This window comes from Felis catus, chromosome B2 (genome assembly GCF_018350175.1).
Source record: "Felis catus isolate Fca126 chromosome B2, F.catus_Fca126_mat1.0, whole genome shotgun sequence".
Classification (NCBI taxonomy): Eukaryota; Metazoa; Chordata; class Mammalia; order Carnivora; family Felidae; genus Felis; species Felis catus.
Window position 1 is genome coordinate 38102748 of NC_058372.1, and position 288358 is coordinate 38391105.

Sequence of the window (288358 nt, forward strand, 5' to 3'; positions counted from 1 at the left end):
AGGCAATTTCCAGTCCCAGTCACGGAGGTGGATCACAATCACATTGAAGATAAAAAAAATTAAAAGCAATTTTTTAAAAGCATGAATAAGAGCTATTGTAAACGGCTCAAACTCTCTATATAAGCAGTAAAGTAAGATGAATTGACTGGCACTGAGTTGGAAAAGCTATACAGAGGCAGGGAGTGTGGAACGTAATTTAATAAAAATAAACTTTTTTTTTTTTTTTTTTTTTTTTATACGTACACACTCCCAAAGAAGAAATGGAAAAGTTGTTAGGGTGTGGACCAGGGCTTCTAATTAGCTGTTCTGGTCTGCCTGATTTATCTCTATCCCGGCCCTAGCACCTTCCTGGGACTCCTTCTCCCACGGGAGCACACTTTGGGGAACAGAGGCATCCCCCAGCACCTGACCCCGCGGCCGGCTCAGACCAGGTCTTCCAGCCCCTTCCCCAGGGGAGGAGCGGGCAGAACCCCCCCCCCCCCCCCCCCCCCCCCCCCCGCTGCCCAGGTCGCCACTCTGGCCTCCTTGACCCTTACTTGTTTCCCAAACAGAGGGAGCCCTGGGAAGGCTTCTTGCCAAAGTTGGAAACAGCTACCTTCATTGTCTGCCTCGCCCTGCCGGCCGCGCTCGCCCTGCCTCCCTCCCCTCCTCTCTGTCTGAAAGTGTGAAAATTACAAATCCCAAGGAACTGCAATCAGAACTCTACCTAGGGAACGTTCAGAGTATCCTTGCCATAAATATCCCGCTCCAAGACGCCTGACGTCAGAGCGGGGCGGGCGGGGGCGCGGGCCGGCCGGGCGGGGAGCCGCGCCGCCCGCTCTCGGAGCCCGGGGGCGCCCAGAGGAGCCGGGGCGAGCGGCGGCCGGCGGCGGCGGCGGCGGCGGCGGCGGCGGCGGCGGCTTCGGGGCTGCGGGGAGCGGCGGCCGCGCCATGGGGTCCTCGGAGTAAGTGCGCGGCCCTGCCTCTGCTCCGCTTCGCGCCGGGCCGGGCGGGGCGGCGGGGCGCTTTCTGCCGGCACCTCCACGCTTCTCCCCCCCCCCCCCCCCCCTTGCTTTCTCTGCACCGCCGAGAGGGGACTGCAAAGGCGGCCCCTCCGCGGGCTGCCTGTTGTGTTTCTGCAAAGTGTTTGCGGGAGCCAGCGGCCCTCGAGGGGGCTCCCGGGGCCTGTGTGCGTGTCTGTGTGTGTACGGGGCGTGATTTGCGTGTGTGTCTGTCTGTCGGTCTTGGCACATCTGGACGCAGGAAGTGTCTTTGGAAAACTTTTTTTTTTTTTTAAAGAAATGCTTTTTTTGTGTGTGGCTTTGAAATCGGATTCCTTGTTGTCACAAGTGGACCAACGAACGTTAGCCGGTACCCCCCAAACTGACAACTTTGTGGTGGTGGCTCTTCCCGGGGCTCAGCCTTGTGCCTTTATTCGGGTGATTTAACTCTTCCCAAGCCCCAGCTCCCACTTGCAAACTTGGCCTCTGACCAGCAGGCAGGGCAGGGGGAGCGGGAGGTTCTTGCTCTCAGCCGCAGTGGGGAACCTTGGGCGAGAGAAGGAGCATCCCAGAAAGGGGGTCCTGACTCCAGGGACCTCGGCACCTGTGGCGGCAGCCCAGCCTCCTGCTGTGGCCCTGACATCAGGCAATGAGACTTTGACTTAACCGAGGAAGGCAGGATCCGGTCTGGAGGCAGGTAATTAATTGTGAGGATGAGGAGGAGGCGGCGGTGGGGCCAGGACACTGCGGTTCTGGGTCGGGTCCTGCCCCGGGAGAAGGATGGATGCGTCTGTCACATGTGCCCAAGGTGAGGGACGCGCCTGGTTCTCGGGGAGCGAGCGCCGCGGTGCCCCAAACAAGATGCAAGCTCCTAACATAAAGAGACATGTCTGAACCGTGGGGTGGAGGAAGGGGGGTGGTGGGGGAGAGGGAGAGAGATTTTTATCAAAATTGAACACAGATTGCTGAGGTCTGGGCTTGATTTAACTCTTCTCTCTCTGCCTTGGCTACTTTTCCACAGCTCTGTGGCGGATTTGCAAAGTTCCTGGGAAGGTAGGAAGGCAGATTACGCCTCTCCAGGGAACACTCCCTGGAGGGCTTTCCTTGAAGTCTACAGGGCAAAGAAAGCAACTTCCCATCTTTGGAAAGTTTAGTTTAGTGCTTCTCCCTCTTCCGGGTTTGGTGTCAGTTTCTTGGATTTCTCTGAAAAGTGGGCTACTGGAGGGGATGGATTTTCCCTAGGAAGTAGAGGGAGATTGTGCTCTCAGATAGGAGGCTGGGGTGCAGGCCGTGTGGGTCCACCAGCCCTGAATGGCCCAGTGCACATCGCTGGATGTCAGTGTTGGGTCCAAGAACCAGTGACCACAACGAGAGACTTTTCAGCTCTGCCCTAGCCTGGACTCTAGTTTTATATTTTGCAACAGAGCCAGCCTACAACGTTTGGGTGGGAGGAAGGTTGCTGGACCCTCCCTGTGTCCTAGGAAAAAAAATGAGAGAATGTACAGGACAGGGAGGAAATCTAGATGTAAAAAACGGACCCACAGGAAGTTCGAGATTTGGGGTGGATTTTAGAAATTACACAAATTGACCCTTAGGGAAGCAGACAGCAGTGTCGGAAATAGACTCGTTTTCGCTTCAGGAGTTATGTCTTTGCCTTCAATGTGATGAAGAAGAAGGAAACCATCCCAAGGGCCGTGTAAACAAAAGTGCACGTAAACGGGTAGCTGGGTACCGAGGCATGCACGTGCAGGCTCATGTTTATTCGTTTGTCACTGTGCGGGGATGGTCCTGGCCTCTGCCGTGACAGCACACACAGCCCATTTCTCCTCTGTGCTGGGAGCTGCATCCGACTCCCGGTGGTTCTTCCTTTACAAAAAACAACTAGGCTATTATGGTCTTGCTGCCCGCTAGTTGCACGCTCACTCCTGAGTTTTCAGAACTGTTCCTCCACATCCTGGGATGCTGAGTGAATACTCGTGCCCCCATCAGGACAAGAAGAGGAGAGAAACTTGTCCTGGGCGTTAGAACTCTGAAAAAAGTCAGGAGTTCAGGAAGCGGGAGGCGGAGAGGGCAGGACCAGTAGGGAGGCCTGTGAATGTGTTTTCTTTTGGTGAGTGTGGGGGAGGTGGAAAGCCTACTGCTTTCTGTGGGAACATGTTCTCTCCCGGGTCTGCTTTCCCAACCCCCCGCCCCCGGAGTTTTTGAAACTAAGCAGGTTAGACTCTGCCCCTTCCTGAAGAGCCTGGGATCCAGGGGTAAAGGCAAGGGCATGCCTACCTGCAGGTGGCTGGGAGGCAGCAAAATCATTAATGAGGCACAGGCTTCTTTGATTTTAGTGGAGCCAGTGGAAGTACCAATTTTAAACATCGCCACTCATTCCCAATATTTGCAAATAGAAGGCTGAAGACCCAGGGGCAGGGGGGACCCAGAGGAGACAGACTCTCAGAAATACTCTTGTCCCATCAGAAGACTCCTTCAGGCCAGTCGAGGGCTTTCGACGCTTTCATCGCGTGGGGTTTCTCTGGAGCGTTGGTGGGATTCTGACCTTTCTGGGATTGCTGTGGGAGGCGTTTCAGCAACTTCAGACCCAGGTCGAATTCCCAGGCCACTGATCTCCCTGCTTCTTCTGTCAGCTCCAGCTTCTGGCCTGCTCTTGGGTCGTCTCTGAGATGAGAATATTTAGAGAGGATGCATTCTCAGGCTCCTCTGAAGGTCCGAAGGGCAAACACACCTGGCAGGAAGAACCACTTGGGCCTTGATAGCAGAGGAGGTCTCCACAGCCAGAGCCTCTGTGTTTGGGGATCCTGTGTCCTTTGGCGCTGGACTTGAGGTATACCCCGGCAAGTTGGAAAGAGTGCAGACCTCAGAGAAATTTGCCCTGGGAGAGAATTAGGAACCTGGCATATAGGTTACTTTTTCCTTCTGCGTTTTAGCTTCCTCCTCTGTAAAAGGAAAATTACCCTACAAGGTTATTACAAAAATGATATTTATGGAAAAGAACTAAGAACAGAGCTAGTGATGTTGTAGATCCTTGATAAAGGGGATAGCATAATTTTATCTCTTCATTTTTCAGCCATCGGGAGTCTAGGTTTTGGGGAAAGGACCTTTCCCCAGCTCTGGCCACCTGTTTTCCATTATTGAGGGCCAGTGGGTGGCAGTCCTAGGGCCCAGGTTACCCGTATTTCTGCCCTCTAGAGAAGGTGACCAGTAGAGTGAGCATGCGTGAGCATGTGGGAGAAGGTAGCAGGCATCCTGAGTATCTGGTCTGGAAACCACTTCTGTGGTGGAGATCTCTCAGGAGGGAGAAGGTTGTATGCGTGTGGCGGGGGCGGGGCAGGAAGCTCGAGAGCAGGTGAGTCTTGTGGAACCAGCCTGAGGTCGGAGGTTGATTAAGCAGCCAACTCCGATGGGTTGTAAAGTATGGACGTTCAGCTATCCGTAAGCATCTCTGGGGCGTATGGGGTGGGGCGGCTGCCCCCGGTTGATACACTGTCTCGGGGAGTTGGCTAGTCCATCGGACAGTACTGGAGAGGGCAGCTGCAGGGTCTCATGGCCCATCGCAGAGCTTCTAAGTTATCCTTCAAGTTGACATTTAAGATGTTGAAGATCCCATTTGTTTCTGTTTTGTTCAAGCTCTCTCTTTAACTGTGGCCTGGGATGACTTTTCAGAGGCTCAGCCAGTGGCCAACTTCTCTTGAGATGGCCCAGATCGGGGGATCAGTGAATTCCTCGCTCCTGGCAGTATCTGTTTCTCCAGCTCCCTTCTCACATTTTTTGGTTTGTTTGTTTTTTGTTTCATTATGAGGTTATAAAACTGCACTGTCAAGATGCTGTGCAGAGGGGGATTGCTTTTTCTTTGGATTTGTATGTGTCGTTATGCCAGTAATGTGCAAGGTTTATCAGACTATGGGTGTTAACAGGTGTCGTGGGGTTCTTTCTGGGTCTCCTGTCCACAGAAAAAAAAAGCAGAGCACAGGGGAAAAAAAAAACCTAGAAAAAATAAACTTTAGGCAGTTTTCTATCTCTGAGTCCTGGCCAGAGGGGAGCTGAGTTATTTGTAGGATGCCTCGCCATGCGGTGGACGGAGCTTCTGAATCAAGTAGACCCAGGTTTGAGTTCTGGAATCCCCAGGTTCCAAGCGATGCATTGTTTCTGATCCTTTTTCATCTGTCAAATGAAAACAATGACTCTTTTTACTTCCCAGGGTTGTACTGAACATGAAATATATATGGGAAAGATCTAGCCAAGTGCTCGGAGCTTCGCAAAATGTTAGTGCCTTCTCCCTCTCTGGTTCTAAGCTTAAGAAAGTGCATGGCTTTGGACATTTGTCCATGAGTCAAAGCAAATAAGCTACTTATTCAGGGCTTAACATCAGTGCTCAAAGGTCAGCTATCTCAGCCTGGAGATGGAGACCTTTAATACAAAAGTGAGGCGGCACAGATCAGTGTTCCCCATGTCAAACAAATAGCCCCATGTGATCCTCTCCTGGAAGAAAGGAAAGGCCACCAGCTCACTGACCCATGAACCCGGGCTATTAGCGAACCCTCCATACAGCTTGTTTTAGAAATCCCAAACGCTGTCTTGGTTCAAAGAATCAAAGTCAAAACTGGGGAGAGAAGTCGTTGAGGCAGTACCTACCATTAAAACGGAATAATAATGACACGGTAACAATAGTACCTTACATTTATGTAACGGCCTACAGTTTGAAAGGCATGTGGCCTCATTTCATCCTTAGAATAATCCTATAAGATTGGCCTGCACCCTGTTTTACAGCTCAGAATCTGAGAGCTTAAAGGACTTCCCCTCTTTCACACCGTAAGTGAGTGGAAGAAACGGGAAGCCAATAGCTGCCCAAGCAGTTCTGTTGCATCCCTGGCTGCACCTTAGAATCACCTGGGAAGCTTGTAAACATGTCAAAACCTGGGCCCACCCCAGGCCAATTAAATTAGAATCTCTGGGGAGTGGGGCCCAGGCATTGACAGTTTTGTAAGCTCCCCAAGTGATCTGAAGTGTGAGTGAGAGAGCCTAAGGTTTAAGGAAAGAGTGAAGGGTCCCAAGGTTAATATTCAGGGTAGCAGGCATGGGTGAACCCCCCCTCCACACACACACACACACACACACACACACACACACACACACACACACAAACACACACAGCCAACTCTTTGCTTAGATTACACTTCATGAGGGCAGGCACTTGTGTGGTGTTCCCTGTATCCCCCTAACCTGGGGTCGTGCCGGGTACAAGGTAGACACTCAGTAATTGTTGGCTAATTGAATGAAAGAATGAACAAACTACTGTAGATTAGGAGCCAGGAGTTTCAACAGCCAAATCCAGACTGCTGGCCTTGTTTTATAAGTAAAGTTTTATTGGAATGCAGCCATGACATTTGTTTATGTATTCTCTCTGGCTGCTGTCATGCTAAAAGGGCAAGAGTTGAGTGTTGTGAAAGAGACTGTATGGCTCAAAAGTATTTACTGTCTGGCCCTTTAACAGAAAAAGTTTGATGGCTCCTGCTCTGAATCTCAGACATGAACAGAGAGTATATCTTAGGGAGGGACATGACGGCATGGTGGTCCAGAATGTGGGTTCTAGAATCAGACAAACCCGTGCTTGCATCCTGGCGCGCCCCCCTTACCTGTTGTAAGACCTTGCATATTATTTACCTCTCTGAGTCTGTTTTCTCACCTGAAAAAGGGGGATGATAATAAATAATACGGCCCTCGCAGGATGGTTGAGAGGATTGTCAGCCCCTGGCCTCGTGGAAGCACTCAACAAATGTTAGCTCTCGCTGTAATGGTTGTAGCTTCTGGCAATTAACCAAGTGAAAGGAAACGAACTAGATTAAAGTCAAAATCCAAAACCAGGATTACAGGCAGAGTAAGGGATGTGGTAGGCAAAGATAATGAGCTGGGGTGATGAAGAAAAAGTGGTTTCGGAGGTAACGGGTGTCCTTTTAAGATGGCACAGGTCAGGCCAGGCCCCCCGGGTGTGTTAGTGCGATGCTCCTGAATGTCTGGCTGCTGTGTCGACCAGCAAGTCCCATCATTCCTCCAGGGGATAATTTTGGTTTTATTGCACTTAACCTGGTCACAAGCATATCCTACCTCTGTATCCTTGTTCATAGTTCTGTCTACCTGAAAGGACCTTCCTCAGTCCTTGTCTTCCTGGTCCACTTGTCCTGCCAGGCTTGCTCAGGTGTCTGCTTCCCCCTGTAATGCCCTTTGCAAGGCTTTCCCCGCCTGCCCCAATCACTCCTTCTTCCTCACTCCCACAAACATGGCGCACAGCTCTGTCATAACATTTAACACATTGCATTAGCAGGCAAGGAAGAACTGAGTCTCCTTCCTGCCTTCTACATGTTTGGAGCTCATAAAAGTCAGATTGCCTTGTTGAATCCACACCTGGTAGCCCAAAAATGTCAGTTAGACCCTTGGTTCACTCCGTGATTTCTGAATTAACTCTTGAGGAAAGAGTAGGGCTTTGCCCAGGTACTAATGGGATTGCGAGAACAAATCCCCATAGTCAACCATATAGAACCACCCAGTTTATAGACTATGTGGACCCTTTGTGGACCATCTCTGTACTCTCTGTTGGTTCTTGCCCTCTGGAACACCTCTCCTGAGGAGTAGCCAGGGACAGGGAAAGATGAGAGAAACATAAAACCAAGCCTTTGGCTTCTTGTCGGCAGATGTGGTGAAAAGTTGGGTTTTGGCTTCTCTGGGCTTTCCATGTATATGTGCCAAGATAATTGGGAGTTGGCTTGCTATGGTCAGCATTGCCATTTGACTACAGAACATGTTGCATAATTTTTATAGATTTTAGTGGCAGATTTATTTTGATGGCAGATGCATATTGTGTGTGGAAGAATATTAAGATAAAGTTCTCTTCTAATGATTAAGGGGAGGGCGCAGAAAAATCTTGGCCTTTTGATCAACCCCTAGTGGACAACTAGGAGCTGCCCTGATGGAGGTGAGGGGGGAGAGAAAATGAAATAATACTTTTATGTGGGACCCCACTATGCACATGACACGATGCTGATACTTTTAAAAAGCATATTCTTTGATTTTTCCAAATTATGAATAATTTTTACTTAAGTGAATGGGCATCATCTAGAAATACAAAAAGACAAGTGGAAAGTGAATACCCCCTCTCCACACCCTCGCAATTAATGTCGATAGCCTAGGATTATATTTGTCTTTTCCCTTGTTCATACAAATACCTGCAGGTGTGTATTCAGGCATAGCGGCTGTTGTTTGAATGTTTTTCATGAAACTGAGTCTAGCTGCACATTACTCTGCAGCATACTTTTCTTCCCCTTGAGCATCTATCAAGGTTATCCCTGCAATGCATCAAACTTCTTTTTATTTTGTCTGATTTCTTTAGGCCGAGACACCCACGGCTCTATATATTTGAGATCATGCCATTCTTGTGGGGTTATTTATTTTAACATCAGTCAGTTATTAAACATGGTTTCATCCTGATGATCACCAGTTTGGGTCCTTGCGTCTGACATATCAAGCATCCATCACCCAGGAAAGCTGCATTCTGGCACTCAGGCTGAGTGATTGATGTACCTAGCCCTGGCGACCATCTGGGATATGAGTGCACGTTTGTGTGGGCCTTGTTTGTCCCCTGGGAAAGCTATTGGGCATCAGGCCCTGTGGCCGCCCCCCCCCCTCCTTCTCATCAGTTTAGCCTTCCCTGCTTGGTTCTCCTCCATCACTGCCCATGCAGGAAGGCAGTAGAAAATGTCAAAGACTGATCCATTAGATGGGAGAACCATCCCGATGGAACAAATCAGGCAGTGTAATTTAATGGTCAGGCGTGAAGACTGTACACTCAGATCACCTGGGGCCAAATCTCCGAGTAGCGGGCGTATACTGTGCCACCCTGACCCTCGCTCTGGCTTGACCCCAGTGGCAGGTGGCGCTGGCAGTGGTCAGCCCACTGAAGAGAGTTGCCCTGCCTATCATCACTCCTGCACACACTCCTCTCTAGGGTCACCTGCATCCAATGATTGATGGGCGTGATGAAGGCCTGGCCCCTCTAGACCAATGTGGGAAGATTCTGAAGGGCATCCCAGCTTCAGGGCTCCACATGGGGTTGACTGAGGCTGCGTGGTGAGATGATGACCTCAAGAGCCCTTCCAGAGAAGCCCCTGCCTGCTCCAGAAATATTGACTACTTCATATGAACTTGTTTTGGAACAGCCCATTCTTTTTTCTTTTTTCTTTTCTCTTTCTTTTCTGTATTTTTGTATTTTGCATTTTTTAACGTAAATCCAAGTTAGTTAGCATCTAGCGTAATAATGACTTAAGGAATAGAATTTAGTGATTCATCCCTTACATATACACCCAGTGCTCAACCCAACAAGCATCCTCCTTAATGCCCTTCACCCATTTAGCCCACCCCCCACCCAACATTCCTCCAGTAACCCTCACTTTGTTCTCTGTATTTAAGGGTCTCTTATGGTTTGCCTCCCTCTCTGTTTTTATATTATTTTTGCTTCCCTTCCCTTATGATCATCTGTTTTGTATCTTAAATTCCACATTGGAGCAGTCCATTATTTTCTAGTCCATTATTTCTAGAATATGACACAGTGCATTCTTGTGCTCTATTCTGTGTGTTTTCTAGGTGAGACCCAACTAGGTTTCCTTACAAATAAGGTGGTGCCCTAACTGGATAGACTGAGCAAATGTTTTAATTTTTACTGCCAAATTTTCATTTGCCCCCGCCTCCTCATGCTAGGCTGATGGGTGTAGGTGTATCTGTGTAGAAGGTCGGGATGGCTTTGTTGCCATCCTGTCTGGAGATGGGGGGCACTGGACAAGTTGACCTTTGGGAATTCCTTTGCATCTTGCCAGTGTTTCTGTAATACTGAGGGGCGCAGTCTCAAGAACCCTGCTGGTCCACTGGGAGGCTGCCTTCCTGCCCCCATATCACATAGGTATTCACGTCATGCCGGCATGGGTCTCTGCCAGATCTGATTTGCCCTTAGGGAGTGTTTGTTTCTTTCTGCTTTGTCCTAAGCATGGGGGCAGCCTTTGGTGCTGTGTTGAATATTCAGCCTTTCGGGTCACAGATACTGATGGCCTGCCCGCGTGCCAAAGCAAAGCTTGCCTGTGTGATGGATGCACCGTGTGCCAGACTCAGGGACCTAGACTCACGGCTCAATGTCTGACCACATTCCTGGAGGGCAGTGTCAACCCTCCCTCACTTCCTCCCAGACACCGCGTTCCCCAGCCTCAAGGTCCCAGGACCAGGTGGCAAGGGAAGGGAGTAAACTCCATGTCAGCAGGAAGATGGGTCAGTATTCCCACACCGCCAAAGGTGGCTTTGAAGTTAGCTTGAAGCAGACTCAGAGTTTCTGTGGACTTGGGGCAGTAGTAGGGCCAGGCCATTTTAACCCTTCTTTTCTTTTTAATCTCTGTCAACATATTTATCAGTCTGTCACCTGTCATGTGGCACTGGGCTAGGAGCTGCCCAGAGTTAGGAACTGCCTTTTCTAGACACACAGATGATGATTCCCCATTACTGAGGCCCTGAATGGGTCATGTTATTGATGTCTGTGCCTGTCTAAGTGAAAGCTGGGGCTACCAGAGCTGATAGACCGGATTTATGGGCACAGCCCCTGGGTTCAGATTCAGGTTCCAGTTCATGCTAGCTGTGACGCCGTGCGTGAGTTACTTTACCTCTCTGGGCCTCAGTTTCCTCATCTGTAAAATAGGTTGTGATAAAGATAAAGTTCATGCATGATTTGGTAAAGAAAAAAAAAAAAAAGAAAGAAGAAAAGAAGCCATGACACCAGGGCTGACACATAGGGAACACTAAGAAATGTTAGCGATGATGATGATGGAGGACAGCCACCAAGTCTCATTAGTCCTGTTCACCCAGCACCCTGCACGGTGCCCGGCACAGAGCTGTAGGGTTGGGGGGAGCAACACTTTACTTATATTATTAAGTAAAATATCTGACTGGCTTTGCTCAGTGTGCTACTTAGTCTGATCTACTCTGTACCACAAAAAGAAATACATTTTACATTTTAAAGTTTTTATAACTTTTTGTTGAAGTTCAACATGACTGAAAAATGCAGTTTATAAGTATGTAGCCCAATGGATTTTCACCCACTAAGCATACCTGTGTAGCAAGTATCCAGATCAAGAAACAGAATATTCTTTTTTTTTTAAAATTTTTTAGTGTTTATTTATTTTTGAGAGAGACAGAGAGCATGAGAGGCAGAGGGGCAGAGAGAGAGAGAGAGAGAGAGAGAGAGAGACAGAATCCGAAGCAGGATCCAGGCTCTGAGCTGTCAGCACAGAGCCCGACGTGGGGCTCGAACTCACGGAGTGGAAGATCATGACCTGAGCCGAAGTCAGCGGCTTAACCAACTGAGCCACCCAGATGCCCCAAGAAACAGAATATTCTAAAGCCCCTGCCTCCCAACTGTCTCTGGGCTAAGAAGCCCCCATGCCTCCTTCTGGCTACTCCCCTTCCGTAATCCTGACTTCCAACGCAGTTGATTAGTTTTGCCTGTTCTTCTTTTTTTTAATGTTTATTTTTGAGAAAGACAGTATGAGCAGGGGAGGGGCAGAGAGAGAGGGAGACACAGAATCCGAAGCAGGCTGCAGTCTCTGAGCTGTCAGCACAGAGCCCGACGCGGGGCTCGAACCCACAAACCATGAGATCATGACCTGAGCTGAAGTCGGACGCTCAACCGACTGAGCCTCCCAGGCGCCCCTTGTTTTGCCTGTTCTCGAACGTCCTATAAATGCAATCATACAGTGTGTACTCATTGGGGTCTGGCTCTTTTTGCTCAGCGCAGTGTTGTTGTGTAGACCACTCATTGTCACTGTCGTGTAGCATTCCGTTATGTGACCGTCACGCACTTGATGCATCCACCCTTCTGTTGATGGGCATATGGCTGGTTGCCAAGTTTGAGGCGGTTAGCGGACAGTGTCACTGTGAGCATTTGTGCACTTGTCCTTGGGTCAACCCATGGGTGCATTCCCGTTGGTACGTCCGGGGAGTGGAGATGCTGGATCCCAGGGAATGCGTGTGGTCAGCTTCAGGAGGTACCATCAGTTTTACGCAGTGGTTGTGCCATGTTTTCCATGTTCTGTAAAGAGGAAGAAGCAGTTCCAACTTGGTAAGGCCGGGGCCTGAGGCCCAGTCATTTACTGGGGTTCCTGAGGTGTTCATTTTATCTGTGCCCTTTATGTCCGAGAGCTCATGTGTTCCAGAAAGCCTGCTGCAGGCAGGTGCGTCCTGTATACGAGGCACTGTGCTGGGTTTTTTCACTCATTCTACTTCCTGCAATAGTCCCATGAGATGAGATGAGTGCTGTTACCCTCTCTTATAGATGAGGAAACTGAGGCTCGGAGGGGTGGAGTGGCTTGTCTAAGATCACACAGGAAGAAATTTTCAGAGCCAGGATATAAGACAGATGTCCTTGGACCTAAGGTTCCTACGTTTTGGGATCTGATGGTGAATAGTTTGGGCTTCAGTGCGAACACTGGACAGAGACATGGGCACCGATGCGGGGCGTGTCACCCTTGAGCCTGGGCCAGTTGCAGGGTGGTGGCTGTGAGGAGACACTCTGTAACAAAGGAGCAGAAAGAAGCCAACTCAATGACCTTGAGAAGCCAAATTGTTTTCCTGCCCAGGGGCTGTTGGAAAAGGTCATAAATTTCCTGGAAGGCAAGGACGACCATGTAATTTACTGTCTAAACCAGGGCCTGTTCAAGAGTGAAAGGGTCACTGGAGGGGACACTGGGGAGGCAGGCATCCATTGGCGCTGTCTGGGTAAATGTCCCAGGTCAACTGGGACGTAGGCTCACCCTCTGGGAACCTGAGTGGGCATTGCTCTCCTGATCAGTGGGGCCTATAGGTTCTCTTTAACTCTTTCAGAACACTGTGTGTCTGGAGATTGCCCCCATGCGATGTGCTTCTAGTCTCCTCTGTTGATGCTAAAACAGCGCCTGGCTTTCTTCCCTTCTGCATACCATTCCTTGCTCAGACTAGGCTCTGACAAGGTGAATTTTTTCACAGATCTAGTTACCGCCGAGATGTATGTGGTAACAGACTAGAAACTCCCAGAAGGCTAAGGCTGTGCTTTAGTCACTGTGGTATTTGTGGCACCTAGCTGGGTGACGGGCACAGAGTTAGCACCCAGGGAATACTTATATCATTACTCCATGTGCTCATTCATTCTTTCATTCATTCACAGTTCATGGAACATCTTTTTAAAAAAATCTTTGTTTATTTTGAGAGTGGGGAGGGGCAGAGGGAGAGAGAGAGAGACAGAGAGAGAGAGAGAGAGAGAGAGAGAGAGAGAGAGAATCCCAAGGCTCAGGATGGAGCCTGACGTGGGGCGGGATCTCACGACTGTGAGATCATGACCTGAGCCGAAATCCAGAGTCCGATGCTTAACCGACGGAGCCATCCAGGTGCCCTCTTCCCTCTTTTTTTTTGATCTGACCCCTAGTCCACTGGTCCAGGAAGAGAAGTTAGTTGTGTGTACGGATGTGCATACAGGCAAAGAAGAAAAATAAAAGATACCAACTTAATGAGTAGCAAAAGATGTTGTGTTGTGGGGAGTCTAGGTTTGAATGTCTAATCTATTCTGATAGCATCCACTAATTAGCAGAACTTCCTTAGAGAAGGGATTTAGCAATTTGGCCTTTCTGAGCCTGGGGTTTTCATCATGTGTGAAATGAAAATGCCAGTAATACCTGTGGCATAGGAGTGAAGGGGGTCTGTGGCATAGGGGATACGACAAGTACAAAGCGCCTGGTGACTCATAGTTATCAGTGGTGGCGGTGGCTCAACAATCATCTGAGAAGTGCTGGTGTAAGTCACCGCGTGCTGAGGGGGTGCTGTGAGCAAGGTTCGCTCCCCACCCCCCCGCCGCCGCCGGGGCCTCCGTCTTTTCAAGTGAGGCAGACGGTGCGTGTATGGCAAGCCCATGTGACCTGGAGCTTTCGTTAATAAACAAGGATGGGATCAGCAAATTCTTCAAGGCCTTGGGGATTTGATGTGGGTGTCAGAGATAAGGACGCAAAGGGTAATTAATTTCTCATGAAGTGCACAGCTGCATTTTCACCAAGAACAACAGCGAGGAGCACTGACGCGCTTATGTACGTCTAGCCAGGAGTGGCTTTGGTGTAGCCTCGTGGCTCCTAGTGTAGATTCTGGGGTCAAATTGCTAGCGTCCAAATTTAAATTCCACCACTTCCAGAACTATATCCTCCCTGAGACTCAGCTTCCTCAAAACTGAGTAAAATGGGGACAGTCGTAGTATTTATCCCAAAGAAGGACAAAATTAGTACTCGTAAGGTACTTAGAATAGTTCCTGGAACACGGTGTGTACTCTGTCCCTCTTTATTATTGCTGTTTGCCAGATAATTTGCTTTGCATGGGAATACTAGGCACAGTGTGGTACCAATGCAGTCACAGAGGAGGCGGGATTGTTTTGAGGTGGGGGACGTCAGGGAAGGCTTCATGGAGAAGAAGCATCCCAAGGTATTTTCTAGAGTTCTGTGCTCTGAGCAAGAGGGCTTATTTCCATGTTTACTCTGGTCTTCGGGCTTGGAAAAGATTTAGTGTGGAAGAAACGCTTTCCCTTAAGAAACATAATCAAATGCCTCCTGAAACTTCGAAGTTGAATAAGATACAGTCCCTGCCCTCCTGCATTTCCAAACTACTTCATCCGTCCTTGTGCCAGGGACAGGAGGTATTAAGAGGAGTCCTCAACGTACTAACAGTGTTGTCAAGGAAAGATCCAGAAGCGAAGAGTACTATTCCATGACATCAATGCTATGAGAGGGAGGTGTTCAAAGTGGATTAACTCAGATTCCATTTAAGAGTGTTTGGGAATGTCAGGAAGTTGTGAAATCTCCTTCCAGGCCTCTGTTATTAGAGGAGTGATTTGATCTGTGGGGATGGTAAGTACATGGTACTTCCTGCAGCAGAAAGATGGACCGATGGTTCCTCTGGTTCCTTCAGTTCATTTGTGGTGTCCACCTAGTGTGCCTCTTACGGGCGAAGGGCACCGTGAAAGCATGCTAAACTTTTCCTGGACAACGTTGACAAGGTCTAAAAAGATGTGTTCTCCAACTTGCCCAGGGATTACTGGAGTTCTGCTTCATGTGCTTTATCTCTGAAGTTAGGGCTCATTTGAAAAATCCCGGCCTCAAAGCCAGTATGCAAAAGGCAGTCTTCCCTCTGCCTACATCCACAGCTCCTCCTGCCTCTCCCGAGATTTCCAATGAGGAAGTGATGAACTTCAACTTGTTCAAACTTTTATAAATTAAAAGAAAATTTTCTTTGGTTTTTCAAAGCATGCAAGTGTAGTTCTAACAGTACAGTGATGCTATAGAATAATGAGCATAGGAAAAGATGTTCAACCTTGCTGGGACTCAAAGGCCTACCATATATTGAAATCACAGGGAGACATCATTTCACACTTACCAGATCCCCCCCTCCTCCGAATTACACTCTTCGTGTTGGATCTAGAACCAGAGATAACACCCATTCACTAATGGTGGGGGTTACGTTGTTGTGTATACTTTGGAGAGCAATTAGGTACTATCTAGTAAAATTAAAGATGTACTTGCCCTATGACCCAGAAGTTTCATTCTTAGGTAAATCTAGAGGAAGTCTAATACCTATGAAAAGGAGCTGTGTTCGGGAATATTCTCTACAGCATGTTTTTTTTTTTTTTAAGTTCTTAGTTTATTAATCCTCTCATGAAACATCTGCACAATCACCAGATAGTTCCTGCAGCCTCTTTACTCCTTCTGTTGTCCAGTCTCCAGCTCACTTCTTTTTGTCAGCACCAACATTAGCTTTTGCAGTTCCCCTGACTTTCTTCATTCGGTTCTTGCATTCCTTTCACTGTTTTCTTGACGTCTTTTTCTTCTCATACAGGCCATGTCTTGCAAGTCTGTGTTTGGGTTCATTTTTCTTTGCATCATCCAAGGAATCATAAATCATGCCAAAGCCAGTTGTCTTGCCACCTCCAAAATGGGTTCTGAATCCAAATACAAAGATGACATCTGGTGTGGTCTTGTACATTTTGGCTAGTTTTCCCCGAATTTCTGTCTTAGGTACTGTTGCCTTTCCGGGGTGAAGAACATCGATGACCATCTGTTTCCGCTCAAGTAGTCGGTTGGTCATGAACTTCCTGGTCTGGATCGTTACTGTGTCATTCATGATGGCGGTCGAGCTTTAGGCAGCCAGGGAGGAAGAGAGCACAGCGTGGTTTTTAAGAGTTAGAAAGCAACCCAAACTTCTGTCAACCAGAAGACCAACTCTTTAGAGTTTGATATGTACATATAATGGAATACTATGCATTACAGTGAGAAGATGAACGGATGTGCTAGTGAGATATAATATTAAGTGGAAGTAATGTTGAATGCAAAAGCAAATTACGGAAGGATGTCATTCATATTGAATTTAATATCATACAAAATAATATTTTACTTACAAATATTTACATGTATAATTAAGTATAAAAACATGTTTGGTGGGGTGCCTGGGTGGCTCAGTAGGTTAAGTGTCCCACTCTCGATTTCCACTTTGATCATGATCTCGTGGTTTCTGGGATTGAGACCCGTGTTGGGCTCTGTGCTGACATCGTAGAGCCTGCTTGGGATATTCTCTCTCTCTCTCTCTCTCTCTCTCTCTCTCTCTCTCTGCCCCTGCCCCACTCATGCTCTCTCTTACTCTCAAAATAAATAAATAAACATTAAAAAAACCCCACATGTTTGGAATAACCAGTAAATGCAGAAAAGTGGCTCCCTCCAGGGAAGTCATACAGGAAGACCAGCGTGGGGTAAGAAGGGGCTCCATTTATATGTGGAATATTTTCTCTCTTATACTGAGTAATGGCTACATGAATGTTTATTACTATCTATATCTTTAGATAGCTAAAATATTTTTTAATTAAAAGGGTTAATTTTTTAAAATGGGCACAGACTCCTACCCTGTCTCCTCTGCCTGTTGGCAAATAGACACTTTGAAGAGAGAATAGGAGGGTGCTTCCTGTTTGCTCCAGGTTTTTCTGGGAAATTTTACGTAGATGTGATCATCTTCAAAGGGGCTGTTCTCCGGACATCTACCCTGGGCCCTGTGGTAATCCCTGGTTTTGAGTTACAGATCATGACCTATTTTTTTTTTCTGATATGTGGCTTTGTTGGGATCATATTTTGATATATTAGTAAAATGCAAAATGGGGTCATGCTAAAAGAAACCAAACATCAACTCTCTGGCTGATTTTCCATATAGAAAATCGCTAGAGTCTTCTCTCATCCCACCCCTTCCTCGAGAGTTCCTGGGATTTCTTACATGTGCTGGCAAGTGGCCACAACTGTCATCCTGACATCCTTGTGATAAGGACATGGGACCAACAGTCTCTAGTATTTCTCATTGCCCCAGGGTGAAAGGATCTGTCTCTCCCATCATAGCTGCCTGGTTTCGGTGAAATTTGCCATCCCTCTGATTTTGGTTAAATACAGCCACTGCTCTGTTCCTCTTGCAAACATCCTTCCCCAAAGTGGGAAAGTGCCCACCGCCAGGAATTGCTTCCCTTTCTTTTACTGGACAATGAAGCCACACTGGCCTCTTCTCTGGGTGCTTATTGAAACCCAGTTGATTCAGCTCTTTTATGTGCCTTGCTCTTTGTTCCAGCCCCCTCTCCCTTGGAATCTGGTCCGAGCCCAATCCAAGTGACACAGACTGTGCTGGCCTTGAGTGCCCTGTCCTGTATTGTGCAGCCCTCTGTCCTTGACCAGGTTCATGAACCTCGGTGCTCAGTTCTGCAACAGTGAGCCCCTCGTCTGGCTGCTGTGGTGCTTGCTATGGACCTAAGGCTGGGGATGGCTTTCTTCCCTGCCTCTTGTTTATTTATACATCGTATAATTCACCTTAATTAAAAGGAAGAAAATCACACAAAATTGGGACTCTTGGGAGCAAGTCCTGGGTAGATGGTGGCTCTGAGAATGTACATGGGAGTCTGTATCAGTCGGGCTCTGGGCAGGAAACAGTTGGCACTCCCAAATTGGTTTAATTGATATGAATGTAATGAGAGGACTATCTTCCGAGAGAGAAGGTCCTAGAGGAGTTGATGAGACACCCAGGGATGAGCAACAGCAGGAAGATGTTAACAGTCCTGTGCCTGACGGGGCCAGGGGGAGAAATGTGTTATCAGAGCCCTGTGCCAGCTGAAGCTCAAGGGTCAGGGCCCCTTGACAGTTGTGGCCCTAGAGGAGCACCACCACTGACAGCAGAAAGGGAATACTGGAATAAGCGCCCAAGGTCTCTCTCCTTCTACCCTCCAGTCCCCTGCAGTTGCTGTCCGTGGGTCAAATCCCACTGAGCACTGAAGCCCAGGAATCTGGGTGATGCATTCTGGAGAGGTTGGCCCCCTGGGCAGGAGCATGGCAGAGAAGGACAGGGAGTGGAGGTCAAGGGGAAAACCGAGAAGAGACAGAGCCTTGGATGTGTCGTGGGCATTCTTGTGTAACTAGACAGACCAGGAATGATGGGGAGTCCCCTGTGATCCAAGCTTTGGGGCAGTTTGGGCTGTTTTTGGACTGGTCGACTCCAGGAGGCTTATGTGGGTAAGCCAGGAAAGGGGTCTGGGAGGAAAGGAACTGATATTTGTGGTTATGGATCAGGTATTTTATTCTGTGCTGTAAAAAGGATGATGTTTTGAATGAGGCTTGAGGATTGGCTATCTATCATGTTCCGAATACTTTCCAGTCCAGAGAATGGAAGATGTGATTGAGCTTGGTGGTCTCAGGTGTCAGGCTGGGGACTTGAGACCTAGTGTGAACCCAATCCATACGACACACGATACTGGTCTTAAGCACCCTGACGGATACGCATGTGGAACCGAGGATGCACTTAGCTGGAGCTAACCATCCCAGAGTTTGCCTCTTGGTTCTGCCTCCACCTGCGCCATTCATTACCCTCACCCTCAGGCTCACTTGAGTACATCTTACCTCCCATGAAGTCCGTGATAAATGTCAGAGAGGCAGCTTTGACTGGGTGGCCCAGCATGGTGGAGACACGGTCTCAAAATTCTGTGGCAACGTACAGAGAAAGGAGAAAAGAACATACCCGAGCCCATGGGGGTACAGGGCCTGCCCTTGAGAATTCCCAGTCCGGTCTGTCAATCAGGATGTACGCACCCAATTCACAGGGACACCTGCAGAAGTATCATGCAGAAGTTCGCAGTATATAAACAAAATGTGTGCTTGGCAAAGGAAGGTGGGGGAACTGGAGTCATTGAAGTTGGTGGGCTTTGGGGGTCGAGAGTCTCTGTTCTGTCAGGTAGTAGCTGAGTGACTCCAGATAAACATTTGATATCTCTTGAGAGGCTTTAGGTTTTTCATCTGCAAAGTAGGCAAACTAAAGGTGTTTTTCTCACCAGGCAATTGTGACGGTTGCATGGGAGCATCCATGTGAAATACAGTGCCTGGTGTGTAATAAATGCCTAATAAATGCTGGCTGTCTCAACATCATTTATTATTATTATTATTATTATTATCATCATCATCATTCCTGGAGGCAAGTGCTAATCGCTGCTTGGAAAGAGGAATGAGTCCTCAAAATTCTAAAAGACTTGTCCTCTCCTTGAGTCTTTTAGTTTATCTATTTCATTGCCCTTTCCAACCAACTCCACAGCCCTCAATTCTTTGATGAGCACTTATGTCCCATGGAGGGTGAACGCCAAGGCCACTGTGGGGCTGACCATCTACTTGGTCCCCTCCAGGTGGGGAGTCATGAAATGTTCGGAAGGAAGGAAATCAGAAGCAGTCACGTGGTCTAGCATTTCCCAAACTGCATTTGACAAAACACCAGATCCTCACACAGTGGCCCTAGGGAGAGAAGTTCTGTGATTCAAGAAATGCAAGCAGTGTTCCTGCATTGTCCCTGCCCTCGCCCACACAGGGCCATGCATTCAGAGAAGCAGTGCAGCCAGAAGACAGGTTTCCCATTGTTTAAACTAGTAGTCTCTCTATTTATCTGGAGAAGACTTTTTTCCTGGGATACCCCACAGAACCGGTGTTTTGAAGCATGTATCAGCTAGAATTTGTGTTCAACTACATGGGATAGAAAGCTGACTTAAGTGGCTCCATCAGGTAGGGTTCTTATTTTTCGTATACGAGTCCAGCATAGTCCAGAGTTGGCAGAGTGATACCACAGTGTCATCACAGACCCAGGCTCCCTCTGTCTCTCTACATCAGCCTTCTTTCGAATGAGACTTTTGTCTTTGTGCTCGTTGCCTCATGGTTACGAGATGGCTGCCTTGCTTCTAGCTTCACATCTGCATTCCAGGCAGGAAGAAAGAGAAAGACAAGGTACAAAAAGTGCATACGAGCGAATGCCAAGCTCTCTTTAACAAGCTTTTCTGAAAGCTCCCTCCAGAAACTGGCCCAAACTCTGTGAAGTAGTGACCTCAAGCTGCAATGGAGTCTGGGGGGAGCTGAACAATTTTTAATTGGGAATGCTGCTGCCTCAAAAAAAAAGCAGGGACCTACTAGTATGGGAGAAGGCGAGAAGAGGTATTAGGTGGGAAGTTCACATTGTGTGCTGCATTGGTCACACCTTTGCTCTCTCTTCCGCAGGATGATTCTTAAAAGCATCCCAAGCAAAAGAAAATAAAACCAGCCAACCAAATCAACCTTTGCAATTAATAGAAAATATGACTTCTAAGCAGCAAGGCCCTTGGGCTCACAGACCCTATACAGAAGATGCTGTTGGTGTCCTTCACAGGTCCCCCAGCTGCTGTGGGAGCTCAGCTAATGGCTTGCACCTATGTGGGTTGCCCTTGACTTACTGAACCCCTTTGTGCAGTGGTTCCTACATGAGGAGTTACACCCTGCTTGCCCTGCACTTCCCCCGAATTCTGTGGCCAATGACTACCAGGGAGAAAGGTACAAAAGCCCCATGCCCTCGCCCCCAGGTGGGGGGGGGGGCAATGTGGCAGTGGGGTTCCCCTGCAGAGCTCCCCATAGGACAGAGATGAAGCTAGATCTCTCCAAAAACCACATTCGTGCCAGGTCATTCCTCTGCCCTCTTCTCTTTTCCTCCTTCCATTCCTGGTTTCTCCTAAGACCACAGCTTCAATATATGACCTACATTACAAGCCTGTCTCAGGCCCTGCTTTTAGGAAACCCTACGCAAGGTGTCCTGGGTCAAGCAGGGTACTCTTTATTTCCTTCTAAGCAATTCTACCTAACACCCTTTCCCTCAGTCCTGTTTGTGGCTTTGACTTGGTCTTGGGGTTGTGGGGACAGCTCCGTGTTCTACTCTGGTGTTGGCTGTTGGATAACTTCCTTCCAAGCCCTGTCGGCTATATTTGGGGAGGCCTCAGTGCAAGACACTTAGCAAGGGGGAGTCTAATACTACATCTTCCCAAGACAGATTGTCTTAGAAACATTGATTTGTGTTCTTGAGCCCATGAACTGTTGGAAGGGACTTGTCTGTGTGTGTGTGTGTGTGTGTGTGTGTGTGTGTGTGTGTGTGTGATTTTCCATCTTGTGGCAATGGCAGCCGGGTATTTATAGCTGGATCTACGGGCCATTCTCACGTGGCTAAAGAAAATTAAAACCTCATGTGGATTTTGTTTTGTTTTCCCCCTCTGCCTTTGCCATTGCAGACTCTCCAGTTCTTAAACCCTTGTTGTTGTAACCAGAGCCGCACTGAGCATCGCTCTGATGGTGAGGTTATGTAAATTTACTGTTTCAGGCAAAAATGCCTGTTCTCCAGTCAGTCAGGCCACAGGGTCCGATGGGGGTTCTTTTGGGGAGAACTTGTGGGGACACTAAATGGCAGCCCTACCCATCACCACTCTCTCTAGAAAGTCTCCCCAGATTAACCCTGTGGAATGTGGATTCCTTAGATCACCTCATGATCCCTCTGCATATATGAGTTCCTTTGAAAGAAAATTATTTTCTTTCCCCCTTGTTTTTCTGTATTCTTAAGTCTTTTATGTCTGTGTTTTGCCTTCTCAGTTAGACCGAGAACACCCTGGGGGCCTGGTCTGTTTGCCCAGGTTACTGGAGCTCTTGGCAGGGGGTGTGTGGGGAGGTGAGGGTAGGGGGGCAGGAACCCGGGCCACTGTGTTCTTCAGGACGCCTTAAGAACTCATGGAGTTCTCTAGACAGCAAGGTTGGGGTGGTTTGCCCAGTCTTTACTGAGGGGCCAGCGTGCTTCCTGACCGCTTCAAGTTGAGGAGACGAGGGTCCCAGGCCTCCTGTGGACCCTCTACCATTTCATTCTGGTGATCTAGAACACACACATTCACACAGCTAGGGTGTGGAGTAGGGTGGCATGGCCCAAACCTGCCACAACACATGAAGACTCCTGAGGAGCGTGTGAAGGAAGGAACTTAAGTTTAGCTGCCATTATTCCAGGGAGCTATGCCTTCTCACTGCCTGGCCATCCCCAGGGCAGCCAGCCCACTACACAAAGAGCTTTATGAACGTCTACTCTTTAAACTCATAAAATGATACCTACCATTTACTGAAGGCCCACTGTATGGGCCAGGCACTGGGCTCAGCACTTGCACACTTCAGCACAACCCTGTCTCACGGTAGACCTGCAAAGTGGCTGTTACCACATTTTACGGAAGAGAAAAACCAAGGTTCTGAGAGTTTAGGCGCCTTGCCTGAAGTCACATAGCTAGTCAGAAGCACAGAGGGTATTCCAAATAAGGTGTGCCTGAACCTAAGACCCAGGCTGTCTGTACTGCGTCCCGATAGGTCGCAACCACCCCCCTCTGTGATGAACTGAGCAACCAACTACCTGACTTCCATTGTGGTGTAGCTCATTGTGTTATAGGAATACTGTGCTGTGTCCCGCACGGCCAGCTTGTCTGTGTCAGCCTTCTAGTCACAGAATAGAAGGTGACTTCTGATTTGGGTGTCAGTGGGTAGCTTCGGGAGTGGCTGCAGCGTGGATACTGTGGTCCTATATCTCAGTCCCGCATCCTCCTCTCAGCTGCAAACACACCCACACCCTCTTTCCCTGCCTCACTCCTTCCCCCCATGCCTGTGAGTTCTAGAGGGTTTCCAAACCTAGGGTAGAGCCAGCAATTCATTAGTCTTTGTCCGGATTCCAAGAATCCCAAATATACAAGAATTCCTCATTGAGAAGTCCGGCATTCTTGGGGAAAGTGTGTGTCACCAAGAGAGAGCAAGACTCCTCACATTGAGAAATGGGATCCTAGTCCAGTCCGGGGAAGTAAGTTTGGGTTTCAGAGCCAGATGGAAGCTGATTGGCTGTGACACCCCCCTCCCAGCTCCCTACCTCCGCCCCCCACAAGCCACAACTGAGGGACTTGCCTTCCTGGTTCATCTGAGGGCACTAACCGGATGACATTTTCCTCCAGATACAGAAGGAACGCAGAGGCAGACGGGGGTGTGTGAGTATGTGAATGTGTGTGTGCACACAAGTGTGTGTGCGTGCACGTGTATATCCAGTTCTCCTCACCTGCAGGTTTCTTCCTGTGTTGTTCCTCATGGGATAAACCACTTGCTTCATGAAGAACCTTCTAGTGAGCTTGTTGGGGCTGGGAGTGGATCCCAGGACAGGGAATGGCAGGCAGTAAGCCCACTACTCTTCCACGGGAGGAAACATCTCCTTCCACTTTGGGAAAGCTCCATTGACCAGAGGTTCTTGGGCCACTGCGTAGGAAATCTGGTCAAGAATATTGAGCAAGAACCCTCTCAAGTGCAAATTGACAGGCTAGAAATAGAAGATGAGAGCCGAGAGGCAGCATGTGAGCAGAGGGGACAGAATAGCTGTGGAGTGAGTTATAATTAAGAAAAATTTTGGAAGGATATGAAGGTGAAAAACAAAGCACCTTTCTCTCCTTGATTATAAAAGCAACGCAGGTTCATTACAGAACATGCAGAAAATACGTAAAGCAGGAAAACAAAAATAAAATTAGCCTCTAAATCCATCACTAGAAGGCCGAAAACCTCCTGGAAATGTCTGCCCCTCCACCCTTGTCCCCCAGTTTCCCACCTTGTCACAAACCACACTTGGGGAACTTGCCTTCTAGTTGAGTTAGCATTTTGGTAATTCACGTGTCAGTCTTTCCTCTCTGCGTACAGCTTCAAAGCAAAGTTTTGAGTCCATATCGTGTGTGCGGACGTTAGGCAGTTTGGTATTTTTATTTTGTCCTCTTTCCTTAGTGTTACCAACTTTGTAAATGAAAGAAGTGTTGAGCGAGGCGTTAGACACGGTTTGATAGCAAGCTCAGAAGATGGGGAAGGGCCCTGAAACACCAGATGGTGCTCACTGGGATGGGAGATCTTTTAAACAAAGGACGGTGAGGGGGCTCCGAAGTTCAACCTCCCAGCTCCTGCAGGAGGAATGAGCAGCCCAGAGCACGTCTACCTTTGACTGTGGCTGGATTCCCTGGCCACTGATAGAGCTCTAATGGAGGTTTGGTGTAGAGCAAACACTGTAACAAGCATGTTACATACAATCGGTGTTTGCGACTCTGAATTTTAGGTTATTAGTTGCTCTGTTTTACAGATTTGGAAACTAAGGCTTAGAATGGTTAAGAACCTTAAGGAGTGTCCATACCACACAGCCTTACAGCTAGAATTTGAACTTGTTCATCTTTCTTCTAACCCCTGTTCTGCACGGCTTCCCATTCCATGAAAGAGGGTGTCTGCTGGTTACAATTTGCTGCTCAGACTTAATGGATGGACTCACCAAACAACAAAGGGGGCACCCTCCCAGCAGTTACGGGTGACACAGGTAATTGAAATTGATTGAGTTTCCCCTAGGGAGGGACTTCAGATGCTTGAGCCCTGCTATCTGGAGTGCCTATCAAATCAATAATCCTACTGTTCCTTCTTCTCTCCTCTTGGCTCTTCCTCCAGGAAGTCTTACAGGTTGAAATCTACTTGACACTCACTCTTCCCTTCCCGCCATTCTCTTCAGTAGTAGCCTTCTCCAATTCACAGCTATATTGTGACCAGGCGCCGCGTTGTTTTTGAGATGCAGCCTCAATTAGCCAAATCCAGCCTCCGCAAGTGGAGGAAGCCCCATATCCTTCCAAGGGAACAGAGGTTCTCAAGGAGGGGTCCTTGGGCCAGCAGAATCAGCATCACCTGGAACTTGTTAGGAATGCAAATCCTTGGGCCCGGCCCAGACCCGCTAAATCAAACTCTGCTGTTGGTGTTTTATCAAGATTGCCAGGTGATCCTGGCCACACTCAAGTCTGAGAACCGCTGGTCTAGAGATTCCAAAGTGAAAGGTCGAGGCTCATACATTTCCTGTCACCTCCAGTTCGGAGTCCCTATTCCCATCTAATTAGTTACGATTATTAGCTACTGCGGGTCACAAGCAGAGCACCCCAGAAGTGAAGAGCACGGAATCTGGAGCCAGACCACTTGCTTCTGAGTTCTGTCTCTACTGCTGTTTCGTCGTGCATTTCTGAGTGAGTGGCTTAAAGTCCCTGCGCCTCAGACTTCTTACCCCTAATGGGGGGTAACAGCAGTGTCCCCCATAGGGTATCTGTGGGCATCTGGTGAGACTGCATGTCACGTACTCCCAACACTGCCTGGCACATAGTAGGCCTGAAGCAGATGTTAACTAGACCAACGGCATTCACATCACAACACAATCTGAAATTGAAGATTGGACAGCCCTTGTTCTGAAAGAGGTTGATTGCTTGGCCAGAAGTCCTGCTGTTTGACCTTCCTTCTCTCTTCCCTCTTGGTGCTCACAGCAACTCACCCTTGTCTGTGACGCTGACTAGTTCAGCTGTCTTTATTCTCCAGCCTCACCCCTAATCTTTGCTCCTTATCTCACTTTGCAGATCTCAGGACGACTTCTAAATAATGGAGCTGCTACTCCAGGAGAGTAGCAGAGGAGGGGAGAGATAGCGTGGAAGTTACTTCCCTACCAATGTGCACTGTGCTACCTTTCAGATTGCTTCTGTGGTACAGTCAATTTTGGTTCATATATCTATATGAATGTAGATACGGATATGAATACGTATATGTATATCGTCTTTTCCCCACATTGGAGTATTTCACTCTGGAGCATTTCTTTCTCTCTTTGTTCAAAACCTTCACACCCTAATAACGAGGGACTTAGTCTGGGCCAGGGTTTGTCAACCTTCGTATTAGCCTGAATAATTCTTTGTTGGGGGTGGGGGGGCTGTCCTGGGCATTAGTAGCACATCTGGTCTCCACCCATTTGATGCCAGTAGTATTGCCTGGTCATGACAACCAAAAAGCTCTCCGGACGTTGCCAAATGTCCCTGTAAACTGTTCCAGTGGAGAGCCACTGGAATAAGTTAAATTCTTCCTATACTAGTTTAAGTTTGTTATATCTTATTGTGTCCTAGAATTTATCTCTGTAGTGTATTTAAGGTTAGGAAACTGGGTTTATTCATTGAGAAGAAAGATGCAGGGTCCCAGGAGCCTCTAGGTCACCCTTGATTCCTAAGGAGAATCACCAGCACTCTGTAATGGCATTTCCTCAAAGGTTCCACGCTTAACCCACCTGCATTGAGCCAAGGACATCCCGCTCCCTTCTAATACCTTCTCTAATGCACTTGACTCTCCCCGTACAGCAGGAAACCTCACAGGAACCAGGGGATGGCCTTTGGGTTTTGGCTTATAAATACTCATGGTCTCATTTTTCTTACTGAGAAAAGATTTTTTTTTTTTTTTTAAATCGTGTTTAACATTCTTGTTGCCGTAGTGGAAACTTTTGTTCCTTGGAGAATTTCCCATTCCAGGCCCAGGGTCAGATTCCTCAGCGGAACTCTGAACATTTTCTAGGGAAGTTTCTTTCACCAGTGAGATTGTACCTTTGATGCGTTTATACAACTGTGTTTGGATTGTGTGGTAAGACGTCCCAGGATCCCAAGATAGACTAAAGGAAGCAGGGGAGGAGCCATGTGTTCTGGGACTCAGTGGCCAGCCAGGATCAAAATCCTTTTATGGTTCCATTACTTTTTCAGATTTCTTCCCTCACACACCAGAACCTCAGATCTAAGACAAACAGCCAGTGCTTCAGTCAGTATAAGTTAAATTATGCTGTGGTAACACATAGTTCCCAAGTTTCAGCGACTTAAAACAAGAGAGGTTTATTTCTTACTCATGCTACTGTTTGTTGTGGGTTAATGCAGACCTCTACTCATTATAGTCACTCAGGAACCCAGGCTGGCAGAACAGGCACCTCATTAAATGTTGATGATCGCAGTGCCAACCAGAAAGGGGGTTGTGTCCTGCCAATTCAATGTTCTAGACCACTAATTACACTTCTATTAGTCAGGGTTCTCCCGAGACAGAACCAACAGGATATATGTATGTATGTATGTATTATCGATCTATCTATCATCTGTCTAGTTATCTATCTACCTACCTACTTATCCATCCTCTATCTTTCTACTTATCTATCTGCCTGCCTGTCTACCTACCTACCTACTTATCTATCTACCTACCTACCTACCTACCTACCCACCTACCTACTTATTTATCTATCTATCCATCTATCTACTTACCTATCTACTTTGTCTATCTATCCATCCATCCATCCATCCATCCATCCACCCATCCATCCATCCAATCTAACCTATTTACCTATCTATCCACCTATCTACTTATCATCTATCTTTCTACTTGCCATCTGTCTATCCATCTGTCTGCTTATCTATCTACTTATCTGTTCTATCTACTTACCTATCTACCTGTCTATCTATTCTATCTACTTTGTCTGTCTATCTAGATTTGTTTTAAGGAATTAACTCATTTGGTTGTGGGACTGGCAAGTCCAAAATCTGCAGGGCAGCCCTGCAGGCTGGAGACCCAAGGAAGAGTAGATGTTGCAGCTCAAGTTCAAAGTCAGTCTGGAGGCAGAATTTCCTCTTCCTTGGGGATGCCAGTCTTTTCTTTAAGGCTTTCAAATGATTAGATGCATCCCACCCACGTTATGGTGGGTAATCTGCTTTACCCCAAGTCTACTAATTTAAATGTTTATCTCATCTAAAAAATACCCTCACAGTGAAATCAAGTTTGACCAAATATCTGATACCATGGTCTAACCAAATTGACACATAAAATTAACCATCACGATACTCAACTTCTACTTGTAGCTCATGGGCCAGAATTAGACCTGTGGCTCCACTCAAGTACAAGTGGTCAGGAAGTACAATCTGTTTTGTGCCTGGAGTGAGGGGTGGGGACCAGTGGTATTTGACTAAGTACCAATAGCTGTCACAACTGTAAACAGTGTTACCTGCGGATGAAATAAAGCATCATTCGTGGTATCCCTACTTCAAAGCATTCTGCTAAGTCAATGCAGAAATAGTTTTAGACTTAGACCCAGATGCCCCCATTGCTCATAAGGGAGGTTATGGAGATGGGTGGGTTAAGACATGGCCTGGTGTCCAGAGGTACTAAATTTTAAGGTGGTTACTGAACACTTTCCTCTGTGTTTTCTTTATTAAGTGTTTTCTGTGTGTGCCGTTGCATCCGAGAATCATTTGTGTGGTGTGCGCTTGAAGAACATCCTGCAAAATAATTTGGCCTCTGTGGCTTCCTTTTAGTACGACATTGTGTTTTCCTTGGTTGGATCAGAAAGGGCTCAGATGTCAGCCCTCACTTTGCCACCATCTCTCTCTGTGCCTCTGACAAGTCCCTCCCCATTCTGTGCCCGATTTTCCTGGCTGTCTGGAAGGGGGTTGGACAAGGGGATCTCTTAAGTTTCCTTCTGGCTCTAACATTCTGTGCACACCCTCTCCCAGGGATCCCAGTTGGTGGACTGGCTACCTGGCTGGGTACAGGAGGGCTGCATGACAGAGTTTTCTTCCATAAAACTGTCAAGATCATTCTTGGTTCTCACTTGAAGCTATGGCCTCATTAGTGCCCTGGCCATGCTGCATTCACTCACCTGGAGAGAATGCGTGGTACACACCAGCTGGGAAGCATCATCTCCAGGCCCATGGCCCTCTGGTGTCCCCCTGCCTGGCTGGTGGGGGAGCCTAGGACAAGGAGATGTTGGGATGGAGTACTGGTAAGCTTACAGAGGGCAGGGCCAGGAGATGGATACAGTCTGGCTGAGCTGAAAGTGAGGCTGAGGGGCCAGGCCAGCCCCTCAAGGCCATCCGGGCAAACCTAACCTCCAAAAGGCAGAGTGTCAAGGACCTCAAGCACTGCACGCTTCCTTCAGTGACCACATTTGACACTTCTGATATCCATCCCAACCAATTGTTTTGAAGCCAAATGAAATATGTTGGAGGAAGTACCTGGGAAACTGTACATGCCCTTCAAACAAAATTATTATTATTATCATGTACTGCCTTATTCCACAGATATTTTAGAGCTACGTTCTAGGGAAAGAAAAGTGAACAAAGACACTAACTTAGTTGAATACAGCGTGGTGCCAGCTCTAATAGCATATTCCGCAGGAGCAAAGCTTGTGAGAGCTCAGAGAAAGATGCAGTCAGTTCTGCTTGTGGGGGTGGAAGGCTCCATAGGAGCAGTAACAAGTGAGCTGGGTCTTGAAGGGTGTCAAAGACTTTATGGGAAAATGAAAAGGAAGTGCTAATCAGAAGGCATTGCATGAGCAAGTCTCAGAGTACTGGATAGGCTTGGGAAAGCCCTAGAATTCTGGCCTGGCTGCTGGGTGGGGTGGGTGGGACAAAGTGAGGGGAAGCTGAAGAGGGGTGGGGGGGTGGTGATCAAATGAGGAAAGGTCTGGAATAACATGTGAGGTGTTGGTTCTTAACTGAGTTTTGTAAATTACCAGGTTTGAAGAAAAAAACCCCACTTTTTATTTTTAGTTTTGGCTGAAAGAAAAAGCTATTGCTTTAATTATATCAAAAACCAGCCTACAGATTTGTAATGGGCAAAACTGAACTTCGATTTACTCACGGCATTGCTGCACCATCCTGTTAATTTTGCTGTTCTCCTTTCTTCTAGAATCCATGTAGAATACTTAAGTCATCCTGCTCTATAGAGTCTTGGTCATTTGAAATATTTGAGCAGGAGGTAGGAGGTGCAATCTTTGTTTTCTGTTTATAAAAGGAATAGCTGCTTTCAGAAAGTGTGGAAAATAAAGAAACCCATAAAGGCAAGAACAAGCACAGTGATACCACCCTCCAGACAAATTTGAGGTTACTGTTTGGGTAATTCCTTCCAGGGAGTATTTAGAAGGCAGACACCTTGTCTTTCATCATGCCTTTTCTGTGGCATGAACCTGACTCTGGCAGGTGCTCCACCTGCAATTGATTGTTGTAGTGGTGCTCCCATAGTTCCTTCTAGAGAAAGCTTGGTGATTGAGTGCTGGTAGAACCACTTAAGTTCAAAGCCTGATGTTTCCATTCATTACCTGTGAGACCTCAGTGACTTAGTCTCTCTAGGTCCCGGTTTCCTCCGGGAAATGGGAGGAATGTAAATGGGAACGATATGTAGATGTAAATGGGACCGGTAACAATACCTACATCCTAAAGTTTGGGGACCAGAGTTCCTTTGGGCAAAGCACTTAGGCAAATGCCTTGCATATAGTGACTACTATTTGTTATTGGTTATTACACTGTTCTATGGGTGAGTTCAGCCCTGAGGGAGGACCTTTTGGGGGGAAGCCTTACCCTGGAGAAGGGTCTTTCTGCCTCGGTGTCCCACACATCAGGAGAGGGGACAAGCCTGTCAAGTCGTCAGGATTATGCAAGCACCAAGCCAGGATCCTGGTGCTTGTTCACAGCTTTTCCCTGGAGAAAGCTGGCTGGTCCTTGCTCACTCCTTCCTGTCTAGCTTTTCCCTACAGGCTCTCAGGGGCAGGCTGTCCCTTTAAGAAAGGCAGCCACAAACTATGGGGCCCTGCCTCCCCTGCTGGGTGCCTTGCTGGGCTGCAGCTGGGACCCTCCTGGGTTGGATTTGAGTGCTGGACCCTCTGGAGGAGGGAGACTGCTTTGAATCAAGTGCACATCCCCCAGGAATCCATGCCGGAGAAAGGACTCTCTGTCATCAGCCCCCCATTGTGGCCCCTGCCTCCCACCCCCCAGCCCTGGCTCTGGGACATACAAGAATCATTCTTAAGGGCTGAGCTCAGGATCCCTAAAAAGAAAGTTGGAAAAATAGCTGGATAAACTTGGTAAGTGAAAGAAACCCACGTTTCATCCTCCTCGTCTTTGCGGACTGCTGATTTGGGGTTGAGTTTGGTGATTGTTGCCGGATGGAATCTGATGGGCAAATGTGGGAAGGAGGAGGCAGAAGTGGGGCTGGGATTCCCGGTGGGTAGTGAGTCTTGGGTGGGGGATGGCCTCCAGCCTCTCCTCCCACTGTTTGTCACCCTTGAGGTGAGGAACTGAGGATTGACATCTAGAAGTATCTGGAGCCTGGTCCGGAGAGGGGTGGGTTGGGGTAGTGAAGATCAGGAAGGGGCTGATGTCAGACTTCTCTCTCATTTGGGGAAAACAAAGCGTGGCCAGCCAAGGCTGTATGCAAAGATGCCTGAGGGCAAACGGTACTTGCAGCCTGAGGGTGAATGGAGTGACCGACCCTGGGATTCTATCTCAGCAGGAGACTCAGGCCAATTCCTCTTCCTCCTGGGCTGAGGGGACACACCAGGCCCTGGGCTTGTTCTCCAGGCCCCAAAGAGGTCTGTGTTTGCCCCTTGGACTGGGGCAGCTGTTGTGAGCAGCAGCAGGCAGTGCCGTAGTGGGAGGAGGCAGGTCTGCCAAGGGCAGGGAAGAATGGAGGCCTGTTGTTCTGGAGCCTGGGAACGCCACCCTGGGGGGAGGCTCACGCGGCCCCGGGCTTAGTGCAAGAAGGAATGTGAGGAGAGGGCTGTGCAGTGGGCAGAATGGGTCTGAACTGGCACCCCACCTCTGCAGCGCAAATGACGCCCCTGCCTCGGCATGGGCACAGGTGAGCTCCCTGGCCTTGAATATCAGGTGCAGTCTGGCAAACTGGGGTCTGTGCCCAAGGGTGGCCTCCCAGGGAAGAGGCAGGATATAGTAGCAGCCTCAGTCCCCACACTCCCCCGGGGCCATGAGTGAGTTCTGGATGCCAGAAGCTCTCTGCTGAAGTCTGCTCCAACGGCTCCTTCCTGCTCCCCGGCTTGTGCCAGGCTCTAACTGGGGGGTTATTGATACAAAAATGGAATGACGGAATTGGGAGCCTGTGAGGATCGGGAAAGATGTTTTAAATATGGGATTAAAGCCGCTTTTGAAAAGTACCAAAAACTGTTGCCATGTATTCTGTATCTTGAATGTGCCAATCACTGTGCCAAGGGCTTTATGGGGACCATCTTGTGCAGTTCTTGCTGTAATATTTTGAGTCGTGAACATAGGCATACCTCATTTTATTGCCCCTTGCAGATAATTGCATTTTTCTTTTTTAACAAATGGAAGGTTCGTGGCAATCCTGCGCAGAGCCGATCTATCGGTGCCATTTTCCCAGCAGCATTTGTTCGCTTCGTGTCTCTGTGTCATGTTTGAAAAAATTTCACATTTAATTGTCAACAATGCTTCAGACTTTTATGATTATGTTTGTCATGGTGATCTGCAGGCGGTTATTATGATTCCCTGAAAGCTCAGATGATGGGTGGCAGTTTTTAGCAATAAAATATTTTTTAATTAAGGTGTATACATTGTTTTTTTAGACATAATGCTATGGTACATTTAATGGACTACAGTGTAGTGTAAACATAGCTTTCATAGGCGCTGGGAAACCAAGAAACTCATTTGACTCGCTGTATTGTGGTATTTGCTTTGCTGCAGTGGTCTGGTACCCAACCTGCAATACTCTGAGGTATGCCTGTAATTTGGGAGATTTTTACAAATGAGGAAACCGAGGCTCAGCGAGGTGCAGGACCTTGCCTGAGGACACAGGGCTGTAAACTGTGGAACCAGGACTTGAACGTCTTGATTCAATTCAATTCATTCATTCACTCCATTCATTCATTCATTCATTCATTCATTCATGTGTTTTGCTCAACCAGGCTGAGCTAATTGCCTCCTATTTGCCAATTCTTCTGGTGGGACATAAGACTGGGAAAGGTGCCGGCCAACATCACTGCACAACCTGGGTCCTCAACCCCTGCAGAGTCTTTCAGATGGGCCCAGAGACCCTTGACGGGAGAGTGTTGAGAACACTATTTGAGAAACTTCTTGTTCTTAAGAATGGTTCCCTTCTCTTTCCATTTGAATGATAACCTAAAAGCTGAATGCATTCATTCTGAATTGTCTGAATGGCTATCCCATAACCTACGACTGGCCTGAGAGTTTAGTCCTGAGTTTATGTTTCTGTGCAAGTTGGCACGAAGCAGTTTCCTCAAATGATAGTGTTTAACTTTTAATACTTTGTTTCTGAAGCTGGGCTCTGCGTGGTGAGCTTGGAAGGCCCAAAGTACCAAAGATGAAGAAAGGCTACATTGATCTAGAGTGAAAAGGAAGAGGTGCGGGGAGGGTGACCCAGGAGGAGATGGTTCAGCCATCCCCCTCTCTTCCGGGCAGAGTGAGCCAGACTCCGCCGCAGGCAGAGCAGAGTAGGGGTGCCGATCTTCCAGCCCCCCGATGTACAGGATCATTGAGGGCCCAGTGCAGAGACTCAGGATGTGCAAGTCAGGAAAGAGGAAAGACCCTGAATTAGGAGCTGGGACCCCCACTTCCAACACAGTGTCTCTGACCCGAAGCTCAAGGATGCTCCTCTGTCAGCCTCTGCAGATGGGACAAGCGCTAAGGCTGAGAAGGGTGAGTGTGGTGCCTCCTGGGACCACCGTGTGATCTCCTCTCACAGAGGAGTGTTCTCTGGTCTTTCCAGAATTTCAGACCTTTCCCAGGGTCCAGCTGTTAGGTGAGAAAGCTGAAGCAGGGTCCCTGTGACTCAGGGCTTGCTACCCCGACAGCCCACAAGCATACGCCGCTGGCCTGGTGCCTTGGTTCCTGGACGGGGCTGGGTGACGAGCACACTCTGAGGATCATACGTCCCACCAATGCAGGTAGCTGGGGACAAGAGACCCAGGGACCAGACCTCTTCTTCTTCCATTTCCTCTTCCTCCTGCTGCTGAGGTTTGGGGTCTTGCTGTGAGGCAGCCTGCGGTCACACCTACTTTGGATGAGTGACGCCACTGTGTATCTTCACTCTCTTGGACCCTGAGCGGCCATCCGTCTTCCTTTCTCTGGAACTCTCTGCCCTGTCATTCGTCTGCATTAGGAGTCGTCAAACATTTTCTGTGAAGGTGCCGAGAGCAAATATTTTGGCTTTGGGGGCCACACGGTCTCTGTTGCAATCACTTAAGCGCCAAAGCAGCCTTGGACAATATGTAAATGTGTGGGTGTGCCAAAGAAACCACAGTTACAGAAACGGGCAGTGGGCTAGATTAGGCCACCCCTGCCCCAGATGGAGTTCGTTCCTGCTGAAAAACATTTGCTGGTTCCCCATGTCCTGCCATGTTCCCCCTGACATGATGGGCCTGCCCTGTTCTTCATCTCCAGGGGCATCTTCTGCAGAGTCCTTCTGGTGCCCCCAGAAGCCCCATTCTCTAGCCATCCTGCCCTGCCTGCCCTTCCTCAACATGCTCTCTCTTTATGCCTCCCAGCCTTTCCCCGTGGGTCCCCTCCGCCTCCCTCCACCTCCCCCCTTCATGCATCCTATACGATCCTTAGACTTTGACTCCTTGCGCGGATCAGGTGCTTCTCCTTGTGTCCGGCCATGACCTTCCACCCCCAGCCCTCCACAATATGGGGAGTTGCCCTTCTTTTCTGTGACCCTGTCACTTTGTACTTGCCCTGCTAGAGACCCTCCCTGTGCTACACTTTAGCAATTTGTTCCTGCCTTATCTCTTCAAGGGCAGGAATCAGTAGGACTTGGCTATCTTCACCAGTCCCGGCTCCGTGCCGGCCAGGCAGGCGGCGAGCACTCAGGACACAGCACCGGCATAAACCCCGTGACCTCTCCTTTCTTCCCCCAGGGAGCCTCTGCCGCAGCAGGTGGCTTTTTTGGGGTTTAGCTGAGCCATTTTGGGAAATCAAGATCTCCTCATGAGTTGGACACCGAAGCCGCCTGTAGCTAAATCCGTCACTGGCCCTGAAATCCGATCCTGCTCGTTCCCTGTGCCCCACGATCGGGTGGCCCAGTTTGTTTTGACATCCTGTGCGGGGCATGAGGGGAGATGTGAGGGATCCAGATTTCAAAGCAAGAATTTTCTCCAGCAGCCGCTGAAGGCCAGGCTCCTGCCAGCGCCCGGGCTCCCGTGTTAGCATTTTCAGTTAATTAAGAAAACAAGCCCCAAATCCCTGACAGAGGTGGTTCTTCAGATTCAGGACAGAGGGCTCATGTCCGCACGCAGGAGAGGCCTCCCAGCTCCTGCAGGCAGGATGAGCTGGAAGAGAGGAACGCGTGAGCCGGAGAGGACCCGCTGAGGCCTTCTCAGCAAGAGAAGGTGCCACGGGAGGCGGGTCATGGGGAGCCAGCTCCAGGCAGGGCCCAGACGCACATTTCTCCTACCAGGGCGTTTTCCGAACGGTTGGACTCTGGAGGCAGGCCAGCTGGGCGAGAGTAGGAGCGGAAGATACAAGAAACTGGGATTTGCCAGTCTTTTTCTCCAGAACCAGGTTATTCCACTGCCTGGCCGGTAGGGGGCAGTGGCGAGAGGGGGCCTGGGCATGGCTTCGGGTGGAGCCCAGGTGGCTGACCTGCCAAGGGGAAGTTCTGGTCAGGGATGCTGCTTACCCACGCAGAGCCTCGGTGTGAATTTAAAACGGGCGTTGTTCCTTAGGGGGGCTGTAGAAGCAGCCAGCTTTCCTCTCCCCTGTCCACACTGAGCGTGGCATCAGCAGATGCTGGACCTACACCAACACCCAGCCCTGACATGGGTGTCATTTGGCATGTGGGGCTGGACTTGGGCCTCTGGGAGTTGCAGGAACATGGGTGCACGTAGCGTTGGTGCCGAGTGTCCAGCTGGCACGTTCTCTGACAGGTGTGCGTGCCCCGCAGCCGGGGTGGGTCTGTGCACCCCTTTCGTCCCACAGCCGAGCACCACATTCAGCAGTCACGGCCCTTCTTGGGCAGAATGCGGTGAGAGAGAGACCTGGTCTTGCTCTACGGCCACTGAATGGTCCAGGGCAAGTTATTTCTCTTTGCGAACCTCCGGTCTCTAATGGGCTCACATTTTATGTGTGTCCCGAAGGCCTGAGTGTGTTGGTGAATATTGGAGGTGTATACCGGACCTGGCTCAAGGCACCTGGTTTCCTTCCCCCATCAGACATGTGTCTTGATCCAGCTTCTGCCTGCTGGCCAGGTGTCTGGTCAGCAGTGGGAGGAGGTGGTTGTAGGGCCAGCCCTCGGTATCTGGTTATAACTTAGCCAAATAACCAACAGTTGGTACACATGTTTTTTGACTTTTGAGAGCCTTCGTCTTGTGCCCTTGGGAGTTTCTGGGCTCCCTGCCTTCTGTAAGTCATGGCTTCGTAACTTACAAGACAGGCCCCGTTCTGTGACAAGTTAGGACCATGTCGGAAAAGCAGGTGCCTCCAAAGGTGAGCATCTCAGTGGAGAGATGTCATTTGCGGGGTTGGGGGGAGTTTCAAATCTCTCCGTCTCTTTTTGCATTTCCAACAGAATCCTCAAGTTGTAGAGCTGACATGGCCGATAGCTCTTCCTTCTGGGAGGACATCCAGAAGTACCACCCGATCCTCCTAAAATTCCCAAATCCCTGGACACCAGCAGGTTTGTTTGTTTGTTTGTTTGTTTTTGCCACGGCTGCTGATTTTTCTCACTGGGTCTCAGGAAAGAGCGTACTGATGGCAGGTAGATAGTGATTTTGTCCACACACTCAGTTTCTTAGACCTTCTACTTGGCAGATCAGAACCTTTCTGACTGACGGTTGGAAGCACCTTCTCTTTTTCAAACAGCATTTCTAAGTATTCTCCAGGCATCAGATGGAAAATCTGAGGCAAAGACCAGAAGTCGTGGATTTGTTTCTGGAGTGTTAGGGAACATCATCCAAAAACAGAGGTGGTTTAGCCTGAGCCTTTGCAAAACTCACAATATTTAGGGAAATCTTCACTAATGAATCTTAGCTAAGAGTTTTTGGAGGTTTTGTTTTGTTTTAATTACATTTTTTGTAGTTGTCGTTTCTGTCAATACTGCCTTCAGGAGAAAGCACTTAAGGGAAGCCAAGAATGAAAGCAGAGTGTGTCTGCTGCTGTTCTCTCGCGGGAAAGGAGAGTTCTGTGCCGAGAATTTGGGGTTGGGGTTCTAGACATGGTCTGTCGTCAGTTTGTCCTGGGGCAAGTGGCCTTGCTTCTTGAACCTGTTTTCTCCTCTGTAAAATGGTCACGATAAGGATAGCCAGCCCCCACTGCCGGTATCCTGTGCCTCCCAACAGCAGTGTGGGAGTCCCCTGTGGGGCATGTCAGAGGAAGTTGGAGCGGAGTTCGTTCACACACAGACAGCAGGAGTGACATCCCAAGATGGAAGGGTATGGCCATTCTGGAGCAGAGTGGGGTAATCTTCCCCAGAGTCCTATTTTTGCATCTGAGCTTATAGAGTAGCGCACGATTGCTCTGGGGAACAGTGGCCCTGCACCTTGGCTCTCTGCGTGGGGGTCTGTCGAGACACCCCTGTGCCTGATAGCATGTGGGGGTTGCACCTGGGCTGCCCAACTGCCTCCGTCTCTGTGTGAAGCGTGCTTCCCCTTAACCTCCTTGTTCTGAAAATGGATTCTTTTGATGGACCGAAGGGAAATTTGGAAAATCCTGGTCAATTGCAGAATCCAAGGAGGGTGGTCCCCTTCATGACCAAGCTCTGAACCACATCTGTGCACCCCACCTCTCACAGCCTACGTTTAAGCTCTTGCCCTCCCTCTGCCCGAAGAACGGTACCTGGGGAAAACCTAGTCCTCCTTCAAGACTCAGTTCAAGCACCACCACTTCTGTCATCTCTCTAGCCCCTCTTTCCCCCAGTTTCAGGGAGGTGAGATTCTCCCTCATTGATGGCCCCGAAGACCCACCCCGGATGTAGCATGTAGCACAGTGTTTGAAAACCACTGTTCTCCCTGTCTTTCATTAAACTATGAGCTTCCAGAATGCAGGGACTCAGACAAGGCCCATTGTGCATTCCTAGTTCCAGAGACCGGGTCTAGCGCATAGTAGGCCCTCATTAAGTATTGTCCGAATGAAAACTGAGGGGAACCTGGGCTCTCTGCAGTCTCCCGCTGAGAAGGAATCAAGAGCGGCTGGTGTTTGGGCAGTTGGCCCAGGGGCCAGCTCCGTGGTAGTATCTGAACCGAGCGCTCTAATCGGTGCCTCCTGTGTGTATGCCTTCCGTGGCAGGGCTGGGGCACAGTGTGTGCATGGGCCAGCAGTGTGACCACGGCTGGCTGTGGTAGCAGCACCGTGTTTCTCTGCAGAGACCCAGGTGTGGACATTGCTGCCAACTTCCTCTTCTTTCTGGCCTTTGTCCTCATTGGCATGCGATTCTCATCGCTGTGCCCAGGGCTTTTGGAAGGAGTGTGACCTTGTGGGGAAGCTGGTGGCACTTTGGGGGACAGACAGACCTCACTGTCTGTGCCTGGGAAAGACACCTGTGTTGGAGGCTGAGAAGATACCTTAGAGAGTTGTAACATGTGAGAAATTGGGCAAGAGAATTTTCGTGAATGCCAGTGAGATCAGAAGGGAGCATGTGCTCTTTGGGGTCAATAGTGACCTTCCCTTCAGGGAGTTCATATGCTCACTGGTATATTCACATGTGTCCGTCATTATTCTAAGTTCTGAGCATGCAGACTGACCATGTCCCTGCCCTTGGAGGGCTTACTTTCTTTTTTTTTTTTTAATTTTTTTTATGTTTATTTATTTTTTTGAGAGAGAGAGAGACAGAGTGTGAGCGGGGGAGGGGCAGAGAGAGAGAGGGAGACACAGAATCCGAAGTAGGCTCCAGGCTCCGAGCTGTCAGCACACAGCCTGATGCGGGGCTCAAACTCACGGACTGTGAGATCGTGACCTGAGCTGAAGTCAGACGCTTAACTGACTGAGCCACCCAGGTGCCCCGGAGGGCGTACTTTCTAATGAAAATCCCTGAAGACTGACACGATGGGAGTTAAGGCCACTGTCACCCTGGAGACAGCAATCTCCAGGTGAGGGATATCATTTCTCCATTCTTCGGCGCCTGCACTGTCCCCCCAGATGTTGTATTGTCCACAGTGGTATCGCCCTTCCCGGATTCCTGGCTCTGCCTCCTTCCCCAGCCTGTGTTACAGACCCCTCACCTATACGCCCACTGTGCCCTGTACAGCAATTGCCCAGCACGCTGTCCCTCCCTGACCTTCTCACCAGTTTTCCCCTCTTCCCCGACTGAGAGTAGTTTTAATGAGTGTTTTATTCACCACCACATGCCTACGGCGTGCGGTGCCTGGCTCAGAGTGGAGGTTCTGTACATAACTGTGGAATGAATGGATCCACAGGACAGACCCTGGGTCTCACTTACTCATCTTCGCCATCCATGCTAGGCTTGGGTGTCTATCTGTTTTCATCTCTTTCTGGGTCAGTCGTCAGCGGGATGGATGCTAGGGGAAATTACTGGAAAGCTGGGGAGTTGTGAGAAATTGGAGAAGGAGGAGGAAACCCCTGCTTGGAATCTGCTCTTGACTGTGTCCCCTCTGTGACTTGGCCGCAGGAGGCTCATTTGCCTTTGAACACATTCCCTCCCGCAGGCTGGGAAGGCAGGTGGGCTTCAGGGCTCACAGAGCTGGGCTCTAAATCCCACACCCTCCTTGTGCTGAGGCCGGCGTCTTCCTCCTCGTGTGTGTGGGGACAGGGCAGTGCTGAGGGACAGAGCTGCCCCTACAGCCCTCGAGTTCAGTCAGCACAGCTGGGCCGGCCAGAGAGCAGGCCGCCCGGGAATGGCTGGGAGGCAAGTCCAGGCCTCGGGCCCACCTCCCCCAAGGCCAGGATGTGGCGTGGGACCCAGGCGGGTGGAGGTTCCCACCGCTCAGCTCCTGCGCTCTCTCCCAAATGCTGCAGGCCTAGGCAGTGCCTCTCAGCAGGAGGGGGTGAGGAGAGACTCCAGCTGCCTGGGTCAAGACCCCGTATCAGGACCAGGGCAGCCCCGCAGGCACCCACCTCTGACATTTATCCTCTACCTGGACAGCTGCCAGTGGTCCTGCGGTCCAGCCTTGCCTTGCGTGGGGGATGGGAAGAGAGTCTGGAATTAACCATTGCAGGCCCTGCCTGAGTCAGGCCAAGCCTTGTGCGCCCATCCATCCATCGTGTACTGAGGGTTGGAATGGGCATGTTCACAAACGTTATCGGATTTAATCCTGACATCAATTTGGGGATAGAGGCACAAACCCCATTTTCCAGATGAGTAAACTGAGGCATGTGGCGTTCCATAATCTGCCTAAGGTTGTAAGTTAGTAAAGTTTCGTAGGAATTCATTCTTCATTACGAAGGCCCTCTGTGTGCTAGGGAATGATTCTAGGCCCTGTGGATACGGCACTGAGTGATGGACAAAGACATCTCAAGGAGAGAGAGAATGCAAAAGTGGATAGTGTCTCATATGGTAGTAAGTCCATGTGGAAAATGGGAGGGAGAGGGGTTGTTTAAAATGGTCGTGGAAAATCTCGTTGAGAAAGTGTACAATTGTTAATGTCCATGCCGGGCTTGCTAGGCATGCCCTCGTCACCATATACAAGCCCACTATTTAACCCCCTCCCTCACCCAGTTAACCTTATGAGGCAGATTGCTCTGATTCCCATTCTCAGATGGGGACACTGAGGCACAGGGAGGTAAAGTCACTTGCCAGAGAGGACAGCGGATGGAAGCGGTGCTAGAATCTGTGCTCAGGCAGCCGAACTCCCCAGCTCTGGCTCATAACCATGGCCAGGGAGCCAGCAGGGAGGGCAGGAGCCCAGCAGCCCCCACCTCACAGGCCAGGCAGATGCAGAGGAGCGGACAGGGTGAGTTAGCAGCAAACCTGGGTGAAAGGGGAGGCTTTAGAAGCTAACATTAGAAGCCAAGTTTAGAAGCTAAAATTCTAGCATCTCAACCCCATCCTCTCCCTGAGGTCTTTGCTGCTTCTCAGAAAGGAGTCTCCGGGCCAGGGTTCTTGAGCTAGCACTCAGCGAGATAAAATGTAGCCCCTTGAAGAATTCATCGATAAGAACAGGACAGGGTAAATACTGTGGTAAGGGGTCAAGCCCAAAGGCTGCCCCTCACCCTTCTCCTCCCCTCCCTGCCCCTCGCCTCCAGCCAGCCACCCTCAGCCCTCCTAGGAATCAGCTCCAAAAGAAGTGGGGCTGTTTTTGCTCTGGTCTCCCTCCGTGTCAATCTGAGAACAGCTTATTTTGTTAACGATGATGAGGATGATAGCAGCTAATGTTTACTGAAGCCTTACAGAAATAGGAAGTGAAAATATATCCAGCTCCCATGTGCGGGAAAAAACAATTATGTCCTGAATTGGTAACTTGCAATACAAATCTTAGCTTGATAAATAAAGGTGCTTTAGCCTGTTCTGATGTGAGACAATGGCTCCTGGTTCAGTGAAGTCCCAATTCAGGCTCGCTGTGAGGGTGTCTTCCCATGGGGACCTTGGGGCCACAGGGTCCCTGTGATATCCACTGACTTGTTCTGTGCTCCCTCGGCTTCTGGAGCCCCTGTGCTAAAATCCACTGAAGGGGCCATGTCTGGTCTTGTCCCAGGGCTTTTGAAGGGAAACCTGGCACCCGCTGCCCAAGCTTTGGCTTCCTCAGGCCCCTTGGCTCTCCTGGGACACCCGCCTGTCCCTGGAGGATTCCGGTGTCCAGCTGTTGTCTGGATGTGAGGACTGTAAATGGGTGGGCCTGAGGGCAGCCCCTGGTGCTTGCTAACCTTCCTGCGGCAGAGCCATGTTTCTCTGAGCCCTGCTGAAGGTGGGGCTTCTCCAAGGGACATGGCATTTCCCTGTTCTGGAATTCTCTAAGTCATTGGGTCATTTCTTTTTTTTTTTTTTAATTTTGAGTGAGAGAAAGAGAGCACGAGTGGGGAGGGGCAGAGAGAGAGGGAGAGAGAGAGAGAGAGAGGGAGGAGAGAGAGAGAGAGAGAGAGGGAGGGAGAGAGAGAGAGAATCCTAAGCAGGCTCAGTGCTGTCAGCTCAGAGCCTAATACAGGGCTTGAACTCACAAAACATGAGATCATGACCTGAGCTGAAACCAAGAATCTGGATGCTTAACTGACTTGAGCCTCCCAGGCATCCATAATTGGGTCATTTCTAATGATGTCTCCCTCCTGAGCCCCCAGATGGGGAAGGGAGTGAAATCCTGGCCATTTACTTCATTTCCCTCCTAGTCCTAGAAAGGCTTTTTCTTTATTCCTGACTGGAGAAAATAGCGTTACCTCTTTGCAGCCGTTCCCAACTCTGTTGACCTTTGTGTTCCGGGGGTGGGGGTGGGGGGGGGTCCTCGGTGTTATTTGCCTGGGGAAAATAATGTCATGGCTTTGTTCTGATATTAGAAGGCTCGAGAGAAAGGAAAGGGAAAAAAAATGAAACACTTGGATTTCCCAGGGGCAAAATATATTACGAGATATTTTAAATATTTTCCTTGTACAATACCCTGTATCAGACATACAGTATTATTCCTGAATTATCAGTTACTCCTCATGACTCCATGATGGGGTATGTCCTGTCATATTCTCTTTGTACAGACGAGAAAGGTGAGGCTCAAAGAAAGTAACTTTCCCAAGGTCCTATCGTGAGTCAGAGGCAGAGCCAAGTTCAGAAGCTAAACTTCTAGAGTCTCAACCCCATCCTCTCCCTGAGGTCTTTGCTGCTTCTCAGAAAGGAGCCTCGGGGCCAGGGTTCTTGAGCTAGCACTCAGCGAAATAAAATGTAGCCCCTTGAAGAATTCATCAAATCTCCAGAGAAAGCGGGGTTGGCTTCAGTTGGTTCAACCAGGCGTAAATATCAGGGCAGACTGCTCATGGCGGAGGAAATCTCAGGTCACATTAGCAAGGGCTGGTAGGGTTTCCAGCTCTCCCCAGCTCCTGTGCACGTGAAAACCTGCATCTTTCTCTTCACCTTCAGTCTTGACGTGAACAATGATTTTCACGAGCTGTTTGGATGAGCGTGCCGGATGAAAGCGTAGTGTGACAACCTCGTCCCCACCCTGCTTCCCGAGGCCCTTGACTCGCAGCTAGGTGCCTTCTTCCGCCTTCTTCGCAGAGCCCGGTGCAGCTCTGACTCTCTGCTCTCCAGTCTGCTGAAGCCCTGCCCTCTTTGGGGTGCCAGGAGCTATTTTTTCAGCTACCAAGGAGTGGTGGTGCTGCATTTGAAATCTCCACTCTGGCCTTCGTTTGTGGTGGAGTCGAAAGGCCAAGGCGGGTATCTGGGCACCAGCTAAAAATAGCCAGGGGAAATAGCTTCTCGCTTTATAAATTTAGCTTTTATTACATAAGTAGTTATTGGTATTGTAACGTTAACTCTAAATAAAGTAGGGGGAAAAATCCACCTACAGTCACACCACATGCACATGGATTCATTTTTCCAAAAGCCCCAATGTCCTGGGCATTCTGAGATGGAGGGGCAAGGGAGGGAAGGGAGCAAGTCAGCAGGAAGTGATTAAGGTGACCTGGAATGGCAGGCACTAAGCCAACGCACAGGCTCCACTTCAGACTTACTGCTTCTCTTCATTGCCTTCTCCAGGAAGCCTCCCCTGGTGTCCTCCTTGTCAACGACTGGGACATATGAGATGCCTCTTTCTGCTCACATCACGATGTCTGGCTTGTGTGTCCCATGTTGTATTATGATTACCTGGTTAAGTGCCTGGCTCTCCCACTAGACTCGGATCTCCAGGATTTAGCAGGAATATCTTATTCTTCTCTGTATCTCCAGTGCCTGGGAGATCCAAGCAAGTCAAAGTTAAGATGCCAAATAGAGAGGGGCTCCTGGGTGGCTCAGTTGGTTAAACTTCCGACCTCGGCTCAGGTCATGGTCTTGCAGTTTGTGGGTTCGGGTCCTGCATCGGGCTCTGTGCTGACAGCTCAGTGCCTGGAGCCTGCTTTGGATTCTGTTTCTCTCTCTCTCTCTCTCTCTCTCTCTCTCTCTCTCTCTCTCTCTGCCTCTCCCCTACTTGTGCTCTGTCTCTGTCTCTCAAAAATAAATGTCAAAAAAATTTTTTTAAAAAAGATGTCCGATAGAGGGGTCAAGACAGTCACTGAAGAAGACGTGCGTGCTGACGCTCAAATTCTAAAATCCGCAGAATGGCAAGCGACGTGGAACCACGGAGTGTGTTACCTGCGTCTGATATGGACATGTTTTCTTTGGTGTGTTTTGTGCGTGTGCGAGGGAGAGAGAGAAGGAAGATCTGGTGTATCCCACCAGTGGCTGTGAGGTCTCTTCTCACATTAGAAGAGGGGGTTAAAGAGCATGAGCCAGAACTTGAAGAGCATGACAAGGGGCCTCGTGTTCTCCTTTGCACAGTATGAGCTCCAGATCCTGTGCCTCTTCCTTAGCCCACAGGGGGGGTCAGGGGCTGTGCCTTCTTCATGCTGCAAACCCTGCTGTCTGGCACAGTGCCTAGGCACGGAGTAGGTATGTGGTGAAGGCTCGCGGGATGGATGGATGGATGGATGGATGGATGGATGGATGGATGGGTGTGCACATGGGGGGAGAAACTCTTGTAATCAAGGGAAGTTCAGTTCAGGGAGATGAGCACTGAGTCTAGTTAGGAAACAGGGAAGGGGCCTGGGTTGGCAGAGACAGCAGCTTTGTTGTTGGATGAGGGGAAGCGGGCCGTTGGTATCCCTGTTGGTTTGGATACTTCTAACCAGATGCTGACTCGGAATGGCCATCTCGTGGGGGAGAGGAGGACCAGGGGGGCTGTGGGAAGTCATGCAAAGACACAGGCATAGAGAGAGCATTTTCCCCCTTTAATTTTGCTTCTTTTCCTCCAGCACAAGAATTGGACACATTGCTCAGATTCCTTGAGTCCCTAGGGCAGGGGTGGGGGTGCCTTGAGGGGGGGCAGTTCTAACAAATGAGCCCGGACAGAGGCATGTGGAATATGGCCCAGAGAGAAGGGGGGGCAGGCAGAGTGAGTTGTGAACTTGGGGAGGAGGAAGTTCTATTTTGGGTGCCTTTGAATCCCAGCCCCTCTCTCAGCCAGATCTGCAACAGACCCCCACCCTCTGCCACTCGTGTGCACTGGCTTATGCTCTGTTTCTGGCTCTCCTCCCTGCCTCCTTTAAGGCTTGGCTCATTCTCTCCTTGGTGTTCTGCCTCTGGGTATTCTTGCCTGAATCCACAACCTCTTCCCAGTCTTTTCAAAGGAGCCATCCCTAGCTAGCAATATCTACAAATGATAATTAACATAGTTTATCCCCATTCCTCTTGTGTGCCACGCACCGCACCAGGAGCTTCGTGTGTCCCCGTCCAGGTCATCCGAAACACATGAGTCATTCCTCCTGTGATCTGGATTTGACAAACAAAGAAGCTGAGCCTCAGAGAGGGTGAGTGAGCCAGGCAAGGTTATCCTGCTAGTAGGTCGCAAAGCCGTGGCTAGAAACCAAATTGGCCTGTCTTCTCTTCCCACGGCTACCCAGCCCTCCCTCTGAATCAGAAACTCTGGGGGTGGGGCTCAGTGAGCCGCATTTCAACAAGCCCCCCGCCCAGGAGACTCTAGAACTGCTGCTTTCGCCGATCTGGCTCCAAGCTGGCTGACAACCCACAAGTCCACCAATATTTGGAGAGAGCTGGTCCATTCGCGGCCATTCGTCATCCTTACAAGTCTGTCTGCTGGCTCTGGCCCTGGGGCGAGGTGTTCCTGAGCGCTTGTTTCCCTGCTTGTGAGATAGGAACCCTTAGGGAGGACATCCCTGCCATCTCGTTTTCAGGAGAGGATCTCCCAAGGGTGGTTACTTGATACGGATGGCACCTTAGCATCACTTGGGGAACTTTGACAAAACATCAGTGTCTGGCTCCCTCCCCAGACCAGGCCAGTGTCGCTGGGGGTGGGGCGAGGCCATGAGTGGCTCTAACATGCGTGGGGAGAAGGTGGGGGACAGCCCAGGCTGTTCACTCTCAGGCCTCATCCTCTCTATCACTTCCTCAAGGGAAGAGGCGAGGCGTCTCTAAGCAGTAATTCTAGGAGAAGTAATGAGCTGGGCCTGCCAATACTTCCTCCCCTTTCTGGGATCTGTTGCCTGCAGGGTGGCTGCTTCCGGCCAGTTCGGGGAGATGAGGTCAGGAGCCCACTCCTGTGGGAGGTCCACAGTCACCCTCCTAGGCTGGTGATTAGACACGTGGGCGGGCCTCACTGAATGGAATATGAAGCAGTCCGTTTGGCCAGAGACATAAAGCCACGCACTTGGACAGCTTTATCAGAGCGGGGCTGATATTGTGACCTCCATCTGTCAGCTTCATGCATCAGTTCCTCAAATGGTCCTGAGCTCGAGCAGGTCGAGGCAGGTTTTCCCCGACACCATGTGCTTGACAGAGTTAGTATTGAATTTAATGAGCTGGCACGAACAAGCCAGCTGGTTAGTTAGTGGTCAGTAAACATTTGTCGCATCTGCATGAACGCCAAGGCCCCCTCTGATCACCACTACACCTCCCTGGGGTCTGACCTCCCAGCCTCAAACCACCTCCACCACCAAGCCCTTGGTATCTGACAGTTAACTCCTTAAACCCTACTTTACTGGAAACAGTGCCACTCGCTCTTAGTAGGGGTTTGCCAAGGATCTAGCTGTAGTTGAGAGAAGAGCAAATGATTTAGAATTGGCTCCGCCTTTTTATGAACAAGTTCCCAGGTAATGGTGATTGTGCTGGGCTAGGGACACTTTCTGAGATCACCTGACTTAAATGAAAACAAAAGGCAGGTGAACTCTGGCTTTAGGGATTGCCCCGGGGCAGTTGGCTGAGCGGGGAGAGAGAGTTCTTGACCTGGATGTGGTCCAGTGTTTTGCAAGTCTGGCTGCAAATTTGAATCACCTGAGACTATGAACTCCTGCTATTTGCAACAACGTGGATGGAACTAGAGGGTATTAGGCTAAGCGAAATAAGTCAGTGAAAGAGATCATCTGATTTTACTCATGTGGAATTTGAGAAACTCAACAGATGAACATGGGGGAAGGGAAGAAAAATAATATCAAAACAGAGAGGCGAACTCTTAAATACAGAGAACAAATTGAGGGTTGCTGGAGGGAGGTAAGTGGGGGGATGGGTTAAACGGGTGATGGAAAGTAAGGAGGGCACTTTTAGGGATGAGCACTGGGTGTTATATGTAAGAGATGAATCACTGGGTTCTACTCTTGAAGCCAAGACTGTATGTTATGTTATGTTAACTGTATATTAACTGTATGTTAACTAACTTGAACTAAAAACAAAAAAGAATCACCTGCTGAAACTTAACAACTACCAGAGCCCAATAGGCTCAATACTGGCCCAGGTTTCCCAGGACGGAGAGGTCCCCTGCGATGTGGGACTTTCAGTACTAAAACAGGACAATCTCGGGCAAACCCAGAAGAGCAGCTCACCCTGCTGTCTCCCCCACACTCACCCGGTGATTCTGTTTTCTTTGGTTCTCGCTGGGATTCAGGCATCGACATTTTCCACTGTGCCCTGCACTTCTGCTGTGCGGTGAGGTGTGAGATCCTGAAGGACTTGATCGGGAAAGATGGGGTGAATTGTGAAGAAGCATTTCACAGTGTTCTGTGAAATGAGGGAGCACTGGTTAAAGGCAGAGGGGACAGGATGGAAGGAGGGGATACCCAGAAAGTGCAGTTCCAGGGGGAGGTGGATAATGGGCCTCCATTACTGGGCCCTGAGGGACGGATGAGGTGCCCTGCTGGGTCCGTAAAGCCACTTTGGTGGAGAGAATTGGGGCAGAGTTTGCAGGGATGTCCGACTCAAAGAAAGGTGGTTTAGCAATGGAGAGTCCACACAGAGACTGCTCCCAGGGCTTGTAGCTGGTGGCAGGGCGGCCTGGCTTCTGTAGCCTGAAGCCCTGGAGCCAGGGCCTGGACTCCCTTGGAGGAAACATCCCCTTTCTCGAAGCGCAGAGAGGAAAGCTGTCTCTTACACGGTTTATGCGAGATGCCTTTCGCTTGCAGGAAAGAGGGGAGAAAATAGACCCAAACAGAGATGGAGATGTCCTGTGTTTTGTCTGGGAATGCCGGGATCTGACTGAACTGTGCAGGTTTATAAAGGAGCATGCCTTTGCCTCTTGCTGAATGTCACTTGAGACACCTCTTGAGGGTGTCTGGCCAAGGTCTGGATGCCTTTGACCTCCAGTGGATTCCAGAAGAGAAAAGGTCTAAGTACCTACGTTTTTTGGGTTTGCCATGAAGAGTTACTTCTGGGCGATTAATAACTTTCTCCTCTTTTTTTCTACCCCACCTCCACCCACTGCCATCAGATGTCTTTTGATCGGGAAGTGAGCTTGCAGTATGCGAGGCACTGTGCCATGAACCACTCCTCTGGGGTCAGAGTCTAGAGAAAGAAAAAAGTGCATGGGTGTGAAAAATATAAATTAATGCAAGAAATGAAATAGCATGGGGTGCCACAAAGTGGTCTCTGGTGAAGTGTCCTATAGACAGAGCGGACAGAGTGCTCGGAGTGTATTTTGGAGAATTCAGGTGGGTTGGGATGGTCAGGAAGGCTGCCCGGGGAAGGTAGGATCTGCAGAAGGGTAGAGGGAGGGAGAGGAGGCAGAGGTGGGCATGGGGGAAATAATGTGAGCCCAAAGGTGGAACAAGCAGAGTGGGTCTTCACTGTATTTCAAAGATAACGCAGTGTCTCGGGTTTGGTATTTATCCAGTCGCAGGATCAACCGTCTTTGCGTATGTGTAATGTAATAGCACACTGATATGTTTTATGATAGGGCCAAGAATTCAGGAAATACTACAATGTATTTAAATTCTGCTGCTCTTATCAAGTTCCTGCTGTGCGTGCTGAAGGAGCCCCATGAGGGGACTTGGGGGGTACAAGCGGAAATGTCCGTGTCCCCTGGGAATTTCAATCCCACGAGTGATGTGCATTTAGGGAGGAGGAAGACAATGAGGTTGGAAACCAGGGGACGTGGTGGAGTGGAGGGGTGAGGTGGGATACAGAGGAGAGATGGGGCGGAGAGCAGTCTAGCAGTTACTGAGTTGCCCATCAAGGCCATTTGGGCAGGAAGCCACCCCAGATTAAAGTAACTTGTCTCTGTTCCGTCCTGACCATTCAGGGACTGTGGGTAACATTTTTGGAAACATGCAGGGAGTGGCTGGCTGGGCTGCTCTTCCTGGGAAAGACTCCCTGAGCTGGCTGCCCTAGAAGACGGGCAGGACCAGCTGCATGATTTGCGGGACCCTGTGCAAAATGGAAAAGCAAGGCTCCTTGTTCAAAAATTAGGAAAGATTCAGGACAACGACAGGAGAGCCTTAAGGCAAGCAGAGCTGAGAGTGCCCAGCTCACATGCCCAAGAGGCTGGTCCAGAGGAGGGAACAGCCCGGACCTCTCTGTGACTCTGTGTGTGTGGTAAGATGATGGGCTGGGTTGCTGTCTGTGGCTGGGGTGAAGCTTTCTCTGTACTAGTGCTGGGTTCTCCCCTAAGAGTGGCATGGGTGATGGGGGAAGGGACGGGGTACCACAGGAGGCTGCCATGGCTGTGGGGCACTGACCGTTTTACACGATGCTGCCATTGACACCCTGCCATCTCTATGCAGTGGGAAGGCTATGTCTGAGCTTTAGAATTGACCAAACTGAGACTCACATATTTTATGAACACGGTATTAACTTGGGCAACTTGCTTACATTCTCTAAGCCTTAACTTCCCTTTATATAAAAATTCAGATCATAAAATCACAAATGGATGTTAAAGTTTGAGCCCAGCCCAGTTTACAGTAAACGTTAGTATCCTTTCTAGAAATGTATCGAGTATCTATCTTGTAAAAGTGTGGAGCACGCAGTGGTTTGGGGACACATTTCAGATAGCAGAGGGAGAGGGAGTGTATGCCCTATTATAATATATCCCCAGAGGAAACCCAGTTATATCTGCTGGGCACGCATGTATACACAGAGGAACACACACACACATGTACACGTGTACACACACATCTGGAGCTGAATTGAAACTGGGTTGGAATGAGGTGGTTTGTATAATAGGAAAGAGCCCCCGTTTGGGTATCCTCCCCTCTTGGCTTTGAACCTCGGCATCCTCCTCAGTCAAAAATGGTGATCTCACTGAGTTGTCTTGAGATTAAATGAGATGATGAATGGGAATGTCCCGTCTCTGGTCCGTGGCAGGTGTGAGCATCTTTTGAATGGGTCTCTCCTGCTGGGCCATAAGGTGGTGCTGAAGACAAGACACAGAATTCCCCACAGTAACATTTCCTGACTATTAAGCTCAGGTAGCTCCTTACAAACTAAGGGGGCTGATTTTCAGTGACATTCCTGTTTCCTCTGCTTATGTACTTTGGGAGGCGAACTGGGTCTTCTCTCTGCTGAGACTTGAAAGTCAGTAGAATCCTGTGTATTTGCCGACACATATACACACACCAGAAATACACATACACAGATAAAGACACACTATACATATCACACATAACCATCCCACACATCTACCTCTGCATCACAGAGTCAAACCCTCTCACGCATTCATTTCTTCTCTTTCTTCTTCGGTCAGTTCTGAGCCTTTCCTATACTTGTTTGTGTAGCGTACAAGGTCAGGTACCCCTCCCTCCAACTTCCTATCCTGCCCAATTCACATCCCTCCTTATGCCTTGTCCTGAAAACTCCTTGTCATAGCCACTGTTCTCAGCCCCCCTCCCCATCTCTTCTGCCTCTGACAAATTCCAGGACTGTAACCCAGGCTTAGAGAGCCCTATTTTTATCTCCCCAGAAGCCCTGGGCTGCTGTCACCCCAGCCCTACCCCCAGAGACTTCCAGATGGAACCAGGTTTGTGACTGTTTATGTTTCACTGGGCTTCCAACCCCCTCCTTACTCTGCTCCTGGCAGCCTCTTAGCTTCTCCCACTTTCGTGGGCTGAGCTCTGAACCTTTGCCACCACTCTGAGGAGTCTGGAGCCTGGAGAGGAGGAGGGAATGGAGTTTGAGGGCCTGTGATGTGCTCAGTGCTGTGCTGGCCACCTGGTAATGTGCTCACAGTAGCCCTGGGAGGTGGGCTTGGTCATCTGTGTGCCCACAAAGGAAATGAGGCTCTTAGATACTAAATAACCTAGCCACAGGCTAATAAAAACATGTATTCTTTCAGTGTACCAGGAACCTGCCTCCTGGAAGATGAGGCCAGGTCAGCTGATTCTTGCCAGGTTTGGGCCCTGGGCCCAGGTAGGAGGGGTAATTCCTTATTCCCATTCCCTACTTCTCAGGTTTTTCCTGGAATCTCTATAGTATTATAATATAATGTAATATAGGTAATATTATTTATAATATTGGTAACCTTCTAGAGAGTAACCAGCTGCAGTGGCCAGAGTGGCCACTCTCTAATGGCCTTGACGGTTTGATAGTGTGAGGCTATAAATAGACCTGTTTTGTTTTTTTGCTACATTATCGAAGTATAATTGATGTGCAATAAACCATATGTAATTAAGGTACTTGGCTTGATACATTTTAACATAGGTATACACCTCTGAATCCCTACCCCAATCAAGATTGTGAGCATGTCCATTATCCCCAAAGTTCCCTTATGTCCTTTCAAAATCCACCCCCTCCCTGCCTACCCTCCCCTGCCTCCACAGGCAACCACCCACCTGGTTTTAATCACTATAGGTTAGTTTCATTTTCTCAAGCTTCAGATAAACAGAATTGTACCATACTAATCATTTTTGCCTCTGGAGTTTTTTTTTTTCTTTAGCATAATTATTTTGAGCTCTGTCCACATGTAGCATGTATTGATAATTCATTCCTTTTTATTGCTGAATAGTATTCTGCTCTGTGGATAACTATACAATTAGATTATTGATGGGCGTTTGGGTTGCCTCTAGTTTGGAGCTACTCCAGATCAAGATGCTGTGAACATTCAGGAATAGGACTCTGTATGGGCATGTGCTGGCATTTCTCTTGGATAAATACCTAGGATTGGAACAACCAGATCATACGGAGGTGTGTGTTTAACTTTCTAAGCAATGGCCAAACTGTTTTCCATATTGGAGATGCCATTTTGTGTTCCCAGAGCAGTGCGGGAAGGTTCCATTTCTTCCAGGTCCTCACTGGCATGTAGGATGTAGATCTGATTTCAAGGCTTGGGCGGTATGGAATTTGCGAGCCCCACCAAATGGCCAAACCGAACAATTAAAGCAGGTGGCTCTCCGTTGGGACTGGGGACTCTGAGGGATGCTGAACTGAGGGATGCAGAATCACATGCTCTTAGAGAAATGAGTCAAAAACTGCAGGATGCTGAGAACGGGGAGAAATGAGGGGTCAGCGCTGGTCCCATCATGAGACTGTGTGGGGTTGGACCAGGTCTGGAGCATGGGGTTTGGGAATGAAACCCACGCACCCGAGGCATTTTGGAAAAGTGGTGGCAAGAACTGGTGACAGGATAGGGCATTCGGAATGGAAGAAAAAAGAGCAGTGGAAAGAGACCCTGAGCTTTGGGGACCTAGCTGTGTGAGGGCAGGAGCTGCGCCTGTTCAGTTAGTTGCCTCTATGTCCCCAGCACCAAGAGCAGTGCCAGGCACAGAGGGAGTGCTAACAACAGTGGTGGTTAATGAATGAGCAAATGAGTGAATGATGAACTAATGGGAGCCCAGGGGATAGGATCCAGTCAACCCGCATCATTTAGCACTTCATGTAGTCTATGGCACAGAGCCTAGTGTCAGGGGCGGGAGAAGCTCTGGAGAGCCTGTGGTTCGCCCTGCTCATTTACCGACAAGGTTCAAAGAAATTATACTCTCTTGTCCCAGGTAGCCTGCAAAGGTAGAGATGGGATTCAATCCTAAGCCTCCTCATTTGTAGCCTAAAGTTCATCTTCTTTTAAAAATAGCATTGGGGCTCCTGCATAGCTCAGTCGGTTAAGTGTTTGACTCTTGGTTTGGCTCAGGTCATGTTCTCACAGTTCGTGGGTTTGAGCCCCGGGCTCTGCACTGACAGCTGAAAACCTGCTTGGGATTCTTCTCTCCCTCTCTCTCTGCCCCTCCCCTGCGTATGTTTTCTCCACACCCCCCCCCCCCAATAAATAAATAAACTTTAAAAACAACCTTATTTTTTTCTGGTGAAAATAATAAATGCTTGTAATGGGAAATTTGGAAAAATCTAGAAAAGTAAGAAAAATAACCCCAAACTCCAACACAAATAAAATTACTTTACCCTGCCGTGTGTGTGTGTGTGTGTGTGTGTGTGTGTGTATGTGTGTGCGCGTGCGCGCTCTTGTGTTTATATATGTTTAATCAGTACCTTACATTTTAGTATTTTGGGTGTTTTGGGTCTTTTATTATATCGTGAACCCTGGGATGGACGTCTGGTCCTGGATCTTGGATGGCTGATTATTCCCAGTGCTTATTGTAATATATAGGATGTGATCGCTAGACCGTGTGTATGAACAGGGTGGAAGAGGACCCCCATTGGGATGGAGCTCCACAAACGTTCCTCACACCCAAACATTTGTACTTCCGTCCTAGCCATGTCCACACTTCATTGTTTATTGGCTTGATTCTTCCCCTTCCGCCACCAAACCGAGCTCTTGTTTTCTATGGTATTTTTCCAGCCCTTAGTGTGGTACTTAGGTGCGCCACAAGCCATCTGTTAGAATGAAGGAACAGTGAAGAGTGAGGGGCAGGTGAGGGGTCACCTGGGCCTACGTTTCAACCACATTTGCCATCGAGGGGTCTGCTCAGTTCCCCTTCTCCCCTCCCCCAGTCGGTGTCCCCCTGCCACCTGCCCTGGAGAGACGGAATGTGCCTGTGGTCCAGGATTTATGTCCAGCGAAGAAGCCCTGAGGCACAGGCAGGGCCTTTCCTGGTGTGAATGCAGGAGTCCGAGAGGGCCTAGCAGGATGGGAAGGAGGGCACCGCGTCTGAGGAAGGCTCTGCCCGGGGTCCCGAGTGTGACCGTGTGCCCAGCCCAGCTGGGGCCCCGGGGCTGGTGGCCCCTACGGCACCTGGGGTTCTGCCCTCATGAGTGACAGAATGCTTTTGTCCTGGGGACCCAGGAGAAGAGGAGCAGGAGGAGTGGTCAGCAAGGGCGCTTCCCCCCAGCCCTGGGCTGCCCAGAAGAGTGTGTGCTCTTAGCACGTTGGGCTGCTCTGGAGCGCACGGGAAGAAGCCATAGGCCGTTTTCCGGGCACCCTTTCAGTAAACACAGCGTCATCTGTGTTCTGTGTGACCTGGGGGAGGGGCTTGGCTTCCCGGAAGCGGGAGGGGGGTGAGGCGCCCCATGTCACGTGTAGGGTGGTTTCCCTTTGGCGCGGAGCCCCAGACCTCTGGCTCTAGTGGGTAGCAGAGACTTGGGTGTTGAAATTCCTTCTTCTCTTTTACTTCACAGCTGTTGCCCAAAGAGCTCCCCGCCACTCCCACTCGATCTCTGCCCAAGCCCTTGTTTTCTGTGCCCAGTACATGTGTTGCCAAAGCCCCCTTGCCGGCTCACACACGTGCTGGCGTGCACACCCCTCCGTGACATCTCTGGCATCCATCTCCCTCGTCTCCATTCTTGGGAGTTCAGGGCCTCATTAACTCTTAGTCGGAGAGCTGCTGCCTAGATCTTCCCTCTTCTTTCCCTGTCCCCTGTCATTCCCTCCACCATCAGGGCCACCAGAATTGCCTAAATCCCAGCTCCGATCCAAATCTCATCTCAGACTCTCCTCACTATAAGCCAGCCACCTATCCTTCAGCGGATTCCTCTTCTTTAACCTGGCATTCAAAACCTTCCTTTATCTGGCCCCAATCTTATTTCCCACTGCACCTCTTTAAGTCCTATATTTTGGCCTGGTAATTATAGTTAACCTTGAAACAACATGCGTCAGAACTGTGCGGGTCTGTTTATAGGTGGATGTTTTCCAATAAATATGTTGGAGGGGCACCTGGATGGCTCAGTCGGTAAAGTGAGGGACTTCCGCTCAGGTCATGATCTCGCAGTTAGTGAGTTCGAGCCCTGCGTCGGGCTCTGTGCTGACAGCTCAGATCCTGGAACTTGCTTCAGATTCTGTGTCGCCCTCTCTCTCTGCCCCTCCCCCGCTCACACTCTGTCTCTCTCTCTCAAAAATAAATAACATATATATACGTACATATACGTATGTATATGTATATATATACACGTGTATATATGTATATACACGTATATATACATGTGTATATATGTATATACAAGTATATACGCATGTATATATACATATACATATACATATATATGTATATATGTATACATATACATACATACAATGTATGTATATATGCATACATTTATGTATGTGTATATACGTATGTACATATATAAGTATGTACATATGTGTATATACATATACATATATATGTACGTGTACATATGTGTATATACATTTATATATGTATGTATGTATACATGGAAATGTTTTGGAGATTTGCAGCAATTTGAAAATAAACGCACATGAACTACATAGTTCACGTATGGAAGTATTGAAAAAATTAAAAAGGTATGTCACAAAGGCACAAAAGTTTTGTAGACGCTAGTCTATTTTATCATACGCTACCATGAAATGTAGCAAATGTATCATAAAAAGTTAAAATTTCTCAAAGCTTGCACCAGCACAGACCATACATTGTGCCATTCGCAACTGAGAGAGAAGTAAACAAACATAAAGATGCCATATTAAGTCACAAGTGCCTCGCATTCACTGTAGCATGTGTTGTGCTGCTGTGATCGTTTCCGAGTCATCTCTTGTTGCTGTTGGGGTGAGCTCCAGTGTTGTATCCGCTTCGAACACCCTGTGACACTAATCATCTCCGCGTGAACAGTTTGCCTCTTCAGTAAATTGTGAACAGCAGGAAAAAGTGATCTTGTGGTTCTCACTATTAGTGATTAGGTTCTGGGGAGCCAAAAGTTCTACGTGGATTTTCTACTGGCGGGGGGGTGGTCTGTGTCCCTAACACCTGTGTTGTTCAAAGGTCTGCTTCTCAAAGGTACTTCTCTTCGCCTCTTGCTCACCTTGGGGTGTTTCTGGACACCAGGTCCTCACTCTGGTACACCTTTCGTTGTGAATGATTTCTTGGACGCCCGTGACATGTGCCAAGCAACATCTTTCCTCCCTCCAAGACTCAGCTTCAGTGCTACTTCCTGTGGTGAATATTGCAGATTACCCCAGCTGCAAGTCACTTTTCCCTCCCTCCTGTCCCAGGGCCGGCACCTTCTCCCCTCCCGTGTATCCTGGGTGCTTAAGCACGAGCCTGTTTATGCCTGTACCTTCCCAGCAAGACTGTAAGTGCTGTGAGGCTAGGATTTGATGCTTGGTTCATCTTAAACACCCAGAAAATTGCTTTATCCGTGACAGTTGCTCAGGGCATAGATGGACGAATAAATGAATGCATGCTTGACTGTGACGTTAGGAGAGCTATTATCTCCTTGGTTTCTACCCCCAGGGACACAAAGAAACCTATGTTCTCTTTATCATTTCTCAAAATGAGAAAAAGCTGATTGGAAATTCCGCAACTGCCCCACAACACCCCCAAGTCAGAGAAATGTCCCTTTGGGGAATTTTCAGTTTCGCTTTCCCAGAAAGACCCCTCTTGCTCCCCTTCCCCTTCCCCCTTTCCCCTGTGTCTGTATCTCCCACCCCTCAGCCTGGGGCTAAGACAATTTACTTTTGCTTTCTTTGCCTTTCCCAGAGCAGAGGGGGAAACCGTAATTTAGGAGGCTGCTAAAAATAGCTCCCCCAGTCCTGGAAAGAGAGCTTGCTTATTTTTGAAAGTGCTCCCCGCCCCCTCCCCAGCCTTGCCTGAGGCTCACACTATAAGTCAGACTGTTCTGTGAGCTGTCCTGAGGCTGGCAGGAAAGTCGCAGGACTGGGGCCCCTTCAGTCCTATAGCCCCGAGCACTGTCTGAGAGATGGACCAGCAGAGGAGTGGGGAGATGAGGGGTCTTCATGGCCTCCATTTTCTGTCCTAATCAGATGGGTCTCACTCCCAGCAGCCTCTCAGGGAGCACCGTGCGGGTTCATTGTACCAGAAGCAGGGTCTGGAGACCTGGGTTAAGTCCTAGGCTTGGTGCTTTTCATCTTGCAAGCCTCAGATTTCCTCATCTATATGGGAGGTGGTGGTGGTGGTGGTCATATTTACCTTGCAGGGGTGTGGTGAAAATCCGAGGTAAACCTTGAACATGGTAGGTCCTCAATAGATGATGACTCTAACTTTGTCATGATTAGAATCACTGGATTTAGAGCGCAGCCCTCTGTGTTAATGGGCAAGGCAGCGGGACATGTGATAAGCCTGTACCATCCACTAACTTGAACCGTGTGAAATTGATGATTTTGTAGATGACATAATTGAATGCTGTCACTTGTACACGATTCAGCCTGATAACACAGAAATCAAATTTTCTGTCAAGGACCAGGTGGTAAATATTTTTGGCTTTGTGGGTCACAGGGTCTCAGTTTCATACACAACATTTAAATGAATGGGTGTAGCTGTGTTCCAGTAAAACCATTATTTACAAAAAATGGGCTGAATTTGGCCCCTGTAATATTTGCCAACTCCTGTAATAATGTGTCAGACTCATTCTTACACAGAGTGAACTTTTTTGATTCATACAATCAGTATTCAGCCATCTTCCTAATTATAGCAGCAACTTATCTGTAGAATTATTGGTGGTAGTTATTATTACTAGACCCTGTTCTTTTTTTTTAAAGTTTGTTTGTTTGTTTGTTTAGAGAGAAAGAGAGGCAAGGGGCAGAGAGAGAGGGAGAGAGAAGAATCCTAAGCAGGTTCCACGCTCCACACTGGGCCCGATGTGGGGCTTGATCTCACTATTGTGAGATCATGACCTGAGCCAAAATCAAGAGTCAGACACTTAACTGACTGAGCCACCCAGGCACCCCTACTAGACCCTGTTCTAAAGTTTTACTAATTTAATCCTTGTGACAGTCCTCTGCTGTTATTGTTGCCTCATTTTATGGATGAGGAAACTGAGGCTCAGAGAGGGTAAGTAACTTGTGTGAAGTCCCAGAATTAGAGTAGATAGTAACGGAACAAACCCAACTGAGTGTGTAGGGTCAAGTCCGGTGTCAGTAGTTCAGGCGGCTTCAGGTTGGAAGTGGGTGTAGATAGGGTTATCAGGGACTCCAAGCCTGTTTGCTGCCCACAGAGTATGAGGGGATGGTCTTCAGAGCCTTAAAGTGGCAGCAGGCATGCTAGAGGTGGGCATTGAGGAGATGGGTGGGCAGAGGGCCTGAGATGGAAAAGCACAGACTCTTCTTTGGGGAGCGAGGCCCTGGGTCATGGCCCTGTGTCTGGGGCCGTTTCCTAGGTGACCCCTAGTGACACGTGAAGGGTCAGTATATAGGGAGGAATCTCTGGCCATGGAGCAGGAAATTGTTTACATTCCTTATGTTCCATGCAGCATCTCTGGGGAGTTCTGGGCCCCATTCCCAGACCTGGGCCCCAGGGGACTTGGTAGAGAAAGGAGGGCAAAGGGGCCGGCTCCCCAGGATGCCTGAGCTCTGCCATCAGACCAAGGTCGTTGTATACCTTGTTGATTCCCTTTGCCTGTTAATTTAGCCACTAATTAATATACCACTGGTCAGGACTCTGGCCTCCTGCACACCAGGTTTTCTCCTTATGCTGATCCCCTTGCCTGGATAGCCTTTCCTGACCTCTTGTACCTTTCCTTACTTCTCTCACCTCCTTCAATACTGGCTCAGTGTCACCTCCTGGAAGCCTTTTCTGACTTTCATTTCACACCTCAGGCTATGCTAGGTCCCCCTTCCTAGAGCTGCCAAAGTACCTGTCTCCCTAACCCTTCTGGCTTCTCCACCAAAAGGGCACCTCCTCAAGGGAAGGGACCATCCCTTATTTGCTCTTGTGTCCTCACCACCAAGGTGACCCCCAGTGTCCAGCATGGCTTCCAGGGGCTAGAAAGTGGTTAAAAGCATGTTGTTTGACTGTGACATTGCTGTCCTCAAAGGCATGCCTCTTCCTCTACAAGACGTGACCCTTGGGCAAGTTGCCTGTATTTTGGGAGTCTTAATGTGATCATCAGTAAGAAGGGACAGTGATGTGATTGGAGGGGTAGGGCAAATAAATGAGCTAAAGCAGAAAGTTGCCAGCAGAGTGACTGGCTCTTAGGAAGCACTTTGGAAGTGGCCATACCATATCCTTGCCCTGTGCCCCCCATGCGGAGAGGGAAGGGAAAGGGATAGGAGAAGGCAGTTTGAACATTCCAAAGCCACAGCATTGGCCCCAAGGGCTAAAGGTGGGGTTTATGACTCAGCTTTGCTTCTGCAACAAGAGAACTGAGCTTGGGGTCTGTATTTAGTTGTGAGTTCCAGCTCTGCCTCTTAGCAGCAAGGGGCATCATTGACAAACCATGTAACAGCTGTTAAGATTGTTATAAACCTCAATGTTATTATCTGTAAAGGGGATAATAATAATGACCTCACAAAGTCCTTGTGAGGCTGACATGAGATTGCAGAGCTATGAAAACACTTGGCTCAGCTCCCAGGGAATGCTTGATCATGAATTATGGAGTCTGAATCTATAGAACGCTTGAGAAAGCTCTGAGCAGGGCTCAACTTAAGGTGTTCCTTGGGCATACAGTGTATGGCTCAGTGGTTTACAGCTTTTGAGTCACGCAGTCATGGGTTTGAATCCTAGCTATGCTACTAACCAGCTATGTGTCCATAGGCAAGTTACTTAACCTTTCTGAACCACAGTTTGTTTTTTTTAGTAACTTCTTTAAAATGATGCCACCTCTGGGGTGCCTGGGTGGCTCAGTCGGTTAAGCGTCCGACTTCGGCTCAGGTCATGATCTCATGGTCCGTGAGTTCAAGCCCCGCGTCGGGCTCTGTGCTGACAGCTCAGAGCCTGGAGCCTGCTTCCGATTCTGTGTCTCCCTCTCTCTCTGCCCCTCCCCTGTTCATGCTCTGTCTCTCTCTGTCTCAAAAATAAATAAACATTAAAAAAAATTTTAAATGATGCCGCCTATCTCAGAGAGTTGTTATGGGGATGAAATGTGGCTAGAGCCTGGTCTCTCAAGTATTAATATTATTCTGCCTTTACTTATGACTTAGGAGCAAGCACTGTTTGATGTAGGGCTTTTGAAGTCCTAGTTAGTATAAAAACTGGTGTGTATAGAGGGCCATGGTTTGGGGCTAAGGACTAGGGTTTCCATCTTTGCAAACCAAAGGGGAGTGCTGCACTCAAGTGATAGGAAGTACTTCTTGGCTTGGGGTGAAATGTGGGACGAAATCTGAGCACAGATGAGGAGAGTCCCTGGGAAATCTTTGGGAACAGGATGGAGCTAAATAGTATGGCTGACCAGGCCCTTGGATTTTCAGTCAGATCCTGCAATTGCACAGAGAGGAAATCAAGTCTCAGAGATGCAAATACCATGCATGGCCTTTTGACCCATACCTGCAGAGCTGTGATTAGTCTTCTGAGTTAGTTATGTTTTCTCCACTATGTGGAAGGATAGGACAATAAGGAGGAGGCAGAGAATGGGAACCAGGAGCCAGAGGGCTGTAAGAGACCCATGAGGGGTGCCTTATAGGAGGGCTAGTTCATCATGCTCTGATGGTTTGCTCTTTTAGGCCAGTCGGTCTGTGTTTAGGGACTCAGAGGCATGGGAAGACCTTGATTCCACAGGGAGTAGAGGAGGGGGCAAGGAGACAGGATGTGGAGGGTGTGGAGGTGTTGGTGTTGGACGAATTTCCATGGAGAGAAAGGTGGGTAGTGGTAGGGCAGGTTAAATCCCTCTGCCAGAGTTCAAGTCCATTGGGTTCTTTTCTGTTCTTGTTTCTCCTTTTTCCATATTGTTCTTCAATTGTCCTCTGAGATGGGCACCTCCATTGCTCTTTGTGAAGTGATCTTGTGGAAAAGAACACTCTGGTCCCCTTCACCTTTCCATTCCCTGCCCAGGCTCAGGGATGAGAGTTTTCCTGTCCAACTAGAGCTATTTTAGAGTATGGAAAAGCCCAGCTCCTCTGGTCCAGACTTCCTAGTGGCCAAAGGCAGTGCTGGGTGGGTTCTTAAATCAGGCTGGGCAGATTCCTACAATGCCAGGCGTTGGTGGTCCTGGCTGTGGCTGAATAGGACTTGTGGTTGCAGGCTCTGGGCAGGGCAAGTGTTGCCTTGCTGGCAACAATGAGAACGAAGCCACAGCAGCAGTGCTGGCCTTCTTAGAGAGTGCTCAGTGTGGTCCAGGCATTGTATTTACATCACTGCATTGTCTCTTCACCAAAACCCATTGAGGAAGGTGCTGTGATTATCTTGGTGTTACAGAACCTGAGCTCTGAGAGAGTAAGACCTTATGAAACATGCTTAGGATCATCCAGCTGGGAAGGCAAAGCCAAGAGTCAAATCCCAGTCATGTCACTTGGAAGATTGCTGGAGTGAAGGAAACCTTAGAGTGGGGGAGGGGGGCGAGATGGGGGCAGGGGGAGGTGGGGGATCAGATGGAAGCCTCAGGACTTCCGTAACCCTCTTCTGGCAAAGACATCTTCGGGACTGGAGCTACTTCTAAATGCAGCTGCAGACATTGGTCTTCTGTGGTGGAGAGAAGTTGTCTGGGAGCTGGGGCAAGATGGGGAAAGGGGCCGCTGATGTGGGAAGATGAGCTCTGTAGACCGCAGCTTGACCGCTGGTATCTTGGGTTTCAATCTGAGTTCTGTCTCTAGCTGTGTGACCTCAGATAAGACATTTCCTCTTTTTTTTTCTTTTTTAAAATTAATGTTTATTTACTTTTGAGAGAGAGAAAGAGAGACAGAGTGTGAACAGGGGAGGGGCAGAGAGAGGGAGACACAGAATCCAAAGCAGGCTCCAGGCTCTGAGCTGTCAGCACAGAGCCCGATGTGGGGCTCAGACTCATGAATCATGAGATCGTGACCTGAGCCAAAGCCAGATGCTTAACCAACTGAGCCACCCAGGCAACCTAAGACATTTACCTTTTTGACCTCAGTTTTCTGATCTGTACTGGAAAGCTACATGCATTTCAGCTGAGAGCCTCTGGTTTTAGTCTTGGATGTTCAAGTGGGGACCTGACAGACCTAAGGGGGGGTCATTGGGAGGAGGGAATCCTCAGGAGTATCAGCATAGTATCAAACAGGCTGCCCCTTAAAAGGGCAAATATGTAGGACTCCCCGGTGCTCACCCCCTTCTCTGTGGGGACAGTACTTCCTGTTTGGAAGGTCATTGTCTCCATCTCCCATCTTCCTCCTGAGGCCATGCTACCTCACTCTCCATACTCAGGGAAACTGTTAAAATATGTATAATGACAAGTATGGCATGACACTGACCAATCAGAGCAGTCATGGCTGTAGATAGCTGGTGTGAGACTATAAAGGGTGTGCCGACTGTATGCCAATCCTGCCCCTACTCCTGATTGTTTCTGTGAAAGTCTGGCTCAGGAGCTGAAGAGCAAAGATAGATAAAGAGGGAGACTCAGGAGCAAACAGTTGAGGAGGTGAAGTCAGGAAGCGAGTTCACAGGTTTCCTAAACATCAGCCTATCCCTCCTTCAAACCCCATCATGCCATCCCCTCAGCCTCACTGTGGCCTCTGGGAATGTCCTTCTCATGCTTTGTGCCCTGAAAGAACAGCTTTTCCACCACCTGCAGCTGCATATTGGAGGCTGATGAAACAAAGGGGACCTGGTCTGTATTCTGCAGCATTATATCAAGCTTGACAGTGGTCAGGTGATCCCCTGGGTGGTTGACCCCAATCTGCCTGCAGAATTGGTGCTTTACTAAGCCTGACAGTCAGAGATCAGGACTTGGTCTTATCCAGTCTTGAGTACTGTCTGCCAAGTCCCATGGAAAACCCCAAAGCCTCCTTTCCTCTTCTGTTTTTCTCAGATGCCAGCTGATTTTGGGTCTTTGCCATCACGTACTATTATTGCTGAGTTATCCCACTGGCTTATTCCCCTATCCCTAGCCTCAGGACTGTCCCCTTATTCCCTATAAGGGTTCCTGATTGCTTATCAACTGCTAGGAGTCAGAGATTTCAATTTATAGTTCTTGGCTATTGATGAGGTCCTGTCTTTTCTATGAGGATAGGCCATTTCCCAACTGACCAAGAAATATTTATTGAGCACCACCGAGTGCAAGGCATTTTATTAGCTATAGAAATGGGGTTATCAAAAGGCAGGAAGCGTGTCCCCTGCCCTTAAGGAGTCTTCACTATAACTGTGGAGAGCCAGTATGTAAACACAGAAAAGATAACCAGTAATACAAGGTAACCTCAGTGTGTTATTTGAGGCTCTCCTGGGTCTGTTGAAAAGCCTGTCACAAAGTTTACAAAGAAAGATAAAACAGCTGGTAAAAAGTTCTAGAATGACAATTAAAATACATCATGATTTACAGGCGAGGCTTGATCAGATTAGGCTGTTACTAGCTAGATTGTTAGGGTTTAGAAAATAAAGCAGTGTTCTCCAGAATTTACCTTGGGTTCACTACAAACAAGTTATGACACATTTATCTTTTTTCTGATAAGGTTCTAGAACTTCATTCTAAGGAATGCTTTAGATTTGGCATATCTTGAGTTCCACAAGACCTTAGGAAAAATCTCGTATGGTATCTTTTTAAAATTTTTTTTTTCAACGTTTATTTATTTTTGGGACAGAGAGAGACAGAGCATGAACGGGCGAGGGGCAGAGAGAGAGGGAGACACAGAATAGGAAACAGGCTCCAGGCTCTGAGCCATCAGCCCAGAGCCCGACGCGGGGCTCGAACTCACAGACTGCGAGATCGTGACCTGGCTGAAGTCGGACGCTTAACCGACTGCGCCACCCAGGCGCCCCTCGTATGGTATCTTTATAGAAAAGAGGGCTAGATAAGATATGGGTTCATGGATTCCGAGCTGGTTGAAGGACTGTCCTCTAAGAGTGTTGATAACTAGTTCTTTGGCATTCCCAGCTGATGTAGGTCTGTCTACATATTTGTTGTGATCAACATTTTTAGCAGTGGTATGGGTAAAGACCATGAGGATATTCTGATCATTCTGTTGATGACCAAATTGAGGAGAAACAGCCTAATGTCAAGACCCAAAACTATCTTGACCTCTTGTAGGTATGTACTCCAAAGCACTGAAAGCAGGGACATAAACAGATATTTGTACACTCATGTTCACAGTGGCATTGTTCATAATAACCCAAAGGAGTAAGCAACCCACATGTCCATTGACAGGTAAATAAATCAAATGTGGTCTATACATACAGAGGAATGATATTCAGCCTTAAAAAGAAAGCACATTCTGACACATGCTATAGCATGTATGTACCTTGAAGCCATTATTCTAAGTGAAATAAGCCAGTCACAAAAGGACAAATTCTGCATGACTCTACTACTATGGTTATACTCATACTGCTACTTAGAGTAGTCACATTCATAGAGACAGAAAGTAAAGTGGTGGTCGCAAGGGTCTTGGGGGAGAGGGAAATGAGAAGTTCATGGGGTACAAACTTTCTGTTTTGCAAGATGAAAAATGCATGGAGATGGATGGTGGAGATGGTTGCACAACAATGTGAATGAATGCATTTAATACCACTGAATTGTACACATAAAAATGGTTAAAATGATAAACTTTGTGTTATGTATATTTTGTAAACAAATCCTGCCCCCAGACCTGTAATAACAATAGGAAAAAAGGCAGACTCCTTTTTATATTAAAAAAAAAAAAAGATATACAAATACTGGATGAGAACATGGCTGGACAGCAGTGTGGTGGGTAAGCTCTCCTGAACCTATCCACGTTATCTGAAAGCGTGTTGAGGAACCAGTAGTGGTCAAGGGTGGTTTTAACCCTTTTGGGAACCCTACGTGCAGCTAGTTGGGCTTAATCTATCTGGAAGCTATATGGCATCAATGACTAGGGCCAGTGTTTCTCCTCAAGCTGGGGCGCCTATGAACTAGGCTTTCCCAGTGGCAGGGTAAAGACTTAACCCTTTCTGTTACAAACACCGCTCCACTGTTGGTTGTTTATAAGTTTGGGTTTCTGGCCAAAGTGGTGTCTTCTATTCTTGGTTGGTATGGAAAATAGATCTGGCCAGATTTCCTTCAGTATCGGCTGAACACCATTCTGATGATCAGCCCCGTTTCCTTACTCCCTGAGTCCCCCAGGTTACCTCTCCTTCTGGATAGATGGATGAACCCATGCCCTGTTGATATTTCACATTTATTAAAACATGACTGGGTACAACAGACTGGGCAGAAAACCCCACAAGTCTCTTAAGTCTTCTATCCCCTACTCCCCAGGAGCCATGCCATACAATTAGCTTTCTTTCTCCCTTGCCAGCCTTCTTGAACCTTTCCCTCCCCACTGGATGAAACCTTTAAACCAGGAATCTGAACACCTTAAAATGAATCTAGTGAGTGAATGAGCTCTGCTAAAAATGGCTCTGCCAAAGGATAGGGAATAGGATACCCATCTGCACAATCACATAGAGGGCAGAATTCGTGTTCTGTGACTACACACCTCCTCTGTTCTCTGGGGGCACGGAAGGAGAATCTGAAAGTGTTTGTGGCAGAAAACACTGGAGACCATGATGGGGAGGAAATGCCTCCAGGTGGAAGGAGCTGGAGGGAACAGAAAGAAGCTCTGAGAGAAGGGAGGAAGGCTTGGTTATTGGGTTGAGGGCTTCTAACAGTTGGGCAAAGAAGTTGTGGTGGCACAGCGATCACTGTCCCTGCCTACCTGGCTGCTGTTACCTGACCACTTTGTGGTGTCTGTTCTCCTACCCAGATCACGATGAGGACCTAGGGCATCTGCCTGCTGACTATACCCCTGGCCTGTAGTGACCATGGCCCCCCGCAAGAGGAGTCGCCATGGCCTGGGCTTCCTGTGCTGCTTTGGGGGCAGCGGCCTCCCTGAGATCAACCTCCGGGACAACCACCCTCTGCAGTACATGGAGTTCTCAAGTCCTATCCCGAACCCAGAGGAGCTTAACGTCCGCTTTGCAGAGCTGGTGGTCAGTGAGGGGACAGGGAAGGGAGGGTGTTTACAATGGAGAGGGGCACTCTGGAGCAGACAGAGGGTGGGGGCCCATGTGCTGGGATCTCTAACTATGAAACTCTGCTTGGGGTTGGGGTGGGCCCCCTAGGACACCTCAGCTAGGGAGAAACGAGTCACTGCCTAGTGTGGATACCGTGAACTATGTCCCTGGAAGAATGGACCTACCTCGTATCTCCAAGGGATTCTAGACCTCATGGTACAGCAGTTAGGCTACCATGAAAGGAGCAGGTCCAGGGTTTTGTGAAATAAGGCAGTGAGGAGCTTCAAAGAATACCAGAACACTTGACACCTTTCTCTCTCTTGGTCTCTGAAACTTTCCTGAGATCCTTTCAACTCAGATATAGGAACAAGGGACAGAGTGGGATAAAGCAGGGGATCCCCCTCAAAGCAGGGGATGGTTGACTAGAAATATGAAGTTAGTGATGCCTATCTTGCACCCAGTTCAGACTTGGTTCGGGGCTAGGTGATTCTAACCCATGTCTGGCCTATGGCAGGTGGAGGCTCTGTCTTTCACACTAGTGGTAGCTCTTTCTGACTCTGTGGTACCCGTTCAGACTAGAGCAGCAGTACACCTTTGGGTGAACCACTCACGAAGTGGGTTTGCGAAAATTTATATTCTGACCTCAAAGAGACAGAACAGGAAAAGAAGCATGATTCCTCTTCTTGGAGGTCCAGTGGTGAGATAAAGCCAAGGAGATGCCAAGATCAGGGATGCAGGAGCCATGTCCAAGACTCAGGCCTGAACCCTGTCAGAGAGCAATAAACACATGCTCATCTACCATTAGCTCTTGGTCATTCATTCTTGTGGTTGGCCAGTAGTCAAGCCAGTAGAAAAACAATGCTATGTTATTTGAAGTGGGATTTCATAATTGGATTTGATAATAGGTGTATCTGATTAAGGCAATCTAGGTCTTCAAATAACTGGACCACTATAAGATAAGAATATGCAGGCTACACGAAAAAGTTATCCACCCTCCTCATCAGATCAGAGTCAAGGAAACTCATTGTTGTCCTGATGTATGGCTTTCCTCAGGATGGAGCATAGATGGGAAAGAACAAAGCGTTTACTAGAATAGAATGACATTTGGAATCTGATCAGTGTTAGTACTACTAAGATCTGTTTTTGCTTTTGTTTTTGTTTTTTTAACTCAGAATACTGCTGACACCAAATGTGTGGGTTTTCCACACCAGGCAATTCCCTAACTCATTGTGGACACCAACTGGTGTCTACAACTTAACTCCATGCTGACGCTAACTACCCAGAGTTAACACAGACCTCACAGATGAAGGGCTCAGATCCACCAGACAGCCCCCCACCCAGACACCAGTTACAATGAATAGATCCCCATGTTACCCACACTTCTGAGGGACTTGGCTATAAGTTGGAAGTTCCCATGATGCTCTCCTCAGGTTCTATAATTTGCTAGAAGGGCTCACAGAATGCAGGGAAACACTTCACTTACTACTACCAGTTGATTATTATACCATAATATAAAGGATATTATGAAGAATACAGATGAATAGCCAGATGGAGGGGGTATATCAGGTAAGGCCCAGAAGGGTAAGGAGGGTAAGGCTCCTGTCTGGAGCACAGGTGCATCTGTCTTTGTAGAGTTTGAGTGCACTATCCCTCCAGCATGCGAATGTGGTCACCAGCCCAGAGGCCCTCTGAGCCTCATCATTTAGAAGCTTCAATGGTGGTTTTGTCATGTAGGTCTGCAAGGTTTTTAACTTTGCCTTCAGTCTCCCTTCTCTCTCTAGAGTTTGAGAAGTGGGGCCAAAAATTATAGGTTTCTAATCAAGGCTTGATCTTTCTGGTGACCATCCCCTTGAAGGTCTTTAGGGTCCCATCAAGAGTTGCTCCACTAGAAAAACAGAGGCCCCTGCCACCCAGGAAATTCCAAGGGATTTAGGAGTTCTGTGTTAGGAACAAAAGATGCTCATATCAGTTGTATCACTCATAAAATTCCAAGGGGATTTGGGAACTTTATGCTATGAACTGGAACAAAGATAAATATATTTCTTACATTATCACAGCAGGGGCATTTTCCTGAACAGAGCACATGAATTTTGAAAGAAGGATGGGATGAGAGATGTTCATTTCTTTGGCCCTTTTATTCAGCAAGTATTTATTGAGCATCTTCAGTGGGCAGGACTGCTTACAAAGTACTTTGACAAAAGCAAGGATGAGTCATCCAAGTCTTGTCTGCAAGGAGGCTAGCATCAGCAACAAATTGAGCAAACTAGCGTTGAACCAGTTTTGAGTGCTGAGCTAGCATTGAGACTAGCATTGAGCAAACAAATGAAAAATGTTCCTTGAGAGCCTGCTGTGTGCTGGGCCCTATGAAGGCCCCAAGGATTTAGTGATGAACCAGCAGGTACAGTCCCTGCCTCCAAAAAAAATGGGGAAGACTGATCTTGAATAGTAATGGCAAGTGTGGTGAGTGTTTAGAAGGGGAATGTTCATGGGCCCACGGCAATGTCTAGTAGGGAGTTTAATTCTCAACAGGGGGTCACGATGGTCCCCTGAAGCAATGACAGTTACACTGAGATCTGAAAGCAGAGTGATGGCTAGAGAAGTGAATGGGGGTTGCAGAGCAATGACAGAGGGTCATCCCCAACAGAAGAAGCAGCATATGTGAGAATCTCCAGTCAGAAAGGAGCTTGGTCCTTATAACAGGATTCTGAATAACAGGATTTCAGATTCAATCCTAAAGGTGTTAGAAAGCCACTGAGGCAGGATGGCCTTCTAAAAGACCAGAGTACTCTGTTGAGGAAAGGTTATATGGGCAGACCATTAGGAGGGCATTGATGCAATTCAAGCTAGGGAGAATGGTGGTTTAGACTAAAGTGTCATCAGTGAGGATAAAGAGCTATTTCGGAGGAAATATAATAGCACTTGTTGGGCTTGGGGAGTGAGTAGGAATCAGGGAACACCCAAGTTTCTGACATGAGGAACTGGGTGGATGTTGGGGCCCTGTAAAGGACAGGAGATGCCAGAGGAAACTCAAGTTTAGGGGACTGGGATGATGAACTCTGTGCATCAATTTCCCACATCTGTAAAATGGGTTGTTGTAAGTTAATGAGTAAACATTAAGCACTTAGAACAGTGCGTGACATGTAGTGACACTACATAAATGCATGAGATGCTTGAGGGACATCAAAATAGGCACAGGAGGCAGTTGGGTCCCAGGGGCTGGAGCGCAGGAGACTAGTGGACTGTTTAAGAGAGTTTAGGGTAGTAACAGTCCTTGGGAATGACTGAGAAGTCATCACCTGGGGAAGCATATAGGAAGGATACCCCAGGATCCAGGATGGTACCCTGAGGGAATTCAACGTTTGATGGCAGGAGGGAAGACAAGTCAACAAGGGAGCCCAAGACGAACATAGAGCAAAGCAGGAGGGATTGCCAGAAAGTGTGGCTGTCATTGCAGAAACCAGGGGAGATTCAATAAGGAATGAATGGTCTGCAGTCAGTCATAGGCTCTCTGGGCTGAGCCAGATCGCCAAGAAATATCCATTGATTTAATGACAGAGACCACTGGCGAAAGAAGACAGGTGTATAAATAACTAGAACCCAAGGCTTAATGTAACTGTTCTGAAGTTCAGGAAGGGAGAGGTGGTCTTACCTGGGAATGGCCATGAAAGGATCGCTGGAAGAGGCTGACCATGAGCCTGGGTAGATTAGACCAGGTCCATGGGGTGGGTGGTCACTGTGTAAGCAAAAGAAGAAATGCAGTTTACACTGGGACGTGTAAGGTGCACATATCTTTCCTTTTTCTTTGATTTCTGATTCTGACCATGGAAAGGAAATTCACCAGAAACTTTAAGCAGGACTCTGGGAATCTTGATGGATGTTACTGGGATATGTAGAGAATAATTCTAGGGAAGAACCTTTGTTTAGCATTAGATCTGCCAGAGTCTTTAGTTCCAAAGGCAGGTGAACTGATGGACATTGTCTCAAATTATCTTTGCATGTGCTGCCCAAGATGGCAGCCACTGGTCACTTGGGGCTGCTACGTACTTGAGATATGGCTGGTCTGAACTGAGAGGATCTAGAATAATGAAATACACACCAGATTTTGATAACTTAGATACTTTATGTTCTTTTTTTTTTTCAAACTCACTGATCATTTTGTATTAATTACATGTTGAAATGATTATATTTTAGATATTTTGGATTAAATGAATTATAATTAAAATTTAACTTCACCTTTTGCTTCTTTATCTTTACTGTGACTAGAAAATTTAAAAAATACATGTGGCTCACATTATAATTCTATTGCACAGTTCTGATCTATAGAAAGGAATGTCTTCAATTGTCTCCCTTGAATAAAAGTATAGGGAAAAGAGATTTTTGATATTTTAGACTCTCATACCTTCTTAGATATTACTTTCACTATTTATCATTTTTGAAAGTATAAAGATTATTAATAGTGTGCTTTATTGTCTTAATGCAAGAATTGCTTTTGATTAAAAAAAAACCTCACAATAATTGAGTTGAAAAGCACACTATGTTCCCCATGGACCATTAACTGTTTCTTTGATGAGCTTTGGCATAGCTCATGAATCACAGGAGAAAAATCTTCAATAAGAGAGCTTTTTAGAGGCCCTCTAGCACAACCAAATCTATGGTGTCCCTCTGAAGTCCCTATAGAATTGGATGGCATCACCCAAATTTGATGACATCAGAAACTACCCAATTCTACGTCTCAAAAAGTGTGGGCTAGCCTGGCAGAGCTCCCAGCCTTATGTGGGTGGAGGGGCTGCCTCTGATAGGCACATGTCCACAGGAAGCAGATCAGTGCCTCCCTGGCCATGGCAAAGTCTTACTGCCAGGAGAATTGGTCAGCTTCTTGTCATCACCAGCTCTCCTCAGCCTGTGCTGGGACCATGCTGAAGTTTGGAGAGCCAGAGAATTTCTGAGGGAGAAACTCAAAGGCCTGAGAGACTTGCAGGATGGGGGCAAAACCCAGACATGTAGACTGACTGCTTTCTTTGTCAGGCTTTGACTTATGATGTTGACAAGTTTAAGAAGGACAAGAGAAGGGAGACCAGAGACCTGGGGCAAGAGGGTTAGGAGCAAGCAGAGCAATGCAGAAAGGATATGGCAGGGAGCAGGGGGCCTGGAGGAGGAGGACATATTTGTAGAGACAAGTGGGAGTGGACAGGAAGTAAGGGAAGCGTGGATAGAAGCAGCCCAGCCTTAGTTGGGTGCAAGGGAATGGGAATGGGGTACGGCTACAATTCTAACAGAAGAATTGCCCTATCATACTTTTGCTGTTCTCTGGAGGAAGGTAGTAGGCTGAGGGATAGGTTTGGGGGGAACTGCGATTTCCTGTAGCACTGCATATTCTAATGTCAGCCATCTCAGACCTCTCTCTTGTCTTTTCAGGATGAATTGGATCTCACAGACAAAAACCGGGAGGCTGTGTTCGCACTGCCTCCGGAGAAGAAATGGCAGATCTACTGCAGCAAGAAGAAGGTGCCATGGCTGACCCCTTCTGCTGCCACATCAGGGTCCCCAGCACGGGGCAGCTCTTGCCCCCATGCTTTGCTCGCTCATTCAACAGATATTATACCCCGGCACCATTCTAGGTGTTGGAGGAACAACCATGAATAAATCAGGATAAAAAATTCCCTGCTCTTATGGAGCTTATACTCAGGGAAATGGGATTCTGTTTTTCAAAAACCCTTGATGCAGGTGTCTACTGGGTTCCAGGAGTGGGGCTGGGTCAAGGAGATGACAGTCTCAGGGAAGACAGTATCACTCCCTTCCCATGCCCGCTTGGAGGGCGTGCTGCCTTGTGCCATACCCGAGGGACACTTTGTTGTAAGGACTGAGTTGGAGGTGAGGGTGGCCTCTTCTGGATCTTTGCCCCCCCACCCTGTCCCAGGCTCAGCCTCACAGGGTCACACATCAGTCCCCATTCTCCCCCACCCTCTCCTTGCTCTCTTCTCCTTCACTAAAAATGCCATTGGTCTCCTGAGTAAGGAGTGCCAGGCTCCAGTCTGGTTTCTTTAGCTCTTATCTCCTCCCCTCTGCTTCCCAGCAGTGGTGCTTTTTTCTCTCTTGGTCTTCCTCCATTTCTCTCTCTTGCTCATCTCTTTCTCTCTCTATCCCTCTTGCCCCCTTTCTGTTTTAGTCTTTTTCTTTCATTCTGTTTTTCTTGGCCCATCTTCTTCATCTCCCCTCCACCCTCCCATTTTTCAGACTTGCAGTTGTTCCTTTGATGTCAGAGTATAGGAATTTGGGAGTTAGGACCCAGTTATTCCTGTGCCTGAAGCACAGACCTGCTCCCTCCTGGGAGAAAACAGGCAGGTCTAGGGCAGTTCTGAGCTATTGCCCCTTCGTGTTCCCTGAGCCCATTTGTTCATGGCTCTTATTCTCTTGCCCACGATATTTGTCCCATCTGAGGCTCCATGACCTTATAAAATAGGAGGAATTAGAATGCTACACCATCCTGGAATTGAAAGGAGGTCAGAAACAATTCAGTCTAGTCCTTTCTTCTGCATATGAAGAAAGGACAGCCTAGGGAGGCTGCGTATGAAGAAGGGACAGCCTAGGGAGGCAGTGGATTTGCCCAAAGGTCCCAGCCAGTTATGGCCAGTGGTTGCACCATTGCTAAAATCCAGACTGGCTGGAGTCCAAGAGCCTGTGGCAAGATGTAGAGGCTGTGCACACAGCAGTCTAGTATACTTGATGCACATTTATTAGGCACCTGGACAATACCATATGCTGTGTCCAGGAATCTCATTGTGAGAAAGAAGGTCTTAAAAAAGCTCAAGTCATGGGAGGGAAGGAGGGATGGAGGAGAAAATTAACTTCAGGAGTAGCTAATCATGTCTGGTGCTTCTCCACTCTCCAAATTGATTTACCATGAAGTTCCTGTCAGTTGATCTCTTACACAACTAAAATAAAAAAAAAAATTACCGAAATGTAAGGACCTCTTGTTCTACCTTCCAAACCAAATTACAAGTAATCTTCCCCCACACTTTCACACACCCCTGAAGTGATACTTCCTCTGTCTGTAATACCCTCCCCACCTGCCCTAGGTTTAGTAATCTTTAATAACTCTGTCCTTTTAGAGTCCCCTTCATGAGCCTTCTGTGTTAGATGTCCCCAACCTGGGTTTCCACGACCCACTATAGACAGTTCTACCATAGAGCATTTATCACTCTGCCTCTGGCACTAGACTGACGTATGGAGGGCAGGGACTGACATTTTGCTCAGTACTTTAAGGGTTCAGTACAGTGATTGGCATGTAGTAGGTGTTCATTTAATGCATATGGAAGCGTTACATGATGAGCTGGCAAAGGCAAGAAAGTATGTTTTTATGGTACATTTGTTTTTGTTTCTGTGATCCCCTCCCCAAGGTCAGAAGATAGAATTTGGGGGCTTCAGGCATGAAGAGTTAACACATAGCCATGTGAAGTCACAAAGACCAAATCAAGGCAGCTTTCTCACTGGTCTGTAACTTGGATTTTATGAGAGAAAATTGTAAAGCCTGAGTAGATGTAGCTGAGGATGCAGGGTAAAGTACAGGTCAGCTGGCAGACAGGTGGTATATCAGAGAGGTTTTGGAGGAGGAGGTAAGTTTTGGTGCAGATTTGAAAGCAGGGAATTAGCAGAAGGCAGGTGAGGGGGAACGTCCAAATGGGATGGGGATAGGAAGGAGCAGGGTGTGTGTAATGCCCAGAAGCAGATTCTTTGGATAGAGGAGAGGGCTAGATTTTCAATGAGCATTAATATTTATTTAGCTTTCATTGTTCTTGCCCATCCTTGGGGAGGAGTTGAGGCTTTCCCTTGGAACCTGAGGGCTGGGCCAAAGGCCTCTGCCCTGGCTTCTGCCTCACAGCTACACTGACCCTTCCTGAGTCTCTCCCAAACCCAGGGCCTTGGAAACCTCTTTCCTTCTTTTCCTAAACTTGCTATTTACTTAGCACCTACCATGTGCCAGGCACTGCACCAAATGCTTTATATCTGTGCTTCTCCAATGATCTCAGAGAAAGACCAAGTTTTTAAATTTCCAAACTGTCACAAACCAATACTTTTGTAAAATACAGTAAGAATGATCTTATTGGAACAGTAAAATTTGAAAACCCAGATGTACAAGCTATAAGCACAGATTTTTATTCGGTTCAACAGACATAAAATTATATTTTATTAAAAAGAGATAGGGGCACATGGGTGGCTCAGTTGGTTAAGCGTCTGACTTTGGCTCAGGTCATGATCTCATGGTTCATGAGTTTGAGCCCCACGTTGGGCTCTGTGCTGACAGCTCAGAACCTGGAGCCTGCTTTGGATTCTGTGTCTCCCTCTTTCTCTGCCCCTCCCCTGCTCATCCTCTGTCTCTCAAAAATAAATAAATGTTAAAAAAATTAAAAGATCAAATTTAAAAAGAGAACCAATATAAGAAAAAAGAATGTATTTTTAATTATGTATATGTATATAATACATATGTAATACATATGTAATATATGTATGTAATACACACACACACACACACACACACACATAGTGTTCATTGAAAGTATATACACCTGTGTGGTTTATGCCCATGTCTTTGGCTGGTCACTCCATTCAGTGTTCATTATCTGCACTCTACCAAGGAAGAAATGGAAGCCTGGAGAGATTTTGAAACTTCCTCAAACTTCTCTGCATCTAGGTGGCACTGAAAAATGAATCTGCTGACAGGGAATGAAACTCAGGAACTCAGGCCATGGGCCTGTCTTGCCAGTTGGTCAGACAGTCTTTCTTCTTGTTCCAGGAACAGGAGGACCCCAACAAGCTGGCGACCAGCTGGCCTGACTATTACATCGACCGCATCAACTCCATGGCTGCGGTGAGTAATGGCTCCTCCCTTGCCCTGGACTCCCCCTGGAAAAGCTATGGCGGAGAGTGATCTTCCCAGTTTTCTCCCTGCACTTCACACCCCACTCACTGAGGATCAGCAGCTTTCCAGTTATTCCCGAGATTTTATCATAATCCCTCCCTCTCTTGTGTGACTCTAGAGTCCCCCAACCATTTAAATACCCATTAACCAGGGTGCCAGAATGGCTCAGTCGGTTGAGTGTATGACTCTTGGTTTCAGCTCAGGTCATGATCTCATGGTTTGTGAGATTGAGCCCCACATCAGGCTCTGTGCTGAGAGCACAGAGCCTGCTTGGGATTCTCTCTCTCTCCCCCTCCCTGCTCTCTCTCTCTCTCTCTCTCTCTCTCTCTCTCTCTCTCACACACACACACACACACACACACTCTCTCTCTCTTTCTCTCAAAATAAATAAACATTAAAACAAAAACATCTATTAACCATTTGTATTTCACACAGTCTTGGGAAACAAGCTGAGCCAATAATTCTCCCTATCTCACAGATGAGGAAAGTGAAGTCTAGGACTGTAGCTTGGCTCTTCTCAGAGTCTGGTGTTCTTAGTGAACGAACCATTCCTGGCGGCCCTGCCCTTCCTGAGGCGAGGGTGGCTCCTGTGTCACACCTGGGTGTGGGGGAGTGGGGTGGTTCAGGGAGCTGGGGCTCAGGCAGCCCAGCAAGACCTCTTCCCCCTTCCACCTGCCTCAGATGCAGAGTCTGTACGCTTTTGATGAGGAGGAGACAGAGATGAGGAACCAAGTTGTGGAAGACCTGAAGACGGCTCTCCGGACACAGCCCATGAGGTGACCCATTGTGTTTCCTCTTCCTACTTCCTTTGGTGGTTCCCTTCCCTTGGTGGTTCCCCTCAATTTCCTGAAGCTTCACCCAATGCTCTGCTCCCAACTCAGTCCCCTTACAGGCTCCACCCCTGGGCATCGCCTAGAGTTCCCCCCACTCAGCTGTACTTGCAACCTCCCACTCTTCCTCCCTCTGAGGAGCTGGGAAGCTGCCAGAGGACGGGCATGCGGGGAGCCAGGGCAAAGAGCATGTGAATGTGGCATAAAACTTAGGTCCTGAAGAGCTATCTGAGCAGAAACTTAGGGCAGGTGCTTTTTTGTCTTGGAAAAACAGAATGGGACATAGGGTGGTGGCCTTATGGACAAGGTGTAGAAGAAAGAGCTCTGCGAATGAGTGCCCCAGCCTAGGGGGAGACGTGGTGTCTGTGGACAAGAATCCGCCATGTAGAGGAGGTGTGATACAGTCCAGGAAAAGGGAATGATTTCTCAAATGCTAAAAAGAAGGACCCTTCCCCTTTCCAGGACCACACTGTGTAAAGGTCCAAAGTGGGCAAAGAGCCATAGATTCTCTTTGTGCCTGGGAGCTGGCTTGCACCTGCTTGTGGGAGCTGACTGTTAAATTTTCAGCAGTTTTACAAGCTGTTTGTTAAACGTAACTATAGTTAGAATATAACATATAAACTTACAACTAAATAAATAATATCAAAAACAAAAGTAATTAAGTACTTGAAACTTATTACTCTGTAATTACCCAGTGATCTTACTACAGTTTAGTTTTATGTATGCTCTTTACTCTTGTATATACTCTTGAGTTTATACCCATTGTATAAGCATGGTTCTGGAAATACTGTTGACCCTGAACAAGGCAGGTATTAGGGGCGCTGACTCCCACACGGTCAAAAATCCACATATAACTTTTGACTCTCACCAAACTCAACTACTAACAGTCTACCATTGACCAGCAGCCTTACCAATAACATAAACAGTTGATCAACACATATTTATAAGTTATATGTATTATATACAGTATTCTTATAATAAGGTAAGCTAGAGAGAAGAAAATGTTAAGAAAATCTTAAGGAAAATACATTTATAGTATTGTACTGTGTTTGTTGAAAAAAAATCCCGTAGAAGTGGACCTATAGCGTTCAAACCCGTGTTATTCAAGGGCCAACAGTACAATAAACATCTCTTGGAAGGCAGGCATCTCTTTCCAACTTCCCAACTCCACATTCAAAGATGTCACATAGATATCTTTGAAATCAGCTATGTTAGCAGTATTTATACCATGGAAATTGGAAAACACTACAATCGGGCCTTTTCTTCCTTTCTTCAGAGAGCCAGTTGTTAAATGTTTACCAGTGGGTCTGCCTGAGTGAGTGAGTGAGTGAGTGAGTGAGTGAGTGAGTGAGTGAGTGAATGAGTGAGTGGTCTGGGCTGAGCTTCCTACTTCCGGAGCCTGAAACTAAAGCCTCAGGAGGATGGGAGTGCCTTAATCTTTCTGGCTGCTCAGGTGTGGGTGGGAGGCTGCTATGGGAAGGGGAGGTTGAGAGAAGGCTTCCAGGTTTGTCTTCCACTTCAATTTATTTTTCTTCCCTTTAATAAAATTCTGATTAAGTTACACACAGTCATGGTGGAAATTCTGTGGTATACAGAAAACATATAATAGAAACAAATATACCCATTTTAACAACTTATTTTGAGAGTATATTCTATTTTGTAGGCATATCTATATAATAATATGGAAGTACAACAAATACACTTGGGATCAAACGTATTAATTAGATAAAACGTCTCCCTCAGTTCCATTTATGACCTTTCCTTAGATCATTATCCTTCCACTAAATCAAGTGTTCAAAGCCTCTTGTGTATGTGTGCGTGTGCACATGTGTGCCACGAATGGCTCTGGCACTGGATGAAACCTAATGACTGCTTATCAGAATGATGTTTTTAAATAATAAAGTAGATAAAAATAGATAAGATTAAAGATAAACCAATTAAATGGAAACACAGTTAACCAAATATTAAACATTTGTGAGGTAGCGATATATGTGCTGCTTTATGCCTTAAAGAGCAAGAACTAGCAGCTGCCATAATTTCGAAGTGCTGATACGTATAACAATTATAATTTGATATGAAAATAGCTGATTTCTTGGAGCGACAAAGTCACAGATTCTGATAATACCACAGTGTATTGCCTGCATTCATCAGCAAAGGAAATGGTACATTTCACATAGAGGTTACCAAAAATAAAAGTCTAACTTTTTTTTTCCTCCATCCAAGTTCATAGACCCCTGCATGCTAGCCATAGACCCCTTAGGAGGACACAGACTCCAGGTTAAGAACCCCTGAACTAAATGGTTTTTAATGCTTTCTGTTACCATTCAAGATAACTTAGCTATTTTCTTAAGGACCTCTTGAAGAGCACCTTTCTTAGCCTCGGTCCTGTGACTCAGTGACTCTGATGCATCCCCCACCTGCCCCCATCTGGAAGTCCTCTTTGTCTTCTGACTGTATTTGTGTTAATTCCTGTCCTCACTGGAGATGAATTTTCAGGTTTAACAGCCATGATAATTACAGTGATAATTACTACGGTCATTCCCTTCCCGTATACCCCATCGTAGCTATGCAACTGTCAGTTAATGACCTGCAAATTCATGGTATTTAAGGTGCAAATAAGGCATGAGTCTGCTGTGAGGGTGATAGGATTTCAGTGCTTTAGGAAAACTCTATAAATGAACCAAGTGGCTACTGTAGGTAGGACACTGTGGTTGCAGGTAACAGGGTAACTATTGGCAAATGTTACAGAATAATATGCAAATTCAGGATATCGGTTGTGCTGATGGCTCTGGCCTGGACAGGTTTGTGACACGCTTCATTGAACTGGAGGGTTTGACTTGTCTGCTGAATTTCCTCCGGAGCATGGATCACGCTACTTGTGAAAGTCGCATCCACACCTCCCTCATCGGTTGCATCAAGGCTCTGATGAACAACTCCCAGGGGCGGGCACATGTGCTGGCGCAGCCAGAGGCCATCAGCACCATTGCACAGAGCCTGCGCACAGAGAACAGCAAGACCAAGGTGGCCGTGCTGGAGATCCTGGGTGCTGTGTGCTTGGTGCCCGGAGGCCACAAGAAGGTGCTTCAGGCCATGCTACACTACCAGGTGTATGCAGCTGAGCGGACACGCTTTCAGGTGAGGGCCCTAGTGGGGGCTTCCTTAGAAAGACTTAAGGGCCCTTAGTAGATACAGGTTTGGCTGAGAAAATGGACTCCTCACTGGACTGTGGGTTCTTTGAGGCTGGACTATTGGTCTGTGGCTCTACATCTCTGAGCCCCGTGCCTGGCTAATCATAGGGGCTCATCAAAGTTGAACCGAATGCAGTTGCGGGGGCTAAGATTTTAGGTCCTCTGCCTGGGCCAGTGCTTACTGTGGGCACCCCAGGAAGAGTGCTAGAAGCTCATGCCATGCATTTTTCTTTTCCCTGGCCTGCCCCAGAAAAGTAATGAGATAGTAAGTATAAAGTGTCTTATGTAGACTAAGTATCAACAGATCTGAAATGTCACTGTAGTACAAACTCCATGGTTTATCTACCAGTATAGGCTATTTGTTTATTCTGTCATCAAACATTTTTAAGCACCTACTTTGTGCAGAAAGTGGGCCCTGACCTTTTGCAGAAGATGCCGAAGAGGTAAAAGGCAGTGTCCGTGCTGTCACGAAGCTGGGCAGGAAGATTTATGAACCATAAACAGCTAGAGCTGTAAACAGCTGTAAAGTGCCAAGGCAGCACTTCGGCACTACCCCCACAATATAAACTAAGCCACGGAGGTGAGTAGAGAGGAGGCAAGGCAGAACTGAGACAGAGGTGTGGAGAGGCAAAGGATGGTTCTTGGAAAAGCTGAGCTTTTGGGAAGGTCCGAGGTAAGCTGGATAGATGGGGTAGAGAGAGTGTAGGCGGTATGCTAGGCAGCTAGAATGGCAGGGGCGCACATGCAGAGGCAGGACTTGTAAGATTCTGAGCCTGCCTTTCCTCTTCGGTCCTGCCTTTCCATCCAGACACTGCTGAATGAGCTAGACCGAAGTTTGGGCCGGTACCGGGATGAAGTGAATCTGAAAACAGCCATCATGTCCTTCATCAATGCTGTCCTCAATGCTGGAGCTGGAGAGGTGAGGCATCTCTTGACCTTACTGTTTGTGGACTTTCTGGATCCCGGGGTAGTATGTGCAAGTGCCTCCTGGACAAGTGGCAGAGAAAAGGGGCCAAGACCGTGGGTTGGTGTGGTTTCTACTATCAGCATTGTCTTCAGATTATCTTTATCAACTCTTGCCTCCTTCACTTGGGGCTGAGAAAGAATAGTTTGTCATGTACCTTACTGTCATGAGGGGTTCTTGGGGAGATTCTTACATGGGTAACATCATGCATTATATGTAGTCTGGACAAACCTCAAGCTTGGCTGGCTGATGCTGGCTTCTCATTTATGGAAGGAGGGCAAGTGTCGGTTCTTCTTTCTAGAGCTTTCTAAAGACCTACTTCTGGACTCATTTCCGAGTTGGCTTGTCATGCCCTCTGGCACCTTCTTTTAGGGGGCATGGCTCCTGATTTTCCTTCCTTTGGGGTCAGAACGGGATTCTCAGGCCATAAAGACAGCAACAGTTGAAGAAGACCTTGAAAAGCAGGTGAACTCCCCAAATGCTAAGGGGATCAGATACACCGATCAAAGTCAGTTTGTTGAAGGACAAAAAGGGGCAATTTAATGATCTCTACTTTTCCCTCTTTTTTGCTAGCATGCTTTTCTTGCATCCAGTCCTGATGAGCTGAGTTAGGTGAGGTGGGTTGGGGGAATAATCTGTCCCTAAGATGCTGATATCACCTTGGTCAATACTAGCTATTATGACTAACATTTGTTCTGATTAGTTGGTGACCATACTTCATTAGGTAATTTTTAATGAATATCACCCCTGTAGGTAAGTAGTATCATTCCCATTTTAAAGATGAGGAAACTAAGGCTCTCCCAAAGTCACAAAACTAGTGAGTGTCAGAGCAGGGATTTAAACCAAGATTTATCTGATGTCAGAGTTTATATTCTACATCACTCTACAGTGATGCTCTTTGATGCCAAAGGCTGAGAAAATTGGTAAGAGACTTACAGAAGTGAAGCAGGAAACCTAATGGGAGTAAATAACAAGGTCAAAGGTATCTCCTCCCGCCCTTTCTTGAAACTCTGGGACTAGAAGTAGTTCCAGATGGGTTGTTGCAGGTGGTGTGGGATGATGACTGGAGTAGTGATGAGGGGGCCACTGGGGACTCTTGTGGAAGAGACATAAGCTGATGAGTCTGTTCCTCCCTTGGGGACCCCCAGGATAATCTGGAGTTCCGCCTACATCTACGGTACGAGTTCCTGATGCTGGGAATCCAGCCTGTGATTGACAAACTCCGGCAGCACGAGAATGCCATCCTGGACAAGTAAGGCTCAGCCACCTGTCCCCACTGCAGATGTATGGGAACAGTACCTCAGTTGGGGATGATCAGGACTTTCAAGGAGGCTGACCTTCCCACTGGAGACCACCTGCCATACCCAGTATCAATGCAGAATCAGCTCTGTGGTGGTGGTGGGGGGGGGGGGGAAGAGGTGGACAGCAATCCCACCTCCTTGTCCCAGATCCTACCTGTGTCCCTGCCTCCTCTCTTTGCTGACCCTCTTTCTCAGCTCTGATGTTATAGGCAGGTGAACCCAGTAGTCCTCAACCATGGCAGTACCTCCCTCCCAGGGGGCATTTGGAAACGTGGGGGTGTTCTTTGGTTTTAAGACTGGCTGGTTGGGAGATACTAACTGGTATTGGCTGTTGGAAACCAGGAGTGCTAAACATCCTGTAGAGCACTCCTGCTTAGCAAGGAAATGCCCCAGCCCAAATAAAAGTCCAGATAAAGGTCCTTGTTGATGAAAGGGTGCAATTAAATTCCTATATGTTCCCAGTGAACTCTGTCCCCTCTGGTTCTGTCCCATTGATACAGACTATTTTGTTGTCCTGGGTCTTAAGGGAAACAGGATAGATCCTTTTGAATTGGAGTTAGGGAGTGGTTGGGGTAGAAAATGAGAGAGTTTGGCTTTGAGAGCTCATGGGGACAGTATGAGAACACTGGTGATGGCAGGGCAGTGGTCCTTGACTAGGGGCAATTTTACTCCCAGAGGACATTTGGCTATGCCTGGAGACATTTTTGAAGGTGAGGGCTGCTACTGGCGTCTAGGGAGTAGAGATCAGAAATGCTGTTGAACCTTCTACGTCTCACAAATAAGCTTCCCACAACCAAGGATAATCTAGCTGCAGATGTCAATAGTGCCCAAACTGAGCAAGATTGATCCTAGGGTAATGGGACCCTGGGCTGGCCTCCCTGAGGAAGGGACATGGGATTCTATTAAAGAGGAGAGTGTTGGCCTACAGAAAGGTGGCTTCTGTCTGGTTTTTCCTTGTCCTCACTGAATGAAGCTTTCAGATTTACTTGGCTGGGGGCTCAATGGGACTTAACCCTCAACCACGGATGTCATGGAGGTAATATCTAGTCTCTCTATCCCCCCATCCTATCTAGGCATTTAGACTTCTTCGAGATGGTCCGGAATGAGGATGACTTGGAGCTAGCCAGGAGGTTTGACATGGTGAGGAGCCTGAAGGGATGGGGTGACTGCAGGGTGGGGGGTCCCAGATGACCCCACAAGCATCTTCCCTGGATCCTGTGCTGTGATAGGTCCAGTGTTGGCTGGCTTCCCTGGTGAGTGGCTCCCATGGCTAAGTCCTACTTCTGGAGCCCAGCAGTGTGTTGGCTCTGTGGGGCCTCACCTGGTAGGGCATCTCCCCTGCTGGGAGATTGCAACCCCCAAAGGAAAGAGAGCCAGTTCCTACGCATGATTAGTCTCAAATGCCTCTCCTGGGCTTTTCTCCCTGCCTTCCAGCAACTTCCCTGAGTCACCTTTCCCCATCACTAACCAGATCATGTTTCACCAACCAAATTGACTTTTTATTTAGGCCTCAGTAATCCTGAAAATACAGTTTAGCTGCTTAAATAATGTATTAGAAAAGCTCTACCCAAATAGAAACCTACTTCTGGTGGTGCAGCAGTCACCAGGCCCCATCCCGTTATATTGTCACAAAAGCCCTGATTCACAGATAAGCAGACTGAGATTAGCTTGCCTGCTGCCACACAGTGAGAGAGTAGATCTTGGATCTGAACCCCAGTTGTGTGCAGCTATTCTACATGGTTCTTGAGTTGTGTATGCCCATTTCTCTTAGTTTAACTAATAGTTCTCAGCCAGGAGTGACTTTGCTCCCTCCTCCCCCTGTGGACATTGGCAACGTCTGGCGACATTTTTCGTTATCGCGACTGGTGTGAGGTGGATGCCACTGGCATTTGATTGGTTTTGGCCAAGAATGTTGCAGAACAGCCTACAGGGAACAGGACAGCTCCCTACAACAAAGAATGATCCAGTTCAAGGTGCCAATAGTGCTGAGGTTGAGAAATCCTGCTTCATGTAATTAGGACATCTTCCTCCTCCTTTTCTCTGAATCTCTCTCTCTCTCTCTCTCTTTAATATTTATTTATTTTTGAGAAAGAGAGAGAGAGAGAGAGAGCAGGAGTGAGCAGAGAGAGAGGGAGACACAGAATCTGAAGCAGGCTCCAGGCTCTGAGCTGTCAGCACAGAGCCTGACACAGGGCTCGAACTCACAAACCATGAGATCGTGACCTGAGCCAAAGTGGGACACTTAACCAACTGAGACACCCAGGTACCCCAGTCTCTCTATTTTTTTTAAGTTTATTTATTTTTGAGAGAGGGGGAGCCGGGGGGGGGACAATCCCAAGTAGGCTCCATGCTACCAGCACAGAGTCTGACAGGGGGCTTGAACCCATGAACCGTGAGATCATGACTTGAGCCAAAATCAAGAGTTGGACACCTGAGCCACCCAGGCACCTCTCTATGCCTCTCTTTTTAAGCCTGGGCCAGAAGCAGGAGAAGGAGCATTGTCCTGGGGAATGGGGTGCAGTGGATACAAGCAGGGTTTTCTCTCCTCTTCTGCTGCTTGCCCCCTCCCCGTTCACTGTTCCCTCCACTCCCTCAGGTCCACATCGACACCAAGAGTGCTTCTCAAATGTTCGAGCTGATCCACAAGAAGCTAAAGCACACGGAGGCCTATCCCTGCTTGCTGTCTGTCCTGCACCACTGCCTGCAGATGCCCTGTGAGTAGCCCACACTTGCCACTTCCTCAGCCGGCCTGAGCCTTGGCCGGGGACAGGTTGAGACAGGGCGTCAGGACCTCTTTGGCTTGGTGAGTCTGCCTGGGTCTCCCTCCGCACATGCCCCTGGGAGACTTGGCCACAGGACTCAGGCCGTTTCTCTTGCCTCCCTCTTTGAGGTCAGGACGTCCTCTGTCACCCAGGGGAGATGCTGGGATCTTGACCCTGAGCAATGCTAACGTCCTGGTCTAGCAAGCAGTAGCTTGATCGTTGCAAAATCAAATAGCTCTGGCTGTTAGCTGACGGCAGGTGAGCGGTCAGTCCTTTTGGGGAGCTCCAAAAAAGAAGTTTTGTGGTTGGGGGAGTAACACAGATATACACTGAGCATGCCTGTTTTCAGGGTTTTATCAGCTCCTCCATCTAGGCGTTGTGAGCTCCACTTTATCACACTTGTCCCTGCTTCTCTTTACAAATATCGAATGTCAGCATCTAAGCTTAGCAGATGCTAAGCTCTTAAGATCCAGGGGTGCACAGTGACTTAATAAATCACACACAGTCACTAATAGCCACCCCAGCATGAAATTTGAAATGAGCTATAACTGTACCATTTGGTATTTAAGCTCTTCACAAAATTGAATATTTGGAAGGCTAGCGTGGCCAAACTTCATGATCTAGGCTGACTCTCCAGTGCTGATGATGCTGGCATTGGTATTCATGGTGATGGTGGCAATAACTACAGCTTACTATGTGCTACCTCTGGGCCATGTGTGATGCGAGGTTCTCTGGCACAGTGTCTCTAAGCCTCAAAATGATTTAAGGAGTGTACATTATTATATCCGATCCACGGTGTATGAACTTGAGGCTGGGTGAGTCTGTGCATATGACAGAATTTTTGTTTCTTTGGGGTCATGGCTTTAGATGAAACATGTTCTACTTCTCTGAGCCAGTGACCTGGCTTTACCCTGCTTTCCTGGGTGAAAGGCCAAAATAAAACTATACCACTTTGCAATTCCTGTGGCAGTGAAGTGATGGAAAGGAAAATGGCCACAGTGGCCTAGACCAGGGAGCTATCCATTGTCCAAAGCTCAGTCGAGAGATCTTTGTGGAAGACACAGGAAGTCCCTGAGAAACCCAATTTCTCCTCACGAGTTTTTGTGTGTGGTGTTCCATGGGCAATGCAGAGGGTCTCTTTTGCCTCCAAATGGGGCTTTGCAGACATGACCTTCTAACTCGTAAGCTTGTGGTTTGACTTTGAGGTCAGGATCATGCTGGTTGATCTCCCTTGGTGGTCAGTTGAGACAAAGTACTTGGGCTCAAGAACTGAGGAAGAGAGGCTTGTGGCTAGCGCATGAAAAGAAAGGCCATGTCCCACCAGATCATGATGACAGGGGATGGGAGTGGGGCCCTGTGAGATCAGGCACCACGCGCAAGCCTTTGCCTTCACAGTTCAGGGTCACCTTCACCAAGAAATCTGCCTGGATTCCGTTAGCACTGTTCCAACCCACTCTGTCTCTCAGTGCATGCTTGTAATTAGTTTCCATTCATCTTTCACTGTAGAACAACAGCACAGATAATCCTAAAACCTTTTCTTTTTTTAAATTTCCCTGGAGACTTCATTATTTAGCAGGTAATATTTTGGAGCAGATTTACTTTCTGAAAGGTGCTTTTTTTAGATAATGTAAAAGGCAATTTGCATTCCCAAGGCATAGGCTACTCAGGGTACCTACAGGGAAGGAAGGCAGCCAGGTAGCACTTCAGGGAGTAGAAAAATATGTCTAGAGCATTGACACTTTTATAGTCAGTTGCAGATCATCAAGAAACGACCAGATTTGTGAGTCTCCATCATCAGCGTCAGCAGCATCAGTGCCTCCCCCATCAGACTGAGAGCTTGCCAAGGGAGGGAGAGGGCATGCCTCACCAGCCCGGGTCCAGGCAGTGACTCTGGGGCCTGGCCTCAGGGGAGCTCCCAGGCTCAGTAAAGATATGATGCCTATTGTTCCTCAGACAAGCGGAATGGTGGCTACTTCCAGCAGTGGCAGCTCCTGGACCGCATCCTTCAGCAGATCGTCCTCCAGGATGAGAGGGGTGTGGACCCTGACCTGGCTCCCTTGGAGAACTTCAACGTCAAGAACATCGTCAACATGTGAGCAGTGACCAGCTCCTACCTGTCTTCCTCCTCCTTCCCCATCTCTCCCCTGCTTGGAGTCTCACCAGTGAAACCTCTACTCCCTCTCTCAAACCACATACCTCCAAATGCTCCTTAAGCAGCATTGTCCAACAGAACTCTCTGAGATAATGGAAATGTTCTATATCAGCACTGTCCAAACATGGCCACTGAGCACTTGCCATGTGGATAGTGTGGCTGAGGAACTGAATTAAAATTTTTATTTCGGTTTAATTAAATTCGGATAGCCATATGACATGGTTAGACTATCACATTGAACAGCACAGATTTATAAGGGGTGTGCTCAACTTTTAATGATCCATTGCATGGAGTGGATAGAGGAAGAATTTAAACATATAAACTATGGGGCGCCTGGGTGGCTCAGTCAGTTAAGCGTCCAGCTTCGGCTGAGGTCATGATCTCATTGCTTGTGGGTTTGAATCCCACGTTGGGCCCTGTGCTGACAGCGTGGAGCTTGGAGCCTGCCTCAGATTCTGTGTCTCCTTCTCTGCCTGCCCATCCCCCACTTGTACTCTGTGTCTGTCTCTGTCTGTCTTTCAAAAATTAATAAACATTAAAAATTTTTAATAAACAACCATATTAACTATGGTCTATGGGCTAACTCCAATCCTCCTGCTTCCTTCAGTATGACCCATGAGCTAAGAATGGTTTTTACATTTTAAAAGTTTTTAAAAACAAACAAGAATATGTGACAGAGACTGTACCTGGTATACAAAACCTAAAATATTTATTCTGATCCTTTAGAGAAAGTTTGCTGACCACTAAGAGCATGGCAATTTAACTAAGGCTATTGGACAAGGATGTCAGAGCCTAAGGTCATCTGGCTTATCTTTGACGCTGTGTATAGATAAACACAGAGAACCAAGTTTAAAGTCACATCAATTAATGACAGATGTGATGTTAACACAGTTTTTTTTTTTAATTTTAAACTTTTACTTTCTTTTTTCAAGTGTTTATTTTAATTTCCAGTTAACCTGCAGTGTAATATTCGTTTCAGGTGTGCAATGTAGTGATTCAACACTTCCATACATCACCTGGTGCTTCTCATGACAGGTGAGACAGGTGAGGAGTGACAGGTGCACTCCTTAATCCCCATCACCTGTTTCACACATTCGCCCACCCATCTCCCCTCTGGTAACCATCAGTTTGTACTCTATAGTTAAGAGTCTCTCTTAACTCTCTGTTTTACCTTTTGCTCATTTGCTTTGTTTTTTAAATTTCATATATGAGTGAAATCATCTGGTATTTGTCTTTCTCTGACTTATTTCCTTAGCATGATACTGTCTACCTCCATCCATGTCATTGCAAATGGGAAGATTTCATTCATTTTGTGGCTAAGTTGTACAATGGAACATGTGTGTGCATACATATACATCTATATCTCACATCTTTATCCGTTCATCAATCGATGGACCTGGGCTGCTTCTATATCTTGGCTACTGTAGATAATGCTGCTGTAAATGACAGTCTGAGCCAGTTGCCCTTTAAAGAGATAAACCGGCTCTCAAGGATTCATTGTATCACATTCCAAGGCCAGGTGGAAAATGATTTTTGAACTATTCATGCTACTGTTTTCTTTTGTACAAGTAGTTGGATATTGATGTGGTTAATCCTACCTGGTATGCTGGACAAATGCAACTAGCAAAGTAATCAAAATGTAGCTTTATTCTTATTTTTGTTTTTGTTTTCTATTAATTCTTTACACTATTTAGTGGGGGAAGCTTTTCCTCTGCCAGAGGATGAAAATGCCTCAGCTCCAATAAAGTTTTTGCTTCTTCTTGGGCAGTGGAAGTCCTAAGATCATTTTAAGCCACGAATATAGTCTCCAATCTGCACCTAGAAGAACTGGTCCCAGATGTGAAGAACCATGTGAATTCTAGATTTGATTTAGCCTTTAGCCTTAAACCTCTCTCTTCCTCTCTCTTCCTTCCAGCTGGGGCTGGAAGCTGCAGTGGAAAGGATCTGTGTGATGATTGGCTTTCTTTCTCTGTTTCTCTTCTAACAACCCTTTCCACACACCAATTTTCTGTTAGCTAACTAGTTTCTAACCCCGATAAGGCAGTGTGGGGGCAGGAAGTAGAAGGGCACAAGGTCTTTCTTGATCAGGTAACTAAGTGAACAGGCTTTCTATTCTCTGGCCTTAGAACATGGGTAAAGACATGAATTATTTCTGGATCTTCTACTTCTTTGCTGCATGCCTCTCACTATAAAACCCTGGTCACTGGCCATTTAAGGTTTTTTGTTTCTTTCTTTTTGCCCCCTGGGGCTGGTTGGTACCATCCCTTCAGTCACCTCCTGATTCACTGGCAATCCAATGCACAATGGCACAGTGTTGAAATATCCAATTTTCTGCTATATGGACATCTTGGACAGGACTTAAAATGACATCAGCCCAGTTTCCCCATGATGCTCACATTTGGTCCTTGAGGAACCCTCATGCAATCTCTGTACCAAAAAACTCTAGGAGTGCTGGCTGGTCCCAGCACAGCACCACTCTCCTGGTTAATGTTTCCTCATTCTTTGGACCTGCCTGGCACCAAGTCATACCCAAGTCTACCATACCTCCCTCCCAACGTCAGGGAATGTGAGCCCAAACTCTCTGAGTGGGTCCAAAAAAGCCACCGGATGGTGGTGAAGGAGGTAGCACCCCCAAGAAAGACAGCAATGGCTTTTTCCAAAGACATCTCTTCACAAATTATGTCCCTTTTCATACTCTGCCCCCTCTTAGATCTTGATCTGGTGAAGAAAGCCAAGATTCATGATTTTCATATTTTCAGAGTTACAAAAAAAATGATTATTGGTATCTCACCTCTACTACACTTTGGTGTCCAGGTAATAGCTTTAACCCCCGTTACAAGAATTTGACATGAGTGAGGAGCATCTGTGATTTCGATACATCCCTCTTCACCCTCAGCATATACATCCTGTGTTGCTGGGATGGGCAATTTCTCTTGTTCTTACACATTGGTCTTTGGAAGTCTGGAGCATGGTAAGGCTAACATTTTTATCTATCTCAGTGCAAAAAAATTATTTTTACAAAGAGATACAAGTCATTAGAAAACTAAAGGAAGCCTGAGATTTAGTCCCAGTTCTACCATTAGTCAAGCTATTGTCTTCATATCTGGTCTCAAGAGCTTCAACTGTATCATGAAGTGGTTGAATCATAAGTTATCTAAGGGGCCTTTCAGTTTTCACAATCCATGGAGAGACACATGAGAACTGGGAAAGCTGGGGACCTGGAGAAACATCTGGAGATTCAAAATCCTAGCTTCCTTGATGTGGCTGGACAGACTGGAGATAAGGGAACCAGTGTGGGGAATAGGAAGATGGTATGTCTTCTGGGAATTTGTGAGCCAACAGTCAACAGACCCTTCCCTGTACTCCCCACCAGGCTCATCAATGAGAATGAAGTGAAACAGTGGCGAGATCAGGCAGAAAAGTTCCGGAAAGGTAAGGGGCTCTGCCTAAAGCCACTGCACGCTCCACTGAAACTCTTCCCTGCCCAGCCCAGGAGCTGTTAGAGGCAGACACACACATATGCATATTCTCTCTTCCACTTCCTCTCTGGTTCCACCCCCATCCCAGAACACATGGAGCTGGTGAGCAGGCTGGAGAGAAAGGAGCGAGAATGTGAGACAAAGACATTGGAGAAGGAAGAGATGATGCGGACACTGAACAAGATGAAGGACAAACTGGCCCGAGAGTCCCAGGAGCTGCGCCAGGCTCGAGGACAAGTGGCAGAGCTGGTGGCCCAACTCAGTGAAATCTCAGTATGTAGACATCCTCCTCTCCTTTTACATATTGAGCTGAGGCCTTCAGGATGTTGTGGGAAGAGCAGGTGTGAGGAAGGGCCAAGGATCCCATGATGAAGAAGTGAGAAGAGGACCCTGGGTCAGGACAGAGTAGATCTCTGAGGCTATAAGGGTGGCTACTTTTGCGTTAATTAAAAAAAAAATGCTTTATCCCCTGGGTGAAAAGAGCATTTCCCCTTTCCTTGTTCCAGGAAGTAGAACGCATAGTGCAGGTACTATTTTGCCCCCACCCCCAACCCGTGCAGCTGGATGCCCCTGTGCAGGCAATAGCCTACACAACTGTATGCATTATTCTTGCTGTTGCATTGTGATAACTATGACTTTTTCCAGTGTCATGTATATGTGTTTTACCTATGTGTGTGTGTCTGTGTTTGTGATGTGTGTGTTGGATGTTTGGGTCACAGAGAGGAAATGGGGGAGAGCAAAATGTGTGTGGGAGGTGAGAGCAGGATTGGGGCTACTATGGATGAAGAATAAGAAGAAGGAGAGGAATAGTGTGGTGGGGACCTGAAAGGCATCATTGCTGATGGATTTGTCCTTTTTATTTTTCTGTTTCCCCACAGACAGGACCTGTATCTTCCCCACCACCCCCTGGGGGTCCACTTACCTTATCTTCCTCGATGACAACCAATGACCTGCCTCCACCCCCGCCCCCTCTACCTTTCGCCTGCTGCCCCCCACCGCCACCACCACCTCTTCCACCTGGTGGGCCTCCCACTCCCCCTGGTGCCCCACCTTGCTTCAGCATGGGCCTGCCTCTCCCTCCGGACCCCTGCCCCAGCAGTGATATCCCACTCAGGAAGAAGTGTGTCCCCCAGCCTTCTCATCCACTGAAGTCCTTCAACTGGGTCAAGCTTAATGAGGTAAACAACAAAGAAGAGATCAGTAGGCCCATTCTCCCATGGCCAATGCCAGTCAGCCCCATGGATTGCCTTCCCGTTGTGTGTAGATCCCCTGTCCTGGGTTCATTTTTTTGGTGGGGATAAGGGGGTAGTGGATGCAGAAGATGGGATTGCTGATGGCAGTCAGCTTACCATCCACTGGAAAGAACATCTACACTGGTATGAGGAGGCATGAATGTGCTAAGGCTCAGGTTGGTAAAGCCATCTACAGATAGAATTTGTGTGTGCTGAGGGTTAATGGAGTGATATAGATACCAGAGCATGGGCCAACCAGGGTTGCTTTCTAGACAACACAATGGCTGGGCTAGAGTTTTAAGGATAGGGTCTATTTGAGGAAAAGGGTGGAAAGATCTTGGGCCAAGGTCTAGAGATGGTAAAGATGAGGGCAGTGTGTTCAAAGGACTGAAACTGTGAGGCCATGGCAGGGGAAGTGATAGCTCCCTTGCCATGAACAGTTTGATGTCAAGATGTAGCCATTTTGGCATCCTCCTGGGGGAAGGTAAACATACTGAGTACTTTTCTAGACTTCTAAGTAGTGAGAGACCCTCATGAATATTATCCACCAATAATCACCAATCCCAGATCACGTGTGGGAGTTGATTCCTCTGTTGGACTCACATGAGCATGGAGGAGAGGTGCCCTGGTTGCATTAGACAGTTAGTAATTTAAGGCCAGTTCCAGCCTGGGTCAAGCCCTGCCTCTGGTTCTATACTAAGTGCTATTAAGAGGACCTGTGGCTTTGTCCATGAGGTGTAACTGGGCTCAGTTAGCCTGACTCATATGCATACTTCGGCAGCAGCCATGCAGACATCATTTTAGAGCTGGGACAAGTATATGCCCTCTAGCCTCGTTGTCTCAGCCTTTTGGTCTAACTCTTGGAGAATTCACAACTGTACCTTCCTATGCAAGCTTAAATGAGCTCAGATGGAGACTCAAGTGGGAAGAGATGTGAGACTGTGAAGTAGGTGGCCAGCTATTTGTTGGCTGACTCTCCTAACGGTAGACCAGCTAGCCAGTCGGTCTGAGGACTGCTTTGTGTAAAGCTTTTTGCAGGGGGCTATGATGGATAATAATAAAAGGTGAGACAAAACACTGCCCTGTAAGAGCTTTGGACCTGGAAAAGTAGGAATTTTGTTTAAGGAAACACCTAGAGATCCCAGAGAGGGATTGGAAGGGGAGGTTCTAACCTCTAAACCAAGTGTGGCTCTAACTAACTGCGACCGGTGTAAATCACTCACTTTGTGCCTCAGTTTTGCTCGTCTGTGAGATATCTAGGATTCCTTTTACCTCTGGTTTTATAATGGAGGTGGAAAGACAAAGCATGAATATAGCCCATTCATAGTCTCCTGGGCCTCTGATAACATCTCCAGTCTAAGCTGGTAAAATTTTAGAGACACCTGTTAGAGTTTTGAAGCCACATGGTTGACGTTTGTGACAACTGTACCGCACAGCTGTGCCCTGTGGGCACTTCTCCATGGTCATGAGGCAGACAAACAGCTCTGAAGAACCAAAGGCCACACACAGGTTGTGTGGAAATGTTCAGTGTTCATGAACAGAAATAACATATATACTTTTTGGGGGGCAAAAAAATATTTTTTTTGTTGTTTCCTGTACTTAGAATTATAATTTGAAGGGTTTTTTTTGGCTTCCTTAAAAAAACCTTTTAAATGTTGTAACTGAAGTATAGTTGACACACAATATTACATTAGTTTCAGGTGTCCAACGTAGTGGTTTGACAACTCTGTACATTATGCTATGGTATGATATATCTATTTTCAGTGTTCTCAGGAACCTCTGTACTGGTTCCCACAGTGGCTGTACCAGTTTGCATTCCCACCAACAGTGCAAGAGGGTTCCTTTTTCTCTGCATCCTCACCAACCCTTGCTTCTTCTTGTCTTTCTGATTCTAACCATTCTGACAGGTGTGAGGTGATAATCTCATTGTAGTTTTGATTTGTGTTTCCCTGTTGATCAGTGGGTTTGAGCATCTTTCCATGTGTCTGTTGACCACCTACAGGTCTTCTTTGGAAAAATGTCCATTCAGGTCCTCTGCCCATTTTTTAGTTGTATTACTTGTGGAGTTTTTTGGTGTTGAGTTGTATAGGTTCTTTATATATTTTAGATATTAACCCTTTATTGAATGTATCATTTGCAAATATCTTTTCCCATTCTGTAGGTTCCCTTTTGGTATAATTTTAAGATTTTTAAATAAGATTTTATAAGATTATAAATACCTTATAAATAAGATAATTATAAGCTTTTAAAAAGGTAATGAAAATTTGATTAGGCACCTCAGCCATTAAGGAAGACAGACAAGGCAACTAATATTTTTGCAACATTTTCATCAAGTAGAGCTTTGCACTTAGGATTTTCTCTGGGGTCCAATAATAATAAAGTCTATATAAATTCCTCAGGGGCCCCAAGTAGTCCAGAGTTTTATTCCTAGACTGGAAAGTACAAGTCTGATGGAATAAGGAATAGAAAGGATTTGCAGGAGTTGTCAACATTTCTCAGCAGGGGTGACTGGAGGGGCATTGAACAGTATCTGTGAACCTATTATCCCAGTTCCAAGCTTTTAATCATGTGACCAGGAGTTATTTCATCATTTTGGCTTCAGGTTCCTAATCTGTAAAATGGGAGTAATTATGACATCTATATCAAAGGACTGTTATGAGGATCAATTGATATATAAAGTACTTGGAACAGTGACTGACACATAGAAATTCATAACAATAAAAATAATCTTAGGTTATGAGTGGCACTACCATGCATGCTTTAAGTGTGTTATCTCACTTAATCCTTACTTCAACTCAGTCAGCAAGCATCATTGAGACTGTGCTTCCTTTTATGTGAAATAAAAAGAGAATAGTACCCCTCTACTTTCCAACACTCCTGCATAGTGGTGAGGCTGGGAGTGCAAGCTGGCTTGGTCTGCCTGACCCCAGATGCTCAGTGAGAGAAACACCCTGAAAAGTGTTTTGGAGAAAGATTTCCCTGGCATATAAAGGATGTCTCTAGAAGGGCAGAAGCCCCAGGAACCTAGACTGGAAATGATGAGGTCTTGGCCACAGTGATGCAAAAATTAAAGTCAGGCATTATTCTATACAGTGGGCACATCAGGGCGACTTGGTAAAATGCAGCATGTAGAGAATACTAGGAATTGAGGGACCTCTGTCTGGCTCCAGAGCTCAGCTACCCCTCCATGATGAGCTGCATATGGAGATGGGATGGCATGTGGCAAGAAAGGTGGGAGAGCTGGGTGCTTAGCCTGTTCTCTTAGGGGAAGCTCTTTCCAGGGTTGACCATCCAGCTCTCTCACTCCAGCTGGTTCTTCTTGCCATGGCCTCACCAGGAATAAAGATCAATGGCAAGTTTTACCTGTGTGGGCTTTCCCATGGAGCCCACCCACCTCTACTCCAGGCCTAGATTCAGATGGGGAACCAGTTAGAGGTTTCCCTTCCTTGCTTTCTTGATTCAGTTTCCCCTCCCATCTTCTCTCTGCCTCCCATCTACCCCATTCTGGGGGCCTGGCTCCTTTCCCCAGTCCCCTTCCCTTACCCCGTGCATGCTCCTGTGCATGCACACGTGTACACACACACACACACACACACACACACACACACACACGCAGTGGTTGTTTCTGCCATGAAAAGAATGTGTCTGTGTTGGGTTTGGCCAGTTGCCTGTATCCCTTGCTGCTCCGAGCTTCCCAGCCCGGCATTCCACAAGAGGGTCCCTGGCCTTAGGAAGGCCACAGGAATGTCCCCACCCCCCTGCTCTGGCCTAGCCTCCCCTTTCCAGAGTTTAAGAAAATAAAAGTGAGTGAAAGGTATGTTTCTCTCTCTAAGCCTTGCTGAGGGGGAGATGGAGGGAGGAGGCAGCAGTGGCCTTAGAAAGGTTCCCCAGCTGCCTTCCAGGCAGAGGAAGGTGGGAGATTCCATTTTAAAGGACAGCAAAGCTCGGGATGAGGCGAAGATCCCTGGGAGGACAGAGTCAGAGCACCCTGGGAGGGGCTGTGCTCTCTGCCCTCTGAGCCATTGTCAGGGTGCTATGAGACCACTGGGGCCCTCTCATCTTGGCTGATGGGGCCTCCCCCCAGGGAAGGGATTCAATGCCAGGGTTCTACACAGAAGTGAGACATTTCCTAGGTGGAGAGACCTTGGAATGTAAACCCTTGGACGCATTCCAACTGTGAGGGATAGACCACTTTCCTGGGTCTGACCAACAGGAAGTTGTGGCAGAGTCTTGCTGGCCTGAACAGTCGCTATAGGGGCCAGGATGTCTCAGGCTTTGGCATTTGTCCACTTCCTGGGAATCTGGGAAAGTGGGAAGAAGACCCCTGGGAGAGAAAATGACCATCTCAGTTACGAGAAATATAGTGGGCACTGAGGATTTGAGGATCTCAAATATGTGTGGGCACTATTCTGTCCAGTGACTCCAGCCGACACTGACCTTTAGGGAGTGTGTCCTGAGAACACTGGTTTAGTTTGGTTTTTCTGGAAAGAGTTTCATACCCTCTTTCATATTTGCCCACCCATCACTCCACTCCGTTTGATTTCTGGAACATACTTACATGTGGTCCCACAAGAAAAGGAGGACGAGGGGGTTGGCTCTGGCCTCTGCTTTGGAGCAGAGTATTTAAGATTTGGGGGAAGATGAATCAACCCCCTTCTGAAGGCCCGAAAGCCTGGCTATTGTATTTTGTGCAGCTGGGAACAGGGAGGGTTAGGGAGACATTGGACCTCTTCATAATGAAGGAGTTGAGTCAACCACTGGGTCTTCTCCCTGTGCTGAATCTTAGGAACGTGTCCCTGGCACCGTATGGAATGAGGTTGATGACATGCGGGTATTTCGGATTCTGGATCTAGAGGACTTTGAAAAAATGTTTTCAGCTTATCAGAGGCACCAGGTAAGACCCTGCCCTGCCCCCTCAGCTGCTTGGGTCTAGCCTTCCAGTCTTGACTTCACCGATGCCTCTTGAACCCAACCCTCGACCCCTCCTCTCTCCCTCCCTTCCTCTCATGTATACTGAATGATTTTACTCCTGATTAGGTACCATTCTTTGCTGGGGGACATGGATCCGAATTAGAGGTGTGAAGTCCAGCAGGGAGAAACATCCCATTGTATTACAGTTCTGACACACAGTTGTGTGTATTTACACATCAAGTGCTGGAATCGTATTCTGTCCGTTTCTCTCTTTCATCTTGGAGCACTGGAGATGGAGTCACAGGCCCTGACCACTTTTGACCCCTGTTCTTTCTTTGGCCTCAGGATCTAGACACTATACGTAGCAGGCATGATAACTTTCAAATCATTTTTTCCACTGTACTCTCCCAACACCCACCCCCACGAGTCAGTTAGCCACGGGTGTCAGTGTTTCAAGGAAGATGGAGCTTCTCCAGGTCACATTAGGGGGTTAGGGTGGGTCTGGGCAGGGCTGGAGGAGCCCAGACACTGCTTACAGATGGCTGGTCAGTCAGCCTGCTCTTCTAGCAGCAGTAAGAGGGTGGGAGGGTGGATGAATGCAGAGCATCCCTGAGGCAGTGTCAGTTCTCAGACCTCGTCCTCACAGGAATGTGAGTCAGGAGGTGTGTCTGGGCCCAGGAATCTGCACTGTAGCTGGCACATCTGGGGGCCCTTCCCCCAAGCCCAGTTTGGATATTCCCAGCCTCAAGGCTTTAGAGTGTGTTCTCTCTGGCCTCCCTTCGAAGGTTGTTGCCTCTCTGTGCTGTGCCACTTTCTCCTGTCTCCTCTGCTGAGCCCAGGGTGCCAGCCCTGAGGACACCCCAGGTGCCAGCGAGTGGGATCTGTGCCCTCCTGGGCTCTGGGGAGCAGCTGCATGTTGTGGCCGGGCTCCCCAGTGCTTTCTGCCAAGTTCAGACCTGTGGACAACCCTTCCTGAGGGCATACAAGACTCCTCTTAGGGGCCTAGCCAAAGGGATGGAGTAGGGGTGGGGCTCTGGCCTTGACTTGGGGTTCTGGAAAAACCAGATAGTTGGTATTTAATTTAAACGTACGTGCTCAAGGCATCTGATTCTTTACCCTAATTCCAGGCAGAATTTTTAGCCCCTACCCATGTGAGGCTGGCATGGCCTCAGGCAGCAGCTGTGGCTTAGCAGGAGGGGGAAGGGGTTCTTCTGAGCACTTGTGGATTGGTGCTCCTGAGTGGAACAGAGGGAGCATGTGCAAGGGTTGTATCAGGCATGGTCAATCACACAACTCCCCCTAACTGGAGAGTCTTCCTGGTGTCCAGGATTCCATCCTGGCCCATCCGGTTTCCAGGGCCCCTGAGGTCAGGCTAGGACGGGGACCAGTGGGGAGAGAGAGAGACTATGGGAATTAGAAACAACCTGCGTCTGGGGCCTCCCAGTTTGGTGACTGGAGAAGAGTTGTCTTCTGTTTCTTCTCTGAATCCCCTATTTCAGGACTGACCTCACTCAGAGGTTGCCCAGACTTGGGGTGAATTCACAGCAGCAGAGCTGGAGAGATCCCAGAGGATGCATGGCCCTGGTCCCTAGTGGCCTCCTTTCCCTGTCTTGGGGTCCAGGATGCATGGGCTTGTTGGGGAAGGAGGTCCTATGAGCTGTGGGGTCTTCCCTCTGTGTCTTATGCAGGTCCTGAATTAGTGACTTAAACTCCATCAGGGTCAGTAAGGGAGAACCGGGTGTGGGCTGTGTCCCCTTAGCTCCCTTAGAGATCAAAAGACAGACAAAGGGCAAGAGGCAAAATTCAGGGACACTTGCTTTCCTCTGCCTCAATGAATGCAGCTTTCACATGTTTCTGGCCCCTTCTGGTTGTATCTCCTCTCCTGTTTAGAAAGATGAAGTCATCCAGCAGTGGAGGAATGCTTTCTGCCCTCTGGGCAATGTCCCAGCAGAGGAGAGGAAAAAATAGCAGCCAAGGCCTGGGTTGGGGAGCTTGGGAGCCTGGCCTGCCCCAACTAGGGAGTGGTGGTGCCACTGGGCCCAGGGCAGGCAGGAGGCCTGCTCCCCACTTTGTGGCTTCTCTGTGAGTGCATGTCTGCTAGAATCACCTCCTGTCCACAGCTATTTGCCAGTCTCTATCTCCAGCCATATGGGTCGCCTTGGGATTGGGAGGACGGAGTGGATGCTGAGGGGTTCCCGTGTCTCTCCTACTGTCCCTGGGTCCCTGAACCTCTTGGCTAACATTGTGCATGTTTAATTCTCTGTTGGCTGTGGCTGCTACCTGCCTAGGAGCTGATAACTAATCCTCAGCAGGTGAGTCACTCTTGGGGCTCTGGACACTCTAACTTCTAACCACTGTCCTGGGCTGCTGGCCTGTACTGGCCCAAACAGAGGGCTTATTCATTCTACCTTCTGCCTTTATTACCCATACCAACAGGGAAACATGGGAAAGGGCCCCCAAAGAGAAAGCAGAAATGTAGGGGAGGGAAGTAATTCAAGCAGATTCCTACCAGCAATGGAGGTGAATGTCTACTGTAGTAAGGAGAAAACTTCCAGGTCTATTGTATTACCCACCTGGCCCAAGGCGAGGCTATCCTGAAGACTGCACAGACTGGGCACTGTACAATCCCAAAGCCACAATTCACAAAGATAAAGATGTGAGTGGGGGCCCTTGGAATTATACAATATGAAGCATGTGCTTGGAACAACCTCCCAGAATAAGAACTAGTTTCCTATCTACGTCACCAAGGGCCCAAGAGAAGGAAGGGAATCTGTTTTGGGGGGAGTCTGCCTGCTGGAACTCCAGTGAAGAGAATTCTTCATGGGATTCTGCCTCAGTTTCCCCACTTCTGAACTCGAAACATCCTCTACTCTGGGCACACTGGGCTGTGCTTGAAGTCTTCAGGAGTCTAGGAACTGTGGCCTGATGGGAACTTGGAACCAGCTTCTCATCATAAGCTTGGGGAAACTGTCTGGGTGGGGTGGTAGAGTAGGGCTGATTCTCTGGGATGCTGTGGATCATATCACATTGCCCAAAGCCGTAGGGGTCCGTCTGGGCTCTAGTTTGCCAGAGAGGGCAATCTCTAAAAAGGAGGGGGGTCTTCATTGCCCCCAACCCATTCTAACCCATGGTAAAGTCCCAGTCTACTTGATTATTAACTACCCTTGTCTCTCTCTCCTGTCTTTTTCTTTCCGTTTTTCTTCCCTTCACACCAGGAGTATCCCCTGGTTGGTGTGGGAGTGGTTCCCGGGGGTGGGCAAGGCAAGGATTGGGGAACATACATACCTCAACCTTTCTACTTGGCTTGTCGGTTTCAGAAAGAGCTGGGCTCCACAGAGGACATCTACCTGGCCTCCCGCAAGGTCAAAGAGTTGTCGGTCATTGACGGCCGGCGGGCACAGAACTGCATCATCCTTCTCTCTAAGTATGTGCTTGCATAGCCTGTTCAGCCCTTGGTGGGAGGGATGAGACCCCAGGAGGCAGGGCCTTGAGAGGGCTAGAGCAAAAGCCGACAGTGGAACTGAATGCCTGGGGACAGGAGCGACAGAGGAATGGTGTGACAGCAGTCTCTGCGCTCCCCTTGCCTCCCGCAGTCCCCTGGGAATGGTAGGGGACCACTGATCTAGAACCCTCCCTGGGAGGGTTCTAGGGAGCCTTTGGGAGCTCATGTTCTGCAGCAGTGTGGGGCTCTGAAGACAGGAAACTGTCCCTGGTCAGCATCTGGCAGCAGAGTTGCTCTAAGCCCATGGAGGGCCCCGCTAGGCTTAGGCCACAGAGCAGCATGATCTCAGCCCCCAAGCATTTCCCGTGGCTACAGAACAAACAAGGCAGTATCTGCACTAACAGCACAGCTTCTGTGCGGGGCCTCCTGCCTGAGCCAGGGTCAGAGGGCACTGCCTCCCATACTATTCTTAGCCCTGCCCCAGCCATCTCTAGGGCATCCATCCCCCTTTCTTCTCATAGACCCCAGGCCTCAGTTTCTCCCTCTTGATGGTGGAGGAGAGTTCTCTATCCCTAGGATTCCCAATGGTATGCATCTGGAAGGATAGGGAAGGGCTCTCTGTGTGTGTGTGTGTGTGTGTGTGTGTGTGTGTGTGTGTGTTTGTGTGGAGGGGGGTGGCTTGTCCCTCACCCAGACAGCAAGACGTATGGGAGCAGCTGTGTGGGAGCTGAGGCGCTGTCAGAAGACTGAGGGCTCTTCTGTCTTCCGACACTGAAGGAAGCAGGAAACAGCCCCCTTTGTGGCCTGCTGATATTCCCATCCTCCCATGGAGATGCACTAGATATTTTAGGAAGGAGAAGGATCAGAAACCTTTTTTTCCTGTCTCTCTGTCTACACTAAAGATGGCCCTTTTACTCCCAAATGTCCCCATCACTTATGACAGACACTGAAGCAAGACTCAAGTCTATGCTTTGACTAAAACATATCATTATTGAGTTTATAGAGTGAACCATATCAGCTTAGTTAGAGAAGGCTTTGCAAAGGTGGCAAAGAGGGAGCACTGTGGAATATACTCCCATGTTGACATGAGGGAGAGAGAGCAGGAGAGGAGAAGGGCTGGGGTCTGCCCTGAGCAGAGGGGCCCGGCCAGGCTTCTCAAGGGGCAGGGTTTCCCTTCAGGCTGAAGCTTTCTAACGAAGAGATCCGGCAGGCCATCTTGAAGATGGACGAGCAGGAGGACCTCGCAAAGGACATGCTGGAGCAGGTGAGGCCTCTAGTGGGGAGGGGATGGGAGCTGAAACTAGGGGGCAGCTGGCCTCCAGAGAGGCCAACACTTTTAGTTAAAGGGGAAATCAGGCTGGAGGATGGAGGATTGGGGGGAGGTTTATAGACACTCCCTAGACCAGCCTTTCTGAGAGGAGGCCAGGAAAGGCAGCATCTTTTCTAGCGGATTGAGGCCCTGAAAGGAGATATGAGGTATGATCCCCCCTGGGCCCAAGACAAAGTCAGAGTGACCTATAGTCATATCTTCCCCAAATCTCTTCTACCTCAATTTATTGGGTCCTTCAAAAGAAACCTAGAAAGCACCAAACAAAACCACCATCAGTTGGACCTCATTAGAATGAAGAACTCTCTTCATCAAAAGGCACCATTGCTAGAGGGAAAACACAAGCCAGACCTTAGAAAACATTTGCTTTATGGACATCTAGCAAAGATCTCATATTCAGAATAAAGAACTCTACCGATCAGTGAGAAAATGACAAACAGCTCCACTTGAAAATGAGCAGAAGACTTGAACAGGTACTTCAATGAAAGAGAATTTCTGAGTGGCTCAACAGTTGTAGGCATCCAAGAAATACAGTAAACCACAGTGAGGCAGCACCACACCCCCCTACTGGAATAGCTAAAATTGAAAAGATACTGACAATGCCAAATGTTGACAAGGATGTGAAGCGACTGGCATTCCCACTGGCTACAATAATTTGGGGAACAATTTGGCAGTCCACGCAAAGGCTAAATCTATCCTACTGCCCAGCAATCCTGTGGTTAGATGCAGAGAAATGAGTGCAAACATTGACTCTACGAGATAGACGCAAGAATGTTTATAACACTTTTATTCATGAAACCCCCAAACTGTCTACAATCCAACTGTCCATCAATGAGAAATTGCATAAATATACTGTGGTATATTCCTACAATAGAATACTGTCCAACACGTATAAAAAGCAAACTACCAATACTTACAGCATGGATGAGTCTCAGACATTGTGTTATGCAAATGAAGCCAGACACCAAAGAAAACACATGAGTCCATTTATACGAAGTTCAAGACTAGGTAAATGTAATCTAAGGGGATAGAATTCAGTTGAGAGGCTATAAGGTGGAGGTGTGGCTTACTGAAGTGATACGAAAGAACTTTCTGGGGGATGGAAATCTTCTGTATCTTAATCTAGATGGGAGTTCAGTGGGTGGTTTTGTCAAAATTCATTGAACTGAACATTTAAGATAGATGCATTTTATGTAAATTATACCTCAATAAACTTGGGTTTAAAAGAAAAAAATCATTGAGCTGTGCACTTAAGAATAGTGTACTTTACTCTATATAAATTACATCTCAGTTTTAAAAAGTGAAAAAAGCAAAGTCTAGAGCTGGGTGTCCTGTGGTCCCCTTTGGGAGATGAAGCGTAAACCTACCATATGAAGATGCCTCTCTCTTTTAAGGACCCCTCCCCATCTTGAGCCTGGGCAGTGTATGGGCATCCACGCATAGCACCCTCATATCAGTTTCTCAGCAGTTTCCTGTGTGACCTCCATCTGCTCTTTGCAGCTCCTCAAGTTCATCCCAGAGAAGAGTGACATTGATCTCCTCGAGGAGCACAAGCATGAGATTGAGCGGATGGCCCGGGCTGACCGCTTCCTCTATGAAATGAGCAGGTCAGGGCAGTGGGCATGGAGGGGGGGCGCTGGGGGTGCACAGGCAAAAGAGGGTCTGGATCTGGCTCCTGGAGCTGGAGGGGCTGCCTCACGATGTGGCTCGCCCCATCCACAGGATCGACCACTACCAGCAGCGACTACAGGCCCTGTTCTTCAAAAAGAAGTTCCAGGAGCGTCTGGCTGAGGCCAAACCCAAAGTGGAAGGTATGTTTGAGGGCATGGGGAGGCCTAGAGTGGAGAGGCATCTGGGAGGGCCAATGGGCAGGAATCCGTGAACTGGGACTGAGGAAAACTTTCTCACTTTCAATCTGCCCCTTCCCCCCACCAAAAAAACCCAAAGCCAAGGACAAAATTTAAAACTACGGTTACTGTAAATATATGCACTTGTTTATATTAGCACATGTGCCAGACATGTGACACATTTCCTGTGCCTCAGCCTGCAAACTCTGCAAGGTGAGGGATCTGTTGATATCTGCGCCAGCTGGGCCAGAAATGCTGACCAGATGATAATAGCAAGCACCTAGAACAGGGCCTGGCATGTATTGAGCTCATCAGTCTTTATCCTCCTCGAGAGCTACTAGGTTCATAGAAGACCTCTGGCACATTATTTTAAGCGTGCCCTGTTCAGAAAAGTAGGAAACTGGTTGGGTAATCCTTGGAGGCATCTAGGTTTTCTAGGTTAGGGAATCCCCCCTACACAGGCCTTTTCCAGATGGGCACTTTGTAATTCAATGGGAACCATGTAGCATGCACCGCATGAAACATTCCTCGTGGATGGCTTCATTGGTCCTCACAATCACTATGGGTGCATCCATTCTCTCATGTCTAAAATGGGGACATGCTGCCTGAGGCCATGTTACCAGTGAGTGGTGGAGCCAGGATTGGAACACAGATGTTCTTCAGAATTCATCTTCACTCTTGTTGGGTAGTACTTCACAGACAATGGCAGAGGATTGTGGCGGGGGGGAGGGGGGACGGGGAGGGGCAGAGAGTTTGGGGAAAAAGTCAGGATGGCCCATGCAGACCCACCAGTGGAGAAGCAGGTGAGGCTGTGAGGCCTACCTGGGGGAAGGACAGGACAGCAGAGTGGAACAGGAGAGCCTGAGTCCAGGATGCTGAGGGGGGGTGGGGCAGGCTGGGGCAGAGCAGAGAGAGCATGGGCCCCCTCTGCTGGACACCAAGGCTGGCAAGCATTCCCCTGATGATGCCGAGTCCAGAGAATGGCCTTTCCTGGAGCTGCGTCAGGGATGTTTGGGGGTGGGGGTAGGTGGGTGTGACAGAGCTAGAGGCATAGACCTTCTGCAGTCTGCCCCCTACCATACACACACACACACACACGTGTGCATTCACACACACAAGGGAACTGCAGGCTGGCTGTAATCATAAATAATCATTCTGAGGGAGAAGGATTGAGATCAGCAGTGATTCTGTAGGTCTAAGGTCTGGCAGTCCCTCCTGCCCTGGTGGTGAGTAAATCCTTACCTTCAGACTGCCTTCTTTGTCCCGCTGCAGACTGCCTTTGGGGCATGAGGCACAGATAAGGGAATCAGTCCAAGACCTATGCTGAACCATTTGTGTGTCTTGGGTCGGTGGAGCAAATGTGAGCAATTACCGTTTGGACTTGTGGAACCAGAGTAATTTAGCCGCTGGGTAGGGTTAATCTCAGATAATCTCAGAGCCCACTCCTAAGAGTTAGTCACTGAATGCTCAGGAGAGTCTCCCTTTAATATTAAGCCAAGCTGAGTAAGACATGTTTTGGATGGCAAAACCTGCTGGCAAAGGTAATAATCGCTCTGCGATAGCAATGGCTGCTATTCTAGAATGGTCTGGAGGTCTCTTCCCTGAGAGTTGGGAAGAGGTGGCTGAAGTTGTAGCTTACAGAATCAGGTCAGTGGCTTCACTAGGAGTGGAGACAAGAGGATTGTGCAGGAGTTGGGATTCATATTTTTCCTTCCAGTTCTAGGAAGTATTCCTGGAAAAGCTAAGATTTGGCCAATCCCAGCTGGTGATGAGCTATTGACACCCTACCCACCACTTCCCAACAAGGCCTCTGGGTCAATTTGCCAAAAGCCAATTCACCCAATTTGACAGATTTACCAATTCTTCTTATATGAATATATTCATGAAACATACTTTTCTTGAATGTATTCTTATGAATATGTTCATTGCTGAATATACCAAAGTTACCGATTCTCATTTTGAATACATTTACTGAATATAGTCAAGATGAATATGGTTTCAAATGTAAACATTCTTATGAATATAGTCACGAATATATTATTCTTATGAATATATCTAAAATGTCTGCATTGCAATGGATGTTTCCTCATTTACACTGATTTTCTTTGAACTCTTGTCAGTTTCTGTTTTGCCAACATTTTAGCATTTTTAGAATTCCTTTGCAAATTTCTCAAATAGTGTATCAGCCCTAGGAAAACTATCCCAACCAATATAAATTGCTAAAAACTTTTATAAGTAGTTTTTTAAAGTAAACTTTTTATTCAAATATGGATACAGAAAAGTACACAAATCATAAGAGTCCAGCTTGATGAATTATCATAAAATGAAGTAACCTGTGAAATCAACATCCGTGTTGAGAAATGGAATGTTGCCAGCCCCAAACAGCCCTCCCTCATGTCGCCCTCCCAAACATTACCCCCTGCAACCATTACGCTGTCTTCTCTAAAGGTTTTATCTTTCTTAACTTTAGGTGGATGGTATAATATAATGTGAATAATTTTATGCTGGTCTCTTTTGCTCAGCACTGTGGTTGTAAGTTACTCTGTTCTTACATGTAGCAGTGAGTTATTCATTTTCAGTGCTGCATTTTATTCCATTGTATGAATATCATAATTTGTTTAACCAGTCTATTTGTTAAGAATTAAAAAAAACCCTAGAAACCACTCTAATACCCATCAAGAGTAATGCTGCTATTAGGTCATAGAATATGAACATGTTCAAAGGTAGAAGCTACTGACAAACCTTAGTATTCACTTTTATAGCTTTTTTTTCAATTTAAAGTTATACTTTTGTTGCTAACTTCATGATGTGTGTGCACATAAAGTATAGTTGACACACGTTACATTAGTTTCAGATGTACAATAGAGGTTGGACAAGTGTAGCTACACTGTGTAATGCTATTATACCATTGGCTATATACACTATGCTGTACATTTTATCTCCACAATTTATTCCATTACAGGAAGCCTGTATCTACCATTTCCCTTCACCCACTTTTCTAACCCCTTACCCTTCTCCCTTCTGGCAGCCATCAGTTCTCTGTATTTATGGGTCTGTGTCTGGTTTTTGTGTATTTTTTAGATTCTACATATAAGTAAAATCACATGGTATTTGTCTTTCTCTAACTTATTTCACTTAGCATAATACCTTTAGGTCCATCCATGTTGTCACAAATGCTAAGATCTCATTCTTTTTTATGGCTGAATAATATTCCATTGTGTGTATCTTCTTTCTTTGTTGGTGTTTTGAGAATTTTCCCCAGCTTTATTGAGGTATGATTAATAAAAATTGTATATATTTAAGGTGTACAAGTGTATATACTTAAGATTCACAATTGTATATATTTTTATTTTTTAAATTCCAGTATAATTAACATACAGTATTATATTAAGTTTTAGGTGTACAGTATAGGGATTCAATAATTCTATAATTATGTACATTCATAATGCTAATTATAATAAGTATACTATTAATCCCCTTCACCTATTTCACCCATTCCCCCACCCACCTTTTGTTCTTTATATTTAAGAGGGTTTTTTTTTTTTGGTTTCTTTTTTTCCTTTGTTGTATGGTACTGACACATAAACAGACATGTAGATCAATGGAACAGAATAGAGAGCCCAGAAATAAATCTATACTTGTATGGTCAATTAACCTACACAAGGGGGGCAAGAATATACAATGGGGAAAAGATAATCTCTTCAACAAATGGTGCTGGAAAAACTGGACAGCTACATGCAAAAGAATGAAACTTAGCCACTTTCTTACACCATACACAAAAATAAACTCAAAATACATTAAAGACTTAAATGTGAAACCTGACACCATAAAAGTCCTAGAAGAAAACTCAGGCAGTAATGTCTTTGACATCAATCTTAGCAACATTTTTCTGCATAGATCTCCTTGGACAAGGGGATCAAAAGCAAAAATAAACCTTGGGACTACACCAAAATAAAAAGCTTTTGCACAACCATATCTTCTTTATCCATTCATCCATCAGTGGAAACAGGTTGCTTCCATATCTTGGCTGTTGTAAATAATGTTGCAGTAAACATAGGGGCGCAGATATCTTTTTGAATTCATGTTGGATCATGTGGTGTTTCTATTTTTAGTTTTTGAAGGACCTCCATACTGTCTTCTGCAGTGGCTGCACCAATTTCCATTCTACCAACAGTGCACAAGAGTTCCTTTTTTTTTTTTTTCCAGCTCCTCATCAACACTATCTCTTGTGTTTTTGATTCTAGCCACTCTGAGAGGTGTGAGGTTATCCCTCACTGTGGTTTTGATTTGCATTTCCCTGATGATCAGTGATGTTAAGCATGTTTTTCATGTGTCTGTTGGCTATCTGTATGTCTTCTTTGGAAAAATGTCTAGTCAGCTCCTCTGCCCATTTTTAAATTGGATTGTTTGGGTTTTGTTGCTGTTGAGTTATATAAGTTCTTTATGTATTTTGGATATTAACCCCTTATCAGATCATTTGCAAATATCTTCTCCCATTCAGTAGGTTGCCCAGTTGTTTTATTGGTTTCTTTTGCTGTGCAAAAGCTATATATTTTGGTGTTGTCCCAGTAGTTTATTTTTGCGTTTGTTTCCCTGGCCTGAGGAGACATATGTAGAGAAAAATGTTGCTAAGGTCAATGCAAAGAGATTACTGCCCATGTTTTCTTCTAGGAGTTTTATGGTTTCAGGTCTCATATTTAGGTCTTTAATCCATTTTGAGTTTACTTTTGTGTATGGTGTAAGGAAGTCATCCAGCTTCTCCAGAACCATTTATTGAAGAACCTTTCTTCTCCCCATTGTAAATTCTTGCCTCCTTTGTCATTGATGAATTGACTATATAATGGTCATCTACTAATGGCATCTTTAATGGCCATCTATAAACTATGTGCCAGTACCATTGATTACTACAGTTTTAGAGTATATTTTGAAATCTGGGGATCTGATATTTCCATCTATGTTCTTCTCAAGATTGTTTTGGCTATTTGGGGTCTTTTGTGGTTCCATACAAATTTTAGGGTTATTCATTCTAGTTCTGTGAAAAATGCTGATGGTATTTTCATAGGGGCAATCTGTATATTGCTTTGGGTAGTATGGAAATTTTAATAATTTTAATTCTTCTAATCCTTGAGTGTGGAATATCTTCCCATTGATTTTATTTTCAATTTCTTTCATCAGTGTTTTCTAATTTTCAGAGTTTATTCCTCGGTATTTTATTCCTTTTGGTACAATTATAAATGGAATTATTTTCTTAATTTCTCTTTCTGCTTCATTGTTAGTGTATAGAAAAGCAACCAACTTCTGTGTATTTTGTATCCTGAGCCTTTACTGAATTCATTTACTCTAATAGAATTTTATTGTAGTCTTTAGGGTTTCTCTGTATAGTGTCATGTCATCTGCAAGTAGTGACAGTTTAACTTCTTCCTTATCAATTTGGATACCTCTTCTTTCTTGTCTGATTGCAATGATTAGGACTTCCACTACTATGTTGAATAAAAGTATTGAGAGTGGACATCCTTGTCTGTTCTTGATCTTAAAGGAAAAACTTTGTTTTTCACCACTGAGTATGATGATAGTTGTGGGTTTTTCATGATATGTATTGTGTTCAGGCATGTTCCCTCTAAATCTACTTGGTTGAGAGTTTTATCAAGAACAGATGTTGAATTTTGTCAAATGCTTTTTCTGCATGTATTGAAATGGTCCTATGATTTTTATCCTTTCTCTTGCTGATGTGAGGTATCATGTTGATTTGCAAATATTGAACCATCCTTGCATCCCTGAAATGAATCCCACTTGATTGCATTCAATGATACATTAAAAAAAATCATCACAGTTTGCTAGTATTTTGTTGAGCAGTTTTGCGTCTATGTTCATCAGGGATATTGCCCTGTAGGTTTTGGGTTGTTTGTTCTGTAGTGTCTTTGGTTTTGGTATCAGAATAATTCTGACTTCATAGAATGTATTTGGAAGCTTTCCTCCCTATTCTACTTTATGAAGTAACTTGAGAATAGGTATTAACCCTTTTTTAAATGGTTAGTAGAATTCACCTGTAAATCTATCTGCTCCTGGGCTTTTGTTTGTTGAGGAGTTTTTGGATTATTTATGCAGTTTTATTAGTAGTAGTTGGTCTGTTTGTATTTTCTATTTCTTTCTGATTCAGTTTTGGAAGACTGTATGTTTCTAGGGATTTATCCATTTATTTTAGGTTGTCCATTTTTGTTGGCACATAGTTTTTCATAGTAGTCTCATATGCCTTTGTATTTCTGTAGCGACTGTTGTCTCTTCTCTTTCCTTTCTGATTTTATTCACTTTTGCCTCCTTTTTTTTTTCTTGATGAATATGGCTAAAGGCTTATTGTCTATCTTTTCAAATAACCAGCTCTTGATTTCATTGATTTTTTCCATTGTTTCTTTTAGGCTCGATTTCATTTATTTCTACTCTTTCAATTCCTTCCTTCTATTCACCTTTGGCTTTTTTTCCCCACTAGTTCTTTAGGTATAATGTTAGATTGAGATTTTTCTTATTTCTTGAGGTAGACCTGTATTGCTATAAATTTCCCTCTTTGGACTGCTTTTGCTGAGTCCCAAGGATTTTGGATGATTGTGTTTTCATTTTCACTTGTTTCTATTTTTTTAATGTCATCTTATTTCGTATTGATCTACTGGCTGTTTGGTACATGTTGTTGGCCTTCACATGTTTATGTTTTTTCCAGTTTTTTTCCTTGTGATTGATTTCTAGTTTCATACCATTGTGTTCATAAAAGATGCATGGTATGATTTCAGTCTTCCTGAGTTTGAGACTGTTTTGTTGCCTAATGTGTTCTATCCTGGAGACTTTTGCACTGTATCATGTGCACTTGTAAAGTGTATTCTGTTGTTTTTGGATAGAATATTCTGTATATATATCTGTCGATATTTATGATGTATCATTGAAAGACACTGTTTCCTTATTGGTTTTCTGCCTCACTTATCTATTCATTGATGTAAGTGGGATGTTAAAGTCCCTTGCTATTATTGTATTACTATCAACTTCTCCCCCTTATGTCTGTTGATATTTGCTATGTGTGTTTAGGTGATCCAATGTTGGGTACATAGATATTTGCAATTATTATATCATCTTGTTGGATTGATCCCTTTATCATTATGTAATGCTTTGTGTCTTGTTGCAGTCTTTGTTTTTTAAGGTCATTTCGTCTAAGTATTGCTACCCTGTTTTTTTTCCTTCTATTTGCATGGACTATCTTTCTTTTTTTTTTTTTTTTATCTTTTCACTTTTAGTCTGTACGTGTCTTAAGGTCTAAAGTGAATCTTTTATAGGTAGCATATAGATGAGCCTTTTTTTTTAATCCATCATGCCACTCTATGTCTTTTGATTGGAGCATTTAGACCGTTAGCATTTAAAGTATTGATAGGTATGTACTTATTGCCGTTTTGTTCATTGTTTTCTGGTTGTTTTTGTAGTTCTCTGTTTCTTTCTTCTATTGCTCTCGTTCCTTGTGATCGGTGACTTTCTTTAGTGTTATGCTTGGCTTTATCTTTATTTTTTGTGTATCTGTTAAAGGTTTTGGGTTTATAGTTACTATGGGGTTCATATATAACATCCTAAGTATATGGATTTCTATATTAAATTAATGTTCACTTAAGTTTGAACACATTCTAAAAGAACTTTTTTTGCTCCACCCTCCACATTTTATGTATATAGTTTCATATTTTACATCTTTTAATCATAATTTTTTTTACTTCTAATTAAAGCCTTTTCTTTTCTACTTAAAGAAGTCCCTTTAACATTTCTAAGAATGGTTTAGTGGTGATGAACTCTTTTACCTTTTGTTTGCCTGGGAAACTCTTATCTCTCCCTCAATCCTGAGTGATGGTCTTGCTGGGTAAGGTATTCTTAGTTGTAGATTTTTTTCCTTTCAGCACTTTGAATATATCCTGCCATTCTCTTCTGGCCTGCAAAGTTGCTGCTGAAAAATCATCCGACAGTCTTATGGTGGGGGGTTCCCATGTATGTAATTTTCCTTCTTTCTTGGTGCTTTTAAAAATCTCTATCTTTAATTTTTGACATTTTGTTATTATATGTTACGGTGTAGACCTCCATGGGTTCATCTTATTTGGAGTCTCTGTGCTTCCTGAACCTGGATGTCTGTTTCCTTCTCCAGATTAGGGAAGTTTTCAACTATTATTTCTTCAAGTAAGTTTTGTGCACCCCTTTTTCCTTTTTCTGAGACCCCTATATATGAACATTTGTTCACTTTATGCTATGCAAAAGATCCCTTAACCTGCCCTCATTTAAAAGCTTTTTTCTTTTTGCTGTTCAGCTTGGGTGTTTTCCATTACTCCGTATTCCAAATTGTTGTTCTGTTCCTCTTCACCTGCTAATATGTTTATTCCCACTAGTGTAGATATATTCTTCAACTCTGATTTTTTTCATATTTTCTCTTTGTTGACGTTCTTACTGAGTACTTCCACTCTTCATTCCAGTCTGGTGAGCAACTTTATGATCATTACCTTAAACGCTTCATCAGGCATATTGCTTATCTCCATTTCATTTGGTTCTTTTTCTGAGTTGTTTTGTTTTGTTTGGAGCATATTCCTCTGTCTCCCCATTTTGCTTGACTTTCAGTCTTTATTTCTATGAATAGGCAGAAAAGATACTCTCTTAAACTTAAAGGAAAGGTCTTATGGTCATTCCTTGTGTAGGCTATGCGTGTCTGGTGACTTTGGCTGGCTGGAGCTGTGGCTGATATGGGCTGAGGATCCCAGGGTGCTCTATACTAGGGTTGCCCTGGTGGGATGGCTAGGCCTGAAGTGGGAGCGGGCCCAGGTGGTGTCCAGGACACAGAAAGTGTCCTGGAAGGAAGCTGAAGTAGGTACAAGCTGGGAGGTCCTGGGGAATCTCCACAGCTTCTTTTTTACAATTACTTATTTTTAACTGCTTTTGAGGATTTCTGCAGACTTTTAGTCAGATGGTTCTCATTTTATCTCCATAGCAGCATCTTTAGGAATGTTCAGTTTGGCATAAGCTGAAGATCATGTGACGGTTTGGTGTTCCTATCACCACACTTAATAATCAAAAAGCATATTCCATAACTAGTAGCCAACATTTCAGTGTAGGATTCGTATCCCAGTTTTGCACATCTGCCATAAGTGCATAATAGCTGAGGGTGGGCTAGAGCATCCACATTGGAATGAAATACTGAAGTTTTGGTTACTGTTAACCTTAGTTTGTATTTCTAGGAAATGTATCTTTTAAGGAATTGGGGAGAAATTGTTAAAATGCCTAAAAGTTGGAAAAAATTTCAAATGATATTCAACAAGATGTTAAGTAAACTATTAAATCAAAGACACCACCAACTACAAAGCATATAGAACAAAAGTATGGGAATATTATTGGTGACATGTTATAATTTGACAGGGATCCCCCCACCCCAAAAAAACCTCCAGCATTTCAAAAGCGGCAGAAACAGTCCCATAATATGTAAAATGCTGAAATTTAAAAGTTTAATCACTAAGTTTAAAAAAGTAAAAGTATTATATTCTTGTGTGTAACCCTAGAAAGAATATATTACTAATCTTTAAACATATACAAGAAAAGATAGTCTTAAATATATTAAGAGCACATTCTGAGAATGGGCTATTTGTTGAAGTCGCTTTGGCAAATTTACCTGCTTCCCTTGGAAGTGGGCAGGTGGGGAGTAGATCAATCTGTTGTGTTATGGGTATAGCCTCTGCCCCTCTGAGAGTTGGAGACTGGACTTTGTGTTGGCATCATCCTGTGGTTCAAGGGGGCTGCCCAGTCTCTGCAGGACTCTGACCTGTCCCTCCTCCCCCAGCCATCCTGCTGGCCTCCCGGGAGCTGATCCGCAGCAAGCGTCTAATGCGGATGCTAGAGGTCGTCCTGGCCATTGGCAACTTCATGAACAAAGGGCAGCGTGGGGGTGCCTATGGGTTCCGGGTGGCCAGCCTCAACAAGATTGCAGACACCAAGTCCAGCATTGACAGGTGGGACTCTATCTGCTTCCTTATCTTCCATCTCACCACTTTGGCCTTTCTCCACCTCCTCCTCCCATTTCCAACCCAAATTCCTTGCCTTTTGTCCCTGACCACCCCCCCCCCCCCGCCCCATCTAGTTTCCTCCTGGCGCTCATTCCTTTACCCCTGATCTTTTATCCACAGGAACATCTCTCTGCTCCATTACCTGATCATGATCCTGGAGAAGCACTTCCCGGACATCCTGAACATGCCCTCAGAGCTACAGCATCTTCCAGAAGCCGCCAAAGTCAAGTGAGGAGCCCTTCCAAGGCTTCTTTCTCCCTGTGATCATAACACTCTTATCTAAATTTCCTTTCATTGCTGCTCTGGGCTGACTAGGAATGGGCAGTGTCTCAGGGTCTGCTTTTAGGAGAACCAAATGAAGACTGGCTACTTGCTCTCAAATCCTTATTTCAGAGATGCTCCTAGGAAACACAGTGGGGAAGTGAGCCTGGGATGGGATGAATACCAATAATGGAAGTATTATTAAGCCAGTTACCCCTGGGGCAATTGGAGCTTAATCCCTCCAGAGAAGTCTAGGAGACAGAATAGGATACTTATTCTACTTATCCCACCCCAAATGGTGAGGGAGCTAGGATATTATACCCCATCTCCTGTCAGTCACTGGCTGATGGTCTCTGGGCAGGTCATAACTCTGGCCACATGTATAGGCAGAGGGAACTCCGGTCCCCAGAGAAAGCACTCACATCATTGGAAGTCAGGATTGTACACTACAAATGGATGGTTCAAGGGGATATGGATGTGGCACCAATTTTATCTGATACAGGCAAGAAGTCAGACCTGAACAGCCATAGACTGACAGGAGTATCTCAACAGAAGCAGAAATGCAGTGAAAAATGACTAATATGCATCAAATGCTTACTGCATGCAAGATACCATGTTAAGAGCTTATAAGTATTAGCTCGTGGTGTTAAAAATAATTCAAGCCAGAGGCCATGTGTTGGAAACCTTCTAATTTCAGCATAGCATTTCTAATCTGGAAGGATCTTTAGAACATAAGTTTTGACCACTGTTATTTTGTAGAAGCACAGACAGAGCACAGAGGGGAGGTGGTTTGTCAGGGCCACATGTTAGTGGCCAAAGCAGGGCCTGGAGCATGGGTCTACTGATTCCAAGGCCATCATGTTTTGCACTGCTCTCTCTCTGACCCATCCTCAGCTCTTCTTCCTTCCTGTGTCTCCCTACAGCCTGGCAGAGTTGGAGAAGGAGGTGGGTAACCTCAGGAGGGGCCTCAGAGCGGTTGAGGTGGTAAGTACATCATCTATGCCTGCCTGGGTTTGAGGGGGTGTTTTCAGAGGCAGATCTGCACCAGCTGCCTGTGTCTGTGCTGGAGGCTGTACCTTGTGCCAGTTCCCAGGCAGGAACTTTGGGACACGAAATGCACCAGAGCCTACTGTCTGGGGGTCTACTGCCTGGGGGGAGGTCCATCATTTGGTCAAGTAATAGGCAGCAAAAGAGCTAGCCCTCAGGAAAGGATGACTGGATGACTTAAATTTAGACTCTCAAAGAGGGACATCAGACTAGCCATATCACGCCCAGCATATCTATTGGGCAGTGGAGTAGAAAGAACCATAAGTAGGCACTTGCTTAAGTCTGATTCAAGTGGATGTGAAAGAGTATCTGTATCCCTGGGAAGCCAATTAGGGACAGTAGCACATAGTGTGACACCAGGCACAGCAGTCCCCAGAAGTCCCTGCCTTCTGTCTCTTCACCCTGGGCCAGTAGAGGACACAGGGCCTGCATTCTTTTCTGGAGACTCAGGTGTCTAATCACCATTCATGCTCTGATGGCTTCTCAGATGATATCATCTCTGGCCCTAGGCTAGGCTGGCCCCATATGGCAATGTCCCCAGTCCTATGTCTTCCACATTTGGGAACTGGAGACCCTATCTTTACTGGGGGAAGGGGTAGTAGGCAGATAAGGGGAGAATGAGCTTAGAGAATGAGAAAGAACTTTTCATTGCTGCTATGGTGGGGACAGGGGGCGATTTCCAATTCATAGCCCTTGATAGTGCTACTCAAAGTGTGGCCCATAACCAGCAGCATTCACCTCAGCTAGGAGATTTAGAAACACATCTCATACTTGAATCTGCACATGCATCATCTGAGAGTCTTGTTAAAATTCAGATTCTGATTCCATAGGTCTAGGGTAGAGCCTGAGAGTCTGTATTTCTTCAAATTTCTCAGGTGATGGTGCTACTAGTCCCAGACCACATTGGGTAGCAAGGATCTAGAGAAACAAAGATGGCAGTAGTGCGTGAGGGAGAACTCTCACAACCTTTGCCACCCTTAGAATTGTGAGACTCGGGGTGTTCCCTCTTCCAAAGGCAGGACCCATGGTCCTGTGATTGGAAGTGGTCAAGTGGTCCCGTGATTGGAAGAAGGATGGGAGATGTGGTGACCCCCAGAATTCTTAACTTTTATGCTGGCACTTATCTAACCAGCACTTCACTCTCCCTCTTCAGGAGCTAGAATATCAGAAGCGTCAGGCACGGGAACCAAATGACAAGTTTGTCCCCGTCATGAGTGACTTCATCACAGTCTCCAGCTTTAGTTTCTCAGAGCTGGAAGACCAGCTCAATGAGGCCAGGGACAAGGTAAGTGTGCCCCAAGTCCCAGTCTGACTCCCACCCCACCCCCACTTCTTACCCATTCCTACCACCCATGGCACAGAAGGGACAAACCCAGAGTCAAGAGTTTTCAGGAAAAATCATTTCCTCACTCCTATAAGAAAAGCAATAGAATCTTTGTTGCAAAGATGATCCATTCAGCAGGTATGGATACCATCTTGTTTTACATGATTTGTCTCATGACCTACCATATGGGCTTGTGGAAAGGTCATTAGCCCATCAGACAAGCGTGTACACTGACATCCAGAGAGGTTAAGGAACTTGTCCAAGGTTTCCCAGCAGTAATGCACAGAGCTGGGTTAGAATCCTAACTCCAGAGCTCAGCTTTGGTCATAGTTGCTATGCCTCTTCCCGGCTTCTCACACTAACATCCACATGGACCCTATCTATGAAGGGTCCTGTTAATAGTGGGCCCTCACTCAGGAGGTCTGGGATGGGCCTGAGATGCCCATGCTGGCCCATGGAGCATACTCTGGTTTGAATTAGAGATGGTAGCTGTCAATAAATATCAGAATCAGTGCCTGATACATATAATTACAGTTAATGCTTTATACCCATTGACTCGCCTCCCCCTCACAACATTATGAAGTAGGGTCTATTGTCCCCATTTTATACATGAGGAAACTGGGACACAAAGGGGTTAAATTAGCCCAGTAACTCTATGATCTCTGAGGTCCTTTTGAGTTCTGACCAGGCAATTTGTGACCTGAGGAGGTACTTCCCAAGATCTGCAGCTCCTGATCTCATACCTACACCATAAGAGACCCAGTGGTGGCTCTGGGCAGGTGTCAGCCAGCCTGGATCCCCCACCACCCCATGGTGTCAGCCTCAGGCTTTTCCTTCGGCCTTGTCCCTGCCCTGATGATAGAGGGTGTCTCCCCGCGCGGTAGCCCTGCTCCTCTGTGTCAAACGTCCCCAGCCCTGGGCTGGGCTCTGCTCTGGCCTCTGGCGGGAACCCAGCTTACCACGTGGGCTGAACCCACTGTGCTTGGGAGAGACTCTCACCACCCCTTCTCCCCCTGACAGTTCTCCAAGGCTCTGATGCACTTTGGGGAGCAGGACAGCAAGATGCAGCCGGACGAATTCTTTGGAATCTTTGACACCTTCCTGCAGGCCTTCTCGGAGGCCCGGCAGGACCTGGAGACCATGCGGAGGAGGAAAGAGGAGGAGGAGCGGCGGGCGCGCATGGAAGCCATGGTGAGAGGGCTGGGCTGAGTGGGGTGCTGCTGGGGAGGGCAGAGGGAGGGAGGGAGGTGTCAGGAGGGGGCCGGTGAGGCGCACAGCCACCTGTTTGACGGCCCCTCGCTGTTCCTCATCCTCCAGCTGAAGGAGCAGAGGGAGCGGGAGCGGTGGCAGCGGCAGCGGAAGGTCCACGCGGGCAGCACGCTGGAGGAAGGAGGCGAGTTTGACGACCTGGTGTCCGCCCTGCGCTCGGGGGAAGTTTTTGACAAGGACTTATGCAAGCTCAAGCGCAGCCGCAAGCGGTCGGGGAGCCAGGCCCCGGAAGTCACCCGGGAACGGGCGATCAGCAGGCTAAATTATTGACCCGGGGGACTGGCCACCGCAGGAAGCGGGAGACAGGGACGGACCAAGGGGCTGAGGGCATGCGGCCGTGATCCTTAAACAATTTGGTGCTCGGTTTGAACGAGCCCTGGGCTGGGTCCTGGGGTGGGGGCGGTGTGTGTGGCAGGACCAGGTGTCCCCGCACTTACCTGAAGGGGCTCCCCTCCTGTTCCATTATTCTTTCTGCATCCCGGCCCCCAGGGTCCCTCTGAGGTGGACCTGGACATCCCTGGCAGGCCGGCCTGAAGGAGCCTTGCCCCCCTGTCCCCCAGCAAGGGCACCCACGTGTTGGCACACAAGTGTTCTAGATCTAGGCTGGACAGATCCATGGGCCTTGTCCAGATGTCATGTGAGGTAGGGAGTTAATGGATGGGGGGGTGCCCTGAGAGCCAGAGTGAGAGAATGCAGGCCCCCATTCCCCAAGGGGAGGCTTCATGGAATCTTGATCTGGGGGGAAAACTTTCCTCTTGGATGGAAAAGGAAGAGGCATTATGTAATCTACCTAGGTATGTTTCAGAAAAAGTGTGGGGAGTGTGATGCAGGGACCAAGTCCTCAGGACACAGAGTAGCAGTGCCTGTTGCCTACATCACAAGTCCTTTGGCCCCTCTCTTGCATGTCTTAAGTCTCTCTCCCTTCCTTCCTACTGCAACCTTCATCCTATCTACTAATCCTGAATCTCAGAACCTTTGGGTTCCCATGACTATGGCTATCAGACGCTTGATGAATCTGGTAAGGGAAGGGGTTCAAGAAAGATCCCACTCATCACCACGCCTCGTGCCTTGGGCATAGGGACCCTGGAACAAAACTCTCCTCACACCTCCTCTGCACAACCCAACCATTGTCTTGAAGTGAAGTGGGACCACACATGGTGTTGGCTGGGAATTCTGATAGCCTCTCACTAGAGGGCAGCACTTGAACACCAAGCTCCACTCTAGTGCTCCCTGGTCTACCACTTAACTGTTCATCAGATCCCAAACTCTTTGTCTAATGTCTGCCTCAGGGCAGAAGCCATGGTGACCCCCCCCCCCCCGCCCCCACTCCTCTGACCTGTGAAAGACCACTCCAAACCATGTATAGCTGGCTAAGGCTGGCCCTGGGGTGTCTTGTTTCTGAGAAGGTCCGCAGGGCCAGAGCTGCCCTCTGCATTTACCTGTGAGCTCCGAAGCATTCAGACTGGGAGCCAGAGCAGGCAGAGGAAGCTAGGGAGATGGGATATGGAGGAGAAAGGCCAACTTCTCTGGGGGTGTGCTGCCTGAACGAGCCAAGTTTGGAAGGCTGGGTACCAGAGATGCTGGATGGGACCAACCTCTCAATTTAGTTCTTCAGCCTGACTTCAGAGGTCCATACTGGTCCTCCCATCCACTTCCGCCTTCCATTCTGTCCATCTTGAGCTGTCCTGGAGGTGGGGGGGCAATTGCTGTGTCGAAACAAAACTTCTGACTTCTAAAAGAAGGGAGGAGAGATCAGCCCCATCAAGGCTTTTATTTCCCATACATTTCTTCCTCCTAGAGTTGAGAGCCTCTGAGACCCTCCATCAACCAGCTCCTTGCCTTTCTATCTTCCTGCCCTTCCCTTTGTTCTCACCTTCCAACCTACTCCTCCAGCTCAGGGTTATTGCCTGGTGGGCTAGGCCCACTCTTCAGCTGCTTATCTGAGCTTTTCCCTACATCAGATTCCTGGGGCAGGGCCAGAGTAGCTGTCGGCAGGGGGAAGAAACATAGGGTTGGTGAGCCCAGCATGTGTGTTGGTTTGAGGGGAAGGGATCTGAGCAAATGCAAGCCTGGCCAGGACAGACCGGAAGAGGCCATCCTGGAGTCCAGGTGAAGGCAAGATGAAGGCTTCCAGGAAGAGCAGCTGCAGAGGGCTTTGCTAAACCCATCTGTATACCCGGCAGCCCCCCGCCACAAGCAGCTGGCCTTGGCATGAGGGAAGGTTGTGGGCACAGTCTCTGAAGGTCCTCTCCCAAACTGGGCTGAGATCAACCTACCCTGCAGGAACAGGGAACAAGGGAGGGCTCCACTTCTATCCAACAGCATGTCCACATTGTGGCATTCCCACTCACCATGGAAGACTGGATACACACCAGGAAAGACAATACAGGAGCAGTTCAAGACATTGGAGCCACAGAAAAGCACACTTTGGTTTAACTGTTTACAGAGGACACATACCTTGTTCTAGGGCTCAGGCTTCTCACCCCAAAAGAATTTTCCTTCTCTATTTATTATTTTCTAGCTCTGGCCAGTAGAGTAGCCAGATCTCCAACAGTGCCTTGGACCACAGACCATCATAGTTGACTCAGCAAGAAGGGGCTGGTGCCCCATGGAGACGGTTGAGTTGGTCCTTGATATGCTCAACGTTTACGCCTATTTGTTCCTTGGTCTTTCCCCAGTGTCCTTCTCACCCCTCCTGCCACCTTCAGGTACATTTTTCCAGCTGTCTAACTTTGTGTCCAATATAAAATTCAGTTAACCGAATGCAACCTGTCCCCTTCTCAGCAGTAGCACCGGCTCTTCCTCCCCGGTGAGGGAGGTCAGGTGTGCTTAGGGCAGCAGGAGGAAAAAATTCTCCAGGTGGATGGGAAAGGGTCTGGTCCAGGCTCTCCCCACCCCCATCCCATTTTTACCAACTGGGGCGCCATGACTGTTCCTCCAGCCTCTACCAGGGATGCCTCCAAGCCATGGCTGCTTTCACCAAGCCGTCTCAGACGACGAGCGAGGCTAATGTACAAAATCAGCATCCTTTTTACCTGCACCATTTTTATAAGAATATATTGTAATACTAAAAAATATTAAATCCATACCATCCCCATCCAGGCTGCCTTGACACTTGGGCCTTCTTCCGGTGCGGGGACTTGAGGTGTGCGGGAGAGCAGTCGTAGCCAGTGGGGTGTTGGAACCGGCGCGAATCAGCTCTGAGAGCACCAACTCTTATATTTTCAAAAGTTTGGCAAGTCAGTTCACCTTGTACGGTAGCTTGAGATCAGCCACGATCTTTGGCCTTTTCTCTTCCCAAGAGCTGGTTGTCAAACATTCGCCAGCACACCTGAGTGTAGGGTAGAGGGGAGGCAGGCGGGGTGGGGGGCACTGAAGACAGACCCAAAGATGCCTATCTGCATAGGCGAACCCAGCCAACAGTGTTTGGGAATGTGCATACCAGGAACCACAAAGTGTACCCCCTTGATCTCAAATAGCTGGCAAAGCCAGCGATGTGCTTTGGACCACCCCCACCCCACCTGACACTCACCGCAGGGTGTGCAGCTCATGCCGCCCACTCCACTCCTACCTTCTCTCACAGGGAAGACAGAGGCTATACAGAGAACGTGCCCCTTTGGCTTTTCTAACATCCCTCCTGCTCCTCTTCCCTGCTGCCCGGGGTGGGCTTTGGGACAGGGCTGAGGGGTGGGCATGGATTCCTAACAGCTGGGTGCCCCCTGCACAGATACTCATTCTCGCACTTCCAAAGTTGGCATTGTGGCTTTATTTTGTGCGCTGTGAGGGTGAAGGCAATCTTCAACTCTCTTCTTTCCCTGATATGTTCCAGAATAAAGGGGTGTGGGTGGTGGGTGGAACAGCAGTGTGCAGGGCCAGGTGTGGGATGTGTGCTCGGTCAGGAGTCCTCAGGGCTGCTGCCCGTGTGGGTCCTGTTCTAGGGGGAAGGGGCCCAGGAAAGGGAGCTGGCAGGTCAAGTGCAATTGTTAAGCCCAAACCCTGCAGGTTTGATGGGACAAAGACTGGGGTAAAAGGAGGTGCTAACTGGCCCTTTCAGAGGGGTGACAGGCAAGAAAGGGTGGGGCTGTGGCTCCACAAACTCTGGAAGGCAGAGCTGCTTTGGAGGAGCTGTGGAACATTCTTAATGCAAACTGCACTTTTCCCTCCTCAAAGCGGGTTCCCTCTACTTCGTGAGCCCTTATTCTCTCCCCAAGGAAGAAGAAGAGAAAACCCAAAATGAGAAGCGGAAGTCACGGACGGGACTGTCTGAACCTAGATGTGTTATCTGGGGACTATTTCAGATGACGTGATCTTTCTGTTCGTTGGCACTGCTCGTGGTGACCCCCTCCCACGACTGTAGTGTCCAGGAAGGCTGACGGGCCTGCTGGTTTCCTCTCTGAACGTAGAAAACCTTGCAGGTCACTACCGATCATGTAGCAGTAGAGGGGGTAGGCTGACCTCGAGTTCCTACTGGTGAAGGTCAACAGCGACAGGGTTGCAGGATTTGCCCGGAACTGCATCCCATCTCGACCTGGCTGGGCCCGGGGGGGAGGGGCAAGAGCTCTACTAAGTCCGATGGAAGTCCCCCCGCTGCCCCCCAGTCTTGCTAATAAGCTTGATTTCTCCCAACACAATGTCTCTGCTGACAGCCTTACACATGTCGTACAGGGTGAGGGCGGCCACAGCAGCCGCGGTCAAGGCTTCCATCTCCACCCCAGTGGGGCCCCGAGCCCGGCAAGACGCCTGGATCCCCACAGCATGGCGTGTGCTGTCCAGCTCCAGTTGTACCTCGACGTGGCTCAGGGCCACGTGGTGGCACAGAGGAATCAGCTGGCTGGTCTGCTTGGCGGCCTGGACTCCGGCCAGCTGGGCCACCACCAGGGCATCTCCCTTCTTTAGCTGGTTCTTCTGGACAAGATTGAAAGCCACGGGCCCCAGAAGGACCACAGCCGAGGCCACAGCCACCCGCTCCGTGTCCGGCTTCCCGCCCACATCTACCATAGCTGCCCGTCCTTCTGCGTCCACATGGGTTAGTTGGTCCGAGGTTGGCGGGGGTCCTGAGGGGGTGGCAGGAGCCCGGGACACTGCACTAAGGCACTTGGGGTTGGTATCTGAGTCTAGGCGGGAACTGCAGTGTCTCTGAGGGGGGCCGGACCCCAGCCACCGCTGGGCAAGGAGAGAGGTCCGGGGGCCCCGGCATCCTTTCCACAAAGTCGCCATCTGGTTGGAGAAACTCACTCTGTGTCCTATACCCTGAACACGAAAGGGGTCCTGGGAGGAAATGCTTGGAATGGCTGGTGGGGAATCTTGGAGCATCAAAAGTAACTCTGGAAAGCAAGAAGGAAAGAGAAGAGAGACTAAGTCCAGAAGGGAAATTTTCTTTTCCCACCTCTTCTCCCAAACCCTGCCCTGCCCCACCTTGAGTTCTCACTTCCACACTGGGAGAGAGGGGTGAAGAGCAAAGAGCACAGTGAGAAAAGGGAAAGCGGGAGGTACGCAGACAGAGGGTCCTGGAATATAGGTCTGCAGCCCCTCTCAGCAGGCAGCATGCAGGGCGCAGCCCTCCCCAAAGTCTACAGGCCCACGGTGGTGGTGTGGGCATTCCTGGGCTCCCTTCCACACCAACACTTCCTCATCGCTCAAGTTCTCTTCTGAAACACAAAGTCATGGGGTGCCTGGGTGGCTCAGTTGGTTAAGCATCTGACTCTTGATTTTGGCTCAGGTCATGATCCCAGGGTTGTGGGATTGAGCCCCACATCAGGCTCTGCACTAAGCATAGAGCCTGATTAACATATATTCTCTCTCTCTCTCTCTCTCTCTCTCTCCTTCTGCCCCTCTCCCCCATTCATACTCTATAAAAAAAAAAAAAAAAAAAAAAAAAAAAAAAAAAGAAACACCTAAGATCTGAAGACTACAGCCTATCACATGACCTCTCCATGTCCCTGCATTTTCTAAAAACTACAGCAAGGTTTCAGCCTGAATTACCAACCACAGTTAGTCTCATCTTTCCATTCTCTATGAAGAGTTGATAGTAATTATAGAGTTTACACCGGCAAGATACCAAGGGAAATATTTTATCTATTTAAACAATGTCTCTTAAGCCCCCTCAAGGACACCGGAAGTACCCACAAAGTGACAGGGTAATCCAAGTGGTGCCAAGGGCCCTGGGAGCCTTGCAGGCTCTTGTGACTTAAAGCGTGGTCCAGGGAAGAACTCCAGCCCCGACCTCCCAAATCCAAATCTGAAATGACAAGATCCCCAAGTGGTTCGTATGCATGAAAGTCACAGGCCCTATTCTAGGCAACTCTTGGTTTTGTAGAAACCAGACCAGCTTATTTCTCCATGTCCTTGAGAGGAATAATACACTTTATGAAGCAAATGGGCCTCCCAACTACCTGCTTCCCATCATGTTCTGGGCCCCCACCTTGCCAATGCCCTAGGGAGGCCACCAAGGCATCCCCCACTCCTTGCCATCAAGGTGGTCACCATGGGTCAAAGCCCAACTGTACAACTATGATGCTGGCAGTGAGGAAAGAAGAGAGATGGTCAAGTTCTCTTCCCAGTGGAGCACTTTGGCGAGCTGCCCTTCTTTGAGTGGCTGGTAGGGGAGGTCGTCCTTGGGCTGTCTCTGGGCCCTCCAGCCTGCCTTCCTCTGGGCCCCTGCACTCATTCGGCTCCAATCTCTAGAGAAAAGAATCCCTTCCCCTAGTTCTCACTGCTTCCTCTTGCCTAGCAGTACGATTCAGAAGCCCAGGTCTGGCTGTGGCCAAGGGGGCAAGGCCTCCCCTGATCTCGGCTGGGCATTTGCCAGAGGGGTAGCAGCCTCTCTAAAGCTCCTCACAGACCAGCCAGAGAACACATATGACTTTATAAAAACTGGAACTGTCTTGTGCACACAAGTTTCCAGGAGTTAAGGAATTAGGCAGTTGAGATCCTGCTTGCCCCCTCCCTGAAAAGATCAATAGCATTCTTAGCTTGCTGCCTCAAGATCTTCCCAGGTGCCTGTGATGGTATCTAGCTGGGGGATTCTAGAGCCAAGGACAAGGTCTCTGTCTTAGCCAGGAGCTCCATTTTCGGGGGACAAATAACTTAGTGATCATAAGTCTAGAGGACCCCCGCCCCAATTTCTGGTGAGACAATGATGATCTCTGTGGCATGTAGAGGGAGTGGGAGCAATGGACGAGGAAGAGAAGACCCAGTAAAGCTTGAGGGGTGAGAAAAGATGGAGGTCGAACAGGAGAAAAACAAGGATGAGAACATCAGGATGAAATGCAGGACCTGGGGGTGCCTTCTGTATGGCAGGGGCCCCACCCCACAGGATCCCCCAGTGACAAGGGTGAGCGGTTACGTACTGATGGGTCACCCACCGATGAGGATCATGGGCCGGTTCTTCATCTGGGCAATATTGAACATGCCTGGGGTAAGGGAAAGATGGGGAGGGAGAGGAGAGCAGGAAAGGGGGAGGGGAAGGGCGGGGAAAGGAGAGTTCACTGAAACCGAAAGTGGACATAGTGGTAGGACACCCCGGGGTCATGCACTCACCTAGGCACACCCTGACAAACAGCCCCCGCTGCACGCTGCAAGGTCACCCATGACAGAGCCAGAGTAGTCTGTGGATGCCGGACCCCGCCCTCCAGAGAGGTACAGTGACACCCCTCTTCCCCCTTGCCCAATAAGACGGCCCAAGAGAATTCAGGGTCTCCTCTGCTGCACAGGCTCTGCTGTGCCAGTGCCCCCGAGGGAGGGGAACCATCACCACACCCCCAGTCTACAGGTGCCACAGGAGGGACTGGAGGCCAGGACAGCACAGAGTCCTGCCGGCTCCCTGCCAAGCTCTGCTCTGTCCTCTCAGCCCCCATCCTGGCCCACTCAGCAGCCAGCCTGGCCTTCTCCGTGCCCACCCCTCACCTGCATGCTGCCGCTTCTTCCTGCCCACAGCGGCCCCGATGATTTGCAGCAACTCTTCCTCGGAGGCCCCCGCCCTCAGGTGATCCCGTAGAGACACCTCCGAGTTCCCGAAGAGGCAGACCTGTGGGCAGTCACCATGGGGGTAAGAGAACATGCCTCCCTGGTCCTGGGGCCTCAGCCCCCATCCCTAGAGTCCCCCATGGGCCGGGCGTCAGCACCCAGGCCTCCTGTGGCTGGGTCATACTCCAGGCAGGACTTCCTGCAACGAAGGACAGAAGGTGCTGGATGGTGAAGTCAGAGAGGCTGGAAGGGCAGGAAGTCAGATACCCCAAGGCCTGTACCTGATTTGACAGCCATGTTACCTTCAGCTTGTAGAGCGTACTATAAAAAATTAAACAGTGACCAGAGATGGCACACAAAAATGTGACCCAATGTGACCCATCCCTTCTCCTGAGATGTTCCATACAATAGCCTCTTTGTTGCCTTGAGAATGGATGCCAATCAGCTAGAGGAGAGTCCTGCCAGTTACCCTGGACGTGGCATGCACATCCCATTTCACCCCTGTCCCTTCCTGGTCCCCATAGTCACAGACACTACCTGCCTGCCCCTGTGCCCACTCCAGGTTGTGATCCTGACTGATGGCTGAATAGCACGGGCCTGGCGGAGGTGGCATCCTGAGCCCATTCAGACTCCATACTCCCCAGCTCCTGAGGGAGGCTGGGTGCCCTGGGGGCTCGGGATGGACGAGGCAGTCCCACAAAGTGAGACGCCTACCACCCTCCCACAAAACCGTATCAAGCGCCTACTGCGTGCCGGCTCTGTAGAAAATGGCCCCGTGGACACTGAGGAATGTCCAAGAAGCCTCAGAGGGCGCTGGAGAAGATACAAACAAATTCTAAGTGTAAGGTGCACCCAATTCACCGGGCTGTTCTCATTTCCCACCCCTCGGTCCCCCCACCAGGCCTCAGGTTCCACACTCTGCAACCGTGAGGCCCCCACGGACTCCACCTTCTGGGCTGCCCTCCAGCTGGCTTCCACCTGGGTTGGTCCGTGGGACACTGGAAAGACTGGGCACTTCTTCCCGGCTCTACCATGTCAGGCAGTGACTGCTCCCCTCCACCAGGCCGCAGCTCTGCCTGGGCCCCCATGACACGGCTTCCTCCCTTGGGTGGGAGCAGCTGTTTGCTGACATCTCTGCCAAGCCCCGCTCACCCTGAACCAGGAATAGCCTCTCCATTACATTCTCTTCAGAACCGCACCTCCCATCTCCGGCAGGGGCCCTGACTATACAGATGCAGGTCCATACTTGATGGCCCTTCCACATCTCCAGCCCAGAAAAAGAAAAACCCTAACTTTTGAACAAGCACTGGATGGTCCCTTTAGGATGTCAAACTCAGTGCACCTAAACCGCCCTCACCCTCCTCCCCAGTGCTAACCAGGTCCCACAGCTGACCTGGCCCCTGGGCACCCTCCTCTTGGCCCTCCGCGTGCGTTACCAAGTTCCTTCATTCTCCCTTCCTGTGCTCACCTCACACTCTTACCTACACCGAGAGTGAAGCGGCCATCTGACTAGTCTCCCTATTTCCAAATTCAACCAGCGGGTGATTCTTCCTCAAACATGAATGGGAGTCATGTACCCCCTTGTCCAGAAGCTACACAGCACCCCACTGTCAACAGAACACACACTGCACCTCTTTCCAGGCATTCGAGCCCTCTACCGTGCAGTGTCTCTCTTCCTGGCATGAATCTGCCCCTGCCATGTTAGCATGAAGCCCGGACAAGTGTTCTCCCTCGCCCTCACTTCATCCTTCGAGGCTCACCAGCGTCCATAAGGTGCCTCCTCAAGGTCCACCACCCTACGGCCTGTGTGGCTGCTCATCTGACAAAGAATTACACATTGCCACACATCAGCTCTTTGTTTGCTCTGAGACTTTACCTCTAAAGAGAATAGGTATGTCTATGCCTCTCTGACATTCCCTAGGGCTGAAGGCACAGATGTACTGACTGGATATGAGTAACAGATGATGGTTTCGGAGCTGAGCTCCGGGCCCAGAAAGGGGCCAGTCAGGGTGGGGGGCCGGGGCCCAGTGCACACTGACTCTTCACCTCTCCCCCGTCCACCCCGGTAACACAGAGTCCTGGAAAGTGGCTCCCAATCAACCCAAAGCTACTTTGGGGACCCTAGGAAGGAAGGTCATGAGTTCACTTTCACCTTCTGCCTCCAGGAGCCCCCCCACCATATCTTACGCTATTTCCCCAACCACCCCTCGTGCCCTGCTAGTCTCCTCTCCAAATGGGGGCACCAGTGGGAAGCGATATTCACCACACAGAAGTGGCAAGGGGCTCTCGTGGGGGAGGGGGACACTTACCTTGAGGTTCCCGTCTGCTGTGATTCGCAGCCGGTTGCAGGTTCCACAGAAATGCTCAGACATGGACGTGATGAAGCTGACCTGGCCTCGGAAACCAGGGACTTTAAAGGCCTGGGGTGAGGAGGGGACAAGGATGGATGGGCTGAGGAGGGCCGGGTCTCACTCCCTGGCACCAGAGCCCCCACTCCAAAGCCCTCTCCGGAGGTGCCCCAGGAAAGGAGTACCCAAGGCCCCCAGCGGGCAGAAGACTCTGACAGGACAGACGACCCATGAGCTCTTTGCTTGCACCAGGCCTGCCTGAGAGCACACTGCTATGGATTTAGAGGCCTGTGGGCAGCACGGCCAGAGCCCCTCTCCACCACATTATTGGCATGCGGCCTGAGACAAGGTACTGTGGCCACCCCATGCCCAGCCTGCTGCTTTGTCCATGAGGAGGGAGGAGGCTAGGAGGTAATGCCTCCCGCTACGCGGTACCACCCCCACTGCTGCATTCTGACCTGAGGGCTAGCTCTCCCTCCCTACCCTGCCCCACCCTCCTGCCCCCAACCTTGGCTGTGCTGGATTCCTCCTCGGGCAGCTTCTCCAGCTCTGGCCACTGCTGCCGGAGGGTGTCCAGCATCTCCTTGTAGCTGACCATCTTCTTGAAGTTCCACTTGTTGCCTGTATTGGGGTTGGAAGCCATGGGGTCACAGGGTTGTGGGGACCCGGGGTCTTCAGGTCCTTCCTTCCACATCACCCGGGAATTAGTTCTGCCTCTTGGGTGGGAGGTCAGGAGGCCCTGCCTAAAACAGGTGGGTCAAATCAAACCCACCCTTGACTCTGTGATATCTCCGATGCCTCCATCATAGCCCTAGCCCTGGCACCTGCCCAGGCCCCACCCCATCATCCCTGGAGAAATTCCTACACACAGAGCAGGACCTGGGATCAGCAGCACCCACATGGCCGACCAGATCTTGGCCATCCCACTCAACCCTTGCCAGGGTCATCAGTATCCCCCTCCCCCATCTCTCAGCATGGGGCTGGTCCAGCTCTGCCCCCCAGGCCCAACCTCCTCCTCCCTCCCCACCACAGGTCACTGACCATCGAAGGGCATGTACTCTATGAAGCGCACGTCCAGGGGGAGGCCCTCGGTCAAGGCCACAAAGTCCAGGAGCTCATCCTCATTTAGGCCTCGCATCACCACACAGTTCACCTGGCCAGGGACAAGGGGACCACAGGGCTGTTTCCCCTGCATTCCATCTCAGGGATGACCTTTGGGGGTCTGGCATCTGCCCAGGCTCTCCACTGGGGGGCCCATTCCTTGTCTCCCCACCCCAGGCCTCAAGTTGGGAATTCCAAGGGGGTCACTGGCTTTCTCCCCTCCCTTGTAGGGGGTCAGGGACAGGCTGGATGCAGCGGGCAAGGAAGTGGTGGGGGACACAGGATAGCTGCACTGGCCACGCCAGAGAGCTGCTAGGGGCCCAGATGCTGGCAGTGGAAGGCCAAGCCAGGGGAGAGGGGCAGATGTCAGAGGTCAAGAGCAGCAGCGGACCCTCACCTTCACAGGGCTGTAGCCCAGCTCGATGGCCTTGTGGATGCCCTCCATGACTTTGTGGAAACCTGCAAGGAGGGAGAGAAGGATCCAGGAACTTTCTCCCTCTCCCCTGCCTCCCTTACACCCATGGGGAAGCACCAGAGCTATAAGGAGCCTCAGGGACCACTGAGCCAGGGACCACATAGTAAATGTTTTAGGATCCGAAGGCTGAGAGATAAAATTGATGATATTCTTAGGTATAGCTATAAAGACAGTATTGACTAATACAGTCCGACAGCTGAGCACAATTTTTTGTAACACAGCTCGACAAATATAATGGAGAAATAGAAGTCGTTTTGCTGGGATAATATTTTGCTTAACTGGGGGGGTTCACAGTTCATGTTCCCTATCATTAAGTCGATTACAAACATTATCTGTAAAATCCACTCTTGGCTCCCAGGCTATAAAACAAACAAGCAGGGGGCTGGATTTGGCTGGTGAGCTGTAATGTGCCAACCCTGATCTAGGTGACCCCTCTCATTGTCTAGATGGGGAAACTGAGGCCCTAAGAGGAGGCAGTGCCCTAAGAGGAGGCAGGCCTCACACTGCAGGCTGCAGAATGCAGGTCTCCGGACTCCCTTGTCAGTGTCAGTCTCCCTTGACAGACAACAGTCTGTCCATTCACTCACTGTGTGTATTCATGCTGAGCACCTACCACACGCAGACGCTGTGCCAGGGCCGGTGAGCGATTGCTGGGCGTGTAGCCTGTGATCCCAGGCTGGCTTCTCCTCCCTGCCCAGCTCACTCGTGCCCCCACACATTTGAGCGCCTACTGCATGCTGGCCCCTCCCCCACCCCGCCCAGCCAGGTGATGTGATTCACAGCTGGGCTATCACCCTGGGGGAGGGTAGCCTGGTGATGACCTCCACGGTTTCCCTGCAGCATTTCTGGATGGCCCAGTGAGGGAGGGAATAGGGAAGAAAGTACAACTTCCATACAAAATGCCATTACGATAATCTAGAAGTTTCTTCTGTAAAGCACTGTAGCTCCAAAAGGAGGTGGTGGACACGGGAGTATGAATGGGAAGGCAGATCTGATGTCAGGATCTACTGTCTCCGATCCTCATCCTGGGAAAGGAGATCAGGCGGCAGGGGATACATAGATGTCGGGAAAACCCACAAATACACTTTCCACTTTCCCACCTCAGAGCTCTTGCAGGTTCCTGACTGAGGTTCCCCCTCAGAGTAAGCTCCCTTGATCCAACTCCACCCCCCCACCCCCTATTCCTCAAGGCCCAGAGTAAAGGCCTCCTCCATGGAGCCCTCCAGGTCTTCCCTGCTAGGAATTTCCTCTCCTCCTCTGGTAACAATTTAATCGACTCCACAAGACAAGCAAAGGTAGTCTAGTGGCATCACACATTTTGGCCTTTAGCGGCCTGTGAGGCACAGCAATGTCCTGTGTGTCTCAGTCCCCTCCACAGCACCTGAGCAGCTCTTTACAGAGGGCAAGGACTCCACGAGCACTTCCTCAGCAGATGGATGGTGTAAACAGGGAGTCAGGTGCAGCAGGGGAAAGAGAGGGCAGGGCTGGGAGCTGGAAGCTGTTTCCAGAGAAGGGGAAGGACAGCTGTGTCTCTGTGCAGAGAAGTCTCAGTCACGTGCCACCCTCTCAAATCAAACGGCATCCAACGCTGGGTACCTCCCATCCCAAACTGAAGCCCATGGCCCAAGAGACATCGGGTGTCGGCCTAATGAGACCTGGGGCACAGGACTGCTCTACCTCCTCCGCCCTCCCTGATGAAGCCTGGTGGGGGGCGGGGGAGGGGCATGGGTGTGCTTCTGCAGGACCCCCACCTGGCAGTGCTGGCCTTGACTCTGGCGTCCCAGGGCAGCTGCTTCTACCCTGGGCTGTCCCACATCTTCCCTCGAGCTCATCACAAGGTAACCAACTTGTCCCGGTCTACCAGGGACTATCTTGGTTTTAAAAATGGAAAGTCCTCACACTAGCAACCTTCTTAGTCCTAGGCAAACTGAGGACAGGGCAGAGGGGAGACGGGTCACCACAGATCCTAACACCTGATCCCCCAAATTTCCCAAGGGTGCGGCTACAGAGACAGAGGACATTTGGTAAGGGTGGGGGATGAAGATTAAAGGAGCAACCAGGCCCCTTGCCTGGCACCAGCCACAGTTCCTCAGCTATGTGGGCCCTGGGAAGGTTACCCTCAACTGCAAACCACACCTGCTCACCTTTCCTGCGGACGATGAACTCAAACTTGGCTGGCACCAGGGTATCCAGGCTGATGTTGATGGCACTGAGCCCAGCTTTCTGAAGTTGAGGCAGCAGCCGGGCAAGGTTGATACCATTGGTGGTGATGCCAATGGTCCTCAGCCCTTCCAGCCGGTGGAGCTGAGCTGCAGAGAGAACGGGAGGGGGTATCAGCCCCCTCATTCCTGGTGAGGCTGGGCAAAAGCCTGGAAGAAGAAACTCTGGGTCCAAATAAGATGGATGGAAAAGGGGTTCGCTGCACTCCTCTATTAACTAGGCTTAGCTTAATAAGAAACAAAAATTAAAACCTTTACAAAAATAACCAAAAGATTAAACACTGAGTGTTCACTCTGCTAGAGGCTCTGCTGAGGACTTGGCACGCCTTAGCTCATTGAAGCCCCACAACAAGGATGATCCCCATTTAACAGATAATCTCTCTAAGCCTCTCTTTCCTTAAGAAAATTGGTCAAAGTCACACAGCTAGTAAGAGCAGTGGAGATTCAAATCCCTGTGTACTTGACTCAAAGACTATGTGAGTTAACCAACTTACAGGTCCTAATGCTCTCGATAAGAGAAACAAAGAAGTGTTTGGATGATGTGTTAAACTGCCTCTTCCATTCCACCCAAAATCCCTAGAAATAATAGAAGGATGAAAAAGAGTCCACAATAACACTGGAAGGCAAGAAAGAATGCTTTGAATGGTCCAGAGAAGTGGAGAAATACTGAAAGACAGAAAGCAGATGAGATTACATAGATTGAGGAAACCACAGCCCCAAGCATATATAGAAGGTTCTGTACAAAGTAGGAGGGGGATTGGGTACCCCAAACTCAGCACTCACCTACACAGGGAGCAGGAAGGTCACTGGGCATGTCAAGGAGGTGGCAGTCTAGGGAACTGTATTTGCATGAGCTGGATAAGCTTTCTCCTTCCATCCCTGTGTGCAAGGGGAAGGCTGCAGCTTTTACCCCAAGGCTAGAGTACTGAGGCTAGCTGAAGGGGGTGGGGGCAACCAGCATGAATAGAAACAGCATTGACAGCCAGGTCAACAGAAGCCTTGAGCACCGGGATGAGTACCGAGCCAAGAGTCAGCCCACATTTAAGGAGAATGCTGCAAAAGAAAGATGAATTTCACAAATAGAAGGATGAAAGAGTAAGGAAAAATGACAGAGATAACAGAGAATGATTCTTTAAAAAAAATCAAAGTTAGATGAACATAGACGCAAAAAGCCCTCAATAAATATTACCAAACCACACTCGACAATATATCAAAAGGATTATACATCAATGATCACCTGAAATTCATTCCAGGGATGCAAGGATGGTTCAACATTCACAAAATCTATATGATACAGACCACAAAAACAAAATGAAAGATAAAAATCATATGGCCATCTCAACAGATGCAGGAAAAACATCTGGCAAAATTCAACATCCATTCATGACAAAAACTCTTAAAAAAGTGGGTACAGAAGGAACATTCCTTAACATAATAGAAGCCATACAACAAGCCTACAACTCACATCTTAGTCAATGGTGAAAAGCTAAAAGCTTTTCATCTAAGAACAGGAACAAGGCAAGGATATCTGTTCCTGCCACTTTTATTCAACATGGTATTAGAAGTCTTAGCCAGACCTTAGTGGGGACGGGGGAGGGGAGAGAGAGAAGGCATCAGATTAGAAGGGAAAAAGTAAAACTGTCACTATTTGCAGATGACATATTTTATATAGAGAAAACCACAAAGAATCTACTAAAAAACCGTTAGAATAAACAAATTCAGTATAGTTACAAGATACAAAATCAATATATTAGAAATGTGTTGCATTTCTATATAGTAATGACAAATTATCAGAAAGAGAAATAAAGAAAACAATCCCGTTTATAATTGTATCAAAAAGAATAAAATACCTAGGAATTAATTTAGCCAAGGAGGTACAAGACCTAGACACTGAAAACTCTAAGACAGTAATAAAAGAAACTGAATAAGAGACAAATAAATGGAAAGACAGTGTTCAATTAATGTTGTTAAAATGTTCATACTACCCAAAGCAATCTATAGATTCAGTGTAATCTCTATCAAAATTCCAACAGCATTTTTCACAGAAATAGAACAATCCTAAAATATGTATAGAACCACAAAAGGCTCTAAACAGACAAAGCAATCTTGAGAAAAAAAGAGCAAAGTTGAAGGTATCATACTCCCTGATTTCAAACTATCTTACAAAGCTATGGTAATCAAAACACTATGATACTGGATAAAAACAGACACATAGATCAATGGAACTGAATAGAGAGCCCATAAGTAAACCCAAGCACACATGGCCAATTAATTTATGACAAAGGAGCCAAGAATATACGGGCAGTCTTTTCAATAAATGGTATTGGGAAAATTGGACAACCACATGCAAAAGAATGAAAATGGATCACTATCTTACACCATGCACAAAAATTAACTCAAAATGGGTTAAAGACTTGATCTACAATTATAAAACACCTAGAAGAAAACAAAGGTGGTAAGCTTCTTGACATATATACTGGTGATGGTGTTTTAGAGCTGACACCAAAAGCAAAGGCAAAACTAAACATTTAAGTAGGAAAACATCAAACTAAAAAGCTTCTGCACCAAATAAACAAACAAAAACAAACAAACAAACAAGCCTTCTGCACTAAAAGGTAAACCATCAACAAAATAAAAAGGCAACATCCTGAATGGGAGAAGATATCTGTAAATCATATAAAGAACTTATACAACTTGACAGCAAAAACCCAACAATCCAATTAAAAAATGGGCAGATGGGGGCAGCTGGGTGGCTCAGTCACTTAAGTGTCAGACTTCACCTCAGGTCATGATCTCGTGGTCTGGGAGTTCAAGCCCCACATTGGGCTCCTCGCTGGTGTGGAGCTTGCTTGGGATTCTCTCTCTCCCTCTGTCTCTACCCCTCCCCCACTCTCTCACTCTCTCTCAAATAAACTTTAAAAACATTAAATAAAAAATGGGCAGAGGATCTGAACAGATATATTTCCAAAGATATACAAGATGGCCAAAAGGTATATATCAACATCACTAATCATCAGGGAAATGCAAATCAAAACCACAGTGAGATATCACACCACACCTTTTAGAATGCCTATGATCAAAATGACAAAAAATAACAAGTGTTGGTGAGGATGTAGAGAAAAGAGAACCCTTGTACAATACTGGTGGAGATGTAAATATATATAGCCACTTTCCTCAAGTGGTACACTTTCCTGATAAAATTAGGACTACCATATGATTCAACAATTCCACTTCTGGGCATTTATCTGGAAAAAAAAAAACAACCCACACCAAAACACTAACTTCAAAAGACAGATGCATCGCCATTGTTCACTGCAACATTATTTACAAAATCCAAGACATGGAAATAACTGAAGTGTCCACCCATGATGAATGGTTAAAAAGTAATGTGGTGTATATATACAATGGAATATTATTTAGCCATAAAAAAGCAAGTCTTACCATCTGTAACAACATGGATAGACCTTGAAGGCATTATGCTACATGGAATAAGTCAAATAGAGAAAGACAAATACCATATGATCTCACTTATGTGTGGAATCTAAAACAAAAGAAAACAAAATTTACAGATGAAGAAAACAGACTGATGGTTGCCAGAGGTGAGGGATAGGGAGTGAGCAAAATGGGCGATGGTGGTCAAAAGGTACACACATCAATTATAAAATAAATAAGTCATGGGGGTGGCATGCACAGCATGGTCACTATAGTTAATAATACCATATTGTAGGGGCGCCTGGGTGGTTCAGTTGGTTAAGCCTCCGACTTCGGCTCAGGTCATGATCTCGCGGTTTGTGGGTTCAAGCCCCGCATCAGGCTCTGTGCTGACAGCTCGGAGCCTGGAGCCTGCTTCAGATTCTGTGTTTCCCTCTCTGCCCCTACCCCACTTATGCTCTGTCTCTGTCTCTCAAAAATAAACATTAAAAAAAAAAATAATAATACCATATTGTATATATGAAACTTGCTAAGATAGATCACAAAGGTTCTCATAACAAGGAAAATATTTATAATTATGTGTAGTGATGGATGTTAACCAGATTTATTGTGGTATTCATATTATAATACATACAAATTTTGTATAATTGTGTTATACACCTGAAACTAACAAGATTATATGTGAATTATATGTAAAAAAAAAAAAAATCAGAGTTAGTATCTTCAGGGACATAAATATTACATCCTGAAAACAAGAAAAAGAATTAATTAGAACTCCTGAAAAAAAAAAAGTATAGTTATAGAAAGAAACTAGATGGCAAAATGGAATGGACACCTAGGAAGAGTAAAGGAGCAAGACTGAATTGAGTAAAAGAGTTCGCCAAGAATTGTATACAAAATAACAAAGGAATGGGACTTATAAAAAAAAAACAAAAAAACAAAAAAAACCCAACCACCTTCTTACATTTAAATCTAGAGAACCGATACTGTGTAAAAAAATGTCTACAGTAGTTATCTTTGAACAGGAGGATTATGGGTGATTTTTATATTCACTTATCTAGAGGTAAAATTTCAAACTACCTGAATGCATGAATCTTGGTGAATAATCTGCTCAGACATGAGTGCAGAAAGCAGAAGTAAATTGCCCAAGTGAAGCTGGATTGAGAAAAAGGTAACAGAAAATCACAAAATTAACACCCAGCTTGGGTAGGGATGTGCGGAAATATACATGTTGATGATGTGAGACTATCATTATATAACTTTTCTGGAGATGAGCTCTGTATCTGGGGAGAAGTATGTGGAACTTTATAAAGCCTGTGACCTGAAATTTCCCTTTTAAGAATTTAACCTATGGAGGGGTGCCTGGGTGCCTCAGTCATACAAGCAGCCAACTCTTGGTTTCAGCGCAGGTCATAATCTCATGGTTTGTGAGACAGAGCCCTGCACTGGGCTCCATGCTGACAGCGCTGAGCCTGCTTGGGATACTCTCTCCCCCTCTCTCTGCCCCTCCTCTGCCCAGGCACACATGCGTGTGCTCTCTTTCTCTCTCTCAAAATAAATAAAACTTAAAAAATAAAAAAAGAATTTAACCTAAGTAAATAATTAAGGACACGAATAATATTTTATCTACAAGAATGTTTATTAGAGAGCAACACATAATAAAGAAAAGAGGGAAATCATTCAGATAGTCAACAACAGAAAACTGGCTAAATTATGCTTTGTCTGGATGGTGGAGTATTATACAACCAAAAATGACTGTAAAATAATATGATAGGGATGTTGGGAAATATACTAAGGTTATATTAAGTCAAGGTTGAAAATGGTAGTCAGAAACTAGATACAAAGAAAAAAACAGGTCACCAAACCAAAATGGTGACACTTGTTGCAAATGGGCAGTAATGATATTCCTTCTGCTTCTTTGAAATAAACATGTATTATTCTCGTAACAAGAAAATAAAAGTTTAATTTTCACACTTTTCCAAACAACAACTTTTATTTTTAATCATGGGCAACCCCACTCACATGAAGGTGGGAGGTTTCTGGCAGGGGGAATTCTCTCTACCACTCAGTCACTTCCAGCTTCCCAACTGGAAGAAGGGACTTGACACTAGCCCTTGGCCCCGTTGGAGAAAGACACACTTTCCTTATCCCTCTGGCAACAGCTCAGCCGATGAGAAGCCATTATACCTAACTCCCTGTTTACTCCAATGGACTCTTCCTTTATAGCAGCCTTCCTGACTTACCCTTTTCTCCATAAAAAGCTTACCTCTCCCTTTTGTTCTCCAGACTGGCCTCCGGTTTGCCACAGCTTGTCTGTCCCAGATTGCAATTCTCTTTTATTCCTGAATAAACCCATTTCTGCTGGTAAAATAACTTGGTCGTTTTTATTTTCAAGGTTAACAAAACAGCTTTACTGTGGGAAAGTAAAACATGGAAATTTAGCAGTAGTTGTTGGCTCCCTCCACCAAATCAACTCTGAAGAAACAAAGAATCCAGAACCTTATGAAATGAAAATCTCAAGGAACAACACTGGAAGAAGCAGAGTTCTTTTGAACTGGTGTTGGGAGGGAGTTTGTAGCCTGGGGTTGAAGGCGACTGGCAGAGAAGGTGAGCAGTTAAAGGGAAACAAGGTAGTTCAAGCTCGAATCTTGCCCTCATCCACTGGTGCCTCAGAACAACCATCGTTTGTCCCCTTACTGAAGAAACCAGTAACCCCAGAGCACTAGCTGGGGAATCCACCAGAGGTGAACTCAGGGAATCCACCATAGCCCTGCCGGAAGAGGGGTTGAAGACAACAGCCTTAGACATTCATTCCTCCATCCACCTCCTCCAAAGCCCCAGAACTGGTGGGTTAAAATCAAAGGTAACTGCCTCCTTTCAAATCTTCTTGTCCCTCATGGTTTGAAGGTGAAGACCTGTAAGGTTGCCATATTACATAATGGTAGGAGGTGCCATTCTCCGCATAATCTAAATGAATACCACCTCCTGGAGCTGTGTGGTATACAACTCATGCATGGCGAGGCTGGGTGTTTGGTGGGAAGGTTATAAACATGAGTGAACAACTGTGATATTATCAGCTCGTGAGCCCCCAGGGCCTATCAAAGACTAAGATCTGGCCTTAAATCCTTTCCTAGTAAACAGTCCCATACAGAAGAGCTAATATCCTCAGGGGAACAAATTTACCAGCTAAATTAAGGAGACCCTTGAGGAAGACAACTAGAGCTCCCTGCCTGCCCCGCCCCACCAAAAAACCCCAAAAATAAAAAACCCGGTAAAATATATACCAAGAGAAGGAAAATGATTAAAACAGACCAATGTAAGATAAACATGATAAATACAGTAAAAGAAATAACGAAGGATATTAAAAACATGAAAGAAAAATTTTCATTATAAAAAAGAACAAGGGGTAAGACATAGGTAGTAAGTAAAAGCATAAAACACAAGAAAGAAGACATATAGTAACATGGTTAAGTTAGAAGATAAGATTTAGGGCTCTCCCAGGAAAAAGAGGAAGAGAGTAAGAAATCAAAATGTAATTTAAAAACTGTGGAGGCTCTAAGTAGAAGGGGCAACATCCAGATAAGAGGTCTCAGGAAAAAAATTAAACTGGCGAGAAGGAACTATCTGAAGAAATAATGGAGAGAATTTTTCCCAAATTTAAAACAAATGGCTTCATACTGAAAGGGCAATTTCACTGAATGTCAACGGGACAAAGGAGGAAAAGTCTCCTGGGGATATTACAGTAAAATTTAAGAAAATCAGCAGGAAAGCAAACACTCTAATAACTTCCAGAGAGAAAGAATGTATCATCTACCAACAGCAAGAACCAGACTGATACCAGACTTTTTTCCAACAGCAAACTGGCCATAAGCAGACAATGTAGGGACATTTTTAACAGAATTAAGGAATGGACCTTGAATTTAAAGTTTTATATGCATTCAAATAACATTAAAACTACCATTCTACTACTTTAAAACATTATAAAAACTACCTGCCAGATTTAATTAGATTCACCATTAGACACACATCAAACAACTTTTAGAATACTCAAAATGAGAAAAAAACTCAGGAGGTGCAACAAGAATTATGAGAATACGGGGTGATCAAATACCTTGGTGAAGTTTGTTGTTATCTTAAAAGACAGGGAGTGCTTACAAGAGACACAGAGGGGCAGAGTAGTTCTAGTAACCCAAAAATACAATGCTAGAAAATACTAACAATACAGAGCACTTGGGAGGGTCAGTCAGTTAAACATCCAACTTCAGCTCAGGTCATGGTCTCTCGATTCGTGGGTTCGAGCCCCGTGTCAGGTTCTGTGCTGACAGCTCGGAGCCTGGAACCTGATTCAGATTCTGTGTCTCCTTCTCTCTCTGTAATCCCCTTACGCTCTGTATCTCTCATTCTCAAAAATAAACAAACAAACAAAAAACCCAATAATGGTGGGGGGAGGGTTGAGAAAATCAAGGGCCTACAAGTATGCTCAAGTTCTTGTCTCTTGTTAGAAGAAGGAGGGATCATTTATTTAAAAAGCCAACAGAGAGGAAAAGGAAAAATAAAAAGTAGGACAAAGGATTACAGAAACAAGTGCAAATATTTCAATAATTAAAATAAAGATACCTAGAATAAACTCAGTAGTTAAGTCAGACTGTCAAATTTGATGAGAAAGAAAAGTTAACAGCTATGTGCTGTTATAACAGACATATCTAAGACATAAGTATAAGAACATAAAAAGATTTAAAAATAAAAAGGTGCAACCAGATACAATGGTCTTACTAAAGCCAAAAGCAAGCTGTTATAATTTTAGTTAAAATAAAATACATAGAGCTTAAAGACCCCAAGTATCATTATGGAGAGAGCCACTACATAGTAATAAGAGATCCAATTTATGAGGAAGACGTAACAATTCTGATCACATATGAACCTAATAAAATCACCTCAGCTATATATAAAATAAAATAAAAAAATAGGACCTCTGGGAGAAATTAACAAATCTACCCACTTATTTATTATTGGCAGGCCAAACAGATAGAAAGCCAGCAAATGGAGATAACCAAAGGTTTGAAAAAGAAAATTAACAAGCTGAATCCAATGAACAAATATAAATGTCTCCATCCAATAATTAAATAACCATTCTCTGCAAGCACACATAGAACATTTATAAAAACTGCCAATATACTAGGTCATAAAGCATGCTTCAGTAAATTTTAAAGAATAATTACCATGTAGTTAAGATTCTTGACCACTATATAACTAAATTATAATAAAATATGAATGCAAAATCCTTATATTTAGAAATTAAAAACAGTACATAAATATTTCATAGATAAAAGAACAAAGCAAAATGAAAATTAACAAATACTTATTATAACTAAATTTATGAAAGCAATAAGCTACACCAGGATGGAAGCAGAATAAAATACAGTAAGATTCAACAAATCCAAAAGTCGGTTTCTTGAAGACACAATTGACAAACTTCTGGCAAGATTTATCAAGGAAAAAAGTTGATGATGTAGAAATAAAACAGTCAGATTTAAAATAAAATAAAATTGCACATAAAATGGATTAAAAAGAAAATATTACCGATAATTTCAAAGCAATAAATTTAAAATCAGAAATAATGACAAATGTCTTAAAAAAAAAAAAAGAACTATCAAAACTGACTCTAAAAGAAGTCAAGATTTTGAATAGTGCAATAACACAAAGGAACGGAAGATTCAGTTAAAAATCTCTGTGCAAAGAATGTACCAGGCACAATTTTTCAGGTGAGATCTATCAAATTTTCAAAGCAGTTATTACCACAGATTAACACAAACTCACGCACATGAAAGAACAAGAGGGAACACTATGTGCTACAGTCAAATGTTTGTGCCCTGCCTCACTCAAATTCACATGTTGAATCCTAACACTCAATATTAGAAGGTGTATCCTTTGGGAAGTGATTAGGTCTTGAGGGTGGAGGGATTTGTGCTCTGATAAAAGAGATCCCTCAGAGCTACTTCTGTTACGTGAAGATACAATGAGAAGTCTGTGACGCAGAAGAGAGACCTCACCTGACTATGCTGGCACCTTGATTTTGGATTTTCAGCCTACACAACTGTGAAATGTTTGTTGTTTATAAGCTACCTAACCTATTGTTAGAGCAGCCTGAATGGACTAATACACTACTCAACTCATTCTTCGAAATTTGATATCACAGTCAGTTAAGGCAGGCACAAGGATGGCAAATTACATGCCCATTTCACTCATGACTATAAATGCAAAAGGCTAAAATATTAATAAACTGAACCTAACAGTAGATAAAAGCATAGTGTACCATGACGACATTGGGTGTATTACAGGATTAATGTAAGAAAAGCCATATTGTCATTCAGAGTAATAGCATTCAAAAAAAAAAATCATAAATCATCCTAACATACATAAAAAAGTATATAACTTAAATTTAACAAAAAACTTTAGTAAGGAAACTTCATTACTTGATAAAGCTACTTGTGAAAAAAATTATAAGAAATATTCTAAATGGAGAAACATCAGGAACATTATCCTATTACTACTACTATTCCAAATTATACTTGAGGTCTTAGATATTGCAATAGAACAAGAAAAGGAAATTAAAGGCAATAGATAAGTAAAAAAAAAAAAAAATTCCCTTAGTTGCAGATGATATGGTTGCTAGCTGCTAGCATAGAAAATTCTAAAGTATCTAAACATATTCTCCTAATCAGTGCTATAATATATCAAAAACAATTAGAAAATGTAATTTAAAAAATGACACTATCACTAAGGAGCCTAGCATACAACAAAATTAATTCTGTTGGTTAAAATAAAAGACTTTAGTGAAAGGACTACTTGCAAAGATATGGGTAGAATTAAGGGCTCCAACAATGAATAACACAGCAACATAGCACTCAGACTAGCACCACTGGGGAGCCATTACCATGCATAGGGCCAAAGGCAAATGGAGAGAAAATTAAGTTAGGTATCCAACTAAGTCACCATGGAGGAGAGGATGCCCTGGGGGGAGGCGGTGGGGGGGGGGGGGGCTTAGTCCTGGAGGGAATTCAGTTGCTGTCAAGAACCCAGTGCAGAAACCCAACAGGCAAGAGACCCTGGGTGACCCTAAGGGTCAGCCACCTAGAGCACAGAGAAGGGAAAAGAAAGGAGATGGCTGTGGGAAGATGGGAATATGAATAAAAGTGATGTCAATTCTCCCCAATTTGATATATAGATTTAATGAGATTAAAATCCCAACAGATACACAAACAAGGAGCCCTATGAAAAGAAAATTATAAAAATAATTCCATTTATAATATCAAAAAGGATAAAAAAAAAAAAAAAAACCCAAACTTAGGAATTAACCAAGGAGGGAAAGACTTGTACAATGACAACTATAAAACATTGCTGAAAGAAATGAAAGATAAATGGAAACACATCATGGATTGGGAGATATAATACTGTTAACATGACAATACTACCCAAAGAAATCTATACACGCAATGCACTCTCTATCAAAATCCAATGACATGTTTTGTAGAAATAGAAAACCCCACCCTAAAATTCACATGGAATCTCAGGGAATCCCAAATAGCCAAACAATTTTGAAAAAGAGGAACAAATGGAGGATTCACACTTGTTTGAATTCACACCTGGTTTCAAAACCTATTATTATGAAGCTACAGTAATCAAAACAGGGTGGTATTGGCATAGACATATACACCAATGGAAGAGTCCAGAAATAAACCCCTGCATATATGGCCGAATGATTTTAAGGGTGCCTAGACCTGCCTAGACCATTTAATAGGGGAGAGGCAGTCTTTTCAGCAAATGATGCTAAGAAAATTGGATATTTATACGCAAAAGAATGAAGTTGGACACTTACCAAATACCATGTACAAAAATTAACTTGAAATGGCTTAAGGACCTAAATATAAGCCCTAAAACAATAAAACTTTTAGAAAAAATCATAGCATAAAAGATTTGTGACACTGGATTTGGCATTGGTTTCTTGGATATGACACCAAAGGCATGGGCAACAAAAGAAAAATAGACAAACTGGACGTCGGGAACATTTAAAAATTTTGTGCATCAAAAGACACTATCTACAGAGTAAAAAGGCAAGCCACATAATGGGAGAAAATGTTTCTAAATCGTGTATCTGATAAAGGATTAATATCCAGAATATTAGAGGATTCCTATAGTTTAGCAACAATAAAACAACCCAATTCAAAAATGGGTAAAGGATTTGAATAGACATTTCTTCAAGGCAGATATATGAGTGGCCAATAAGCACCCGAAAAGATGCTCAACATCACTAATCCTCAGGGAAATGCAAAGCGAAATCACAATGATATGACCTCACACACATTAGGATGGCTACTATCAAAAAAACAAAAACAAAAAACCAGAAACAAGTGTTGGAGGGGATATGGAGAAAGTAGAACCCTGTACACCACTGGTGGGAATGTGCAATGGTATCGCTTCTGTGGAAAACAGTATGGGGATTCGCCCCAAAATTAAAAATATAATTACCAGGATGCCTGGGTGGCTCAGTTGGCTGAGTTTCTGACTCTTGATTTCAGTTCAGATCATGATCTCGCGATTCATGGAATCGAGCCCCATGTGAGGCTCTGCGCTGACAAGGCAGAGCCTGCTTGGGATTCTCTTTCCTGCTGTCTTTGCCCCTCCCTCTGCACACACTCACGTTCTCTCTCTCTCTTAAAATAAATAAATACAAACATTAAAAAATATAGAATTACCATATGACCCAGCAATTCCACTTCCACTATCTTATTAAAAGCAGAGTTTCAAAGAGATATTTCTACACCCACGTTCATAGCAGCATTACAGTGGAAACAAACCAAGTTGACCAATGAATGGATTACCAAAACATGGTATATAACATATGTGAAATATTATTCAACTTTAAAAAGAAATTCTGCAGGGTGCCCGGGTAGCTCAGTCAATTGAACATCCGACTCTTGGTTTTGGCTCAGGTCATGATCTCAGGGTTGTGGGATCGAGCCCCACATCGGGCTCCATGTTGAGCGTGGAGCCTGCTTAAGATTCTCTCTCCCCTTCTCTCTCTCTCTCCCCCTCTGCCCCTCTCCCAACTCACTCATTCTCTAAAATAAAAAGAAATTCTGCAAGATGCTATAACACGGATGAACCTTGAGGGGCATTATGCTAAATGAAATAAGCCAGACACACAAAATGACAAATACGGCATGATCCCACTTAAATGAAGTTCTTAGGGTAGCCCGGATCATAAAGACAAAGTATAATGGTGGTTGCCAAGGGCTGAGAGGAGTGGAGAAGAGAGAGTTATTGTTTAATGGATACCAAGTTTCAGACTTACAAGATGAAAAGAGTTCTGGAGATGAATGGTGGGGATGGTGCAGAACAGTGTGAATGTACTTAATGCCATTGAACTGTCCACTTAAAAATGGTTATGATAATACATTTTATGTTATGTGTATTTTCACACACAAAAAAGGGGGAAAAAAATCCCAACAGAATTCTCCATGGAATTTGCTAAGCTGATTCTAAAATTTCCACGGATAGAAGCATAGCTGAAGCACTGCTGCAGAAAAAAAAAAAAAAAAAAAAAGAACTTTCTCTACCAAATAATGGATGTATTAAGTATTAAGAAGCTACAGTGATTAAGACTGTGTGATATTGGCATAAAGGTAGAGATCCTAACCAACAGAACAGCACCCAAAACACACCAGACCACACATGCTAGATTTATAGAGGAAGCAGAGGCTTCAACAAAAAAGAACTAGAGAGAATGGTTATCACATGGGAAAAAAATGAAATTGGTTTCCCAAAAATCAACCACAGATGAACTTAGGACTTAAATGCAAAAGACAAAACTTCAACTGTTTTAGTGGAAACAAAGGTATAATTTTTCTGACCTTGGTCAAGGTGTTTTATGAAAGAGACCTAAAAAAAGCGCTAACCATAAAGGACAAAACTGATCCATTTAGGAACGCCGAATGATCAACAGAATTGTCACACAAAAAATGCTGCTTATTTTTTCAAGCTGGAAGAAGACATTTGCAACATATGTAATGAACTTTTACCAAACCAATATGAAAAGAACAAACAACCAGACAGAAATATGGGCAGAAGACAAGATGTGGTATTACACAGAAGATATTTTTGGCTGATAAACATATGAAGAGATGCCTGACCTCATTCTTAAACAGGGAAATACAAACGGAGACCAAATAAAATACCATTTCATCCTCATTCAACTGGCAAAAATCCAGAATAGGCACACTGAGTGCCGAGGAGGATGTGGTTCAAAAGGCTCTCTTAGGTCGAGAGGAAACTGGCATATAATTACTTTGAAAGGTAAGAACAAATTGCTTTCCAAAGTTAACCATTTACCCATTCTACAAGGCTGCAATCCCACTCCTACAGGAAATACATACCGGGACGCGTGAACGAGAATAAAAATATTTAAAGTAGCACTGTTTAGAACACCAAAACCCTGGAGACAGCCCAAATGCTTACTAACCGGATAAAGTGTGCTATATTCACACAATGGAACAGCAGAGAATAGGAACAAACTGCAACTCAGGATGATGTGTATGAAGTGTGGTTTGCACTGAAAGAGTGTGACCTGAAAGACATGATCTGCAGGATCCTTATAAAGTCCAAAAACACTGTATCTCATTTAGGTGGGATGCCTGGTGGCTCAGCTGGATGAGCGTCTGGCTCTTGCTTTGGGCTCAGGTCATGATCTTGAGGTTCGTGATCAAGCCCTGTGTCAGGCTGCGCGGAGCCTGCTTGAGATTCTTCCTCTCTTTCTGCCCCTCCCCTGCTCATGCACTCATTCTCTCTCTCTCTCTCCTAAATAACTAAACAAACTGAAAACAAAATGAGATAGGGAATGATAGATACAAAAATCCCCAACCTTCGCTTTGACATGGTAGCTGCTGGCCACGTGTGGCTATTTCAACTACTTAAAGTGTAATAAAGTTACCAATTCAGTTTCTGAGTCACAAGAGCTTCACGCCAAGGGCCCAAGGCTCCGTGTGAGTACTAGCTACCGCATCACACAACTCTGATCGATATATAACACTTGCATCGTCTGGAGAAGTTCTGTTGGGCAGTACTGCTCACAACAGCTCAGCCGCAAAGAAAGCGTGCGGAACTTGTTCCCACACAAGCCGGGTGGGAGAAGTACCCGGCAGTCCGGGGCTGGCACCGGGGGATCACGGCAATCGCAAATGGGGAGCCGGAGCGGGCTGGGCGGTCTCCCCATGGGGAGTTCTGCAGCACCAGGCCCAGGGCAGGGGTCCGAAGTGGTCAGGACGGCAGCAGGCTCTGACAAACCCGCGACCACTTTCACTCTGCGCCCCTTGATATTCTCGCCTGGTAGCGTGGGGACAAGTGTTGGTGAGCAACCCTGCTCTGACTGCTATTCCCTCCCCTCCCGCAGCCCTGCTTCCCCACCAGCACCCAGTGCTCTGAGGAAGTACCTCTGGGGAAGACTGAAGGAGCTTGGCTGAGAGATGTCAAAGTATTACCAAGTGCAGCACCAGAGCAATCCGAGGCCTTGCAGCTGCCATATTTTGGAGCACTGTGGGGGGTAAGGAGAGAGCGGTCTTTCCCTGGCCACCCATACCCTTGGGGGTGGGAGGTAAATCCTCCTCAGCAGGGCACTGCAGCCAGGGCCTTGTCCTACCTAGCGTCCATGTGCTGATCAACTCTTACCCACCCCATGCAGGACCAATAACCACGGGCCATTACAGCAGGAAAGACCCCTGAAGTGGTCAGTGCACAGATAAGGACACTGAGGCCCAGGGTGGGGAAGGAATCTGCATGAGTTCACAAGGCTGGGCAGTGGCAGAGTGGGAGCAGGGCTTTCAACTTTCCTGGCTTCCATTCTTCCCTCCACGCAGCTCAGCGGCTTCCATGGAAGGACCTGTGTCCCCATGTCTGTACTCAGTCATCTCTCTCCAACCTGCCGGGATCCCCACCCCCTCTGCTCTCCCACAGGCCCTGGCACGGAACACAGGGGTTTAAGATGGAACCCGTGCCAGAGGGCAGATGATGTGGCCCGAATGAGGGGGCTGGGCCTGGCAGTCAGCTGGGTTCAGCAGGTTCAGTCCTTTCCTGGAACCCAGTCTGTTTTCAGCTCTGAGGAGCCACCTGGAACAGGGGGTCAGCTCCCCTGGGCCAGCTCATCCAGCAGAGGAATGATGGCAGGATCCCAGGTCACGCGACCAGTACAGGCTGAAGTCAACTGGCCATGGGGAAGGAGGGAAGAAAAGGCTGACAGGGGCACCTCCTTTGGGCTTCCACAACTCCTGGGCTCCCCTTGCTCTGTGCTTCTCGGAAAGCTGGCCCCAGTGGCTGTTTCCACCAACGGGTTGTGGGTCCTCAGTGGCAGGGGCTGCAGTTCATTCACCTTTGTGCCCCCAGCACAGTATCGGGCACATAAGGCTCCAGAGAACAGTCACTGAACCAGTGAATAAGGCAGAGAACGGAGGCCTGGGAGACCCGATCCAGAGCAGCAAGAGTGGGGGTGCGGCAATCAAGAACACAGAACCTTATTTTCCTCTGATTTGGTCATCTAGAAGCACATAAGCAAAGATCTCTCTCTGCCTGATGCCGGGGCTTAGAAGTAGCACATGGCAAGAGGGCCTCCAGTGTGACCCCTTTCAGAGTACTTGCCACGCGCTGGGCATTTCCTGCTCACTTCCTCCTTAGGTCAACCTCATCCCCGCCTGGAGACTTTGAATGGATTTTACAAGCTGCCCAAAGCTATGCTGCTAGTAAGAGGCACAGCCAGCACTTACACGCAGGTATGTCCTACTTCAGAGATCACACTCCAAACCAAGAAGCACTGGCCAGCACCAGCTACATGTCAGGCACGTTCCCAGGTGCTAGGCATAAAACCTGCCTCAGTTCCCTGAGAGGTCTCATGTCGGTTAAAGGGAGGGCGAGCCAATACAAAGGAGACATAAACAGACAACAAAGTACCATCACCCTGGATGAGACAAATGCTGAGCAGAAAAAATAAGGTAGGATGAGGGGATCGAGTAGGTGTTGCCACACTTTTTCTGCCAAAGGCGTGACAGTAAATATTTCTGGCTTTGCTGGCCACCCGGTCTTCTGTAGCACCTATTCAACTCTGCAAAAGCAGCCCTGGGAGATATGTAAATGAGCAGCTATGTCCCAATAAAACTTTATTAATAAACAGTGAATTCATGATTTCATGTAATTTCCATGTGTCACAAAATGCTATTCTGCTTTTGACTTTTTTTCAAGCACTCAAATATAAAACCCCACTCTCAGCCTGCAGGCCATACATAAACAGGCGGTAGCCCAGATTAGGCCTGTGGGCTCTAGCTTACTGACTTCTGGGACAGAGGGTAGCTGGGGTGTGTATGTGGGGACATACTTTAGAGACAGTGGTCAAGGAGTCCTCTCCAAGGAGATCCTATGTGAGCAGAGACCTGAATGAGGCAAGCAGTGAACGCTGTGCTCCCAAAAAAGAGCAAGGACAAAGGCCCAGTGGTGGGAATAGAGGCCGAGGAGTGAGCAAGAAGTCTCAGAGGTCAGCCGGAGCCAGACCACATGGGCCTCAGGGCCCTGGTGAGGACTTCAGTCTAAATGTGACAGCAAGTCACTGGGTTCTGGCACTTACCCACTTGGTAACACAGAGCAAATACTGGACTTCTGTGCCTCATTTTCTAAGAAAATAGGAATCATAAAGGTAGCCATCTCAGAAGGTGGTAGGGCTCAGTGAGCATTATGCTTTGAACGGATGTCAGCTGCCGATTATGAATACTGAAGTCCAGCAAGATGAGGCAAGCATTTCAAGAAGTGGTCACAGCTTTGGAAAAACTCACCCACAATGTCCACCACATCCGGCCGAATGAGCGGCTCTCCCCCAGTAAGCCGGATCTTGTCTACGCCTTCTTTCACAAAGAGCCGGGCAAGGGTCAGGATCTCCTCTGTGGTCAGCAGGTCAGCCTTGGGGGTCAGTGGGACGCCCTCCTCAGGCATGCAGTACTGACCTGAGGGGAACGGAGGGGACGTGGAGATAGGATGTGACCACAGAGGTTGGGCCCATGGTGCCTTCAGACCCCCACTCCATGACCAGGCCAGAAGTCACTCCTGGATGGTGAGGAGCAACCTTGCCAAATATGAGCTAGTACAGACCCTACAGACTCTCTCTGGGCCTCATGTTTCTTATCTGTAACATGTCAACACCCCCTCTTCCCTCAGAGGAGAAGCTGAGGGTATGGATTAAAGAGGATGAAGCAGGCAGAGAGCAGAGCCCGGCCTGAAGTGGGGGACGACAAGATGACGATTCTCTCAGTGCGTGAGGTGGCTGGGCAGGGTCTGCCTGGAAGGCCAGGGCCCTGGGCCCATTCCTTCTGGTGCTGTTCACCCTCTTTCATTTCATCTGGCTGGGCAGTTATCCCTTCATGTTTGGGTCACGAGGTGAAACAGGCTGGGAGGTACTGTCTGACCTGTTAGAAGTCACTCTCCTCTATAGTGACAGGCATTAGCATATCCAGCTTATCTGTTTCAGGTTATCAGCCCCATTACACAGGTTGGAAAACTGAGGTACTACTTGTTCAGGGTGAGGTAGCAGGGGCAGGTAAGGGTGCATCATCCCCCATCAGCTCCTGTGGGAGTTTTGTCAAGGATTGGGTCAACAGCTGTCACAGAATCATTTAGTCAAATTAGTGAAGGGTCCAGAATTGGTCTTTTAAGATAGAACAGAACAGGTAAAGAATATCAGAACATCAGGACTGCATGCAGTGAGTATTGTTTGGTTAAACGTTTACTATACACGTATACACATGTATTTATTGGGCCATGAAATAAAAACATTGGTATTGGGAGCTACCATGGAAAGCAGGAGGGGGGAGAGAGGGAGGGAAGGACAAACAAACTTTGGAAGTCCCCCCAGCAGTGGCCACACCCCCAGAGCACTCCGCAAACAATTATGAAATGAATACTCTGTGTATCCGCCTGGCCCCAGACAACTTCTGTCATGGGACTGGGGTGTCTCTATAGCTGGCAGTGCTGGCCATGGGCACTGCTGTGTACCTCACGTGTTTATGGTGTCCAGGAGCCCCACGCCTGCCCCTGGCCACGTCCTGAACTTCAGGAACATGTGAAACAGGAGGGAAGGGGAAAGAGTCCTGAAGAGTGAGATTTAGGTCCAATCTCAATTATAATTCTGTTCTCAAGTCCAGTCCCAAATAGAAGCCAGCTCCCAGGATCATAAAACACAACCTTGACCCGACCCCCATCTTGTCCCGCAACCCCACCTGGCAAGCAGGGAAGGAGGGTGGGCGGAGAGGCTGGTAAGAGGAATGGGGAGGGTTGAGGAGGATTCTTGGGCCTGGGGAGAGTCCAGAAGCTGCCTCAGCAGGGGACAGGAGCCCAGGAAGATGACTCACATCTGAGGTTGCACTTCTCGGTGAGGGAGATTCGCAGGTAGCTGTGTTGCCGGCCGAAGCTGTCAGTGAGGAAGGCGGAGAAGGGGGCCGCGTGCTCTCTCAGGAACTGTCTCCGTCTGGACAGCTCCTGCAATGCCCGACCAGAGGAAATGTGGGCCTCTGCCCAGGCTAGGGGAGAGGGGAGAGGAGAGCCCGCCTGGGGACAGAAGCCCCCCTCCCATCAGCCATTCCCTCCCCCACCCTCATCTCTGACATCTGTGTGGGTCCTGCAGTCCTGGGGGCGTGGGGTTTCTCCCCCTCACTCACAGATTGGGAAACAGGCCTGCAGGGAAGGACCTGTCCCCCAGGCTCCAACTCAGCCCTAGGGCACGGGAACTCTATAGGGACAAAACTGCCCTGCCCCCTTTCTCTCCCTGTCACCACCTTACAGCCCATGCCCTCCTTCAAAGGAGGCCTGTCCAGGAACAAACATCCCCAGTATTTCCTGGACAAGCCAGCGGGAGAGAATGAGCCACTCAGTATCCGGCAACTATGCCAACTGGCAAGCATGTCCAGAACGGAGGAGAAGAGGTGGGGAACCAGGAGGGATGGTGGCCTGGGCTGCTGCCACTGCACCGCCTGGGACATGGGGAGCCACTTCTGCAACCCAGACCTCCTATTCCTTACCTCTGCAATGGGAGACAGAAGGAGCTCAAAGCAAACTCATCAACTCTGAGGGGTGGGTGTCACACGAGTTGCTTCTCCATAACCACTCCCCTGTCGGCTGGGCTCCCTGGGGCCTTGCCACTGCCCAGGAGGGCGCAACAGGCCAAGCCACCGGGAGCAGCTGAGGACTACAGACAGCTGGGGAGGGGAGGTCTCCCCTCATGCAGAAGGCTTTTGGGGCAAAGACAGCACAACCAAGGAGGCCTGCTGAAGCAATGAGGCCACCAGCCTCTAGGAAGGCACAATGGAGGGGCTGGGATGATCACCCACTAACCCCCTGCAGAGATTACTCCAGTCTTCATCCTCTACCCTACCCACTGCTGGGAGGAACCACTATGCACCCACTGGCTCAGAACTAAGAGGGAGGAGATTGCTAGATGCTCCCTGCAAGGCCCAAATCCTCCTGGAGAGAGAAAGGAGGCAGCCAACCTCACTCTTTTCCCAAGCCTGATTTGGTCTTATCTCCTGCGTTGAAAGCACAACCCTAGGTCATGACAGATGCTGATGAGATAGCTGTTCCATAGAAGGAATATTTACAAATGATCTCAAAGTGTCCAAAGAACTCTCTCTGCTCAATTCCCACACCTACCCCCACAAGGGATTACTACAACTGAAGCTGGGATGGAGTTCAAGAACAGCATTGGCAGGCCCAGGATTCAAATCCAGGTCGTTTGAGTCCAAGTTCTCAATTCTTCCCTCTGAGTGCAAAGGGCGAATCTGGGAAGGCACACAGGACGGTGCACAGGGTGGGGAAAAGTCCTTTCTTTAGAATCTTTACAACAAGGAAATCATGACCCTGGTGGTCGTTCATGAGGTCTGTGGACAGGGATCTGCACTGGGGAGCAAGCACCCCTGGTTTCTGGGCCAGGTGTGACCTGACACCCTGAGAAAGCTCCCTAACTTCTCCAAGCCTGTTTTCCCAGTTGTAAAATAAGAACACAGCTATGTGCTCAGGTAAGCGAAGGGAGGGGGGTCAGGTAGCTGACAGATAAATGCCTAGGATTATCACGATCTTGTAACCTAAGACAGCAGAAGGCCTCAGGCCCCCCTGAAGCCCAGGGTAACCATTCGCCTGCACCCAGCAAGAAGGAACATTTACTTCAGTGAGCTTCTGGGCCCTGGCTGCACGTGAGAACCACCTGGCAGCTTAAGAAAAAACTTCCACTGGAGACCAACTGAATTTGGATCTCTGAGCACTTGTTTTTAGTCTCTCTAGGTGGTTCTAACATATAGCCAGGGTCAAGGGCCACCAATTCAGGAGATAGAAGGTCAAGGACCACTGACTCACATACTTACACCTGAGTGAAAGTATGTGAGGGTGCTTCCAGGATATTCCTGGGTCTGTAAAAGCGACCTCACTCTGCCCACCCCAAGGCCAGTGTCTCTCCCCCACCGCCGCCCATCCTCCAAGAAACCCTGCTCATGGTCCCATGACAAGCAAGCAATAGTCACTTCTCTGAACTGCTGTCTGCTACAATCGTAACAAGACTTCCTACCTTCCTATTCACCTACTCACTTCCTACTCACCTGCCTTTCCACCAGTAGCCTTGGGGGTGGAGCAGAGGCCACTACAAAGTCAAGAGCCCCAGAGGCCTTGAGTCCAAGAGATCAGATGCCTGGAAGTCTGGCACCCAATTCTTCATCAACAGCTATTTGCAATTCAGAAATCTGTTTGTCAACCCAGAAGCCACCCCCTCCCTAGTCGCCCTCACCCTAATCTTAACATATTGGGGGTTGGTGGCTGGGTGAGGAAAGGAATTGGGAAGCAAGGGAGAGGACCAAGGAGCGTGACTCAGCGGAAACTGGGGAGCAAGCAGAGTCAAGGAGCAGTGGAGAATGGAATCAGGCACTCTGTTGTGGCCCTGGGAGGGGCAGCCAGATTTCACTGCTGAGACCTGGGGTGACTTTATCTAGATTCATTCAGACTCCGTACTGCCAGTACCAACCTCCCTCCCCACCCCCCCCCACCCTGCCCCCCACAGTCTCTCACCCAGCCAGGCTTGCAAACTCTTTTCTTTGATGTTAACAAGCCCCATCCCTGCCTCTTCTCTCCTGCAACACTGCATGTCCTACTTTCAATCTTCTGTTTTTCCCTTTCCTTTAAACCCCCTGGAGGAAAAAACATCAGCACCAGTCAGAGGAGCCCTGGACCCAGAGGGCATTACCGGGCAGGGCGGACAGCGATGCCTCTCCCCCAGGACAAGTGAGAAGGAGCAGAAGGCCCTTAGCTGCTCATATTCTCAGGACCCCAGCCTGGACCATGTTGCTTCCCCAGTGTGGGCAGCCCTCCTGCCTGATTCAGTATCCCAGCGTCTATACAGTAAGCCACTGTGTCGATGAACAAATAGGCTGGTGCTTAATCAGAAGAGAAAGGTGGTGTATGCGAAGCCGGTCACGCTGGGGTCACTGATTTCCAGGCTGGTCTCTACTGTCAAAATGGTTTTTGCCAAGTACAGCGGCTCTCAACTCTGCACATCTAAACAGCCAGGAGTGCTTCTAAGAAGCACGGATGCCAGAGCCCCACTCCAAAGATCCCGACTCAATTGCTCTGAGATGGGGCCCTGGCTTTTCATTTTTTTTTCATGTGTCAGCTCTTTGCTCTGTAGCTTGGCTGAGAACCACTGGCCCAGCAACACCAGGATGGAGAGCTATTTTAATCCAGGGGTACTTGCTGGTTCTGAGCAGAGGCTCTGGGAGTAGATAAACCTGAATTACAAGACTGGCTTTATTACTAACGAGCCATAGAGCAAATCACCGAAATTCTTTAGGCCTTACTTTCCTCTCCCATCAAGGGTGCAAAATAATTCTACCTAACTCAGTTGCAGGAGTTCCTGGCACACAGCAGGTATTCAATAAGTGATCGCTACCATTTTCTTAATATAATTCCTACTTACATATATTGACCCATGAAACACATATTCGTGGAGAAGCACCAGCTGTGTGTGCTGGGACTAGTTTTCTTGCTCTTGTCAGCTTCCCTGGTCCTGCAAGGGTCCACCCTACTTAATGGCAGATGGGCCAAAGCTGGGGTTTCAGACCTGTTGTTCCATCATCCAAAGCAAGGCAAGTGGGGTCTAGGCTCCTCCAGGACCACGGATACAAGTGCAGGTGACCACGCACCAGGCAGCCTGCCATAGGCTACCGGTTGTATCTTGTCCACTTACCTACTGCAGATTCGGGTGGGGTGGGGTGGAGAAGGATGGTACAAAGGAGTTAGTTAAGGGACAGAGGCTGCCCTCGAGGTAGTCATTAACTTTGGGCATTTGGTTTGAATGATAAAGGCCAGACCCCAAATAGCTCTAGAATATAATATGCAGGGTTATTCAGGAGAAAAAGAACTCAAATATCAGTGGCGCTGATTTGGGATCCCTGCTATTTGGGATGATGCATACCAGGGGTGCCTCAAAATTAATCTCTATTAAACAAAAAAACCTAGGGGCATCTGGGAGGGGCTCAGTCAGTTAAGCATCCAATTCTCGGTTTCGGCTCAGGTCATGATGTCACGGTTTTGTGGGTTCGAGCCCCAGTAGGGCTCTGTGCTGGCAGTAGTACGGAGCCTGCTTGGGATTCTCTGGCTCCCTCTCTCTGCCCCTCCCCCCCTCACACTGTCTCTGTCTCTCCCAAAATAAACTTAAAAAATTTTTTTCAAAAAACAAAACAAAACAAAAAACCCCAAAAAACAAAGAAACAAACAAACAAAAAACCAAACTCAACCCAAAACCAAAACCAAAAGACAAGAAGACCTAGCAAGGTGCCTAGTCTCAGGTCTGGAATCCTCCCCCCTCCCTCCATCTCCCCCTTAAGTGTGAGGATTTTACACCTATGGCTCCTGGCTCAGATAGTCACACTTCATTGAAACAAAGTTTCCGAAGGAAAGACTGGAACTCAAGATAACCCCTTAAAGTTCTTTCCCTTCGTGTGCCACTGCCCCAGGCCCTGCTGTCCCCTTCTATCTTCTCCTACACCCACTTCCTTCCTGCACAACACCCTCTCCAACATTTGGTCTTTTTTGGCCCTCTGAAAAGCGGGGTGCCTCTGCCTTGCTTCACCCTCTGCCCTGCTTCTGTCCCAAGGCAGCAGGCCCAGGACCTGAGGCGAGCTCCCTGTGGCCCCAACGTCTGCAAGGAGCCTGGGGGGAAGAAAGAGGGGTGGAGTGCTTCCAGGCCAGGGTAAGCCCTGTAGAGAAGGTGGTCCGGGCCACCCCAATCAGGACAGCAGGTAGCTGTGTCTCCCCTACCCACCTGCCCACTTTACCCACACTCCACCATCTCCCCTTTCCACCTGTAGATGCTGTTCAATTGACTGTCCTGGGACTAAAATGAAGGCCCACTTTCTGCTGTCCTCCCAGCCAGCTCCCACTGCACACCTCACCCCTCTCTCACACCCACACCCTAGCACACAGACAGCACTCAGTGGCCTTTCCCTCTGTCTTTCCCGGCACCTGTCAGGGTACAGGGAAAGGTGCCCTGCAGGAAGGGACGCAGGGACAGGGATTCCCAATGCCCCACTCCTACTCTTGCCAACTGGCAAGCTCTGTGAATAGGCTGATGGTATGTATCTCCAGACTTGCCTCACCTCTGAGATTTTCTTAAAGACATTCTGTGCCCTTCCCCACTGCATAAAGATGGGCTGCTCCAACCCTCTGTTTTTGTTCTTTTTTTTTTTTTTTAATGTTTATTTATTTATTTAGAGAGAGACACAGAGAGAGAATCCCAAGCAGGTTCCACGCCGTCAGTGCAGAACCCGACATGGGCTCAGTCCCATGACTGTGAGATCATGGCCTGAGCCGAAGTCAAGAGTCGGATGCTTAACTGCCTGAGCCACCCAGGTGCCCCAACGCTCTGGTTTTAAAGACGTGTAGAGAGGGGAAAGGACAGCCCCAGAAGCCAAGTGAAATTGGAGGCAGAGTGAAGGTGAAAACCTGGGGCTCCCTGTCCAGTGTTCTACTATTCCACATGTCCCCTCACTAGCTGGGTTTCAAACAGCCAAAAATATCTGACTCTACTGCCTGCAGAGTACTGGGTTAAGCACCATGCAGAAAGGCAGGGGAGCACCCAACATTTGAGGAGCGACCTGCCTGCTGAGAATAACCCTAGTGGGGAATGTCCAGCATAGGAGGTCTACGACCAAGTAGTGGACAGAATGGCCACCCTGAGTGTCCAGTGGGAGGGGACTAATGGGACACAGCATGAGCCAACGGCAGCAAGGTTAACAATAATTAAAACAAATACGTACCTAACACAACACTTAGGTGTGTCAGGCTTTGTTCCAAGTACACATATTAACTTTTTTTAACTATAACCACCCTATGAAGTAGACCCTTATTCCCATTTTACAAATGATAAGGCTGAGACACTGAGAGGTGAAAGGACCTGCTGAAGTTCAGATACCTACTAAGGGGTAGAGCTGGGATTCCTTCCAGCCCTGGCATTCTGCTCCAGACTCCATGTTCTTAACCTGCTAATTCTACCTCCCCTTATAGGGTAAAGGAAAGGGCGGGAGAGCCTCTCGCCCTCCCCTCCCTGCAAGGAAGAGGCAAGGGCACAGGTGCTAGAGTTTGAGTTCCTGCCCCCTTACTTTTCAGCTCTGTGACTCCAGGGAAGTTAACTTCAGGGAGCCCTCACCTGAAAATGCAAACTCCTGACCTCACATGGTTTACTGAGAGGACTAAAAGAGACCAAGTACGAAGTCACTTAGCATGGGTCCTCTTCTGAGGGGCACCAAGGAAATTAAGGGCAAGAAGGAGAAGAAACTTCCCTTTTCCTGAATTCTTTAAAGGTTTCTCAGCAATCTTTGCTTTCCTCTTCTTCCCTCAGGGAAGCTGGGAGTTCAAGGATACTGAAAAACTTCACTTCCCAGCAAGGAGCCCTGATTATTTGTGGATTCCAGGAGGGCTCAGACTTGGAAAGCAAGTTAGGCTGGGGCGCTCCCCCTCATTAAGCCATAGGGGCAGTGGTGTGGAGGGACACGAGCTGATGATTCCCAGGACATGAAGCCTCCCGCTAGGGGATGGGAAAAGAATGCCTGGATGAGTCCAGAAAAGAGGTTTCACCAAATGAAAAAGACCTGCTTCTCTCTAAAGTATTCCCCGAGCACATGGGCAAAAAAACAACACCGAACTTAAAACTTGTTAGGACATGAATCAGTCTGTGGGGTGATGTGAATGACTGCAGGGGCCGCTCCCAAACCTTAAGGAAAACTGGGATTCTCGGCCTGGAAGAGGATCTCGCTCCATTCTGCTCCAGAACGAGGCTGAGCCCTCCTCAGGGACAGGAGGATGAAACTGAAAGAGTCAGTGAAGGACAAGTCACAGAGCCCTGTGACTACAGAAGTGACAACTGACTACTGGTGGCACCAAAGTGACATTTTTAGCCAGTGTCACACTATGAAGCAGGGTGTCACACAAGAACACCTGAGCGCACGCAGACAACCCCCACTGAGGGGAAGCGAGCAAAACGTTCAAAAAACAGGGTGGGTGAGGCAGGGCTGAGAAGGGCACTCATAACAACTCAGTGGACGCAGAGTCCTAACTGCCTGCTCCCTCATCTCTGGCTTACCTGGAAGGGGGTTCCATGGCTAGATGGGCAGGGAGGTGGTTAAACAACACCCCAAGGAGCGCCCCCACCCTGGGGTATCCGGTGAGACTAGGCAGTTCAGAGAGCATTCCTCCGCTCCTCTCCCCACCCCCAATTAAGCGTTGAGGGGGTCCCTCCCAGAAGCGGCCTCTGCGGCCCAGCCTGGGTGTTTCTCGGGCTAAGGGACAGCTGGCCGGGGCGCCCTCCGCGGGGAAGGTGTGGATGCGGGCGGGCTCACCTCCACCGCAGTTTGGGAGGGCTCCCCCGGGCGGTGCTGCGTCACTGGAGCCCCCGAGCTGCAGCTCCGGACGCTGGACCTCAGCACCCGCTGCAGCATCCGGGACACTGGCCTCGCCGCCATGAAGCCTGTCGGCCGGGCGGGTCTCCACTGGGTAGTAAGCTTCAGAGCGCACTAGCCCTGGGCTCGCTGCCGGGGTCCTCGAGGCGGGGGCGGAGCGGGGGCGGGACCCATGCAGCCAATCGGCCGAGGGCGCCGCACCGCGCGGCCTCCTGGGAGTTGTAGTCCACTCCTGCGCACCTTTCCTGGCCTGTGCAAGCCTTCTAGGGCTCGGAAAGCGCTAGTTCAAAGTCAGCAGAAGTTCCCCGGGTCTTTCTACAGGCTTCTTGGCCTGCGCCAGCCAGTCCAGGACCTAAGTGGTGGTGTGACTAGCACAAACTGTTGTAGGCAGGGCAGGACTAGGGCCAGATGAATGAAGCATTGCCTTGGGCACAAAATTTAAGCACATGCCAAAAAAGTAAGTTATCAAGATAAATAGTATTTAATGCAGTATTTTTTAAAAGAATCAATGCTAAAAAAAAAAAAAATTCCATGATGAACAAAATATTTTATATAAAAACAAGATCTGACCCTGCACATTTATGATTTATGACTTATCTCAGTCCCTTGAAGGTAGTCTAGGCCCTGGTTGAAGGCTGGTCTGCTCTCTTTAAAGATACACTTTTCCAGTTGTGCCCCCAAACGACATTAACAATCTTGGCCTATCTGTTTAAAAAAAAAAAAAAAAAAAGGAGTATATGGGAAGAAGTCATAGAATGAGCGGATATCAGTTTTGGAATGCTTCCTTACACACCATGCACTATTCCAGGCATCATTTAATACTTACAATAATCCTGCCATTAACAGAATGTGGATTTTGCAACTGAGGAAAGTGAGGCTTAGAGAGGTTAATTTTCCCAAAGGCACACAGTTGATAGGTGGAAAAACTGGGGTTTGAGCCCAGCACAGTCTCATTCTGAAAGTCAAGACACAATGTACATCAGGAATGGGGTGAGCTGTGGGGGAATCTCTTTCTCTCTCTCAAAAAACAAAGAGCTATAGTCTTAAAAGATTTTGCACGGTAACACACTCAACAATGAACATATATACTGAGAATGATTATGTTCAAACTAGCCTATCTGTTGTATCCAAAACCCCATGGCTGTGGAATTGTAAGAATCAAACATCGACTGGAACATTCTAGCTGCCAAGTATATATTAGAAAATGAGGGTCTTAGTCTCCTGGTCTTGAAGAATTGACTATTACTGATTTGCACAAATGCATCAAGACTATCAGAAAAGCTGGGATGATTTTAGCCTCAGGCTCAGGGTGAGTTTCTTACGTTATTCAGAATTCAGACAATACTTTGCAGGGCTGAGGGGGTGTCTGGGTGTGTTTGAAAGAGACCTGACAGAAGTCTATTTTGCAAAGGGCCTGAGGCCCACAGAGGACTATTCAAGTTCTGTCCCCTGCTAAATTTGATGTGTCTTTGTCAGGGGGTGAGGATGACACTTCCCCCACCCTCTACCTGTATGAGGCCTGAAGAACTTCCAGGCGAGGACTCAACCTTAGGCAAGAGGTCATCTGACATAATGAACTTGATCCAGTAGCAAGTCCTCAGAATTTGGAGGAAGCAGAGATTCTATGTGTTAGTTCTTAATCAGCTCTGTCCCCAGCTTTATTAGTTTCTTATGACTGCATTGACAAACTACCACATACTTGGTAGCTTAAAGCAAAATGTATTCTCTTACAGTTCTAGATGCCAGTCACTCTCCCTGTGGAGGCTCTAGGAATGAATCTGTTCCCTTTGTCTTTTCCAGCATCTAGACCAGTATTTCTTGGCTCATAGTCCGTTTCTTTATCTTCAAAGCCAGCAGCATAGCATCCTCTCCGTGACTCTGCTTCCATGCCATGGCCTGTTTCTCTTCTGCCTTAAATTTCCCTCTGCCTCCTTCTTAGAAGGACATGTAGAAGTCACCTGGATAATCCACATGAGTGTTTCATTGTGGCTCCTTCTTGGGGCAGGGGAGGAAGTGAGGGACAGAAGACAAGTGGAGAGAAAAGGGTGGTAGGACAGGCAGAGAAGTGTTTAGCAGTTGACCAGAAAACAGATTACTAGAGGTAATTAAATTGAAGGATGTTAAATCTTTTAAGTGAGCCACGAAATATCATATTGTGTCCTCATACAGTAATCCTACTCTTTCAGCCCATCTGAACTGCCACCAGTTGCATGAAACTTTTCTGGATTTTGCCCTCTTCATCCAAATTGTAGATGACTGTTCCTGTGCTTGGGCCTGGTCACTCTTTATAGAACCTTGGAACTCCAGCACTGTGCAAGATCTTATGGCTTACTCAGTTTGGCCTGCACACTGAAGTCTTCTCTACATAATCAGCAATCTACATGGATACTTGTGCTAGGAAACTTTCTGATTTCCTGACATTGCCTATTTCCCTTAGGAGCCTCTTTGCCTATAAAAATTCTTACTTGTATTGAGCAGAAATGTGCCTCTTTTTGTCGATATACTGTGCTGAAGTGTCATCCAGGCCACACACACTGCTACTCACTGTGGATAAGGAAATACCTCCAGGAGCTCACAGCCTAGAGTATGGCTCTGATCTGGAGAGTCCATGGATAGATTTGGGAGGGACCTCTGAACTTGAGTGTATCATATGGTACATGTGCATATTTTTCTAGGGAGAGGTGGCTTTCATCATGTGCTTAAAGAGACCCGTGACACTAGAAAGATGGAGAATACATGTTTTGAAATCACCCTTCTGGAGATATCTTCCTATTGGCCCTATTTTTAGCCCCTGGGACTATGCATCTACCCTCTCATTTGAGAGCCTTAACTCAAGTTATCCCCTCTTCCAGGTAAACAGCAGCAGTTACTGCCAACCTTTGTGTACAACATCATGTGAGTCATTGTGCAATTTTTAGTTTGTCTTCCCAAATACGATTTGGTTTGTCCAAGTGCTGTCCAATGGCAGATTGTATCTTTGAAAGATAGCTATGATAACATCTCCTGTCTCACATGTTTGTCCACAGCAGTGCTGTCCAATAGGACCTTCTGTAATGATGGAAACATTTCAAGTCCTCACATGGCTATTGAGAACTTGAAATGTGGGTAGTGTGACTGATGAACTGCATTTCTAATTTTAGTTTTCATTAATTTAAGTGTAAACAGCCACGTGTGACTAGTGGCTGCTGTGTTGCTCAGTGTTGTTCTAGAACTTTGCTTTCCTCATCAGGAAGTGGAATTAATTCTCTGCTTGCATCTGGGTAGGTTTGTAATGGTCTTGTAACCAATAGAATATGGCGGAAGTGATGCCACAGGACTTTTTAGGCTAAGTTTGAAAAATAAGATGCAACATCCACTTACAATTTACCTCTAGTGATCAGCTCTATGCCTGGCTGGGTGATACTTCTTCCCAGCTCCTCTCCTCCTCTCTCTCCACCTGTCTTCCACCCCCCTAGCCCCCCATAGAGATGCAGGACAAAACATGGAAGCAACCAATAAGTCCCTCAGGAGATGAATTGATAAATAAACTGTGGTACATCCAGAGAACGGCATATTATTCAGCACAAAAAAGAAATGAGCTATCAAGCCATGAAAAGACACGGAGGAAACTTAAATGCCTATTACCCTAGTGAAAGAAGCCAATCTGAAAAGGCTACACACTGTGTGATTCCAACTACATGACTTTCTGGAAAAGACAAAATTATGGAGACAGTAAAGAGATCAGTGTGCCAGGGGTTGGGGGCAGGAGGAATGAAAGGGCAGAGTGCAGAAGATGTTTAGGCCAGTGAAACTATTCTGCATGGTGTTATAATGATGGATACACATCATTATACATTAGAATGAATCATGTTGTAAACTATAGACTTTGGGTGATTATGTGTCAGGTTCATCAGTTGTAACAAGTGTACCACTCTGCTGGAGGATGCTGATTGTGGAGAAGGCTTGCATATGTAGGGGCAGGAAGTATATGGAAAATCTCTATACCTTCCTGTTTATTTAAGAGCAGTTTTAGGTTCACAGAAAAAATAAGTTTTATTTAACAAAAAATCCAAGATGGGATTTCTTGGCCATATGTCCATTGCCTCTCTTGTAAAAGGAGTCTCAAGTATCCAGACCTCTATACTCCTTCAAATCCCTCCCCTATCCCATCAGTAGCTATGGACCCGCTTTGCTATAGACATTTTAATTAAGCAATGAAATTAAAAGTTTGAGAAAATGTTGTCTAAATGATTGTTACACTTCTTTTGGGGGGGTTCTTGTTCAGGATATTCTCCATTTGCTTCTCCAGACCCACTCCCTGACACTCCCCACGCTGCTCTGACTACTAGGAGACTGTCCTCTACCTACTGCTTTGATAGCATCACCCACGTACCCTTGTCTCTGGTTTCCAGAAGTATCTGTAGGAGGTACAGGCAGGTTGAAGAGCATAAGGAGAGAGGTCAGAGTATTTGTTCCTATTTGCTGTCTTTCTGGCTGGCGTCATACAGCCCCTATGCCATGAGTCCAGCTCTCACCAGGCCCAGTAACATCATTTCTAACCCTTGTTCCTTCAGGCTTGGTGGTGGAGGGCTGGCTTTCTTGTTGATGGTCATGGGTGCTCAACATCTCTGTTGGCCACTTTAACCCTACACATATCTAACAAATGGTCTCTTTGGTTAAATGTTCCTTCATAAATTCCAGCTAAGTATGCTGCTTCTTGCTGATTCCATGACTTATTCAGGATTCAAGGACTTCTCTTTACCAAAGTACCCTAGATTCACCTTTGTTAACAGCGGCAATTACGGTGGAGTGGCATAGTTTATTTATATCCCTTCTGCACTATGAGCCCTTTGACGGCTGGTGCCAAATTTAAATCAGCTGTAATCATAGTACCTGGCATAGTGTTTAATGCACAGAAAACTCCCAATAAATTAGCATTAAATGGTACATTCCATATCTTTGACTTGCCTTTCAAGTGAAGTAGCTGTATCAGTCATGATGGGCTAGATTGTGCTGTTATAACAAACAACCCAAACATCTCAGTAGCTGAAAACCACAAATGTTCCTCATTTGCACTACATGTCCGGCAAGGGTTAGCTGGAGATTGTTCCTCATCAGTGCCGTCCTCACCCTTGGCTCTAGGCTTATGGGGCAGATAATATTCACACATAACACTGGTGATTACCAAGAGGGAAAGAGGGTGGTAAAGGGAACACTCCTACCATTAGAGCTTCTGCCTGGAAATGCCACACATCACTCTGCTTCAAGCAAATCATGTGGCCACATCTAATTTCAAAGGGAAAAGAAGTTTATCCATCCCACAGAGAACAGTAAAAATCTTACCAAGGAACAAAATTCCCTTGTGCTCTAATGTATCATCCAGGCTTTTCCATTCCTCCTGACAACTCTTCCCTTTATTCATCCCTGTCACTTCCGTTGTATACTGAAGACAGCCATGGTCGCTTTATGTGTCTGCACATGTCAGTCATAGTCCTGGAGCCATGAAGTGCTGACTCCAGCACTGTCTTGTTTAGAGTCTGCCATCAACAAAATTAAGAAGAGAAGAATCTGGGGGCGCCTGGGTGGCTCAGTCGGTTGAGTGTCCAACTTCAGCTCAGGTCATGATCTCACAGCTCGTGAGATCGAGCCCCGCGTCGGGCTCTGTGCTGACAGCTCAGAGCCTGGAGCCTGTTTCAAATTCTGTGTCTCCCTCTCTCTCTGTCCCAACCCACTCACATTCTGTCTCTGTCTCTCTCAAAAATAAATAAACATTAAAAAAATTAAAAAAAAAAGAAGAGAAGAATCTGTAATAACTTAAAATTTTTTTAATGTTTATTTATTTTTGAGATACAGAGAGACACAGAGGGGCAGAGAGAGAAAGACACAGAATCTGAAGAGGCTCCAGGCTCTGAGCTGTCAGCACAGAGCCCAATGTGGGGCTCGAACTCACAAGCCGTGAGATCATGACCTGAGCCCAAGTCGGACGCCTAACCGACTGGGCCACCCAGGAGCCCCAGTAATAACTCTTTAATTCAATGGTTCTCAAAGTATGGATTTCTGAGGTCAGCTATTTTCACAATACTACTAAGATATTATCTGCCATTTCCATTCATTCCATTTGCATTTCTATACCCTATCTGATTGTGATTTCAAATCAGATTGAATACAAAAACAGGAGAATCCTGCATTCTGCTAAGCCCAACATTAAAGAGGTTTACAAAAATGCAACACCATGCCACTTTTCTCCCTAACGTTTTTGAAAATGATTTTATTAAAAACGTTATACTAGTCTATAATACATATTACTGATTTTAAATGAGTTAAATATTTAAAATTTTTGTTTTAATTTCTAATGATAAATATAAATTAAATAAATTGACATGGTGAGTATATATTGAAGAGGTATAACATATACAAGTAAAAATTCTTTGGGGTCTTTGATACTTTTTAAGAGTTTAAGTAATTCCTGGCAAGAAGTCTCAGAATTGCTGCCTTAATATATACTCCCTCATCTTTTGCAGACCCAGTCATACTGGTAGTGCTTTATAATTGCTCTGTGGTCACATCATCTTCCCTAGACCATTGAAAGTAAAATAAACTCATGCCAACTCCCTTATTTCCCTGGGCTCCTAGAATGGGCTACGTGTCTTGCTAAGGGGATAGTGGCAGGATGATGCCTTCAGGGGTTCTAACAGAACAGGTTCAAGGCAGGAGCCCCATGCTGAGAATCAACTCCATGCTTCATGTTTAACCTCTGCCATCTGGTCACTTTCTCTCTGCTGGTTTAGGTTCCTTGTCACTTAGTGATCATAAACTTGTCTTCATTTTTGTTGGGATAATTAAGTCACGTAACCTGTAAGCAAGTGCTCTGTTATAATATTGTTTGGGAGCAAGGAGCGTCTTACTAGTGTCACTGAAACCATCCTTTCCCCACATGAAACACATTGTAGAGATTGATTCCTTTAGGTTTATTAAGCCTCCAGGGGAGTGTTTATTAGAATGAGGTAGACCTTGTAAGGGATTTGTAGGTCCATTATAAGCCATGAATACCTCAAGTCAATTTAGTTTAACTATTTTCCAAGAATGGGTAACCAAGAGCAATTAAAGGAAATGGAGTAGGTATAATAATGAGTTGGGAAGATTGAGAAGGCACAGGGATCGCCAAGAATGATGGATCCTGGCAGGGCCCCAACTCCTAGGGAGCCTGAGACCTCTGGGGTGTGGGGGAAGAGGAGGGCTGGGAGGGCATCGAGAGCTTTCTTCTGAGATCTTCCCAGATCTTCTGTACATGGTCCCTAATCCCTATTCTCCTCTAATCTCCTATCTTCCATCTGAGTGTATGGTGATTTTAAATAGGCCCATAAATTCTTAAATACTCCACACTTCAAAAGATGGAGGCTAGTTCCCTACCCCTTAACTGTGGGCTGAACTTAAAACTCTAGCAAAGGGAATGTGGCAAAAGTGATGGTATGAGCCTTCTTAGGGTAATCAAAGACAATGTGGTTCCCTCCTTGCTTTCTCTCTTGACTCACTCTCAGAGAAGCCAGTTGCCATGTTCTGAACAGCCCATGTGACCTGCAACTGAAACATACATCTGATAACCGTGAGGAACTAAGGCCTCCAGCTGACAGTCCTGTGAGGGAGCCATCCTGAAGGCAGGCCCCCCCCCCCATCCCAGAAGAACCTTCAAATGACTGCACTGTCATGATACCTAAGCCAGAGCTGCCCAGTTGGCCACGGCCAGATTCCTGACCCTCAAAACTGTGTGAGATAATGGATATTCATTGTTTTAAGCCACTATATTTGAGGTAACTTGTTACACAGTTATGGATATTTCAAACAGTGTGTGAATTCTTCCTATAATTTATTATTTCTTTAAAGATATTGCCTGTCCCCATTACAGGAAAGGGATGCCCTTTGATATCTGGGTTGGTGGAATTCTGGGTTGCTTGTTGTCCATTTGCCCCACTCTTGCTTGGGATCATTTTTCACTTCTCTCTGTCCCACTCTCTGCTCTAAGAGGTTGATTCCATGGCCTCCCTTGCCCTCAGGCTTCCAATCGGTTTCCATCTATGGAAAGCACAGTAGGGGAGCAGAGAGCAGGATGAGAGAGAGAGGTCTGGACATCTACTCCTTTGACTCTCCTTTCCTTCCCACCAGGCCTAGGGAGGCAAAAGATGATCTTACACCTGACTTTATTTTACTCACACCTGTGGAGTTAAAGTTTGCTGTGTTAAGGCCCATGCATTTAGAAGAAAAGCAACTTGCTCTTGGTTCCTCCTTTAAACTAGAAAATAGCCTCTAATTCCCCTAAGACAATCAAATCCACTTATTCAGGCCTGATCCCTCTGCAAGCAAAGTCAAGTTGCACTGTCTGGATTATGTGATTGCTATTTGTTAAATCATCAGGGTGGAGATGTAAAACAAAAAGTATCAAAAGCTAACATTTCTGGAAATATCTCAGACATTCTTCCTGCTTGAGAATTGGCTGGCCAAGAACACTGTGTGACATGTTCCCCTCCTGCAGGGGTCAGGCAGGGGCAAGCCTCTGTGAATGAGGCAGGTGACAAATTGGAAAGAACCCTAGCTTGACACTGGGGAGGAGATCTGACTGGCAGTCCTCACTTGCCTCAAGTTCACTGCCTGACCTTGGGTATATTACTTAAATTCTCTGGTATCCCCACATGGCAAAGGAAACACTTCACATGATGGTGATTGTGAAAAATCATTTTAATAGGATTTGGCTATATTATTAAAATAGAAGATAAAGCACAAAGAGGTTGAGTGGCAAGCCCAAGGGCACATGACAGGTAAGGGGTGAAGCTGAGATTTGTACTCAGGGAGTCTGACTCTAGAATCTGTGCTGTTAAGTACGAACTTCATTAGTGCCCTTGATGTTGACTAACAGTCCTCAGTCTATTCAGTAAATTCTCTGAGCATCCCTCTAGCTTCTCCTCTCCCTCCTGCTATGATTCTGTACCATAGTCTACTGTCTTCCAAAGTTTTATGTAACATTCAAAAAGGGCAGGGAGATAAACTAATTTTGAGTTAAAATAACTTTATATCAAAGTCCAAGTGAGGAAAGTCTATTAATTATAAATGAAGAATAAAAAATTCCCTCTCTCTTTTCCAAAGAATATTATGGAGCTAAAGTAAATGAGAACACAAGTCCAGGATCTTTCATCTGAAGACCCAGGGGCCAGACAGATTTTGGAATTTAGAAATGTTTCAGAGTTTTGAAGTCATAGACTATATATAAATTATATACACTGTATGTGTATATAAAAGTTTATGGGTATGTTACATAATACAGGATCTAGGGAAGTCTTTAGTAATCAAACAATTGTCCTGCAAGAAAACAGACATTCATACTAAGAGGAATAATGGTTATAAAGAGTTCATGTCAGTGGGTTGTGTTTTGCTGACAAAGTATGAAAAAAAACCCGTACTTTCCAGGTGTGGTTTGGATTTTGGAACTATGGATAATGAATTGTGGACATGAGGTAATACAGAATTGGGACAAGAGTATCTTAATTATCTTAATAATCTTTCTTCAGAGAGAAGAGTACACACTTTCCCCTTCTAATTCTAGTTCCCTCCTTGGGGAAGAGGATAGAGTGCTGTAGCTCCCTTTGTCAAGATCAAAGATATTATTTTTTCCCCCTTGAGGTTTGGTTGACTGGAGAAGTCCATGTTAATGTAATACTGACTGTAAGAAAGAAATGAGACTTTTTGCTTTGGCTGGGGGATACCTTCTTTTTGCACCACCAAACCCCCTTTTCCATCTTCTCCACCTTGCTCTGGGCCTCAGAAGGCTGCTCTATGGAGGTGACACTCACCCTCTGGCATCTGACTGGGTTTGTCCAGTAGGAAGCCCTGGCAGGAGATCTTAGTGGGGAGAAGAATGGAGTCTATTAGTCCCTCAGCTCCTTCCTATGTGACTATCCCCGGAGAATAAGTTGACTTCATGCATGGTCTGTTTTTAATTTTTTAATGGCAAAGTATTTTTATTTTGTTATTTTTAAAAAATAAGTTATTGTCACGTTGGCTAACATATAGCGTATACAATGTAGTCTTGGCTTAGGGAGTAGATTCCTGTGACTCATCACTTACAGACCATACCCAGTGCTCATCCCAAAAAGGGCCCATCTTAATGCCCATCTCCCATTTTCCCCACCCCTCCAACCCCCTATCCCACCCCTCCATCCACCCTCAGTTTGTTCTCTGTATTTAAGAGTCTCTTATGGTTTGCCTCCCTCTTGTAACTTATTTTTCCTTCCCTTCCCCTATGGTCTTCTGTTAAGTTTTTCAAATTCCACATATGAATGAAAACATGTGATACCTGTCTTTTTCTGACTGGCATATTTCACTTAGCATGATACCCTCTGATTCTATCCACATTGCTGCAAATGGCAAGATTTCATTCTTTTTCAGTTTTAAATCCTTTTGGTACAAGGTAGGATAGAGGCATGATGTACAATGAGCCCTACTGTGGTTTAAGGGCTTGTTGGTGGCTCTGGAGACATCTGGGAAACTGACCCTTGTTCTGCTTCAAAAGTTCTTACTGCAGGAAAGTAGTGCTTGGACCAGGCTGTACTGTCATACAGAGCCTGAGTATGGTGCCTTATCTGTACGGTGTCCTTAATAATCATACATACTTTATATCATCCTAAGAAAAATAAGGCACACTTGGCCAGGGGAGGAGGTCTCTAACACATGTACAGATTATAAGTGTGTAAGGGCTAACCTGACCTGGTGTGTGTAGGACTGGCCCTTAGAAGGAACAATTTATTTTTCTAGAAGATCTGAGAAGGCTCTTACTCTTGGCAAGGCTTTGTAGGGACAGGGAGCTTGAAACCCTTCCAAGGTAGAAAGGCAAGGATTATGAGTGTGGGCTCTGGAGCCAGGGTGCCTGGGTCAGATCTTGTTCCTACTGCTTACCAGTTGACTTTGAGCAAATTAGTGGTATATGTCTCCATTTCTTCATAATTAGAAGCAAACAACAGGATGGACCTTCCCTGGGATGTGTGAAGGTCCAATGATTCAATACAGAGAGCTTAGGCTTAGAGGCACTTTGGACACTCAGAATTGTTAGCTACTTTATTGGAATTGGTTGCTGACCTCTCTGTGGCATATTTTGGCTGCTAGCTCCTTCTAAATTCTCTAAGTAAGTAAGGGTGACCTTTCAGCTATTCCTTTCAGCTATACTTCATGATATCTGTGCAACATGCAGCCAGTACATAAGCAAGCTAGTCAGCTGCTTGAGGAAGAGCCCTGAAATTTCTTCCCTGTAGTTATAAAAATGGACATCTCCCATGTGGGATGCACAAACCAGAAAGAATATTAAAAAAATAATATAGGGGCACCGGGGTGGTTCGTTTGGTTAAGTGTCTGACTTTGGCTCAGGTCATGATCCCACAGTTCATAGGTTTGAGCCCCGCATTGGACTCTGTGTTCACAGCTTGGAGCCTGGAGCCTGCTTCAGATTCTGTGTTTTCCTCTCTCTCTGAACCTCCCCCACTTGTGCTCTCTCGCTCTCAAAAATAAACAAACATTAAAAATAATAATATAGAGACCTCAAAAGAACTTTCAGGGAGGGTAGAGACTGTTCTTCAGTTCTGAAGGACAATGAGTGGAGAGAAGCAACAATGAATTTGCTCTTTACCAACACACAGTTCCCACATTCCTGTCTCATTTTGCTGGCTCATTAAAGAAAATTTCAGAGCTGAGATTTGAGTTTCTTCATGAACACAGGCAGAGAACTTGGAAAACTAGAGGGAACAGACACCGTGAGCCTAAACTGAGACTGGAAAAGCTGCAAAGTCAATACCTGAGCAAATGGGTAGGGCTGCTCCCTGGAGAAAGAAAGGTGAGCCAGAAGGGGGCTTCAACCAGAAGCTTAAGGAAGGAGAGGAGTATGCCCTTGAGCAGCCAGTGGTGCCATCCCAGTCATGGGTGTGAGAGTGTGACAATAAGCAAAATTTCTCCAACTCAAACCATGGAACTTAGTCCTGGCATAATCTTCCACTTTTAAAACAAGTCCACTGTTCAGGAGTCCTAAATGCCCATGATTCCCCTTTCCTGTTTCCCAGCATGTAAAACTTTGTAAATATGCATGCTTCTTCCCCATGTGTTGTTATCCATGGGGTCTTTTTTTTTTTTTCCAGACACAAGAAGAATCCCAGAAATGTGTGAGGGGCAAAGCCACCAAAGGTGATGTCATCCAGAGAAGACCCAAGATTACAGGCGTTCAGTTGTTCAGTTCTTTCCCTTTGGCCAACACGGGGATCACTCTTTCTAAGAGTTTACCCCTAGGTCACCTGGATTTTTATTCTTTGGCTGTTTCCTCTCCCTCCAGGCTGCAGATTCAGGAGGCATGGATGTACCCTCACAATTCTGCCTCTATAATACAATAGAAGGGAGTCTTAACACTGTGTAGTTGGAGATTGTTCATGGTGCCACAACTCTACCAAGCTTTAGCTCAGCTTTAAGTGCTGCCAGTCTCTTCTAGCCTGCTCAGTTTTATTCTTTCCCCAGAACACCTTGCTTTTCTTCCACCCTTTACCTTTGGAGAGAGGGCTGAGAGTGGAGAGGGAGTGGAGTGGGAGTAGTCTTTGCCTGCTGGTTCATCTTATGTCCATTCTTGTTTTGAGACTGCATGGTCACAGTCCTGTAGCCAGGCATTTGTTGGCTCAGTCTAAGGGTCATTGGTCACCTTTAAGGCAAACTGTTTCCCCAGGTCCTACGTAGCATATGGTGCATGGTCAGTAATTGTTGAGGAACAATGATGGTACAGATACATGCAAGAAAAGAAAGGTCAAGTCATTGGGCTTTCTATTTTAATATAGAGCTCAGTCACAGAGGAACAATGTAGTAAGATGACCTGACCAGGGGTTGGCTATGTCCCTTCCCACCCTTCTACAACAAAGAATCCAAGGGCAGAAGAACATTGTGATACCATCTCTACCTCTCCCTACTCCTTCCCCTAATTCTGGCCCACATTTCAATAACAGGGCATGGGGCTGAGAAACGTTTTTATCTATAACTCAATCAGACCTCTCAAACCTCTGCAAAGAGTAATATCCTGCTGGCATAGTGAATTTCTCATCTTCTCTGTTAGGCTAAGTCTCAACCTCATGCCTTCCTTGAGTTACATTTCAAAAGGCCCCTTTTATTACCTTAGTTAGGTGACTTGGCAAAGGGGTCATGGGTGGGGTTGATATGGCAGACGATGGGCTGATGTCCCACCCTGCACTCTCTGGACCCTTCAGTGTTCACAGCAGCTGTGGTTTTCAGGTCCAGCACAGTGAATTCTTCCCACCTGGAGCTGGAGGGTTTTCTCAGATGCCATAAGAACTCACTTGGCAAGTGTGAGGGTCTGAGTGTTGGTAGGGAAGAGGCCTCCAGAGGCATTCCTAACAGGGCATGGGAGTCAGTGGATACATGTTCAGGGGAACCATTCTGAGGCCTGGTGCACAGCCTTGCCCAATAGTGCCACATTTCCTGCCTTTTCTCCTTTCCTTGTCTCCCTTCCCTTACTTCACTGCACTTGCAGAGTTAATATCCCACGTATGCTATTTGTGCTTAAATACTCATCCAGGGTCTGTTCTCGGAGAAATCTGAACTAAGGCAGTTGGAAAGGGGAAAAACATAATTTTTAGGTGTACTTTCCTCCTCTTACTTCTCATTTACTCTCCTACCCAACTGAAAGCTGGTTTCTGTTCCTCCTGCCACTTTGAAACTCTAGATACTACCAAATCTGGTGATTCTGTCCTATTATATTTGACCTTTTGGTAGCAGTCAGCCAAAAATTTCTTCCTTGGAGCATGCTTCTCTATTGGCTTCTGGAAGCCTTCTCATTTTCCTCTTACCATTGAGCATTTACCATGGTCTCATTCAAAGATGGCTTTTCCCACTTCCTCCTTAAGCATCTGTGTCCCCCAAAGCTTTACTTTAATCCTCTTGCTCTTACCCCTCATACTCAGTGGGAGATCCCAACTACTTCAGTGGCTTCCACTATAACAAAGGCCAGTGAGGCTCCAATCTAGGTCTGCCACACAGCCCTCTGTGTTGAGCCACCTCTTTGTTCTACGCAAACCTGCCTACTAGGTGGGAACTCTATCCCTATTTAGGCATGCCCCCAAATAGGAGTAAATTTCCCTGCCCGCCCAAGAAATTTGGCAGAGAAGGATAGAAGAGAGGTGGGACGTGAAGAGGTGGAGTTGAGAAAGACTATGCCTGTTTTTACATTGGAAAGCACTCTAAACTGGAGGAAAGGCAAGCAGAAGGAACAAGTGGAAAGAAAGAAGGCAAAGATAAGGAGAAGCTGAGTTTCTGAGCAGGTGGAGGGAAACACTAGAAGGAAGGAGGATGATACATTCAGATTCAGAAACACTTGCAGGTGACAGGAAAAGAAGTTGATGGCCTTCCTGTGAGTTGGCTTCTGTTGTTTCCTTGAACCAGGAGGCAAGATTATTTGAAGTGAAATGGAGGAGATTTGAAGGTAGAGGTACAATTTTGGAATGGGACATCAATTAGAAGGAAATAATGAAAAGCTCAACACAAACTGGCTTTAAAAACAATGAGGAGATTTGCTGACCGATCGATATAACTTGAGTCTAAAGGCAAACCTGAATGTGGGCATAGTTTGACCCAGACACTCAGGATTCCATCTGGCTCCTGAGATCATCTTGTCTACCCTGCCCCCGTGTTTCAGAAGTTAGAGACACCATATCCACGCTACAACCCACAGACAGGGAAGGTCTCCTTCAGGGCTCCCGCAGAAGGCAGAGAAAGCTTATTTCCCAGAAGCCCCTATGACGGTCTCCTCATGGCCCACTGGCGCACACTGGGTAGTGTGCTCATCTGTGATGAACCAATCACTCTGGAAGGAAGAATAGGAGAGCTGATTAGCTTAAGCTCATCAGAGCCCACTCCTAGAACTGGAAATGAAGTCAAACCCACCCAAACAATATCATTGGGAATGGGGGTAGGGAATTCCCTCAAAGGAAAATCTGGGTGCTTTGGGGAGGAAAAGAGGGAGTGGATGCTGGGAAGTCAACCAATAAATGTCCACCATAGTTTTTTTCTAAGGAAATGTGAGAAGCAGCTGTTGAAAGAAGGTATGTTTGTGCTGAGGTGGGATTCTAAGGAGTGTGGAGCAGAGAAATCTGTAGTGGCTTCAGACCTCGTGGTTTTATAATTGTCTGCAGCAGCTCAGAGTAGGCTGTGGTAGGAGAGAGAGGAGAAAGTGAACAATGGGATTGATCCAAAATTGGATGCTTGCCAGCTACGTGTAAGGACAAGTGGGCAAGATCGGAGTTGAGGGTAATAGAGTGGTTGAAGTGATGGATGGGAAAAGAAGGAAATTTGGAAGGGAGCTGATAGATTAGGATAAAATGGAGTGCTTCAGGGACTGAATGTTCAGATGAACTCAGAGGGGGAGGGATAGAAGAGTGGAGTGGGGGGGGGGGCACAAACAGGGGACAGCAAGCAAGATATGTGAGCCAGAGATAGAAGATAATGAGAAAGGATGAGGGTAAAATATTGACATTTAAAATTCAGAGGGATAAAGTGATGCGAGGGGTTTCCTGGGTTCTATTTTCTAAATGAACACATCATAATACACATGTAACAAGTTATAGTGAGCTTGATGGCAACACAAGCTAAAAGCCCTCACTAGCCTCAGAAATCAGAAATGTCCTCGAGGTTTCATCTCGTTGGATGTCATGTTCCCTGTCAGCCCAGCTGGGCTCTTTGGGCAGAAGGACAACTGAGGGCTATTGGCCATCTCCTTTGCCTTCAAATCAGAGTCCATACAACTCTGAGACCACTTCACAGTTTTCCTTTAACCAGGGGCTCTGGAATATGGTTTGTTATTTTGTCTTTTATCTCCCAAAGATGGGTTAGGCCACCTTGGCTCTTGGGACAGATAGAATGGAAAGAGAGGATGCTAGGGATCCAGCATATTGTATGCCTTTTTTTTTTTTAAAAGTCAAACTCTCTGGATAAGGAGATCTGCACAGAATTTCTATAGAATGAACAAGCAAAATGACACTTGGATGGAATCTGAAGTCCTAGTTGACCAATTGGCTCAACCATGGACATGTTTTGAATTAAATGGAATTAATTAAATATATAGACCCTCAGTTTCTACATATATACAATGAGTTTAATTATGGCTTCATACCAGGGATCAGCAAACTTTTTCTGTTAAGGGCCAGAGAATAACTATTTTAGGTTTGGTGAGTCATACAGTCTAATACAACTACTAACTCTACCATAGCATGAAAGCAGCTATAGAAAATATATCAATGAATAAGTGTCACTGTGTTTCAATACAAATTTATTTACAAAAACAGGTGGTCACACACTGAAGTTTAAAATATAAAACTAAACTCTAGAAGATAACATAGAACAAAACCTAGATGACCTTGGGTATGGCTAAGGATGCCATGAGGACTTAGATACAACACCAAAGGCATGATCCATGAAGGAAATAATTGATGAGCTAGACTTCATTAAAATTTAAAAACTGCTGCTCTCTAAAAATCAATGTTAAAAGAATGAGAAGAAAAGCCACAGACTGGGAGAAAATATTTGCAAACGAAATATCTAATAAGGAACAGTCATCCAAAATATACAGAGAACTCTTAAAACTCAATTAGAAAACACACACTCCAATTTAAAAATGGCCAAAAATCTTAACAGACACATCCACAAAGAAGATACACAGATGGCAAATAAACATATGAAAAGATGTTCCACATCTAACGTCATCAAAGAAGTGCAAATTAAAACTATAGTGAAATATCACTGCACATCTATTATAATGGCCAAAATTTAAAACACTGAACACCAAATGCTGGTGAGGATGTAGAGAAAAAAACTCATTCATTGCTGGTAGGAATGCACGAAGATACAGCCACTTTAGAAGGCCATTTGGTAGTTTCTTACAAAACTAAACATATTCTTCCTGCACAATCCAGCCATCATGTTCCTTATCTTACCCAAAGGGGTTGAAAACCTATTTCTACACAAAAACCTGAACGTGAATGTTTATGGCAGCTTTATTCATAATTGTCAAAGCTTAGAAGCAACCAAAAATTTTCAGTATGTGCATGGGTAAACTGTGGTATATCCATGCAATGGATTATTATTTACTGCTAAAATTAAATGCATTATCATGCCATGAAAAGATATAGAGGAACCCTAAATAAGTACTATTAAATGAAAGAAGCTCAACTGAGAAGGCTACATATAGTATAATTCTAACTATATGATGTTCTGAAAAAAATCAAAACCATGGGGACAGGAAAAAGATCAGTGGTTGCCAGGAGTTGGGGGAGAGGCAGAGAAGGAGCTGGGGAGGGATGAATAGAGCACAAAAAGAATTTTAAAGCAGTGAAAATACTCTGTAGGATACCATAATAATGGATACATATCATTATACATTTGTCCAAATCCATGTGATGTACAACACCAAGAGCGGGCCATAACTTAAATGATGGACTTGGGGTAATTATGATGTGCCTATGTAGGTTCATCAATTATAACAAATGTGCCTCCCTGATGGGAGATGGAAATAGGGAAAGTTGCAGGGGGCATATGGGAAATCTTTGTACCTTCCCTTGCATTGTGCTGTGAACTAAAGCTGCTCTTTAAAAAGGAATCTTAAAACAGGTAGGCAGGATTTGACCTCTGAAGTTTAAAAAGGGCTGTGAAGAAGAACATGTAGCCTGTGTTCCTTGAGTCCCTTTTACCACTAATGGGGACTTGTCACCTCTGAACCAGCCTCCCACTTAGGTATTTCTGGGAGGCCCAATGGATATCACAAAGATGCTAATAAATGCAGCAGACACTAATTTTCCCCTGATCATCTCCCCAACTCCCACCTTCATGATGTTAGTAACCAAGACTTGCTCTGTGATGTGAAAGACCCTTTGCCCTTTAGATGTCCCTACCCTGGTACCCAGTACAACCCTGTACCACTGGACAGTGGTACCATGTGCTGCCCCAAATTACACAATAGCCTGCAGGGTTGAAAGCCTAATGTTGTTAACACTTAATAGAGGGCTATTTAAGAAATATCAGATAAATTAGTGCCCACTTAGTCCTGATGTAATGGGGAGGAATTTAAGTTGGGGGTGGCATGAAGGAAAGGATGATGTATTTAGCTAGAGTATGTATTGCTAGGTATGATAATTGATAAACTTCTGTTGTCAATCCACAAAAAAGTCACTGATTTTTCAGTTATGTCATAGTTTGATGCATATTGGAGCAGGAAGAAGAGAATCTCTGCTCTATGTAATTATTTGAGTACCCAAATGCCTCCCATTATGTGACTTCACCACCTTTCACCACCACCAGCATTAAATGAGTGCTGGAAGAGGGTGGGAAAAGAGGGGGCATAGAGAATTGTGTGGGGAGATTTTATGGGCCATGTCTGGAGATGGCAACATCATTTCCATCTATGTGTCATTGGCCACTCATTCATAGGGCCATACTTAACTGCAAAGCAAGTTGGGAAATGTAGTCTAACTGTGGGTCTAGACAAAGAAGAAAGGTTTGCTGAACATATGGGAAGCTAGGGACAAACAGCTAGAGACAAACTAAGTGGCAGCATTACCCTCTACTCAAATACTTTTCCCAGTTGACAATTGAGACTGAATTACTGTTGGGACACAATTCTCTCTAGGTTACGTCTTCTGAGCAGAGGCACTGACAGCACTCTGAGCTATTTTCTCACTGGTGTCTTGCAAATATCCTTGGAAGAGGGGAATAGTATCTCCCTCCAGAGTAGAGCACACGTTTGTTTGGTGTCTAGGATAATAAAAATAATGTCTCCTTTTAAGGCAAAGATTCAACAATTTTGCTTGCAGCTGAAGTTGAAGACTGAAGTTCCCTAAGTTTGGGGTTTAATGGAGGTGGGAGGGTAACACAAATCTATTTTGGGCTCAGCATTCACCTGGGCCCAGCCCTGCATTGTCCCATGGCACTTGGTGGGCAAGGAGAACCAAGGCAAACACGGGGCTCTTGTGCTATGAGTAATAAAGTCTCTTGTCCAAGAATTCTGTGCCTTCTGGAAGCATCCATCAAACTGTGCCAGACTAATTTGTTAGCTTGCAAGTAAGGTAAAATCTCAGACCCTTCACAGTTTTTGAGAGTTACCTGATCAAATGTATCACAGTTAACACCTAGTAGATGCATTCTGCTCATCAACCATCTGTAGCCTTAAGAAACACTAAGTAGTAGACCGGGCTCAGGCTTAAGATGAGCACCCTATTCTCAGTTAAATGAAATGGTATCAGAAGAATATAAACTATGAAGCCCCTAGGCACATGTAACCTAATATCAGGGCCTCAACATTGTGCAACTCCAAGGCACTATTCACATCATAGTCTATGAATATGCAATATGGCTGCTCTATTACAAAATTTCATTGTATCTAACATCATCTGTGGTAAAATACACCATCATATTAGGTGACATTGCACAGCAAAATGCTGCCAATTAAACCATGACAAAATGCTCTCATTTAAAATTTCCTACTGTATTTATCAAAAGAGCTTTTTTATACTTACATTTATCATCTATCAACCTTGTATATACATAGAGAGGAAAATCACTATTTCTATTCAACATTACACTGGAGGGTCTGGCCAGTGCAATAAGGCAAGAAAGAAACAAAAGATATAAAAATTAGAAAGGAAGAATTATAAGACTATTTGTAGACACCATTGTTGTTTATATAGAAAACCCCAAAGAATCTAAAAACAAGTTACAAGTGCATGTATCCTGGTTTGAAGATACAAAGTGAATACACAAAAATCAATGTTATTTCCATATACTACCATTGAACTGGAAATTTAAAAAGATGCCATTTATAATAGCACCAAAGAGACACCTGAGTGGCTCAGTCAGTTAAGTGTCTGACTTCAGCTCAGGTCATGATCTTGTGTTTGTGGGTTTGAGCCCCGCATCAGTTTCTGTGCTGACAGCACAGAGCCTGGAGCCTGCTTCAGATTCTGTGTCTCCCTCTCTCTCTCTGCCCCTAACCCACTCTCGCTCTCTCTCAAAAGTATATAAACCTTTAAAAATATTTATAATAGCACCAAAAACTCATGAAATATTTAGAGATTGATCAAATATATGCAAGGTTTATTCTAAAACTATAAGACAGCAGGGAAAGAAATAAAAAGATGACCTAAATAAAATGGAGGGAAATACTGTGTTCATGGATTGGAAGATTATTGTTACAGATCAATTTGAGGAGAATTGATATCTTAAGTTCAACACAATTTCCCAATCCCAAAATTTTAGGTTTATTTTTATAGAAATTGAAATGCTGAGGCTACAATTTATAAAGAACAAAGTGACAGTAGCCAAAATAATTTTTGAAAAAAGAACAAAGGACTTAAAACATTTGATTTCAAGATTTACTATAAGCTACAACCATCAGGATAGTTTGGAATTGACAAAAGGATAGACAAATAAATCAGTGGAACAGAACAGAAAATAGACTCATACGTTCAATTTATTTTCAATAAAAGTTGAAAAGCAATTAAATGGAGAAAGTTTTTCTGGAAATATAATTAAACAATTGGGCATTAATCCATGCCTTGAACCATATACAAAAGCTAACCTGAAATAGACTATCTACTAGTAAAAATCTAAAACCTATAAAACTTCTACAGGAAAACAAGAGAAAATCTTTGTGACCTTGGGTTTGGCAAAGATTTCCTAGGATACAAAAAGCATGAGCCACAAAGGAAAAATACTTGACAAATTGGACTTCATAAATATTAAATAGTCTTCTCTTTGAAAGACACTGTAAGAAAATGAAAAGACAGGCCACGGACTAAGATGATATTTACAAAACACATATCTGATAAAGGGTGCCTAGAATACACAAAGGACACTCATAACCCAATAAGAATATGATCCAATTAAAATGATTTGAACAGGCATTTTTATCAAAGGAGATATATAGACAGCAAATAGGCCTATGAACGGATGCCCAACACCATTAGGGAAATGCAAATTAAAACCATAGTGAGAGACCACTACAAACTTATACAATGACTACAGTTTTAGACAGCTAATCATTCTAGGAGCTGGTGAGGTTGCAGTTTAACTAGCCCTTTGATTCACTGCTGGTGGGAATATATGTATAATGGTGCAGACATTTTGGAAAACAATTGATCAGCTTGTTATAAAGTTAAACATGTACTTACCAGATGACCAGCAACCCTACTCCTAAGGTTTTTACCTATGAGAGATGATACTACATATCCATACCAAAGCCGATACCTGAACATTTATAACTTTATTCATAATTGCCAAACACTAGAAACAATCCAGATATTCTTCTGTGAATGGATAAACTATGGTATAATCAGACAATGGAATACTTACTACCCAGTAATAAAAAGGAATCAACTACTGATAAATGCAAAAACAGTCATCTAAGTGAAAGAAGCCTCCAGGACTAGAGGTATGGGTGAAGGATTTACTATGAAGAGGCATAAGAAACTTTAAAATTTTCTATCTCTTGATTTTAGTGGTAGTTATAGGACATACATTTTTAATCAATGCATAGAACTGTACACCTAAAAAGTATAAATTTTGGGGTACCTGGGTGGCTCAGTTGATTAAGCGTCTGACTTTGGCTCAGGTCATAGTCTTGTGGTCAGTGGGTTCGAGCCCCACATTGGGCTCTGTGCTAACTGCTCCGAGCCTGGAGCCTGTTTTTGGATTCTATGTCTCCCTCTCTCTTTGCCCCTCCCCTGCTCACACACTCTCTCTCTCAAAAATAAACATTAAAAAAATTCAAAAAGTTTAAATTTTACTGTATGTAAATTTTACCTCAATAAATCTGACAAAGTTTTAAAAATTGGGTAAAGTATCATTAAATTATATTTTCCCTAGAATCCAAGTCCTCTGAATTACTTTCAATGGAGAGTTGATGTCAGAGTTTTTCCACACTTTGTCAGCCACTGGGTGACCAGGAGCCTTAGTAATATTTTTAAGAGTGCTCCAGTATTGTCTCTGGGATTTTTTCCCCAAGTTGCTGGTGTTCATTCTGTGTTTTGATAATGACATTTTTTTTTTATCTTGCTGAAAGATGTCAACAAAAGGTTTGTGGAGAACAGACAGGTCTCATTTTTGGTGGCATCTTGGACCACTGCAATGCTTCTCCATTTTAGTCAACAAACCATTTAATGACATTTTGAATGAGGGCTGACATCTAAGTTTGTGCATGGGCAGACAACAATGTCATGGCTGCCACCTGGATAACAGCAATTATAAGAATCTGTCAGCTTCAGAAGTATTAAAATGTGAAGAATGTTCATCTTCAAATTGGTAAGGCACATTATTACTGGAAAAAGTGTACATAGAGAAGTTGGACTCCAAAAGTCCTTTTGGTGGGAATGCAAACTGGTACAGCCACTCTGGAAAACAGTATAGAGGTTCCTCAAAAAATTAAAAATAGAACTACCCTATGGCCCCACAATTGCACTGCGAGGTATTTATCCAAGGGATACAGGATTGGTGTTTCAAAGGGGCACATGCACCCCAATGTTTATATCAGCACTATCAATAATAGTCAAAGTATGGAAAAAGCCCAAGTGTCCATGGACTGATGAATGGATAAAGAAGATGTGGTTTATATATACAATGGAATACTACTTGGCAATGAGAAAGAATGAAATCTTGCCATTTGTAACAATATGAATGGAACTAGAGTATATTATGCTAAGTGAAATAAGTCAGAAAAAGAAATCATATGACTTAACTCATATGTGGAATTTAAGATACAAAACAGATGAACATAAAGGAGGGGAAGCAAAAATAATATAAAAAAGAGGGAGACAAACCATAAGAGACTCTTAAATACAGAGAATGAAATGAGGTTTGCTGGTGGGGTGTTGGGTGGGGGGAAGGGCTAAAGGGGTAAGGGGCAGTAAGGAGGGCACTTGTTGGGATGAGCACTGGGTGTTATATGTAAGTGATGAATCACTATATTCCTGAAATCATTATTATGTTAACTAACTTGGATTTAAATTTAAAAAGAAAAAAAGTCTTCGAAAATCTTGTGGAGGACAGTGACATGATGGAATATTTTAAATTAATCTTTACTTTTTTTTCCCCAGAGAACCACACTCTGAGTTATATTATTGTGAACCACAATTACTTTAGGTAATGTGTATATAGGATACAAAATCCAAAATGCAAAACAGAATACAGTAAAAAGTAAGTTTCCCTCCAATGTCTGGCCCTCAGACACCAAGTTCCCCACCTAAGAGAGAACCATTATTAGGCCCCCTTATGTCAGAACTGTTTGAGGAAGGTCAGTCTGGCAACAAGGCAGAGCCAGGAGAAGTAGGAGGAACAAAATGTCGTTTGTCAACTAAAATCAAGGACAATAGTTGAGGGTCAATAAAGTCATGTATTGAGTACATACCTATGAAGGTATATCATTGAGTATTGTATTTAGCTACAAATATAAGCAATCTGAAAAACAGTGACCTAAGACAAAGGTTTATATTTTTCTAATATAAAACAAGATCTGGGGTGGGCATTTCAGGGCTGATTGTAGTTGTTCCATGTTATTAATGCTCAGGCCTCTTCCATATTTCTGTTCTAGTATCCTTGGAAGGTTGCTTCTATCTTCAAGGTTGCTTTAAAGTTGCAAAATGGCCAGTGCTGCTCCAGCCATCACATGCATATACCAAAGGAGAAGAAAAAAGGAAGGGCAAAAGTGCATATGCTTGCTTTTGCCCATATATTCTAATTCATATCGACTCTCTGCTCTTCTCCTGCTTGATCTACTCTGTGTCAGCAGGCTGGCTTATGTGGTCTACGTCAGAGACCACCTTGTCCTTGGCTTCCTAAATGGGTCCAGCCAACAGGGATCCATGACAGGAGATAGAGTATGAGAAGAGAATGAGCTCAGGATATTTTCCTCTGACTCCCTTCCTACAGTCACATCTGGCTGGCTGTTATCTCTCTACCTTAAGGTCATTGTTTTCAGGGAAGTCTGCCCTACCTCTCTCCTTACCAGTTCAGAGATGATAGCAGCTCAGTTTATTCTAATCTCATACTCCTATGCTGTTCTTCATGATTTCCATACATTCTGCCAACACCTTTAACAATAGTCCTGATCCATAGAAAACCTCCCCAAGTTATTCTAATTCCAGGATACCATCTGTTTGTTGGGACCCTGAATGATATAAATCACAGGTCAGCTGAGTTAGCCCCTTTTAAGAAGACTTCTTGAAAAGTTCACCCAACAATTTTTACTTACAATTAGAAATTAGTTAGATGTCCATAGTGACATAGGGAGGTAGGGATATACAGGTAGCTTACTGTTGGCTTGGGGGAGGGCAATAATTAGTAATGAAGAAGGAAGATTGGATACTGAGTGGGCAGCTAGAGGTCTCTGTCACAGGAGGAAATATAAGGAAAAATAAAGATGTCTTGTGAGAAACAATATTAATTTGTAACTAACCAGACTGAGGAGAGAAATATATCAACTGTCATTGGATTTCTAGGAATAGTCACATTTTAAATTTCACTGTCAAATTCATAAGCCTCTGCCTTTGAAGTTCCCAACTGCTGAAAGTTTTATTTTTGTTTTGTTTTGTTTTGAAAGAGTGAACACGTGAGCTGGGGAGAGGGGCAGAGGGAGAATATGTTAGGCAGGTTCCATGATCAGTGCAGAGCCTGATTCCACGATTGTGGGATCATGACCTGAGCTGAAAACAAGAGTCCGGCACCCAAATGACTGAGCCAACCAGGCACCCCTGAAGGTTTTTGTTTTATTTTTATTATTATTTTAGTTTAGTTTTTAAAATGTTTATTTTTGAAACAGAGAGAGTGAGCTGGGGAGGGGCCAGAGAGAGAGGAGACATAGAATCCTAAGCAGGCTCCACATTGTCAGCACAGAGCCCAATGCAGGGCTCAAACTCATAGACTGTGAGATCATGACCTGAGCCAAAATCAAGAGTCAGATACTTAACCAACTGAGCCACCCAGGTGCCCCTAAGTATGTTTCCAACCCATGTCATAGAGTCCCTTGTAGAATTTGATTAAAAACAGAACTTTTTCTCTGAAAATATGTGCATAAATTATAAGCACAATTATTTAACTCTTTTTTTTCTGTATGTAGATCCCATGTAATAAACTCTTTCTTGCTCTACCCCTCCCTATATATGCAGCTTAGTCGTGTCCTACAGCTAAACTCCCTAAGTTTGAATCCTGGTTCCACTATGTGCCAGCTGTGTGTCCTTGTGCAAGTTAGCTGTTAGCTAGCCTCTTTGTTTCCTCCTCCATAACGAGGGTGTGGTGGCCATGAAAATACACCTGGCAGACTTTCTAGTCCCTGGAGTATGACTGGCTGAGGGCCCCAGCTGCTGCACTTTGGAATCTATCATGGCATCTGTTATAAGGCCATATCTCTCATGGGCTTCTCTCTAGCAATGACTGAAAAATGGCAGGAACAGTAAGTGGATCCATTCCTGGGAGATGTGGGACTTCTTTGTCAGCCACTATCAACTCAAAGACACCCCCAACAGCTTTGCTAAACCTTACAAAGACTTCTGTGAAGTCTAAGACCCTTTGGCCCACCTTCCCTCTTTCTTTTTCACCCAAGGTTAGACTTGGACTATGGTTTAATGACTCTCCCAGCCTTTACCAGCTCTATCCCACCCCACCCCTATTTTGTTTTACACAGGCATTTTCTTAAAAGAATTCTTGCACATTTATTCTGGTCCTGGCATCTTCTTCTTGGTGGACACAAACTGGGAAGAACAATACCTACCTCATCTAGTTGTTGAGAAGATGAATAAGTTAATTCATTTAATGTGTTTATAACAGTGCTTGACAAATAGTAATAACTCACTGCATTTTAGTTACTATGTTAAAGACAGACCACACCTTACATTTCTAGCAGTATAGCAAATTAGCTAAGTCCCAAAAACCTTCCATTATAAAATCCCATAAAAGTATTATGAAATATAGAAAATAGTCTTCTAAATGCATAGCTGAGCTTATAATAAAATAATATAAGCCCTAGGGGCAAAAATGAAGGAATGTAAACACCAGACCAGTGGCCTTGAGTTCACACTGCATCTGTCCCCAGAGGGCTTGATGAAGCTTTTGCATGTAAAGCTGAGAACTGTCAAAGAGCTACTAAACCTTCAGAAAAAGGATGGAAACTAAAAACAAAGTCAAACCATCAACAAAGAGGGATATCAAGGAAGCTGATCTGTCTTCGCTTGTATCTGGATAAGGGGGGAAAGATCTCCCAAGGCCCCTGCAATCCCTAACTGCAGAGTTTGGCATTTATACGACCCTCATGACTGAGAACTCCCAACCTGATAATATCTGTGACAAAATTAATACAAGTCCTCTCCAGAGGGACAAACCCTCAGGTAAGGATTCTCAGGGTGCCGTTCAATATAGCCCTAAGATAAACTCACTATCCAAAAATCACGGAACAAACAAGGAAATAATCCACCATGAGTTGCAATATGAAGAGCAGAATTCTTTTCAAAACAATTTAACACACTTATTTTAAACATATTTTATAATCTCTGGCTGTTAGATATATTAATAATAAAGAGACTTTTTAAAAGCATGAGGAAATATTGGGATTCTCGAAAAGAACCAAAAGTTTTAAAGATTCTCTTAGCTGAGGTTTTCTAGAAAGCAATACCTGAGGCAAGGATTCGGGTGCTGATACTGTACTTTGTCCAGGAGATAAAGCCCAGTGAGGTGAAGGCAAGAAATAAAAGAGGAAGCATGGTCAAGAAACATGTGAAGCAATGTGATATAATGCAGCACAGGGCTGGCCACTGTTTTTTGAGAAGCCATGAAGAGATGGTCACTTGGCAGACACTTTGCTGTGTATCCTTGTGCAAGGACTTTTCTGGAGAGTTTCCAAAAAGAAACACCACCTCAGGTTGGAAGGAAAGATTTTATCTGACTAGCTCCTTCCTGTTTCCTATTTCCCATTGCTCAAATTCCTCTCCATGGAGAGCTAACCCACAAGTGTTGCATCATTCATTCATTCTTTTTTTTTTTTAAGATTATATTTTTAAGCGATCTCTACACCCAACGTGGGGTTCAAACTCACAACCGCAAGATCAAGAGTCACATGCTCCACTGACTGAACCAGCCAGGTGCACCAGAATTATTCATCCTTTGATGCCACTCAGGAAACTAGATCCTCTGTCTAGAAGTAGAGGGGCAACTTGGTGCAGATACTACTGGTATGTTCAATGTGAGGGACACGTAATCCCAAGCCTCTGGCCAGCCCAGGGAGTTTAGCAAAGGTAGCAGAATGCCTGTGCACTCCAGTGACTTACTGGTAGTTGGAAGAACTTTGAAAGCAAGTGAGGCAGTGCGACTCTAAGGTGGTTAACAAGGTTTGTGTCTGATGTGGAATGAGAAATAGAGTCATTGAAGTTAAGAAACACTTCCCAATGGATAAAGAGCATGCTAGATCCAGACAAAGCTAAAATTGTAGATTTTAGAAAGACATAATCTAAAAAGTTACGTTTGTGCTATATTCTGGATAAAGAAGCCAAAGAGATAGAGAAGGCGGGAAAGGGAGAGAGACCTGGAGGACAAAGTAAAAGGTCCGATTACTACCCAATAGGAATTTTGCAAGGTGCGATTAGAGAGAAGGAGCAAGGATTACATTAAGAAGGTGAATCCTTGCATTCAGTTTCAATGTGAGATTTTTGATGTCTAAGGATAGCTTTTACATACAGAAAAGGTTATTTTCATTTATTTGGGTTTGATTTTTAAAACCTATTAAAATTGTAAATTTAAAAGCCTAGTTTGTCTAACCCCCTGAATTTAGCTTATACATTTTATTAAACTATTTTAAATCTGGTAAGCTTCATATAAAATAGAAGTACTTTTCATGGAAACTTGAACTTAAACTGGACAGAGTACTTAAGGGAATTTGATTTTGATTAATGTTAAATAAACTTGAGTTTAACAGACTGATTACCTTTAAATACTTTAAATAATATTTATAAATTTTATACGTTCATTTTCTTTAAGAACTTAGAATGCCTGCACTCAACAAACCCATGACCTACTAGGTTAATCTTTCCCACATTATTAAGCAACTCTTTAATACATGTTCTCTTAACCACTCCACACTGTTTATAAATGGAGTCACTTCCTCTTACGCCATTCAACTTCAATCAAGCATTTAATTTGGAATCACAGGCCAATTTGTCATATACGTTAGTATGCCAGATTCAATTATAGTTTACAAGTATTTTAAATACCAGATTATTTTGTTGAAATGTAACACAAAATAATTAATGCCATGAGTTTGATATACTTTATAGTTTCTATATTTATAATTTCTGCACATTTCTGGAGTTATGAGACACAATCCACTAAGCTTTACAGTGACTTTAGATTCATGATGAGAATAATGGTCACCTGAGGTAAGTTGGAGTTACTTATTGGACAGACACATTTGGTACAGGGATGCCAAGCTTGGAGCTACCTATCTCCAGTGTGATTCTTCCTGCATCACAGATTGACACACTGAGTCCAGTTTTAGTAATCTTGAAATTAAAGGAGACCTTCAGTCTATATCCTTCAGGTTGGATTGTTACCTCATGTTTCAAATACACAATCATACAACATTTTTTTGTAAACTTTCCGTTTTAATTACCTGATTTGATCATCTAAATTCCAGAACCTCCAACCAGGCTGCAGATGATTTTGTTCACTCATCTCGTTACTATTTAACTAAACTCTGTATTTTCATTTTTTTTTCCTATGCCTTTGGGGCACAAGGTTTTGGTAGAGTCCAGGCATGTTCTGCTTATTTTATTTGGCTCTATGATCACAACAATCTCAAAAGGCATAAATAAAGTACATAAGGATGTAGATACATTGAGGTGCAGAAGAATAACACAAAGAGAACATCTCAGAACAACCAGAGATTTCTGAGCCAATAGAATTCCTGTAAACACGGTGAATGTTCCTAAAACACACTGGACTTTCTGCAAGAAGTGTGGCAAGAATCAACCCCACAGTGACATGGTACAAGATGAGCAGGGTTCTCCATATGCCCAGAGAAAGCCGCATTATGAAAGGAACAGAGTGGCTATGGTGGGCAGACTAAGGCCATTTTCCAGAAACGAGTGAAAGCCAAAAAGAAAATTATGCTGAGGTTTGAATACATTAAGCCCAACTGCAGGTCTAAGATAATTCTGCTACTAAGAGATGCAAGGATTTTGAAATGAGAGGATTTAAGAAGAGAGAGGGTCAGGGCACCTGAGTGGCTCAGTCGGTTGAGCGTCCAACTCTTAATTTCGGTTCAAGTCATGGTCGCTGGGTCATGTCATGGGATTGAGCACTGCATCAGGTTCTGCATTGAGGTGCTGAGCATGGAGCCTGCTTGAGATTCTCTCCCTCTGTCCTCCCCCTTCCCCACTTGCACACTTTCTCTCAAAAACAAAAAAACAAAACAAAACAAAAAAGAAGGGCAAGAGGTCAGGCCTAAGCTCTTTTTTATTGTGAAGATAAAAAAAAAATCTTGAGATTATGTTAAAAAAGCAATGGAAAAATAACATTACTAAAGTACATTGATAGATTTCTAATCAACATCACTTGAATATTATCTTTGCTCAAAGTAATAATGCTGAAAGTAATAATGAACTTATAATTTTATACGAGTCTGAATTTTATTCAGAAATGGGGAAATCAAAGTCATTTTTAGAAAGAAAAAACTAAATTCAATTATGGAAAAACATTGCTGAACTACTCTGTGAAATCTCTTGCTATTTGCTATCTAAAACTCAGGAATAAAAAAGATTTGCATAACAGTATACTTTTCAATCTCAATATCCAAATTTGTTATCCAAATCTAGGAACCTAAAGATTCAGATGGTGAAGAAAATTTATACTAAAGGAAGAAGACATTAATCCACAAAGAAGTGAGGCTCAAGAACAAATGATGGTTGAGGAAATTGATAAGTATATGGGTAAATTGAAGTAATCATTGGTTGTATAAAGTAATAATTATTTTTAGAGGTATACAAAAGTGTAACTAGAATATATACTGAGACTATGTAAAGTAGGCTAGATGATGGGAATGGAAAAGTTCAAGGTTGCTGCAGAAAGCAGGAGTTTAGGAATACTGATTGATATTCCACCCATATCCTCTCTGCCTACCCAAGTTCATGGATAGCTGTTGGAGACCATTTTTAAGCACATCTCTTTTCTATGCCTGATGTCTTTATCCTGCACCACAGACCTTTCTCTGACTTAAGCAGGTATTAATCTGGAAGTTCAGAGAGAACTTTCAACCAGTGAGGGAGTCGGTAGATAAATTTTTATCTCCTAGCAGGATAATTCTAAGTGTCATTTGGTTGTTCAGAGGGTTTGAGCTCCTCTTACCCACAAAAATAACCTTTTTGTGAGTATTTTCCCCATACTGTCTTTTCTCTTTTCCTGCCTCACTTTCCATTCCCTCTTTTGTCTTCCTCATGTCACTTCCCAAATGCCTGTAGCCCAAGTTCTGTTCTCAAGGGCAACTTTTAGGAGAATCCAACCTAAGATGTTGGTTAGCTTTAGAATGTATGCTTGTTACATTTTAAGAGAAATTACAGAAATGATACAAATAGAATGTGTAACTTCCAAACAAATGTAGGTGAAAAAAAGGAAATTTAAAAACACTTTTAATAAGTTGATAAAGATAGAAAAGGGATGGGGGTGGGGAGAGAAACAGGATATAAAAGAGAAAATATCATTTCTTAGAATCTAAGCTGACATAACCTGTAAAATACACCTAGGTTTTACATGCTGCTAAGAAATAAAAAAAAAGCTGCTAATTACAACATCAATTGAGAGTATTCTAATTTCAAAGATGTTAAAATATGGGGAAAATGTGTGTTTTATAATTGATGAAATCTGGTAGTGCAAAACTACCACAAGATGAAAGGGCTAAAACCATTTAAAAGATCATATTGTCTAATTAGATATTTTTAAAAATTAGCTGTAGGCAGTTGATAAGAGACCTACTTCAGGCATAAAGAATACAAAGGTCACACCAAAAATAACTGAAAAAGATAATACCAGGAAAATACTAGCCAAAACAAAGCTGGTATAGGTATCTCAAAATGAGACAAAGACTATATCTCTAAAAAACGCCCTTTGCTTTGTGGGTCACTTTATAATGATCAAATTTCAATTCATGAGGAAGATAGGATGTTCCCAAATATTATATACTTGAAACATAGGCTCAAAATATGCAATGCAAAAAATTTAGAGAACTACAAGGAAAAATATCATCTACAATAGAAGGGGATTTTTCATATAACATAGTTTTGACAGATTAAGTTAATAAATGTTCAGAAGATGTTAAAAATGTAACAACTGTGACATAATGAGCATATATTGAGCCCTATCCCCCAAATTAATAAAAATTTTACTCAAACTCAAATGGAACATTTATGAAAATTAGTCACATAGTAGGCCACAAATCTCCAAAAGCTAAAAGAATCAATATCATATAGATTACACTATCTGACTATAGTATAATTAGGTTACAAAGGAATAACAAAAAGACTATATAAAAATATTTGGAAGCTTAAAACCATGCTGTGAAACAGTTTGGGCCGAAGACAATATTTTAAGGGGGGTTTGGAAATATTTCAGCTGAATAATAATGAAAATCTACATATCAAAACTCATGGGGTACAGCTAAAGCAGTACCTTTAGAGAAACTTCATCTCATATTCTTAAAGAAGTCTGACAATTTGAGTTAATCATCCAACTTAAGAAATTAGAGAACAGAGTCCATAGTAATTAAATGGGGGTTAATAAAGATAAGACCAGCAATTAGTTATGCTAGATTGAATTATTGGTTAGGATTATATATCCACACCCTTTACACACAATGGGAGAATACTACAACATTACCAGGCAGAATATACTTCCTTGCCCCCATTGAAAAGGGGCTTCATCATCAATTTGCTTTAGCCAAAGGAATGTTAGTAAATTTGACACAACATTTTCCCCTGTTCTTAAACATGTTTGCCCAACTTAGTTTTATTTCTTGTATGCCTGCCATTCACCACGAGAAGAACATGCCCAGGCAGCTTCTGGTCCAAGGAGAAGACTTGAATAGAGCCTGCAACTTGGAGACTGAATTGCAGTCTAGTCCAGGTTTGTGCAGCTGACTCATACACTCTTTAGTAAGAAATAAATGCTTGTTTTTTAAAAGCTGAGTTTTGTTTGTTATGAAGGACTATTGCAGCAATAAGTAATTCACTTATAAAACAAAAGATACAGCAGAGCATTATCAAACCTAAAATATGATCTTCTGAAAAGACAACTATCCCAAGCTTTTGCCAAACATAATGGAAGGTTGAGGGTGGGGGATGAGATGGGGACAGGGGGAAAGAGAGGAAGGAACAAATGATCAAAATGATGAATAGAAAAGGAAACGTAACCACAGATATATCAGAGAAGTTTGAAATGAAAGAATACCATGAACAATTTCATGCCAACAAGTTTGAAGACTTAGACAACGCCCTAGAAAAGCAATTCGTCCATATCAACTAAAAGAAAACATAATACCTGAAGCTAACATAACACTGTATGTTAACTAACTTGGATGGGGGGAAGAGTATGGGGACAGAAGAGGGGGAAAGAGGAAGAAACAAAGAAAAGAGAGAGGGAGAGAAGAGGGGGAAGAGAGAGGGAAGGAGGGAGAGAAAGGGAAGGAAGAATAGAAAATCTGAATAGACTTATAACTACTCTCTAAATGAACCAGTAATTTAGACTTCTGATGGAGTAGATGATGGGGTAAATACATTTTCCCCTATTCTTAAAATATAACTAAAAACCCTGAACATTAAATATAAAGCAAACGTAAGACTCTGAAAGGTGAAAGAGAAGGAGTGCATGTGTGTATTTGTGTGTGTGTGCGTGTGCACACATCTCTCCCAGATTTGAAGCTAAGTACTCTAGAAACCAAAAAACCAACGGGTACAGACAAAAAGAAAAAGAGTCCCAATATCATGCCTTCTGTAGCCACAGAACCAGGAAAGGGGCAGCCTAGCAAGAAGAACTTTTAGTCAATAATCACTCTACCCCAGCCAAACATTACAGAAAAAACTGTGGCCTCACCGCACCCATGCTAGCAAAACCTGAATGGGGAGTCTTTCCAGGCATAAAAAATCCCCCTCCCTACCATATTGTTGTCAGGAGAGGCTTAGTGGAGAGTTGGGGCTTTCAACACTGCTCAATAGTAATGAAGCCACCCTTTACCCCATGGGGTCAGTGGAGACCATTTGGGAAACACCCATAAAGCAATCAGGGAGGGGCGCCTAGGTGGCTCAGTGGGTTGGGCATCTGATTTCAGCTCAGGTCATGATCACACAGTTTGTGAGTTTGAGCCCCACGTCAGGCTCTGTGCTGACAGCTCAAAGCCTGAAGCCTGCTTCGGATTCTGTGTCTCCCTCTCTCTCTGCCCCTCCCCCACTCACACTCTGTCTCTCACAAATAAACATTAAAAAAAAAAGCAATCAGGGAGACCTGATAGGGAGCCAGAACTCCCATCTCTGCCTAACAGTACAAGGAACCCTCTCTCTCAAGTGTTAATGGAGGCCAAATGGGAAACCTGGACTTCTACCCCCACCTGGCAGTAAAAAGATGGCATTCCCCTTCCCCTACAAGAGCCTTTTCAGAGGGAAACCAGCTAGAACAGAAGGTCTGAACAAGATCCAGATTCTGACCCAAAACCCAGTATGTCAAAGTTACAGTAAAAAATCACTCATATCAAGAACCAAGATCTCAAACTGAATGAAAAAAGACAATAAATGTGATGCCAGAATGACAGAGTTGTTAGAGGTCTTGACAATCTTAAAGTAGTCATTGTAAAGATGAATCATCAAAAACAAAAAGAAAAACAAAACAACCCTGTTAAAAAGTGTACAAAAGGCTTGAATAGACGTTTCTCCAAAGAAGATATATGAATGGCCAAAAGCACATGAAAAAGATGCTCCACATCACTAATCATTAGAGAAATGTAAATCAAAACCACAGTGAGATATCACCTCAAACCCACTAGGATGGTTACTGTAAAACACACACACACACACACACACCAAGTTGCAAGGTGTGAAAATATTAGGATCCTTGTGCACTGTTGACAGAAACACAAAATAGTACAACTGCTATTGAAAACATTATGGTGGTTCTTCAAAAAAAAATTAAAGATAGAATTACCATATGATCCAGCAATTCTACTTTTGGATACATGTTTCAAAGAATTGAAAGCAGGATCTCAAAGATATATTTGTACACCCAGGTTTATAGCAGCATTATTCATAACTGCCAAGAAGTGTAAGCAACCCAAGTGTCCATTGACAGATGAATGGATAAGCAAAAGGTGATAAACACACACAACAGAATATTATCCAGCCTTAAAAAGGAAGGAAATTCTGACACACGCTCTAACAGATGAAACTTGTGGACATTATGCTATGTGAAATCAGCCAGTAACAACAACAAAACAAGTTCTATATGCTTCCACTTATATGAGGTATCTAGAGTTGTCAAAATCATAGACACAGAAATTAGAATGATGGTTGCCTGGAACTAGGGGAGGGGGTAAGGGAGAGTTAGTCTTTAATGAGTAGAAAACTTCAGTTTTGCAAGATAAAAAGTGTTCTGGAGATGAATGGTAGTGATATTTGTATAAAAATATGAATGTACTTATTATTACTGAACTGTACACTTAAAAATAGTTAACATGGGGGCGCCTGGGTGGCTCAGTCGGTTAAGCGTCTGACTTTGGCTCAGGTCATGATCTCACAGCTTGTGAGTTCGAGCCCCTGTGTTGACATCAAGGTCTGTGCTGACAGCTCAGAGCCTGGAGCCTGCTATGGATTCTGTGTCCCTCTCGCTCAACCCCTCACCCGCTCATGCTCTGTCTCTCTAAGAATAAGTAAAACATTAAAAAATAAAAAAAATGTTAACATGGTGTATTTTATGCTTTATGTACTTTACCAAAATGAAAAATGAGAAAAGCCAGAAGAAGAAAAAAGGGTCAATGAACAATCATGAATATCTCTGAAACAAATGGAAAAAGTTTTGGCAAAGAAATAGAAGATACAAAGAAAAATCAAATGGAAATTTTAGAACTGAAAAATAAAGAAGTTAAATAAAAAATTCAAGAAGTGGGCCTGAGAGCAAAATAGGGGAATGGGGGATTAAGGAAAAAATCATGAACTTTAAGGTAGAATAATAAAATTATGCAATCTGAACAGAGAATAGACTGAAACTAATGAACAGTGCCTCAGACTTGTGGGACTATGCAAAAAGAATATATATATATATATATATATATATATATATATATATATATAACATTTATATCACTGGTGTCCCAAAAGGAGAGGATAAAATGAGGCTAGAAACATGTGAAAAAATATTGGCTAAAAAAATCTCCAAATTTGGCAAAAGACATAAAGCTAAAAAATTGAGCAAACTTAAACAGACAAACCCAAATGGACAGAAATCCACACCAAGACAACTAAAAGAAAACTAAAGACAAGAAAAACTAAAAAGAAAAAAAAAACTTTGAAAGCAGCAAGAGAGAAAGATACTTACCTATAGGGGGAGAACAATTTGAATGATACATTCTCATTAACAACTATGGAAGCCAGCAGGAAGTAGCACAATATTTTTCAAGTATAAAAAAAACAGTTAATAGGAATCCTATATCCAGCAAGAATATTTTTCAGGAGGGGAAATCAAGACATCCTTAAATGAAGGAAATTAAGTTTGTCATCAAACAGATCCACCCAAAAGAATAGCTAAAGGAAGTTTTCTAAACAGAAAGCAAATGGTAAAAGAAGAAATATTGGAGCATCAGGAAGGAGGAAAAAACAATAAAAATGTGAATAAATATAATACATTCTCCCTCGATTTTTCTAAATTATTTGAAGTAAAAATAACAACATTGTTTGATAGAGTTCTAAATGTATATAGAAAAAATATTTAAGACAATTTGTTATAGGGCCGCCTGGGTGGCTCTGTTGGTTAAGCGTTCAACTTCGGCTCAGGTCATGATCTCATGGTTCATGGGTTTGAGCCCCACATCAGGCTATGTGCTGACAGCTCAGAGCCTGGAGCCTGCTTCAGATTCCATGTATCCCTCTCTCTCTGCCTCTCCTCTGCTCATGTTCTCTTGCTCTCTCAAAAATAGACATTAAAAATTTTTTTAATAAAAAAAGATAATTATAAATGGCGAAGATTAAAGGATATAAAAGGTGCTAAGGTTTTCATATTTTTTATGAACACTCTCAGAAAAATAGGAAACAAAAGGAACATTCTCAACCTCAACAATATCTATGGGGAAAAAAAACAAACCAATAGCTAAGGTTTTAATTGGTGAAAGAGTGATTTTTTCTGCACGATCAAAACCAAGGCAAAATGTCCTCTCCCACTACTCTTATTTAGTATAGTGTTTATAGTTCTAGTCAGTGAAATAAAGAAAAGGAAATCAAATGCATACAGATATGAAAGGAAGAAATAAAGCTGTTCTTATTTATATCTGACAACGTGATGGTCTATGTAGAAAATACTAAGGAATCTAAAAGAAAAACTCCTGGAATAAGTGAGTTTAGCAATGTTATATGATATAAGACAAACATGAAAAATTCAATTGTATTTCTGCATAATAGCGATGAACATGTGATAAGAATTAAAAAAATCATTGCTTCAAAAGGTGAAATAGCCATTAATCTAACAAACCATGTATAGGACTTGTTTGCTGAAAACTAAGAAAACAGTGATGAAAACGAAAATCAAAGGAGATTTGAGTAAATGGAGGGATATACTATGTTCATGGATTGGAAGTAAGGATGCCAATATTAAACAGAAAGAGAGCCTCTCCATCTTTTATAGCCTTAGATAACTGACAGCAATATCCACTCCATATAGTTTGATCATGTCTCTATCCCCAAGACAAGGTAATATTAGAAACTCCTGTAATGTTCTCTAACAACACTGGACTTGGAACCTCAATCCAGGGATGAACTTTGGCTTTCACCTGTGATTATTTGTAGGCTTTGCTGACTGCATGAGATAAAGACATGCCTTCTGATCCTTTAGGCTATTTTCTGTGTGTGTATTCCAGGAATTGCCTATAGGAAATCATAAGCAAACCTTTCAAGAACAGTTGAGAGGCAGATAACTTATTCATGAATAGTTAATTATACTAAGTATACAGTCTAGAAAAAGTTAAACCCAACCAACAATACTAAACAGACCACTTACCATCTGACTTACCCTAAAATTTTTGCACTTAGAAAAAAAAAAATAGAAGTCACTGTTAACCTAAGAATGATAGATGAGTTGTAACTAAAGGTTCTGTTCTTAAACTTTTTCTCAAATAAGAGGGATTTTTTTTTTTTTTTATCTAGAGGGTCCTTTAAATACTTAAAATCTTTTTAAAAAAATTTTTTTTTCCAACGTTTATTTATTTTTGGGACAGAGAGAGACAGAGCATGAACAGGGGAGGGGCAGAGAGAGAGGGAGACACAGAATCGGAAACAGGCTCCAAGTCATCAGCCCAGAGCCTGACGCGGGGCTCGAACTCCCGGACCGCGAGATCGTGACCTGGCTGAAGTCGGACGCTTAACCGACTGCTCCACCCAGTCGCCCCTAAATACTTAAAATCTTAAAATGATTTAAAGTCATCCATGTGTATAGCCCAAGCAATATAGAGTGACATAAAACAAATTAAAATCTCCCCCCTTGTCTTGTTTCCCAAAGAGAACCACTTAAACTTCTGATATTACCTCTGATACTTGCCTATAAGTCATTTTAAGTAATAAAGTATTGCTGGCTGCTCACATTTAGACATACTTATGTTATGAAAGGTGAGAAAATGAGTGAGCTTACACTTCTTTCTACTTCCCTTCTCCCCTCTCCCCGCCTTTGACTTGCTATGATCCTTTTCACTTTGTCAAGGTTCACAACATTTTTGTTCTGTCTTTTAATTAAAACTACTCCTTCTGTGCTCTGACTGGGATTCAGTTTTCAGAAATCAATTTATTTATATAATTATGGTCACTTAGATTTTATTTGTAGCAGAATCGCACGTAGTGTATTAAGCCCTTAGTAAAAGGGAAGTGCAATGTTTTATCATCTGGATTACTGAAAGGATACTGGACCAGGCACTGAGGTTACATGGCTTTCTTTTTATAATTATCCAGCTCAGCTTCCTTTGCTGGTTCTGGGATGTACTCAGCTCTTACTGTTTCTCGTATTTTACTTCTTTTTGGATTCCTTTTTGTAAAGTATATCCTTCATTTTTAACATACAGGGTGAGTGGGTGGCAAGCTTTTGTAATCCTTGCTCCTTCGGAACATACCTATGGCTGCTGTGTGTGTGTGTGTGTGTGTGTGTGTGTGTGTGTGTGTGCGCGCGCGCGCACTCCTTACATTTCTGATTGTAAAGAGTGGCACTGAGTTGCAGCCCCTGCTGCAGCCTCTGAGATCCAGCGCAAGTTCATGGTGTATCTTCTCAGAGGCTGCCTCTAGACAAAGATGAACAGGGAGACCAGGGACTCTGCTTGGGCTTGAGGACTTCCTCAAAGCTCTTTGAACTCTTCTAAATTTGAAGTCTAAGACACTCCCATCTACCCTTTCTTCCCTCCCTCTTTCCTCTTTCTGGAGTCAGATTAGCCTCACCCACCCTCTCAGTCTTTCTGGTCTCTTACAAGTATTTGCCCTAATACATTTCTTGTACACACAATACCATTTTGTCATGTTTCTCACAGGGCCTGGACTTGCACTCTATTTTTCCTCACATTTGATTTGGTATTTTGCACCTAGAATTCTATACCCAGGCATTTTCTTTCTGATTTTTGAGGGCATTGAGCTCCATTGTATGTTAGCATCCAGAATTGCTGACAAGGTCTTATGTTTTTTTTTTTTTTTAAATTCTTGCTCTTTATAAAAATATTTTTTTTTCATCCCTGAAAGCTTTTGAAATTCTCTCTTCATCCTTGAGATACAGAAATGTCACTAGTACATACCTAGGTATGTGTATTTTTAGAATTTTTTCCTGCTTAATACTTGATGGGCTCTTTCAATGTAAAGACATTCTTAGATATTATTTTCTTAGTTATTTCCTTTCCTCTTGTCTTACCCTCAGTTTCTCTGTTTTTCTGAGACTCCTATTAAAACTCTTACCTCAGTTTTAAACTCCTGAGAACTGTGTGTTTTGGAGAAAGATCTAAGTTATTATTAATTTGTGTGTGTGTGTGTGTGTGTGTGTGTGTGTGTATGTGTGGTGGTTGGTTGTAGGAATATGAGAAGCCCAGGCCAAGTTGTAGAACCAGAACAGGATTTTCCTGAGGGGGGGAATCCCTAAGAGAACCACAGGAAAGCAGATACCAGGCCAGGTGTGTGTAACTTTGGGTTCTCACCAGGTAAGACCGTGAAATTGAAAACACACTAAAGCCCTTTGTGGTTATAGGTTATTTGTTTCAGAAAAAAATTACCTTTTATAAGTGTACAGAGATGAGAAAATGTAATTGTGCAATGAGGGAAATTCACTGTATTTGAAACCCACCATGCCCACCCCTTTTCAGGACCTAGTGAGCTGGAGATTTATTTTGAGAAATGTTCTAGAAAACATTGAAAGTGATGATGATTGAATTCACATCTGAAGACTTCATGGTAAAATTCAGGGGTAGGAATTAACTTGGCTGGTGGTCAAGAAAGTACATGGTAGTTTGGGGGAGGATTATTTTCCCCTTATGTAATGGGGCATTCATGCACAGCAGGAGATAAGGCTGAGATGGAGGACTGGGGGGTCAGACTACAGCAGAGCCTTACCTGAACACCCCATATTAAATGTGGACTTTCTTTTGAAGGACCCTCTAAAGGTTTCTGAACAGAGGAATATTATACCTGAGTTTTAAGGATGCTGGTGTAGAGGGTAAATTTAGAGCCAGGAATATAGGAGACTGTCCACATTTGAGGTAGACCAGTATTTCTATTTCCAAGGCTGGGACTGGGCAGCTGGTTGAGGACAAGGGGTTATTCTGTCCAGGATTTTACTAAACAGGGAGACTGAGAATCAAGGATCAAGGTGGCAAATGGGGAAAGGCCAAGAGAAAAAAAAAAAAAAACTAGGAAAACACCAATATGTTCTTCTGACAGAAAAGGGGAAAGAAGTGAAGGAAACTGGGTGATCTTCTTCCTTTCTACTGAAGGAACAGACTGTCTGCAGGATGTGAAGGGCTGAGTATGGGCAAAGTGGAAGGAATTTGTGGCCTGGTCAAGAACACTACCCAGTGAAGAGTAAGGGGAGAACTCACGAGGGTTATGGCCCACTTGAAGAAGGAAAATCCCAATATGTGGGACAAGCAATCTCCCTGGCTCTGTGAGTTGATATATGATCTATATGTGGCTGGCAAGTGGGTGTACAGAAAATTAGTTTTCCTTTCTAACATGCTTCTTCTTTGCTTCCAGGACATTGGGTTCATCTGATTTTCCTTCTACTTCTCTGGCTACCTCTCTCATCTTCTTAGTTGGTTCTTCCACTCTTCCAGCCCTCTAAATATCAGGGTATCTCTAGGACTCAGTCCTTGGATCTCTTCTCTATGTACACCCACTCCTTAGATGTCTCACCCAGCATCTTGGCTTTAAACATTGGTAATCTGATGATTTCATATTTATAATGTCTGTCAAACTGCCTACTTAATATCTTTACTTGGATATCTAATAGACATCTCAAGCATGTAAAAAGAACTTTTCATTCCCTCTTCACCCTCTGCCAACCCACACTTTCTCCTGTAATTCCCTATCTCATTCAATGACAACTCTTTTCACCTGGAGTCATCTCCAAGTCTGTCTTGTTACCATTTCCTAATGAGTCATGTCCAGCCCGTCAGTGAATCTTGTCAGTTCTACCTATGAATCTATTTCCTGCACCTGAGTACTTATCATTTCTAATTAGTGCCACCATCCTGGTATAAGCCACCAATGCTTTTCCCCAGGATTCCTGCAATAGCACTTGGCTAGCTCTGTTCTTCTCCACCAATTCTGTCACTGTCCTACTCAAACATTCCCTCAATGGTTTCCTATCACATTTAGAATAGAAGTCCAACATGACCTCCAAAGCCTTATCTGAGCTAGCCCCTGGCTTCTACTTCCTACCACTCTTCCTATCAATCATCTCAACCAGCCACGAACATTTTGCTGTCTCTTGTGCACACTCTTCATGTTTCCCACCTCAGGGCCTCTTTGAGGAATGTTCTTATCCAAGATAATGTCCTGGCTCCTCACTGTCACTTCATTCAGGTCAAAGAGTTTCCCTGACCACCCTTATTACCGTGTGTATGTGTGTGTGTAGCCCTTATCACTATATGACATTATACATTTACTTTTTATTATATAGTTATTCTTTATGTGAAAATAAAACTAAAAACCAAGCCCCATGAGGAATTGTGTTCCTTACTAATATATCTTCAAAATCTAGGAGACTGTCTAGAAAAGTTTCTGGCCCCGGGTAGGTGGTTAATGACCTTAATGAGCATTTATTCAAAAGATAGAGGAAGATTCTCTCTCTCTCTCTCTCTCCCCCCCCCCCCAAAATAAATGAATTAACTTTAACAAATGGGGCACCTGTGTGGCTCAGCTGGTTAAGCATCCAACTCTTGATTTCAGCTCAGATCATTAGCTCACGGTTTGTGAGTTTGAGCCCCGCATTGAGCTCCATGCAGGCAGTGTGGAGCCTGCTTGAGATTCTGTCTCAAAATAAACTTAAAAAAAAAAAAAAGATGGAAGGAAGCAAGAGTTGTATCAAAACTAGAAACTAGCAGAGTAATCAAAAGCCAAGGGTACTAGGGATTTGAGGGTGTTGGTGAGAATGGATCCCAAGACAGATACAGCGGTAAAAGGGGTCTGGAGGTTGGGTAAATTGTGGGGGTGGTTAGACGTTAATGAGTGGGTGCATTGGGAGGACTGGAAGAAAGACGCTCTAGTCAAAAAAGGGATGCTGGAGTTGGATATTCTGGAAAAACGAAGCATGACTATATTGAACAATTATGAAATCTTTAAGAATAGGAGCTGCATTTTACTCATTTTTATCTTATGTTCTCAGTACAAAGTTTAGTATATACCAGGCGCTCAATCCATTGGTGAATGAGGGGACCCAATTTGCAGACTCTGCAAATGCACACTTTTATTCTGGTTCCTTGTATTGCCCAAATTGTACAATGAGAATATCTTTATGCCATGTTTGTCTTACAATAACTAATTCCTTCATTGCCGTGTGGGCTCTTCCCTTCTTACAGAAACTTGGGGCAATGCAAATCAGGCCATTTGAGTTAGAGGCAGAAAAACTTGTCTGATGTTGCTCAGAAACTGGTGTCAGAATCAAGACTCAGCTACCTCATTGGCAGTGAGTTTCCCCGTATTCTGTTTCCAACACTGTAGGATTTCAGACTCACATTAGTTTTAAATGCATCTGAAGTACTTCCTTTTTTTGAATTTGTCCTTCCAACTTCTGCTGTTTTAGTCCACCTCTCCTCTCAACTACCAAATAGCTTCCTCCTTTATTTTTCCTATGGTCTTGTATATTGTATCCAGATTATTTTTTAGGTATTTCTCCATAACCATGACATTCTCTGCTAAATCGTAGATTCCTTGCATAACACCACAGGCCCTGCCATACAGTAGGGATGCAATGAGAGTTTGCTAAATGGAATTGAACAGTATTCAACACCAGGGTGGCAATTCAAGAGAAGAGCTAAAGTCAGGCCTTCTGTTCCATGTACCTGAGCCATTTGCCTCCTCTCAGGACAGTTCAAGTTCCACCTCTGGAAAGTCTTTCAGGCTTCCCTCTCCTCCCTCCAGATTCTTTCCCACGTGATGAAGACAGGCCCAGCTTCACAGAGTAGTAGGGTAGAATCTTGAGCTGACATAAGAGAATAAACAATCCTTGGAATTTACTCTGACAACAGCAACCTTGCAACACACACTACCAAAAATAGATACAAAACAAAAACACCCTTTCCCTCTGTTTCACCCTTGGCAGAGTTGAATAGAGACCAAGTCAGTAAACAATTTTAATTCTGCATTACATGAAAGAAATGGGAGTCATACTAAAAGATACGAAATGACCAGAAAATGTGGACACTTTCTACTTTTCTTTTCATGGAATTTTGATTATATCCTCTTTATCTCTTTCTCTCTTCTGTCAACTCCTCTCTCCCCTCCTCCTTCAACTGGGATCCAGGTTGAAATAGATGTTGTTCAAGGAATTTCCTAGTTCTAGAAATCCATAAATAATGGCTCCAGGAGTCCATATCAGTGAGGAACAGGGCCACTAAGGCATGGCCCTCCAGTTGTTCTCCTACTCAGTCTCTAACCTTGTTCCAATTTAAGTTTTGGGGAATGAGAAAAATCACAACTTACTTTGGTGGAACTGTGCCCCGGGTTGCTAACAGAGGTATTGCTATTCTGGTCCCAGTGTTGAAAAGAAGGGAGAAGTTGGGGTACAGAAACAAATAGAACTGGAAATAAGCATAGTTTTCTCCATTAGGACTGTTTTGCCAAAATTCTGGCTGTAGAGCGGGAACATTGCCTTCTGAGGTCTTTAGAACATTGGTTGTACAGAGTTCCATTGATGACAACAGCTGTGGTGGGGAGACAAGGAAAGGGGGTGTTGTCCTGGTAATAGCCACTTTGGCATAGCCATATCCCTGACAATGGCACTAGTAGCCCAGTTGTTAGGGGACATCTGGTGATGGTGTTCTTTTCAGCATTGATACCAGTGCCCCCAAGATCTCATATGGCTTTGGTATCTCATTAAACATAGGGCGGGATAGGCTATTCATGAATGAACTGCAAAGGACACATCAGCCAAGTAAGTGAGAATAGAGTTTTATTTCTTTTCTTCCTTCCTTCCTTCCTTCCTTCCTTCCTTCCTTCCTTCCTTCCTTCCTTCCTTCCTTCCTTCCTTCCTTCCTTCCTTCCTTCCTTCTCTTTCTAGCAAACATGGTAGATATTACAATCACCAAGACGACAGGAGTTGTCAACTGGCATTGACAATTTCCAGAATCTTTGGGAAGAATATGAGAGGGCTGGAAGTCATTCAAGACAGACAGTGAGGGATCCAGGGAAGTGCCATTATTTGACAGTGTTGCCATTCTATGTTTCTCAGTGCTGTTTTTAAGGAAGTTCTACACAGCCTGGTGAGTATAGCTTGCAGGGTGTAAGGCCATATTCCCATGAAGGCAGTTGTGTTCATGTGCATGGTAGTAGAAAGACCAGGGGCAAAGAGCCTGAATTTGAGAGAGACAGTCCCTGAGGGACCAGGAAGAGAGGATGGGGTACTTTGCCTGCAGGGTTGAGGAGTTACACTAGCAGTAGGGGGTGATCCTGTGAGAAGATTTCCAAAGGTGCCCACTAGATGGCGGTGCCAGTCAGCACATGAGTCTACAAAGGTTTCTCAGATCAGAGCCTGGGCTGAATGGAGAATGTCATTTCACAGATGAGAAGATGGAGGATCAGAGAGGCAGGGCAACTTGGTCCAAGAACACTAACAACTAGCATTGTTCCATTCTCCTTGTCTCACGTTTCTAGGAACAATGCAGTGATTATCTCAGGTTCTGCTTCTGGGCTTTTTTGTTTGTTTTTAATATCTAACCTCTACTCTTTATTTACCACCTAACAAAAGAAATGCTTTGAATAAGCGAGGTTGGGGGTCTTGGATGGCAGCTACACTGTGGCTCCTCCTGGCCTGTGGAATAAAGTTCAAGTGCTATAGCCTGGCTTGTAAGATATTCCCCCTACTACAGAACCTCCTCACTTTTACTACAATGTCTATGTTACTTGAAGCTCCTTAAAATCTGCATAGCACTTTTTGTGTTCTGAAACCTACGCCTTTAACAGCTGTTGAATTGCTTCTTTGGGAAGCATCTCCTGGCCCACTTAGGAGATCTGATCACTGTTGACTTTGTGCTTTTACTTTACCTAATCTGTAGTGTTAAGCTTATAGGCTGGAGGTCATATAATGGCCAGGAACCCAGAAATGTTCCCACATCCTCCCCCAGTAATCCCCTACTAAATCAGTCAGGACTTAATTGGATTTCTGTCACAACCAAGAAAGTTCTAACCTAGACAAAAAAAAGAAATATTGGATTCACAAAGGGTGCAGGTGTAGCTTGGGAAGATTGGGAGAAGGGTTTACATTCTCTCTCTAGAATATTCTTGCTTTCTCTGTTGCTTTAAATGTCAAATTTGTTCTTTCTGAAGAAGACTGACTCTCTCCCACTGGTGGAGGACATGGATCCTAACTGCTTTATGCTATCTCTTGCCAACCTCACTACCAGAAAGGAAAATGCTCTTCTCAACCAAGGTTCAGTTAAACAACAAGGAATGATGCTTGCAAAAATGAGCATATGATCAAAGCAGGGCCAATCATTACTGTCATCAAGGGATCAGAAGCCCTGATTGGTCCTTCTTGGGTCATGTGCTCACCCTTGGTTTATGACTCACAGCCTCCTGCTCCATCTGCATGATTGGGGCAAGAATAAACTGAAAGTGGCTTTATTACCAGCCAGGCCAGTGACATGTAGCCCTCAACACAGAGGTCTGAATTATGCACAAGGCTTGAGTTTGAGATTAAAGCAGGGCTTGCTACCTATCCCCTAAACTCAGAAGTCATATATCAGTAGTCACCATGCTATTTGGTGAAGTCACCCACACAATAAAGACCATGAAGATTGCTGGAATCTTTTCTCATTCCAGAGGACAGAATCTAGAACCTGCAGGAATCCTAGCTGTGCCCCAAATAGTAAATGAGATCCAATCAAAATCTCAGCAATCTGGATAGATAACAGGTCATCCCTGGGTGGTGGGTAGGAATTAGGAAGGGGTGGGTTGATTGATAGAAATGGTAGAAATCTTTCTTCCCCTGCGTTCATCCACTTAGTGTTCTGTTGGCTCAGTGAGCTCAAGGTTATGGTCCTCACTCAAGTCTATGGTCAACTAGGAATGAGATAACGCCCTTCAGTGGGAGACACCAGCAGTCATCAAGGGAAACCTCTGGGGCTGCTCCCAGCATTTAATACTACTTTTTATATGGACCAGAGAAATGGGCAGTTCTGCTGTTGACTCTAGTAATTTCTGAAGTCGATAGAATAAGACATTTAGCCCAAGGACGTAGATTCACCAAACAATGACCTCCGGCTTTAGTTCTCAACTCAAATAATTCCTAGCCTTATAGAAAAATCTGGTTCACAGGAACACTACACCCCTGAGCAGCACAGTAGCATGCATAGCACCCACGATATAAAAAATATCCCCAATTGAAACTATAGGAATCCCCTTCCCTTATTAAATTCCCTCAGAGATATTTAAGTTCTAGTAACAAACTCTCCCTTTCTTTGTTGCCATGGAGAAAATAAAATCTCTTTTCCTTTGGGGAAATTAAAGTCCCAAAGAAATTAGAGGCCAGGAGTCTCGTAATTCCTTTATTTTGTCCAATTCCAGCTAGAGACAGCCTCAATGTGTTGATTGTTTACTCCCCTGCTTGCCCCCTCCCATCCCTCACCTTCCTCCAATATTTTCCTTTCCTTCTCTCTATCCAGAAGGCTGGTGCCTGGGAACTGCATCATTGGAGCTCCCTTGCTAGCTAGCTTCTCATCAGGTTTAGCCAACAACAGACATTAATAGGAGATTGGCATGTGGGAAGAGAATGGTTGTGATATTTCTTTTAGCTTCCTCCCTGCTTTGGGACACATTTCTGGCAGTGATTGTGTGGTTGAACAACTACAGATTCTGTCCAGTAACTCTTTCTTTGCAGTTCTAGCACTCACTGGGCTAAGTTTTTCTACTTCTTTCTTATTAAGGGTATTAACAGGTTGCTATTGCCAGTCTTGGGCTCCTCAACAACTCTGTTGATGCCCTGAATTCTGTCCATACCTCTGACAGTCCTTTAATTAAGGTCTCTTCCTTTGAACCACTGGACTCACATCTGGTTTCCTGCTGTGACCTTGACTTCTCACTTAAATATGTGGCACAAGGCAGCCTGGGTAGGGTGGGCCCTTCTCCAATATCAGCATTCTGGGATGTCTTCCATCAGCATGAATGGAGTCATTTCAGCACCTGCACTGTTGAAATAATTCCAACTTGAAGTCTCATCTGTTCCACTTTTCCAAAGTTCCAAAGGATAAGAGGATGTACCGATGTCATAACACCAATTCTAGACCATACTATTTAGTTACAACAATAGCATTTCCTAAACAAGCATGATGTTTCCAGAACACAGTGCTTATTGCAGTCTCTAGACCCACATTGCTGTTGCCAGCTGTCAACATTAACACAGGCAAAGTTCTATCTGGGGGAATTAAGGTAGACAAGAAAGCAAAAGAGAAAATCTGGGTTTCAGCTTCACTGGAATACCAGTTGTGGTCATCAATAATGCTGTTCATCAAATTCTCACCCATCTTCCCTATTCCAGGCACAGAAAAGGGCTGTTCTTCCTGGTCTCTTGTCATTGAGTGGGGTTGTAGACTAATTCAACCAATAAATTATGATTGGAAATGACTGGAAATGATGTGTGTCTATTTGTGGCTGAGCGTTTAATACCTGGAGCGGGACTTATTAGAGCACTCATTCCTTCTAGCATTATGACCTGCTGAGCTCAAAATGGTGGATGCTTCACCAGCCTAGGTCCCTGAGTGACTGTAATAAGCAGAACACCCAGGTTAACCCATTATGAGCATGAAGAGAAAAATCTTTGAGCCACAAAATTTGGAGAGGTGTGTGTTAATACAGTACAATCTAGCTTTTCCTGATGGTTACAAAATATTTTATCAAAGAAGCCCAGTGAACTCAATGACCTTTACCACTTGCTTCTTTCCTAAGCCTTGTAGCAGCCCAACTTGAACAATTACAGAAACTGTCCCTAGCATATAGTTCAGAAACCAAAATCAAATACATTAGGGCCTTTGCCCCTGACTCTCTAAAATCTTGACTTTTTTTAGCCTTTGGATCACCAAGGCCTTGGCTGATTATTTCAAAGGCAGCCCCTGAATCTCTTTCCTCTGCCAGTTGGCCTACAGCATCAGTTTCTCTGGGAAAGGAAAAACTTTCAGCAGCATTGGAGAATGAGTTTTTTTTAGATGAGGAAGAAGAGTTGTAATAGCAAAAACTATTCTAGTCACCAGAGATTAAAGGGCTTGTTTTGAATATCATTTACTCTGGCCGAGGCAAGAGCCCTGCCCTCTACACTTGGAGTGGGGTTAGCCAGCAGAGACTTATTACATTGCAGCTACTTCCACAATCTAATAGGCTCCAAGTGAGTCTGCCTTGACCCTAGGAAAGACATTTCTAATGTAGGCAAAGAAAAGACCCAAACTTATTCAAGATCTTGAACCAGCTATATACCAGAGACTTCAACCTTCTAATAGAGTGATTAAGTCTCAAATTATGTGAATGTAGCCATTTGAACTGTCATGATTACCTAAGTGCTATAAATAAAGGAGGAGGAACTTAATAGCATTAGATGGTATTTCCATGGGCCTTCAGAATGGAAGTCATCCCTCCAGTTCACAACATGTCTTAGAAAAGCACAAGGAAAAGGAGCTGAACTGAAAGGCAAATACTGGTTGTTAGCTGAACTAGGACCTTTCTTCTCATACTTATCCTTTGAAAAAGCTAGTAGGATGTCTAAGATGGCATGGTAGCCAGCTTCAAACATGGCCTACAAAGATCCTCACCTAGTGGTATCTATACCCTTGTGTAGTATCCTCCCTCTGTGCATGTGGATAGTTCTGCGTGACCAATAGCATGCAGAAGTGATGGCCTGCCACTTCTAAAATTAGATTTTAAGATACCAGTAGGCTTTTTGTTTTGTTTTTTGTTTTTGGCACGGGCAGGGGGAGTTCTTCCCACTCTTGGGTTACTTGAATCTCCCTTTTGGCTGAGAGAAGCCAGTTGTCATGTGTTCTGAACACTCAGGGAGTCCTGTGGAAAGGCCCATGAGGCCCTCATTCCACCAGCCTGGGAGGAATCAAGGCCTGCCAGTACCCATGTGAGCAAGCTTGGAGTGGATCCTTCAGCCCCAGATGCCTTGTTCCCTAGACAAAGCTTGACTGCACATTCGTGAGCAAGAACCACCAAGCAAAGTCCTGAATTCCTGAATTTCCTTAAAACCATGAACCAACGTTTGTTCTTTTATCGGATAGATTTTGGAGTAATTTGTTACATATCGATAGACAACTAGCAAAAGATAAAAGATCAATGACTCTGAATCATAGGACCCTCCCAAACTTCTGGTGGCCTGCTTTGTACTGGAACTTGAAGCAACATTTAGCCTCTTGGTTATGCATTTTGGGGTTGAGGGACATGGCCCTAGGCACTAGTAAACCTGGCTTACCTTTTAACTCTTTATTCTTTTGGGAACAGAGGGGCAAGGGAATAGGAAGGGAATGGGTATATAAACACCTGGAGAAAGGAGGTTGGAGATTTTATTTTTACTCATACCTATACTGATGCTTTTCTTATCTGTTTAATTTCTTACTGTTAGCTGAACTGGGCCTTGCTCATTGTTCAGGCAACACCTATACTCCCTCTCGGCCAAATGTACCTGACTACGTGCATAGATGCAAGATGAGAGATTTTGCTTTGGAATTTGGAGAAGCAGTTTTGGTTGGAGAAAGCCTAACGACAAAGGTTGTAGAGGTCTGAATTTAGTCTAGCCCCAACAGAATGAGGCTCTGGGCCCATGGAGTATCAGTCACTCTGGAGTTGGAGGGGATGCTTTTCTCCCTCTTCCTGCTATAACTTAGGAATTCAGGTATCTCTAGGTTGGAAAACCCAGGATGCATGCCCTTTATGCACACCTCAGGCAGTATCCTTCACAGAGATAGGGTCAGGCTGGATTAAATCACTAAAAACAAACAGCTGAGACTCACCTTGACTTAAGTCCCCCCTTTTGAAATACTTGGAATAGTTTCCATTTTCTTTTTTTAAGTAGGGGCGCCTGGATGGCTCAATCAGTTAAGCGCCCAACTCTTTTTTTTTTTTTAATTTTTTTTTTTTCAACGTTTATTTATTTTTTGGGACAGAGAGAGACAGAGCATGAACGGGGGAGGGGCAGAGAGAGAGGGAGACACAGAATCGGAAACAGGCTCCAGGCTCCGAGCCATCAGCCCAGAGCCTGATGCGGGGCTCGAACTCATGGACCGTGAGATCGTGACCTGGCTGAAGTCGGACGCTTAACCGACTGCGCCACCCAGGCGCCCCTAGTTTCCATTTTCTTAACCGGAACTTTACTAACGTAGGCTCTATAGCCTAGGAAATCATAAGAGGAAAAAAACAGAACAAACATGGGTATCTCATTTTTTTTTTTCACACCAATTCTGACATCAGTTAGGTGTTCAACAATTTAATTCTGGCACTAAGAGCCAAATGGAAGAGATGCATAGGGCAAGGTATGGGGTGGGGGTGGTCTAGAACTTCCATGCCTTCTCTAGGTTTGCCACCTTCCCAGCACCTCAATGTGTTCACCAACCAAAAAGTTCCTTGAACTTCATCATTTAGGGGTTTTTATGGTGGTTCTGTTATGTAGGCATGATTGATTAGATTATTGGCCATCACTGATTGAATTTGATCTCCAGCCCCTCACCCATCCCTGGAGGTTGAGGAGTGGGACTAAAATCTTTAACTTTCTAATTATGTGGTTGTTTTTTGTGGCAACCAGTCCCATCCAAAAGCCCCTAACTTAGGAGTCATTTCATTAGCATACAAAAACAAAACAAAAAAACCCCCAGCAAATTCCAAGGGTTTTAGGAGTTCTGAGCCAGGGATCTGTGACAATCAAATGTTTGTTATACCACACTTTGAGACTGTAGAATAGAGTGGAAGAGCATTGGGGCAACTTTTGAACCTCACCAGGAATACATACAGAGGCTATAGTGCTGGGACTCCAGCCCACTGTTTTAAGACTCTAAAATGGGCTATTCTAGATTATAGGATATATCCCACATATCAACTCTCATCTCATGGAAGAGTGATGGAAATGGGAAATGTTTTTAGAAACGAGTCGCTTTAGGCAGAGCTGAACACTTAAAAAAATTTCTTGTACTCCCTGCTTAGGGATTATTTCAAATAATGTCCCAGGTGACAGTTTCCTTTGTGCTAGGCTAAACCTAGGGTAGGGCAAAAACAGATTCTATTACCTAGAATATTTAATATTTTCAGTCTTGAAGCATAAAGAAAAAAAAAAGAATGTGTAACACATGAAGCAAATGATTCTTGGCCCCAAGAAAAATCAGACTAGGCATACTTTGATTTCAGTGTAACTGAACTACCTTTATAATTTAGAAAGTACCCCTATAGGAAACCTATAATTTTCATTTTAAAAGATGGTTTTATTTCCCCCGCATATGTTTATATATGTATATATTGAAATCTTAAGTTGAAAGCTCTATTACTAATACCAAAACCCGTTTATGGTTCCTCAGTACATTTGATTGGATGAAACAGATTTAATTGGGATTCTCATGTGCATATATAGTACGTCTAAAGAACCAAGTTTGTGTTGGCTGTAGGGAAGAGTTGGTCTCATCCTTCCCTAGGAGTGGGACTGTCTTCATTTGAAAATGATGTAAGGTGCGCTGAAGTGAAGGGAAACATTGAACATTTCACTTACTTTAGTGTTTTTCTGCAAAGCAAAATGTCACGGAAACAAAACAGTTCTTGAGATTTGCCCTGTGGTGTTCCACCTCACATGAGCTGCTCAAAAATTAAACCAATAAACTGGAGTTACTTCTTTATTTCCATATGGGAGAAAATGTACAAAACTTTGGTTATATATATATATATTCACAAGTCCCAAAATGCACGTTTCACAGTTGATAATGTGTTCATACACTTGAGAGTGTTGAGATTAAAAGTCAAAAGTATTTCAATCTTCTACTATTCGTGTGTATGCAAAGTTTTGCATGTAATTCTCTTACTCATGATTAAAAGACTGTGGCTTTTAATATGTGGTTTGGGGGCGCCTGAGTGGCTTAGTCGGTTGAGCATCCAACTTTGGCTCAGATCATGATCTCGCAGTTACTGGGTTCGAGCCCCACGTCGGGTCCTGTGCTGACAGCTCAGAGCCTGGAGCCTGTTTCTGGTTCTGTGTCTCCCTCTCTCTCTGCCCCTCCCCTGCTCATGCTCAGTCTCTCTCACTCTCAAAAATGAATAAATGTTAAAAAAATTTTAAAAAATATGTGGTTTGGAGGACACTTAATTCTTGTTTGAAGATACACATGAACACACATTTTTTTACCTCCAAATCTTGCTTTTATTCTTGCTCATTTTATGAAGAGGCTGGTCAGGACATTGAAATATTGAAATGTTTTTAGAAATTAAGGAAATAAGCCTAGTAAGTTCATATAAAAAATTTTATGTCAGGCAACAGGGTGCCTAGTATATGTGGGTCACATATCTGATTTCTCATCAGATGGTTTCTTAAATGCTGATTGGGTATTGGTACTAAATATTCAAGAATGTTTATTTTATTGAAGAGAAAGAAATGTCAATTCAATCAGATGTTTGGCCACCAAAGTTTCACCTTTTAGGACTCCGTTCCCTCATTTGTGAATTGAGTCTCAGATCAGAAGAGCCTGTTTTTAAAAACTCTTTCACGATTAGAGCTTCCAGTTTCTCATTTAACCATTGAACAGTTAAATCTCCATTAGCTATAGATCAGTTCATGGTTCTCAAAAGTTGCTGCACACTGGAATTAGCTGGAAAGATTTAAATCATGTCATGTTCAGATCTTACTCCTGGACTCTGGATTTCACTGGTTTTGGGTGTGGCTTGAGCACTGGGAGGATGGGACGTGGGTGGGGTGTGGAGGTGAGGTGCTCCCCAGGTGATTCTAATGTGTAGCTGTAGGTTATGTCAAGAAGCAACCCAACTATTCCTAATAAGGTATAAGATAGCTATGCTCAGGCCAAGAGATTCAGATTCAGTGGGTGTAGGATGAAGTCCAGAAAGTTTTTTTTAACTTTCATTGATATCTATAAGTCTATATTTGAGTATGGTTGACATGATTATTACATTATTTTCAGGTATACAACAGTGACTCAACAACTCTATTATATGTTATGCTATGTTCACCACAAGTGTGGCTACCACCTGTCACCATGCAATGCTATTACAATACCTTTTTAACAAGTTCCTCCAGTGTTTGATGCAGGGGTTCTCAGAGTCACACTTTGAGAAGCACTGCTTTAGATGATAATTCTTGGGTGCACTCTTATGGTTTAAATAAGTGGGACTAACCTCAAAGAACGGCTCCTCCAAACTGGATTCTAGCTTTGGGAAATTGGGGGAGGGTGAGAATACTGGGCAAAGGGTCCTTCTTTGCAATTATTATACATTGAAATTTACTTTAGGAAAATTAGGGACATTGTTAAGGCAATATGCCAAGAATAGGAAAATCCCTCCAACTACAAGAAATCTTCTGTGAAAACAAAAGGTCCAGATCTGAACAGTTAAGACATGGCCACAGGAGACCACACCATAGGCTAGAGTATCTGGGGCTCAAGACATCCCTTCTTTTTCACAAAGAACTACTCATTTCTGGATTTTCAAAGTTTTAGACATAAGTGCTCAGGAACATCCTGCAGTAAACTATGGCACAACATCATATTCCTTGCTTGGGTAGACTCATATCAGGAAAATTAACAAGCTGTATTTTCGTGGTCTGGTCAGCATAATCACCAGTGCCCTACTCTGTCATCTGGGACACTCGATCCATCTGGGCTGCCCAAATAATGGTAGAAAGGACCGAAGGTGCTTGGTTGGGTATAACAGATGCTTTTGGTGCCCTGCCCAGGTCCCTTTATCCCCTTCCTTTTCAATGTATGCTGGCCTGACTTTCATCTCCCAGCCCCCTTCTCTACCTGATGACCATTACTCTTGTTCTATCCTCAAACAGTAACATGCACACATAGTCCTTAGCTAATGACTGATGGGAGTAGGTGTTAGCCCCCTTGCCTTGTAAGTAGGATGATTCTGAGATACATTTCCTGCAATGGGTCCCAGCATTCCTCCCTGAATTAAAATTCAGGGCCCACAGTGGCAAGAAACACACCTTTCATCGGCTGTTTCCTTTCCTTGTTTCACTTCCCTCCTCATTCCATGTTTCCTGGGATCACATCCAAAATAAACTACTTGCACTCAAATCTTCCTTTGGGTTCCTCCATAAACAGATGCTGAGACAAAGACATTGGGATTGCCCGCTTCTTGTAACTAATCCCCCACATCTATAGCTCAACTACTTCTGCATATTTAAATGTGATGTTCACAGATAGAAATACGTATTATCTTCAGTTACAGAGAGGGTTTTGGTGCTCAAATATCTGAACTAAACACCTTTAATCGTCTAGAATACTCAAAGGGGTTGTTGAACTTTAGCCTTTATATAAAGACAAGAGAATGGTTTTATAAACTGCAAATATTTTATGATATGCATAGTCACTCAATCATTTTTGGAACAAGCAGGCATGAATAAATCTAAAGTGGCTGGTAGGCTAATTAAGCTTAGTTTACAACATATATATATATTATATTGTATATTATATTGTATATATACATATAGTGTATGTATATACAGTATATATATACATATATTGTATATATATGTATATTGTATATCTATATCTATCTATATCTATCTATCTATCTATCTATCTATATATATATATATATATATATTGCTGAACCTTTGTGCTAGGAAATTGATGAATCCCATCCAGGTCCTCTCCCTTGCCACTCTGGTCTGCATTATTTGCAGATTTTCTTCTGCGTCCCATGCTCTTCCATACCCCATACAGGTCTAAGTTATATGCTACTGCAGTGAAGGTAAGGTAAACTTTGCACATACAAGTGGTTATTTATATGCCCCCACATATACACAGTACGTAATTGTTCAGAGCATTCATCCACTATACTCTTATAATTCTAGTCTATCCATAATTTGCTACCACAGACCCCTGTGATTTAGAATATATCTCCCTTCAATATACTTTGTAAGATGAGGGAGAACCACCAGTGATGGTGTTGCTCTACTGTGGCTCTCCTTTTTGGGTAGAAAGACAACTTACTACTATCTAAAAGTTCACCTTGATATGCAGGACATTTACTGGTTGAATGGTGAACCTCTAGCAGGTTCAGTCAGAAGTCCATGTTACTGGCAGCATGTGTGAACAACCAGTCCACCTTCTTCTCTGTGCACCAGGAGGCTGCCTCTATAGACTGCACACCCAGGTTCCCATACCATCTGTGCTCTGGTTAGGTTAGGCTACCAGGAATCACGGGCTGAGGTGATAGGGGTTAGGGTCTCCCCTTCTCCCTACTTACTGGGCATGATTTTGGCAATGGTTGCACTCCTCTAAGGCCACAGCTTCTGTTCCATGGCCCCTCTCCCATGGTTCCGGACCTTCTCCAGGACCCTATGGGATTGATGTGGCAAAGGCTCTCTCACCCTTGCTCATCCTCAAATTTGTCCTTTTTGAGTTGCCTTAATCTGCCCACACCTCTGTAAATAACCCTTCATTAGACTTTCTTCAATAAAACCCTGTGAGTGTGCCATATGTTTCCTGCGGGAACCCTGATACAGCCTCTAAAGGATCTCCCTGTAGCAGGCTCTGTAATCCATTCTGCACATTCTTTGAGAATGCAAATAGGCTGTCACTCCCCTGATTAACATACTCCACATGACTAATTGCCCTCAGGCCAAAGTCCAAACTCCTCCCAGTCCCCCCCCCATCTCTTTATTCTTACATTTCCTCTTCTCATTCTCCTTGTTGCTCTTTTCAGTCCAGACTGACCTTTATAGTTGCTCAAAGCCTCCTTCTCTTGACCATTTACATGTACCGCTTTCTGCCTGAAACATGCCCTCTTCCTCCTTTGTCTTCCACCCCTGATTCCCACAACTCCAACCTTTTACCTGGATAGATCCTGCTTATACCTTAGGCATCAGCTTGGAGGTCACCTCTTCCCTTATCGACAGCCTACACTAGGACTGGTACCTTTTTATTTGCATACGTATCCCAGCAAATTATGATTTCCCTGTTTTCCAGGATGCTCTTGTACACCATTCTATCCTCTGTTCTGGAAACCATGCCTGGCACAGGAATAGGAACAAATGAGTAAGATGGCCAACAGGTCAGTGGCCATGACATTTGTTCATCATTGTTGTTTTTTGCACAAATTATCCCCTTTTCAGTCTTTAACTGTGGTATATAACTAAGAACTTAATAGGCAAAGAAATATGATAGATACATGAACTCTCAGGCTGATTGGGATCCTATCAAAAAGAAAAGAAAAATGATACTTTTGTCCTATATCACCCTACTTACAGGGCTTACTGATGATGGATGGTGCACAACCATATTTTAACTTAACTCTGCTGGGTGACCAAGAATTCCTCCACATGTATAGCCCTTTTTTTTTTTTTTTTTCATAAAAGTAGGTAGAATAGAATCGTTTCCTTTATCATGTTTTTTTAAAAATCTCAGGTGTATAGAATCAGATTATGAATTAGTGACTATGGTTTATAAAGCATTATCAATCCATGAATAATCTGCCATAATTTATTTAGCTATCCTTTTTTTTTTTTAAGTTTATTTTGAGAGAGAGTATGAGTCAGGGAGGGGCAGAGAGAGAGGGAGAGAATCCCAAGCAGGCTCCAGGATGTCAGTGCAAAACCCCATGCAACTCTTGATCCCACGCACTGTGAGATCATGACCTGAGCTGAAATCAAGAGTCAGACGCTTAACCAACTGAGCCACCAAGGCGCCCCTTATTCTTAACACTTATGTTCTTCACTTTCCATCCCCCCTCCCAAAATTAGGATCTTGACAATAGCCTACATCTAACAATGCAGTTTCCTCCATCCCATGCTCCTGGCTCTTCCTGCTTCAGGTAACCACCATCCTGAATCCTGTGGTTTTTACTTTCCTGTTTTCCTCTTTAGAAAATTTTGTATACCCATGTTTTTAAGGAGCATTTGTTTACATTTTAGTTTTTAATTTTATGGGAAAGTCATCTTGATATAATTACATATGTTATAAATCTTTTGGATTTACTTTTCACTTTATTTACATTGGTAAAGCTTATATGTATTGTTATAGGTCAATGTAGTTATTTTGCTCTCGTTGAATAACCTCCCATTTAGTAAATATACCACAATTTGCTCATTCTTCTTCCAGGGACAGGCATCTGGGTTGATTTCCAAGGCCATTGTGAATAGTGTGTTATGAAAATCTTTTTCATGTCTCCTGTTGTACATGTATCAGTCAGAATAAAGTGATCTGCTGCAGTAACAGTCTTCAAATTCTCAGTTCAAAACTGAGAAAGTTTGTCATTCATGCTGTATGTCCTTTGCAATCAGTTGAAGAAGGTTCTGCTTATTATAGTCACTCAAGGATCTAGTCCAACAAAATAGTCACCATCTCAAATGTCAACAGTAGCTGTGCCAGAGGGAAATAAAGAGCCTTGAAAGATCTGGTATCAGCATTTCAGTGCTCTGGCATAGAAGTGACATGTATCACTTCCACTCATAACTCATTGGCCAAAAACTAAACCTATGGCCCCAACCAACCACAATGGGCCAAAATGTACATTTCCATAGAAGAGGGGAGACCAGATATATTTGAAGAGTTTGAATATTCAGTTTTAAGAGATAGTGCCAAATACTTTACAGCCCAGCAATTCCTTCCCTGTACATATATGCAAAGAATGTTGCATTGTGGAATTTATCAATGCTATATTCCAATGATTGTACCAATTTATATTCTACTTGCAAGATAAAAGAAATCTTGTGGACACATAGCTTTTCCAACTCTTACTATTGTCAGAATTTAATTTTTTTGCCAATTGAATGAGTACAAAATGGAATCTCATTATGATCATTAATAAGTATTTCTCCCTATTTTATTGATTACGTAGGTTTCACCTGTGAAATGCCCATTTATGTCTTTGCCTTTTTTTCTGTTTACTTATAGGTGTTCTTTTCTATAGTTTGAATACTAATCTTTTAAATTAGTATGTATTCCAGAAATCTTTTCAGCTTATAACTTATCTTTTTTGTTAAAATTAAGAATTGTCATTCAATAAGAATCAAGTTTATAAACTCTTTCATGGTTGATGCTTTTTGTGTCTTAAATTTTCCAAACTTCCAGGTTTAAAAAATAAAACTAAATACAGTACAAAATAGGAGTCACTTTAGTTCATGCAAAGTTATTGGATATACGTATGTATGTGCATGTGTGAGTCGTGTGATAAAATTTTAACTGCTATCATTAAAATTTTCTAATATAACTGTTGAAAAATTTTTTTCCACCCATGACATAACTTCCACCATGATGTTCTGTTTTGGGAGCTCCCTATTCTATTCCATTTGCCAATTCGTCAATTCTGTCAATGTCATGCTTTTTAAAATAGCATATTTAATAGTTAAACCTTTTTTTGTTTTTGGAAAATATTCTTGGCCATTTATTATTCCATGTAAGATTTATAATCATCTTGAGTTCTATAAAATCCCATAATTAAACAGTAAACATGCTGTAATTCATTTGTTTAGATCTTTAAAAATATGTCTTAAAGTTTATTTTGCCTATAAAGATTTTTCATATTTTAGGTTTATTAAATCTTTAATATTCTGATACTGCTGTAAATGGTATTTTCTCTTCAGTGACATACTGCTGGTTTATGGAAATACAACAAATTTAAGTGTACCATTCTTATACCCAGATACCCTAATACATGTTATTTGTAATAACTTGTCTATATTCTTTTAGGTTTATCTTATATAGACAATGACAGCTTCCTCCTTTCTGATCCTTACGACTGTTTTCCCTCTTCGTGCACTGGCTAGGACCTTCAATATCATATTGAATAAATGGTGAAAATTCTTTCATTTGAAAGAATTTAAAAATGAATGCTTCTAATGTTCCTCCATTCAAGAGTTTTATCATAAATGGTTGCAAAATATTATCACCTGCTTTATTGTGATGTTTTGAAATAATTGTCAAGAACTGTGAAGAGTTCCAGATTTTACCTTCCTCGCAAACTAGTAAGTTAACTTGCCAGTTTTAACTTTTTAAATGCTTATTTTTGAGAGAGGAGAGACAGAGATGGAGTGTGAGAGGGGGAGGGGTAGAGAGAGAGGAAGACACAGAATCTGAAGCAGGCTCCAGGCTCTAAGCTGTCAGCACAGAGCCCAACACGGGACTCGAACCCACAAACTGCAAGATCATGACTCGAGAAGTCAGGTGCTTAACCAACTGAGCCATCCAAGTGTCCCAGCCTGCCATACATAGTTTTATAGATTCTGGCAGATGACGGGAGACTCTTGGGTAAGAAGTAAAGGATTATTACTTATGCTGTACACACAGTATGATCTTCCTGTTCACATCAGTTCCCCTTGCCCTTCTAAAACCCCATGGGAGCAACACAGGGCAGCCCAGGTGGATACTGTACATACAGCTGATTTGCATTATAGCTGAAAAAAACTGAATCTTTTAAAATGGGCTATAGGCAGACTTGTCCAACGTTTTCCCTGAAGTGAATTATTATACTGGACAGTAAAAAACTTGCCATCTACTTTAGAAAGTGGCACAATATCTTTCAAGCCTATTTTCTATACAATAATCTTTAAGAATACAGTCTAGAACAAAGGTCATGGGAGCTTTTCACAAGATATGCAGAAACCTACGAGACCCATGGAGAATGGTCTCTCAAAAATGTTTTGTTGAGTTGATGTGGCAGAGTATATTTGAGTTTTCTAATATTAAACCGTCTTTGTATACACCCAACTTGAACATAGTATCTTTTTATGCACTGAGTTTACTAATTTTTTTTTTAGGATTTTTGGCATCATGCTTAAAAGGGTAATGTGCTTGTAATTTTTTTCATAACATCTTCACTAGGTTTGGCACAGAAGCTGACCTCTTAGGAGGAGCTTGGAAATGCTACCTCATTTTCTATTGTGTTTAATATTAAGTAAATTACATCAGAATGTCAAGGAACGGATCATTCTATCTGTAAATCATCCATTGGTGGTCTTGTCTTTGGATAGCTATTTTGAATAATTGTTCAATTTCTTGGATAGGACCATTTGAGACTTTTAGTTCTTAAGTCCCTTCTGGTTAGACAAAATGAAATTTTTTAAAAAAATTTTCTTAATGTTTATTTTTGAGAGAGAGAGAGCACACACTCGAGTGGGGGAGAGGCAGAGAGAGAGGGACACACGATCTGCAGCAGGCTCCAGGCTCTGAGCCGTCAGCACAGAGCCCGACGCGGGGCTTGAACTTGTGAGCAGAGAGATCATGACCTGAGCCGAAGTCAGACGCTCAACCTGCCGAGCCACCCAGGCACCCCCAAAATGAAAATTCTTAAAACATACAATTAGGTTTTTTAAAATTCTTGGCATATAATTGATGGCATTTTATTATTTTTTGAGTGTCTACTTTATCTGTAGCTATGTCCCCCATTTTACGTATATTATTGTATATTATTGGTGTCTTTCCTCATCTTTATCATTCATAGCACAGGTGTGTACTGTGTTATTTCAACAATTCCATTTTGGCTTTCTTGGATTCTCTTATTGAAGGTTTTCTATTTTACTCATTTCTGTTTTTAAATATATTTTTAATTGGCGTGTTTATTATTTTCCAACTTCTTGACTGATTGCTTTTGAACATCCCCTTTTAAAAAGGTATTTATAAATATTAGCTTCAATCTCATGTTGTAATATGTAGTTTTATCACTAGTTCTAGCTATTAAAGTTTTTATTTCTTGCTTAAGTTTTTAGTGTTTTTAACTTCAAGTGTGCAGAAATATTTTAAATTAGCCTCTAACTTGTTATGGTCAGACACCATGATCTCCATAAAAAACAGCTTAACAAAATTTTTTAATATTTTTGAGAGAGGGATAGAGCACGAGCAGGGAAGAGAGGGAGACACAGAATCCAAAGTATAAACTGGAAGTTTATACCTCTTAATCTCTTTTTCCCATCCCGCTACCCAATCGGTAGTTTTCTGTTTTAGAGTTTTTATTTTTTTTTAGATTCCATGCGTAAGTGAAATAATTGTATGTTATTTGTCTTTCCCTTAACTTAGCATAATACTCTGTCCCATGTTGTGATGAATCAGATCTTTTTTTAATGGTTGATATTCCATCGTGTGTGTGTGTGTATACATACACATATATACACACACATGTATATATATACGTACACACACACCCATCTTTAACCATTCATCTATTGATGTACAGATACTTGGGTTGTTTCCGTACCTTGGCTATCATAAATAATGCTGCAATTTAATCCTTTAGGGCTATGTAGAACTTTTTCTATCCTTAATTACACATTTTGTCTATTTTGCTACCAATAAGCTATAGCAGTTTTTTGCTTGACCCATTTCTTCAATCTTTCAAGTCTTTATTCTTAGGTATTAGATGTATCTCTGGTAAATAACTTACGCCTGGATTTTGTTATTTTTTTTAATCCTGTCAATGTTTCCCTTGGCTGGTGAATTTTGTACATTATTTTGTAATTGATACTTATGCCGATTTCTACCATTTTGTATTATTTCTTCCATCTTTTTTCAGTATCTTTTATAGCCCAACTTTTATGTAATTAATCTACGTCTTCTTTATAACATGACAGCTGTAGTATGATCTTATGTCCCTTGTTTCTCCCCCTCTTCACACAATCTGTATCATTTTAATGCCATAAAGACTTAATTCTGGGTTAAATATTTTATTAAAAAATTTTTTTAATGTTTATTTGAGAAACACAGAGACAGACAGAAAGGCAGGCAGAAACAGAGGGAGACACAGAATCCAAAGCAGGCTCCAGGCTCTGAGCTGTCAGCATAGAGCCTGATGTGAGGCTTGAACTCCCTAGCTGTGAGATCATGACCTGAGCTGAAGTCAGACGTTTAACCAACTGAGCCACTCAGACACTCCAAAATATTTTCTCCTTTGTAAGGCTATTATCTTAATTAAAAAAAAAAATCTAAGACCAAAGGCAACTGATAATTTTATTTCTCTCCTGCAATTCCTAGTTTCATCTTTTATATAAGTGCTTTGTCCAAAACTGTTTTCAGTGGATTTTTATGTTTCAGTGGTTTTCAATTGCCTGAGAATGTTTGAATGTTTGACTGAAATATGTTTCTAGAATACAAATTATTTTCTTTTAATATTTTGACATCTAATATTTTAACAAAATTTTCAACAAATACAAGAGATTTCTGTAAACTTCAGAATCCTCTATTGTCTCTTAAAGCCTTGTATTTCATTATAATGGGTCTGGATATGCCTTTTCCCTCCTCTCTTCTCTTTGGCACTGTATAGACCTTTCCATCTGAGAGGTCTCATGGAGAAATTTATCTCTTATTTCTTCAAATATTTCCCCACTGTCCTTTTCATTGAGTTCTTTCTGGAATGTTATTTCTATTTGCCAAAAAAAATTGAGAATTGTATTTCTCATGTTTTCTTAATCTGTTCTTCCAATTTACTAAATAATTTCTCCATTCTACCCATAATGCTATCTTATCTATTCTGTTATGTGTGTTTATTATCTTAGTTATATTTTTCAGAACCATCCTTGCCTGCTCTTTTGGGCATTTTCTTGTTCTGCTTTCAAATTGTGAAATCTCTTATTAGGTTTATTAGGCTAATTTTAATTCCTGGCTTATCTTGAATTTTTCTGCTTTAAAAATTTTTTTATTCTTTATTTTTGACAGAGACAGTGAGTGCGAGTGGGGGAGGAACAGAGAGAGGGAGACACAGAATCCAAAGCGGGATCCAGGCTCTGAGCTGTCAGCATGGAGCCCATGATGGGGCTTGAACTCACGAATTGCGAGATCAGGACCTGAGCTTAATGAGCTTCTGATGCTTAAGTGACTGAGCCACCCAGGCACCCCTAATTTTTCTGCTCTTGATAAAACTTGTAATCCTGTGTGTGTGTGTGTGTGTGTGTGTGTGTGTGTGTGTGTGTGTGTGTGTTTCAATAGTTGGCTCCCCAAACTTATTTTAACCTATGAACTTTTCTTCTGGAACTTTCATCTCTTGTGATAGTCATGCTTATAAGAAAGGCCAAACTCCAGTCCATGTTGGCCCCAAAGAGTTCTGGGGTCATAGAGGGAACACCTCTCCTGTGGAGTGTTCCAGGTACCCGCAAACCCCAGTTAACTTTTGCCCTGTGCTTCTCAGAGCAAAGCAGAATGAGAAGATATTCTTTACAGTCACCCAGTCCTGGTAGTTAGGTCAGTATCCTTCCCGAGTGCCTTGTACCTCCCCCTCACTTTGCAAAGAGCCCCCATACAAATAAACCTTCCAATCTAATAGGAGTGAGCCATCTGTTTCAGTTGGAACTTTGATGTTTGTAACCTCCAAAGTTTATAATTCTATAAACATACTTTTGTGTTTAAGTTATAAACAGTTATCTTATAAATTTGATTTACTATTTTATTACTATGTTTATAAAATATTTCTTCTGAAAAATAACATATTCGGGGATGCATAATCAGGCATAGCATTTGGGAGAAAGAAGATGAAAAATCAATTGGCCTTTTATAGGGTGCTAACCCCATCCCGGGGACAAACAGCCCTGTTTCTTGGGTGGTGAGCAGCAGTGTTATCATCTTGCCCCAAAACCCACAGAGCACAGGGCTGAGTGCCTGCAGTTTCTCTGCTTTGATGGAGGAGCTGGGCACCTGCTGGGGCATATGGCCCATCACCTGGCCAGAACAACACAGGCAGCCTACATACACTCTCCTCTGTGGCAAGTTTGCTGAGCAGCAGCCCCCACCCAGGTAACTGGCTCTGAGTGCTTGGTCATTTGGGCATGTGAATGAGAAGAGCAGGCCTGTTTGGATTGTGGACTGTACAGGCCCCAGGCAGGTTCCTTCCCTCTGAGGTTTCATCTGCGGGGGACCATCGCCACCCAAATGGTGCTGTTATCTTTGTTAAAAGGTTTAAACTTCATTTGCAGGATCAGGAGGGAAGCTACACTTCACAAGAGAAGATACAGGAAGAACTAGCTCTACTCAGAAGTGTCTGGGGTACTGTGTACTCCCTTCCATAGTGCAGCATCTTCCAGAACCTCTGGTTTCCCCCTCAGACTGGACCTACTGCTAGCCTGGGAAGGGGAACTGGCTGCAGGATGTGCTCTTGGGCCTGATGGAGATGGGATGGGGGAAGGGGAAGGGCCATGTACTAGAGGAAGGCAGCCAAGAAAGGGCATTGTTTGCAGGTGGAGGATGGAGGTGGAGATATGGAAAGACAGGTTTTTGTATTCGGGCTGATTGTACAGAATTGGGGATATAGTAGTTGATGTCTATTAGTGTTTTTCAGTTTAAAAAACACTTTTACCTTCATTTGTACTGGATCCTCAACAGGCCTGTAAGGTCAGGTTATTAATTACACATCAAATGAGAGTTTTGAGAGCATTTCCCCAAAGTCTCAGAGCTGGTACTCCAAGTCTGAGGATACTTCTTAGACCATGACCCGGGACCCTCTGCCTCATTCTCCTGGCCCACCTCAGACTCCAGCCACTGCTCAACTGCCATCATTCGTGCCAAGGTTTTCTCCAACTCCTGACTCCTCCATGCACAGCTGGAAGCATGGGCACTGAGCAGTTAATGTCCAAAGGGAGAATTTGACTGATGGAGGAAGGAGCCAGGAAATATATGCTCTCCTCTTTTGCCCCATGGATGGGCAATCCTGGGAGGCCCTGGAAGCTCCTGATAGGGTTTTAGAGTGGTGGGGTCCAGAGCTGATGGCCAAGAGAGACATTTTTCGTGCAAAAAGGTGATTTTACTTAAGTCTGGGGACAGGAGCCTCGGGCAGAAAGAGCTTCACTGGGGTTGTAAAGAGTGGCTAGTTATACCATGGAGTTGGGAGAGGTAAAGGCAAAAGGGAGGTCTCCAGAAGGACTTTCATATGCTCAAGAAGACTCAAGATACCGAAGGCCTTGCTATTGTCAAGATAAGGTTGTTTTCCCTCCACTAAGGCATTAACATTAAGACAGTAGGGAGTTCCTGGAGACAGGTTATACTCTGTCTCTAGTAAAACCTTGGTCTGCGAGCATAATTCATTCTGGAAAAATGCGTGTAATCCAAAGCACTTGTATATCAAAGCGAATTTCCCTATAATAATGGAAACTCAGATGATTTGTTCCACAACCCAAAAATATTCATACAAAAAGGATTACAATACTGTAATATAATACAAAATAAAGACAAAATATAAAGAAAAATAAGTTAACCTGCACTTACCTTCATAGCTGGTATGTGAGGGAGACAAGAGAAGGGTTATTTTGTAGGATGACTTTCACCATCACTAACGGAATCACTGTTGTCTATTGGCTCAGTGGAATCTTTCTTTTCATGCAACTTTAACAAGGAACCTATCCAATGACACTTGCTTTGCCTCCTTTTGAGGATCTCACAGAAATGTGACATTGCATTGTCCTTAAACATATTCGTCACTCGCACTGCTACAGTCTTATTCGGGTGGTGCTTTTCTACAAATAATGCACTCTTTCTCACATTTTACACATCTCCCTAATCTCATTTAAAGTGAAAGATTCTTCCACCTTTTTCTCCTCTTCCTCTGTGATGAAGTTTTGGGGTGATGGGCAGGAAGTCCAGACCTAATGGCCAAGAATTCTTGAAGACGTCTTTGGTGCAAAAAGGTGATTTTATTAAAGCATGGGGCAGGACCCATGGGCAGGAAGAGCTGCACTGGGGTTGTGATGGGTAACTGATTATATACCCTCAGATTGGGAGGGGGTTAGAGATAGAGTAAGTCTCTAAGGTATTTTGGAAGCACGTTTTCCAGGATCTTTAGGGGGCTATTGTTAAGGGCCATTTACTACCATTTAGTAAAACCTCAGTCATGAGGCCCTTCAGATGTAGATCAGGGGGGATTAAGCTTGGAGTATGGTTGCCAGCATGTATCTTGGGGGAGTTGAGATAAAGTTTCTAAAGGAATTTTTATAGACTTCTAGAATCCTTGGGGATCAGAATAATGTTAATTCAAGATTCCCTTTTGTCCCCTAGCAAAATGTCATCATTGAGGCATCTGAGCTCCTTTACTGAGGTCACTCTGCCAACCTCAAGGACTTGTCAATGGGCTGTAGGCAGTAAGGGAATTTAATTTTTCATTTGCCTTAGTTTCTCACATCACCATGGCAAGCACTTAAACCCCTTTCCTTTGTTCTTGGGTAGCCAGGAGTGTCTGAGGAATATAACACATATTCCACCTGGGGTGGGGGTGGGATGCTGTTAGCCTGTACTTTCCCCTCAGCTTGCCTTATGCTCCCTCATCACTCTGCAGAAGAGATCTCCTCCATAACCTCTTACTGTTGCTTGTGATGCAGACCCATCAGTTCACTGATGGTCACCACAGCCTGAGACCAGGCATCCAAGCATGGGAGACAATCACCCACAATCTCGTGGTATGTGTGTGTGCACGAGAGAGAGAGAGAGAGAGAGAGAGAGAGAGAGAGAGAGAGAGAGAGAAGGGGGAGAGGAGAACCATTAGCTCAGTTATGATGTGACACTTGGCATCACATACTACTGGTATTGCTAGACATTGCTCGTTTATCAAGTTAAAATTAGAAATATTTGCTCATTTTATGGAACACTCACAGAAGAAATTATTCGCAATCCAAGGTTTTACTGTATTGGTCAATAGGCTACAGGTTGTAAAGAAATTTAATGTTACCTACCGATTCCTTCTTGTCTTGTTCCCCACATCACTATGGAGGGGAGGGTGATGTTGGAGTTCCAGGAAACTGAGTATATAGGTTTTTGGATATTAGTCTATTGATAAATTATAAGAAAAAGGCAATCTTACTAAGATATATGTAAACTGATAGAGATCACAATCATGCAGGACTTGACCTCCATCAGTTAACCATTTCCTTTGTTCTTGGGCAGCCAGGAATGCCTGCAGAATATCAGACAAATCAGTGTGGGGGTAAGGGGCAGGGAGTGGGAGGAGGGGTTTACAGAGTGTCAGCTTGACTACTGCTCCCTCATTATTCCTCAGAGTCCCAGTGAGAACATGCCTGCATTGCCCACAGCGATGACCGGCCTGATAGAAATCACAAGCTTGTTTTGGGGTCTCCCTTCCTGTTTCACTTGATCTGTTTTCTCAGTTTCTCAGATTCTCTTCTCAAACTGATTTGCCTACATATAAGCTCTGGTTTTAGGCTTTGATTGGTGTCTTTCAAGCTAAGACCATCATGACTCCTCCTTCTGCCAGGACAGATGGAACTGGCAGGGGAAGGACTGATACAGATGGTCTGCTAATTACTACCTGTAGTTGTTTCCTGATGCTGTTGTAACAAATTACCACAAACCTAGTGGCTTAGAACAACTAATTTATTCTCAGTTATGGAGGCCAGAAGTCCAAAATCCATGGGTCAGCAGGGCCATGTGCCCTCGGGAGGCTCTGGGAGAAAAAATCTTCCATATCTTCTAGCTTTTGGTGACTTCAGATGTTACTGGGCTCACAGTACCTTGCCTCCACCTTCACATGTCCTCCTATCTCCCCTCTTATTTCTCTTACGACAGCAGTAATTGTATTTAGGGTCCACTCTAAATCCAGGATGACCTCATTAAAGATCTTTAACTTAATTACACCTGCAAAGACTATCTTCAAGTAAGGTAGCATTCACAGGTCCTAGAACTTTATCTTTTTGGGGCCCACTACTGAATTACTATACTACCCCTCTGCACAAAATTTGGAGGTATACATGCAGGCATCTTGAGCTTAGAATCTCAGGCTCTGAAAAACTAGAATAGAAGGTGGGCCAGGAAAAGATGTGAGCCCAGAGAAAGTGCTGGAGAGAGAAGAGCCAGGTGGTACAGTGTATAGACATAGGCAAAATCAGAGGCTGGGGAGAAGCCAGATATGACTGGTATGGGGACACCTCATGTAGAACCTGAGGCCAAGTCCTGCAAGCAGGAATGAGACCCCAAATAAGCTGTCCCTTAAAGTGTCCAGGGTAAATAGATCCCATCCAGACCACCTTATACCTTCATGGAAGATGGAATGCACAGGCCTGGGAGTATAGGCTGGACAGCTATGGGCAGGAGGTTAGAACTGATGGGAGGCTCAAAATTCAAGCCTCAAAAAAAGTACACAGTCACTGTCTTCTGGAGTAAATGGTGGCAGTGTATTAGTGAGATGGAAATACAAGACTCCGAGTTTAGTCCAGAGAGAAAGAGTATAAGGTTGATAGCCTGGATGGAAGAAAAAGAAATGGAGAAAGAACAGGCCATGGGCATTGACAACCTAGCCATTAGGCATTGTGGTGGGTGCAATCCTAACTCTAAGTGAAAAATGTGTAACAAAATTAGGAGTTTCTAAAGTAACAAACATTGATTATAGACACATATACTGCTACATACTCTATAGGACTCAGAAAACCATAAGTTTTGCCTATAATAAAACCAACCAAAAAAAGCCACTGTTACATTTAATGTTTGCACAAGTGAGATTGCATTCTATAATGTTTTTAATTCATCATGTCTTGTATTTTACAGGTCAAAGTACGTTTTGGTGCTTTTTTCATGGCTGCGGAACATTCTATTCTGTAGAGCTACCATAATTTAATCACATTACTGAGTATTTAAATTACATTTTTATTTTTTTCTATTATAAGTATTGCAATGACTCCTGTTTTATACTTGTCTAAGTACATGAGAAATTCTCAAAGTGAAATTTGCTAAGTTAAAAGGGGTAGGTCTTTTCTTCCCGTTTCAAGCCTAATTTTATTTTATCAGAGTGAAATTACTTATAGATCTCAAGTGTACAACCCATTGAATTTTGACAAAAGAATACACCTATTTAACTACCATCTACTCAAGATATAAGCCATTTCTATAACCTAAAAAAGTTCCCTCATGCCTTTTAGTTGTCAATCCCTATCCCAACCCTCAGGCAAACCTTTGATTTCCTTTGCAATAGATTAGTTTTGCCTGCTCTTGAACTTGGGCTCATAGGGCTCACAGTTACTCTTTTGTGTCTGGGTTTTCACCAGATCTGTTTTTCAGATTCATCTATATTGTCACATGTGACTCCAGTTCATTTTTAAATTGCTTTTATATTATCTGGTAACTTGTGTATTATTTGTTAATTTGTATATTTTTATTATGTACTGTTTTCATTGCATGAAAAATATATTTTAATTTAATATTTTTATTATACTGTAGGACTATACCACAATTTGTATCACTGCCCCACAATTACAATTTATGAGAAGACGCAGGGAAATGTTTAAATCCTGGTCTAAAGGACTCCCACATCTTTGGCCCTGAAGATAAGTTGGAGATGATCTAACACCCAAGGGGATGGTGATTTGCTCAGGGACACACAGTTCTAGAGGGACTAAGTTTTTGGAAGCTTTAGGTCAGAGGTCGCTCATTTACAACTTCCTTCAGAGAAAGACTGGGAAGGAACAGGGGAGAGAACTGGGAATTTGTAAGAGTTGAGCTTCTGGATAATAGAATTTTCCCCTGCCTGGTAATTTAACAACTCCAGTACACCAGGGGGCACTAACTCTGGAGGAGGTCGATTAATTACCGCCAGGCTACAGAATGAAATTTCCCCAAGACCCCCGTATTCTGGGCTGCATTTCATACCAATTAAAAGTCTAATCCAGTGGGACTCTTTCCTGGCAAATTAACATCATGGACTTTGATGAACTGATGCTTTTAATAGACTGTAGTATTTTGGTGGACTCAGTCGCAGCTGTAACTCCTCTCCTTCTCCTCAATGAGGTTAGCAAGATTAATCTGATCCAGGGGATTCGGGCGATGGGCACAAGGTGGGTCAAAGCAGTGAGGGCAAAGGAAAGTGGGAAGTTCAGTTAAAGTACTTTGAGTGGGCTCATTCATCTTTTGACCAGCTCTGTTTATGGTCAGAAGCAACTGACAGGCAACCCGTTACATTGTAAGATGTTTAATTATTTGAGTTCATATATGCTAGATACAGGGTAGAAAGATAAGACTGTTCCAACACTCCAGGAGCTAGGAGTCCATAGGGAAAAAGACATCAATGACTGCCTGTCCTCCACATACATACATTCACATCGCAGATTATGCCCCATTTCCTGACTTATAGTTGTTCCTATGAACTAAAGCTTTATATCCAGGATGTTCTAGTTAATAAATTAACCCTCGAGGAATATTTCTACCTTAAGTTATGATCTGGGCATAGAATCCAGATGGGAGTGCTGGAAGTAGTAGAAACATAGAATGGGACAAATGAAGACAAGGACAACCACAAAATATTGGGAGTTACATGGTATTTAAGAAATGGCTGGGGTGAAGCCCTAGTTAGTATAATTTGATGCCCACTCCAATAAAAACAGGTGTATTTTGATAAAAGCATCACAGAAGACAAATTTAAGGGTACATCCTGTCCTATGATTTCTAAATGGAATTTGAACATATATTAATGTTTTTTTTTTTTTTTTTTTTTTTTTTTATAAAATCTAGACCATTCCATTGTTTCAATTTGTAGATGGGGCTCCAACTGAAATTATTTCAGGGGTCCTCTAAGTATGATCAGACATTAAGAGATTGGGTGAGCTCATGGAATTCAAGTTGTCAGAATTTCAGTCATTTTAACATTGGCCTTATTTTCTGAACCCAAATCAGAGAGTTCAGCTCTAAAGTATTGTTTCCTTCTGCTATGACTTCAGCCCATTGATCCTGTTGTACAACTGGTTCAGGCAAGAAAAAAATAGCAATCAATACTACCTAACTCACTGGAGATGAGGTCATAGTGAAGACCTACCTAGCTGTCCCTCGTTGAGGGTTGGAGAACTAAATCCTTAGAGAGTTACAGTCAGCTCAGGGATCTATTAAGTTATCAAAAAAGATTTTGGAGGGAGATACTGGAAAATCCTCACACTTTCCAACAGAAAAATCAGGGGCTTGAATGCCCTGGACTTCCTCAGCCTAGGCTCTCCATCCTTACTATAGCAGGTTCCAACATGGATACAGATGACAGGTTGGAAAAAAGATCGTATGAAATAGCCACAGGCACTCTATATTACCAAACCATCAGAAGAGAACTTTGCCTTAAATGGTCTTGCACAGTTGTCCAAATGTGTGGTTAATATTCCTACTCTTAGACTGCTTTCCCCACCCACACTGAATGTCTTATTCCTTGAATTCTTACAGATCTTTACATATTCATTTTTTACACATTCATTTTCCCTCCAACCCTCTTTCCTTGGCCTACTGCTACATCTTACAGGTCTTGAGTTTTCTAGATTTCTGGGAAATCTGTTCCACCCAAAATGTTGGAAGCTTCTGAAGCAAGGTGTAGCAGATATTACCACTATTCACTGATATCTGTAAGGACACTCGTATTTTCTCATCCCTTTGATGTTAAGTGTGACCATGTGATGAGATATAGCCAACGAAATATGATGTGTGTCCCTTCTGGGTAGAAGCATTTACATGCCCATCACTGACTCACCACCCAACACTCTGTTCCCCTATACCTCAGTTAATAGTGGAAACAAGTGCTGATGTGGAGCTACAGTATCACATGCAAGAGAGCTGTTCTGGAGAGAGTCACTGGGCCCCAAACTAGGTTTTGCATGAATGAAAAAAATTGTTTAGAGATGCTTGGAATTTGGGACTCTTTGTTACTATGGCATAATCTAGCATATCCTGCCTAATACATGGTATTCAACTCCAAATACTCTAATTATGTATGGATGACTCAATATCTTACTTCCTTGGCTATCCTTGTCTTTAACTTGAATTTCCCATGAATATATATATATTTTTTTATTTCCCAAAGCACCACTACCGAGCCTATTGTATTAGTCACAAACTCTGAAATCCCAGCCACTCAATATATTAAAATGTTAATTTTCACGCATATAAAATACAGTGTAGATTGAGTCATCTCTAAACCTTGCAGCTATGCCATCTGGAATCTTTAAAAATCATTTTTTCCAAACTTGGGTTAGATAAGATTCTCCAGCAGAATACCCTCTTCTAGTGGTTCCTAAATCACAAGCTATTGATGGATTATTCTTCCTTTTAGAGCAGAGGTTGACAAACTGGCCTTCAGTGTAAATGTAGTCACTACCTGATACCTACTTGTGTAAAAATTAGAACATGGCCACAGCCATTCTTTTGTGTTGTCTTTTGACGCTTTTGAGCTGCAGTGAATGTTTGTGATAGAGTTCATCTGGCCCCTTAAGATATGTTGACCTCTGGTGTAGAACAAACTCAGGAGGTTTTTTCTTCTGCATACACATAAATTTCTCTTAAGACTCTAAACCCCCACCCTCTATGCAGCTCCCTTGCGAGCTCCTTTTTCACCATCATTCACATTATATTGTGATTGCCTGCTTATTCATTGTGAGGGCCATTCCATCTACTTCATCAGTTAATCTCCAGTTCCTGCATAGTGTCTGGCTCATTAAGGACACCCAATATGTTTGCTGAATGAATGAGCTTTGAAGTTATTTCATCCAGGTATGGTCTGCAGAAGTAGTTGCCTTTTCTCTCTTTTTCCGTAGAAATGGGGTGTTGTGGGAACCAGTGGAGATGAAGACTACTTGAAGGGAAGCTTTCCGAAGGAGACTTGGAACAAGTTCCCAGGGAATGGAGTAGAGATACCCTCAGCTCTTGGGATTGTTGGGAAGAGCCTGAGCAGCCAGAGCCCCCAGGCCACTGTCCTTCAGTGAGCTCAGTACAATGAATGTTTTCTGTGTGTTACTTTGTATAAAAAAGGATGGGAAGTACTGGCTGAGAAACTGAGCACAAGAGTCAGGGGTATGCCAATAACCAGATGTATCCAGCTAGGGTACCCTGAAGACTCCAAGTCATTTTGAGCTGAAAGCTCCTTTTGCAACTGAGGCAGGTCTGGAATGATGAGAGCCAAGAGTGTGCACACCTGTGGGTGCGAAGGCTGGGAGACAAAGAAAAAACAGGAAGATGAAATAGACCTTCCCCCTTCCCCCCATGGTACTTGGTAGCTTCCAAAGTAGTTCACAGAGCCATGCACTTTCATGAGCTTTAATGTTCTAAATGTCAGGACTGTAATTACTTCTTCCTTCTGAGGACCCTGACATTTATGGAGCCCAGCTCTGAGCTTGCCTCCAATACCCCAGATAGTCCCTGGGAGCTCTTTTACTCAATCAAACATGTATTTTATAAACACAAACTGGTATCATATTTGTCAAAAAGTCTTGCTCATCAGTAGGGAATAAAGATGGATGAGACAGTCTTGCCTTCCTTGAGGCCGCTTATAGTCTCACACTAAAGTTTGCAACCTGCCCCAGCTTCCTGGGGCTCCACAGAGCTTCACCAGAGCCCCCCTCAATGATGGCATGGATGCTAAATATTAAGCCTGTGACCTTGGTCACATATAACTGGTTCATATATCTTTCTAGGGACAAATGGTAAACTTATTTGGCACAATTTGCTCCCAGGTCCTGAGAGGTATGCCTTCAGCAAAGTTCATCTTTTCTTTCCTTCCCTCCCACAACTCTTGCTATGAATTGTCTTTTTAAAACATTTTTCTTAATGTTTATTCATTTTTAAGGGAGAAAGCATGAGCGGAGGAAGGGGAGACAGAAAGACACAGAATCTGAAGCAGGCTCCAAGCTGTCAGCACAGAGCCCATGCAGGGCTCGAACTCATGAACCGCAAGATCATGACCTGAGCCAAAGTTGGACGCTTAACCAACTGAGCCACCCAGGTGCCCTTAAGTTGTCTTTGTTAGGGAGAAATAAGAACAGGTAGGGAAATTGAATTAAATGAAAGCTTCCAAGCTTATGTAATCCTATTATACCCTCTGCATTCTCTCTATGCCATGTATCTCCATTTTTCCCTTCTGCACAAGACCGTCTGAAATGCCACCTATTAGAAATCCCCTAGATGCCAATCAAGGCAGGCAGAATGGCACTTCCCAGTGCCAATGAAAACCAAAACCAAAAAACCAATGGGAAATGATTGATATATCTGGTGCCATTGGATAGAACTTGATACACGGGTAGCAAATTATAAATGATATTTACTTATGAAGGACTGGACACAATTTTCAAATCAAAAATTCACTTTTGCCTCATGAAGTTTACCGGATTCTTCTCTGCTCCTTCTTACTAGTTCTGTGTCACAAAACCACTGAGCCTACACCAGTGATTACACACAGGGTGAGAAGGGGCCCACAAAACAGGCCTGTTAATACTGTCTGAGAGACCATCACTTTCTCCTCTTCAAAAATGTGAAATTCTAAATGCCCCAGGCATTTTACAGCAGCTCTATGGATGGGAGTGTGAGGGGCAAGCGAAGTAAAAAGAATCCGTCGATACTATGTGAAACCTCAGCCAGGCCCAGGTCCTAGGATCTTCTTCCTGAACTTCAACCTCACCCCTATCCTGAAGAAACTAATTTGCCACTGACTGAATTTTACTTCTGTGGAGATGGAGTAGCCAATATGCCTTCTGGGTTTGCCTGAGTTTCCCTCAATTCTTCCCAATAGGCGGTGACCTCCCTTGAGAGAAACAATGCATTTAAAGCTAGGCATAACTTGCTAATCCTTCAGTCAACAACAAATAACACCCTTCACTCCTCCCAGTTCTGTGGTTATAGTGAGAGGCAGGAATGCCTGGAAACCAGAAAATTCCCCGAAGAAGGCAGTGGCAGACATCCATACAGTAGGCCTCCTCAGATGGACTACACAAGAACACAGACATTAAAGAGTCACCTTAAAAGGTCAGAATAATTCTTATAACTTTCTGGGGCTGATTATTAGGTATTTTTCAGGGTAAGGAGACAAAGAATCAAGACCTTGTCCCCCTGCACCTCTCTATGTTCTTAAGAGGTGAGCTTTCAAGGAATTGTCAAATGGACCCCTTACTACTACCAGAGTGCAGATCCCTGAAGCCTCCAGCCTGACCCAGCTCTCATGACTCCACCATGTTCAGCTTGAGGGCTGGGGTAGGAGAATGACCAGGCTGCACTTCTCCTCACAAATTTTGGAGTCAGAAAATGTGTGTATACACATATACACATATGCCCCATATTCAATAATCCAATATATGACATGCAAGAGATTTACAAAGCTCAGGTCTTAGTTTACATTCCTCTGGAAACAGGCCCTAAACCAAGGATTTATTTGAGAAATGCAGAGGAATTGACAGGGGTGTAGGAAGGGATATTGGGAAAGGAAGGATGCCAATAAAACCACAGAAGGCAACTGGAACTTAATTCCACTTGGCGACCCTGGATATGGTGCAAAACAAATGCCTCAGAATTATCCCACTCCGGGTGTGTGTGTGTGTGTGTGTGTGTGTGTGTGTGTGTGTGAGAGAGAGAGAGAGAGAGAGAGAGAGAGAGAGAGAGAGAGAGAGAGAGAAGCATTGGGATATTTATACCCTTAGTCACTGAGGGCAGCTCTTAGAGAATGTTAATTGTCTAGTGTTTTCAGTCTGCTGTACATTGTCCTATGAACTGAGAAAAAGCTATCAGGCACAGAGACTGATACTGGAAGTCATAAGTCAGCCCTGATACTCTCAAAGTCCTAGGGAAATGAAAGGCACAGATTCTGTCTCAGCTGTAGGTCAGGCATACATAATCAGACAACACTGCTTGTGAAGGGATAGCATGACCTTGTATGGAAGAATCAGGATCTACAGGGCTTGATGTTGGTTTTTGTACTCCCTCTCCCACTCTTAGCCAACGATCCTAGAAATCCCCCACAATAACACATTTCTCGTTTTATAATAATTGGAACATGGTTTTTGCTAGTCACTTTAAATCTAATACGTATAGATCCAGCCATCTTATTATGAATCCTTTTCCATAAGAACCATCCTCCAGTGGGAGTTAAATAGCAAGCTCTCTCCTGGTGCATTTAAGAATGATTTAATTTTTACAGGTTCAAGACCATGTCTAGGGTGGGCATGACTATGTGCAGAATCTCAATTTGTAATAAGTTTGCTGGAATGTAATTTCATTTCTTAGATTTAAAGAAGGAGGTCAAAACATTTTTCATACCTATTATCTCCCTCACTTCTAATAAAAGTCCCTGATCAGGCAAGGAGATACAGCAAGGTTTAAACAGGAAAGATTAAGAAACAAAATTGTTTCCAGACTGTTTGGTCAGAACAGGGTCCCCCCGAAGTCTACCAAGTCTGGAAAACAAGATTAGTGCACATCAGTCACAGAATTTGAAGTGACCTCAGTCTCTCATTTGACCACCCAAAGACGGTCTCAAAAACCCTTTTAGCAGTTTAGCCAAGGAGTAAGCCTGCAGCACCTGCTGCTCAAGTACTCGTAATGGAAAAGGTTCCCTAACTCCTTGGAGATCCACTCTATTATTCACACAGCCTTAAGAGCTAGGAGCTTTCTTCTAAAGCCAAAACAAATAGGTCTCCTTGTAACTTCTGTCAAAGCCATGTAGAGCAACTATTGTGCCTCTTCTGCAGGCCAGCCTTCAAACATGGAATGATAATGGCAGTGACCACCACTTGTTGATCATGTGCTGTTTTCCAGGCACCATGCTGGACTGTCTACCATGTTAGCTACTGTAGGCCTAACATCCCTAGGGGGTAGTTATGAATTCCCATTTTATAGGTTTTAAAATCTGATGATTACAGTAGATATCAGGAAAACGTCTGAAGTTCTCTTAGTAAGTGGTTGAGCCAGATTCAAACCCAAGACTGATTCAAAAGCCATGTGCCATATGTTGCCATCCAATCTTCTCTTCCAAAATATTCCTGAAGTTCTTGAACTCTTCTTTATAAACCCTTTGGAGATACTATTTCTGCCAGCCTACTCTTTTTCCCACAGTCCCACCCCTCTCTATCACAGCCTTATTCAATATTCCTCACCTCCAGAAATCCTTCTGAGACTATATTCTACCCTGAATTCTCATCTGGTACTATCCTGCCTCCCTAATTAGTCTCACATAGTAGGAAATGTTAGAGCTATTATTCTGCCACTCCCTTCTCTCCAGCCCTCACCCTAGCTCCTGGGATGAGATGACAATCTCAGTACTGAAAAGACATTATGTAGTTTGGCCCATTAGACTTCAAAGTCATGGAGCAATGTTAGATCATCTATCAGAAGAAAATTAGTGTGTATTATGGATTGTTTGATACAATGAAATTAAGATCCAATAATTCATTAAAGGTACATTATATTCCAGACAGATATTTCCTGTGCACTGGCATATAATCTGTCTCTATTGTTTTCTAAAATCCCCTGAAACACCCTGTCTCCATTCCTCTTCCTTAGAAAGAGAGAACCACTAGATTAAGCATCATGATACATTAAAACAAAAATTGATAGATTTAACAAATGGAGTTGCCCCCAGGCTTGGGCACCAAGAGAACCTCATTTGTGCCCATTGGTATCTTGAATCCAAGAGGAAACACCATATATACCACAGGTTGCAGCTACTTGTCCTGGTAGGAGGTAAGCCTAGGGCTCAGGATCCTCAGAATAAAATGCTCCAGGACTATCATTGTCCTTTCTTCACCAATCTACTTAAGCAGTTTCAGGGCAGTACTCTTGACCATAGCATCGACAGAAGGTAAAGATGTGTTGGTTATTATGACCAGAGCAGGGGCAAATGCAGAAGATTCCAGCTAGGAGTCCAGACTTGGGGATTCATACCAAAGAACTCTTGGGAATTTTTGACTATTCCTGTTCTGTCAAGATTTGACAGTCCCATTTTATAGATGAAAACTGGACAAAATCATTCTGCTTTCAAGCCAAAGACAGAGAAACTAAGTGGCAAAATCAGCCATTGGAATCAGCTGTCTGGGCCAAGTCAAACTTGTTCAGGCTACCTCAAGTTGAAATTCCCAGTGTCTTAGGTTGGGCTGGATCCACAAGATAAAGATTGGATAATAAATTATTTGGAAGGTGAGCCCAGGAAAACACCCATAGGGACAAGGGAAGGGAGACAAAGGAGGAAAGGCGTCCAACAAATTACAAGTTACCTAACTTATCTCTGTGGGTAACTGAAGCAGTTTCACCAGGGAATCTGGAGAGCCAGTGTAGCAATGCACCTCAAGGTGGTGGGGTATTCATACATCACTTCCCCTTAGTCATTAACAGAGGACTGCTGCTAGTGGCATTAATTCCCTGACTCTACAAGACTACCATGTACCAGATTTCAACAGCCAGAGAAAATCCTCAGGTGAAATATTACAGGTGCAGTTGAAGTCAAGCTTGAGGGCACAGAAGTGGTAGAAGAAAGGAAGTGTGGACAGCCAACACAATCTGACTTAAATGAGGTTCTCATCTACAATGACAAGTTTTATAGTGCCTATTTAAAGTGCAATATAGCAAAGGGGCACCTAGGTGGCTGAGTTGGTTAAATGTCTGACTCTTGACTTTGGCTCAGGATCTCATGGTTCTTGAGATGGGCCCTGCATCGGGCTCCATGTTGGGTGTGGAACCTACTTGAGTGTCTCTCTCTCTCCGCCCCCCCACCCCACCCCCTCCCCCTACTCTCTTCCTCTCAAAAAAACCCCCCAAACACTGTATCATGTATTTAAGATATCCAGGCTGCAGAACTTTGGAATCCCTAGCCAGATGACATCCTTGAGACTCTCAGACTCCAGCCCCAGTACCTATGAGGAAGGGCTTAATGCAGTCCTGAGGGATGTTTGAGGGTGTCTAGTCACCCAGGTACCTGGTTTACTACAAATGTGGATATTGAAAGGTTTTGTGTCTCCTCTGGAGTTGATTTTCACCACGGGCTCATGTCAAGTATTGGTAAGCTTTTCTATAGAGCACCAGATCCTAAATATTTTAGGATTTGAGGGCCATCTGGTCTCTGGGCTATTCAATGCTTCCATTGTAGAATACCATAGTAGCCACAGACAATATATAAACAGTGTTGAGTTAACCAGGATGAGTTGGTCACCATAGCCAGAGGTGTGAGTCAGTCACCTTGGGAGCAGACTCTTCAGCACCAGTAAAGCTTTCAGATGATGCAATCCCCCGAGATGCCCTAAGCTGGAACCACCCAGCATAGCTGCTTCAGATTCCTGACCAAGAGAAGCTATGATAGAATGTTAAGCTGCTAACTTTTAATTTGTTGCACCACAACAGATATCAAATACAAGCACATGAAGAACCAGCCTTTCAGCTAACTCTTGGGAATGAGCTTTGATGCTACTCTATACTTACTAAATGCAAAGGAAGTTAGGGAAACTCTACCAGATGGGTTCCATGTGTTCCATTCCACCATTCCCTACCCTCTCACTGCCCTGGGAGGCTGAACTGGGTGGACAGGCTCTGTTGCTGCTCTCTGGGCCCCTGGGTTGAGTTCAGTCCATGGGGAGGCCAAGCAGGAGATCATTGTAGAGGAGGGGAACAAAGGGAGAATAGGATTTATTCCTGCTGAGAGGTCAACTCCAGCTGGCTGTAGGAGGGCTAAAAGGCACTGCCCCTCTTAAGGCAATGTTGTCTTCAGGACTTGCTCCTGGAATTCTGGTAATCTTTCACCCTTGTCCTCACTTTGGGGCCCAGGGGTGATAAGTTTGCTGATTATGGACTACTTCTGTGGTTCCCCCTATGCTTCACCCATAGCTTTGAGGAGTTCTTTGGAAATAAGCCCTCACCAAATGATCCAAATTTGAGTGAGCTTCTCGCTCCCTACTGGGACCCCACTAGCACAGATCCAGAGAGCTGAGGTACTGCAAGATCTGTTAGCAACAGCAGCACCACCTAGCAGGCAGTCCGTTCTCTGATAGAGGTTGTAGGAGGCAGGTTTGGGAAGCTGGTGGTTTTTCTACTGGTAGGTGCCTAGAATGAAACAGGAATAGCTTTGGTGTTTGCAAGCCTCTGTTTCACCATCCCATTCTGATAAGCACTATTTTAGGCCATGTAAGAAACCCCTGAGAGTAGGGCATACTCAGAGAGGTGGCATATGGCATGGCCAAGTGCAGGTCTTGGGAAAGACTTGTTCTTGTGGCCAAAGCCTGGGCATCCCCAGCCAGGTAGGATCCCAAGAGTTGGTGAAGTGCCCATTGGGATGGGCTTATCTCAGTCCTGAGGGGTGTTGTGGGGGCGGGTCTTTTCACCCAAGACTCCTGCCTTCCCAACTAGAGCTGGGCAGAAGGAGGTGGCAAGGTGGGCCTCACCTGTTCAGACAGCATCGCAGGAAGACAAATGTCAGGGCAGCCAAATGGCTACATTTGGAGTCATGTAGTAGACAGAGGCAAATTGGCCCTGGCAGCTATCCCTGCCACAGCACAGCCTTCAACCAACCACCCACAGGTGGAAAGAGAGCAGGTCTATGGGAATCCTAAAGTGACTGCAACCACTCTAGAGCCATTCCTCAACTTCTGGACCAGGCAACTGGGCTAAAAGGGTTCTACTGCTCTTGACACTCAAACAAGTGTGGGAATCCATGAGGGCTGGGAGATGGCTTGTGGATGAAGGACAGAAAGGTACTCTAGAACCGCAGAACTACTGTTCTAGATGATCATAAAGGGGAAAAAGTAACCAAGAGAGGGAAAGCATTCTTTCCTCAAGGAAATACTGTATTCTTGCTAACTCTGAATTACTGGTATATACCTGATTATCTAGTTCCTTAATGCATTTATTTTTCTGTAATCACTAGCTCTGCCCAACTAGATTCCCACAGGCCTCTGTCCTGCGGTTTCAGTCTGAATCTGGCTGTTTAAGAAAGGAGGAAGGAGGTAGAGGTGCCAGAGGAGGCTGTGAGTCTGGTTCCAGCCCAGCCTTTCAAGACAACTGCAAGTTACACATAGACCCAGACCACATGAAACCCATGTCTAATAGTACCTGTGATCCCTTGTGGGGCCCCATCTTCCCCCTCCTCAAAGGCCTCAGGGGTTATCATTCTTCTCCTCCATAGCCTAGAGTCAGCACAGAATTGGCAAGGAACAGCCTCATCCAGGAATAGGTCAGACATGGAGATGCATCACAGACTCCCATCAAGAAGGGGCCTGATGCCATGTCTTCCTGGGGGAAGTTTGTGCCCAGGGACAAGAGTGTGGGTAAAGAGGCCTCGTCATTCCAGCCTAGTACTGATGGGCTCCACAGTGGCTGCCCCGTCCAGTGTTGCTCCAGACTTTGTCGAATTTCAGTCTGTTATTTCTCTGCCCCATCCTGCTTCCTCTTTCATAGGTGTTGATGCCTAATCAACAACTTGCACCCCAAAGTCTGCATCAGCATGTCCCTGCAACATGGAGAAACTTGATGCAAAGGAGATGTAGTCCCATCCTTAAAGGAGTTCTCCATGTGCTCAGAGTAGAGTCAAACAAGAACTGTTCAAATGCGAGAAAGTCTGGATGAAATGCAGAATTACTCAAATCAGAGGGGACTGAGAACAAATGACATGGTAATGAGAACTGATTCTGTCTTAAGCTTGCTTTAGTCCAACATCTATCTGTCTCAGGGGCTTCTCACTGCCCCTCAGGTCTGAACACCGCTTTCTCCTGACCCAGAGTGGGCCAGGATGCCACACTCCCAGGACAAGGGGCATTCACCATCCCCACAGGCTGTCAGCCAGCTCCCTGCCTTAGAACCTCATTCCAACGCACTCAGACATGCCCTCAGAAGATTCCTCCTCTCCCTGGGAGAGTGCTGTCACTGAACTGCTTAATCACCTCACTTAGAACTGCATCATTTAGCATCATCGTGGGGTTTTCCTTGACAGCACACAGCGGGGAGCTGCACACAGGGTTGACATGCATGCATGCCACTGGAGACATGGTGACAGTGTACAGACAGATTCTCACACACAGAGTGGGGAGTATGCGATGGAGATGGGATGTAAGGGTATGCATACCTTATTACAGCTCCCTAGTCCCTGCACATGTCCTCAAACTGCCTAGGCTCCCTCAGATCAAAGGGCACTGGGTTCACTAACTTACATTTTAAGGGAAGGGATAAAGTAGTTGAAAGTACAGGAGGTACGTATAAGCTTATTCGTTATTTATTGGTTATTCTGTGTTTACATCTCCAGAGCTATTCTCTGTCTTGCTCTGTACACAGGAGGTGGATCTATATGGATTGCAGCATCCATCCCCCTTGCTGTCATGGGTTGATTTCCCTTGGAGAAGACACTGAAATGGGATTTGGGATGCAAGATATTTACTTGGTATCAACACCTGTGAAAGGGAGGGGAGGAAGCAGGACAAAGCAGAGGGAAACCAAGTTGAAACACAGGCCAACAGCTTTTGACCAGTTTGGCTGGGACTTCTGAAGCCTTGTCTATTTTAGTGTCCTCTGGGATGACCCAGCTAGGCCTTTATAACCCACCTTGCTTAGCCACTGGATGTGGGCTGCTTCCGGTCAGGCATGATCTTGAATGTGTGGCTCTCTGCAGCTGGGCAGCAAGCAGGTCCTTGGAATATGTATTTGTCTTCCATACTTGTCTTCTGACTTTAATAGACTCAGCCAACAGAAGGCAACCACAGGAGTTCAGAAAGTGAGAGGAACACAAGGTTGGAGTGTTGATTCCTCATGCTTCCTTCCTCACAGGCCATTTTTAGCAGCAGCTATGTTTCTTTACCAAAAGCCATGACTCTTGTGTCATTTCTCCCATGGCTACAGCTTGTACTGGGTTCCAGTAACAACTACCCCCCCCCCCCCCCCGCAACCTCATACCCCTCCAAGTCCAGGCAGTAGTAACAGCTCAATCTGTTGATGTTCTCTTGGTGCCTCACTATTCTTAGTTCCTTTAACTTTACTTCTGCCTCCTTAAGTAGTCCCTTTATTAACTACTCTTTAGTTAAATCCATGAAATGTACCCTATCTTTCCTGCTAGGATCTGATTGGACCAGTAATCAAGGAATTTTCTCCTCCATGCTGGTTTTCTTTGGTCCCAAATTCCTGTGTAGTACCTAAGATCTTCTGCAAATTAGATAGGAGTTTAGGAAAAACCTACTTTTAAAATCTATAGTGAGGTGTTTAATGCAGAGTAGCATGCAGTTTGTTTTGTTCTTTAATCTTGATAGGCTAAAAGTTGCTATTTATTGAGGGAGAAATGTAATATATACTTTGGATCTTCCCCAGAAACTGACCCTGAGATGAATGGTTTATTAAGGAAAAATTCCAAGGAGGATAATGAGGGAGTCTGGAAAGCAGGAGAGAGAAAGGGAATAAATCAAAGCAGGTATATGATTCAGGCAAAGTCCCACTGAGGGCAGGCTGCAGCCTGATCCTATAGGGGAACTCTGGGGCAAAAGCTAGGTCTAAGTTTTATGGGTGCAGAGATCTGAAAACCCAGCTCCTTTGCCTCAGGTAGGGACAGTCATTGGCTAAGGACTGCCCCCAGGGAGACAAACTCAGTTTCTTCTGGCTCTCTGCACCTGCAGATGAGGTGGTTCCAAGTTTGAGGGCAATCGTCCAAACAGGAGGTACAGACGCAGGCTATTGGAGGCAAAATCTCGAAGCTGGAGAGAGATGCACAGAAATGGTAAAAAGGAATTCGGGAGTACCACACTGAATAAACAATATATAGGCCAAAGTTTCTTTGTAAGAACTCTAGAACCCAGTTAAGAAGCTGAGCAACCAAGCTAAGAACAAAAAGCTATATTCCAAACAGTAGAAAACTGGATTTTGGGGGTGCCTGGATGGCTCAGTTAAACCTCTGACTTCAGCTCAGGTCATGATCTTGTGATCTGTGGGTTTGAGGCCTGCGTTGGGCCCTGTGTTGACAGCTCAAAGCCTGGAGCCTGCTTCAGTTTCTGTCCCTATCTGTCTGCCCCTCTCCTACTTATGCTCTCTTTCTCAAAATATTAAAAAAAAAATAAAACTGGCATTTTTGCTTGCCCTTGCTCCACCCCCTTTAGGAAATTGAGACAAAGCTGCCCCATTCTTGGTCCTTCCCCTGGGAGGGAAGGAAAAGACTTCAACTTGCTTACAATATTCTAGCTTGTCTGGGGGCTGCCTAAAGGATGGCTTTTTGTCTCAATTCAGAGCACTGATGGGAAGGGCAGCATAATTTGGCTATCTCGTTGCAGGTCCCTGAAAGCAGAGGGCAAGTACCACAATGTGAGAGCTGCAGCAGGGGGCTGAGGGCACAGGGACAGAAATACGATAGGACATCAAAGCCCCTGCTACGAAGCAGGGGTAAGATTTTAGGGAAGTTAAGACATTTAAAAGCAACCTGAACATAGGGAATTGGAGTAAGCACATAGGGCCAGGAAAGATACATCACCAAAATGATTGGAGAGAACCAATCTTTACACCTTTATGCGGGCTTCTTAAAATTTTTCCCCTGCAGAGAAGTCTGCAAAGAGAGGCAACACTTTTCAAATTCCCAGTTTTCAACAAGAGATCACAATGCGTATGAAGAAACAGGGAAACAGAGCCCATTTAAAGGAATAATAAAGCCCTAGAAATTGACTCTAAAGAAATGCAGTCCTCTGACTTGAGGACTTAAGATGGTTGTTTTAAAGTATTCTCATGAGCTAAAGAACACAGGCAACCAAACTCAATCCAGAAAATGATAGATGAATAAAATGAGAATATCAACAGATATTCTGGAGCTGAAAATATAGTATCTGAAGTGAAAAATTCATTAAAGGGGTTCAACATCCCATTAAACAGGCAGGAAAAAAAACAGTGAACTTAAAGGGATTTCAAATTATTCTTTTTGCTCTTCAAATTAAATAACATGAACAGAATCTGAGGGACTTATGATACAACACCAAATGGACCAATATATACATTATAGGAATCCCAGAAGAGAAAGGGACAGAGCTTTCTTGTAGTGATGGCTTAAAACTTCCCAAATTTGAGGAAAGAAATGGGTGTACAAATGCAAGATGCTCAAATTCCAAGTAGGATAAAAATCACAAAGGGGCGCCTGGGTGGCACGGTCGGTTGGGTGTCCGTCTTCGGCTCAGGTCACAATCTCGCGGTCTGTGAGTTCGAGCCCCGCGTCAGGCTCTGGGCTGATGGCTCAGAGCCTGGAGCCTGCTTCCGATTCTGTGTCTCCCTCTCTCTCTCTGCCCCTCCCCCGTTCATGCCCTGTCTGTCTCAAAAATAAATAAATGTTAAAAAAAAAAAGTAAAAAATCAGATAGACTCTCCACTGAGACATAATCAAACCGCCAAAAGTGGAAGACAAAGAATCTTAAAAGTGACTCCCCACATACAAGAGCTTCTTTATCACGGACTTCTCAGCAGAAAACTTATAGGCCAGAAGTCAATGGGTCAATGGGATGATTTATTCAAAGTGCTGAAAAAAAATTGAATACTTATCCAGAAAGTCTGTCCTCAAAAATGAGGAATACATTTTCAGATAAAAACAACAACAACAATAAACTTGAGGGAGTTCATGACTGGCCCCTATAGAAATGCTAAAGAGAGTCCTTCAAATTGAAAGGATGCTAGGCAGGAACTCAAAGCCCTATGAAAATATAAAGTTCTCTGGTAAAGGTAAATGTATGGACAAATATAAAAGCCTGTGCCATTTTAAATGTGGTTCATAACTCTTGTTTTATAAAATATAAGTGATGAAAGCATAAGAACTAAACCTATGTTAATTGGTATATAATCTAGAGGTCATTGTGATAGAAAATCAAGTATGGGAGATGGAACTGTGAAGTACTTTTTGTATTCCACTGAAGTTATCACTTAAAATCGATGGTTATAGTTTAGGGTGTTTTATATAATCCTGATAGTAGCCACAGAAGTATCTATATAAGTATACACAAAAAGAAATGAGAAAGGAATCAGAACATGTCACTACAAAAAATAAAATCAAAGGCACACAAAGGCAGGAAGGAAATGGAAGTCAGAAAAACTAAGACATACAGAAAATAAAATCCATAATTTAAGGGTAGATCAATTAAACTACTTGGTTGAAAGATTAGAATGAATAAAAACACAGGATCTGACTATATGCTGTCTACAAGTGACTCACTTTACCTTCACTTATTCCTTAATGTTCTTCCCTTTTTATATAGATTTGAGTTTGACCTATATTTTTCTTCTCTAAAGAACTTAAAGTCTTATGGTTTTCTATTTCAATTATACCTCAATAAAGCTAAAAAAAAAAAAAAAAGAAAGAAAGAAAGAAACCTTAGGAACTTTATGTAGTCTTTTTAAAGTTTAGAGAAATCTTTAATGATAGTGCTTCAATCTCCCAGGGCTATTCCTCTCACAGAGGTCTTATAAGGGGTCTCTGGGAAAGACTCCCCTCTACCATCCTTGCTATTTCCACAGCTGAATGCTGAGCTGCTTCTGTAGACCAACGCTCCTAGCTGGACTTGCCCAGGCCAGCCTCAGACTCAGTGGTAGGGCCTCTGGCAGAGGTCATTTCACTTGTCATCAGAGCGTCATCTTCACCTTCACCCAGCCCATGCAAGTCATATGGCTGGCTTTGCTTCCAGTACTTCAGGTTGGTCTCATCTGTGCCGTCTATTTCCAGACTCCTTCAGGATCACTGAGGGCCATCCAGGTACATGAAGAGCTTATATATTCCTGAAAATTCTGGGATGACAGAAGGGCAATGGTGATTTTTCCCCATCCCAGCCAACTCCTTGGACTGGGGTTCTAAACTTTGACTGTTAAGTCAGTTGAGAAAACTTTGGGATCTAAAGAACTTTTAACATTTCTTACAAAAAGGTAGGACTACTGGCAATGAATTCCCTTAACTTGTCAGACTCTTTCTTCCGCACTTCTGAGAGATACTTGGAGGGTACATGATTCTAGGTTGATAGGTTCTCTCAACACTAAATATTTCATTCCATTTTCTTCTTGCTTAAATAGTTTAAGGAAAAGTCAGGTGTAATTTTTTGTTGCTCTGTAAAGGTTTTTCCCCCCCTCCTTTGGCTTGAGGATTTATCTTTGATTTTTTGTAGTTTGTAAATATGCCTAAGTTTTGAGATTTCATTCTGCTTTGGGTTCAGAGGTTCTTGGATCTGTAGTTTGATGTCTGAAATTTAATTTGGGGGAAATTCTCAGTTATTGTTTTAAACATTTCTTCTGTTCCTTTTTCTTCTGATAGCCCCATTATACATATGTTGTAGTTCAACATTTCTTCTGTTCCTTTTTCTTCTAATAGCCCCATTATACATGTGTTGTAGTTTTGTCGTTGCCCCACAGTCCTTGGACTTTAAGTCTATGTTTGCTTTTTGGTTTAAAGATCATATTGATGTATTCTCTAGCTCAGATTCTTTCTTCAGCTGTATCTAGTCTAAGTAATCCCAAAGGTATTTTTCACTTGTTATTTTTTTATATCTCTAGCATTTCTTTTTTCTAACCTTTTTATTTTTGAGACAGAGACAGAGCATGAACAGGGGAGGGTCAGAGAGAGGGAGACACAGAATCCGAAACAGGCTCCAGGCTCTGAGCTGTCAGCACAGAGCCTGATGCGGGGCTCAAACTCAACAGACCGTGAGATCATGACCTGAGCCGAAGTCGGCCGCTTAACCGACTGAGCCACCCAGGCGCCCCATCTCCAGCATTTCTTTGTTTTCTAGCTCTGCTTACACTATTTGTCCTTGCATGCTACCTGATTTATTAGACCCTTAGCATATCAATCAGTTATTTTAGATACCCAGTCTGATATCCCCAGTTCAACAACCCTGTCATGTCTGGTTCTAATGCTTGCTCTGTTTCTTCAAACTGTTTTTCTTCCTTTCATAGGCCTTGTAATTTATTGAATTTTTAAAATATTTATTCTCAGAGGGAGCATGCAGGGGAGGGGCAGAGAGAGAATCCCAAGTGGCTCCATGCTGTCAGCATAGAGCCCGATATGGGGCTCCATCTCACAAACTATGAGATCATGATCTGAGCTGAAGTTGGATGCCCAACAAACTAAACCACCCAGGCCTCCCCCACTTTTTTTTTGAACAATTGAAGTATAGTTGACATATAACACATTAGTGTCAGGTGAACAAAACAAGGATTCAATATTTATATATATTGTGAAAGGATCACTGCAATTTTTTGATAGGAAGTACTGATGTACCGGGTAAAAAGCACAGTAAATAGGACTCTAGTAACATGGTAGTGAAATGTGGGGGAAGATGAGGGAATATTCTATAGTCCTATCATTAGGTCTAAGTCTTTTAGTGAACCTCTGGACAAGATTTCAAATGTTTCTCAGTTTTTCTCCACCCTTTGGTAGAACAGGTTGGAATGTGTGGAGTTGGAGATTTCCCTTCTCCAGGTCAGTTAGGTTCTGCTAGTACTCCAGAAGGCTAGGCTCTAGTTAACTAGTTTCCCCTGAGGGTAGGCCTTGCTAGTAAATAGAGTTCTCTGGCATGTTTCAAAAGGATGCCTCTTCCCCCTCTTCATACAGGAAACCCGAGGGAATTTGTCTTCAGTATTTCCTGTGGAAACCTGGTTGAATTCAGGAGGTAAATTTCATGGCAGTGTGCCCCTGTAGAGTTTAACTTTCAGAGTTGTGTGCACTAAGCCTCCAGAAATTGGTGAATTACAGTTCAGATTTTCCTATCCAGCACTGGTTCTTACAGTTTTTCTTGTATTGGCCCTGGTAAACCATGACAGCCTGTATTTTCCTGCTTTCTTCAATCTTGGGGCAATTTACCTTGTATCTTCCCCCCTCTTGTAGATCTAAGAGAAAATGTCAATTTTTCCCATCTGTTCAACTTTTCTTATAAGGACAGAGTAGTGACTTCTAAACTCCTGACATGTAGAACCTGAGACTCCTTTTAGATCTAGTACATGCACGGGTTAAAAGTGAAGGGATGGAAAAAGCTATTCCATCCAAATAGGAACAAAAGAGCAGGGAGACCTATAGTAATATCAGATAAGATAGTCTCACTGTTACAAGAAACCAACAACAGTGTATAATGAATGATAGAAAGGTCACTTCACTAACAATGATAAACTTACGCATCAAACATCAGAAATCCTAAATATATGAAGTAAACATGGACAGAATTGAAGGGAGAAATAGCTCTAGACTTCAATACCTCACTTCAATAATGGATAGAATAAGACCACAGTAAGGAAATAGAGTACTTGAACATTATAGACCAATTGTACCTAACAGACATCTATAGGGCACTATCCAAGAACACATTTTTCTCAAGCTCACATGGAACATAATCCATGATAGGCCATATGTTAGGCCACAAAAGACTTAATAAACTTGAAGAGATTGAAATGTTAAGATTTTCTAGTTTCATTCCCTTGTGATAACAGAAGGAAAACTTGAAAATCCAAAAACATGTGGAAGTTAGACAACACAATCTTAATAGATCAAAGAAATCACAAGGGAAGTTAGAAAATATCTGAAGACAAATGTGCGCCCAGAAAATATCTGGAAAAAATATATGCCCAGACTAATGAGATGTAGTGAAAGGAGTGATAAGGGAATTCATAGCTGTAAATATATTTTAAAAACATTTCAAAACAAACTCACAAGTTTAGCACAAGGAAGGAAATAATTTGTTTTCTTGTTCCTTAAGATTAAAGCAGAAATTGGGGTGCCTGAGTGGCTCAGTCAGCTGAGCATTCAATTCTTGATTTCAGCTCAGGCCATACATGATCTCATGGTTCATGGGTTTTAGCTCTGCACTGACAGCATGAAGTCTGCTTTGGATTCTCTCTCCCCTTCTCTCTCTACCCCTCCCCTGCTCTCTTGCTCTCAAAGTAAAAACAGAAATAAGTGAAAAAGAAAATAGAAAAGTCAATGTAACCAAAAGTTGGTTCTTTGAAATAGTCAATCTAATTAAAGGTTTGTCAATTTTGATTAAGCAAAAAGATTCAGCTAAAGTCAGAAATGGTTTTTGATGAAGTCGCAATAGTTTATGTTTGCTTTTGTTTCCCTTGCCTCGGAAGACACACCTAGAAAAACGTTGCTATGGCTGATGTCAGAGAAATTAATGCTTGTGCTCTTTTCTAGGATTTTTATCATTTCAGGTATCACATTTAGGCCCTTAATCTATTTTGAGTGAGTGAGTGAGTGAGTGTGTGTGTGTGTGTGACAGAGACAGAGAGAGACAGAGAGAGACAGAGAGAGACAGAGAGAGAGAGACAGAGAAGAAAGTGGTCCAGCCTTCCCAACGCCATTTGTTGAAGAGACTTTTTCCCATTGAATATCATTTCCTGTTTTGTCAAAGATTGACCATATAGTTGTAGGTTTATTTCTGGATTTTTGAGTCTGGTTTATTGATCTGTATTGGTTTTTGTGCCAATATCATACTGTTTTGATTACTACAGTTTTATAATATAACTTGAAGTCCGGAATTGTGATGCCACCAGCTTTTCCTTTTCAAGGTTGCTTTGGCTATTCAGGGTTTTTGTGGTTCCATACAAATTTTAGGATTGTTCTAGCTCAGAAAAATATAGTTGGTATTTTGATAGAGATTGCATTAAATGTGTAGATTGCTTTGGGTCGTACAGACATTAATATTTTTTCCAATTCTTGAGCATGAAATCTCTTCATTTGTGTTGTCTTCAATTTTTTTCATCAGTATTTTATAGTTTTCAGGGTACACATCTTTCACCCCTCTGATTAGATTTATTCCTAGCTTATATTATTGCTTTGGGTGCAACTGTCATTATTTTTCTCTTTCATGCTTTGTTATTGTTTAGAAATACAACAGATTTATGTACCTTGATTTTGTATCCTGTAACTTTACTGAATTTGTTTCAGTTTTAGCAGTTTTTGGTGGAATCTTTCTGCACAGTGATGGAAACAATCAACAAAACAAAGTCAATCTGTGGAATGGGAAAAGATATTTGCAAATAGCTTTCGTGATAAAGGATTAGTATCCAAAATATGTGATGAACTTACAAAAACTCAACACCCCAAAAATGAATAATTCAGTTAAAAATGGGCAGAAAACATGAATATACCTTTTTCCCAAGACAACATACAAATGGCCAACAGACACATGAAAAGATGCTCAACATCATTGATCATTAGGAAAATACAAAACTACACTTACATCTGTCAGAATGACAAAAGTCAATACAAGAAACGTGTTGGTAAGTGTGTGGAGAAAGGAGAATCCTCTTGCACTGTTGGTGGGAATGAAAACTGGTACATCCACTCTGGAAAATAGTAGGGAGTTTTCTCAAAAAGTTACAAATAGAACTACCCTACAATCCAGCAATTGCACTGCTAGGTATTTACCTAAAGAATACAAATATGCTAATCCAAAGGGATACATGCATCCCCATGTCTATAACAGCATTATCAACAATAGCCAAGTTATGGAAACAGCTCAAGTATCCATCAACTGGTGAATGGATAAAGATGCAGTATATATATGTACAATGGAATATTATTCAGCAAGAATTAAATTTTTCCATTTGCAATGACATGGATGGAACTAGAGAGTACTAAATGAAAGTCAGAAAGACAAATACCATGATTTCACTCATGTGGAATTCAAGAAACAAAACAGATGAGTAAAGGGACAAAAGACAAACCAAGAAATAGATTCTTTTAGTTAAGAGAACTGATGGCTACCAGAAGGGAGTGGGTAGGAGGACAGGTTAAATAGGTGAATGGGGGTTAAGGAGTACACCTGTTGTGATGAGCACTGTATGGAAGTAGTGAATTCCTATGTTGTACACCTGAAACTAATTTTAAACTGTTGACTGGAATTTAATAACTTTAAAACTCAGAACTAGAAGAGGGGATATTATAATCTTTACACCTGTAAGATTGTTTGGAAAAATATGACGGTTGTATACTGAATAGATAACCTAAATAAAATAGGTAAAGCTACTAGAAACAACCACCAAAACTAAATCATGGAGAAATAGAAAATCTGATTAGACTTATGAATTATAAGGAGATGGAGTCAGTAATCAAAAACCTCTCAAAGAAAATCCCAGAACCAGATGTCTTCAGTGGTGAATTCTACCAAACATTTAAAGAAATATTGACACCAATACTCCTCACAGTCTTCCAAAACAATTGAAGAGAAGAGATAATGCCCACACTCATTCTAGGGGGCCAGCATTACCTTGGTTTCAAAACCATATAAAGATACTGCAAAGAAACTACAGACCAATATGATGAAAATTGATGTAAAAATCCTTAGAATATTAGCAAGTAATTCAACACCACATTAAAAGAATTTTATGCTATGATCAAGCAGGATTTATTCTTGGAGTTCGAGGATGGTTCAGCATCTTAAAAATCATACTACATTAACAGGATGAAAGTGGAGAAATTACACAATCATTGACTGATGCAAACAAGTTGACACTATTCAATACCCTCTCATGATAAAAACACACCAGAAATAAATGGGAACTGTCAACATAATGAAAGCTACATACTCCATTGTGGAAAAACTGAAAGCTTTTCCTTTAAAATTAGGAACAGGGGCACCTGGGTGGCTCAGTAGGTTAGCTCACAGTCTTGAGATCAAGCCCTGCATGCGACTCTGCACTGGGTGTGGAGCCTACTTAAGATTCTTTCTCTCCTGCTCTCTGACCTTCCCCCACTCATGTGTGTTCTCAAAATAGAATTAGAAATAACAAAAGCACAATTAGGAACAGAAGGATGCCTGCACTTGCCACTTCCCATTTATCATACTGGAAATCTTAGAGCGATTAAGAAAGAAAAAATGTCAAAGGCATCCAAATTGGAAGTAGTAAAATTATCTGTTAGCAAATAATCATGTATGTAGAAAATCTTAAAGATTCCACACAAAAACATGATAGAATAGTAAAGTTGTAGGATATAAAAAGATAAAAAGATAAAAAGTCAGTTGTATTTCTATGTATAAACAATTTGAGAAAGAAAACAATCCCACTTACAATAGCATCAAGAATAAAATACATAGAAACATGAAGCAAGAGATTTGTATACTAAAACAAAATGAAAGACAAAAATAAGACCTCACATTCATAAATTAGAAGACATTATATTCATAATTTGATGTACAGGTTTCATGCAATCCCTATCTCAATGGTGTTTTTATAGAAATAAAATACTTAAAACTTCATATGAAATGTTAAAGGACTCTGAATTGCCAAAACCACTTGAAAAAGAACAAGTCAGAGTGAGACAAATACCAGATGATTTCACTCCTATGTGGAATTTAATAAGCAAAAAGATGAAACATTCTTAAATACAGAACTGGTGGTTGTCAGAGGGGAAATGGGTAGGGAGATGGGTGAAATAAAGGAGATTAGAAGTACACTTATCTGGAGCACTGAGAAATGTATAGGATTGTTGAATCATTATATACCTGAGACTAATACTGTATGTTAATTATACTTGAATAAGAAATTTTTGAAAACAAATTTGGAGGTCTTACACTTCCTAGTTTCAAAACATTACAAAGCCACAGTAAGATACTGGCATAAAGAGCCCTACAGACCAATAGAGAGCCCAGAAATAAACCTTCACATATATGGTCAAATGATTTTTTGGCAACCGTGTCAAAAACCATTCAATGGAGTTAAGAACGGTTTCTTCAAATGTACTGGAAAAACTGGATATCCACATGCAAATGAGTGTAGTTGGAACCTTTCCTTACAGCATAAATAACTCAAAATGAATCAAAGACCTAAACATCCTCAGAGCTAAAACTGTAAAACTCAGGGGAAAACATAAGGGGAAAGCTTTGTAACACTGGATTTGGTAATGATTTATTGTAGAGGACAAAAGCAAAAATAGAGAAGTTGAACTACTAAATTTAAGACTTGTATGGAAAAGACTCAAACTCAGTGAAGAGGTGACTTCACTGAGGAAGAAAGGGAGAAAGTATTTTCCAAGTCCTTTATTTAATAAGGGGCTAATATCCAGAATACATAAAGAACAACAAAAACAGACAACCCAGTTATCAAATGGGCAAAGGACTTGAATAGATATTTCTTCAAAGATAATATACAAACGGCCAACAACCCATGAAAAGATGCTTAACATCACTAATCATTAAGGAAATTCAACTCAAACCCACAATAAGATCATTTTACACCTATTAGGATGGTTACTAGCAAAACAAAACCCAGAAAACAAATGATGGTGAGGATGTGAAGAAATTGGAACCCTTGTGCATTGTTCGTGGAAGTGTAAAGTGGCATAGTCACTACAGGAAACAGTATAGTGGTTCTTCAAAAAATTAAAGATAGAGTTACCATATGATTCAGCAATTCACTTCTGGGTATATACCCTCAACAGTTGAAATCAGGATTTTGGAGAGCTATTTGTATACCCATGTTCAAAGTAGCATTATTTATAATAGTCAAAAGGTAGAAGCAACCCAAGTACCCAATAGATGAATGACTCAGCATAATGTGGCATATATACACAATGGAATCTTGTTCAGCCTTAAAGGAAATTGACAAGTGACAAGTGACAAGTTCACAAGCTTCAACATGTCAAAATTTGAGTACACTAAGTGAAATAAGTTAGTCACAAAAAGATGATTCTAGTTGAGGCACCTAGAATACTCAAAATCATGGAGACAGGAAGAATAGTGGTTACAAGAGGCAAAGAGAAAAGGAATGGGGAGTGGTGTGGTCATTTAACAGGTATAGAATGTTTTGCAAAATGAAGAGTTCTGGAGATTATATTCATTGTTGTGAAACCACATATGGAACTGTACACTTAATGGCTAAGATGGTAAGTTTTATATTATGTATTTTTGCTATAGTTAATAAAAGGAATGGAGAATCTGGGTGGAGCACTGAGTGTCCACCATACTTAAGAATTTTTCCTATAAAGAGTCTTGTGAAAGGCATTTTGTGATTTTGTAGTTAACAATTTAGGATAGTCACCTGTTGCCCTGGGCTTTACTTGTAACAGGACTTTCTGCAAAGGGCCACTTTTATTTTGGTGTGCAGAATTGGGACATAAAGTCTGAGAACATATCTTTGGAAGTCCCTGGGCTTCTCAATGTCCCTATTGCTCCTTCCCTAGATTAGAAGGAGGGTCTTGGAAAAGTACAATGAGGTCTCTGAAATAGGATCTCCCAGGGTATGAGGGAATTTCAGATTGATAGTCTGGGATCAGACTAACATTTGACTGGTGCTGGATGCTCCCTCGATACATCCCTTGTGTTTTAGAAACAATGGTTGAACACAGGAATGAGTTTTCAAGAACCTGTAACTTTGGTAATAGAACAGGATCCCATTGCAGCATTGACTGGATTTGGAACAGAATCATCCTCAAGAGCTCCACCCTGTGGAAATAACTAGCAGGAACAAACAGGACTGACCTTCCTTCATAGGGCTACACTTATTCCCAGAGCTCTCAATTAACTTTGGAGCCAGCCTCAAGAGGTAGACATTAGAGTTCCTGAACAAAAATGAGTATTAGAGGGAACTCTAAACCAGTCATATATTTTAGTGACCCAAGCAAATAAAATACAGGATAAATATATTTTCAGTGATTAGTATTCTAATCCGTTCCACCACAGGTTGATCAGACAAGCTTAACTCCAGCACTGAAAGATACTAAGCCCCTTCCTGTTGGAGTCCAGGCACCACTCTGACACCCCCATAAAAACATTTTCCACAACTATCACCAAGCTCTAGCACATCATGTTCCCCTGGATTCTCTGCCCATCAACCTTTGAGCCCATACCTACTAGCCTCGTTCCCCTTCCATGTAACTTGAGTTCTAGCAGAGCCTCTGTAGTTAAACCTTTTTAAACTTGTATCTGGCCATGGCTCCAGCTCAGGACAGCTTGGATACCTATTCCATCTTGCTCTAAGTTTTAACCCCTGCCTCTTCTCCCTCTACTCCCTGACATTTACATTGAGTTATTTACCATTATTTACCTGAGATGGTATCATGCTACATTGGTGGTGGTTCTTGAGATAAAAGAATTAGATAATGGTTAAAGAGGGCCCAATGGTTTGAGACAACTAAAGGGAATCAGAATAGGTCACCCCCAAAACATGCCAGTTGACATACTGATAGTGGAGCTGAAGGCACTTGAGAAAAAGCAGATACAGGAAGGGCAGACCTCCCCCTTTCTATTTAAAAGCAGGGCATGAGGTTACCTGTGAGAAAGGTACCTTCTGCTCCAGGAAGCAGAGAAGGTTCTTACCACCAGAGACAGGCAGTCAACATCGAGAAGAATCTGTACAAACCAACCCACTAAAGTAACCTTTACTTTTCATTAGTTTCCTCCATGTATATTCCAATCACTCTCCTACAGTTTACTGCCCCTAACCCAAGCCCTGCTTTCCTTTGCCTTGTCTCCACGGTTTATTAATTTTGTTAAGATAGTATATAAGGCCCCTCTGCTTCTTTGCATTTCTTATGATGTCCCTCATGTACATTTAAGCATTATCAAATAAAGTTTATGTGCTTTGCTCCTGTTAATCTGTCTTTTGCCAGTTTAATCATCAAGCCCAGTCACAGAACCTAAAGTGAAAGGGACAAATCCTTCCTCCTCTTCACAATCTTGGGCATGCCTCTTATGAACTGCTGCTTATAACCAGGATCTAGGGCAAGTCAACTGATGACCCTCATATTTCTCACCTGAAGACCTGCCTCAGTGTTGCAGCAGATTGAAAGAATCCTTATCAAGGAGGTCGTACTGTCAGGTAATCATAGCACAGCCCCCAAAGACAACCTGGGTACTAGAGGTCCTGGAGTCTCTTCAAAAGGAAGAGAATCTAACACAGCTTTAAGAGCAAAGTATGTGTTGTGACGGAGTAAAATCCCAAAAAGTAAACTGAAATCTTTTATGCAGGGAGACGTCTTAAGCGTTCTCCCCACTGATGCCCTTCACCATCCCCCACAGGAGGCAGAGCTCTAAACTCTGCTCAGCCTCCAGAATCACTCCCACTCATACCAGGATGTTTTTCCCTTTTTAACTTCTGCAATAATTTTCCTCTCCTGGCAGTAAAGTGACTCTTTCTATTACAAACACAACTTCCCCACTTCTCATGTTTTCCTCTAACTGATTACCTGAATCTGAATGAGTCTCAGGAGCTTGAGAGATGGCAGAGATGCCGGAGGAAGGGGAGGAGGCAGAGAACCCTCTTACATTCATCATTTGACCCTATTACACTAGTGACTGTTTGTTAAAAGTTAGCCATGTGTCATGCAGTATGCTGCCAGGACTGTGGGTTATGAAGAACATATGGCATATGCCTGGATATCAGAATTTTCCCTCAAGAACTCATCCCTCAGCAAAGACGGTCTGATTATGAGGCTTTACACTGACTTTGAGCTTTGCAATGGAGTTCACAAAGACTCATGTTTGGTGCAGTCTCACAGTGGTTTTATTTTGAATACAAAGTGTGGGGTGCATCAATCACAATACTCCAATCAATACTGGTTCAGAACTGTGCTACAGGCCACTTGATGGAATTAGCAAAGGGAGTAGTTGTGTATACACAGTGATACCAGTTAGTTGTTCCTCTGGGTATACCCCACATCCTCACAACCAAATTTTAGATGTCAATTATAAACAAGCCTTTTAGAGATCCCTTTTAAAAGCATCAGAGAAAGTTACACTATTAAATCTCTGATCATTGAAAGACTAAGGGAAAAGGCTGATTGCATTATGTAAAGGAGTCCTTGTGACCTGGCATCAAATTTCCTGAAGCTGTGTCTGTTCCACATATCGTTATGTGAGCACGAGCTCTGGAAGACTTGGATGACTCGGTATGTTGCTAGTGATCACAACACTAAGGTTATTAAAGCTACATATGAGGAGTGAATTGTTATGTAACAGGACTAGAAAAAGCAACAGTTTAAAAAATGTTTGAGGATTTGAAATATATATAGTATCTGATAGTTTTCTTTCAGCTTCAAGTATTTGTATATTCAAGTGTCCAGAGAACATTTGCATCTTCTCAGTGGAGGGTGGGAGTGCCTTACATTCATTACTATTCTCTATTTGTGTATTTAGGGTACTAGCGTGCCTGTATGGAGCCCAGAGCCTTACTCTGCCACTCCTTTGGTTGTGCAATCCATTGGCTACCCCAACTGTAGTTTGTTTTCACAAACGAGTTAATTCTCTGAGGGAGAGCAAAGTAAATATCCTAAAATTAACATCCACCCCTCCTTAATTCTCATTACATATAGTGGCTATTGCAACATTTTTGTTTCTCTCCACAAACCTTCTAATGCCCCTGGCTTCCAGCACATGTGTCTGCCCCTAGCCTCTGAATTCCCTCAGCTCTCCCACGCCTCTCGAGACTACTTAGGATCTTCCACTCCATATAGTTTCTTTACTTATCAGGAAATGGCATTTTCTGAGCTAGAAAGCTAATCCTTCCTCATGTTTCCTAAATCCCAGGTTTTCCCTTATTTCTGACTTACTCCATTATTTCTTCTCCTGCACCTTCAACTTTTCTTCCAATGTTTCTTTCCCTTAGTGTAATAATCCTGTCACCTGCATTAAAAAAAAAAAAAAAAAGGAAAAAATTCTCAATTTGTTTCCTAAACTGAATTCCTCACAGATCAGTTCCCTAAAATATTCATTGTATCAGGAGTCTCCAAATTGAGGTGGATATACCCACAACCTATCCCAGTAAACCTATTGGGGCATACAGATTCTCACACGGATGTCTAAATTCTGATAAGGATAATGGATACATAGGTTGATCTCTATTCATCTGTGAATTGGTCAGAGGGTACCTGGGACACAAGAGGGAACTCCCCAATCTGGAGATGCTGACCAAGGCTCCCTCATGCATGGCTCATCCATCAATCCACTTAGGGCAAAACATCACTGAGCAATGGAAATTATTTAAGTCAATCCTCACAACATGGGCAGCATGGGATTCAGATTGCTACAATTTTAGATTTAAGAGATGGATACAAGCACCTAAGAGCATAAAAGCTGATAATTTCTACTACTACGAATTAGTAACCATGTTAGGAGTATAATCAGTTCAATAAATCTGCCAAAAGAATTAAAGTTACCAGGACTATTAAGGTAATATTCGTCAGTAATAGAAAAGTCCCATTTCCTAAGTATATACAGTGACTTGATAGGTTAATGTTATTTTTGAAGTCTTGCTGATCCTGATAGATTTATACTAAGCATGCAGAACATAGGGAACTTGCACTGATAGCAGTGCTCTGTAGAGTTATGTAATGCTTCCAGTACTCAAGATTTCACTAAATTTAGCCATCAATGTTTAAGAGTGAAAGCTAAAAATCCATTTATCACTGGGGAAACACTTGACTCTTCCTACCATTATAGAAATTGCTAGAATACCCCAAAACAATAGAATAAGCCAAATGTATTTTGTTATCACCAAATACTATTGGCAGATGCACAGAAAATACTGCAGATTTGAAAAAGCAAGGTTTAGAACAAATTACATAGCGTGGGAGAGGTTGCTATACTGTTGGATGAAAGTATAAATGTTTTGAACATGTCTCAGATTGTGGTATCTGCCAGGTTCTATTTCAAAAATGATATATACCTAAAATTACTTTTGTAAGCCACATTCAACGTTAAATGACCCCTTCATAGAAAATAAGTAAGCTTACAGATATTACACCACGTGCAATGCATCCATCACATCATTACAGACGGAGTTACCAGGAGGAAGTTGAAAACAATGTACATAGTGCTAAGAGGTCACTGGTGGAACTAATTTCATGAAAACAAGACTTAAAGCATAGTCAACTCTTTAGGATACTTTGCCCTATGAACCAAATGTCTTAGTATGAGAAAATTAATCACTCCTTATCTCAAATAGGAAAGGATGTACTTAAAAAGAAGTTATGCATTTGTCTGAAAACCTTTATATGTTCACCATTTGCAGACCTTGACAGGAGGTAAAAGTGGAGTTATAGCAATGATACAGGGACAACCTCTTTTGAAGAAATTCATGTTATGCACAGAGTATTTTAAAAGCACATTTTGACATTTTTCCCAGTATAAAGTCTCAACAATGGAAACAAGTTATCTGAAGTCTCTTGAGCCTGCAGATGAAATCTGGAAGAGTTCAACAGATTAAAAGATTATGTTTTCAAACAGTTTCAGCAGGTTTGGGCTAACTGGTTAGATGTAGAAATCCAACACCTTCCAATTAGTTTGCAACAATTGCCATGGAGGATGGGAGTTTTCCACAAATGACAAAAAAAGTTTTGCATAATTGAAAAGAGAACTAAACACCGCGTTTCATAATAAACCACCAACGGTGTAGTTCCTTCATTTGGAGCTACCAATCTTTGTAAAGTATCTTTCTCAGCTATGACAATCCTTAAAAATCAACAATCAAAACAAAGCTAAACCTAGATCCTGAGAATGCTGTATCAAAGGGTGTTAAAAAAAAAAAAAGCTTTTGCAAATAGAGTACTTATATTCACATCACTGACAAATTAATATTTTCATAGTGAAGAGGCCTTGTATTAAAAAATGTTATGATTTTGAGTGTCTACAAATGTACATACTACAACAGTGTATACATATGGTAGAAGTACACAGACATACCACTGTCCTTGGTCCAGAGCACAATCCATTTGTATGTTGCAGCCTTTTATCAATTTCATTCCAGAACTAGACTACAGCTAATGATTTCCCCAATTATTCACAGCCTACCTTGTTTGGTTTTTGCTATGTTTGATACCATTTTTCTAATCTTTTTTGAAAACTCTTTTGCCTTGACTTCTGTGGCAAAATTTCTTCTTTCCGTCACTATTAACCCTTGAAGTCCCCCTAAAGTCACCTTATTCTACTTGTCCCTTAAAAGTTGGCATTGCCTAGGGACTCAGTTATGTTTATTTCTCTATATACTCCCCTGGAATGGGTTGAAAATGTTTGTGTGCCACTTCGAATGCTGACCTCACCTATCCTTTAAGCCATTGCAACAGACACCAGTTTCACCTGAGAGCAACCCAATATCATGTCACCCACCTGGCATCTGGTCCTGGAGCTTCTAACACTATCACATAGATGGCTGTGAAAATCTGCTCAGCACTTATGCACATGTGACCCAGAAAAGCATGGAGTTATACTTGGCAATATTTGATCAATAGGGACCATGAAACCTCCTGGATAAATTTTTCTTTCTTCCCCTGGTAGTCAGTGGATGAAGCAATTGGTCATCCGTAGAGATGACCAGCTCAATGCATCTTTGTGGTCTCTCATTTCTCACTAACTTTGGGACTCATCCTCAGCTTGGGTGTCCCCCAAAACAGGGTCCAAGAGAAAAACACGGGGTAAGCTCAATCACTAACCATCTCATGCTTTCTCATCTGCAGGTCCCCTATTCAACCCAGGGTTCTGTCAAGTCTAGTTTCCAATGTCTTTCTATCTGGATGACCTGTAGGAGTCAAGCTCCAACAGAATGAAAGTTCTTCCTCTCACCTTGCCTCTTGTTTTGGTAAGAGGCACCATCATCTGAGTTAAGCACTTCTGAAGGTCTTGGGATCTTTAAGATGACCATTTTCTCAAACCCTCAACAGGTCACTAATGAACGTTGTATAGAATTGGTTAGAGGTACATTTCTTCCAACTACTGAAGCCTTGGAATCCTAACGAAAAACCTAATCATTGTGTCATTTCCAACTTTGTTCCCCTACCCCTGCAATTTAGCTACTGTTTTAGTTGAAATATTTATGACCTATGCAATTTTAAAGACTTCGTAAACATCTATGTTTATAAACAATTCATCTCAAAAAATTAAGTTTCACCAATACCCTTGAAACCTCTATTTTCCACCAAGATCCAAATCCAAACCCATTTAGATTCTTTCTACGGTTCCTTAAAACTGGATCATCTGCTCTGTGAATGGTTCCAGAATCTAGATTTGCAGATTTTATTCCCATGGTGTCATTTGTGTTCTGTCCCTTCTGTCTTCTATAAATTGAAAGCTAGATCTAGGCACTTCAGATTCAAATTTGTATTTTAGCAAGAACAGTAAAATAGGGGGTAGTTTTAGACCATGTATTCCAGGACAGAGCCTGAAGCAATTTTTCTTTTCTGATACTTCATTGTAATGAAGTACCATCCTAAGAATAGGAGGGAAAGGGTGGAGGGGGGAGGGGGGGGGGGAGAGGGGAAGATGGCAAAAGGGCAAAGTATTTGAGTTGGTCATTGCTTCCTAAAAAGCTGATTTCTCAGTCTGCCTGAAAGTCTTTATAGAGTTCAAGGAAGTTATTTTCCCTACAAGTCCTCTAAAGTGATGGAGAATATTCACCAGCTACTTTCTCTGTCAAAATTGCCCCAGGGACTATTAATTCCCCTGCACATCAGATGTGCATTGAGAGGTTCTCCAATGGTCTCACACCCCAAGTGAGTCACAGTAAGGCAAGGCTACGAGCAACCTGAAGACTCACAATGCAGCCTTCACAAATCTTGTTTTGTGGCAATAGCTGAGGCAGCAGCTACCTTTCTTTCCAGACTGCAGGAAAAGTACTAATCAGTGTTAAAGAGCCACTGGAACCAGACTCAGGTCAGGTGAAGGAGTTCAGAATGGCACGTGTCTAAATCCAGAAATGCCATACTGTGAACTTCAATCAGAAGGCACTAGTATCTTGTTGGGTCTTTCTAACGAGGATTCTTTTCTAGAATCATTTTATGGCACAAGATTTTGTTAAATCCTTCATTGTAAGTTTTGTCAATGCTGACTATCTTATACTTTTCACATTGATCTCAGCTTTCCCAGACATCAGGGCACCCAATTGATAGTTGCTCAACTTTGGGTGCTCCTGGCCAAAAGCTGGGTACTCTAGTTCCTACTATTAGAAACCGTCCAGGCCACCTACCAGCTCAACCCACTCTAGTGATCAGAATGGCCTGATGTAGTCAGGCTAAAGAATTCTGCTAACACTGGGCCCTGTAGTGAGCCCATACACTAAGGTAGGAATAGGACTCCTACTGGGTGAGGAGAAATCAACCTTGGTATGATCCAAGGTCATACCAAATAACAAGATGGCAGCCTCATATTTACCAGGCCGCACAAAAGATGGACAGCTATAAGTTGACAGCCTTGGTAATGTAGGGGAGACCAGGCCCCACTTGTCAGGAAGGTAGGCAATTAGAAGTACAAGCACATGGGCAAAGCTGCTGTGATCTACATATATTTCAGCCTATTCACATGACATCAGCTCCCTTCTACCTGCCACTATGGCAACCTAGCCTCACCAACATAGCTGTTTCCACATGCTGCCCAGCCTGTAATTGGAATCTGCCAGTTCACCAGCCCTTCAGGGTCTGCACCAGAGCCTCACCACCCAATGTAAAGTTCTTCCCGGGGCAGCACACTGAGTAAATAAGGGGAGTAGGGTAATTTCATTTTAAAGTACAATATGGGACACTGATGGGCAACTCACACCGGAGCACCTCATCACATTGGTGAAGCTTTCTCAAGCATGCTTCAATTGGACTTCTCCATTTGTTTAATCTGCATCCTCCTGTTCCTTTCACAGATGCTGGTCCCTATTAAATTTTATACCCCAAATTGTATTGGCATCTGTTTCAGAAGGACCAATTTGCAATAGGTCACAACTGATATTCCTTGCCTACCACCCATTCTAGATTTCCCTTGTTCTCAGATGCTACTCCCCTACGGATTACCTAGGCCTTCATTCCTGACTGGTCTAGCCTTCAGCCTCTCAGCTACTTAAATTCATGGTTGTCCATAGCTCTGGAAACACCAAGAGATGCTCAGTAATTCCCACATATGTCCCCACCCCCCATCATTATCTAATAGTAGCCTTAGCTCCTTACCACAGCCAAAGTTATAAGTAATTTTCTTCTTGTATCCTTGATGGGAAAAGTCCACTTTTCTACTGAAAAATATCAAACTCCCAACAAAACATAAGATTGTGTCAGGGGAAAGAAATTTGTAAGTGGGTCTTGAGAGTGGCCATTCCTACCTCTACCCTTTGGTGGCAGAACATGAAAGTCTTCTATTGGTGGCATCAAGAAGTGCTGTCAGCACAGATAGATACTCATCTATCAGAATGGCAGAGTGTCATGTGCACCAAAGCTGATGTGCCAACTCTAGATAAGAGGCCATACTCAGGTCATGCCAGCAGCCTCTAGGTGATGTAATATACAATAGCAGTTTGTGTTCCTTTTTGTGTCTAATGTTGGGCTTGTTCATTATCTTCCATGAGTCCATGCAATTGCTGCAGGTACCATACACAGCACTGAGTGGGGATATAATTGAGGAGAACTATTGACTCCCACATCCTTTAAGACTTCAAGGGAACAGTAGAACCTACCATTTTAGTATACATTCCAACATACAGTATTTCAGTTTTCTGTTTTGGACAGGGTCTAGTTTCACAGGCTTCCCCCTTGAAGGGTTAGGGTTGAAAGGTGGGTCTTTCTTGCCTGTAGAACGTTAGTCCACATACAGGAAGTAACATGGTTTTACCAACTGCCAGGTGGGCCCAACCTTTACAGGCTTTCAAGTGTAATGGGAAAGGACCACAAAGAGGATCAGAGAAACACTGGACTGAGAAAGACCAACTTGGGTGGGGGCTAACTACCCTCTTATACCTTTTAATAGAAAAGTCATGAGTGTTTCGGGCCCCTCCTATCAGTGACCTATCTAACCCTGTATCCAACAACTTCTGATAGGTCTGAGTAGTTTCATTACCATGAGGTGGAGTTCCTCAAATTATGTGAGCATAGATGCTTTCAGGGAAGGACTTGGGGAGTCACTACTGTATACTTGCCATGCTATTATGGGGTCTTCCTTCAAGGGGATTTAGCCAGTACTAGCTAAGGTGTGAGTACTGGGCAAGTGATAGTGGACTTTATACTGGGGCAACTAGTCTTAATCTTCTGCTCATCCACTCTTGATCCTTTTTGGTTATGTAAATCAAGTGATACTTCTGTTGGCTGCCCATCTTTATTAACCCCATAGATCCTTGTCTAGTAGCCTTATGGATCAGGGTTTCTCCTTGCCACTCTGGATTCATGTTTTTTTTTATGGCAACCCTTAGAAACAATGTGGATGTGATTACATGCTGCCGCCAGGCCTCTGCTTTTCCGAATCCTACCACCCCCACAGACACAAAGGAACCTAGCTCTATATATGCCCTGCCACCAAATTTGGCTTACAGAGGACCTCCATAACACCGCGTCTCATGGTGGCTTGTGTCATCCTCACTAGTGTTCCTTTAGTTCTAGAGAAAGGAGTGACTACTGGGGAATCCCAGGGAACAGACAGCACTTGACTTCTCTAACCAAATATTCAAGACATTCAGGCCACCTACCTCATAGGCTTTACAACATAGCCCCCAGAATAGTAAAAGTATATGAGGGATTTTCCAACTATACCTTCACATTTAGTCATCATGGACTGGGCAACCATGGAGTGGTTCCTTCCCGAGACTTAAGTCCTCAGACCAGGAGGATTTGCCTAACTTGCCCCATACATCCTTAGTCTAGTTGTAAATTCTTGAACATTTTTCAATCCTTCATATCACTAACATGTACAACCCTTTCTCCAACACTTTCTGAAGGATCTTAGTATTTTTTTCCTCTGTATATAGTTCCTCAGATCATAGAAAGGGGAGGGACTTTGGAAAATCACTACTCTATGTACTTGCTATAATATTACAGGCTCTTCCCTTAAGAGGAGTTAGCTAGGATTGGCTTAGGTACGAGAACTAAGATAGTTCCTTCATGTTGGGGCAGCTGGTTAAGTCCTTTCACCTGCTGTTGGTTGATTGCCTTTGACATGTCAAGCAATACCTTGGTGGCTGCCAATCTTTTGCATTAGATCTGTCATGGTCTAATTGCTTTGTGGATCGAGACTTATACTTGCTATTCTGGCTTTATGTAGATGTGATTAAGTGCTACTGCCTGACTTCTGCTATTTCTGAATCCTATTATTCTCATGGACACTAGTGAGCCCAGTTCAATATAAGCCTATGGAACTACCAATCTAGGCCTGTAGATGATAGTTACCCCTGCTTCTCAGTGAGGCTGTGCCTTCTATCACTAGTGTAGAACATTTGTTTTAGGGAAAAGACCCCCCCCCCACCTCAGGGCACCCCAGGAACATTCTGGTATCTTGTTAAATCTTATAGCAGGCTCACCTCTGAGCCCTTTTCAAAACCTTGCCAATGTAACTACCATCTCCTCCTTATTTGCTCTATGTTAGTGGCTTTCAAACTTGGCTGCAATCAAAAATCACCTGGGGAGTTCTAAAAACACTGATGCTTATGCCTTATGTATTGAGATTGATCCATTTGTAAGAGATTATGGGAACATTAAGAGTCAAGAGTAAAAAAAGTCTCCCTACAGGATTTGAATGTACAGCAAAGTTTGAAGACAGCTGCTATAGGCCATTTTCCACCTCCCCACCCTTATCCAGAGCTTCTGATCACTATACCAGCAGCATATTAAGACTGGCTCCATGTCTGTTAGGACAGTAGTTAGTCCTGTGAGGGCACCTCACAATCAACTCTCCGTATCTGGCCTTCTATACTCTCTGCTCCAGCACCTTTAAAAATCCATTCAATAGTCTGTTGTCTGAGTTCCTACTGACAGAGTAGCGAGGTCCTATAGATCCTTTGGTGAATAATCCTTTGTCTCAACACTGCCCCACTTGGGCCATGCTGGACTTGACACTAGTAATCGGGTTAGAAGCTGTGAGAGATGTGGGGTATCTCTTACAGGGATTAAGTATCAGCTACTGCAAGATGTGCCTCAGATGAAGCTTTTGCATTATCCTTCAGCAAAGGGAGAGAGGCCCAGAGGATTAAGGGAAATGAGTAGTTCAAGGATGTGAAGTGCATCTGCCCAGATGTCCTTATACCAGTATCCTAGCTCCTTCACCAGGACCTGACTTTAGTATACCAGAGGTGAGAGTCTAGCATCCCTTGTAACCTGCTATTGTCCTGATCATATGCTGGGGCCTGATTCTTAGCTACGTGTGTACTTCAGCTATAGGAGATGAGAGTTTTTAGATGATGCCATAGTTTGTAGTTAGCTGAGCTGAACTGAGCTTCCCTTTTTTTTTTTTTCTTTTCCCAGTGCTACTATGGTCATGAACAACCAACTTCTCAATCCTGGTAATCACTATTGCCTTCCTCTCTCTCAAATGCTAGAGAAATTATACAAGCCAGTATACCTTTTGGATCTCTAGGTCATCTGCATTCACCACAGATGAGAAGTCTGAGAACCTCTGTATTATAACATCATACTTACTAAAACTCAGCATCAGGATCCCCTGAAATGCTAGTCAAGCATAAAGGCCAAGGTTCTTTGAGGCATGAAAGTATCTGGCCTTAATATTTTCACCAAGTTTTCTAGGCAATTCTGATCCCCACCAAAATTCAGGTGTCATTGGTATAGTAAGCTGGGAGTTATTACCACTCCCCTAATACCTGCAATGTGGTCTTCCTATCATAAGGTAGAGGAGAACAATTCTAAACTCTTAACTCTTAGCAGAGGCTTTCACTGGCCAAAGATAGAATAAATACAACCTCAATAGATTAAACACCTCAAATGTGTACGTTTGTCTAGGTAGAGAGCTAAGGTATTGATCATTAGCTTTTAATGCATTTTGTAATTTTTATTACTACTAAAATTATAGAATAACTTCATTAGAAGGAAATAATGGAACAAAAGTGTAATCAGTTCAAAAGGAAGAAAGCAGGGAGAGAAAAAGAATCAGAACTTGTGGAATAAATCTCAAGTATTAGTAACAAAGGACTAAATGCTTAAGATGTCAGGCTTCAAAAAATCTAGCTATACACCCCCCCACACACACACACAAGCCATAAGGATGTAGGAAAGTTGAAGAGGAGAGAAAGATACCAATTAAACTCAAAAGCTATATTAACATGTCAGAAAACACATGGAGATCAAGTTATTATGTGTACTCAAACAGAATGCTATTTTGAAGTGACTCTCTAATGGTTTTTCTGCCTCAAAATATGTCAACCAAAATTTATAGTTCTTTTGAGATGAAAAATCCATAAACACACTGGGATATTAATATAGTTCCCTTAGTAACTGATAGAAAAGTAGACACATCAATAAGGAAATTAAAGATTTGGCCACTACAATTAATAAACTGGAACACATACAAACACTGTACCCAGTAAATGCAAAACACTTTGAAGCACATGCAGAATTTCTACAAAATAAATTTCAAAGGCAAGTTATAGTGAGTGCCAATTAAATGCAAATAGACTAGAAATTGGTACTATAAGTGACAAAATCCTATATTTGGGAATTAAGAGTCACTTGTAAGGTAATCCACAGGTCAAAAACTCAGTGCAGATCAGAAATTTGGGAATGAGGTATTATTTCTATTCAGAATGTAGGAAGCTTCGAGAGAACATTCCTCCCTTAAGCCAGATGTACAAAATTTTAACTTGAGCCCAGAGAGCTGAGGTTGCAAAGCAACCAAGGGAGTTACATTCCAGAGTATCCACCTCTTCTGAGGAGAAACAGAACAGCCTTACATCTGGTCAAACACAGAAGGGATGGCGACCCCCATAGAAATGGGTAAGAAGAAATCAGGGGGAATGTTTAGGAATTCTTAAAAGTTAGGCCAAAGTTTGAGATGTTTGGGTTCCCCAAACAGAAGAGAAGTTCACTCGCAAGATCTTTGCCAAAGGTCTCCTATGGTTGTTCATGGAAAAGACTGGGGCAGACACCAGAGAGTTGTGCTTTGTTGCACAGGCATGCAGCATGGGATTGGCTCCTGCTGGAGGCCAGGTACCAACACCTTCCCATTTCCTGGACCTTCTCTCAGAAGGGAGGCCTTATGCCACTCGGAGAGGAGAGGGAAATGCTCTTCTCTGAGCCTGGCAAAAGGCCCAAAGCTTCTAGTGGAGAAGCAAAACTCATCTGCCTTTGTCAGAGAGAAAGTGTTTTCTCTCCCCCATTTCCAGGACTAAAGGCAAGAGCCAAGCTTCTGGGAGAAGAAAAAAAGCAGGAAATCCCATAGTCTGACCCCCTTCTTACACCAATACAAAAAGGCAGGATACACCTGGGGGATGAGTAGGATGTGTTTGCTTTCTTGCTAAGACCAGGGGGAGTGTGGCTGCCATGGGGTTGGAGCAGAGTTGCTCAGAAATCACCCCAGAGGCTCAAGCACACAGGACCAGCTTGAGACTAAGGCTGGTCAAGGAGAACAGAGGACAGTTCTGCCTCCACCATACGCCTAGCACTTGTAACAAACCAAGCAGTCTATTACAGGGGCAGTGCAAGACCTTGGAGAGAGACCCTTTCTGGGTCTTTCAGGCATTGAGAGATAGCTAAAAGCGGGGGATGGGTAGGAACACAAAAAAACTGGCACCATTAGCATAAGGGAAAAGCAGGCTGCAGTAGAGAAACTGAAATCCATAACGGCAATAGCACTGACAAAACCCCTAACCCAAGTCAACATCTGACCAGATTGACTCGCCACCCCATCCCTCCACCCGTATTAACAAGTAGTAGCCCACTTCCAGGTGGGAGTTTTATCTGTTCAAAGTAGCTGGCACTCAGAACAGAAAGGACCACCTATTGTAAAGATTGAAATAGTCAGCACAACTCAGGGACACCTCGGAGGCTAGAATATCAGACAGGGACTTTTAACCATTAGATAAAAAGATTTAGTGAACAACATGCATGAATAGAGAATCAGAAAAATAGAAACTAACATTAAATGGAAAAGCTAGCAGAAGGCATAGTATCAGAGAAAGATGGACTCCATGGGTCTCATCAGAAGACTGAACTTAGCTGAAAAAAAAAAAAAAAAATCTGAACTTGAGGCCATTTGAATAGAAATGACCCAAACTGAAACAACCCCCCGCCCCCGCCCGAATCCAAGATCTATAGAACAGTATCACATGGTTTAACATTATGAAAGTCCCAGAGAGAGGAGAGTAAAGAGGGAAGAAATCTTTAGATAGAATGGTAGGGCCAGGGGGTACCATGTGAACACTAACTTCTGCTCAATTTTGCTATGAACCTAAAACTGCTTTAAAATAATCTATTTTAAAAAGTAGGGGGAAAAGATAGAAAGGCTGCAAACTTTAAAAAAAGTAACAAAACCACATATCCTAGAAGCTCTAAGAACACAAGCAGAATGCCAAAATAAATACATCTATAATCAGATTTAACAGGATTATATTAAACTCCAAAAGTTTTGTTTTCTCTAGTAATTGACAATTTCGTTCTAAATTTATATGAAAAAGCAAAGGGACAAGAATAGCTAACACTGCTAAAGAAAAACAAAGTAGAGGCATGTTCTACTAGAAAAAGACTTTAAAAAGTGGTAATGAAGACCAACGGAACAGAATGAAGAACCCAGAATAGACTCAAGTATGCGGAAGTCTAAAATGACACAGCTGCCTCAGCAGGGAGGGGGTGAGTCAGGAATGAATGCTTCCATAAATGAGTCTAAGACAGGAAGTTATTCATATGGAAAAGCATGAGTATGGACCTTACCTCTCACCATGTGCACAAAGTATATCAATTCCAGATATATTGAAGATGTAGGTGTAAAAGTCAGCTTACTCTATTGTCTTCTAAAGTTATTTTATGACTGAGGTAAAGTAGAAATCCTTTGGTATTTAAGAGATATTAATTTGTGCTGTATAAAAGAATTGAGGCATCAGAAAAAAACACATCAAGTTGTGAAAAATTATATGTGCCACATAAACCCAAGAAGCAGCTAATATCCAGATTATATAAAGGAACTCCTGTAACTCAGGAAGAAAAACACTATAGCAAGTTGTGGACATAAATTTCATGTAAGGAGAAAAATGTGAAGATGGTCAATGACACTAATGATTGGGGATGGAAGTTAAAGAAGATTATAGAAGCACCAGATTGGCAACCATTCAAAAGGTAAAGAGTACCTGGCTTTATCATTCTGAGTCCCAACAGGAGACAAGTGGCTTGCTAGCTTAAAATATGGCCATTTGCAAAGGTATTCTTCACAATGATGTCGGCACTGTGTAGAGGGAACACATTGGATAGTGTAGTAACCAAGGGGAGAAGCAGTTATCTACCCCCAGAGGGGCCAGGTGGAAGAGTAGTTCCCTTCCTTCAGATCTCTTGGCAGTGTTCCTCACTGGCAGGGCCAAACCAGAGATCAGAGGGCTAGAGGGCTGGAAGCCTGAGTGATCAAGTGTTCAAGTCAGCCTCTGGGAGCTTAGAAGGTGGAGAAAGGAAGGGAGTCTGAAGAAGCAGACATAAAATCCCTGAAACTCTGGCAATGTTGTTAGGGACAGGAACAAAGAACTTTAATACATAGCTGGGAACAGGAAACCTACACGTACACTGGAGTACAGTTTTGTGGTTTCCAGTAAAACAGAAGCTCCATATGCCCAATAATTTCTGGATATTGTTATACCATGAACAATATCTTAAATATGTATACCAGGAGACACATTCAAGAATGTTCATACCATTGTTCCAATAGCAAGAACCTGGAATGAATCCAAAGTTCTATTGACATTTGTTCCCAGTTTCAGTCTTTGCCCTTCTGTTCTGGTCAGTGTACTGCAGAAGGGCTGACCTTGTACTTGCAGGCCACATTTCCCAGGCTTTTTTTCCTGCTGGTGCTTAGATGCTTTTGCCAAGTGAGAAGGCTGGTGGGGGATTGTAAGTTGGGAGGGAATCTAGAGTATTCTTTCCCCTTTGTCTCAAGCAGCTTCTCTGTGACTTAGACCCACTTTGACTTTTCTTTCTCTGGGTACCTCAAACCTGGACTTCCTGGCATGCTTTTCTCATCTCTCCAGGCTAGGGGGGACATTAAATCATTGTAGTTGTTCATTTTTCAGTTTTCTCACTGTCTCAGTCCCCTGTTTGGCTGCCAGCATGTTCATCTTCAGAATAACTCATTATCTGGATCAGATTCCTTTTGTAGTAAATACTTGAAGTGTTTTGTTTTCCTGGTTTAGACCCTGACTGATAAAAGGATACAATGCACAAAGAAAATGCCAAAATAAAAATTGCTTAGTTTTATAGAGCTAGCATAATTGATACCATAGGAGACGAGAACAGTAAGCTATAGGTCAACATCATTAACAAAGATGCAGAGAATCTAAAAATATTTGAAAATCAAATATGGCAGTGTATTAAATTAATACAGGGAACAAGCAAAATTGTTTTAGAAATGCATAGATAGATCAATATGGGGGGTGTATATCAATAACTCACTACATTAACATGTTAAAGGAGATAAACCACATTATCTCAAACTTCAAAAAAGTATTTGCAAACTTTGAGTAGATTTTGTCAAGCTAGGAATAGAAGGAAACATCTAACTTGATACAGGGAATCCTCCAAAGGCTTAGAGCAAAACTCATTTAATGATGGATCATTAGAAGCATCCAATTTAGTTAGAAAAATGGTATTACTACTACCCCTAATTTTCACCACTGTAATGTCCTAGCAAGTTAAGTAATGTTGATGTTAGAAAAGTATTTGTAGCTATGATATTTCAAAGTTCAAGGTGGTAAACTGAGCACATGCTGAAAACATTCTTATTCCTTACCTTATTTGTCAAGGTTTTAGAAAGAAGTTCATAAACTACAACATAGCCATGCTTGATATGGGAGGTCAAGAGCAGTGCTTGACTTAAGCTAATGCTCTGTGAAGGATCCCTGGCACATTAACTCTAGTTGTGAGAGGTGAATAGGACTATCTTCTGCTTAAAGAAAACACCACCCATGGACACCTACCTCCAACCCCCTAGGGAAGGGTACAAACAACATCCCATGGTCCAAGCTTCATGGTGGGGAGTGGGAAAGAGATCTCCACTGAACAAGATAGACTCAGGTGCTCAGGCAGTCTGTTGATTTTCATGAGCTCAGATATACTGGCTCCTTAGTTTTGAAGTCAAAATTAGTGCTAGTATTTACTTACATTGTATGTTGTCAAACCTTCCGCTCTCCCATTCTTCTCCCCAATCTCATTTTTGCTTAGAGATGGTAAGTTTAAACAGAAGATAAAGTTTTTCCAAAGCTAAGTGACCAGTTAGTGGCCATGTCCCATCATTTATCTAAAACACATCTACTTCATAACCTCAAAGAATATTAGTGGAAGTCTATTCCCCACCCATCCCAGTTCCTTGAAGAGGAACTTTTATCAGCTGTGTGTCAACACATTAATATTTTCTTATTCTTTAGTGACTTAAACAGAAAAAAGTGTTTATGGAATTTGGCTAAATCTTTGGTTAGATATAAGCTTATAACCGTAAAATTTGAAGCACCTGTTTTTTAAAAATCTGAAAAAACATTCAAGTCTGAGTATTTGATTTATTCTTTGATCCAGTAGTTATGACGCAAAGCACTTTAAATTGGAAGGGTATGGAAATGTTTTCTTTCTTTGCTGCAGAAGATTCTCTTGTGAATGTAATTTCTACATTTTGAAATTTAGGATTATCTGTCCTGTTATGATATTGATTTCTAGCAGTTTTTCATGGACGCTTGGAAATGTATGCTCTGTTAATAGGGTACAGAGTTCAATGTGTAATTATCAGTTTAGCATGGAGCTCCAGAGTTTCTTCTACTTTAATAAGGTCAGGTATATGAAGAAGTGTAACCCAACAAGTCACATTCCTAGATTTATCCCACATAGTCTCAGATTCATAAAGGGAATATTCTAGAACATTCATTTTGGAGTTGAGTTGGCAAAGAATCTGGATGTTTATTACAGGAAATGAGAAATAAAATTACTGAAGTTAGAAGCCATAAACTGCACATAGTAAAACCACCACCAATCTTGAGGTGTTAAGTGAAAATTGGAGATCTATAGCACTATATCATTTATGTAAATTAAGAATACATATAACATCTTATATTACCCAAGTATAAATGCATGTTTTCAGACATTTAACACACATTAGAGAGATTGGCTCTGGGGGAGGTTGGAATAGGAGTGAAGTCAATAAGCAGAGAAGAAAATAGACATGGCTAAAATAGTTCTGGTTTAAACCATTTGATATTTGGCACCTAAAAATATCAGGCTCATGTAAGTCTGTTGTTTTGTTCTCAGATCCTTTGCCAAATTTCTTCTTCACTTTCCAGGTTCCCCTGCTAGTGGATCACCTCTAAGATAGCCCTCATGTTCCCTGCCTCTGGTATTCACATTGTGAAGATCCTCAAGTATGGGAAGGACCTGACCTGTGTCTAACCAATAGGATATAGCAAAACTGAAAATGTGTCATTTCCATGCTTAGGTTACATAAGATTGGGACCTTCATCTTGTAGATATACTCTTTCCCTTTTAGCTTTTATGAAGCAGACATTGGTATCTGGGGAACCCATGTGGCAAGGAAGTCAGAAATGTCTGGAAACAGGATGGCCTCTAGCCAAAAGCCAGCAAGAAACAATCTCTCAGACCAAAACCACCAGAAATTGAGTTTTACTAACAACCATCTGAGTTTGGAAGTATATTCTCTTCCAGTCAAGCCTCTGGATAAGAATGCAGTCCAACCAACACTTTGATTATGGCTTTGTGAGACCATGAAGAAGAGCCAGTTAAACTGTGTGTGGACTCTTGATCCATAGAAACAGATAATAGATGTGTGTTGATTTAGGTTGATTTAGGCTTCAGTAATATTCTTCTGTAGTAGATAGCTAAAACCTCTGTCGACAAGTTTCTGGCTTGGTTCAGCAAATGGCACGTTAACAGGATACTGGACAATAGAGAAATAGAAACTCAGATACTTATTACCTTTCCTCAGCTTTGAGCACCAGCCCACAGTGAATGTGTACCCTCTGCATTGCCTGCCCCTGCCAGATAGTCATCAAGTGGCCCTGGTTCCTGGGCTCTGGGACTACATCTTCCCTTTGTCTCCTTAGCTTAGGGTGCTAATGGCTGCCTGTTGCCAACTTGAGTTACTGCACTGATCCTTTTTTTGCTTTTGTTTTAGGATACTCATGAAATGAATTCTCTTGAAGTGTTTGTTGTATGGAAACCAACTTGACAATAAATTTCATATTAAAAAATAAAAATAAAAATAAATAAGAGTCCAGTAAAAATAAGCCATTGTTTATTGACAAAAGTCCCTTTCAATAGATTTGTTATTCATGAAGTATAACATCTAAAATGTTATTGAGAAAAGAAGGATATCCAGTCCATAAATAGGACCTAATTTGTGTTAAGATGCCTATTTTCCCCATTGAGCTATATAGTTAACAATACCAAACAAGATATCAGCACTTTTCTGTAGTATTGACACCAATTCATATGGAAATAAAAATTGAATAGCTGAAGTAATTCTAATATAGAACAAAGTCAGGACTTCTACTTGAGACTAAAAGCTATAATAGTCAAGATAGTGATACTGGCATGAGAATAGACATAGATCACTTGCCAGCTTAAGCTTTCTGGGAAGCATATGTTGAGTTGGGGATGCAAAAGGGTTGAGGGAGTAATCTTGTAAAGGAATAGAGGGAAGATAAGAGTCTACCAGATTGCAGTTTAGAACTGTCAGTGTCAGCAATGGAGAAAAGTTTGCTCTAGAGGGGAGGTCCAAAATGGACAGAATAGCTAGATCTTTGACCAGAATAGTAGATAAGGGCAAGCTCTTCTCTGGACATCCTCCAGCCAGTGACTGACCAAGGTCATGATACAGAGTTGTTGGCAAGGATGTGGAACAAAAGGAAATCTTTATATCCTGTTGGTAAGAATGCATTATTCAGTGGTGGAACCTCAAAAATAATTTTTAAAGTATCTAGGCTCTAAAATCCACTTCCAAGTATATACCTTTGAGAGCTCTACCCATACAAAGAGATACTATATACCTGGACAAGAACTGTCCAAGGATTTTCAATGCATCCCTAGTCATAAAAGCATCTGAACCCAAAGTGTACCAACAGGAAAATACATGAACCTTCACAACTTTTCTATTGGAATAGTTTGATGAAAAGTGAGTAAACTATGGGAACATGCATGGGTAAGTATCACAAACAATGACTGAATAAACCGAAGAATTCTAGCCATTTACATCTAAAAGCCTGAAAAACCACAAATACATTGAATATACTGTTATGGTTCAAAGATATTAAAACAAGGAATTGATGAGCAATTCTGGAGAGGGAGTCAAGGAGGTGGGTATTGGAGCCACAATGAATTGGGAGTCCATTGCTGCTGGTTTTTACTTCATTTTTCAACTAAATATTTGTTATTTTATTTAAAATGTTTTTGATATAGAATATGTGCATTTATTGTGTGTACCTTGTAAGTATACAATGAGTTTTGACATGTTTACTCCTACTGACTTCCCTGGGCAAGAAATAGAACATTCCTATTACCTGAGAAATCTTTCTACCCCAGGAAATAACCTGTCAGATTTTATGGAGTCCTATAACAGTCAAAAGTAAACAGAATTATAAAGTATATTCTCTTGCTAATCTCTGGATTGCTTCAATATCCCTGTTAAGCTTTTCTCATTTTCTATCACCCACATTAAAGTCAATTGTACTAGAAAGCACTGTGGGAATTTCAAGCAAAGGAAATTTGCTTTTCTGGTTGGACCTTGATGGATATACCAACTTTGAACCAAACTTACATCCCTGAGAAGTCCGTTTTATAGTGTTTTTATATATGTATGTGTTGCTAGGCTCAATTAACTATAGTTGGTTATTTGAGATCGTTCAGGAGTACCAATCCCCAATTTTCTTTTTATGCTATCCTTCGTTTCACAAATGTTATTCAGGCTTTGAAATGAGTTGAGAAATGTCCTTTTCACTTTTCTCTGGGAGACTTTGTAAGATTGGAGTTAACTGTTTGAGAGAGCTTAATTAAGAAACAGTCTGGGCCTGAGTTTATTTATAGAGCTATTCAGAGAAGTTATTTCTTGATTTCATTATGGCGAAGACTGTTTTTCTAGAAATGTTCATGTCATCCAAGTTTTCAAAATTGGCATAAAGTGGCTCATAAAATTCTTATTCTGTATCTAATTACATTCCATTTCAAAAATCCAAATGTTTACTTGGAGCATCTCTTTTTGACCAATTATTTTGAGTTATCCCAAAAGTAGACCTTAAGAATTCAAGTGCAAGTAGATTTGGGAAACACCAGTGGGCAGAGTAGGGAAGGGAGACAACAGAAGGTAGCCAATACATGATTTTGTTACTAAGGCTCTTATCACCGGGAATGACTGAAGTTAATCTCATGGGGGAAAACCTGAAGGTATCCCATATAAGAGGTAAACACACTGGGACATTTTTACAGACTAACTTCAGAGATGTGTTAATTCCCCCAGCATGTTAGGTCTGCCCTATGCAAAAGCAAAGGGGTCTTCTAAGGCTTTGAAAGGGAAAGCCATGAGGCAGTAATGCGACACTGGCAGTCAAACACTGATGTGTTAAGACCCGAGGGGGTATGGGCGGGCACCAATAGAGCCCACCATACCCATTTCACCAAGTTTGTTTTCTTGGCCTTTCCACAGAATCACTTTATTTCATTGGGTTCTGCTATTGTATGCATGTAGTTTTATTTTTACATGTATGTGTATTTATAGATGTATTTACATAGAAAATCCAAAAATGTAGAAGTGACATTTGTTCGCCAACATAAAAAGTGCTAAAATAGTTAAAATCTCTTTAAAGTTCTGTTTTCTGTATCCCATAAGTTTTGATTTATGGCACTTATCTTTCATTTGTAGTATCTACCTTACATTAGGATTTGTTCTTAGACCAAGAGTTTATCAATGTTTCCTAAGTTCCAAACATGGGGGTGTTAAACTGAAATCAACAAAGATAACAATATTTGGGTCAAAGAAGGTGATCCATGTGTAGCAGGTAGTTTTGGTGGCTCACCTCTAACCTCCTAGCACACCTGATCTCATGCAAGTCATGTCCTGTCTCAAGGGCTCTCCACTTCCTCAGGGTTTTCTCTGAAACCCACGAACTCATTTGGTCTACACACAGGGTAGCTCAGAGTGAGGGAGTTGATGCTCCTGGAGGCAGCCCTCAACAAGGCTGGAGGTAACAGATACATTCTCTGGCTTCCCATCCTGCACACCTGCAGCACTTTCTCCAGGGTTCCTCAGAGGTCCCCAGTAGGGTCAAGCCCCATTTGCCATGGCAGTAACCAGCTAAATCACATGGGTTTTACTTTATTTTTAAGTAGGTTTAATGCCCAGCACAGAGCCCAACTCCGGGCCTGAGCTAGTGATCCTGAGATCAAGACCCAAGCTGAGATCAAGAGTTAGTCACTTAACCAACTGAGCCACCCAGGCACCTGAAATCATGCTCTTTGCTGCCTACTCTTCTTGTCTCTCTCCACTCCTGCTTTAAGTGATCACCTACCAAATAAGTCCCCTGCACCCAAGTTGTTTTCTCAGGCTTTAAATTTCTGGGATAACCAGACCAAGACAAAGTGAGTTTGTCTTGGAGTTTGTTCAAACTTTGTGGCCTAGTGTCAGCCATTTTGTGTACTTGAAACTGCATGTAGTCTGAACAAAAGTAAAAACACTTCAGATAGGTCCTAAAGAACACACTGATCACGATGTCACAGATCAGAACCTAATTCAGTCTTCAACATTCTTACCTATTTTTGCCTACTTGACATATCATGTACATAGCATGTATTGGACACCTGTTGCATACACTTCAGATCCCTTCATTATCACCTGTTCCATTCTAGCAGCTGGTTTCACAGTGATATAACCTAACAGCATATTATGTTACCTTCATGCCAATACCTCAACTTCTGCCTTCTGGGTTTCCCTATTCAGATGAGGGACATAGGAAGGCCCAGATCTTTGCATAGTGCCCAGGTATGTGGAATTGGGTGGAAGGGAAAGGTAATACTAACTGGAGCCAGCCTCTGACTCATGGGAGACAGAAACCAGCAGATCAATACTTCCCTTCTGTGAGTGAACAGTCAGGGACACAAATCATGTAGAGTCTCAGAGGAGGATCTGACAGTTGCACTGTTATTTCTCTCCTTTCCCTGACTGTAACAGGTACTTTTTCTGAGTCCCACTTCCCTGGCTCACCTCTAATTTTGGCTGCAGATGCTTTGGACACTTCTAAAGGAGATTGAACTTATGCTGACAGCGTCAGGCCACAAGTAAGCTTTGGGTCTTTGTGCTGTTTGGAGAAGCCCCCAAAGTTAGTACAGCACATGTGAAAGCACATTTTGGAAGTAAGGGTTGTTAACTTCAGGGCATAGCTCCACTAACATGGAATAAGTTGTGGATAAATGATTCCAGATACCTGTCCTTCACATAAATGATTTTGGAAGACCTTCCTTGTGTTGTTCAGGGATCTCAACAGAACCAAGATCATATAGCATCATCATTTAAGACTTCTCTTTCCTGAGTGGAGGTATAGATAGAAAGGGAAGCACGTGGTAATGCAGAGACTCTGGTACCAGAACAGTATTGCATAATGAAAATTAAGGACTGTAGAAGTTTTTTTTTTTTTTTTTTTTTTAACTGATTTAGAAATCCTGAAGATGGAATGACAGACTACTACCAACTCAGAATAGGCTGGAAGACAGAACTTCAAAGACTTCATTTAAGGAGATCTTCATTTCCTGTAGCAGGATGGTAGAGCACATTGGAAAATCAGGATGAAGAATTGACTCTAAAGGTGGCAGGGATACAAGAGACATTTGATGTGAGGACTTGAGAGGTCTCCTTTTCTAGATTCAAAGCCTTGGAAGGGCAAAAAGTGGGACCTACATGTCAGGATAGGTGTATTTGGGTGAATGCCCGCGATTCAAAATCTGATATACTCTAAGCCCTCCAAACTTGGAGTGACCCTCTCCTCCTCTCTACTGGGAAGTAACAGTCTCCTGTTGCCTAGAGATTATGAAAAGATCACACAAGGCAGATACCTTGAAACGTATTAAATGCCTAAAAATCCATCCCTTTCTTCTGCTTGTTATCTTAGGAGAAGTGAATAGGTTCAGGTCCCCCAAGTCTGGAATTCATTTTCTTCCCTGAAAGAAAAACTTCCCCACTGAAAGGGTTGCAAACCCAGATAAATTCATACTGTAGTACCTGTGAGAACATGCATAGAACTTTCGCTTTGATGTTTGAGTTACAGGGTTGAGAGGAATATAAGACTGGGTAAGAGTGTGTGACATGAGAACACTTCTCCATGACTCAGGACCTAATATCCTGGTTAGGATATCTGGAGATGATCCTAATCAGATGCTGCTCAGAGGAGATCCATCCTGTGCTTTTCTAGTTCCTTGAGTGAGGGATTTTTGACAGAATGCTTAGCAGCTTATTAACTCATGTTGGCTCATTGACCGGTGGAATTAAAGATATGAAGATAGGGAAGGCCAAGCAGAATCCCCTGAAACTGATCACCACCTTAAACATTTGGAGGTTGGGATAGGTTATCGAATGCAATATAGCTTCCCCGGAGGAATTGCAGGGATTAGCACCAAACACCTAAAGGATGCAGGGACAGTGGTCAGTTATCACCCCCATCATTTTGTTTTTCTGATCCCTACAAAAAACAAGTATATGTGGCTGATGACAATGGATCATTTTAAACTTAAGTGATAAATCTAATCACAGCTGCTATGCCAGATGTTTATGGAAACATACCAACTTAGCTGTGACACTTGTATGTAGCTATTAATCTATAACATGCATTTTTCTCAAATTCTGTCCATAAAGCAAAGTGCTTGTCTTGCCCCAAAGCAAGGTCTTCCGTGGTGTTCCAACAGTCTGGAGGGATAGAAGTTTTGATATTCTCCAGAACACTGGTCTACCATCTTGGTGACATGCTAACTGGACCAGGAGTAATAAGTTTTCTGAGGCTCCAAGACATGCATGCCAGAAGGTAGGTGATAAGCACTATAAAGACATAGGAGATTTCCACATAAGTCTGCAGGGGTAGAATAGTCTGGGGGCATGCCACAAGATCCTTTCTAAAGGTAAAAGTATTCTATTTTGACCACCTACTACTAAGAAAGAAGCACAGCACTTAGATTTGGGAGACTGCATATATGATTCTTGGCTTTCCTCCCCATTCCCATGAATGCAGATTTGCATATACTACACACTTGGCAATATTTTAACCTATTTCTTGGGTCCCTGAAGGTGCCAGTTTTGAGTGGAGCCCAGAGAAATAGGGAGTACTACAGAAGATCCAGTCTAATACAAACTTGTGTCACATTAACAAACAATCCCAGTGGTAATAGAGGCCTCAGGAGCGTACGGGCATGCTATTGTGTGGCCTTTGGCAAGCCCAAGTAATAGAATTGTAGCACTGATCCCTTGGGTTCTGAGCAAGATTAGGTTATCCACCATAGAAAAGCAACTCCTGGGACCTGTCAGTGCCTGAATACTGACCACAGGATATCAAGAGACTGACTGGAACTGCCAATCAAGTACCTGGGTCACATCTAAGACAGTCTTATGATGGAAATTGGCCATTTGAGATAGGGCTTAAGCAGGTCTGGGGGAGGGCATGTTATCATTTCTTCCTTCTCTCACCAAGGTGAGAAGGGGTAGAGGAAAAACAGATGGGGTCTACTCTCCCACAACATGGCTCTCAACTAGATTTGATAGGTATCTCAAGTTTTAAAAATATCAATAAATGGAATAAAAAATATCTAGTTGATTTCCAAAGAGGCAGGCTCAGAAGTATTTGGTAAAATCTTAATACTTGTGTTTCTTTTAGTCAAGATCATTTGACTCACTGGGCCACAACCTTCCCATTTATAAAGCTACCAGGGCTTATTACTATGGAATTTTTAATGGTTGGTCAACTCAGGTAGGATTCTATATTACAGACAGAGAAGTAGTAGGGAGATAAAAGGACAGATAGACAAGTCTTGTGAGGTGAGAAGTCACAATTTTGTATGACATTTTGATAGGTACCAGCCCTGATCCACATCAGCAATGGGATTCTCTGCCAGAGACTGTCAGGGGATGGGAAGAATGATGGGGAGTGGCAAAGGGAATCCATAGCTTCATACCTCACTGGGTTGACCATGGACATCAACCCATTATAGAAAGCCCACTATAGGCTTGATTTCTGGGGTTAAATGAACAGTTCACGTCTGTGGTGACCAACTCCAAACTAATCACAGGCTGGAAAAGACTGGGAGACTAGATAGGCCTTGTTTCATGCATGCTACCTCAGTTAATAAAGTCTACATAGGAGTAGAGGTGTTAGTCTGGCAGGCAACATAGTCCTAATAAAGATCGAAGACTTTACAAGGTTGCCTGTGTCCATCCTAATGAGAAGTTTTCTGGATAAAGGGTACAGATCCATTCTTGTGCTATTCTGCCTTTCTCCATTCAATAGGAGTTGACCCTTATTGGTGGGCTACATTTCTCAAGTTCCTAGTAAACTGGCTTCTAGGTAAGGTTTGTCTAATGGGAGGCACTGGGGTAGGTGGGAAAGGGAGAAAGAAGCCATGACATTTCTCCACTTCTACATTTGCTTTGGGTGGCATCTGCCTGCCTCCCTGATCTCTGGTTCCAGCTCCCACTGGAGTTGTGGCTCTGATAATGCTACCTCTACTCTTTGACCCTTAAGCCACAGGGATGGTAGAGGCTTCCCCTGCTAGGCTCTGGGGTGCCTCAATTTCCCATTTGGCCTTTAGTCTTTCTAACATCTTTACTATGATGAATTGGATACAATTCCCTCATTATAACCTTGTGAATTAGGTATGGTCATTGGAAGATTTTCTTGGCTGGACCCTGACTGATACAAAGGGTTGGAGTACACAGCATCCTTTGAGACTGAAACCAGATTTTCTGATACTACCAAGCCAGTCTATTGCTCCTGCACTTTGTATGTTCTTGCGTCATTTGGCAAGATCATGGCGCTACTTTTTCCATTTGATCTCCAGACTCAAACTCATGGGCCTTAGATTAATGTAATTCTTTTGATGCAAGCCTTGGTAACTCTTTGGTCTGAAGTCTTTATTTGGCTACCCAAATCCAGTTCACTTATGAACCCTCAGACTGACCCTTGCCCTGTCCATTTGTATATTACATTCTATTCATTCCAGTGATCTTTCGAGTCTCAGCTTGTGATAGGGTATACAGTGATATATGTTGGATACATACTAGGATACTTGATACATGCTTGATACCCTGATAGCTTGGCTCAAATGTTCTCTAGACTGATGGATGTGTTGCCTGGGCGGGGGGGGGGAAGGTCTCTCACATTCCACTCATCTAGAAATTGAAGACTATCTCACTGAAACCTGAAAATAGGAAAATATTGGTTTCCCAAGTGGTGGTTGGTGTGTGTGTGTGTGTGTGTGTGTGTGTGTGTGTGTGTGTGGCAGGGGGGAACCTAGAGGTAGACTTCGATTGAAGAAAATTTGAAATGCCAGCCTGTGAGGTTCTTTCATCCTTCTGCTGGGTTCAAGGAGAGAAAGTGGCAACACTCATCCAAGAACCCCAGAAGTAGTAAAAGGTCTAGGAAAAAAGTATCCATTCATTGTTTGATCTTAGGGTCTCCCTGTCAAATACCAGTTTTCTAGGGCATTGATCTCTGCTTACAGTAGATCTAGGTAGCACTTCCCTGGAAAAAAAAAAATCAGACTCCTCTTCGAAAAGACAGACCCTCCTCCTGAAAAAAAACCTCCCTAAAGGCCTCAAACTCCTAAAGGACAGGATGCACTCCAACTATTTCAAGTACAGGGGAAAAGACTTTGGAATTTGGTGACTTGAGATAGCCATTTTCTCTGAGGTGGTTAATCAAGATATAGGAGCACAGTATTTAGGGACACCTCTCCAGGGACTTTTAAAGCACAAATGCAGTTCCACACATGAAGTGTGTAAGAGGTTAGGTCTCAGGAAAGGAAGGGTTAGGGGGAAAATCCTTACTCAAGCATCTGTTATATGCCAGTGAGACAATTTTTCAAATAGTCCTGTCCCCAAATGAATCTTTTAGCCACTGAGATCAGGAGAGCTGGTGATCTCTATAACCATCTGCAAATATGGGGACACCAGCGCCTAGATCCTGCATAGGTTTTTGCAGCACAGGACAACCTGATTCAAAGGTAAGGGTGACAAAACTATTTGCCTCCCACCCAGACTTCCAGGATTCAGATGAACAAATACATAGCCAAGTAAACTACCTCCCTAGGACATCTGCTTCTGGGATTCCAAAGACCTTGGCCTTCTTGTTAATAAGATCTGTAATGGAACCTATTACTGCAGCTTCCATGTTAGTCTTTTCTCCATTTGCAGGGCAAGCTGAAGATGCTGGACTCTAAATCCATTCAAACAATCCCCTCATCCAACTGATTTGGGTGGTGCCTAATCCACTACAATGGAGAACCTGTTTTGTCATATGAAACCTGCCTTTGTAAGGTCACTTAGAAACTATCAAAGCCATCACAACATTTTAAGTTCGTGGACTCCTCATTGTCAGCATAGCTTTTCTGAGGAAGTCTCAGATCAGTGTAAGAACACTTAAGTTAGGATTCTCCAGGACCTAACATTTCATATACAAAGGATTTAGAGGGATAGGACAGTTAGCTTAGTAGCAAGATAAGTTGTGATATTAGTAATATGCCATAACTATGGCATTTATGCTAAATCCCTGGGTTTTCTTTAAAAGTCTAAGTATGTCCATAAAAAAACAAAACATGAGAAGTTAGAAGTTATGTACTACTTATTCATTATGCAGTTAGAAAATACAAGGTAATTACAAGTTCAATTATGGGTGCTATATATATTTCTATATTATGGTTTTCAACCAAGCATTTTTCTATGGCTACTTAGACTGTACAGTATCCTATCTAGTGGCTGTACTATGGTTTATTCAATAAATGCATGGTTAAATATTTAGTATCTCAGGATTTTCCCAAGCCATGTGTGCATTAAAAAATAGATTTCTCCAATATTTGGTATTTTTGGACTCTACTTTTAGCGTTAAAATTATGATGCTGATAAGGAGAACAAACCTGATGGTTGACACTGTCCATCTGCCTCTCAGAAGTATCCTATGAACTTGGGCCTATCCTATTGTGAAGTACAAGCACACAGGTTGGATACCCATAGCTTGCTCAAGTTTTACATTTGTTCTCATGAAGTTGAAGAGGTCTTTTTACTTGAACTTTGTGAGGTAGGTGGTCCCTGGACCATTAATTTTTTAAGTTGAGATAATTTACATTACCATAAAATTCACTCTTTTAAACTATACAATTTAGTATTCACAGGATTGTTCAACCACAACCCCTATCTAATTCTAGGACATTTTGCCCTATCTTCAAATTGATCAAGTTCACTAATTCTTCTACTTGTTCAGAGAGGGCTTCAACAGCAGATTTAATATTTTTTCAGTTACACTTTAAGTTGAGAATTACTAGTTGGGTCTTTTAGGAAGTCTGTTGTATTTTCTATTCAATGAGCCCTCTTATATTTCCCTGTAGTTGTATAGCATGGTTACATTTCTTTGAGTATATTTAAGATAACTGATTTAAAGTCTGTATAGGAAGTTCAATATCTGGGCTTCTCCAGGACAGTTTCTGTTAACTACTGTTCTCGTGGATGGGAATATTTTGTTTATGTGTCAACTTTTGTTGAAAGTTGGACAATATAATGTGGCAACTCCAAAGACCAGTTTGTTGTTTGCTTAATTAGTAACCTTACTGAATTATGTAAGGTCAGTACACTTTATCATAGGTTACCACTGAAGTCTATCCAGCTATCTGATTAGCTACTGATAGGACAATTTTCCTTAAACACCTGGGACCCTAAGTTGCCCATCTTTGCTGAGAACTTCTGCACATGTATTAGGACATGCCTTCAGAACTCATCCACTCAGTTGGAAACTGCCTTAGCCTTCATTTCCTGCTTGTGTAGAACTTCAAGATCAAGGAGAGGGGAGAGCTTAGAGCCTTCTCAGGTATTTCCTAGCATGTGCCAGCCATATGTATTGGCCCATTTAGGTTCCCAGGAATATATTGGAATTTTTCAAAGGCCCTCTCTGCACCTGATTTCTGGCTTTTCCTTTTAAGCTTTTTGGTTAGCTTAGCGTTTCCCCCAAATGTTATCTACCATCTCAGCTGCCATGTTAAAGTATTACCTCTAATTATTTGACAAATTCCCCCAGGAAAAAGTGTTATGCACTAAGTGATCAAGGAAGCAGGTCAAATAAAGACCGCCTTATGAATGGGGTCTTTCACTGAAAGAACCAGGCTGCTGGTTTTCAAGTTTGCTACAGAACTGAGGTTGAGGGTGGTGGTAGTGGATGGGAATAGGACATTTTAAAATAACACAAAGATTGCCATTAGAGATCCCCCCCTCCCGCCCAAATCACTGCAGGATTTGTTAGTTGGAGTTCTGAAATAAATTTGACAAGTTTTTTCCTATTGTTCTGGTTTATGGAGGATAGTGCTTTTGTAAGTTTCATGGAGGGCTTTACTCTGTCATTGTCACTAATGTCACGTGTCTATTGGCTTTTAGATAAAGATAAGATATTATCCTTTGGTAGCCTTGTGTCCACAATGTGGAAAGCCAAGCATGATTTGGGAGCATATAGAGCCATCTGACAGTGAGATCTTCTGGTTTTCCCAGTGAAGTAGGACTAGGTCTGGCCCTACTGTGGGAAAATTGGTACACCAGTGCTGCTAATTCTGATCCCCACATCAACATTATATCAAGTATATGATAGTCCTTGATGAGTTAATGAGCTTGTATCAGACTATGATGTGCATTTTCTCCTATAGAGAAGACTTGCTGTGGAAATACCCCAGTTGAACTATACAGTGTGTTTGTTGGTTTAGTTTACATTTTGATACAGCTTTTTGTCATCGACAAGAACAGTTTGTAGTCTAACATCTTCAGTAGCACTGAAATGCATTACTTTGGGTTTGGCTCTAGAGAGCTTTAATTCTTCCATATCCACAAATACACATTCCAGATAGAGTAACTGAGATAGAAGGAACAGGAGTTCCTGAATCATCTCTCAGATGAGCCACTCAACCCTTATTACTCCAGTAGGGAGGGGACAAACGAGTGTTAAGCTATGAAGATTTGGGGAATATTTGTAACCAAAACATTCTGTCCTACCACTGCACAATATATTTGCTGTACAAATTCCCTGCTGTCTTCAGTATAGGTCAGTTTTTTATGTCTTAAGTTGTCTATGTTAAAGTTCAGAAAACTGCTTTTACTTCTGGAAGTATTATAAGCATTAATGTTCATTTTAATTTCTCTAGTCTTTTTATAGGTCATTCTGAAGTTTTAGGATATGAAACAAAACCTGCTAAGTTCGTTTTCTAAATTATTCAATTATAACTATCACTAATTGAATAATCCTTCTATTGTCCATTGACTTGCGATATCTGACATCAGGAATTAATTTAGATCACAAAAGTGGTTTTTTTGGTTTTCTCTGTTATATTGATTTTTGTTGTGAGGTTGAAGCCACTACAATAGTGGTTAACAGTAGGACTTATCCTTCAACTCATTTAACATGTGGTTACTTTTGGTTAGTCCGTAAGATTCCAATGGGATTTTTTAAGTTCACCATTAGTCTTCTTGGAGTTTTAATATCATTTGAAGATAAAGGTTCGACTCAGAATGAATCCATTTTCTGCAAAGGTGTTGTAGGTAAGAGGCGCAGATTAGGAAATCTACAGATCACATAGTAAGAAGTGGAGATGGGAGTTAAACCTAGGCCTAACTTCAGACCATTCACTTGTTTCAAAAAGCATGCTACTTGCCAGCCAATCTAAAAACTCCTTTTTAGAGAAAGACTTCACTGAAACTGACCCAATGAACTTCCCTCCCTATATCTAGCAGGCTTATAGCATCTACCAAGGTTTAGTAGGATTCCAGACTTCTATGCTCTTTTCCAAAAGTAGTGTAATGAGGACATCCCCTTACCACCCTACAGAGATAACATGCCTCCATATAGCTAGAAAGTAGGGTTCTAGCTACCTAGGCTTATGTTTGAGTTGCCACTTATTCCAGTACTAGTCTTATTTCAGTAGCCTCCGAGAAATTGGAAAGGGAAGAAAAGAAAAATCTGCTAGAATTCCTCCTCTATTTAACACCATTGGCCAGGGAAACTTGACTATTTTGGTGTGGACGGGATATGCTTAATACTGAAATACTACCCATATCTCAACGCCAAAAGGAAACTTCCTTGGAAGGAGTGGGACTGGCAGTTATGGGCCTTGCCAACGAGAGGACAGTACCTACAATGGGACTTGCATACCGAGGCTCTAGATGAGCAAGTTGTGCATATGTGGATCAGGATAAAAACACATAAGGTGAGCCTCTTATGCTTTGGGACCTTCACACCCTTTACCAATTCTCTTGCAGCAGCAGGACACACTCAGATTGACAGCTGGCAGAAAGCCAGCTACAGCATCTACTCATGCCTTGGGAATTCTGGTGGGAGGTATTATTGAATACCACGGCTTGAAGTCGCCGATTCCATCGTGTTTCCCAGAATGCTGGGACTGATGAGAGAAGGGTGGCAAAGTGGCAAAACACTATGTACTGTGTTTCTTTCACGTAAGAGTTATGTCTCTGTAGAACAAGCTTTCCATTTTTGACAATATTGGCAAAAATCCAGGAAGCATTTTCCTAAAGGTGAAAGAAACCTGACTGGAGCAACCACCAGCATACCTTCTCTAGCACCTGGGCAGATTCTAACTTCATGATTCTCCATTGCCTCTTAGGGTTGGCATCCTTGCCTAACAAATGTGGCCAGAGAGAATATTTTGAACACTAGGAAGTCTTCTGGAAAGCCCTGGGAACCTACTTAGTATTTTTAGGCTTCGGGTCTCATACATTTTATAGAGGTTGCTCTCTATAAAGGTCAGCTCACCTAAGGCTGGTCTAGAATGGTCTCATCTGGGACAACAGGATATATTGGTCTCCAGCCAGCTTACTGTAGCCCAGGCTCATTCTTAGGACAGTGAAAGAAGGATAAAAATGCACAGCATATTGAAGCCTAAGGCTTAGAATGTGGCAGAGACTGCCAGTTTATTTTCCAAGGTAAGTTAAGGTCAAGTCAGATCCCAAGGGCAAGGAAACAAACTATCTTGAAAGAACAGCAAAGTCACATTGTAAAGAGGTATGCAGAATTTGGGTTTTTAATTATCAACCAGGAACTGAATTCCTGATGAGAAACTATCAGTGGCTGGAGACAACGTCAGCCTGATCCATTCACTAACCTTAGCACCACTGTAAATGGAACAACCAGATATTGTGCTTCCAAATGTGATACAATAGAAAGTACATGTCACCTATGGAGTCTTCTCAAAGACCATCTAAAACTTGTAGCATCAACTACCAGTGTAAAGTACAGAGAGAAGAGAAATACTGGGGGGGGGGGGGGGGGGGTGTACAGCCAAATCTAAAATGTTGAGCATTTTATGACAAATGATCAAGTTTCTCTAACATGTGACCCTGGTGGAGAGATGACTTCGCATTAATGCTGCTTAAGCCTTTTAGACACATCTGCTGCTTCCCCTCAGATTCTCTTGGAGTCACTCGTCTTCCAGATGCTGGCCAGAACTATGCTGCCCCACAGTTTACACTGTTTACCTGCATGTGGGGGAATTTCTGGCTCTAAGTGCTTCTGGGCTCAGATGAAGTGCCATATTGCATGAATGGGACTTGTATTCTCCAACTGCCAAATGGATTAACTAACCATCCAGAAGAATGGGAGTTTACTCAGAGGCAAATTTTGACCAATGAAGGCTACACAGCAGAACAGACCCACAGTTGCATTCTTCCCTCTTTCCCCTATACAGTCTAGGACTTATGAGACCCAGAAGTCAGCTGTGGTTTTGTGAAGCAGTGGCAACACGTAAGCCTATGTGCTTTTTCTATTCTTTACACCCTTTTCCCCTCATTATTACTGCTTGGGAGTCACACCTCCTGATTAAACATTACTGATCAATGTTTTCCTCAGTTTTGGTTTTTAGGGAACTTGGGTTAAGGCATTCAAGTCAACCAAGTGACTCCAACCAAGTGACTTGTTTGGAGCCTGATTTGAACGAGCCAGCTGTAGTACATTTAGATGCAAGCCATGCAGTTTGACTAGACTATTAAGGAATTGTTGATTATGTAGATGCAGGACAGTGATTACCCAAAAAAAAACCCAGAAAAACCAAAAAAACAAAAAAAAAAACCCCTTTCCAGTTTGTATTTTGTGGGTAGACAAATAGGACGCCATATATTTGCTCTGAAAGAATTTTAGCAAGGCAAACTAAGTTAGAAAGACCTCAGGGGGATAAATAAGACTGAAAAATATGTAGTTGCTAAAGCTGAATGGGTATGTGGTTCATCACACCATTTTCTATAGATGATTTTATAGAAATGTTTAAAAACAAGTTCAATGTTTAAGAACTGTTCCTGTGTCTATTTCACCTAACGTTTGAGTCCTAGGAGATCCTGATTTTTGTTCTGTAGATGATCTCAGCTTTTGGAATATTTGTTATTGCACCTAGTTGTAGAGTTTTATACATTCTATGAGCTCTTTCAAAGTGAGATTATGTCTGGCAAGTTTCTCTACTTCAGCTTTCTTTTGAAGCCATCTACCTGTTTAGTTTTATGAGTCTGTCCCTCCTTCTGGGAGAGATCCTAAATCTGATATTTGACTCGCTAGTTTTTTCTTTACCTATATCCATCTACCCATTATGTTCTATTGACTTTTTTCTTACACCTGATTTTTGTTTAATGAAAAGGTCTTGACCTTGGATATAAATATATGTTTAATGAAAAGGTCTTGACCTTGGATATAAATATACTTATTTTAGGTTATCTGAATGTTTTAACATTTCTGCTTCCAGTAGTTCATGTTTCAATTTTCCTTTTGAGGTAGTTGTACTCCAGGGTCTCCTTTTGGCCTATGAAAATATCTAATTCCCTCAGGGGGATAGGATATATCCAGTAATGCCATATTGAGTAGAGACTAAAAGGCAAGATTCTAGTTTGTTTCAGCACTAGTAAATTCAGGAGAGAAGAGACCCAGGATGTTTAGTTTCTAGAAAGAAACTTTAGGTCAGGGTCTCCTTCCCTGAGAGGGGCAGCACTGGACAGAGGCAGGCTCCCTGGACTGGAATCCACCAGCTCTACTAGGGGACAGGATGAAGGACTGAATGCCCAAGATTGATCAGCCCCTACTCGCTTTCACTGACCCCCTCAGCTAACAGTGCTTCTGTGCTAACCTGATTTTACCCAGTAAACCCCTGCATCAGCATGTGGGTTGTTGCCACTGATTTCTGCCAGGCAATCAGTGATTATCTCAAAGCAGTCATGTGGAAGAGACCAAGAGCAGAAGTGAAGTCACTGTTCTCTAACACCCTCACAGCTCTGCCAGATGCCCTTTGTCTCAGGTCACAGCTATTATACTTATGGGCACCATATGTGTCAACTTGCCCAGGAAGTTCCAGTTTATGCCTGTTGCCCTGGTACAATCATGAGTAGTGACCTTTGTCCAAATAGGACACTGGAGAGTAAAAACAATTATACAGGCATTGTGGTGACCAGAGATGCTCTACTCAGAGCTCAGAAGCTGCCTGATTTGTGCGGTTAGCAGACAGCCTTCATCTGCAGCCTCTTTGCTAACTGCTGTAGGATCAGCAATAGGGCCCT

The 288358-nt window shown here is 44.3% G+C and overlaps 3 protein-coding genes and 1 long non-coding RNA gene across 12 annotated transcripts; 1 reads left to right on the forward strand and 3 right to left on the reverse strand.

Moving 5' to 3' along the window:
- Nucleotides 1-795: 795 nt before the first annotated feature.
- On the forward strand, nt 796-119453 carry DAAM2 (dishevelled associated activator of morphogenesis 2). 6 transcript variants are annotated; one of them, XM_019830558.3, is made up of 27 exons: nt 813-944; nt 36593-36700; nt 65799-66024; nt 71464-71553; nt 74840-74914; nt 75647-75741; nt 78597-78930; nt 79792-79902; nt 81096-81199; nt 82322-82388; nt 83845-83962; nt 85964-86102; nt 89536-89594; nt 89730-89914; nt 90520-90819; nt 95660-95767; nt 98073-98096; nt 99102-99208; nt 100406-100490; nt 102054-102160; nt 102276-102364; nt 112233-112401; nt 112576-112683; nt 113640-113700; nt 114917-115048; nt 116108-116278; nt 116405-119453. In XM_019830558.3, exons 3-27 carry the CDS (start codon nt 65857-65859, stop codon nt 116624-116626), a joined length of 3228 nt encoding a protein of 1075 aa, XP_019686117.1. In that variant the 5' UTR covers nt 813-944; nt 36593-36700; nt 65799-65856; the 3' UTR covers nt 116627-119453. The 6 variants fall into 6 exon arrangements, with proteins under 6 accessions (XP_019686119.1, XP_019686117.1, XP_006931734.1 ...); XM_019830559.3 differs by lacking the exon at nt 813-944 and adding an exon at nt 1346-1677; XM_019830560.3 differs by lacking the exon at nt 36593-36700 and having other exon boundaries at nt 796-944.
- Nucleotides 15692-16236, reverse strand: LOC101085888 (40S ribosomal protein S24-like). The gene has a single exon (XM_045057494.1). The coding sequence runs from the start codon at nt 16194-16196 to the stop codon at nt 15876-15878; it is 321 nt and encodes a 106-aa protein (XP_044913429.1). The 5' UTR covers nt 16197-16236; the 3' UTR covers nt 15692-15875.
- Nucleotides 119454-120102: 649 nt separating the features above from the next.
- MOCS1 (molybdenum cofactor synthesis 1) lies at nt 120103-157057 on the reverse strand. 4 transcript variants are annotated; one of them, XM_023253940.2, is made up of 12 exons: nt 156849-157057; nt 152026-152144; nt 149331-149457; nt 147762-147929; nt 130390-130554; nt 128168-128229; nt 127711-127822; nt 127178-127290; nt 126631-126741; nt 124262-124382; nt 123721-123768; nt 120103-121680 (listed from the first exon to the last, which is right to left on the reverse strand). In XM_023253940.2, the coding sequence occupies exons 4-12, from the start codon at nt 147916-147918 to the stop codon at nt 120920-120922; spliced, it is 1650 nt and encodes a 549-aa protein (XP_023109708.1). In that variant the 5' UTR covers nt 147919-147929; nt 149331-149457; nt 152026-152144; nt 156849-157057; the 3' UTR covers nt 120103-120919. The 4 variants fall into 4 exon arrangements, with proteins under 4 accessions (XP_023109708.1, XP_011280537.1, XP_011280538.1 ...); XM_011282235.4 differs by lacking the exon at nt 152026-152144 and having other exon boundaries at nt 156849-157056; XM_006931670.4 differs by lacking the exon at nt 152026-152144 and having other exon boundaries at nt 121541-121680; nt 123706-123768; nt 156849-157056.
- An 82609-nt stretch (nt 157058-239666) lies between these two features.
- LOC123385356 lies at nt 239667-258926 on the reverse strand. Its single transcript, XR_006597733.1, has 2 exons — nt 255229-258926; nt 239667-240437 (listed from the first exon to the last, which is right to left on the reverse strand). It is a non-coding gene; the product is annotated as an uncharacterized LOC123385356 (long non-coding RNA).
- Between the last annotated feature and the right edge of the window lie 29432 nt (nt 258927-288358).

What these genes read in the sequence shown, in the direction of transcription:
- DAAM2 (XM_019830560.3), top strand. Translation starts at nt 65,857, where the DNA reads ATGGCCCCCCGCAAGAGGAGTCGCCATGGCCTGGGCTTCCTGTGCTGC. An exon ending in ACTGGGTCAAGCTTAATGAG is followed by an intron (nt 90,820 to 95,659) that starts GTAAACAACAAA and finishes GCTGAATCTTAG; the next exon opens with GAACGTGTCCCTGGCACCGT. An exon ending in GGCCAAACCCAAAGTGGAAG is followed by an intron (nt 102,365 to 112,232) that starts GTATGTTTGAGG and finishes CTCCTCCCCCAG; the next exon opens with CCATCCTGCTGGCCTCCCGG.
- MOCS1 (XM_011282235.4), bottom strand. Translation starts at nt 156,971, where the DNA reads ATGGCGGCGAGGCCAGTGTCCCGGATGCTGCAGCGGGTGCTGAGGTCC. An exon ending in CAGCAGACGGGAACCTCAAG is followed by an intron (nt 124,383 to 126,630) that starts GTAAGTGTCCCC and finishes GACTGCCCACAG; the next exon opens with GTCTGCCTCTTCGGGAACTC. An exon ending in CCGGCCCATGATCCTCATCG is followed by an intron (nt 121,681 to 123,720) that starts GTGGGTGACCCA and finishes CTTGCTTTCCAG; the next exon opens with AGTTACTTTTGATGCTCCAA.
- LOC101085888 (XM_045057494.1), bottom strand. Translation starts at nt 16,196, where the DNA reads ATGAATGACACAGTAACGATCCAGACCAGGAAGTTCATGACCAACCGA.